The 206,109-nt window shown below is 33.6% G+C and overlaps 6 protein-coding genes across 10 annotated transcripts; 3 read left to right on the top strand and 3 right to left on the bottom strand.

Moving 5' to 3' along the window:
* Nucleotides 1-16,960: 16,960 nt before the first annotated feature.
* Nucleotides 16,961-114,192, top strand: LOC143914291 (neuropeptide FF receptor 1-like). Of its 2 annotated transcripts, none has more exons than XM_077434467.1 (10): nt 16,961-17,029; nt 29,835-30,155; nt 40,740-40,882; nt 42,896-43,122; nt 71,606-71,705; nt 71,904-72,001; nt 72,216-72,384; nt 77,272-77,399; nt 106,043-106,123; nt 113,859-114,192. In XM_077434467.1, the coding sequence occupies exons 2-10, from the start codon at nt 29,950-29,952 to the stop codon at nt 114,069-114,071; spliced, it is 1,365 nt and encodes a 454-aa protein (XP_077290593.1). In that variant the 5' UTR covers nt 16,961-17,029; nt 29,835-29,949; the 3' UTR covers nt 114,072-114,192. The 2 variants fall into 2 exon arrangements, with proteins under 2 accessions (XP_077290593.1, XP_077290585.1); XM_077434459.1 differs by having other exon boundaries at nt 29,713-30,155.
* Nucleotides 45,455-196,526, bottom strand: LOC143914228 (uncharacterized). Of its 3 annotated transcripts, none has more exons than XM_077434381.1 (2): nt 188,739-196,526; nt 45,455-45,892 (listed from the first exon to the last, which is right to left on the bottom strand). In XM_077434381.1, the coding sequence occupies exon 1, from the start codon at nt 195,266-195,268 to the stop codon at nt 190,007-190,009; it is 5,262 nt and encodes a 1,753-aa protein (XP_077290507.1). In that variant the 5' UTR covers nt 195,269-196,526; the 3' UTR covers nt 45,455-45,892; nt 188,739-190,006. The 3 variants fall into 3 exon arrangements, with proteins under 3 accessions (XP_077290507.1, XP_077290491.1, XP_077290499.1); XM_077434365.1 differs by lacking the exon at nt 45,455-45,892 and adding an exon at nt 60,624-60,715; XM_077434373.1 differs by lacking the exon at nt 45,455-45,892 and adding an exon at nt 188,449-188,577 and having other exon boundaries at nt 188,724-196,526.
* Nucleotides 117,437-118,689, bottom strand: Chmp1 (charged multivesicular body protein 1). Its single transcript, XM_077426811.1, has 4 exons — nt 118,478-118,689; nt 117,971-118,215; nt 117,664-117,884; nt 117,437-117,591 (listed from the first exon to the last, which is right to left on the bottom strand). Exons 1-4 carry the CDS (start codon nt 118,497-118,499, stop codon nt 117,468-117,470), a joined length of 612 nt encoding a protein of 203 aa, XP_077282937.1. The 5' UTR covers nt 118,500-118,689; the 3' UTR covers nt 117,437-117,467.
* Nucleotides 122,817-134,051, top strand: cnk (connector enhancer of ksr). Its single transcript, XM_077439084.1, has 14 exons — nt 122,817-122,961; nt 123,043-123,184; nt 124,993-125,156; nt 125,944-126,122; nt 126,213-126,381; nt 127,254-127,439; nt 127,521-127,768; nt 127,840-127,959; nt 128,042-128,138; nt 128,218-129,667; nt 129,748-129,902; nt 130,061-132,237; nt 132,382-132,595; nt 132,737-134,051. Exons 2-14 carry the CDS (start codon nt 123,127-123,129, stop codon nt 132,977-132,979), a joined length of 5,460 nt encoding a protein of 1,819 aa, XP_077295210.1. The 5' UTR covers nt 122,817-122,961; nt 123,043-123,126; the 3' UTR covers nt 132,980-134,051.
* On the bottom strand, nt 134,791-136,904 carry Dus3 (Dihydrouridine synthase 3). Its single transcript, XM_077429202.1, has one exon. The coding sequence runs from the start codon at nt 136,798-136,800 to the stop codon at nt 134,959-134,961; it is 1,842 nt and encodes a 613-aa protein (XP_077285328.1). The 5' UTR covers nt 136,801-136,904; the 3' UTR covers nt 134,791-134,958.
* Nucleotides 137,580-141,804, top strand: Dera (deoxyribose-phosphate aldolase). 2 transcript variants are annotated; one of them, XM_077429215.1, is made up of 7 exons: nt 137,580-137,751; nt 138,021-138,104; nt 138,374-138,567; nt 138,645-138,795; nt 138,866-139,095; nt 139,171-139,317; nt 139,388-141,804. In XM_077429215.1, exons 2-7 carry the CDS (start codon nt 138,068-138,070, stop codon nt 139,592-139,594), a joined length of 966 nt encoding a protein of 321 aa, XP_077285341.1. In that variant the 5' UTR covers nt 137,580-137,751; nt 138,021-138,067; the 3' UTR covers nt 139,595-141,804. The 2 variants fall into 2 exon arrangements, with proteins under 2 accessions (XP_077285341.1, XP_077285349.1); XM_077429223.1 differs by lacking the exon at nt 138,021-138,104 and having other exon boundaries at nt 137,723-137,751.
* Nucleotides 196,527-206,109: the final 9,583 nt, after the last annotated feature.

The raw sequence follows: 206,109 nt of genomic DNA, 5'->3' as shown, positions 1-206,109 counted from the left end.
GAACTCCACTGTGTAGAACATTATCCAAAAAAGACCTTGGCGTTACGTTTGAGAGCAGATGGAAGTTTGGTATCCATATTTCCAATATGTGCAATAAAGCTTCAAAGATGCTGGGTTTCGTTTTACGCAATGCTCACAATTTCAATAATTTAAGAGTTTTGCGTCTTCTTTATAACGCATTGGTCCGAAGCATTTTGGAATCTGATGCCATTATATGGAGTCCCAGTGAATTAACTTACTCTCTAAAAATTGAAAGAGTTCAAAGGAAGTTCCTCCGCTATCTATATATGAGGGAGTTTGGATACTACCCTCAACTGTTTCCTAGTGCTTTTGTACAAGGTTCTGTTGGCTATAGTTCCCTATCTCATCGGCGGGATATGCATCTTGTGTGTCATTTCTTCAAATTATTAAGAGGTGATATTTACAACCCAACTATATTGGAAGAAATGAAATTTTGGGTTCCATCTCGCCTCATTGATTATCGATTGCGTCCATTGTTCCAAACTATTAAAGCAAGAACTAATGTTCTTGCTTTTTCACCAATCGCTCGAGTCTTACGCTGCTTGAATTTGGTCAGCAATCACATTGATATTTTCAATATTTCACCGGATAATCTATCCGTATTTTTACTGTTTTTTACTTTTAATTCAATTTAAACTATTTATATATGTGTTTTTTTTTTGTGTATTATTTTCAATTTGTAATTTTTCATTTTTTTATTTTTTTTTAATTTTTGATTTTTCAATTTATTAATTCTCAATTTTTCAATTTTTAATTTTTATTTACAATTTTTTAAATGTTTTATTTTATTTGTTTTTCTATTATTGTTGTTTTATTTTTTCTTATGTATTTGATCTTTTATGTATTGTCTGGCCACAGTGTCATATTGGGGTGACCTGTAAATACTATACATCTATACCTATAAATAAATATAGGTATAGATGTATAGTATTCAGGGCTTACCTGAGGGGAGGGGGGGGGGAGACAAGTTCCCGGGATATGTGCTATTTAAAGGGTCCGATTCCAAAAAAAATCTCGATGAGAAAAGTAACTAAAAACCGACGAAAATTAAAATATACACGTACATATCCACTGTTAGAAGACTAGAAGAGGTCAAAATAAAATAATGAATTGTTTTTAAAAAAAATACTACTTCCGGTATACGAATTCTGACCAAAACCTTATCAGCTCTAAGTTAGTACATAAAGAATAGAATTTTCAGCTTAATACGTTCAGGGATGTGGACAGAGTAGTGGGCAACAACATTTTTGACATTTCTACGAGGAAAAAAATCTCACTTCCGGTTCATTAAATTAAGTGATTTTTTTTTATTTTAACTTAAAATCACTATTTTTATTATACACAATAAATATCAAGAAGCTTAAAATAATTTAAAAGGTCAAAATAAAACAATGAAAAAATAATGAAAAATTGTTTTAAAAAAAAATACTACGTCCGGTTTACGAATTCTAACCAAAACCCTACCAGCTCTAAGTTAGTACATAAAGGATAGAAATATAAATTTTCAGCTTAATGCGTTGAGGGGTGTGGACAGAGTAGTGGGCACAACATTTTCGACCTTTCTAAGAGAAAAAAATCCCACTTCCGGTTTATAAAATTTAATAATTTTTTTTTATTTTCATTACATTGATACAAGAATTAATTTATAATTCTTTGGACCCAGTTTGTTATGTGACCAGCCCCTGGAAATAGATAAATTAGCCTACCCCTAATAATGCATAGTATACAACAATGTATGCCGACGCGTACTATGTATGTACATACATAAATATATATGTATTTTGCCCATAATTAGCGTTCCCTTCGTTTTATTGATTGCGTGTTTCGAGTCGTTTATTTTTACTAAGCCGCGTTCCTCTCGCCTTCATCAATCTTTTTAAGCGTTGAAAAGCGAATCACCATATCAGTAATTAAATTTTAATTAAATATTCAACAGATAGCAAAGCGAAATCCAGAAAAGCTACGATTTCCGGACCACATGTATTTATTATACAAAAGGACATACATGTACCTTCAAAATACAAATATTTCAACGAAAATTTTTCGAAATCAACATTCTACCGACATTTTTTACGCATTCCCGTACATGTTTGAGTTTGGCGCGTTTTGAAGAATTTATGTTCCACTACATATTCATGGCCTCGGTATGGGTTTTTCGCCAAGGCACTCGCGTGAAAAATACGGCATCAACAATTCCGACCCTGAAACTATAAAAATGGCCCAAAAATAAACATTTAAGCGACCCATGAAATATTACAATAGATTCGAAACGAGTGTTTCATTGCAACAAAAAACTGCAGAGACACATTTGCTGCTTTTAAAATTCAAACACCGAAGAGAAATATGTACATGTAAATATATATATATATATATATATATATATATATATATATATATATATATATATATATATAAATATATATTAATATATATATATATATATATATATATATATATATATATATATACATATATATATATATATATATATATATATATATATATATATATATATATATATATATATATATATATATATATATATCATCATCATCATCATCATCATCATCATCATCATTTACAGCCATTCGCCATCCACTGCTGGATGAAGGCCTCTCCAACACGCTTCCACTCATCTCTGTTTTGCGCAACACTCATCCATCTCATTCCGCACATTTTTATAATTTCGTTCACCAATCTTCCTTGCGGTCTTCCTTTTACTCTTTTGCATTCTCTCGGGTACCATTCAAGCACTTCTTTTGTCCACCTTTCGTCCATCCTCGTAGCTACGTGACCAGCCCATTGCCATTTCAATCTCTTCACTCTATCCACTATGTTCACTACCCTTGTCATACTACTCATCCACGTGTTCCGCTTTCTGTCTTTCCTCGTGATGCCAAGCATACAGCGTTCCATACTTCTTTGAGTGCATTGGATTTTATGTAGCATCTTGGCGTTCAGTGTCCATGTTTCACATCCATACGTCATCACTGGCAAAACGCATTGATCAAAGATCTTTTTCTTCAGGCAGAGTGGCATTTTTGATTTAAAAACAGCATTCATCCGTCCAAATGCACTCCATCCTAATCCTACTTTTCTACTTTCCCTGTCCAGCTGTGTTAGTCTGTTAAGTAGGTCAGCTGAATCACGAGCTATTAAAACTATATCGTCTGCGAACCGAAGGTGACTCAAGAAGCGACCGTTGATGCTTACTCCGGCTGCGTCCTAATCCGAGTTCCTGAAAACTCCCTCAAGCACCGCATTGAATAACTTGGGCGAGATTGTATCTCCTTGTCTTACTCTTTTTCCTATGCTAAATCTATCTGTACCGGAAAAAAATTTAACCGAAGCTGTGGCATTCTTACATATTGCAGCTAACAGTCCCACATAGGGTTCCGACACTCCCTGTGTTTGTAGAGCGCTAAGTACTGCATTATGGCTAACTGTATCGATGGCTTTCTCATAATCGACGAAACCTAGGCACAATGGCCGTTGATATTCGTTGGCGCGCTCGATTAGTTCACCAACTACTTGGAGGTGGTCCATTGTGCTGAAATTTGCCCTAAACCCTGCCTGTTCTATAGGTTGGTTCTCATCGAGGATATTCTTATATTTTACTATTAACATCAAAATGATGAAAATGAAACATTATATGAATTTTATTTCATTATAAAATTGATTCTTCTGTCTTTTTTCCTTGAAAAAAGGTCTATCACCTTTTCGTTAAATTTTTCACTGTTCATCATCATTTTTTTTCAATTGACAGCATAGACAAAGCCGTCAATCTTTCCTGAACCATTGTGTTTCTTTTATATGTATGTCTTTATTCTATTTATTGATGAAAAACACGGTTCTGGCTCAGAGGTAGTTGAAGTTGTAATCAGAATTTGAATAAGTTTTGTTATTTCCACACGAAATTTGCATAAATTGATTGCAAAAATAAGTTTTAAAAATATTAATAAATCATTAATACCTTCTATGCATTTCTTTCCTTGAGTAAAACACTTCTAATTCAGTTTGAAGTTTTTTTTTTATCTAACATTGGATATGATTCAACGGTTAGTAGTAGATCTTCCATTGACATTTTCTGTCAGTACTTTTCAAAATTTTCTTTATTCAATAATTTCACAGCTTTTAATTGATTAGAAAAAGTATATCTTTCTTTTATATCCTTAATAATAACATCACACATATTTTTGGCTTCTATAATATGTGCGATAATATATGCATATAATATATGCATCACATATTTTTGGAATCTCATATTTGTTTAATGACATTAGTAAAACTTTTTAAGTTGTCTTTAATTGAAAATGCATCGATATTACTATGTTAGATTGCATTTGGTTATAAATAATTTCTACATGCGGCATTAACTTGTGAAAAAGTTCTGACTAAAATAAAAAATTGTATTCAGTAAATTGGTAGAATCTGTTATTGTTTTATCAGTATTTTCGGAAGAATATTTAAGTTCTTGAAAACATTGGCTCAGCTTCTCTTGATTTTGATACCATCTTAAATACTTGTAGACGTGTAGAAACGTAGAAAGTGTAAGAGGTGTAGAAGGAAAGACAAAAGGTGCAGAAGAAATGAGGAAAAGTGAGGAGCGTGTCGAGCGCGCGGCGCGCACACGAACGCAATAAGAAATGTGTACAGTGCTGTTGGGAGTGCAGTACCGACCAAGCTTCTAGCTGCCCCCGCGCCCCTCCTTCGCTCACTGGGCATTTTCCATCGAAAACCGTACTGCACAAAATCATAAACGATGCCTCACTTTCTGATATTAGTACAGCGATGTATGATCATTATTGGATGTATCGGTGTGCGAGCAGGCTTAATAATATTGATATTTTCATATAATATACATACATACATTTATGTATATAATAATATTATTTTTTTTTCAATTTCCTTGGGGGTGCTGCAGTACCGCAGTGCGTATGGACGAGCCGCCACTGTATATATATATATGTATATATATATATATATATATATATATATATATATATATATATATATATATATATATATATATATATATATATGTCAGTTTCTATGACGATATATTTTCTTTTCGATTGAAATAAATTCGCCTCCGGCCCCGGGGGGGCAACGAAGCCTCCGAAGGGGCGAATGCCCCGGAGGCAAAGGCGCCGGGGGCGAATCTAATATATAATTTCGAAAGAGACTTTGTATGTTGTAACTATCGTTGGTTCGTAGAATCCGTAACAGTAAATTCAATAAAACAAAAACAAATGAATATTCAAATAAATTTGAATAAAACAAATCTATGCAAATAAATTGTTTACTATGAGATTGGCCATTTTAAGCGGTTTATATTACAAATACCGAGCAAAGCCGGGTAAAACCACTAATGTTAGGTATAATATATATAAAAACGGACTGTCGCTAAATATATATGTATATATGTATATATATATATTTGTATGTGACGGACGATCAACCATCAACCAGTATGGGGATCAATTTTTTTTTTCATTTTTTTCAGTTTTTTTCAGTCGGCGATGCACAAAACGTAATTCGTAATCACTTCGTAATTTGTCATTCGTAATTTCTAATTCTAATCAATTTCTTTCCTAAACCAGTCGATCTTTAACTTTATTTTTATTCGAGTTTCAATTCCTTTTCGAAACCACCCGTTGATATCAACGGGCCCAACACTAGTAACTAATATAATGTAAGGTAATTTATAGGCGCGCGCGCGCACGTATAAATAGAAAAAGTTCAGTGCACGCATTACACACTCATCGATCCAACCCATTCGCCAGTTCGAAATGATGAATGAACGTGTGTGTGTGTCTTCGTGATTGTGTTTATGTGTGTACCAGTGGCGGGCGGTGACTTTTCAAACAAGGGATGCTGTCCCTTGTTTGAAAAAAAAAACCGACCAATTTATTTTTTAAAATTTAATTTTATTCTTCGTTCCTTTTTACAAAATTCATCGATAACCGCATCATAGAATTTTTTATTGTTTTTTAAATTTGACATTATTTTCTTTTCGATTGCAATTAAAGCAAGACCAGAGAGTCTTTCTTCACTTTGACTACTTCTGGTGAACGTTTTAATTCTTTTCATAGTCGAAAATGATCGTTCAGCCGATGCGCTCGTGGAAGGTATCGTACAAATTAATTGTATTAAACTAAATACTTGTTCCAAAACGTCTATTAGATCATCTTTCACAATTAATTCATTTACGTCATTTATAGATTTCAAATGAAAATCTTGCGTTGAGTACATGTAAATTAATTCGCTTTTTAATTTCATAAAATCAAAGTATTTTTCATAAGTTAGGTGGAGTGATTTAAATAGGAAATCTGGAAAATTATTTTCATATTCTTTAAATTTTTTGACGTTAAAAAATTCGAGAAATTTTAAATTTTCGATATCTCGAAATCGATTGGTTGTATTTACTGAAAGAGTTTCTAAAATTTCAGAATAGTGAAGTTTATACGTTGTTTTCACATCTTCTTCACATTCAGCATATTTTCTTTTTCTATTAAAATTTTTAGTTATTACTTTGTTCCACAATGAATCAAAATCGTCTTTTTTGTTATCTAAATATTTTACAAATTTTTTAATTTCACTTACGCAATACGATATGTCAAAGGTTTTTTTTTGTAAAATTTCAAATAAAAAATCTGCCGAATTAAATATTGCAGAAAATAAATGCAAATTGAAATTGAATTCAAACTCTTTTAAATAACGATGAAGGACTTCAGCATTTATGACAGCATCAGTATCCCATTCGTCTTCGTCATTAATTATTTGATTAAATATTTCCATTAATTCTGTTTGATATTCTAATATCATATTTAAAATTTTGCTATTGTAGTTCCATCGTGTAGGGGCAGCAGTGGGAAATCGTTTTTTTATTTGACAATCGAGAAGGGAAATTCTTCTTGAAGACTTACAAAAAAAAGTTGAAAATGACAACATACGGCTGAAAAAACGTTTGCATCCGGATATATGTTTAACAGATTGCGACAAAACTAAATTCAATCTGTGAGCGTAACAATGGACAAATAAAGAATTAGGACAAATATCTCGAATTTTTCGTTGCACTCCATTATGCTCCCCGGACATTACAGCCGCTCCATCGTACGTTTGTGCAATTAATTTGTCCAAACAACCAAATTCTTCCAAGGTCTCACGTATGTGCTGAAAAAGAGCATTAGCTGTTCTATTGGGACTAACATCGACAAATCCAACAAATCTCTCCTGAATTTCATTATTTTCATCTACATATCTAAAAATAGTAGATAGCTGAGCTTTGCGACTGATATCTGTAGATTCGTCCACAATTATGGAAACAAATTTTGATGCACGTATTTCAGTTTTAATCTCATCTAGCAAGACTTTTGATATTGCGGATACCAAGTCATTTTGTATATGGTTCGATAGTCCAGTAAACACCGTAGAGTTATCTAAATGAGTTTTCAATTTTATGTCTGATTCACTCAACAGATACAGCAATTCAATATAATTCCCTCTATTTTCCGATTCCTGGTGCTCAAAATGTCCTCGTAAAGGTTGTTCTTGTTTTGCTAAAAAATAGATCGCGCTTATTAATTTCGACAAAATGTATCTATTTGCAGTAACTTCTTTGTTGTGCATTTCAATATTTGCTTTAAATTGAGCACTTAAAAAATTTTCTATACGAGGTCCCTTTCCAAATTTTTTAAATTGAGCAGCAGAACATATGTGAGCTTGAGAACATTCATGTCTCTTGCGCGATTTACTTAAATTGTTTAGGTCAGAAAATCCAAATTTACTCCAGACATTCACTTCTTGAGAAAATAAAATACATGGCCAACAGAATAATTTCGTTAAGTGAGCACATCCACAAATCCATGAAATTTTTTCGTATGTTTCTGTGTTAAAATACCTTTTAAATGTTTTTGTTTTAGACTGAATATTTAATATTGGTGTGGGTTTGGGGCTCTTAACAATAATCTCCTTTTCATTAAATGGGAGAGAAGCAAATCTTCTTTTCAGCACATTTTCAATTAAACAATTGCAATTATTATTGATCTCGACGACAAGTCCACTCTCATTGTTATTTTCGATATCCATATTAAAGGCAATAATGAAAACTCGTAAGTATTGGAACAGTAAACTAAAAATAAAGTTAGACGAAACTAATTTAAATGAAAACTTAATTCAAAAGTAAAAAATAACCAACTTACAGTATAAATGATTAACTTCGTCTAAAGAAATGAATCGGCTAGCTTTTTGATAAATAACTTGGGGCGTAGCGTGCGGAAATATCGATCAACAGCGGCTTCCAAGTGAAACTCAATAGATAAGCAAACAGAGAAACCGAATCCACCGTAGAGGTTAAACAAGTGTCAACGCGTCCGCGCGAATAAGACAGCCTCATAGTGCGCATGCGCAAATGGGATCGGTCGCGACTCCGAATCCATGACGCGCGCGCACTTCACTCAGCGTCTACTCGCCAGCGTCACTCGCCTGTGGCCGGCCTATGCGAATGCGGCCTATGCGAATCCTTAATAAAAATTATCAAAAGATCCTATATAATGCATCATGTAACAAAAAACACGTGATATGTGAAATATATATCATATACTACATCATAATCACGTACATCACTAAGAATACATCGAAGCGAAATTCAAATATTTATTAAAAATACTCTTGGCTTTTTAAAGTTATAGGGGATGCGCCGCATCCACCGCATCCATGGACCGCACGCCACTGGTGTGTACGCTTCCGCACAGCGCATTTTAAATCTCCATACTTGTCCACGCGCCCGGCACATATGTACATTCCCGCATACACACATCGCCTGCGTTTTTATATATATTATTTAAAGGTCATATAAAAAGAAATAGCCAATAAATTTTGTGTCTGAAAAAAAAATTTCAGGTCCGCCAAACTAAAAAGTGTGAGAAGCACTGTTCTAACCCTTTTGAGAACTTTCGATTCATTCGACTCGAGTGCCAGAAATTTTTATTGATCGAGATACATACATACAAATGTACGTATGTACGTACAAACCACGACTTTCATCTTCATAAAGAAACTGGTGATATTCGGGTAGAGCTCATTACAAGCATGGTGGCTTCTGCTAAACCTTAGCGAAATACGCCACATTTAAGCAAAAAACGCGAAATTTAGATTTCTATCGAAGGACCTAATGGAAAACTTTCTACTTCCAGTTGTCGGATTTCGTTCAATTTTTTTTATTATTTAAATCACTATCAGTATTATACACAATAAATGTCAAGACGATTAAAATAATTTAGAAGGTCAAAATAAAATAATAAAATATTGTTTTAAAAAAAAAATACTACTTCCGGTTTACGAATTCTGATCAAAATCTTATCAGCTCTAAGTAAGTACATAAAGAATATAAATAAATATAAATTTTCAGCTTGATACGTTCAGGGGTGTGGACAGAATATTGGCAAAGCTTGGTCCTCATAAAATGTCATTTTATTTTAATTGAATAAAAAATATCACAATTTTGCTATAAAATCACCGAAAAACTTGTTTCGTATTATTATGATCTACTATGATTATGGTCAGTAAAATCTAAAAAATACCTACATATGTACACATATGGATGTGTATCATATATACATACATAATTGCATTATCAGTAGATAGTGCGTAAACTTAGCTTTTAGCGAATAGGTACATACATACATACATATATACTGTATGTATTTAATGTTACTCTTCCTAAAATCGGTTCGGTAACTGTAGAGTTTGAGTAAATTGACTAACTTCCACTCTGTTTAAATCGGGAATTTTGCTACCGTAAATGTTAAATTGAAATGCGTTTCAGCTCCCCATACACTAGAGATGGGTCGAGTACGAGAAAGTTAAATCCAATATTTAACTATACATATATAATTCAAAATCTCTGTCAAATGGATACTTTTCTTCGATGAAAATATGTCAAACGCATATAATACAATGCTCGGGCGATTTTTCACGAATACCACGTAACACGTTAAGCGGCATATTTTACAGAAATCGAATATTATTTTACTTGACAAACGTGTGTCATGCATGCAAATGCTCCATTAATGTGGTTTTTTTATTGTGTTACGTGAAAAATCATTGCTTCCGCCAATTGGATGAATTTCCCTTTCTTTATTATAGCTATATTAAGAAGTTCGGTACGAATAAATCTATTGATTTCTTTTGTTTTGTTTTTATACTAATTTAAAATAGCTACACATATTTGAATAAATAAAATAAAATAAACGATATGGATTGGATTGTAGAGAGCACCACCTTCGTTCGTGCGTGTAAAGAACGTATTGATGTTCATTAGCCCGCTACGTATCTCTTTCCCACCTTGGAATCGTATATCGTGGAAAAAGACGCGGTATAACGCGGCATATTAGTTCACTTGAGTGGTCGACAAACAAAAGAATTTTTTTTCAAAAAAAAAAATTTTAAATTATAAATTCCTTTGATCCGAATTGCGATGTTTTACCGAGTGAGCAATTATGTGCAATTAGTATTCTATAATAGCTCAGGAAGGCTTTCATAAATCATGACGTAAAATGTATTACGAATAAAACGTGATGTAAATATTATGTATAATGTACATACATATATTCAGGGCCGCCGGGAGGAATTCCGGGCCATGGGAAAATTAAATCCGGGCCCTATGACAAACTAAAAATAAATCTTAGATACATTTTTAATACGCAAAAAATCTATCAGAACTATAATAAATATACCTATATGTTGGTTGCTATTTTAACAAGGTTCTTTTATATTTCATTTCGCAAACGATTCAGCTGAAATTCCTACATTCTTCCGATCATTTTAACACTTTGCCATTTTGCGCGCTTTGTTTCAATGATTGAAATTTAAATCAATTCGGATAGTTCGATGGTGAAAAATAATCGTAATAAACACGTATTAGAAATTTTTGAAGTCAGCGCGGTTTGATATCTAGGAGCCTTATATGTTTGACTTTCCGCCACCCACTCGTCTTGTTAGATTTTAGTTGTTTAAATGCCTATAATTTTATCGTTTTCACACTATATCTTATAAAATTTGCATTATAGGCTTTCATTATTTCTCATATACATATATAATATGTTTACTTTACTCATAGGTTAGTGAGTGAACAATATAATATAATAAAATAATAAATGTAATAAGATAATCGAATTGATTTCTACAAACGCGTGGCGATTAAGTGGTTAATACGAAGACTTAAAAAATTCTTATAATAAACTGGTTTGTATATATTTCTTTTATTTATCTGTGATAGGATAGTGTGTTAATTCGTCACGATGCGTTTAATTGAATTTTGGAATAATTCTTGTGGAAAAAATAACGTTTCTGTACGTAAGAATTATTCCTTGAGCGATTTCTCGCGTGAGCGTTTTGTCCCGTGAGCTTAATGTTGCGTGAGTGATTTGTCACGTGAGCCATTTATCTGTAAGTGTAATGTAACCGTTCAATATGTAGATACAATTTTAAAGTGAGCGTTAAGCTCAAATCAAGTTTGTTTTTAAATAAGTGGAAGCTTTTTAAAATATTATTTTGGAAAATTCGCCTTTTACAAGCCTCTTCTACGTTTCGCTACGCAAAAGATTGAGCTAAAATTCGTAAAGTTTTGAAACTTCACGATTTTATTTTTATTTTAATGTGAATCTTAACGGTAAGCATAAAAATTTCATCAATATTTTTACTACATATATATCTACATATGTACGTAGTAACAATAGTAGTTTTGTGATCATACGAAAATTCTAGCTCGAGATTTTGAATGATTGTAACTCAGAATCGATCACTGATCGCGTTTTCATGATCTAGAAAAAAAAAATGTATGTGTATGTGTTACTGTGTATTTTGGGGATTTTTAGAACACCGTTAATTCGGTTTAAAAATCACTAAATTTAATAAACCTAAAGTGGGAATTTTTCCACTTAGAAAGGTCAAAAATGTTGTGGCCACTATTCTGTCCACACCCCTGAACGTATCTAGCTGAAAATTTATATTTTTATTATTCATGTACTTACTTAGAGCTGATAAGATTTCGGTCAGAATTCGTAAACTGGAAGTAGTATTTTTTTTTAAAACAATATTTCATTATTTTATTTTGACAACCGGAAGTAGAACTTTTGTTTTGTGCAAGTTTTCATATATGTACATTTGCGCTCAATTTGTATCGAAAATGCTTAGTATTTATCTGTTAGTATTTCATAATGCTGCCGGTATGTGTCGAATTTTATTTTGTGACCTTATATTCCGCAAATATGTACATACATACATATAAAAAGTCATGTGTTGTTCACTTCCGAATTTTTTTCTTTGTATATGCCTACATATATATTTAGATTAAATTTTTTGTTATACCGCATGTAACAAAAATTGAAAATTTTGTTTTCGAACATAAATACATACATTTAAATTTATGTATAAATACGAAAATACCTATATATGTACATATACAATATTGTTTTTCACTCTATAGTTAAATTGGCCGTCTGACCCTATCAGGTTTTTTCTCGTTAGCATTTTATTGTGTCCTTTGTCCAAAAATTTTCCAGGTCGTATCGAGGTACGAGCACCAAAAGCATAAAAGGGATAGTTTGGTAAACAATGTAAGGAATAGTTTATTGAAATAAGCATTCTTAGAGACTTTCTTATGAACTAATTTCTATTTCCTATTTCTTTAGCTGGTACACATCTGATTAGTTCTGTGCAATCCACATAATATGTACTGTGTATACATTCTACATACATATGTATGTATGTATGTACCGCGCTTTTTCACCGATTTTTACTTTATGTACGTAGTGACAATCACGTTTCGTGATCATGCGAAAATTCGAGATTTTGACTCAGAATTGATCACTGATCACTAGACAACCGTATTTTGGGCATCTATTTTTGGAATTTTGCTACGCCACTGATATGTATGTATGTACATATATACATACATATGTACATAATATGTTCAAAATGACTTTTAGCCTCCCAAATAGTTCAATATCGAACAAAGCTTTATGTATATATGTGTGTACATATAATATTGACTGACACATCGGTTTATTTCTATGTCTCTATTTGAACAAATTTTATTTTGCACACGTCCTCTAGCAATACGCACGACGTAAACGTCTCTCAGTCTACATGTTGTACAAACGTGCGAATAGACTAATCAATCAATTTTATGGTTGGATTACCAAGTTCATATATACATACATTTGTATGTTGATGTGTATATGTGAATGAAAAAAACAATTTTAATTAATTAAAAAAAATACATTCACACGTTGTAAAATGTAAACCGATTGTATAGTTCGTGATTGAGGCTTACATTATTATTTTTTTTTAATTTTTCGAATGAAATCGGAATGAAATTTTTTTAGATGTAAGAAATTATAAATTTCATACCCGAATATATTTAAATATTTATTCCTAAACTGGAAGTACTACTTTTATTCTATAAAATCGAGGTTTTTTATGTTTTTCTCAGATTTTAGGTTTATTGAACTGAAATTTCATATCTAGAAGTTTAAGCTTAATACCAAGTTATGTATACAATTTGGTAAGCATTTGTCAACCGGAAGTGGGAGTTTGCTCTTTTTCAATTTTTCTTCCACTATTTTTTTCGACCCCTAAAACATATGTAATCATCACAAAAAAATTAATGTATTATTTTTAGGTCTCCGTGACGAGACAGAATGTTAAATTACAGAAAACGCAAATATCGGAAGGCAAAGATCGAAAATCGAAAGATCTTAAGTCGAAAGATAAACAAAATGGTGCATAGTAAACGGAACATACTCACGTACATACTCACTTAATTTGCGCGAGCAGGATACAACAGGAACAAGAGGAACAGGCTTTTCCTCCCGTATTAATGTGCGCGCGCAGAATACGGGAGGAAAAACATGTTCCTCTTGTTGCTGTTGTATCCTGCTCGCGCAAATTAAGTGAGTATGTACGTGAGAATGTACCATTTACCATGCACCATTTTTTTTTTGATCTTTCGACTTAAGATCTTTCGATTTTCGATCTTTGCCTTCCGATATTTGTGTTTTCTGTAATTTAACATTCTGTCTCGTCACGTAGACTCATTATTTTTGTATCAAGGTGATGAAAATAAAAATAATCACTAAATTTAATAAACCGGAAGTCGGATTTTTTCCTCTTAGAAACGTCAAAAATGTTGTGGCCACGATTCTGCCCACACCCCTGAACGTATCAAACTGAAAATTTATATTTGTATTTTTATGTACTAACTTAGAGCTGATGAGGTTTTGTTCAAAATTTGAAAACCGGAAATAGTACTTTTTTTTAAACAATATTTCATTATTTTATTTTGACCGTTTAAATTATTTTGATTTACTTGATATTTAATGTGTATGATCATTAAAGTAATTTTAAGAAATAAAAAAATTCGAACAAAATCGGACAACCGGAAGTAGACCTTTTGTCTTGTCTAAGTTTCTCTACATTTACACTCAATTTGCATAGGACATGCTCTCATAACTGGTATGTGTGAGCGTGTATGTATGTTTAATTATCGAATTTTTACTTTGTGACCTGCTTATATTCCTCAAATGCATATATAAAGTCATGGGTTGGTCACATCCGAATTTTTTTAATTGTTCTGTTATCTTTAATTTGTACGAATGTATATATACATACATACATTTGTAAGTTTTGTTAATATTCCTATAAAGTCTAATAAAAATAGATACTAAAATGACGCTTAAATTAAATATTTTTAAATCTGAAATCTAAAACTGAAATGCAAAATAAAAATGCTAAAAATACGTATTTCTAATAATTTCCATAAACAAACACCAACCAATGAAAATAATATGTGTTGATCTTGTAGTGTTCTTTCATGCTTGATTGATTAGGATTAAATATTATGATTTTCGTAACATTTGGATTGATTTATGTGCTAGCGGGAGAAAAGAGACTTCAAAGAAAAGTCCGAAAAAAACACCCAATCGATCACAATACGAATGGCTTTGTATGAGAACTTGCTCGTAGAAAATCTTTGTGGTAAATGTAGTGGAAAACTAGGAAAACGGTTGCTTTTTCTCGGTGACGTTAACGGCTGAGAAAATGGAAAATTATCCCTCTTCAAATATAAGATTTAAATTGTCAATTTCAACACCGTTGGCGAAATAAATATGGATGCCCCAAATTCTGATTTTATTTTATAGAATTTTTCGCTTTGTAGGGTTAGTTTTAATTGGCCTTCATCAGAGTACGCCTTTCGTTCGATAATTTATTATGTATTTCCTAAAACGATGTTTATTATTAAATGCCATTTGCTATTAGCACATAACGGTGTTGATTTCAAATAAGGGAGTGGTTAATAGCGATGTATGGCATGAAATCAATTAATAAATCATTTTGTGCATACATGCATATGTACATATGTATGTATGTATTAAAATTTTGTAGTTATTCTTATGCGGATTTAAATCAAATGTTTGTAATGAAAAAATTTAGTAAAATCATTTTAAGTATTTAAACTTTTTGAGTGTTTGAAATTTGTGTTTGGCATCCGAGCGTTAAAACTTTAAAATATAAGTATGTACTGTTATTTTCAAATTATTAAAACTTTTTCATACAAAAAATACGTGTTCAAAACATTAGTGATCAAATGTGACACATATTTCGTAATTATTCATTTTTTTTAATTACACATTTTAAACAGTTTGAATTAACATATTAAGGTACGTACTGTATCCGTCTTTCTAATAATGGTGATAATGAAGCGTAAAGCAATTTTGATTAATACCGCTCAAATTATATAGAAAGGTCACGGGTCTGGGTCACTATATCGAAAGCAAAAGCCGAAAGATCGAAAGTAATGTATGCATGGCAAACAGTACTATATATGTACATATATATGGTAATACTACCCGCTCTTCATATTTATGCATGGTAAACGGACTATTTCATATATTGTCATAAAAATCGCGAAAAATCTTGGTTTTTCGACTTTCGATCAAGCCACTTTCGTTGCAGTGAGGGCCACCGAAAGGTCACGCAGGGTGCCCTTAATCCCACTTCGGAAACTTTTCCGCTTTGGTGAATAACAAGTCTTAAAAAATTTAGCACCGTAGAATTGTTTGTAGGTTTTTCAAAGTCGGAAACTTTTCTAAAGTGAATAAACGTAAAATATTAGGCAACATTTTTTTTTGATACATCATTTATACAGGTTCTCCTTCTCTTCAGACGCCGAGTATTACGAGTACTACTCATTATAAAGTCGTTTTCCGTGGCCACCCTGTATATTATGTAATATGTATTCATATACATAATAGTAAAAGATAAATATGAGGTATAAAATGAAAATTCATTGATAGTAAAATTAATAAGAGCTTATCATTTGATTTTTATTTTATCTCTGCACGTAGTAATAATACATAATTTGAAAGAAATTTTGCGATCATCTGAAAATTCGACTTTTTAGATTGTGTGTGTGTGTGTTAATATGTTTGTGTGTTAATTCGAATATGTTTAATCGTATCACACTGAACTTTGTAGCGGTGATTGAAATGTTCATGGTTATTTTGTATTTGTATCTCTCTTTATTCAAAGGTCTCCTTTCTTATCTATATTTCCTGAAATGAAATTGTTCAGTGTATCAAACGAAATTTTTGAATCTATAACTTTTATATAAAAGACAATAAAGGGACTTTTGCCGCATCTTGTATACTTCATGGAAAAGAAATTTCGAAAATTGTTAATGCGGTATTTATTTGTTTCAAAATGGTGAGTGGCATCGTGTTTTTCAAGAAAAATCTCATTAAATATCTTGCGATTTCTCAGCTGTAACAAATAAATTGATTGATGTTCGCTCTCATAAACATAGAGATCTTCATTGGATTTTCACAGGGAAAGCTCGATCGACGCCTTGGGCTTTTGCGAGCGGAAAAGCGTCAGTCGCAAAAGGTCGCGGCGTCGACCGGACGCATTTATCGCACTTTACGCTTTGGAAAACTTCTTATCGGTTAGACTGACAAATTGTTCGATAACGATTCCCACTCGTCGGGAAATGGGAGTTAAGCTCTCGTTTCTGATAGTGTCAATTATTTTCTTTATTTTCGACAACATCTTGTAATTGTGTATTAAACATGCATATGTGGGCGAGTGAAGATACGCGTGCCTACGAACCCATAATCAATCATGTATGATACTAACATATATGTATAAATATGTATGTGTTTTTAAACATACTTATAAATTTTCGTTTTAATTGATAGTGAACATGTTGCCATGTAATGTTATCTCAAACTCCATTATACGATTACATATGTCCGTTAAATAACCGTGTTAATGATAAATATCTCTTTGATGCTTGTTTTATGTAATAATGAGGGTGGGTTATGAATTCTCTTTGACAGGGTAATGGTAAAAGAAGCGGTTCAAAGCCCAATGGCTGACCATTCACTAAATATCTCGTGACGTTTTTCGTTTTTATTCTATTGTCTTTAACAACACAACACTTTTCAGTCACTTTCAAAACACTTGAGAAAAATAAATTCAGTTTGAAATCGAGGGTCGAAAATATACATATGTATGTATGTCTATACATACATGTGCAAAAATCGGGACGATGTTGTGATGGTTCATAGACATGCAAGGAAATAATTTGCGTGATTTATTATTGCAATTTTCTATAATCAAAATTGAATTACAACGGGTATTTCAGATAAGTATTTAAATATGAAGTTTTTTTGTATCGTGTTCTGAACCGAAAATTTTATGGATAACTCGGTTTATCTTTGGCATACTCTATTTTTTTAAGTACCTTTACCAAATATAGTTAAAATAAATGTCACCAGTGAAAATAATATTTGGTTGAAGCATCCAGTTAATAAAATATGCAAACCGTAAATTTTATGAAGCTCATTAAAATCAGCAAACCTTGATTGCTTATTTTTGATTGAGCGACCCTCATATTGCATGTTAAGCCATAAAACGCCTGTCCTTATTAATCGATAAGAAAATTCTTATTCCCAATCGTTTTGAATCTCTTCAGCAATCATTTTTCAATGTCTCTTATATCACAATTTTTTTACGCAAAAAAATTAAACTTTATTTACAATAGTCTCACAGCAAATCTGCAGGAATTTAAATTTAGATGTGTATAGACCGTAAATCAAAAAAATATATATATTCCTAAAATTAGTCACTTAAATAATATACATTGTTTATTTCTGGATCACGTATTTTGGATAAGCACTTTCGAAGAAAGTGTGCTGTATTGTAATGAAGCTGATTTTAAAAAGTTCCAGCTGATTTTAAATAGTCCAGGTCCCTTATTTTGTCTATTAAACCGCTCCGATAACAGATGGGCACGAATTTAACAAAGCTAATTTTTCCTACACCGGGGATATTATTTTTTCATCCATGGTTGTAAATTTCAAATCTGGAAATCATAATTATTTTCAAAATATCTAAAAATATTATAGATTGTTTTTCTGCCTTGGGCGCTAGTATTCCTACAGTTTCAGTTGCAACGTCACTGGTATGTACATATACATATATTAATTAAATTTTATACCATTATTATAATTATCATACATATACACTTTCGGTCATATGATGTTTTGAAACATCACTCTATATATATTAGTTAAATTTTACAATATTATCTCTACGTACAACATATGCTCCTGGTATCGAAACATTTGTTTTTTTGAAATCCCCATACTTTTCCCACGTTCTGCCATATAAAATATACATCCTTAGGGCGGTTTCAGACTAGCGTTTTATACGCGCGTAGAATCTCGTTTTTTGAAGTGCATGTAGGCGCGTATAGGCGCGTCGTTTTCCATACGCGCAACTCGTACGAGCGTAGACGCGCTTATAAGCTCGTATTATCCATGTTGATACTAAATCACCACTACCGGTTCGAACGAACACGCTGGAATAAGCCCGTGTACGCGAGTCCGGTTTTTTGAAGCGCGAAATGTAGCGCGCGTGTAAGCGCGTATGCTGAAACGACGATATACGCGCAGAAAAATACGCTAGTTTGAAACCGCCCTTACATCGCGTTTGTTTTTATATATATTATTACATGGAAATTTGCTTACGTAGTTTACGTTTGTTGCCTAGGAAGAGGAAGCTATAACAAGATTATGCTCGTTAGATCTACAGTATAATTAGATGTATGTATGTATGTACATATGTATACATATGTAGAATTTTAAATGAATAAAATTTATATAATAATAATAGCTTTTATTCCAGACGATGAGGAGAATAGTGCAATCCCCAACGCCCATATAAATAATATATAGATAATAAAAAAAGTATTGAAAAATAGTAAACAAAAAATAAATAAATAAATACATAAGTAAATATATAAATATTACTGATAATAAATAATAATAATAATAAATAATAATAATAATAAATAATAATAATAATAATTATAATAAATAAGTCTAATAATAATAAATAATAATAAATAATAATAATACGAAAAAAGTTTAAATAAATAATACGTTGCATAAATACGCTAATTGGATTATTACGCACATTGCGATCGCCCAAAAGACAATTTTCGCCAAGAAAATCGCGAATACGGAATACTTGGCACTCGAGTTCTCGTTAGTAATGACAGTTATCGTTAGTATGATGGACTTTTCGGTTACCACTTTTTAGTGAATTTTGGGCGAGCGCTTTGTGGGCAATAATCACCGAACACAAAAATACATACATGTATCCATGTCTAAGGTTTAATATTGAATGTATGTATGTATATATGTATATCATATTCTTTAGCGAAATACGATTCTTCCAATTATTTTCCATGACCTTTTTATGAAATTTCCGTAGAAAATACATATACATTATACATACATATTCATTCTATAAAAAAATTTATATATAAACAATGTGTCGATTTAACATAATTGTAAGATGAAATAATGGTCTTAGAGTAAATATTTAGTAGCAGTTGTGTATGTGTTAATATTCTAAGGCAGCGATTTCCAAACTGGGAGGCGGGGACTAAATGAAAAATAATATATACTTAAATAAACTTTCATAAAATTACAATCAATTCTGTTCCATAAAATTACAATCAATTACGTAATTTTTGACTGGCTACGAGAGAAAATCCAATGTGTTTGCTCTGTACGAAATTTTTGGCTGCAGATAGTATGAAACCAGGTAAATTAAAACGGCACCTTAAAACGATACATTCTGAACATGTTGGTAAGCCCATAAATTGTTTTTCTAAGAATTTTCTTATTTTTCTTAGATCAGTTTAATAAACAGAAGCAAATGTTCAAGAAAATAGTTTCTGTTCCACTAAATTAATTGATAGCATCGTACAAAGTTTCTTACAGAATCATAAATGTAAAAAAAGCCACATATATAATTAGGAAATTGGTTTTGCCAACAGCTATTGATATGGTTGAAATAATGATCGGCGAATCATATGCAAAACATTTGTGACAAATATCGCTTTCTGAAATACAGTTGGAAGAAGAATTTTATTGTTCGTCAATTATACATTCTTTTAATTTAAAAATGCGTTTGTATTATTTTATGAAATTAAGAGGGAGAGGGGGGGGGAGGCACCAAGAATTTTTTAAAGGGACGGCCTAGTAGCAATAAGTTTGGAAGCCATTGTTCTAAGGTAAACGTGCTATTTTTAGTCATTTTGAAATACATTTCATCACAATATGCTTGTAGTTTCCTCTCACCGTAAGTGGTGTTTTATGTATTATAAGCATTAATATATGTATATTTAACAAACAACAACGACTATAAAATTTAGTAAAAATATTGTTAAATAGTTTTATTCACAAAGCGTAGTAATAAATTAACGTGCGTTGTACATGTGTAATCATGAACAAATCATTGTATATATGTATGTATGTATGTATAAGTAAATTCAAATTCGCACTGTTTCTTGAAATATAAAACAATGACCAATTAATTCGACTTTGCGGAGGATTACATAGTAAATGAATCACGGCTTAAGCCTCCGATATTTAATTGTGCATTCTGATTGGATAAATAAAATTTATCCATTGGACTTCAACGGTGATTAAAGTAAGCATTGCTGTTTAAATCCGATATTTTATTATTGTTAGTTAGAAACCACCTTAATTCATCAATCATTCTACTTAATAAACCCTTATCAGTTGGCGCGTGGAGCGTTATTAAATTGTGCTCGAAAGACTGATTGCAGAATTTGTATATGAGATTATATTGTATATATTATATTATGTACATATTACTTTGTCCAAGTACAATAGACAGCTATTTTTAAAAATACACGTTTTCATATAAAATAATGTTACGGGGGAACACGACTTCGTATATTGTATATTTTTAAATTTGTTTTATTCAGACTTTTTGAAATATTTTTTTAGTTTTTTGAATATATATTTAAAAAAAGCAATTTTATTATAAAGGTATTATTTTATTTTGTTTACAACTCAATTACACTTGGTTAATGAAAAAGGGGGAAGAGTCGTGGAAAAGGTCTCGTTTAAAACGTACATAATGCTCGGTAGAATTCTGGAAGCATACCGGTTTATGTTCTTGTTATTTGTCGCAATTAACCGTGGGTTAAAATAAAAAAGCAGATAGGACACGTTTGCGCAGAAAAGCCAATCTTTCTCAAATAAACCGGTATATTATTTAGTGCTATAAAGAAAATTTAAAAATTATCGTTATAAAATGCGTTGTTTGTTTATAAAGTTTATTTTAAAAATATTTAGCTTATGTAGATCATTCTGGAAAATGCGAAAACTCGATAGTGCGGCAGCTTACGCGGTAGGTCGTTAGAAAATTGAATTATGGGCTACGGTTGAAATATAATGTTCTAGACTAGACTACATACATATGTATAAAATGTAGTCTAGAGTTCAAGTTCACTTTTCATCAAAACTGTTAACTGAAATTATATTATAACTAGTGTTGTGCCCGTTGATTTCAACGGGTAGCTTCTGAAAGGAATTGATACATGAATTAAAATAAAGTTATATGTTTTTTTTTCAATTAATCATGCACACTCGCCTAACAGATTGCTCCAAAGCGATAAGTGTGCTAAACAGAGTAAGGACTCGAGAATATTTAATAAATAATTATTACATAAATCGAAACCATACATGACATCTATGGTCAGACATTGCAAATATCGTATACAAGACAATCAATAAACATCGCATACAATACAACCAATAATATTTTCACGTAATAATACGAATTTACATACAATACACTTCGACATAGAAATCTATGGAGAGAAACCTGGCGAAACCTGAGATATGACACAGTAACTCAAGATTTCGCGAGAGAAATTGGTAGGGAAAGCCAATTTTTCAGGAATCATTTCAATGAAAATCAGAAAAATTTGCAAACTCTGGCCAGCGTCTGCAAGGTCTGGCTAGTAGCAACCAGTGTGACTCGAACTCACAACCACACTGACCATAGCAAGATATGCCAACCACTAGTCCATGCTGCTGGTTATATGTTATATATAAAATAGTGGAAGGTGATTTATAGTGATAATCGATGATAAATTTTTGAAAAGAAAAAGTTAACTTTTTAGTAGTCTTAAAAAATATATTCTGTCGGCGCGCGGTTTTGTCGGGGTGGTTGTGTCGGGTGGTTGTATCGAGGCGATTGTTTGGGGGCGGTTGTGTCGGGGCGCTTATGTAACACGGTTTATGACTGGACACCGATACAAAAACCGACTTTTTAAAAAACCACTTTATTTTTTAATTTTTCACGTTCCAATGAATTCTTGTATGTTTTTTCATTAAAAAGTTTTTTTTTGAACTTATGAATGTTTTGTGTATGAAAATTGTCGCATAATAATTTTGTACGCGTGCACTATGTCACGTAAACATTTTTTCCGTTACCACTTTTGTTTGAATTGTATCAAAATGTGATATTTGATGTTTAAAAAGTGAATGTCTTGTTTTTGCATTTTGGATGTAAACTGTGCGAGCAGCTTTAATACTTAGTACTTTCCAAATAATTTATTCATCAGATTACGGTTTCATCATAAATGATCCTTTCCTGTGTAGCGTCAAAGTATTGTAATAATTTTACATAATAATTTCCTATATTGATTTGAAAGTATATTTTTAGTATTTATTGATAATTCATTAATTTTTGAGCCGTAAACGAGTTTTTATAAATTGAACTGTCATTTTGGGATTTATTATTTCTGACAGGCATGCTACTATCGAAAATACATTTTAATAGATGGTAAAATAGTAGAAGTAATCAATTATAATATTTAGGATAAATAATAGACATTTCCGGTAGTAATGAAGGAGAAATAAAGAGACATGAAATTAGGAGCCCGAAGAAAAATATCTTTGATCATTGTGTTTTACCTGTGATGACGTATGGATATGAAACTTGGATACTAAACGTCAAGTTGCTACACAAAGTCCATTAAGCCCAAATAAGTATGACACATTGTATGCTTGGCATTACGAGGAAAGACAGGAAACGGAATACGTGGTTAAGAAGTATGACAAGGGTAATGGATATAGTAGATAGAGTGAAGTAATTGAAATGTCAATGGGCGGCCCACGTGGGTAGAAGAATAGACGAAAGGTGGACAAAATAAGTGCTAGAATGGTACCCGAGAGAAGGCAAAAGTGTAAAAGGAAGGCCGCAGGTTAGATGGGTAGACGAAATTATAAAAGAGTGTGGGGTGAGATGGATGAGAGCTGCATAAAACAGAAACGAGTGGAAGCATGTTGGAGAAGCCTTCATCCAACAGCGCATGGTGAATGGCTGTAGATCAGGCCTGGGCAAACTTTTTGGATGAAGGGCCACATTAGAAATTAAAAATGAGCGGCGGGCCGCAAGTAAAATACTAATTTTAGATATACATACATTATTCATTATCGTGAAAGGAATTAAAACATATTTTTTTTAAATTTCATACAAAACAACGATTAAATTTAACGAATGAAACTGTTTTACATTTTTAACAGTTTTTTTAATTTCAGGAGAAAATTTTTTAGTTGAAATTCTTAAAAATGCTTGTAAATTTTCATCTGTGATGCTTGATTGTAAAGAATATTTATTGATATTAATGATTGAAAATGTTTGTTTACATATTTAGGTTGATCAAAAAACCACCAACATTTTTTGAGCAAAATCTCTTGCAAAATCTCTTGCAAAAACGAGTTTTTCCGTATTTTTTTTAAGGGCGTTGTAAAATTTGCAAATTTCTTCATAACGGTGTATGTAATTCCCTTAAATCAGCATCCCACTGTAAATATATAATCACCACTTAAATCGTTGATAATTTCATCATAGTCTTCAAATTTATTTTCTGGTATCTTCAGCAATTTCATGGTTGAAAAGTGGTCTACCCGTTTAATCAATAAATGGTGAAAAAAACAGTCGTAGTTTTAATTTAAATGCATTCAAACTTTTCACCATATCATGGACATATACATTTTCCACTTGGAAGACTGTGATGAAAGTATTTATATGTGTCACGATGTCCAAAGTAAAAGCAAAATCACACACCCAGTCATTTAATTAATTTAATCATTTAATTTGGGAAAGTCGATAATATTTTTAATTTCTAAAAATAGAACGATTTCTTCTTTTGTATCTCATACTCGCCGAAGTATTTTTCTTAGGCTAAGCCATCGAATATGATTGTGATAAATAATATCTGTGAAGTCAGATTTAATAACTTGAAGAAAAGCAATGAATTGTCTGTTTTTCAAGCCATGCGATCGTATTAAATTTACAAGTTTAATAATGCAAGATGTCACATGTTCAACTTTTAACACATTTTAGCACAATACTTGTTGATGTATAATACAATGAATTATAATTAAATTGTAATCAGGACAATTTCCGCAAATTTATACTGGATTTTCTTTAATGGTCCAATATTTTTACCGGTCAAACTTGGTGTCCCATCAGATGTTATTTTTTTAAGCAATTAACAACTTTTTCAAAAATATCAGCTCCTGTTGTTTGATCTTTAAGTGATTCCAATGACAAAAGCCCTTCAATAATTTCAAATTGAGTTACATCCGCGTATGAAAATTAATAACAGTGCGGTATCTTTTCGATCATTACTTTCGTCGAGAGCTATCGAGTACCATGTGATCGATTCTAATATTGATGAGAATTGCTTATTAAAATTTGTATTTTAGTTTGACTCAAATTCGAATTCTATCTTATGTCAGAAGCGATAAAATATTTAACAAATCAACAAAAAATTTTTAGATCAGAAAAAAGTAAACTTTTTTGAATTTTGCTCGCGGGCCGCACCAAAATACTCGGCGGGCCGCAGTTTGCCCAGGCCTGCTGTAGATGATGATGACTAGTCACCGGACCCAAAAGGTGCCGCGTATTGTTCAAAGGTTGTAAATGCATTGTTAAAGGTTTGCCGAACCTTTTTTATAAAGGATTTACAACAATGGAACAATGGATAGCACTGTGACTATCCTACCTCTAATGATGACACATATATGTACATATTTACGTACATGTATATATGAATGGATGTATACGGAAAGGACAACTCACATGCTTAAATATATGTATGTACATATTATATACATATATAGATAAATTATTATAAATATATGTACATATCTATTATATATGTACATACATACATATGTATGTATGTAGATAAATTTAAAATCAAAAATCGGTTTACCCAAAGTCGATCGTAAGCCCGTCAATACTTATTGTACCAATTCCAATACTCACCGGCTTTATTTTTTATTGTTCATTCATATGTTCATAAATACTTGTATGTACGTATATATGTATATTTATTATTTCTCCAAGCGCAGAATTTTTGAGACACTTTTGAAATTGACTTCGGTCTGTTAGTAACATTAAACGTATTTGTACAGTCAATATTCACGAGGGATTTTCCATTAGAATGTATATTTTTTATCAAATAAAATAAAGTTTGTATTTATGTGTTAATATATGTATATTGTATAATTTGGTTATCTTTGGTTTTTTAGAATAAAAAATATTTTATCGTCTAATAAATAAAATAAACTAAAAATGAAAGTGAATATGTATTTAATGGTCATGTTTGGAGAAGTGTCAAGCAAACAGTATACATACATATGTACATCAGACGTTAGACGTTAAAAATTAAAAAAAGAAATATCTTATTTCTCGGTACGAATTTACTAACGGTACGAATTTTAATTACGAATGTACATATGTACATGTAGATGTGTATTTGTAATTAAAATTATATATTGAAAGTCTTACCGTGTCTGTGAGCATATGAATTAATATACATATGTATGTACATACATATCTAGAACTAAATATAAATAACAACGCCACCCTTTTCACGTGTGTATTTATTGAGTTTAGCCAGAACTGTGAAAATGTCAATATAATATGCTAAACCAGTCTACTGCGCATAAATAACAAATTTTGATAAAACATATATGTATCTATGTATATGTAAATGTTTATTATTACATCTAAAGTTTTAACATTACATCACATTTAATTAAATATCTTCTTATTTTATCTTGGTGTACGTAATGTGTACATTTCGATTTAATGTGTGTATATACATACATGTGTATATATGTATGTATAAAGGAGATCAAATTTACCGTACTTTCCCATTTATGATTCGGTGAATTTTTGATTAAATATTGGTTTGTCTGTAAAAATATGACAATCCATAATTTCATCTACTAAATATGTATTGCATCTGTATATTTGAGGAATATAATAACTTATTATATCAATTTTATATTTCATACTTATTATTAATAAGTATGAAAAATAAAATTCGGTAATAATGCACACATACAAACGGTGTCTCGACAAAAGCGCGCAACGCATATATGTACAAACAAAAATAAGCAAGATAAAATAAATACAAAAACAAGTAATATAAATATTAAAAACAGGTTTAATTTATAAGAAAAATCCGATAGAACACAGTAATGACAAAATAAGAATCGTTTATTAATTTTGAAAGTGTACTTTTGAATTTGTGCTGATCTTTCGATATTATTATTAATTTAGGACATATAATTATTAGTCACCGGAGCCTGAAGGGGCCGTGTATTGTTCAAAGGTTGTAAATGCATTGTTAAAGGTTTGCCGAACAATGGATAGCACTGTGACTATCCTACCTCTAATAATTATATTTAATATGTCTATTCTTGTTATTCAAGTTTCAATAAAGTGTGAATAAATGTGTTCAATAAAGGTGTTCTATTGGATTTTTATTATACATTTGATTTGTTTTTAATATTAATATTACTTGTTTTTATATTTATTTTCTTGTTTATATATTTTTATATACATACATACATTGCGCGATTCGGGAAGACGATAGCCGAATTGGTAGAGTTATGGGTGCTAGGTTCGATACCTTGTTCCCGCGAAAAATAAAATTAATTTTATTTTTCGAATTTCAATTAAAAAAAAAATTTTATTGTTTAATATGAAAATAAAAAAAATGTTTCAAACCCTCGCTAAATAAAATTTTTATAATTACGTATTTTTATATGGCGAGAACGAAAAATTCAATTAATGTTTAAAAAAAAGGCCAATTGAAGAATTGATTTTGGCGTCGTGGTTGAGACCAATGAACTCAGGTGTACCTATAAGAGGATACTTTGAGGTTATGAGTTCGATACCGCGGCAAAGTCTTGACGAATAAATTTTTGAATTTTTTTATATATATATATATATATATATATATATATATATATATATATATATATATATATATATATATATATATATATATATATATATATATATATATATATATAATAGGAAATATGTAAAAATATTGTATTTTTTGATACATATGTACTAATTTGTAAATCAAATGTTTGATTTCTGTATACATAATAATACGTGATATATAATATATCTGAATCTAACGAATTAATCTTCATTAGTCGAACACAGAACTAAGAAGGCGTGCGAAGATTTCCATTTGCGTATGCAGATATAGAATTTACGTATGTATGCACGTATGTATATACATATGTACAGAATACAGATGTATGTAGGTACATATGTGCATACATATGTACATATGTGTGCATGTATGTATGTACATATATGTACAATTGAGGTCTACGTGACGAGACAGAATGTTAAATTACAGAAAACACAAATATCGGAAGGCAAAGATCGAAAATCGAAAGATCTTAAGTCGAAAGATCAAAATTCGATTCTGCGCGCGCACATTAATACGGGAGGAAAAGCCTGTTCCTCTCGTTCCTGTTGTATTCTGCTCGTGCAAATTAAGTGAGTATGTACCGTTTACCATGCACCATTTTTTTTTTGATCTTTCGAATTAATGGTCCGTACGCACCAAACCAACGACGATTTTGGGCCAACTTTTTAAACCAGTAGCGTACAAAATATCGAAAAAAACTAAATTAAAAAATTAAAATTAAATATTAAAATTAAGCTAAAGAGCGAGATTGAGCTAAAATTAGATCATCGTTGATGTTTTGAATTACAACAATGTTTTGAATTACGACGATACACATTACAACCAGAGAAATATTATAATTTCTCTGATTACGAGCGAAAAAAACCTCGTTATTGTTTATTATAAGTCGTCACGATATACTACTGTGTTTCGGCCGTCGGAAACATTTAACCAACGACGATTTTGGACCAACTTTTAAAACCAGTAGCGTACAAAATATCGAAATAAAAATTAAATTAAAAAATTGAAATTAAATATCAAAATTAAGCTAAAGAGCGAGATTGAGCTAAAATTAAATCATCGTTGATGTTTTGAATTACGACGATACGCATTACAACCAGAGAAATATTATAATTTCTCTGATTACGAGCGAAAAAAACTGTTGTTATTTCTTATTAAAAGTCGTCACGATATACTACTGTGTTTTCGCCGTTGATGAAACATTTAACAAAAAAACTGTCGGTGATTTGTCAAAGGGTTTTTTTTTATTTCGTCGAAATAAAATTAATAATCACACATTATCCGATAAACCTCTGAAATGATTTAATTAATTGATTTATTTCGACGAGAGAAACAATTAAAGACTAAAAAAATTTCGATTGATATACCGACAACGCACCGGATTGCGACGATTGCTCGGTCACCCATACTAATACATGAGATATTCTCAGTAACTGCGCATTATGGGGAAGTAAAAATAATAATTCTTTGATTTTCTTTCGATCTTAGTGCGTATCTTCGTAAGTCAAAACATCTTCGACAAACAAAAGTCGAGCATTACCTGTATGTGATTGTTGATGATCTAATTTTAGGTCAATCTCGAAAATTTATTTAAATTGGGCTTGTTCTGTTTTAACTTTCTATATTTAATTTTAATTTTAATATATATCGATTATAATTTTATTTTGATATTTGAATTTAATTTTAATATAATAATAATATTTTTAATTTTGATATTTAATTTCAATTTTTAAATTTAATTTTTATTTCGATATTTTGTACGCTACTGGTTTTATCCTGCTGGTTAAAACGTTGGACCAAAATCGTCGTTGGTTTGGTCCGTACGCAGCATAAGATCTTTCGATTTTCGATCTTTGCCTTCCGATATTTGCGTTTTCTGTAATTTAACATTCTGTCTCGTCACGGAGACCGGTACAATTGTATACATGTACATAAAATTTGAGCCATAGTGCGGTATTTATCATATGTAGGACTTCTTGAACTAAAATCGTCGGAGCTTTTTGCTCGTTCCGCATTTGCTTCACGTCCGTTTGGTTACGCACATGTTGAGGTCGAATTTCGCTTGCCTATTAATTATTGTCGAGGGTTTTAGTGGAACGGGAATAACACGTTATGTGGTGCGTCTTTTGTGAGTGACATACACGTACATACATACATGTACATATACATACTACATACGCTCTGATATTATTGAGAGGATCTTCACCATGTCTTCTCCATTGGAGGCGAACACGCCCATCACCGTGATTGAGGAATACACCACTACGTTGAAAATCAATGGAACCATTCCATTTTCCATTTTCATTGACGTCCATCCTTGGCTGATCACGTTCTACGTGCCCGTTTTCCTGTTGTCCATCACAGCTAACACGCTGGTCATTATCGTCGTCTTCAAGTACCACTACATGAGGAAGTAAGTCTTATTCATTTTTTATGTACACACATACATACATTTTTTATGTACACACATATACGTATAGTATGAAGTATTAGAAAACATTTTTTAGAAAATTCTTAGATATTAAACACCAGAATACGAATGATAACTGTATTGATATTCGAAACTAAATAACTAGTCGAATTGTCTGGCGTTGCTCAATTGGTAAGAAGGAAAAGTAAAAAAAAAGATTTTTTTCAGAAAATCTTGTACGGGGCCTTTAAGGCCAAGGCCAAAGGCTTTGACCTATCCGAAATAAATCACCTATGCCCTAAATTGGAGTACTATGACATGACACACACAATTTGGAAAACTGTATACGTATTTGGTATAGTAATAGCGTAATCTATATATAGGTATATAAAATTGAATGTCTGTTTGTATGTTTGTTTGGCTGTCTGTCTGTCTCATATAGGCTCCTAAACAACTCAACGGATTACGATGAAACTTTCAGGATTTGTTGTATGCATGTCCGGGAAGCTTACTATGTAAAAAAAACCTCTTAATAATAATATTCGTAATTACGATATTACCGACGCAAAAGTTTGAAGCGCCATTGTGTAGTCAAGGAAATGTGTTCGTTGGTAACCATGTTACCAGTTGGTTTATGATGACATGGCTTTGAAGAGACACGAGTTGAGCTCCAACGGGGACAGGAACGCAACGGTAACGGGAATTTCATGCCTTATTCTGGCATTGCAACGCATGCCGGGTTCAGCTAATATAGTAATAAAACTGTATGGTAATAGGGGATAAAAACTTTTGTATGGAGACCTTCAATCCGGGGATTCGAAATCTTTCAAAATATATCTATCATTTAATTTAGGATACCATGACATAGTATTCCAAATTTCTTAACTAAAAATTGTGGATTTAAAATTTAGCTGCTGGCAGGATCTGAACGATAAAAATTAAATTGAATCAGTGATGTACAACCTTTTTGACAGATGAGCCAATTTATTTATTTATTTGTTCGCCAGCCGCAGTGCGCAAAAGTGACAGCCAGATTTAGTTGAAGAAAGGCTATTTTTTTCAACTTGTGAGGCTCCTGCGAGCGCACTTTTTCAATAACTATAAAGTACATAATTTGCATCATGCGGATTCCACAAAATGGCATTATACTCTAGCTTGCTTCTCAACCGAGAAGACAAAGGGTGGAGAATACCTTGCATATCTCAAGACAAATCCGAGTTGACGAAAGGAAACTATAGCGACAGGAAACGTTAGTGTCTTGATGTGGTTGTGAAAGGTGAGTTGAGGATTAGGGTTTGTAATTTACCGTCAAATTTCATAAACCGGTAAACGATATACGATGTATTCTACTACCGCTATACCGGCAAATAATTTTTTTTTCCTTTTCCTTTTCCCAAAAACATTAACTTATATTGAATTATAAATAATTAAAAATATACCTGAGGTGAATAATAAATAAATGCATTAAAGTAAATTGGTAACAATAAATATTTTTTTTATTTTTAAACAACTATATTTATTTATTTAAAGTTTGAACCATTTAAAAGTTTCGATCATAATTGAAACAACCTTCTGATCGCATTTATTACAAATTGGTTGGTCTATGTTGCCAGTGAATTTATTACTTTAAAATTGCCACATTTGATGTTGAAAAAATAACAAATTTCAGATCCTCATCCACAATACGCCATTTGCATCGATTTTAATGCAATATTATGCAATTAAATGCGTGTTTATGTACTTCATTTGCGATAAATAGTTACCGGAAAATTTTAAAATTTAACGAAACTCTTTTACCGGTAAACCGTTACACCGTTCTGGTTTTATGATTTGGCGATTAACCGGTTTAACGATTTTCCGGTATACCGGAAAACCTGTATTGCAATCAAAAGTTACACAAATTAACCACGTAGAAAAATACATATGTACATAGATTTCACACGCTTCAATAAAACGGATCAAATGGAATATCCGTGACAATAGAACGAATATGCATAATTTATAAAAGCATATTAATTAATATTAAGTTCTAGACTTAAAATAGAACGGAACCCCAGGACAGCTTCAATATCAGCTTGAAGAAGAGAGGCTTGCCTCTCTTCCTCGACTGAAAAGAATAATTTGACGTCGTCAGCAAACAAAAGACACGATAATAATTATAATAAAGAATAAAAATATAAAATTTCAAATTAATACGTTCAGGGGTGTGGAAAAACTCGAGTGGTCACAACATTTTTAACTTTTCTAAGAGAAAAATATCCCACTTCTGGCTTATCAAACTTGGTGATTTATTTTAATTTACATGACTGTTCCGACGCCAGGCGTTCTCAACCGAGATGCGGTTGTAGTTGCTCGGCTGGCGAAGGATTTGGCGGGAAATTATACCAATGACAACAGGTCGTAAATCTGTTTGTAAGCAACTGTATTTGAACTTTAAATGTACAGATAGCAAGCAGGGGGAAAGAGGGGGAAGCTCGCGCCCCAAAAAAACACGTGAGGTTTGAGGTTATGTCAAACCCAACACGTGGCTACGTGGTCTGACTTCGACGAAGACAGACCAGGCTTCCTCACTAAGAATCCGGACGAATACTGGAGCTGATCTCCAAGTATCGTCTGCAGCCGATCAGACTCGAAGTGATCGGTGTCTCGGTAGTGAGGAAGACGCCGAGAGTGAGAATTTGCTCACATAGCGGTGAGTGGGGCGGAAATCTGAACGGGAATGAGCTGGACGCTTCGATGCGGCCAGTACAAAAACAACAACAAAGGGCTATCATTCGTGGGTCGTAAGACCACAAAAACCGACCACAAAGCTCTGACTGCACTATGCGACAACCGAACGATCCGAAACTTCACAACAGTACGCGACCAAATATTGTTTGTATGAAATTGTATGAGACATAACGCACTGCATGACAGACGCATGACGTAGAACGACACCTTGCGTCAAAGTTGACTTTTCGACCAACTTTGACGCAAGGTGTCGTTTGCAACGTGAGTGGGGGTTGCCTTGCGACAGTTATTCTCCTTCTTCATATCGTGACTTTGAAATAGCATGTAGCCATAATCTTTTGGTTTTTCTCGATTGTTCTTCTTCTTCGCATATCAAAGATACTATAATAGCGTCCGTTTCGTCCATTTTGCTCCGAGGTACCGAATGAATGATTAACATAATTTACTGGAGAGTGTCGCATCGCTGTCGTTCAAGTGCGGTTTACCTAATATTGTCGCACACTGTTGTGAAGTGTCGGATCGTTCGGTTATCGTATAGTGCGGTCAGACCTTAAGACAATTAGTCGGAACAATGACATTGATACAAGGATTATACTTGAATATCGCGTGAAGAAAATATGTACATATTTAAAGGGTTGAAAGAACAGTAAAAGAAAAATTGAACAAGGTAAACTGCCACTTTCGGTGAATGGATCTTCACTAAATTTTATATTTTATTTGATGTTAAGCTAAAGCTTTTAGATACGAAATTTCAGTTTAATTTAATGAAAGTTTTAGGAAAAAAATCTTTAAACTTTATTGAAAAAGTACTATTTCTGGTTGAAGTAAAAATCATACCTATTAGAAGTAAAAAAGATTTAGTCCGATTCGTTAAGCAGTTTAGGAGATAATTGATTTCAAAAACTTTGATAGGACTAAAGGTGTTTTTCTAGATCATGAAAACGTGTTCAGTGGTTGATTCTACGTTTGAATCAGTCAAAATCTTGAGTTAGAATTTCCGCATGATCACAAAACTTCATATATGTATTGTTACTACGTACATATGTAGATAATGTAAAAAAAGTTAGCGCATCCCTGCTTAGACGATTAAATATATTTATTACAGCTTTCAGAGTGCGTAGCCGTAAGCGCAAAAGCCTATTATTTTACGCTAGTTTCGGCCATATCGTGGTGTGCCAATATTTAATGTCTATAATAATAAAGCGGTCAGCTCCATGAAAAATATAGTATGGGTAATAAAATACATTAAGGTTAACAACTCCTAGTATTTTATTACTAGTTTTTATTTTATTTATATTTTTATTTGATTTTGGAAGTAGTGGAACACTTGAATACGAATCTATAAATATCAAAATTCTAACGATAAAAATGTGATTGTTCACGGACGATATAGTGAATTATATTATATTTCAAACAGATTATGAAACTAAAGCAGAAAATTAAATAAGGCACCCTATCGTCCCACCTTCTCTTTCCCCTCCCCGTTGCAACGCTGAAACATTAAAGTAGGGTAGGACGCTATAATTTTTACTTTATCTAGTGACAATAGATGAAGTTTTGTTTTTTAATGTATAAATTAAAAATATCTGACCCGTTGCATTGGAATGTCTTTATTTATGTACATATGTGGTAAGGATGGTGCTGATGTTGGGTGTGCTGGGCATAAATGAAAAATCAAAAAAAGCGATATTTTTAAAACCAATTTTACTGTTATATTATTTATACATTAATTCGATTCTTCCCTCTATAGACATTAATTTTTCAATTACGCTTTCATAAAATGAACTCTTCTGTTTTAACTTGATAAGTACCATTTTTCCTATCGAAATCTAGCTTAGGCCACATATGCAGTGGCGGACTGGGACTGAAATCAGTGCATGCCAGGAGTCAAAGGGGGCCCCACCCAGGGTTAAAAAAAATTGTCCCCCCCCCACATATAACAAAATTTTCTTCTTTCCATCACGCTAAAAATCAAGGGCAAAAAATAAATAAAATTTTCAAAAATGGGAATAAACAAATTTAGGTACAAGAAAAATGGCAAAAGCAATATAGATCCATAAATTACATTGTATATTTCGTTTTAATCCTTGTCCTAGGTAAATAGAATGCATCATAAAAGAATGCGGCATAAAAGCGGCTTTTACTTTCGGTAGAAAACAATCAGGGACGTCATTTCAGCTTTTTCTTGGGGGGGGGGGGGGCAGGCAAAGATTGGTCAAATTGAATTTTTTTTCAAAAAATCTTTTTTATATCGGAATAAAAATGGAAAATATACAATATGAAAAAATAAGCTTATTTTTGAAAAAATATATATAAAAATATCTTATGTAAAAAGCCAAAAAAGCGCCGCAGGCGAAAATTTTTTTCCAAAAATCTTCACATGGTCGCAAAATGGTTAACAAAAGTCGACCATCAAAATGTATCAGTATATAAAAAAAATATACAAACTTTCGGAAAAATAAACGATACACATTTGAGACAAAATAAAGTAAAGGCGACCTTTCTAACGATTCGCTCAATGGGATGAACAGTTTCTAAGAATGTTACCCAAGGCATACCACTTAAAAACCAAAATATATTTGCTTCAAAATAATAAAATCTTTTTTTTTCAAAGCACATAGCAGCGATTATTTTATTAGTTACACAAAAGTAACATAATATAAGAAATAAACGCAGCATTCATAGATCCATAGTATCTCATTAATCATTAAATTCATAATATTTTCTAAATTCACCTATTCCTTAATTTAGGGGGGCGAGTGCCCCCCCCAAATTACGTCCCTGAAAACAAAAAATGCATAATATTTTCAATTAATGTTAATCGAAAATCGAGATTTTGGAGAGGGGCCCCTATCCTATGTTTCTATATACATGGATGTGTCTAGATTAGGAATAGATTTTATATTCGGAAACTGTTTAAAATTGTGTATTTAAATCTTACTATATCGTCGAAGTATAATCAAATGTTATTTTGAAAGTATGTATGAAGTAAATTTAAATCGCTGGTTGATGATGAATCGTCCTATCAAAATTGTTTTAAGCAATTCAGTTTATATTATTCACGGAAATTTGTTTATTCCCATTTTTATTTCATTAGGTAGTTGTTACATAGGTTGGAAATATTAAATAACCTTGAGATTGGAAATGGGCCCGATAAAAGGGCCCACGCAAATGTTGAAACTTACATTTCGAGCCTAATAAAAAAAGTTAACCGATCCTTGGGCTGTTAAAGCAGGTATTAGTTGTTTGTGTATATCGTAAGAAATTTGTTTTGTTGAAATACCCAAACTCTAGGTCCCAAAGTGCAATATCCTATAAAGTTTTACACACGTGAAATAGTTAAAAAGTTATTTAATTTTACTGAGGGCCCATATTTTCTAACGGATAGTGGGGCCCACATGCCATCGGGCATGTACGCTTGTATGGCCAGTCCGCCACTGCACATATGTACATACATATGTATGTCTGTACGTGTGTAGTCTTTTCTAAATATTTGCAGAAGTGTTTTATTACGGTGTCAGGATCCCATAATTCAGGATGTCTCGTAAAAAGTCTATAAATTAATTACTGCATTGTTGCACTGTGTAACGTGTACAGGCTAGCCTCGACCAATGAAAATTTTCGCAGATTTAACCGTCAAAGACGATCTGTCAACTAGGGATCCCAATCGAATATTCGAGTATTCGAATTATTCGTCTGATTTTTCAGCCATTCGTTATTCGAATATTTCATCAAGTATTCGAATATTATTCGTGTATATATTTTTTTATAAAATAAATACGATTATGAAGAAAATTAAATATGTAATGTGGATAATTGCGATGAAAATTAAGATTATGAGGAAGATGAAATGTCTAAATATAAATAATGACATATATGTATGTGTATGCAAATTTGAAAATCCGACGCCCCCCCCTTGACCCATTTTAGTATAATTTTTTTTTCAAACATAAAAGTGATGTGGGTATTTCAATTAAAATCGTTGCTAATTAATAAAAATATATTTCATATTAATTTATATACATAAATACAATACAGTGAAACAAATGAAATTAATTAAATACAACAATAAAATATAACAACACATAAAATCAAATAATTAAAACATATGTATTCACATGTTAAAAATAGTTTCATTTTAAAAAAATAATGCTGTCATACATGAAATAAAAATTAAACATGTAACATCATATAACATAAAAAAACCGTAAAATATGAACTTATATTATTTATGGAAAATCAGGTACATAGTAAGTAGGTAATAATGTATTGAATTTGGGATGATTTTTTTCTGTGAGAGATTTTAAAAATGTTTCTATTTACATTCATATACATACTTCAGATTGATAAATGTTCATTATGGGTTGGAATAATCAACATAGAAAACAGTTGAATAATAAAAATGAATTCGTAATCGAGAAATATTATTAATTTAAAAACTAACAAAATTTTAACGAATTTTCCTAAAATCGAAAGACACACGGATACTTTTAACGATTAAAATCAATCATTTATTATAATATTTCTGTTGAATTATTCTAGGAATAGCACGTGCATCACATTTGCAATTTTAAGTTAAAAGTTTCATAGCAAATTTGCAAATAGGTAAATGTGAAAGATTTTATTTTTATTATCGATTCGTCATTCACGAGGATACCGAATTTTCGTCGTCGTATTTTACCTTTTAAATCCAATTGTTTCTTTTTGATGTTTCATTTTATTAAATTGATATATTTATTGATATATCAATGAAGTATATTTATTTTATAATAATTAAAAACTATATAACAAATCGGACAACTTAAAGTAGAACTTTTTTCCACATTTGAAAATGCCACTTATTGAAAATGCTTCGAAATAAATAAATTTAGGATCGGTCCCTGGGGTTTCAAAAAATTTTTTACTGGTCCGCCAAAACAGACAGTTTGTGAAGCACTGCATTAGGGTACATCGAAAACAACGAATTTTAAAAACAACTCTAGATGGAAAATATATTTTGTATCATGGGGTATATTTTGTATCAACAAACCATAAAAAAAATTCGGATGTGACCAACCCATGACTTTATCTATGTATTTGAGGAATATAAGAAGGTTACAAAACGAAATTCGATATTGAACTAATAATCATGATAGCGATACAAATTGAGCGCAAATATATGCAAATACTTGCACAAGACAAAATTTCTACTTCCGATTGTCGGATTTTGTTCAAATTTTTATTATTATTTAAAATCAGTATAATTATTATATACATTAAATATCAAGAGGTTAAAAATAATTTAAAAGGTCAAAATAAAATAATGAAATATTGTTTTAAAAAAAAATACTACTTCCGGTTTACAAATTCTGACCAAAACGTTACCAAATCTAAGTTAGTACATAAAGAATACAAATATAATTTTTCAGCTTAATACGTTCAGGGGTGGACAGGATCCAGGCGACAATATTTTTTACCTTTCTAAGAGGAGAAAATCCCACTTCCGGTTCATTAAATTTGGTGATTTTATTTTTTATTTTTACTTAAAATCACTATCTTTATTATACACAATAAATATCAAGACGCTTAAAATAATTTAAAAGGTCAAAATAAAATAATGAAAAAATAATGAAATATTGTTTTAAAAAAAATACTACTTCCGGTTTACGAATTCTGACCAAAACGTTACCAAATCTAAGTAAGTAAATAAAGAATACAAATATAATTTTTCAGCTTAATACGTTCAGGGGTGTGGACAGGATCCAGGCGACAACATTTTTGACCTTTCTAAGAGGAGAAAATCCCACTTCCGGTTCATTAAATTTGGTGATTTTATTTTTTATTTTTACTTAAAATCACTATCTTTATTATACACAATAAATATCAAGACGCTTAAAATAATTTAAAAGGTCAAAATAAAATAATGAAAAAATGATGAAATATTGTTTTAAAAAAAAATACTACTTCCGGTTTACGAATTCTGACCAAAACGTTACCAAATCTAAGTTAGTACATAAAGAATACAAATATAATTTTTCAGCTTAATACGTTCAGGGGTGGACAGGATCCAGGCGACAATATTTTTTACCTTTCTAAGAGGAGAAAATCCCACTTCCGGTTCATTAAATTTGGTGATTTTATTTTTTATTTTTACTTAAAATCACTATCTTTATTATACACAATAAATATCAAGACGCTTAAAATAATTTAAAAGGTCAAAATAAAATAATGAAAAAATAATGAAATATTGTTTTAAAAAAAATACTACTTCCGGCTTACGAATTCTGACCAAAACGTTACCAAATCTAAGTTAGTTCATAAAGAATACAAATATAATTTTTCAGCTTAATACGTTCAGGGGTGTGGATAGGATCCAGGCGACAACATTTTTGACCTTCCTTCCGGAAGCTTCCGGAAGGGAAAAAATCCCACTTCCGGTTTATTAAATTTAGTGTTTTTTTTTATTTTAATCCCATTGATACAAGAATTATACTTGAATTTTTTCGTGAAGTCCACACATGTTTAAGGGGTCGAAAAAAATAGTGGAAGAAAAATCGAACAAGAGTAAACTGCCACTTCCGGTTGAGGAATGCTTACTAAATTTTATACATAACTTGGTATTACGCTTAAACTTCTAGATATGAAATTTAAGTTCAATAAACCAAAATGTTTCTGAGAAAAACATAAAAAACCTCGATTCTCTAGAGTAAAAGTACTACTTCCGGTTCAGATAAAAATATTTAAAAAATATAAGGTTATAAAAATTATTATTTCTATTACATGTAAAAAAAATTTAATCCGATTAAGTTAGCGGTTTGGGAGATAATCGTATTCAAAAACTTAAAAAAAAGAGGACACCTATAAGGGGAGGTACCATTTCCGGTCACCTTAAAAATTTGAAAAATATTAAACTCGTGTCGATAAAAATTTCAGTAACCGATACTAAGTTTCGGTTCGATAGGACTGACGGTGTTCAAAAAATCCCCAAAATACACGGACACACATACACACACAGACACACAGCCAGACACACACACACACACACATTTTTTCTAGATCATGAAAACGTGATCATAATCGATTCTGAGTTCGAATCCGTCAAAATCTCGAGTTCGAATTTTCGCATGATCACAAAACTTCGTCTATTGTTACTACGTACATAGATAAAGTAAAAATCGGATGTGACCAAACCACGACTTGATCTATGCATTTAAGAAATATAAGAATTATAAAAAACGAAATTCGATACTTTTGAGATTTATGTATGTTTTATTGATATTTTATCTTTATAATATTTATAATAATTTTAAGTAGTAAAAAAAATTGAACAAAATCGGACAAAAGGAAGTATAAATTTTGTCTTGTGTAAAGTTTCCCTATTTTTGCCCTCAATTTGTATCGAAAATGCTCTCATAGCCGGTATGTGTGAACGTGTATGTATGTTTAATTATCGAATTTTGTTTTGTAACCTTCTTATATTCTTCAAATTAATACAGTCTTGGGTTGGTGACTTTCGAATTTTTTATATACATATATACATTCATAATAATAAACTAAGCCCTTATGAAATGATTTTTAGATAGTTTTTTCGAATAAATTACATAAGCTATGTATATTATAATAATTAAATGAATAATTATTAGCGCATCATGGGTTATTACAAAATTTAAATCATACGAAATATTAGAAATTTTAGGTTTTAAAATTGGTGCCAATTTAAAATGACAAACACATTTCCACTAGGTCCATCGATGAAAATAGTAAAACACGTTTATATTGCAATGTTTTTTACATTTGTTGTTTATTAATATTATGGGACATGTAAAAGGAATTAAATAAATACTTGTAATAATAAGAAAATTATGTGATTTGTTTTAGTGTGACGAACGTCTTCCTGGTGAATCTATCAGTAGCTGATTTGATGGTGACGCTATTGTGTATGCCAGTTCAAGTGGTCAAAGCTATAACTCTCGTTTGGTATTTCGGCTCGCCAATATGCAAGATCGTTGGCTATATGCAAGGTGATTATTATAGTGTATAAGTTATGTATGTACATATATGTGTGTTCGACTATTTTGGAAATCGTGATCGTTTGAATTAAGATGAATTAATTAGCGATAACCACAACATCCCTTGCAAAGTTTGAACAGTGTGCTCGTGTCTCAAATTTACAAAACCGATATTGGAATTAATAACGTATCACTATTTATTCAGTGTGTTTAATTATGGTTTATTATAATATGTAATATTTACGTAATGATAGATGGTTTAACTAATGGAAAAAAAAAATCACTAGCATAATTAGTCTGACTAGTTAATTGTAAACGGGGCCGTTTTTTTTACGGTTTTGAAAGATTTTGAAAAATATGGATGTATAAAAATGTAACTAAAATATCACAATATTTAAAAGGGGATTGATTTATATTTACATTAAAAAATATTTCGGAATAGTATGTGGTGTATGTGAGGCGTGTATGTAGGTTAGGCCTGAGCGAAAAACGTGAATTTTGGATTTTCATCGATGGACCTAGCGAAAAATTTCATCATATCGAGGAAACGTTAAATTAAAAAAAATATTGATTTTAAACAATTTCCAGTAGCTCCAACCAATATCGACAAAAAATTTGGAAAATTAGGTTTTTTCATATATCTCTTCTTTGAGAATAGTTTCGATTTTTCCCTATTTAAGAAAAATAAACACCCAATACATAATTATTGAAGTTTATTTGGGTCGATTATTATAAGTTTGACTGATAAACGAGAATCCAAAGTCGCCGTTTCGCCAGGAAGTTTTCATACAATGTGCACGCAACAGGTTTTAGTATGAAGGAAGCGTTTTTGCAGAAAATCGTCATTTTTTTCATGTTCCGTGATTATTTTTTTAAATAAAATTACAGCAAAAACTTCCTTAAGTATATATTTTTAATCTGAACTTAAAAAATTAGGAATTTTATGAAATGTACGGAGGCCAAAAAGACCTGTTTTGACTTTAAACCCGACATTTTTGTGCTATATAATTTTGGCCTGCCTATATTTCATATTTTTGTAAGCTTTTTGGGTATTTTTTGTGTTGAAATTAAACGTATATACCCAAAAAAAACTCTTTTTTTTCAAAATAATTACGGAAACATGAAAAAAAAGATAAAGTAATAACGATTTTCTGAAGAAAACGTGTGAACGTCGATTGCTTTGTATGGGGACTTTCCGACAAACGGCGACTTTGACTTCTCGTTAGTCAATCAAATTTTAAACTGAATCAAACTGCAATAGATGAATATTGAGCGTTTATTTTTTTAAATCGTAAAAAATCGAAACTATTCCAGAAAACGAGATTTGAAAGAGAAAAAGAGATTTCAAGAGAAAATCAAAATTTTATCGAAATACATATGTACATAAATCGATTAGTTGGAGTCACAGGACATATGCATGTAGTTTAAAATCAATGAAATTTTTTATTTAACGTTCTCTTGAACGAAAGTTTTCCACTAGTTCCATCGATGAAAATCTGATGGCCTAATGTATGTACATATGTACGTACATACATATGTACATATGTACGTACATACATATGTATAAATGTACATATGATATTGACTATATGATTATATAATGGTTGGTGTTCCAAAATGTTTTTTTACTTTTTACTCCAAAATACTTTTTTTGAAAAATACCTGGTTTGTTACATACATATAATACATATACGTACATATGTACAAAGGGCCGCCGAGAGAAATTCCGGGCCCTAGGAAAAAATATTTCGGGCCCTATGACAAACCAACAAAAAAATGATTTTATAGATATATATGTATGTACATATGTACATATTTTTAATATGCGAAAAATCTATCAGAACAATTAAAAAAAATACCTATATATTGGTTGTTATTTTTTAAAATAATTAAGAAAGAAAATATGATATAACAGGTACGATTCCCGACACGGGGCCCCTCGAATAGTACGTGCCCATGTCCTTTTCCCCCCACTACCCCCCTCCCTCTCATTGGCCCTGTATTTAAAAATGTATTTTGTTTTAGGGGTTGCCGTGGCGGCCAGTGTGTTCACCATAACCGCAATGGCTGTCGGCAGGTTCTTGGCTATAACACGGCCAATTTCCACACCTTCACAACCTAAATGGAAATGGGCTCTCTTGGTGCTACTTCTCCTTTGGATTATAGCATTTTCCATATTTTCGCCATTACTGTGGGTGATGATTGTTCAATCGGAGCCAATTGATTACACTTTCGATGGACACAACACAAGCGTAAGTATGATACAAATGCAGATATTAACTATGTCGTGTATTAATTGTAGTTTTTTCCGATAAATTTAATGAATATTATTGAGCGCAAATGTAGGGAGACTTACTTTACTTCAGGTTTTCGGATTTTGTACAATTTTTTTTATTACTCAAAATCACAATAAATATTGTACACATTAAATATCAAGAAGATAAAAAAAATTAAAATGTCAAAATAAAATGATGAAATATTGTTAAAAAAAATTACTATTTCCAGTTTCCGAACTCTGATCAAAAACTTATAAACACTAAGTTAGTGCATAAAGAATATAAATGTAAATTTTCAGCTTGATACGTTCAGGGGTGTGGAAAAAATCATGTGGTCACAATTTTTTTGACTTTTCTAAGAGGAAAAAATCCCACTTCCGGTTTATTAAAGTGAGTGATTTTTTTTATTTTCATCACATTGATACAAGGATTATAATTGAATTTTCTCGTGAAAAGCACAAATATTTAAAAGGTTGAAAAAAATAGTGGAAGGAAAATCAATAAAAATTTGAAATTTTGGTCGTATCGATAATCATTTCAGTAACCAATACTTAGTTTCAGTTCGATAGGACTAACGGTATTCAAAAATACACACACACATATTTTTTTTAGATCGTGAAAACGCGATCAGTGATCAATTCTGAGTTCAAATCAGTCATAATATAAGACTGGTCTTAAAAAACTGTTACCATCTTATAATGACAGAGTTTGTCTCAGCGCAGAAGGGTTTCTGATTTGTTAATTTTATATAAGATTGCTAATAGTATTCTTGACACATCTGTTTTAAGTGAAATTAATTTTAACGTTAATGCCCGATTCACCAGATGCACAAATCTTTTTTATCCACCAATTTCAATAAAATATATATATAAATAAATAAATTTGTCAAAGCAACACTTCTTTCAATAGTGCAATCATTCGTATATGCCGTATTTACGATAGCTTAGATGATTGTCCTGACCTCTTTAGTGACTCTTTTAGTATTTTTAGGACAAAGGCGAAGAAAATAATATGTGGTTGATTTGCTTCTTCACCCTTATTGTCTTTCTTTTCTTTTTTTTTTAATCTTGATGTTTTTTGTAATTTTACTTTTTTATATCACCATGTGGTGCTCACTGTAAATGAAATATTATATTTTTATTTCTGTTTATTATTATTTTTTGTCTCATTATACAACTTTATTTTTATATTTTACTAGTGAATAGCCCGATGAAATATCATCGCATGGGTATAAAATTATTATATACCCGTATAAAACTAAAAAAAAAATCCGGAACCGGAACCGTTATTTTCGTAGACTCTCATAGATAGTTTTCAATTCTTTATTTGTAATAATTTTCAATTCTTTATTTGTAATAATTTTCAATTCTTAAAGTTAACGTTAACAAAATGTAATATTTTCCGATTATACACAAACGGTCATTGACCTCGTAACGTTGAATATTATTATTACACATAACAAATTACGTGCATATACATATGATGTGTATTTACAACACGTATTCTGGACGAGGATATGGCATGCGACGCGAGCTCGTGAGGGCCATTGCGTTTGGATCGGAGGGTCCGAGGTTCGATTCCCGGCGCCCGCGGTGAATGAAATCAATTTTTTTCTCGAATATCGTCAAAATATAAATAATTTAAATTATAATTATAATTAAATTGAAAATAAATACATAAAAAAATGGTTCAAAACCTCGCTAAATGAAATTATTAAAATTACGTATTTTTTATATGGCGAGAAGGAATATTTCAATTAATGTTTAAAAAAAAAGTCGAAATGGAAAATTGGATTTGGCGTGATGTCCGAGACCATTAGCTCAATTTAGACCCATATTCAGGCTATTTGGGGTGATCGGTTCGAGTCGCGACAAAGTCGTCTCGTCGAAAAATGAATTAATCGATTTTTATCGATTCGTTCATTATGTTCGGCGAGAGTTAGGACACACACACACACACACCCACACACACACAGATTACCGTCTTTATATATATGATTCTGTATGTGTGCCTATTTAAGTAAATAAATAATCTCGAGTTTGGTGAGTTTGAAAACTTTCGCTCAAATTTAAAAAAAATTGCATCTTATCGATAAGAATTTCTGTAACCGATACTAAGTTTCTGTTCGATACGGTGTTCAAAAGAAAATACCCAAAATTCACAAACACACACACACACATTTTTTCTAGATCATGAAAACGGAATCAGTCAAAATCTCGAGTTTGAATTTTTGCATGATCACAAAACTTCATATATTGTTAATATTGTTGCGTCGGGGTGGGTGGAGGATCCAAGTAAAAGGCCAACAGTCGTTTCACAGCATTTATTGATGATAAAGGAGTTACACACACTGTCACTGCTCCGTCCAGACTGAATTATATCGCCTACGTATCGCCTTATAAAGGGTAGATCTCTCAGGACGCCTAATCTGTTTACCTGTTGTATAGTCACGTATTCGGATATGTATTTCCAAGACAATGGGTCTTCCCGTACCGATTCTGAGAACTAACTAATAACGGTCATTGTTTAGCCTAAATGCACTTAGAGTCCAGATATAATCTTTGGAAGTAAGTGCATGCATTTAGTTAACCGATAACAGATATCCGTTGGTCTAAGTACAATTCGCTCAATCCATGGCGTACGTAACATTGCCTCCCTCTTAGGTCAAATCGTCCCGATTGACCAACAAATCATAACTGATAAATCTACAGTAGTTACATTTATCTCCGATATCAGTCACAGTTACATTTACAATTACAGCCGTTATCTTTACAGCTACAATGGAAACAATGACATTTAAATTCTACTACCGTTACCTTTACAATTCTAATTCTGTTACAGTTAGATTAACGTCACCTTTACAATTGAAACAATTACATTAAACCTTCGTTAACCTTCAATTTACGACACCTTTACAATGGAAACAATTACATTAAACTTTCGTTACACTTCAATTTACGTCACCTTTACAATGGAAACAATTACAGTTACATTTTCAATTTACGTCACCTTTACAATGGAAACAATTACAGTAAACTTTCGTTACCCTTCAATTTACGTCACCTTTATAATGGAAACAATTACATTAAACTTTCGTTACACTTCACTTTACGTCCCTTTTACAATGGAAACAGTTACAGTTACATTTCTAATCCCCTAAAATTAGTCATCCCATCTTCTACATTTGGAAATCATTATTTGTTAGCTCTTCGGTCCAAAATTTCTCACGTGTTTGGTCCATGTTGCTCGTATCACCAAAGTCCAAATTTGCTATGGCAGCCCCGTATTCCTGTCATGTGGTCCAGCAACCTGCTGCAGACCAACGTTCAACCCAGAACGTGCTCCAAAGCCATGTCCCACAAGAATCGCTCCCATCCTCACAAAAGTGACTTGGTCCATGTCTCTCGTGTCACCATCGTCCAAATTTGCTACGGTGGCCCAGTGTTCCTCTGTCATGTGGCCCAGCATCCTGCTGCAGACCAACGTTCAACCCAGAACGTGCTCCAAAGCCATGTCCCAAAAGAATCGCCACCATCCTCACAAAAATGACGGTTGACCCTGGAAAATGTGCACCCCTCAGTCTGCCACTCTGTTGGTGGTGCTTCTTTTCCGTTCCCTTGACCCTGGAAAATGTGCACACCTCAGTCTGCCACTCTGCTGGTTGTGTTTCTTTTCCGTTCCATTGACCTTGGTAAATGTGCACCCAACAGTCTGCCACTCTGTTGAATGTGCTTCTTTTCCGTTCCATTGACCCAACTGAAATCCATTTCTTTCTGATGTATTTTCCCGTTACATCTGCGAGATGATCTAAACACTGCTGCAACTGTCCATGTATTTTTTTCAGGTACTCGTGTTTCCACTAGTTTCCAACTAGATTTTTTTCGATGTTGACGTATATCAATTGTTCCGCTCTCTCTCGTTGAAGTCGCGATCTGGCGTTTCTTCGGTTTCAAATGCCCTCACGTGGTTGATCCAAGTCGCCCGTTTCCCCAACGTCCAAATTTGTTGCGGTGGCCCCGTCTTCCTCTCATGTGGCCCAGCATCCTGCTGCAGACCAACGTTCCACCCAGAACGTGCTTCTGTTGCCATTCCCTCTGAAGCGATGCCTCTTTCCTCCCAAAAGTGACTTGATTGACTCCGCCGACTGACCAACCAATATTTATCCAATCTGATAAATGTGCCTCTCTGCCGTTGCATGGTTCCGATTGAATTCCATTTCAATCCTTTTACTTTCCGACTCTTCCAATTAGACTCGACTAGTTTCCAATTAGATTTTTTTCCAGTTTGTTGACATCTGCCGTCAACAAACAGTTGAAGGGAATAGTGGCTTGTAATCGACATCTCTCAGTTGTAGTCGATCTCCGCTCCTCTTCTGACGACGATGCTTTCCCGTGGATCGACGTCACCTACAGCCGCTAATTCTTGCTACTTGCGGCGAATTGGCGAACTGCCCTCGTCCCGGTCGCCCTTTGGATGACTCTGCAATTGCTGGATGCTGCTCTCCGATGTTGCCCTTGACAACGCCTCAAGTTGTCCTCTCCCGGCAGCACTTGTACGAAACCTCCCGTTTCGTAACCTCCCTCCGTCATCCCGATGAATTCTTGCTCCTCCGCATTCCTGCTCTCCGCTCCTCTTCTGACGACGATGCTTTCCCGTGGATCGTCGTCCCCAACAGCCGCTAATTTTTGGTACTTGCGGCGTAAGTGGACCGGTGAACTGCACTCGTCCCGGTCGCCCTTTGGATGACTCTGCAATTGCCGGATGCTGCTCCTCGATGTTGCCCTTGACAGCGCCCCAAGTTGTCCTCTCCCGGCATCACTTGTACGAAACCTCCCGTTTCGTAACCTCCTTCCGTCATCCCGATGAATTCTCGGTGGCCACCGCCGATAATGTCAAAGTCGAGTTGCAGTGATAACTGCAATTCGACAACCGAATATGTGATGACCGATTCTGTGTGTTGCAGTGAAAACTGCATTTTTTTATTTCGTGTCTCCATGGCTCGAACTCTCTCCTACAGCTCCCGAGGATGGCTTCGCTGTAGCTTCTCTTCCTTCGCTGGTGACTTTGTTCCACGGCCCATCTTGGATCCCACTTCTGACGACCAGTGTTGCGTCGGGGTGGGTGGAGGATCCAAGTAAAAGGCCAACAGTCGTTTCACAGCATTTATTGATGATAAAGGAGTTACACACACTGTCACTGCTCCGTCCAGACTGAATTATATCGCCTACGTATCGCCTTATAAAGGGTAGATCTCTCAGGACGCCTAATCTGTTTACCTGTTGTATAGTCACGTATTCGGATATGTATTTCCAAGACAATGGGTCTTCCCGTACCGATTCTGAGAACTAACTAATAACGGTCATTGTTTAGCCTAAATGCACTTAGAGTCCAGATATAATCTTTGGAAGTAAGTGCATGCATTTAGTTAACCGATAACAGATATCCGTTGGTCTAAGTACAATTCGCTCAATCCATGGCGTACGTAACAATATGTATATACATAGATAAATTAATTAACAAATTTGATATTCCGATGTGAGATTTTTTCCTTTTAAAAAGTCTAAATGTTGTGACCATACGAATTTTTCCACACTTCTAAACGTATTTAGCTGCAAATTTATATTTGTATTCTTTAAATACTTTCCCTAGTGTTTTCCTCCTTGGCGCTCAAACTTGTATCGAAAATATTCCGTATGTGCGAATGTACATATGTATATATAACAGTATGTGTGAATGTGTGTGTGTGTTATCGAATTTTGTTTTTTATAATTCTTATTATTTTCAAATACATAGATAAAATCGTGGTTTGGTAACATTCGATTTTTTTCATAAATGAAGCCTTGAAAACTCAAAGGCTATTTTTCATTGAAGATGAAATAAAAAAATAAAAAAAACTTAACGTTCCAGCGTTCACTTTGACTTTTGACTTTTGATAAATTATCCTCGTTCTCGCCTTTGAAGTGCTTTAACTTTAATTCTTTCGCCGCACTTGGAAATCTGACATTAAGCTGCTAAGACAAATGACACAAATATAGGAAGTCTTTAGCGTGAAAAAACAAACGTCTCTCATCCAGCAGAAAGAATCCTAAAAATACTTAATGTTGCTAGGGTTTTAGTGTTGCTATGCTATTGCTATGATAAATTCAAACTAAATATCACAAAACCGTGTCTTCAACCTTGACTAGGTGGACCTTAATTTTGATACGATCAATATTTATACATATATCTTCTTATTCTTCACGTGCAGTATTCTACGAGAACGTTGGCAACTAGAATTTCCATCCTTATTTTATCGACGACTGTTCCACATAAATAGTGTTCGGGTGCTGAGGTCACACCTTTGCCGAAAATTCTTCAAGCTTCATGATTCGAAGTTTCTATTCACCGACCCCGACTGCGTTGACCTTAAAGATATTGCATACATATACACAAAAAAAATTGTTGTATACAATATACATACTCCTGTTTAAGCAGACGAAAAGTTGAGAAAACGAGTCTCGAGATATTGCATGTTGGTAGAACGGAGCGTACCGTGCTCAAGATATATCCATTAATTTGTGCCTATTTACTTCACTCCACAAGATATCTTAAGGCATCCCTCCTTATACATATATAAATGGTCTACTGGTCTAAAGCTCAGTCGAGCAACAGATAGGGCCAGGTTCGATCCGCGAATTCGAATTAATTTTATTTTTCAAATATCGTTAAAATACAATTAATTTTTATTAAAAAAAAAAATATATATATATATATATATACATATTTTTAATTTTTTAATATGAAAACAAATGAAACAAACAAAAATGATTCAAAACCTTGCTAAATAAAATTATTATTATGTATTGCTAACTCTCTGAACTCAGGTATACCTATAAGAGGATATTTGCGAGGGTACGCGGGCTCCATTTCGAATGAATTTATTCAAAGTTTAGGATTTTTTCGATTAATTATTATGTTCGGCTAGCGGCGTTAGCTAGCGTTAGGACACACACACACACACACACACAGAGTAGCGTCTTTATATATAATAATAAGAATTATTTCCTTACAGTACAATAACTTCAGTCCAAAAGAATAATTCATACATTTTTTTATGTAAAAATTTTTTTTTCTGGACTTCGCATGGGCAAAAACTTCAATTATTACGTTAAAATTAATCATATTAGTTCTTTTATGTTCAATAATAAAATCACTGTTAATTCTTTAAGACGATCTTCTCTATTTTTACAACCTTTTATTATTTATTTTAAGCACGAACGGAAATCAAGCACCTTATTAAGCAATGATTTATCAAAGTCATTGACATATTGGTCGGCTTCATGATAGAAATTGTCATCTGATAACTCAACAAGAGTTTTTCTTTTTGCAGGAAAGTGAACTTTGAAACAATGTCATTAAATGTCGTGAAACGAACTTTCAGTTGCACTAAGTTCACATTTAGTGCCGCATCAAAGTTTTTTTAATGGATCTGTGTTTTCAGACAAGAGATTGACTATTCAAAGTTAATTTTGGCTCTAATCTCCATTTTGCTGAAAGTTGTTATGAATTCCTCAAATATATTGCTAAAATGACTGATCTCATAATATTAATCATAGACTGAGCACTGATAATATCGGCGTTTTTTGATTGAAGGAGCTTTGAAACAAGGTTGAAAGGCCAAATAATTTTATCAACAATCATGACTATGAGAATAAATTCGAAATTATCTTTTTTAGGCCCCTTGCTTCTGAGTATTGATCCTGTCTTTTACTTTTTAAAATTAATTCTGTTAGATATTTTAAAACTATATATTCTGTATATGTATATCGAAGTGCATTGATGGAATCTAATCTGGGCGACTAACGAGTAGGGCACAATCTCTTTAAAGTAACTGATGTTGAATTTTCTTTAAAAACTTCCCAACTGTCAATGCTGACAACGAAAAATTTGCAAATTTTATTGGTTTTCACGCCTAATATAATTTTTTTTGTCGTTTTAACACAAAAAATTCGGGTGTGACCAACCCATGACTTTATCTATGTATTTGAGGAATATAAGAAGGTTACAAAACAAAATTCGATATTGAACTGATGACTATGATAGCGATACAAATTGAGCGCAAATGTATGGAAACTTGCACAAAACAAAAGTTCTACTTTCGGTTGTCTGATTTTGTTCAAATTTTTTTTATTACTAAAAATCACTATCAGTATCATACTCATTAAATATCAAGAAAATAAAAATAATTTTAAAGGTCAAAGTAAAATAATGAAATATTGTTTAAAAAAAAAAAATACTACTTCCGGTTTACGAATTCTGACCAAAACCCTACCAGCTCTAAGTTAGTACATAAAGGATAGAAATATAAATTTTCAGCTTAATACGTTCAGTGGTGCGGACAGAGTAGTGGGCACAACATTTTTGACCTTTCTACGATGAAAAAAATCCCACTTCCGGTTCATTAAATTAAGTATTTTTTTTTTATTTTTACTTAAAATTACTATTTTTATTATACACAATAAATATCAAGAAGCTTAAAACAATTTAAAAGGTCAAAATAAAATAATGAAAAAATAATAAAATATTGTTTTTAAAAAAAATACTACTTCCGGTTAACAAATTCTGACCAAAATCCTACCAGCTCTAAGTTAGTACATAAAGGATAGAAATATAAATTTTTAGCTTAATACGTTCAGGGGTGTGGACAGAGTAGTGGGCACAACATTTTCACCCTTTCTAAGTGAAAAAAATCCCACTTCTGGTTTATAAAATTTAATAAATTTTTTTTATTTTCATCACATTGCTACAAGAATTATACTTGAATTTTTTGAGACGAACACACATGTTTAAGGGGTCGAAAAAAATAGTGGAAGAAAAATCGAACAAGAGTAAACAGCCACTTCCGGTTGACAGATACTTACTAAATTTTATATATAACTTGGTATTAAGCTTAAACTTTTAGATATGAAATTTGAGTTCAATAAACCAAAAGTTTTCTGAGAAAAACATAAAAAACCTCGATTCTCTAGAGTAAAAGTACTACTTCCGGTTCAGATAGAAATATTTAAAAAATATAAGGTTAAAAAAATTATTATTTATATCATATTTAAAAAAAATTCAGTCTGATTCAGTTAGTTTTTTGGGAGATAATTGAATTCAAAAACTTAAAAAAAAGAGGACACCTACATATAAGGGGAGGTACCATTTCCGGTCAACTTAAAAATTTGAAAAAAAATTTCGACGTGTCAATAAGAATTTCATTAACCGATACTAAGTTTCATTTCGATAGGACTAACGGTGTTAAAAATATCCCCAAAATACACACACACACAGACACACACACACACACACACACACACACACACACATTTTTTTTAGATCATGAAAACGTGATCAATGATCGATTCTGAGTTCGAATCAGTCAAAATCTTGAGTTCGAATTTTCGCATGATCACAAAACTTCATCTATTGTTACTTACATACAATAAAATGAGATGAAAATACGTTGAAAAATATAGGTTTTAAAAAAATGAAACAGAAAGAAATTACAGAAGTTTAAAAATTTGTGAAAAATGCCCCCTCCTCACATCGCGGCATCTGCAGGCGGGGTCACTGACTTCTGATTTCCCCACTGATTTCTACATGTTTTCCCATTAAGGCTAGCCCCTCGGTATTGGTTCCCCATGAGGTTTTCAGCATCCTTCTGTATGTTTACATCTCGAAGTCCTGCAACTTTTTGTTTACATATGGCATATGTCAGGATTTATGCTTCTATCCCATACAAGTCGCTGAAAATTTAACATTGAAAAAGGTGAAGTTGGAGTGCTACGCGGAAATCAGATGTGGTTAGAAAATTAACATTTAAAGAAATGCAGCTTTTGCTCTCTCCACACTAGCCCGAATTTCTGATTGCTTTCACACGATTCACCTAGCTAAGACCCAATATATCTTAAATGATTGACACTCTCCACCATGCTATTGTCAACTTTTAGATAGTAATCCATATTATGAGTCAATTAATTGAATATCGTTTTTCATTTCATTTTTCTCACTATGGATGCTTTTAAGTCATTTAAGTTAGTAGCAAGTGGGACAGTGTACATTTACCTATATACATATCGTAATTCTTTAATAACTAATTTGTACACTATATATTAAATAATGATATTCATACATTTATATGTACAGTGTATATAAGAATATCATTATATAATATAATCTACAAATGTCGTTCTATTTAGTGGGAAACGAATACGGCATTATCACTTTCTTCAAAATTGTTATGACGGTATATGTACTCATATACATACATATGTAAGCTGTGGTTCACAAGACATTTTACGTTTGCAGAAAAGTGAGAGAGCATGCTTTGATGTTTGCGTGTGTACGTTTAAGCAGAATCATATTCTGGGTTACAATTTTCCGAATCTCCGTTCAAGGTTTTCTTCGCCGAAAGAGAAATTCTATTACTGAAAAATTGTAATCTGTTCATTTTTAACCCAATACATTCTATATTCACAACATTTGAGGTTAATTATAAATTAAAGACATTTGAAATGTATATATTTGCACCGTTTTAACATTTTCGATCAGATTTATAAAAAGCTAACATGCGCTAAAAATTCAATATTTTTAAATCATAGTATTTATGAAAAATTATTCTTCATAATATTGTTTACTAGTGGTTTTACCCGGCTTCGTTCGGTATTTGTAATATAAATCACTTAAACATGGCTAATCTAATAGTAAATATTTTATTAAATTTATTTGAATAGTTTTATTTTATTTAAATTTATTTGAATATTCATTTGTTTTTTATTAAATTAAACGTCATGGATTGTACGAACTAAAATTTACATACATACATACATATGTACATACAAAGTCTCTTTCAAAATTATATATTAGATTAAAAATAAAATATTATTATTATTAATAATATTATATAATATTATTATTATTAATAATGTTATATATTATTATTATTATTAATAATATAATAATTATTATTAAAAAAAAATTTATAATTTAAAAATAACATTTGAAGATTTTCTGAAAAATTTAATAAATCTACTAATAATTTCAACAAAAGATCAAATTCTAACTTGTTTGAAGTGCACATTGAAAACATTGAGCCGGGAAATTTCTCTAGAGAAGCTTATGTATAAAATACGGATAATCACGTTTTGATTTTTAACGAATTCATTATACATAATAGGGTTTTACGTTTATAATTTGAAATTGTATATAAAATAAATTGATTTGGGGTATCGAAAACTGTCGTGATATTACATTATGAACATACATATATGTATAAACATATATGTATGTATATACATAGTATGTAGGTAGGCTTACTATAAACCCAGCTTTAACCGGGACTGTATGTGAAGGTATGGTATCCTCCCGACGTAGGGGTTCCAAAAAACCGCCCGAAATAAAAAGCCGGTTTTCGTTTTTTTTACAAATAAAAAGCCGGTTGGCCGGCTTTCACCGGTTTTAGAAAAATACGATTTTTTTAAGTTAAAAATTTTTATATCGAAAAAAAAATGTAAATATGTATATATTTGCATAATATAAATCTATATTATGCAAAAAAAATAGTTTTTTATAAATTAAATTAAGTTATAAACATTATGAACTTTCATAAGATCATTACTTTATATTATTATTACAAATAATAAAATTTGTATTATATGTACATATATCACAGTTGTAAAATGGCAGATCCTAAATACGCACATATAATTAAATGATTTAAATAAGCTAGATATATTATAGATAAAGAGATTTCAAAGTTGTTTTTACGCATCTGTTTTAGCTTAAAAAATCCAAAAGCAACCGTTGCAAATTTCGGAAATAAATTCATTTGAAACGGCAAATTCATTTGATCACGAACATTTTAAATCCAAAATAAAAGTAGGTATGTGGCCTCAATATTTAAAGGGTAATTCCATCGAAGAAAAATCAATTATATTTCGGAAATTCCTATGCATTTTGCCATAAATCATTTGACTACTTTTTTTGATGTTTTCAAGTACAAGGATTTGCGATAGATAAGGATGCTTTCTATACCTGAAGTTGGGTAGGCCATTACCTAAAATCGTTTATACACATTTATTTTGATCTTTCATAGAAATTTAAAATTCATAATTGTTAATTTTGAGGAAAAAAACATTAATTAAAGAAAACCTTAAAAAGCCGGTTGATCGAGCTAAAAAGCCGGTTTTCGGTTTTTTGAAAAATGGTCAAAAAGCCGGCTTTTCGGTTTCGGTTTAAACCGGTTTGGAAGCCCTACTCCCGACGTCACGACCAGTTTTTACTTTATCTACATATGTACGTAGTAACAATAGATGAAGTTTTGTTTCATTTTGTTCCGGTTATTTGGTCAGTTGTGCGCGCATAATTTTAGTTGAGTTCTATCGAATTGCACGGGCTAGGACTTGAGTATTTATTTTCGGCGTGTGTATGCGATTATTTTGTACTGTACATTAAATTAATTCAACCCCCAATATGCCAAAAAGAAATTATGTATTTACGAACAAATTAAGAAGGGATTATCCGTTGTTGAAAAAAATTCGTAAATTAATTCGTCATTGACAAAAAATGCCGATTAAGGTGATGAATAATTTTTAATATCTGCTGAAAGAAGCAACTTTTACATTCATTGCTGCTATTTACAATCTCAGCTTCAAGCCTGCCGATTGTTCAACTAAATTGATATCAAAGTTTTTTGAAACAAAGTTTGAACTAATAAGAACGAAATATGAAGCTTTCATTTAGATCGTGATCATGACACTGTTGGTTTTCATGAACTTTGAAGATTTAAACAAAACAAATTTTGTGACAACTTCAAAAGGAAAGAAATTCAAACTGTGTCATGCATGTGTTGTGCGGTATTTTATACCAGCCTGTGGAGTAAAAGATTAACTGTAAGATTTAAAATCGGTTCTTGGTGAAACTGCAAAAATATTAACTAATTACACTGTTCGACAAATGACGACTTTTTTTTGGTTCAGAGAGTTTTAGTTTATTGATAACTGGCTTACCTTGACAAAATAAACGAATTTTCGTAATACACAAGAATAGTCGAAATATGATTTTTCCAAGTGGAATTTTATTTAATTCTCATATTAAGACAATTTAATTTATTATCCCTATTAATTCAATTCAGATTCGTGTAAATACGAGTAAAAACTAGTACAAGCTTTTAAAATTCAGCATACTTCCAATTAACGCTTTTAAACGAAAACAAAAAATAGTGTGCCCAGAAAACTATCCCAATAAACATGTGTCAATATAAAATACTCAATATAAAATAGTATTGTTACGTACACTCGGATTAGGCTGAGTAAGTGTAAGATGTTTCCTTATTTTGCAAACAGCCGTATTACTTACACCCTCTATTGTCGCGATTATATTTTTATAAAACATTTCAGTTTTATTAATGCCATAATACTTGCATTTATTTCTTTAAAAATAATTGCTTTCCGACTAATCTAAAAAATAATCTATTTAAGACAACGAGCAATTTAAAACATAAATGAAAGTAATTTTTTTACAAATAGTAAAGCTGCAGCAAAAGAAAAAATCACGGTGTTGTTAACGAAATAATAAAAAATCTTCGCAGAGACGCTCGTATATGCTTTACGTAATTCAGGAGCAAACTCATTTCCATCATTTCACTTTTGTTTTTGAAGACATTTTGAAGGATAATGTTGTATTATTTTTTGTTGGTGAATAGAGTAGCAAATAAGGATGAGCTTACAAAAAAAAATAGCCCAAAAGATCTTATTGTGAATTATTTATAACCGTTGCAAATGGGCGCGAACGCGGTTCAATCGGGATGGCGTAATATTCTGAGCAGGGACTGTATATGGCGTAAACAGTATAGATTATATAATATGTATATTTAGGTTTCACTATACTTGGTTTATTTTTTTAAAGTGGTGAGGAAAACTGATTCAATAAAAAGTTTCTCACGCGACCGATAACTTTTTCATGGGGCAATTTCGTCTTTCGGAAAAACTTTGTCGTCAGTGGGTACTTTTTCCATGTTTGGATAAACTAGAAGTTTTTCACGCAAAAAGTTACAACACCTGTTTGAATGTACTTATGTCATAATTTTATATGACGTGTAAATGTATGTGTAACTATGAAGAATGGTAATCATAAACATTCGTTAGTGTGATTTATGGTATGTATATTGTACTAATTAATTGTATTATTGTACTAATTTACATATCAATATGTAAATTAGTACAATAATACAATTAATTAATACAATATATATATGTACGTTAGGTAGGGAAAAACAGTGAATTTTAGAATTTGGAAACAGCTTCAGTTAGAAAAAACGTTCTATGTCATAGGGAATCCGTTAAAAATTCCAAAAAAAAACTTTCACTGCTGCCAGCTAATTAAAATTTGTGAAAATCGTGACTTCTACCGATTTTCAAAGGTTTTTTTTTTAATTTAAACACCGTTTTAATATTTTTTTATTCACTATATCATTTAAACAGGATAATTTCACTTTAAAAACCTCACATGGCATGTTTCTTGACATTGATAAGGTATTATTACAGCTGAAGGCAGAGTGAGTAGCCGGTCTCCGAACCCATCCGAGTTGGTCCCCACTCGCAGGAAGGTAACCAAACTCGACCATGTCGTATAGCGAGCCGCCACAGTATCAAAAAAATCTGAAACTTTGTTGCGCTTACCTTAAATGTCGGTATCAGTCCATTTTTACAAACCTCCTTTACGTTTCACTTACGATTATAATTCAGAGGACAATTTACCTCTTATCCAATCGTTTTCATACTTTGCCATATTGCTCATTTTGGTCATCAATATAAGTAAATGGATCTTCCTCCATTACGATAGAGATAAAATATCGTTTAAGACGCGTTTCAAGTTCAAAATTTTTAAATCAGGGTGACGTCTCTGTAGTCGTTAATTTATACATAGATGGCGGTAATAAAAACATAGATGGCGGTAGTAAAAAAAAATTATTGGTATTTTTATTCAAAATAATAATTTATATAGCTTAATATTATATAAAAACCTAATTAGTTCACTCAAAGTGTTAATAATGAATGTTTTCGATATTCTTGTCGATGGAAATATCGATCCATATTGCTTTTACGGCCAAAACTCTCGGCAGACATTTGACTGTTCTAGGTAATAATTAGACGTCAGTCATATATTTCATATATTTCAAATAAAATAACAATTAAATTAATTTGTAAACTAAAAATTAGAAAATAAAAACTGGTAAAAATAGTTTTTTAAAAACAAACCTCCTTTTAGTTTTGTATATAATATTAAGATAAATGTATATAAAAAATAATGTTCTAAAATATAAAAAATAATTTTTTTGTCGCTTTTATATCATCACTTACGCGGCCCAAACCTCTTAGTATATTTAATTACATTAGTTTAAGCCGGGATCATAATTTTGATTGAAACCCCAATCATTGAAATCTTTTTGATTGAAATTTTAATCCCACCATTTGTACATTTGCTGTTGAAATTGCCTTTTTATGTTAATAAATTAGTTTTATTTAATTTTTTATTATTTATTTATTTAATTATTTTATTTTATAATTATTTTTTATATTTTAGAACATTATTTTTTATATAAATTTATTTTTTTACTCCATTGTCGATCCATTATCGCTTCTCACAACTACTGCATACAGTAACGAATTAAGTTGCCTTGGGTGGTAAAATTGAAATGGGCCCTATATAATTATACTAATTTAATTTAATAAATTAAACAATATACTAGTATCTACATAGAGATTTTCATTATTTCAATATACAAGTATTCATTTTGTAACTACTGATTAAGGCATATAATGAAAAAAAATTTCGGATATGACCAACCCACGACTTTATCTATGTATTTGAGGAATATAGGAAGTATAAACAGAAACATACATATGTACACGTTCACATATACCGGCTATGAAAGCATTTTTGATACAAATTGAGCCCAAAAGTAGGGAAACTTACAAAAGAAAAAGTTATACTTCAGGTCGTTCAATTTTGTTCAAATTTTTTTATTACTTAAAATTACTATAAATATTATAAAGATGAAATATCAATAAAATAGATATTATTTAAAATCTCAAAATAAAATAATGATAAATATTGATAAAAATAAAATAAAATAATGATAAAAAAAAGTATTGTTTCGGGCTTACGAATTCCAGCTAAAACATTATCAACTCTAAATTATTACATAAAGAATACAAATATAAATTTTCAGCTTGATAAGTTCAGGGTAGGGTTTCTGATTTCCCGTACTTTTTCAATTCTCGGTACATGGGACGGAGCCCGGGATCGTTCCCATGTCCCGGAATATTTTTTTAAAGAAAATATATTTTTTTCTCAATTTAATACATTTTTTTACTAACAAAAAAATATTTATTTATTTCTAAAATATAAAAAAAGTACATAATATATCTATTAACTGGAAAAAATGTAATTATAAAAGTAAACTTATTTATAGTAGCTTCTTAAGAGGGCTAGACACCATCGCCTTGTCCATACAAACGTATTACACTCCTTTCCTCAATTATGGCACTAGAGAAATTATTTAATATCCTATGGATATCCACCATAGGCATGTTTCTATTTTTATTTTTTTGATTACTTATTTTTTATAGGAGCTAGGAGCCACCAAACACCAATCCTCGTTTTTACACCCACAAATGATTCCAGCGTGCTAATTTAACGGTTGATTTTTAAAAAAATACGAATACACAAACATATCTTTCTCATACCGATGATGATTTTTTTTTTTTAAATTGGTCCAGTTTCGGAGGAGAAAACTGGAGAATACGAAACCTCGATTTTATCGATTTAAAATAGGTATTATCTGGTCGAAGTGAAACTGTCGCATTCACTCAACATATATATTGATATATGTCCAAATATTGTCGCATTCACTCAATATATATGTACATACATTCACTCAATATATGTATGTATCGAAGAAAGGAACGGCAACAAAATTAAGGTTTCGGGTATCCAGCCCTCTTAAGAAAACTAAAATATTTAAATAAGAATCCGAAAGCCTATTCCTAGATTTGGTACAAAATTTTTCAGCAATGGAAAAAACTCTTTCAGTTTCGGTCGAACTTGGTTTTATTGTTAAAAGGGACAAAAACAATTTTTTTAAATGATCGGGTTTTTCTCCCGTCAGCATATATATTTTAATTTAATATTTTGTATATTTGTCTTTGATAACTCCTTATTTAATTTTTCATTCATCGTCAAAAACACAATTATTTCATCTTCATCTGAATCTAAAAGTGTTTCTTCCATTGTGGAATCGTCAATACAACAAGTATATACACGCTTCATAATAGTTTCACAGTAGGACAGCGGTTTCCAAACTTTATGCTACTACGCCTCCCTAAAAAAAATTTTTTTTTCCGCGCCTCCCTACCTTTTATTTTTTAATAGATATAATAATATAGACACGTTTTAAATAATAAACCTTTATTTAAAAAAAATACTGAACACTACAATAGACAGAATAATAAAAAGGTTTTGCTATAACATAAATTTATACGATCACCTATATTTATTTTTATATTAAATTAATAATTAAACTACGTCTAACACATCAAAATTTAGTGCGAAGGGTGTTGTTGTTTATTGGCACAAAGTTAATCAAATCTTGGGGGGCAATATGGAGAGTGCCACTCGTAACTCCTTTTCTACTATTAACCTGGCTCGATATTTGGTTTTCATTGCAGCTAGTGCCGAAAAGCCCGTTTCGAATAAATAAGACGTTATAAACGGTAGAAGCACTTGTATTGCTTTGCAATACAAAGATTCATACTATCCACTAAGATTCATCCAAAATTTAATTCTGGTTTAATTCTGAAACTTTTGTTTTAGTGAGCTATCGCATGATAATTCTATGAATTTTTCTTTTTCGATGGTTTTCAGCTCGAATGCATCTTCTTCATTATAGTTAAATGGATTCTGTATCCACAAACATTTTGAGAAATCAAAGTCTTTGAAATAATTGGAAAAATGCAGCACTAAACCATCCAAGTGGTCAGTAAAAAGATTTTTACTTGCTTCAATATTGACTGTGGCCCAGAAATCTTTGGAAAGTGAAAACATATCCAACTCATTCTTTTGTAAATTTGATTTCCATAACTTTTTAATGAAAGCTTTTACTTTGTCTTTTTGAACAAGTTGATGTACTTGTGATCCCTGCATTGCTTTATTTAAACCGCTCAATTTTCCAAAAATTTTAACCAAATAGGCAAGTTCATGTCTCTTCATGTTGGTTTTCTTTGAGAAAGGTTGGTTTTCTTTGAGAAAGGTAGAAAGAAAAATAAAAATAAACATTCATGCATTGAATTTTTACTGTTAAGCTACGATATGAAGTTTTATTTATTTGTAGATATTATGGTATGAAAATTATTTTTTTACTAAAAAGTTTTGGCGCCTCCCCTGGCAATAGTCCGCGCCTCCCAGTTTGGAAACCGCTGCCGTAGGATATACATACATTCGCTGTTATTACAACATTTAAAGAATGTTTTGTTCGGTATAAAATTAGAATTATTTAAAATTTGTGTTCAAAAAATCAGTTTCAGGCTTCTTCTTTCTTCGATTTTAATTTTCAATTCTCGGAATAATTCAAGGTCAAGTCCTTGAGATTTTCCAAAACTAGAATTACAAGAAACGATTTTGGCCATTATGCTCATAAAACTTCCAAGTTCGGGGAATACGCTGTACTTACTGCTAAACAACAAACCTTTGAGAATATTTTACGATTCTTTGTGTATTTGATTTATTATTTCCCTTCGTGCAGTCGTGAAAATATTGTATATTTTCAAGATTTTTTAAAATCCTATTCCCAGGATTCGAGATAAGAATTCCCGGGACACGGGACAGCAAAAATTCCGTGAATTCCCGGGAATGTCTGTCCCGGGTCTAACCGGGTCTAACCGGGTCAGAAACCCTAGTTCAGGGGTCTGGACAGAATAGTGTACACATTTTTGACTTTTCTAAGAAGAAAAAATCCCACTTCCGGTTTATTTTCGAGAATTCTTTAAAAATTTACCTAAATTATAGTAAAATGATTTTCAATAATAATGGTAAATGAAAAACAACATATATAGGTTTTTTTTATATTATTAGATATGTATAAAAATTAAAAATACATAAAAACAATATTATTTTAGATCATCACATATGTACATATTTACTTCTTCTAATCCACTTCTAATCAAGTTTTTGTCCACATACATATGTATATTTCTTTGGTGAAAAAATCCGAGCAAAACAAAATGACTTTGTATCTAACGTTTCAATATTACATATTTTCATTATTCCCCGTATTCATAAATTGGTTTTAATATTATTTCCGATTTCATCATATGATACGATTTGATTTCAATATCTTTTTTATTGATTGTACCTATACATATGTATGTACATACATACAAAATACAATAGATGGATATTAGTACTGCGGTCCAATTTACTACATCATTTCCCTTGTATTCTATTTATTCCGAACGACAAACCCACCTTTCATTTTTACACTTAATTTAGCTCGAAGACGAAAAGCGTGATTGAAAAACCATTATTTATAATGATTAAATATATATACATAGGTACATACTGGAGAAATTAAGCTGTGTTGGAGCGACCGTGAACACACGCATGTAGTATTGAAGATATTAAAAATCTAATGGGTAATAATCTTTTTTGGCAGCGATTTACCCTCGTCAATTTCCCGACGGATTTATCCGCTCAAAGTATGGGAGAATTGTGCGACAGCAAACATTTACGCTTTGCGCCAAATTACACAAGACTATGGGAGTCAGTTGTAAGAGTAAACTGCCACTTTGGGTAAAAATATGCTTACCAAATTTTATAAATAACTTGGTATTAAGCTTCAACTTCTAGATATGAAATTTAAGTTCAATAAAGCAAAAGGTATCTGAGAAAAACCTCGATTCTCGAGAGTAAAAGTACTACTTCCGGGAGATGTAATTCCACAGGAGACAATCCAACAAGTGACTTCGTGTTCACAGAGAGGACAGCGGAGGAAAAAAGGGCTCCTGAATGGCAGCAAGTTCCCACCCAGAGAAGCAAAAAGCGGAATCTGGAATCACCGTCTCCAGAGTCACGAATCAAACTTAAAAATAGATAATCGACGCTTAATCAAGACTGCAATGATCAAGATTTCCCAACACAGAAAAAAGTAAACAAACCCCCACCAATATTTTTATATGGGATTAAAGATATTTCCAAGATGATAGAGCTATTCCAAACAGCAACAAATAAGGAGGACTTTTCTATAAAGTCCACCACAAAAAACCAAATCATTATAACATGTAAGGATGCAAGCACATACAAAAAGGTAATATATTTGGTAAGATCAAATGCACTAATTGGACACACATTTACGAAAAAAGAAGAAAGGTGTACAAGAATAGTGATAAAAAATCTTCATCCCTCAACTCCACTGGAAATTATCAAAAAGGAAATAGAGGCAACCGGCAACAAAATCATGGGGGAAATTATTAACTGTAAATACGGCCCTAATAAAATACCCACATCTACATTCTTTGTAAACTTGGAACCCGGTGAAAATAATAAAATAGCTAAGCAAATTACAAATATTTTCCATCAAAAAATTGTAATCGAAGAAGCCAAAAAAAAGACAACAATTGTCCAATGCTACAGATGCCAGCAGTACGGACATACAAAAAATAATTGCATGCGCCCGTTTACATAGATGCGTGAAATGCGCCGAAGGACACAAAACATCCAAATGTCCTAAAACAGACAAAAACACACCAGCTAAATGTGCATTATGTCACAATGAACACCCAGCAAACTACAAAGGCTGCAACGTTTACTTAGAAATCATGAAAAGAAAAGGAAAAACAAGAAATCAACCACTTCAAGACAAAATAACAAATCATTACAACGAAATAATCCCCGTATAAGCCGGCCAGCAAGCGCAAGATACAGAGCATAACCAAACTAAGCAAGATGGAAAAAAGCAAAGACAGTTCGCCGATGTTGTGAAGAATGGAGCCAACGAAATGGAACCACAGCATATACCCGGAGATCTGCTCCACGAACTGATCCGAAAACAGGCAGAAAAAATGGACACTCTCATACACCAAATGGGTACCCTAATGGGACTGATCACAATGCTAGTGAATAAACTATGTCAATAAAAGCAAGAATCACTCAACAAATAACATCCCTATTATTAGGAGTTAAAACAAAAATACTCGAAAAATATCAAAGGCATTAAATCACTTAGAATCGCAGCATGGAATATCAATGGTATAAACAATAACCGAGAAGAATTGGAAATCCTTATCAAAACACAATTTATAGACATAGAATTGATCTCAGAAACTCATCTCACCGTACAAAAGACATTCAAATTACATGGATATTCGGTATACAAAACTAATCATCCTGATGGAACTGCACATGCAGGCACCGCAATAATAATAAAAAATACAATAAAACATTACGAACTATCTGAATATAAAACTGAACATATTCAAGCAACATCAATAAATGTGCTGGACTGGAGAGGACCATTAACTATCACAGCAATTTACTGCCCACCTAGACACAAAATAACTACAGAAATGTACAATGACTTCTTTAAAACTCTAGGACATAGATTTATCATTGGAGGAGACTGGAACGCAAAAAAAACTCATTGGGGCTCCAGAATTACACTACCAAGAGGCAGACAACTGAAAAATAGCATTGATATGAATTCTATGCAAACACTGTCGACAGGAGAACCTACATTCTGGCCAGCCGATGTAAACAAAAACCTGACCTGATTGACTTTTTTATAGTCAAGGGGATCTCTTCGCTTTATATGAATGTGGAAAATTGCATGGACGGTTCGTCTGATTACTGTCCTATCATAATAACATTGAGCACAACACTAATTCAAAAAGAAAAAAGACAAACACTGTGCAATAAACAGACTGGGAAGCATTCAAAACATACTTGGAGGAAAATATTAACTTGAAAATACCACTTAAAATAGGAAATGAAATAGAAGATGCAACTAGATATATAACTAACTTAATACAAATAGCAGCCTGGAAATCTACGCCCTGTCAAAACGAGAACACAAAACAGAATCTTAACTACCCCAAAGCAATAAAAATAAAAATACAAGAAAAACGAAGATTAAGAAGAATATGGATCTCAAGCCGATTACAAGCAGATCGCAAATCATTTCAAAATCATCAAGAGAACTCAAAATAATGCTAAACGAAATTAAAAATGAATCCTTCAACCAATATTTAAGCAACCTGACATCCAAAGCGAATGAATACTCGCTTTGGAAAGCTACTGGGAACTTCAAGCGACCACAGCAGTCAGTTCCACCAATACGCAACCCAAATGGCGGATGGGGAAGAAATGACGATGAAAAAGCCGAAATTTATGCAGAATTTCTTCAGGATGTATTTAAACCCAATGATGCAGAAGATGAATCCGAGGAAGAGATAGATAAATTTTTAAAAACAGATTTTCAGATGTGTAAACCCATAAACAGCATAACACCTAAAGAAATTATAAAACACATAAAAATGCTAAATCCTAAAAAAGTTCCTGGATTTGATCTAATCACTGCGTTAATTTTAAAAGAACTACCGAGGAAGGGAATCGTATTCTTAACTATGCTGTTCAACAGTATTTTAAGAACATCATATTTCCCAGCGCTCTGGAAAGTGTCTCAAATCATGATGATACCTAAGCCCGGCAAACCCCCAAACGAAGTATCCTCTTATAGACCGATTAGCTTACTGACCTTGAACTCAAAACTATTTGAGAAGATACTACTGACTAGAATCCTACCTGTAGTAACGGAGGAAGGAATAATTCCAGAACACCAATTTGGGTTCAGAGCAAACCACTCCACAATCTAGCAGGTCCATAGAGTGGTCCAAAAAATCAGACAAACTCTGGAAGATAGAGAATACTGCTCTGCAGCCTTCTTAGACATACAACAGGCATTTGACAGAGTCTGGCACAAGGGGTTGCTATATAAGGTCAAAAAGGAGCTCCCACACACTCTATACACAAATATTAAATCGTATATTGAGGACAGAATATTCCAAGTGAGACAAGGCGAGGCGTTTTCAAAGCTATACAAAATCAGAGCGGGAGTACCACAGGGATCCATTTTGGGACCAATATTATACACGATCTACACAGCAGCCATCCCAACACCAAACAAAAATGTCACAGTAGCAACGTACGCCGATGACACAGCATTCCTAACAAGTAGTAGCGACCCCACGCTCGCATCGGAAGTGCTACAGGATCAATTAAATGGCTTCCAAGAGTGGATGAAAAAATGGCGAGTGAAGGCTAGCACTGGCAAATCTGTTCATGTCACATTCACACTTCGACGAGGGAACTGCCCAGTAGTCAGACTGAAAAACGATGAGCTGACTGAAAGTACCACAGCAAAATACCTGGGTTTCACCATTGACAGGAAACTGACATGGAAAGATCACATCAAAAATAAAAGACAGGAACTCACCCAGCGGCTACACAAAATGAACTGGTTGATAGGAAGAAAATCCAGTCTAACATTAGAGAATAAAATTTTAGTAAATATGTCAATCCTAAAGCCAGTCTAGACATATGGTATCCAACTATGGGGAACGAGTAGTAACTCTAACGTGGAAATCTTACAACGATTCAAAAATAAAGCCCTTAGAATAATAACAAATGCCCCATGGTTTGCGAGAAACACTGAAATTCATCAACATGTATCTATACCATCAATTAAAACGGAAATAGAAAGTTATACAAAAAACTACAAGCGTAGACTCGAAACCCACTCAAACGAGCTGGCAAAAGCTCTTATAAAGTCTAGTGCAAAAGACACTAGACTAAAGCGCCGCAGAGTGCTCGAGTAATGGATAAAAAGTTGGCAATTAATGAATTGCCAAATCTTCTGATAAATTAATTGTTATAAAATCTGCTTATGACCGACTGGTCGACTGCAAATAACTTTATTTTATTTTTTAAATTTATGCTAATTATAAATGATTTTACATGTCATTTTATATTCCCCATGGGTTTTATCAAAGTTTTCAAAAAAGCGAATATACCAAAATTTCAAATTAGCTACCCGAATATGATGGTATCAGTTTATTTGTAAAAAGGCCAATTTACATTGCTTACACGATAATGGTGAGTTGATACCTGGAAAAAATCATGTAATGTATTTTTATACGCAGCGAACAATTAACAATCAACTACAGTTCCTACTCAAAAAATTGCGAGTTTTGCGACATACGTGTTTGTTCTAATCATAACTTCGTTATTTCTTTAGCATATTGTTAACAAAACATAATTATTTTAAACTATGTACAAAATACAGTTATCTTGTATATCTGCAAAACAAAACAGACTTAAAACCCGTTTTAATATAAAGAGACTTAAAACCCTTTGTTCATTGTGCGCCAAGGGCCAGAGTGCGAGAATCTTTTCAAATATTGAAAAGATTCTCAGCTGAGACCTTTTGCTGTCTGATTGTCCTAAGGGTAATTAGGGGTTTAATATTTTTTATTTTATAAAATTGATGGATTTAATATTTAATTTTGAATTTTTAAATGTACAATATCAATTCTTCAGAAATTGGTCGCTGCAGGGATATTTCCACCGAAAAAAACTTGAAAGCGTATTTGAAAGCGAAGAAGGTTTCCATTCGAAAAATCGCCAGAATATATTTGTTGTATGTAAAAAGTCTTTCAACTTTTAAATCTAAAGGAGTTAGCATTTCTGAAGAATGGAGCTTAATTTCAATTTCTACGTACGGAAACAAACAAAGGAGCGCTAAAGTAGCATCATTTGAAATCACAAGCGCATATTAACGCCGAAAAAAATATAGTACGTTCGAAAGAGCAGCCTTTTGAAAAGATTTAAGATATTATGAATGACTCAACCAGTAAAATTTTTTATCAACCATATATATATATATATATATATATATATATATATATATATATATATATATATATATACATATTTATACATATATGTACATATTTATACATATATGTACATATATTTTTAATGCTAAGAAGAAGACCCAACAACTAACAAGACTAACTGAACACGTGAAGAAAAACTTTAATATGAAGAGAAGTACCGGAATGGTATGTCTCGACATAGAAAAGACTTTCGACACGGTTTGGCACGATGGAGTCATTCATAATCTCCTCATTCAGAAAATACCAAACTACCTAATTCTCATCATAAAATCATACCTAACTCATAGAAAGCTAATATATATATATATATATATATATATATATATATATATATATATATATATATATATATATATATATATATATATATATATATATATATATATATATATATATATATATATATATATATATGTATATATATATATATATATATATATATATATATATATATATATATATATATATATATATATATATATACATATATATATATATATATATATATATATATATTTAAATAAAGTTAAAGATATGGAATCGACTGGTTTCGGAAAGACAAAGGCACAAAAAAATGAAAATTATGAAAAAAATGAAAAATATGAAAATAATGAAAAATATGAAAAAAATGAAAACAAATGAAAAAACTGAAAATAATGAAAAAAAATGAAAAAAACTGAAAAAAAATGAAAAAACTGAAAATAATGAAATAATGAAAAATATGAAAAAAATGAAAAATATGAAAAATGAGGAAAAAAAAAAGTTTACAGCAATTTGGCCGAGTGCAAGGTAAAATCGGCTTACTTTTACATTAGAGGCCATGACGATACGGCGCAATATTGCTTACGTCGCATTGTCGAGTACTTGCAATACGAATGCATACATGTGCATTCGTAGCTACGCGTCAGAATACAAGTCAGCAAAAATGTTTCGACGTTTATCGAACGAAAAATTATGTATAATCGCGCTGTTGTTGGAAGAAGAAGCTCAAGAAGGCAATAAAAAAGCACCGAGGCGTTTTGATGTGCATCCCATGTTAAAAAATAGAAAAACCGAAGGAGAGTTTTGGACACTGTATAAGAAGCTTGTGGATGATGGAGAAATTTTTTTTAAATATTTCCGTAAAAAATTTAAATTCTTTTTAAATATTTGCGCCAAAACCATGTCGAAAGGTTGAACAGCTGTCAACTGTCACTATCGATAACTAGTGTTGGGCCCGTTGATTTCAACGGGTGGTTTCGAAAAGGAATTGAAACTCGAATAAAAATAAAGTTAAAGATATTGAATCGACTGGTTTCGGAAAGAAATTGATGCACGAATGACAAATTACGAAGTGATTACGAATTACGAATTACGTTTTGTGCATCGCCGACCCCCCGACGCCTTTGCCCCCAGCGCCCCCGATGCCTCCGTCGCTCCGGGGCCTTCGGCCCCAGCGCCGCCGACGCCTCCGGCGCCCCCAGCACCCCCGATGCCTTCAGCACCCCGGAGGCTTCGCCCCTAGCGCCCCCGATGCCTTCGGCATCCCGGGGGCTTCACCCCCAGCGCCGCCGACACCTCCGGCGCCCCCAGCGCCCCGATGCCTTCAGCACTGCGGAGGCTTCGCCCCCAGCGCCGCCGACGCCTCCGGCGCCCCCAGCACCCCCGATGCCTTCGGCACCGCGGGGGCTTCGCACCCAGCGCCCCCGGCGCCCCGGCGCCTCCGACGCCCGGAGCACATAAATGAAAAATATGAAAAATATGAAAAAAATGAAAAATATGAAAAATATGAAAAAAACTGAAAAAACTGAAAAAAATGAAAAATATGAAAAAACTGAAAAAATTAAAAAAATTAAAAAACTGAAAAAATGAAAAAAATGGAAAAAATTAAAAAAATGAAAAAACTGAAAAAATGAAAAAAATGAAAAAACTGAAAAAATCAAAAAAACTGAAAAAACCTGAAAAAAACTGAAAAATATGAAAAATATGAAAAATATGAAAAAAATGAAAAATATGAAAAATATGAAAAAAATGAAAAAAAAAATAAAAAATTCCCCATACTGGTTGATGGTTGATCGTCCGTCACATACAAATATACAAATATATATATTTAGCGACAGTCCGTTTTTATATATAGTATTGGTCCAAAACAGCAAAGCGGTAGACTCATGGCACGTAATTCGCGTGTATATTCCCACGATGGCCAAAAAAACGGATACGATACGTTGACGGATGTTGCTGTCAGGTATGAACAGGAAATGTCGGGTACTGCTGTAAGCCTGCCGTGGCGTAAACGTGACGGTTGGTATGAATATACCCATACAAAATGTACCAAAGAATACTTTTCGCACGGCCGGATACCTGCTGAAGTCGGTACGTGCTGACTAGGTATGAACAGACCTAAAGTCGTCTCGTCGAAAAATTAATTTATCGATTTTTATCGATTCATTCATTATGTTCGGCGAGAGTTAGGACACACACACACACACACACACACACACACACACACACACACACACACAGATTACCGTCTTTATATATATGATGCTTCACATGTATGGAATAACGCCTCGAATACTAACCTTTCCAAACTCCAAATATATAAATCCCTAAAAATAATTTATAATACACCCATATATACTAACTTGAAAAAACTGCATGCCATATATAATATTAAGTTTGTTACCGACATTACTAACAAACTAACCAGTATATTCTATGACAGAATCACTAATAACCATACAAACACACCTGTGAAGAGTCTCGGTGATTACAACAAAATGTCTATATCCTTCAGGTATAAACACAATCTGCTTTAGATCATCGACTTTAGAGACATTTTAATTAATATTATGTATTAGATGTATTATGAGCATTTATAAGAATTGTAAATAGGTTTTTGAGCTCTTTTTCCGATTATGCTGTACATTAACATTAGAATATGTAATATAATACTATGATTACTAACAAAATTAAATTAAAATTGTAAAATATAAAATGATCAGTAGATCAGTAGCTATTAAAATAGATATAAGATGTATTGTGAAAATAATTTATTAATAATAAAAAAATTTAAAAATCAAAAAAAAATTGGGAGCGCGTCGTGCTTTTTATGGTGGACTCTCGAGCGAAACGGCGACTTGAATTCTTGTTTATTACATAAAACTTACCATAATCGACCCAAATTAACTTCAATAGATGAATATTGTAATAATAATATTATTTGCTCTGAGACTTCAAAAATATTATTGAAGAATTTATTTGACTCTTTTCAATAATAAACACATAGTGTTTCATAATATTTTTCTCTTGTATTTTATTTGCATGAACAATTTTCTATGTACAGGTATGTATATATATACATACATACATACATACATTTGTACATTTTATTTATTATATTATCATGTTTGAAGTGTTTTTAAAATTTTATTTGAATCATTTTTTTACAGTATGTTATAGTGGAGTTTTGTATCGAGCATTGGGGGAATTCTCCAGTTGAAAAGAAACTATTTGGATCGATGAATTTCATATTAGTTTATGCAATTCCTGGTAAGCTAATTTTGCTTTTGAAAATTAAATTTTAGAAAAAAATCATTGCATATATATTAATTACATTATCATATTTTCAAAAGTTAAAATAAATTCTAAGAAAGTATTCTCAATTAAAACATCTCAATTTAAAAATGTTATATGCTCAAATTGTACAGGCTTTTCCCACGGAAATTTAATTAAGTCGTGTATTTTTAGGATTCATTGTGGTTGTAGCATATTCGCTGATGGGTAAAAAACTTTGTTCAATGCAGCCGCCCTTTGACCGTGAAGAAGGTAGTGCCAGCACACAACAGGTATTTTTCTTATATACATATGTATGTACATACATAGGTTGATCGTAAAATACATATGGATGTATTGTGAAACCAGTTCAATTGAAATCTCAACAGTTCTTTAACGATCCACTTTTGCTGTAAAATTACTCGCGGCCAATTTTGGCTACATTCCATATCAATTTGGGGGATTGAGGATTTATGATTTTAATTAAAATATGGATAATATTTTCAGGGTGCTCGCCTGTTCAGGGAGAGGAAGAGGGTGGCCTGGATATTGTTGCTGCTCGCTGTGCTCTTCGCCATATGCTGGTTGCCCTACAACACTGTACAATTGCTGCTAGATTTTAAATATTTGAACGAAAAATCTGTTGGAACGTTTCAATCTTATTCGTTACTACTCGGTGAGACTTTTTTTCATTTTTATTTAATAAATGTATGCGATACAAACCTAATTGCAAAGAATCGCTCCCCCTTCCCCACCCAGTACATCAGCTGAATACTAACTAAAAGGTGTGAAATATATGAATATGTATGTATGTATATATCCGAGGATTTTTTATTTCAATTGGTATTTCACATGTAAACCAAAATCGATTATTCTTTCTATGCCTGATTAAATGTTTATTTTATAAGTCATCCACCTGTAATATGTAAACAATACGTCAAAAACGTGTAGACCGAAAAAAAAATATTTTAAATTATTTTTGAAATTAAACCCATAATATTTTCCTAAACCGGAAATCCGATGATCTTAAATACATAGGTCTGTAAAATTTTGGTTTTCATTTCGCATCGGTCAAATTATACGGCAATTAATTATAAAATGACTATCTTGTTGTGTTGAGTTAAATGATAACTTAATATGATAATTACAAAATTGAAAATAGACGAATTTTAAAACGCTCTTCCTTTTTTTATATCATAACTATCTACACATCTACATATGTGGGATTTCCAATATCGGTTCTACTTATACTAATTCTCCCGGTTTTGGGCAAATTTTGAGCTTCGGCACTACCGGTAAAAAAAATCTTTATATATTTTTCATTAGCCAATTAATATGAGTACGCAATAATTGCGAAACATTTATATTTTATGTTTCTCGCTATACGTGCATTGAATTGTTATGTTCATATTAAATATAAAGGACAAAGGCTAATAGGGAAAAATGCTTTTGCTATTACTTCATTGTAAACTTGTTTTTACAAGCTTTTTTACGCTCTCTTGCTTCAAAACTATTGGGACGTGTATTGTATTTTGGAATTAAGCATCGGTTCTTTTTTTTATTTTAATTTATTTTATAAAATAAAATAACACTTAATTTTAACATTTTAACACTTAATGTTAGTTGAATATTTTGAATTCAAAAGAAAGCATTGTATCGACTAGTTTGTACGAATTAGTCGAAGAATGAATCAATCCTCGTCTTCCTTTAAATCTGGCAAAAGGAGCCGCTATTCACTAATTGTATGTACGTACGATATTTACATTATCTTGGATTTTAAATTTATTATTCATTAATTTAAAATCAAAGATAAAGTACCGAAAATATATAGTACCGAAATAGTAATTCTGCAAATATACCCTCGATATGTTGATTTAAAATATATTATATGTACACAAGATATAAATCATCTCATAGCTAAAGTCTCATAGCCTTCTGATTTTATCGGAAACCTTCTTTTTTTTTAATTGACGATTATTTAAATACATGTGTACATATATTTTAAATCTACAAATTATTTACAAAAACTAATTTTTTACATAAAAATTCTTCGAAACAAGGAGCACGCAAAATTTTATTTTCTTTTGTTTTTGACCCTCGCTGATCGGTAATTCGCGCGATGTTTATTTTGATCATTTTAATTTTTATTATTATGACCATAACTAGAAAAATATTATAAAAATAAACAAAATCTCATAAAATAAGCATACTAGGTATTTCTGAGACCCATTAGACTAAAGAAGGACACTACACAACACAGGATGGAAACGCAGTCTACTTCTCAGGAAGAAATAACTCAACATTCTCAGGTGTTGCCGTACTTATAACACCGCATCTACAGCAGTACGGACTAGGTTATAATATGTACGTACAATCACTGACAGAATCATTCAAATGTGCACTTATAATACATCTTCCGCCGATGTATCGGATGCTGATGAATTTTACGCTGACCAAGAGACCGTACTGAATGCCATTTCTAAAAAAATAATTAGCAGTTGTATTTGGACATTTCAACGCAAATATCAGGAAAACAATAGATTCGGATCAGCCAAGAGACATTTTCGAATACTATAGATCGAGGGGAAAAGTTGATAGATTTCTGGACAGAAAATGAACTGACTATTATGAACACATGGTTCAAAAATCATATTCGCAGATTATACACCTGGAAATCATCTGGCGATAGATATAGGAACCAAATCGATTACATCATGGGTTAGAGACACGTATGTATTTTGGGCATCTATTTTTGTCAATTTTAGTATTTTCATTTTTCATTTTAGCGTTTTAGGGCATTAAAAATGTTCAATTTTAGCATCTATTTTTATGAACAGTTTAATTTTAAATAATAAAAAATTTCGATGAATTTTAATAAAATTTATATACATATATACAATTTAAAGACAACACAACAATTAAAAAACAATAGAAAAATTCAAAAATGTTTTGGAATTAAAATTACAATGAAAAAACATGAAATACAAAGACAAAAAATATGAATATAAAAATATAATACCAATTAAAATTTATGAAAACTTTATTGTATTTATTGTATTGTATTTATTATTAAATTATATTGTATTTACTAAAATACCTTTCAGCATCCACACTATTGACGGGGACACCAAATAGACTTTAGAGCGGCACAACTCTTCATATTTAATTTTTTTAATTTAAACCATCAATAAAAGCAATATATCCGGCGTGGATTCACTTTTTATATTCTCTATTAATTGTCTAAAAAAGTGCTGATATCCTTCCAAACATTGAGCCTCTGTAAATACATTAAACAATGGCAGGTTTCTAAAAAACAAAACTATTTCTTTAACATAATATTAGATTTTGAACCTGCCACAGATGGATTGAATAGTTTACTCAATGTTCGGAGGAATAGATTTGTCTCATTTAGTCTTGAGTGCGAGTCTAGTTTTAAGACGCTTTTTTGAGCAGCCTTTTGGATACACAGCTCCAACTTTCTTCTTTTGTTTACAGTAGTAGACAAAAGCAGTTGCTTGGTTTTGACAGGAAAAACACCGTCTATGGTAAACTGCAAGATATTTTTTATCTCCTCAATTTCATCACATAATAAATGGGCGATGGGATAGGAAGAATTCTAAATTGTCACTTTTAAATTGCCCAAAATACGTGTCTTTAATCATGGTCAATAAGAGATGGAGATCATAAATTCATAACGTAAACATTTCCAGGAGCCGACTGTGGATCTGATCACCAACTTCTCGTTGCAGAAGTGAAACTAAAATTAAAGAAAAATTCGCGTGATTTTGCTTAAAAGTTAATTTCACCAACGGAAGACATCTTGAAAATATTCCAAACAAAATTTTCAACTAGTTTTTTCACGGATACCATTGGAAATAATAATAATTTTAATTCTAATGATCTGGAAGATAAATGGTCCCAACCAAAGAACATCATTGCGTCAAGCATCGATGAAGCTAAAGGTCTCCGATGAAAACTGGCTATTAATTTTCAGTTTCAAAAAACACTATTTCAAAAATAGTGTTTTTTAAACTGAAAAGTGGACTTTTCACCACTTTCAAATATAACGGCTCATATGTACATACATACACGCATATTACTTTATGTAGCGGCGTGACAGTAATTTAAAATTAACCATCGCTCATTCAAATTATTTTTACATTTTGTTTTTTGCAAATGTTTCGTGCTTCAAATTCGCGGCTACTGAACAATGGTATTTTGTTTCTCACCGGAAAACCTTTGTGTGATTTATCTGTATAGTACATTCATGTAAACATCCTCTTTCGGGAAAACTGAAAAAATATCGCTGAAGCTCACGTTTAGTTCTTGAACATTTTCAAAGGATGGATATTATTATTGGTTACTACATTGAAATAAAATACGGCAACTACATATTCGTTAAAACATTGCTATCCTTGAAAATTTTATTTCCTTACACATATACATATGTATGGAAGTATACGAGTATATATCGAATGTACCGTTTTCCCATAATAGCTTTTCAGTTGTGAACTTTGTTGTAATATTACACCGTCGTTGCGGACTTTTCTGTATCCTTGGTACACACGTACATATATGGAGGGTTGGTATATTTTATTTATTATCTCTGAAATTGTAGCAGTGAGGTCCGTAGTGGTCGCAAAAAAATTCCTGTGAAAATACAGTAACGTGACGGGAAAACGGAATTCGCGTTGAAATTGACAAAATTTGGTGACTCGGTTCTCAATTCGAACAAATAATGAAAACGCTGAAAAAATTATTTGTTTTATATACACTAAAATTTTCCAGTATAAAAATTTAGAATGTGGAATGTTTTATTTATTTAATATATATTATTGATACAAAAATTCATTTATATCAAATTTTGTTTATCAAATATCTAAATCTAATAACTCGAACAGGCATACATATGGACATATATACATATGTATGTACATACTATCCATACCAAATTCAAAACGATATTATGAAACAGCTTCAAATTAAATTAAAAATAATAAAACATTATTTTAATTCCTTAAACGCGTTGTTCAAATTACGAAATAAAGTAGGAAATTAAAAAATCGTAAACGTATTATATACCAGTTGTTTTACCCGGCTGAGCTCGGTATTTATAATATAAACAGCTCGAACATGGCTAATCTAATAATAAACATTTTATTAACTTTATTTGAGTAGTTTTATTTTATTACTAGCTGAACCCGGCATGCGTTGCAATGCCACAATACCGCATGCAGTTCCCGTTCTCGTTCTAGCTCCCGTTCCCGATCCCCTTCCCGTTTTTGGGCGATATTTTTTCACAGTAATCTTCCCGAACATGCATACAACAAATCCTGAAAGTTCCATCGTAATGAGTTCAGTGGTTTAGGAGTCTATTCGACACTGTTTTATTATTTTTAATATATATATATATATATATATATATATATATATATATATATATATATATATATATATGTATATATATGTATATATATATATATATATATATATATATATATATATATATATATATATATAATTTTATGTTTGCTTTATTGCAATTTATTTTTTCATAAAACAGGTCACATGAATTCTGCTATCAACCCAATAGTCTACTGCTTCATGACAAGAAATTTTAGAAGTTCCGTGAAAAAATTAGTTTGTCGCAACCATGAAGACTTATCGAATCGTCAACATCAACGATGTAGAGTAAGTATCAATTTTATCATGAACAATATGATTTCATAATCATTTCAGGCATTGCTGCGTACATACATATATACTGGATAAAACTTTCGATGGAAAATATTGTATACGAATTATAGATTTTGTGAATCGTCGTCAAAAAACGAGTATTAGAAAGATCAAAATATAAAATTACTTAAAAATAATATCATATTTAGTAAATAGAAGACGTGAGATCTTAAATCCCACAGAACATGAATTTGAATTAAAATAGCTCTTGGGGTATCGAAAATTGTCGTGATATTACATTATGTACATACATATGTGTATAAACATATACATATGTAGGTAGGCTTACCATAAGCCCAGCTTTAACCGAGACTGTATGTGAAGGTATGGTACCCTCCCGATGTCACGACCAGTTTTTATTTTATCTACGAGTATTTATGTAACAATAGATGAAGTTTTGTGATCTTGTGAAAATTCGAACTCGAGAATATGACTGATTCGAACTCAGAATCGATCACTCATCACGTTTTCATGATCTAGAAAAAAATGTGTGTGAGTGTCTGTGTATTTTGGGGATTTTTTTAACACCGTTAGTCCTATCAAACTGAAACTTAGTATCGGCTACTGAAATTTTTATCGACAATTCTGGAAATTGTACTTCCCCTTATAGGTGTCCTCTTTTTTTTAAGTTTTTGAATTAGAGAATCGAGGTTTTTTATGTTTTTCTCAGAAACCTTTTGGTTTATTGAACTAAAATTTCATTTCTAAATGTTTAAGCGTAATAGCAAGTTATATATAAAATTTGGTAAGCATCCATCAACCGGAAGTGGCAGTTTACTCTTGTTCGATTTTTCTTCCACTATTTTTTTCGACCCCTTAAACATCTGTGTTCTTCACGAAAAAATTCAAGTATAATTCTTGTATCAATGTGATGAAAATAAAAAAAATCACTAAATTTTATAAACCGTAAGTGGAATTTTTTCCACTTAAAAAGGTCAAAAATGTTGTCGCCTAGATTCTGTCCACACCCCTGAACATATTAAGCTGAAAATTTATATTTGTATTCTTTGTGTACTAACATAAAGCTGCTAAAGTTTTGTCAGAATTCGTATGCCGGAAGTAGTATTTTTTTTTAAAACAATATTTCATTATTTTTTCATTATTTTATTATTGACCTTTTAAATTATTTTAATCTTCTTGATATTTATTGTGTATAATAAAGATAGTGATTTTAATTAAAATAAAAAATAAAATTACTAAATTTAATGAACCGGACGTCGGATTTTTTCCTCTTAGGAAGGTCAAAAATGTTGTGCCCACTACTCTGTCCACACCCCTAAACGTATCAACCTGAAAATTTATATTTGTATTTTTTTATGTACTAACTTATAGTTTATAATGTTTTGGTCAGAATTCGTAAACCGGAAGTAGTATTTTTTTTTAAAACAATATTTCATCATTTTATTTAGACCTTTTAAATTATTTTAATCTTTTTGATATTTATTGTGTATAAAACTGATAGTGATTTTAAGTAATAAAAAAAATTGAACAAAATCCGACAACAGGAAGTAGAACTTTTGTCTTGTGCAAATTTCCATACATTTGCGCTCAATTTGTATCGAAAATGCTGTCTTAGTATTTCATAATGCTGCCGGTATGTGTAAATGTGTGTACGGTTCAATATAGAATTTTGTTTTGAGACTTTCTTATATTCCTCAAATACATAGATAAAGTCATGGGTTGGTCACACCCGAATTTTTTTTTAATTGTTGCGCTTCTCTTGTTTCCCCTCAGTACAGTTCTTGAATTTAGTAAAATATAAAGGGGATAATTATAATCCATAATAATTCATAAATTATAATTAGAAATTCCAATATTTTTAAAGATAAAAAAAATCAATAAAAATTTCTTAGAATATTACTTTTATTGTATTATTGATAAAATATAAAAAATGTCAATCATATCCAGATTTTGTCAATCATATCCTGGTGGTCTGTTAGAATATTTTGGTGGACCACCCACCAAAATATTCTAACAGACCACCAGAAGACAACGGACTACCGGTTGGCGAATGTACATACGTATATTTTTTTGAATCGTAAAATATTGAATTTCAAAAATTATTACCTTTACTAAAACGATTCAATTAATTTTTTTTTTCGTATGTAATTCGCTAAAATGTTTTTTTACCATTTCCTCCAGGAGCATTTTACTTCTAGACATGCTATGAGATCAGTTTCGCAACTCACGTTCCTGAAGTCATCGTAAATTACTCGTTTTTGGATGCGTAAATCAGACTGACACTAAAATTTCACTTTGTTCGTTTATATACGCCGTTTTCGAAGTATTTTTCCGCATTCCATTAATCATTCGGACAAATTTGACGCATTCGCACCCGGTCAAATGGTCAGTCAACATTAATTTGTCATACGCATATTAATAATAATTTTGGGCATATTTTCAATTTGACCGAAACGCAATGCTTTTTTGTATAACAATATGCGAGTTCATATACATATAAGTATGTATGTACATATATTCAAGATATGTCCCTTCATTATTTCATATTGAAATAACATGGCTTGAAAGATATTGAAACGAGGCGACGCGACGAGTCATTTTTGAAATAAAATTTATGATTTTTTATAACTCAATTTTTGTACACAAGTTGAAATGTAAAAGCTTTTATAATTTCACTCTACTCAATTTCAAAAAAAAATATTTGAGATTGTGATATTTATACATAGTCTGTTGTCTTTAAAAAGCTGTTGCTAGATACTGTTGCGTACGGGTGGGTGGAGGATCCAAGTAAAAGGCCAACAGTCGTTTCACAGCATTTATTGATGATTCAGGAGATACACGCAGTGTCACTGCTAAGTCCAGAATGACATGATATCGCCTACGTACCGCCTTATAAAGGGGTAGATCTCTCAGGACGTCTAATCTGTTTACCTACTGTATAGTCACGTATTCGGATATGTATTCCCACGGTATGAGAAGTGCAATCATTGTTTCATGCACTTAGCTTGTCGCTAATCCTTAAAACCCACTTATACCAGTCGCACGGTATGCATTTAGTTAATCCGTTAACAGATATCCGTTACAGATAATCTTTGAACGGTCACACAGTCTCTGGGATTCTATTCGCTTAATCCGCGGCGTACGTTACAATACGATATCAAGTTGAAGGAAAAAAATATCGATGATAATTTATTTGAATGAATACACATACATACACGTATATTAAAAAATAAATAGTTTTATGGTGTTAAATTAAATACAGAAATTCGTATTTGGAGTACATTTCTTATATAAATATTTGATGGAGTTGGTTCACTTACAGTTTGTGCACGATCGAACAAAGCGTCGGCAATTTTACGCAATATGAGTTTAGGTAACCGTTGGTTTACAAATGGCTTTGTGCCTTCGTTGTCGATGACAAATGTCCTGATATTACATTATTATTCGGTTCATTGCGTAATCAACGGAATCCTCCAACTCATTGATGGAAAACTTTCACTTTTTAAACAAATTTGAGTCATTTTCAAACCATTGATAATAATTAGAGACACGTATTTTTAGCATTTTGCGATCGATGCTAAAATACTGAATATAAAATATAGAAATATAAATGTGAAATTCGTAAAATATTTGAATAGATGCTAAAATCACAAAATCTATATGTGGCAGGTTCAAAATCTAACGTAAAGAAATTATGTATTTTTTTAAAAGTGCACCGTTGACTGAATCAGAGTGCACCGTTGACTGTAACAGAGGCTCATTATTTGGAAGGATATGAGCATTTTTTCAAAAAACTATAGTATAACAATTATTGATGACAATAAAAAATCAATATGAAGAGTTTGGTTGTGCATCTCTAAAATCTATTTGGTGTCCCATCAATGGTGTGGACGATGAAAGATATTTCAGTAAATATAATTTAATTGTAACTGATTGTCGCATGAATCTTAAAGAAGCATTTGTGGAAACATCGAAATTGTTTTTTATTTGAAATTAATGTTTTATAAAAATAAATGTTAAAATTGTAAAATTTATTTCTCTAAAACGCTAAATTGCAAAATGAAAATGCCAAAATTGACAAAAATAAATGCTAAAAATACGTGTCTCTAATAATAATATTGTAAACTCGGATTTTCGATGAATTTTGATCGGGTTTTATGTATATGTACATATGTATACATAAAAACTTCTCTCATTTAAGAAGAAAAAATAGTTGTGTATAAGCTTCGTGTTTATAAACCTTGTCAAATGTGAAAAATTTACTATTTATCATTTTTTCACTTCATAACATAAATTTAGTTTTCTTTTCTTGAAAATCAAAATATATTTCAGATAAAAAACAATTCATTTTGAATAAAAGAATAATTTTTAAAGTTTCTTGAAATTGTTAATTAATTAATTAAGTCGGGCTTTAGCGTCATAATTGGTTTCATTTTTTAATAAAAGTATATAATGTCATTAGACTTACCCAGTCTGTCAGGGCTAATGAAAGTTTCGTATAATTCATATTTTATGCTTCACTTCTAATTACGCTTTCATTAGTGGAGTAAATTCATTAACTTCCATACGAATACATTTAGAGTATACATATGTATATACACATACATTTATAGAAAAAATATTTGGAAAAACTTATACATATGTATACCCTATCTATAAACATATCACGAAATTTTTTTTATTGATCATCTTTATCTATGTACATACATACATATCATTTTAATGATACATACATATACCTTCATACATATGTATCTCTAAATATTTCGTTACCAAATTTATTGAGATATTCCGGAAACGATATCCTCGGGATAATTCAAATCCCGGTCACATCCGGGAATTCAACAGAAAGCCTTCTATTTCAATAACACATTACTAAGCGTCATGCGACAACTTGAGTTAATTAAAATCTCGAATAGTAAATGTATTCTTTGTTAGTACTTACAGATTTATTTTTTTGGAAATTGCTCGTAGAATATTGGAAACTATAATCGTATATTAATTTCATTAAATTACGCGAAATTACAAGGGTTAGTAGCATTAAGAATAATTTTATTTCATTTTATTATTTACCAAATAAAGAAGAATGTTTTTTTTACCATGCAAACCTGAAATTTTTAATTTATACATACATACATATGTACATATATTAAATTTTTTTTTTTTTAATATCTCAGTATGAGTTTTATAATCGTTCTTAGGTCGAATCAATTTTGCCTTTTTTAATTTGGTTTTACATGGAATAGCTTACACACATACATACATAAACCTTTCATATTAAATCTTAACAAAAAATCTTAGTGTTTAAATTTCTTATAAGACCTTTTAATAAAAAGCTTTACTAAAATACATACATATATGTACATATGTATGTACTCGATAACTTGGACGTTGCATTTATATTCCAGAATTCATTTTATGCGCGATCTTTTGCCAACTAGATTGTACATCTCTGGCCGTGGTTCCTTCAAAATGAATATATAAAGTGTCTTTATATATATTTCGACTTGAATGATTTTTTGAAAGGTCATTTAAGCTAAGGTGTTCCTTCAGTTACAAAAAATAGTATAATTTTGTTTATGAAGGCTCGAAAAAAATATGGAGGTGTGCCCTGGAACTGCTCCACTACACTACTAGACTTATGCAAAGATATTAAATCAAGGCAAATTAAAGCAAACAAAAAAAAACTACTAAAATAATGATCGACAAAACAATTACAGCTGATCCCTAAAAATTAAAAAAAATATATATTTTGGATTAGGTTAACAGGCTAAGGAAACTAGATACTAGGGGTCCCAAATATTCGTCGACTTCAAATATTCGAATATATTCGAAAATTTAAAAAGGTAATTACATATGTACTAAGCATAAATTACATTATATTTATATATATTACAATTAATAAAACGTAATTTTAAGAATATTTGATAATTTTCAAAATATCAATTTCATTGTTGGAAACAGTATTGAAATTATATTCTTTTAATGCTATGTTTACACTTTCGTAAACTTGAATAAATCGTCTTATCATATGTAGTTGCCATTGAATTCCACCTCGTTTTTACATCCAATAATAATTTCAATTTTATATTTTCTTTTTTCATTATGATTTCTTGTAAAAATGTATATTTCGCCGGTGATTTCTTAAATATTCGTATTATTTTTCTGATGTTTTCTAAAATTTCGTAGAGATTATTATCGATCGAAAAGTGATTTTCTTCAAACATTTCCATAATGAATAAAAATCCGTTGCTTCTACGTCATCACACTATTCATGTTGATTTTGTGTATTTGGTTTATAAAAAAATATATACACGAATTATATTCGAATAGTTGATGAAATATTCGAATAACGAACGCGTGAAAAATCAGACGAATAATTCGAATAATTCGTATACGTGAATATGATCCCTACTAGATACATATGTATATACGATTTATGGAAATACTGTAGATAATTGTTTCGGATACGATGTATCAAGTAATTTCGGAATTTGTGACTGTGAACGGGTAAATATAATCTCAGAGAGTGTCTCTTTACCCTCTAGTATACATAGATTTGGTCATTTATCGAAGGTGACAACATTGGGGTGTTTTCATCTCACAGTTCGGTTTAATACATTTCATGAGGCCTTGTCGCGAAGTGTGTAATACACGTGAGGACCACCTATTATTCGACCAAATCAATATCAACATCAAAGAGTTTGGAGTATAATTATACTCATTAGATATATATATATATATATATATATATATATATATATATATATATATATATATATATATATATATATATATATATATATATATATATATATATATAGGTACTTATACATATGTATGTATGTTCTTGACAATTTAACTCATTGAGTTCGTAGAATGTTTGAATGCTTTTCAGGAGAGCCACTGGTGTGAAACTTGAGAGAGCATTAGTTCTATTTCAGTGAGAGATGCGAAAAACTTGTTCGACAAAAGGCTAAGGCCTTCGATAAATTACCTAAACTTTTCGTCTAGAGTTTCTGCGAACGCACGTTAAAAAAAACTTATTCAGCAGGAAAATATCATCAGTGAACCTTAATAAAATTCGTACTCTATCAACAGTATACGAATGCAAATTTTACAGAATCTGTATATTTTTAACGGTTATAATGGATACCTTTTTGACTTCTTACATCCACAGCCCTGCAAGATAATAATAATGGTAACGAATGATTTGAAAATAACTCATTTATTAAAAAATTCCAGATGTAAGCTTTCAGAATTTGGCACGCTTCCATTCACGTTATCCCAAAAATAAAAATATTGGAATATGAATTTTTTTTATAAATTTATAATTTATTTTACTGAAAAATTATTATGTAATTACTATATAAATAAGCCGCTAGTAAATATAAGCCGTTACAATTAAAAGTGGCATAAGTCCACTTTTCTTCATTTCGAGAAATATCTGGCAAAGAATTGAATATATTGTTTTATGTTGAACAATATTTAAAAATATTGGTGGCCAGTAATACATTTATTCTGCTTTATTATTAAAAAATACGGATTGTCAGCATGTTTCGTGGTACTATTACGTTTACTATTACGGTACTAATACGTCTAAAAATGTCAATCTCCAAATTACGTCAAGAAAGATTTTGGGAAGGAGCTTGCGTTATTGCTGGACTAAAAAACTTGTTGAAATAGCTAACTTACAATGATGGAACGATTTGATGAGAATAAAAATTGTGTAAGATAGGGTTGCATAAATCTAAAGATAGAGATTGAATTTTGCAAGGATGAACTTGATTTTCTCACAGAAATAATCAAAGCGTTACTGCCGTAATTAAATTAACTGTGGAGTCTGTGTTGCGAAGCTGCAAATTTCTTTAGTGCAGGTATTACTGTAAAGTTAATACTAGATGAACTGTCGAATCAGAATACTGCACTGAGAAATGAATTCTAAGTAGCATTAATATCGCGTATAAAAGAAAGAGTAATTACATATATTGTCATATGTCCTACAATATTTATTTAATCCAAGCAACGCCAATGACTGTGACGAGTATAATATTTTCAATTAATCAATACAACATTGTGATTAGTAAAATAATCGTCACGTTGATAAGACGATTAACAAATAAAGATCAAGATGGAGATATTGTGAATGTCACAGAAATCGAAATACATGCATATAATAGATATGCATGTATGACGGCTTACGTTCATACGCATATGTATGTACATACGCATGTATATATTATATGTACATATGTTATTATACAGAAGATTGTCTGACAAAAACGTTACACGTGGCTTTTGGCAAGTGTGTTTTCATGGCATTTTCTGACATTGTTCTCTACATTGAATCCCCTTTTCAGCTTATTAGGATTTTCGGTAAGCTTGAACCTTTTTACTTTATAGTGCATACGTGGTCAAGCGTGGTCACAAATCTTTGAAAGCTTGTTTCACAAAGCTCACGGAGAAGAAAAGCCTTCTTCTATGTACTATCCCATATTTCGTTCACTTAATGTTATTAATATATTTCGATCATAAAAATTCATGCGCCCACCTTATAAGCGGTTATTCACTTCGGTCATGTATTAAACATGTTACATTATTATGAAATTGGTCTAAGTCATGTTTCTCTCGTTTCGATATTTAAAGATTTGCGTTTGAATTAATTTAAAAGTATTTTTACACAGTGTTTTAATATTTATTTAGTCTAGGTACTAGAATTTAAATTTATTTCGACATATAAATTTTGTATGCAACGTATGAGGGAATATAAAAAATTAAGGTTGCCAGGGCTACACTGGTAAAGCAAGGGGTGACGCGAATAAATATGTTAAAGTACATTAGTAGTAATAAACCAACGAATCGCCACTTCATCGCGATGGCTGATTTTTAGTCATGTCTCCAAGTTATTGATTTTCATCATATCTTTTTTTTTACTTCTATGTAGGTACGTAGTTACAATACATGAAGTTTTGTGATAATGCGAAAATTTGAACTCAACATTTTGACTGCTTCTAACTCAGAATGACTGGAAATGGTGCCACCCCTTTTGGTGTCCTATTTTGTTAAATTTTTAAATTCAACGTTTTGGATTCAACCCACATTTCATTTCCAAGGACACTAAGTATGTATCTTTATTATTTTTGGCGATAGTAGTATGGTCTCCAAATTTAGGCATATAAATAAATTTACTATATAACCAAAATTAGGCATATAACTTAATTTACTTGCGTTGAAAGAAAACGCCGCCGCCTGCAAAGGCATTTTATCTGTTTTTGCCGCTTGGACTGCTTCATACATCGCTTCTTTATACTAGAGCAGTCGCTGAGAGGTCCTCCACCGATTACGTATAATTAATAGAAATCGAAATCGATTAAATACTCTATTACAATATAGTGTCCGTTTGCCCCGTGAAGTAAAATCTGATATTTATAAAAATAAAAAATCAGATGTTACTGCTTGGTTAATTTTAAATACTTTTCCTGGTGTCTTAACTTACCCGTCATCCAATAGAAACATATGTACTTAACAAAAATCGATTAATTAAAGCTTACTTTATTTCAAATCCAATTTGTAAAATTATCGCTTTTTAAACACACCTACTGAGCACGGGTATTTTATTTTATTTTTACATAGATATACATATACCAGGAAGGCTTGACAGGAAGACCCCAATGTGTAGAGACACGTATTTTGGGCATCTATTTTTCAATTTAGCATTTTCATTTTGCATTTTAGCGTTTAAGGGCATTAAAAGTGTTCAATTTTAACGTCTATTTAGCATCTATTTTTATGAAGAGTTCAATTTTAAATAATAAACAATTTCGATGAATTTTAATAAAATTTATATATATATACACGATTTAAAGACAACACAACAATTAAAAAATAATAGAAAAATTCAAAAATGTTTTGGAATTAAAATTACAATGAAAATATACGAATATAAAAATAAAAAAACAAAAATATAATATCAATTAAAATTGATCGCAGATTATACACCTGGAAATCATCTGGCGATAGATATAGGAACCAAATCGATTACATCATGGGTTAGAGACACGTATTTTGGGCATCTATTTTTGTCAATTTTAGTATTTGCATTTTAGCGTTTTAGGGCATTAAAAATGTTCAATTTTAGCATCCATTTTTATAAAGAGTTTAATTTTAAATAATAAAAAATTTCGATGAATTTTAATAAAATTTATATACATATATACAATTTAAAGACAACATAACATGGAGCATATTTCTACAGATTCTTTTTTGAGATTCGTGCGACGATCGGTAACAATTATATTGTATTTACTAAAATACCTTTCAGGATCCACACTATTGACGGGACACCAAATAGATTTTAGAGCTGCACAACCAAACTCTTCATATTTAATTTTTGTTGCCATCAATAATTGCAATATATCCGGCGTGGATTCACTTTTTACATTCTCTATTAATTGTGTAATGAAGTGCTGAGCCATACTGCTGGCTAAATGTGGCTGGCTGGTATCTCGGGAAATACCAAAATTTACTATCAAAACAGCTGATATCCGTGGATTGCGTTTGTTTCAAACCGATAACCAGTATATTAAGTACGACCTGAAGCAAAAAAATGGCCGACTGATGCCGACAATTAGTAGAGAGGGTCAAATTCCTTAGAGGGCTGTCCGTTTTCCCCAGGTTTAGTCTGTATGTATGTAGAATATATAATATGTACATGTAATATATACATATATGTATGTATGTATGTATATACCTAAATTTGTAGATATATTTAAATTGATCAATATTCAATTAATTTTCCTCAATACCATACAATATAACAGATTACTCTGGAAATCATTTAATGGCGTCAAAGCTGTGAATTTAATATATACGCTGGAAGCTCTGTTAATGAATATAGCCAAATTCCAAAACCACATATTTAGCACTCTCCACCTCCCGAATATGCGTGTGATATTGATTTAATTTTCGGCCGTTGAGACGAAATAGGACGATTCTCCATGTTGAGTTTCTAAAACAAATTTAAGTATTTTATACTTTTAACCTTTTTATGTTACTAGCCTTGCAAATTATAATCAATCCAATTAATTTATACGTCATTGTTTTGATGCCTTTGAACTCGCTTTGTGCACGAGTCATGTTCGCGGTGTCTTTAAATTTGATATTTAAATAATGGTTTACTTTAAAAGGAAATTTTACGATTAGTCTCCTCAGTGAAACTGTCAAAATCATGTAAATATTGATTAATTTATATCATATTAAAAGGGAATTAATTTTGGTACATTGGTATACATACATTTGTATGTATTTACGGATAGGTGTAAATATTTATTTTCGAGTATTTTTTGTATACGAGTAATTTATAGGTGCATTTATCACAAGCCTCACTTTTAATTTGATTTGATCTCAGAATCAATCTATTGGGTATATTGAGGATAAACCCCGCATCGCCTTGTATTTCGCTGCCTCAATGTGAGGTGCCCGATTCATTCTTTTATCGAACGTTACTACTAAATATTATATTACTGACTGCCATTTTAGACTTTTTCCAGAGGGGATTTTCAGATCGGAACTTGGCTTATGCTCTCTAACACTATAGAATATGGCGTCTGTTTTGGTTTGATTAATTTGAATTTTTGATTCCAATTTTCGAATTTTTGAGCATTCCAAGGTAGAATCTTCAGGCGCCTCCCGTTAATCGAAGACATCGAGATATTCGACAAGCTTGAGTGCCAGCTCTAGTTTGTCGGTGCAACTGCTGGCCTTGGCACGAATCTCCTGGAGGATCTTCAACATTTTCGCCATAGACGCCATGGAAGTTAATGTTGGTTGAATGTTGGGATTGGTTGGTTGATGAGGTTTTTTAGGGATATTTGGGATATTTGGTGTAGGAGTTTTAATGGTCGGTAGCTTTGGGAAGTTATGATCGTTAACTACCGGGGAGGAAATGATATAATAATGTAATTGTATATTAGACCCTTCAACTTAAAGATTTCAGTGTAACGGGATCTTAAATTTATGACAATATTTGATAAAATTTAAAACAATATAGAAATATTAACTCATATTTTTTTCAAAAGCGTTATTTTAATTAAATTATGTATTTATGTATGTACATATATACAGGTATATAATACATTTGTACATATTTAGTGAACCTTATAAAATGGTGACGGATTTTCGGTATCCCCGTGAGATATTAAGGATAACCTTTTTCATAAAGGACTCCCATTTTTCTTGTGGCTTTGTCAGATACCAGTTAATTCTCGGCAGTTCAGGCAGTTAATTTTCAGTAAAAATACGACGATTTCGTGAAATAATGAAAAAAATACATTTAATTAACTTAATAAGATCGTTAACTTATTCAAATTTACTAAATAAAAGAGATTCTACACTTGATAGAGTGTTCTCAGAATTGGTATATTCTTTTGATTACAGTTCTAATTGGAAACGTGGTGTTGCCTTTCAAATACGCCTTTGGATTACTTTCTTCGGTGTAATTTGAAAAATAATTTGCACTCACTCGTTCCTAATTTAATTTCGTATTCACAGTTAATAGTAAATTTAAAATGCCAAAATAACTTTGCACAGATATAACACGTATACATATATATTTATATATACATATATATGTCTTACTTACCTACTTATTTGACCTACTTAATAGACTAACACAGCTGGACAGGGAAAGTAGAAAAATAGGATTAAAAATTAACGTAGATAAGACCAAACTAATGTTCAATAGTTATTGCATGACTGATAGCATCCCATTAGATGAGAAACCAGTAGAAGTAGTAAATAATTATTTATATTTAGGTCAAATAATTGACATGAGTGGTAGTAAAAATGAAGAGATAAAGAGACGTATGAAATTAAGATGGAGTGCATTTGGACGCATGATTTTAAATCAAGAATGCCACTCTGCCTGAAGAAAAAGATATTTGATCAATGCGTTTTGCCAGTGATGACGTATGGATGTGAAACTTGGACACTGAACGCCAAGATGCTACATAAAATTCAATGCACTCAAAGAAGCATGGAACGCTGTATGCTTGGCATAACGAGGAAAGACAGAATGCGGAACACGTGGGTGAGAAGTATGACAAGAGTAGTGGACATAGTGGATAGAGTGAAGAGATTAAAATGGCAATGGGCGGGTCACGTAGCTAGGAGGATGGATGAAAGGTGGACAAAAGAAGTGCTTGAATGGTACCCGAGAGAATGCAAAAGGGTAAAAGGAAGACCGCAAGGAAGAGGGGTGAACGAAATCAGGAAAATGTGCGGAGTGAGATGGATGAATGTTGCGCAAAACAGAGACGAGTGGAAGCGTGTTGGAGAGGCCTTCATCCAGCAGTGGATGCCGAATGGCTGTAAATGATGATATGTATATATATATAAACACACATATATATATATATATATATATATATATATATATATATATATATATATATATATATATATATATATATATATATATATATATATATATATATATATATATATATATATATATATATATATATATATATATATATATATATATATATATATATATATATATATTTATATATATATATATTAATATATATATATATATATATATATATATATATATATATATATATTAATATATTAATATATATATATATATATATATATATATATATATATATATATATATATATATATATATATATAATATATATATATATATATATATATATATATATATATATATATATATATATATATATATATAATATATATATATATATATATATATATATATATATATATATATATATATATATATATATATATATATATATATATATATATATGTGTATACATATATTTATATGTGAGTGTGGTTTGCAATTGGGTATTTTTAGTATCAAAATATTATATAAAATACTGTTGCGTCGGGGTGGGTGGAGGATCCAAGTAAAAGGCCAACAATCGTTTCACAGCATTTATTGATGATTCAGGAGTTACACGCACTGTCACTGCTCCGTCCAGAATCACATGATATCGCCTACGTACCGCCTTATAAAGGGTAGATCTCTCAGGACGCCTAATCTGCTAACCTGTTGTATAGTCACGTATTCGGATATGTATTTTCCACGATATTGGGTCTCCCCGTACCGATTCTGAGAAATAACTAATAACGGTCATTGTTTAGCCTAAATGCACTTAGAGTCCAGATATAATCTTTGGAAGTAAGTGCATGCATTTAGTTAACCGATAACAGATATCCGTTGGTCTAAGTACAATTCGCTCAATCCACGGCGTACGTAACAATACTAAAGAGTATAAAACCCCGGCAGTTACTTTGTTTGGATTAAATATAGAAATAACTTTATAGTAACTTTAAAATAGTTGAGAGACAGGGTTCATCGACCAATAAAATATAAGATTTATTGTTTCGGGCAAAGACGAAAGCAAATTTCGCGTGGGGGAGATTATAATTTATGGTCTTTTTTTGTTTGGACCGAGGGTTAGTTAGTAGCAGGAACATATAAGAACGAGCGATACGATGGGCTCTTGACAAACTCAATAACACAGATTATGCAAATACACTGATTTTACAAATACACTGGGAGATAAATGCCTTTAACGATCGATCTGCTGATTATTAAAACACTTAAGTTATACTAGGATGCAATTAGTACAATAGGTGAGTAGATGGTTAAGTTTTAGAGTTGAATGCGTGCGGAGTTTGAGTATTTCGAAATGCAAAATGGGAACGAGAGCAAACGCGTGCGTTTCCGGGCGCGGTCGAACTCAAACTCCATATACATATATATATATATATATATATATATATATATATATATATATATATATATATATATATATATATATATATATATATATATATATATATATATATATATATATATATATATATATATATATATATATATATATATATATATATATATATATATATATATATATATATATATATATATATATTTATAATAAGTAATTTCAATTCAAACAAACCTTTGCCTGTCGAATCAACTACAGGACAAAAACCGAGAAAATGTTCTGTTCAACATCTGGGGTACAATCTATGTAAAATAATCGAAAAATATCTAGCTTTTCTAACCAAATCTAAAATTTCGTTTTTTATACTCGAAGCGAAAATATCAAATATTTCATTTTGAATTTTTTCGCCTGAATAATGTGGCATTCGATTACTATTTATATTACTTTTCTCTATTCGTCTGATGTGCTCGCGCATGGTTGAATAGAAATTTGAAACCATTTCGGCTGCTTTCGAAAAATCTCCGTTATTATGATCGAATAATTTATTTGACGTGCCGCTGAAAGCAAAAGATTAAACCGCAAAAAAAATTATGATATCGATAATACGTTCGACCACCTCGTACCAATGTTTTATTTTCGATTTCTAATTCGCGTTGTTGATAATGACCAATTGTTTGATCATTATCGCGTTTTTGATAAGGATTATTTATTTTTCAAATAAATGGTGAGAAAAGTCCACTTTTCAACGTTTTCATTATGTGCATCACTTATTTCATGACAAGAAAATATTAAGAAAAAATGTTGCCAACTGTAATGAGAAAATATAACAACTATGTATTAGTCGGGTCAATTTAGACATTCAAGGATACATAAATTCACAACAAGCTGAAAGTGAGTAAAATTGTTCAAAACATAATTATAAATGATATGTCAAAACTTCTCATCATTCTGATACCCGGAAAAAAATTTACCTGAGGTCAAAGGTCAAAAATATGGGTTTTTCGCGATTTTCAGCAAAACTGTAAGTTTTATCATAAAATTACTCCAGACAAAAATTGTAGATCATAAAATTATCTATAAAAAATGTATCAATACTTTTTTTTCTAAGAGCCACCGTTTCTGAGATATAACGATTCAAGAAGTTGTAATTGTCATAATATGTACACGTTTCCACGCCACCTCATAGGTAGTGTACTTAGCGCGTTTTTTTTAACGTGGTTTCCCCAGTAGGCCTATTCCACAGGTCTGTTGTGATTCTGTTTAGTTTGAAACTATTGAATAATAACATATATTAGCAAGGGTTGGAAATGATAAAAGCGATGGAAATTTAAAAAAAGTAGAGAAATTTATTCATCTGATTCATAATCTTCAAATACTTCTTCTTGTTCTTCTTCTTGATCTTCTTCTTGATCTTCTTCTTGATCTTCCTCTTCTTCTTCTTCTTCATTCTGGGTGTAAGTAAATTGCGCAAAAAGTGATGTATCGCATGTCTCCTCGTTGATATCAAACGAATCCTCTACTGTTGGTGGTTCAACATTAGAACACGACCAGCCTTGACAATTTGTACATGCGAGAGAACAAAACAGTCGAAGTTTTTTGCAACCACATTTAGCACTGCATCCCTTTACAGTTGCAAAAAATAGTGTTTAGCAGTTTTTCCGGCGCAGGTGGGAGTAAAGTCTGAATTGGTTCTAATGTACTGTTGACCAACTTCCAACCCCAGTCTTTTGGGTCTAGCTGATAACCAAGCCACACTTGAACTTGGTAATATACCCGAAAAAGATGTTGATGAGCAGCAGCTGAGGTTGGAGGAAGACAAGCTAATTGCACTTGTTTTTTATTTCGAGTGTTTTTAACGAAACATGCATATCGATACTTATCTAAGCAAGTAGTTTTTTAGGAGCTCCGTACATAGAAAGAAGAAAGCGAATTCCGTTGGTGATATCTTCTTGTGGAGTTTAATTACTGTTTTTAAAAACTTCAGCATATTGAACTAAACATTTTAAAAACTGTTGTTATACCTCTCCTGTAAAATGCAGATGTCGTATCACAGCCAGTTATTGCGTCTAAAAATAGTACATGATTTTGACACTGCAAAAGTAGATAAACTTTTCGATGAATATATTTCCGATTTATGTTGAGCTTTTCCAGGTTTTAAGAAGAAAATAGTTTTTTCAGTTGGAGTTCGAGCAGTGAGTAATACGAGTAAGTCTACATCTTCACCAACAACAATAGTTGTATTTGTCAAATTGAATTTCTCTATTGCTGTTTCAACAATCAGTACATCTGCATCATTGTTAGCTTGTTTTACCAATATATGTATTTTCAGCAGTAAACTTTTCTTTCAACATGGAAATGAACCGAGACATGTGAGTATTTGCAAGAAATTTCTGTTGACTGGTAAGAACTGTGATCAAATAAAATATCAGAAGATGAAGATGTTGCTAAATTTTGACGACGTTGTTCTGCAGCTTTAATATTATAGCAATCATTATAGTCATCAAATACGACAGTAACTCTGAGACCAAAATGTCGACGTACATACTGAACATATTTATCTAAAATAACGTTGAATGTTTCTTCGCTATCCCACACAACGCGGTGTAGTAAGTATCCTCCGTAAATGATGTATGTACGTCGTATTAGTGTTGTTAATATCAATATTTACCTTTTGAAAACAATCGTAAATAGCAGACTTCTGTGTTTTACGCATCCCGATGTCATCAAACAAAGATAAAGGGTAGGGAGCCAATTCATATTCAAAATATTTCTCTATTTCGTCTTGAAATGCTGCAGTAATACTCATGCGTTGGAATATACGTGGCGTACTTATGCATATTATGACGATTACACCTCAGAAACGGTGGCTCTTAGGAAAAAAAGTATTGATACATTTTTTATAGATAATTTTATGATCTACAATTTTTGTCTGAAGTAATTTTATGATAAAACTTACCGTTTTGCTGAAAATCGCGAAAAACCCATATTTTTGACCTTTGACCTCAGGTAAATTTTTTCCAGTCATCAGAATGAGAAAGAGTTTTGACATGTCATTTATAATTACATATGTTTTGAACAATTTTACTCACTTTCAGCTTGTTGTGAATTTATGTACCTTCACGCTTATTTTTTGGTCTAATTTGACCGGACTATATCAAAAAGAACCATTTCATATAAAATGATTTTTAATATAAAGAACTATAATTATACTGTTCGACACGAAAAATGGTTTAGAGACGAGATATGACTTTTCTTATACATACATAGATCTATGCCCAGTAAACACGAATCTGGTAATAAAAAATGTTGATTGAGATTCGGAGATATGTATATGTATGTATGTGTGTGTTTTTTAAATCGCCCGATTTTTCTATATCTTCGTGTTGTTCGGTCGATGTCTCAAAATCTGTCAATTTCCTGTTCAAAATGAATATTGAAATCAGTCAGGTATTTTATCTTTCATTTGTAGTACTTTTCAGCTTTCAAATATCTCTAAGTAGTCGTCCAATTCAAATCAAAAGTCAAAAGTACGTATTTTCACTTGGGATTTTTTCCTACTGTTAATACTATTTTATATTGAGTATTTTCTATTGAAACATGTTTATTGAGATAGTTCTCTAGCCACACTATTTTTTTTCCTTTAAAAGGGTTAATTGGAAGTGTGCTGTATTTTAAATCGGTAAAATTTCGAGCTAAAAGCTCGTACTAGTATTTACACGTATTCACACGAATCTGAATTGAATTAATAGGGATAATATATGAAATTGTCTTTATAAGAGAATTAACTAAAATTCCACTTAGAAAAATCATATTTCGACTACTCTTGTGGATTAATAACAAAAATTCGTTTATTTTATCGAGGTAAGCCAGTTATCAATAGAATTTACCAGTTTCAAAAACTTAAAAAAAGGACACCTATAATGGGAGGTACCATTTCCGGTTAGTTTGATATGATTAAAAAAAATACTCAAAATTCACAGACACACCACATTTTTCCCAGATCATGAAACGTGAATTTTCGTGCGAGAGATTTTCGTAGCGGTGGTTATCCTGGTAGCGATTCACACTTGGGATGTAACCCGTTTACTAGGCTGAAAATAAAATTATATTCGGAGCGTGGAGCACAACAAAATTTTACGTGCTCCGCTCCGTTCTTGCTCCGGGCAAAATCTCATCGCTCCACTGCTCCGTGATCCGTGCTTCTGCTCCGCTCCAATTCTCTGCTTATAATATGAAAAAAAACTTACAAAGAACGCTTTTTCGCGTTGTTCAAGCATTAATAAAAAATCCAATTTTAATTAATTTTATACATATCTATGTAATATATAATTTCGAAAGAGACTTTGTATATATATATATATATATATATATATATATATATATATATATATATATATATATACATATGCCAGTGGCGGCTCGTCCTAATGGGCTGTCGGGCTGCAGCCCCTCCTCTAAAATTATAAAATATATGTTTAATAATACATATATTTTATTTATTAACGATATTATTTTTATTAGTTGGATGGGCGAACTATTGGGGCCTTTGACAGAGAAAATATTACTTACAATATTACCCGTATCCAAAAGGGTGATATTGTAAGTAATATTGAATTATCTAAAAAGTACTGATATCCTTCCAAACATTGAGCCTCTGTTAATACATTAAACAATTGCAGGTTTCAAAAAACAAAACTGTTTCTTTAACATTATTAGATTTTGAACCTGCCACAGATGGATTGAATAGTTTACTCAATGTTCAGAGGAATAGATTTGTCTCATTTAGTCTTGAGTGTGAGTCTAGTTTTAAAACGCTTTTTTGAGCAGCCCTTTGGATACACAGCTCCAACTGTCTTCTTTTATTTACAGTAGTAAACAAAAACAGTTGCTTGGTTTCGACAGGAAAAACACCGTCTATGGTAAACCGCAAGCTCTGCTTTATCCCCTCAATTTCTTCACATAACAAATGGGCATAGAGATAGGAAGACCCTTCTAAATTTTCTATTAACTTTATAAACTTTATGCAAATTTCACTTTTTTTTGTTATTTTAGCATCTATTCGCATATTTTACGAATTTAGCATCTATTAGCATCTATTCCGAAAAACGACCAGTTTTTATTTTATCTACGAGTATTTATGTAACAATAGATGAAGTTTTGTGATCTTGTGAAAATTTGAACTCGAGATTTTGACTGATTCGAACTCAGAATCGATCACTCATCACGTTTTCATGATCTAGAAAAAATGTGTGTGTGTGTGTGTGTGTGTGTGTCTGTGTATTTTGGAGATTTTTTTAAAACCGTTAGTCCTATCAAACTGAAACTTAGTATCGGTTACTGAAATTTTTATCGACAATTTTCTTCAAATTTTTAAGTTCACTGGAAATGGTACTTCCCCTTATAGGTGTCCTCTTTTTTTAAGTTTTTGAAATCAGTTATCTCCCAAACTGCTAACTTTTACTCTAGAGAATCGAGGTTTTTTATGTTTTTCTCAGAAACCTTTTGGTTTATTGAACTAAAATTTCATATCTAAATGTTTAAGCGTAATAGCAAGTTATGTATAAAATTTGTTAAGCATCCCTCAACCGGAAGTGGCAGTTTACTCTTGTTCGATTTTTCTTCCACTATTTTTTTCAACCCCTTAAACATGTGTGATCTTCACAAAAAAATTCAAGTATAATTCTTGTATCAATGTGATGAAAATAAAAAAAAATCACTAAATTTAATAAACCGGATTTTTTCCTATTAGAAAGCACAAAAATGTTGTCGCCTAGATTCTGTCCACACCCCTGAACGTATTAAGCCGAAAATTTATATTTGTATTCTTTATGTACTAACTTAGAGCTGCTAATGTTTTGGTCAGAATTCGTAAACCGGAAGTAGTATTTTATTTTTAAACAATATTTCATTATTTTATTTTGGCCTTTTAAATTATTTTAACTTTCTTGATATTTATTATGTAAAATAAAGATAGTGATTTTAAGTAAAAATAAAAAATAAAATCACCAAATTTAATGAACCGGAAGTGGGATTGTCTCCTCTTAGAAAAGTTAAAAATGTTGTCGCCTGGATCCTGTCCACACCCCTAAACGTATTAAGCTGAAAATTTATTTTTGTATTCTTTATGTACTAACTTATAGTTTACTAGCTGTATTACCCGGCTTCGCTCAGTGTTTATAATATAAACCGCTTAAACATGACTAAGCTAATTTAATTAAAAAAAAAAAAAAAATTTTAAAATTTTATAAAAAAAATTAAAAAAAAAATAAAAAAAAAAAAAAATCAAAAAAAAAATCAAAAATTTTTTTTTAAAAAATCAAAAAAAAAATTTTTTTTTTTGCCTTCTAGGGCTTCGCCCTCGGCACCCCCCTGAGCCTTTGCCTTCTAGGGCTTCGCCCCTCCACGCCCCATGAGCAATTGCCGTTTAGGGCTTCGCCCCCATGATCAGTTGCCTTTTAGGGCTTCGCCCCTCCGCGCCCCCATGATTCAAAGCCGTCTAGGGCTTCGCCCCCCTTAGTTAATGCCTTTTAGGGCTTCGCCCCCCGCGCCCCCAAGATTAATTGCCGTTTAGGGCTTCGCCCCCCTTAGTTAATGCCTTTTAGGGCTTCGCCCCTCCACACCCCCATGATTAAATGCCGTCTAGGGCTTCGCCCCCCCTAGTTAATGCCTTTTAGGGCTTCGCCCCCCGCGCCCCCAAGATTAATTGCCGTTTAGGGCTTCGCCCCCCTTAGCTAATGCCTTTTAGGGCTTCGCCCCTCCGCGCCCCCATGATTAACTGCCGTTTAGGGCTTCGCCCCCCTTAACTAATGCCTTTTGGGGCTTCGCCCCTCCGCACCCTCATGATTAAATGCCGTCTAGGGCTTCGCCCCCATGATCAGTTGCCTTTTAGGGCTTCGCCCCCACGTCCCCATGGTTAATTGCCGTCTAGGGCTTCGCCCCCATGATCAATTGCCGATAAGGGCTTCGCCCCTCCACGTCCCCATGGTTAAATGCCGTCTAGGGTTTCGCCCCCATGATCAGTTGCCTTTTAGGGCTTCGCCCCTCCGCGCCCCCATGATTAACTGCCGTTTAGGGCTTCGCCGCCCTTATTTAATGCCTTTTGGGGCTTCGCCCCTCCGCACCCTCATGATTAAATGCCGTCTAGGGCTTCGCCCCCATGATCAGTTGCCGATAAGGGCTTCGCCCCTCCACGTCCCCATGGTTAATTGCCGTCTAGGGCTTCGCCCCCATTATCAGTTGCCTTTTAGGGCTTCGCCCCTCCGCGCCCCCATTATTAAATGCCGTTTAGGGCTTCGCCCCCCTTAGTTAATGCCTTTTAGGGCTTCGCCCCTCCGCGCCCTCATGATTAAATGCCGCCTAGGGCTTCGCCCCCCTTAGTTAATGCCTATTAGGGCTTCGCCCCCATGATCAGTTGCCGTTTAGGGCTTCGCCTCATAAGGCTGCGCCCCCTTCGGGGCCCCATGGGGCTGCGCCCCCTTGCGCCCCCTTCGGGGCCCCATGCGGCTAAGCTCCATAAGGCGGCGCCCCATAAGGCAGCGCCCCATAAGGCGGCGCCCCATATGGCGGCGCCCCATAAGGCTGCGCCCCATAAGACAGCGCCCCATAAGGCTGCGCCCCATAAGGCGGCGCCCCATAAGGCAGCGCCCCATAAGGCGGCGCCCCATGAGGCTGCGCCCCCCTGCGCCCCATGAGGCTGCGCCCCCTTTGGGGCCCAATGAGGCTGCACCCCCTTCGGGGCCCCATGAGGCTGCGCCCCCTTTGGGGCCCCATGGGGCTGCGCCCCATGAGGCTGCGCCCCCTTCGGGGCCGCATGCGGCTAAGCTCCATAAGGCGGCGCCCCATAAGACTGCGCCCCATAAGACAGCGCCCCATAAGGCTACGCCCCATGAGGCTGCGCCCCCCTGCGCCCCCTTCGGGGCCCCATGGGGCTACGCCCCATGAGGCTGCGCCCCCTTTGGGGCCCCATGGGGCTGCGCCCCATGAGGCTGCGCCCCCTTGCGCCCCCTTCGGGGCCCCATGTGGCTAAGCTCCATAAGGCGGCGCCCCATAAGGCGGCGCCCCATAAGGCGGCGCCCCATAAGGCGGTGCCCCATAAGGCTGCGCCCCTAAGGCTGCGCCCCATAAGACAGCGCCCCATAAGGCTGCGCCCCATAAGGTTGCGCCCCATAAGGCTGCGGCCGATAAGGCTGTGCCCCATAAAGCTGCGCCCCCTTTTGAGCCCCATGGGGCTGCGCCCCATGAGGCTGCGCCCTCCGGGCCCCCTCCGAGCCCCCTTCGGGGCCCCACGGGGCTGTGCCCCTTGTGGCGCCCCTGGCGGGGCCCCATGAAGCTACTCGCGAAACGAATAAAACAAATCGGCGCCCATGGATCGAAAAAAAAAAAAATCGAATCACGTGTTCGATGACGTCACCGATCTACGGACGACGACGACGACGAAGACGACGACGACGACGACCAAGGATATTTACATACATACAAAGTCTCTTTCCAAATTATAGATTAGACTAGCTGTATTACCCGGCTTCGCTCAGTGTTTATAAAATAAACCGCTTAAACATGACTAAGCTAATAGTAAACATTTAATTAAAAAAAAAAAAATTTAAAAATTAAAAAAAAAAACAAAAAAAAAAAATTTTAAAAAAATAATAAAAAAAAATAATAAAAAAAATAAAAAAAAAAATCAAAAAAAAAATTAAAAAAATCAAAAGAAATAAAAATCAAAATTTTTTTTTGCCTTCTAGGGCTTCGCCCTCGGCGCCCCCCTGAGCCTTTGCCTTCTAGGGCTTCGCCCCTCCACGCCCCCATGAGCAATTGCCGTTTAGGGCTTCGCCCCCATGATCAGTTGCCTTTTAGGGCTTCGCCCCTCCGCGCCCCCATGATTAAATGCCATCTAGGGCTTCGCCCCCCCTTTGTTAATGCCTTTTAGGGCTTCGCCCCCCGCGCCCCCAAGATTAATTGCCGTTTAGGGCTTCGCCCCCCTTAGTTAATGCCTTTTAGGGCTTCGCCCCTCCGCGCCTCCATGATTAAATGCCGTCTAGGGCTTCGCCCCCCTTAGTTAATGCCTATTAGGGCTTCGCCCCTCCGCGCCCCCATGATTAAATGCCGTCTAGGGCTTCGCCCCCCTTAGTAAATGCCTATCAGGGCTTCGCCCCTCCGCGCCCCCATGATTAAATGCCATCTAGGGCTTCGCCCCCATGATCACGGGGTTGCGCCCCTTGTGGCGCCCCTGGCGGGGCCCCATGAAACTACTCGCCTTGCGCCCCCGCGGGGGTGAATCCATTGAATCGAAAAAAACAAATCGGCGCCCATGGATCGAAAAAAAAAAAATCGAATCACGTGTTCGATGACGTCACCGATCTACGGACGACGACGACGACCAAGGATATTTACATACAAAGTCTCTTTCCAAATTATAGATTAGACTAGCTGTATTACCCGGCTTCGCTCAGTGTTTATAATATAAACCGCTTAAACATGACTAAGCTAATTTAATTAAAAAAAAAAAAAAAAATTTAAAAATTTAAAAAAAAAATAAAAAAAAAATTAAAAAAAAAATTAAAAAAAAATAAAAAAAAATAAAAAAAAAATCAAAAAAAAAATTTAAAAAAATCAAAAAAAAAAAATCAAATTTTTTTTTTGCCTTCTAGGGCTTCGCCCTCGGCACCCCCCTGAGCCTTTGCCTTCTAGGGCTTCGCCCCTCCACGCCCCATGAGCAATTGCCGTTTAGGGCTTCGCCCCCATGATCAGTTGCCTTTTAGGGCTTCGCCCCTCCGCGCCCCCATGATTCAAAGCCGTCTAGGGCTTCGCCCCCCTTAGTTAATGCCTTTTAGGGCTTCACCCCCCGCGCCCCCAAGATTAATTGCCGTTTCAGGCTTCGCCCCCCTTAGTTAATGCCTTTTAGGGCTTCGCCCCTCCGCACCCCCATGATTAAATGCCGTCTAGGGCTTCGCCCCCCCTAGTTAATGCATTTTAGGGCTTCGCCCCCCGCGCCCCCAAGATTAATTGCCGTTTAGGGCTTCGCCCCCCTTAGTTAATGCCTTTTAGGGCTTCGCCCCTCCGCGCCCCCACGATTAAATGCCGTCTAAGGCTTCGCCCCCATGATCAGTTGCCTTTTAGGGCTTCGCCCCTCCGCGCCCCCATGATTAATTGCCGTCTAGGGCTTCGCCCCCCTTAGTTAATGCCTATTAGGGCTTGCGCCCCATGAGGCTGGGCCCCCCGGGCCCCCTTCGGGGCCCCACGGGGCTGCGCCCCTTGTGGCGCCCCCTTTTGAGCCCCATGGGGCTGCGCCCCATGAGGCTGGGCCCCCCGGGCCCCCATTCGGGGCCCCACGGGGCTGCGCCCCTTGTGGCGCCCCCTTTTGAGCCCCATGGGGCTGCGCCCCATGAGGCTGGGCCCCCCCGGGGCCCCACGGGGCTGCGCCCCTTGTGGCGCCCCCTTTTGAGCCCCATGGGGTTGCGCCCCATGAGGCTGGGCCCCACGGGGCTGCGTCCCTTGTGGCGCCCCCTTTTGAGCCCCATGGGGCTGCGCCCCATGAGGCTGGGCCCCCCGGGCCCCCTTCGGGGCCCCACGGGGCTGCGCCCCTTGTGGCGCCCCCTTTTGAGCCCCATGGGGCTGGGCCCCCCCGGGGCCCCTCGTGGCGCCCCCTTTTGAGCCCCATGGGGCTGCGCCCCATGAGGCTGGGCCCCACGGGGCTGCGCCCCTTGTGGCGCCCCTTTTTGAGCCCCATGGGGCTGCGCCCCATGAGGCTGGGGCCCCACGGGGCTGCGCCCCTTGTGGCGCCCCTGGCGGGGCCCCATGAAACTACTCGCCTTGCGCCCCCGCGGGGGTGAATCCATTGAATCGAAAAAAACAAATCGGCGCCCATGGATCGAAAAAAAAAAAAAATCGAATCACGTGTTCGATGACGTCACCGATCTACGGACGACGACCAAGGATATTTACATACAAAGTCTCTTTCCAAATTATAGATTAGACTAGTGTTGGACCCGTTGATTTCAACGGGTGGTTTCGAAAAGGAATTGAAACTCGAATAAAAATAAAGTTAAAGATATTGAATCGACTGGTTTCGGAAAGAAATTGATGCACGAATTACGAAGTGATTACGAATTACGAACTACGTTTTGTGCATCGCCGACCTCCTGACGCCTTTGCCCCCGATGCCTCCGTCGCTCCGGGGCCTTCGGCCCCAGCGCCGCCGACGCCTCCGGCGCCCCCGACGCCTTCGGCACCCCGGGGGCTTCGCCCCCAGCGCCGCCGACGCCTCCGGCGCCCCCAGCACCCCCGATGCCTTCGGCACCCCGGGGGCTTCGCCCCCAGCGCCGCCGACGCCTCCGGCGCCCCCAGCCCCCCCGATGCCTTCGGCACCCCGGGGGCTTCGCCCCCAGCGTCCCCGATGCCTTCGGCATCCCGTCGCCCCCAGCCCCCCCGATGCCTTCGGCACCCCGGGGGCTTCGCCCCCAGCGTCCCCGATGCCTTCGGCATCCCGTGGGCTTCGCCCCCAGCGCCGCCGACGCCTCCGGCGCCCCCAGCGCCCCGATGCCTTTGGCACCCCGGGGTCTTCGCCCCCAGCGCCGCCAGCGCCCCCGGCAATGAAAAAACTGAAAAAATGAAAAAAATGAAAAAAATGAAAAACTGAAAAAATGAAAAAAATGAAAAAACTGAAAAAATGAAAAAAATGAAAAAAATGAAAAAACTGAAAAAATGAAAAAAATGAAAAAACTGAAAAAATGAAAAAAATGAAAAAACTGAAAAAATGAAAAAAATGCAAAAAAATGAAAAAAATGAAAAAACTGAAAAAATGAAAAAAATGAAAAAACTGAAAAAATGAAAAAAATGAAAAAAATGAAAAAACTGAAAAAATGAAAAAAATGAAAAAACTGAAAAAATGAAAAAAATGAAAAAAATGAAAAAACTGAAAAAATGAAAAAAATGAAAAAACTGAAAAAATGAAAAAAATGAAAAAACTGAAAAAATGAAAAAAATTAAAAAACTGAAAAATATGAAAAAAAAAAAAAATTTGTTCCCCATACTGGTTGATGGTTGATCGTCCGTCACATACAAATATACAAATATACAAATATACAAATATACAAATATACAAATATACAAATATACAAATATACAAATATACAAATATACAAATATATTTAGCGACAGTCCGTTTTTATATATAGTATAAGGTTTTGGTCAGAATTCGTAAACCGGAAGAAGTATTTTTTTTTAAAACAATATTTCATCATTTTATTTTGACCTTTTAAATTATTTTAATCTTTTCAATATTTATTGTATATAAAACTGATAGTGATTTTAAGTAATAAAAAAAAATTGAACAAAATCTGACAACCGGAAGTAGAACTTCTGTCTTGTGCAAGTTTCCATACATTTGCGTTCAATTTGTATCGAAAATGCTATTTTAGCTATTATTATTTTACTAGTGAATAGCCCGATGAAATATCATCGCATGGGTATAAAATTATTATATACCCGTATAAAACTAAAAAAAAAATCCGGAACCGGAACCGTTGTTTTCGTAGACTCTCATAGATAGTTTTCAATTCTTTATTTGTAATAATTTTCAATTCTTAAAGTTAACGTTAACAAAATGTAATATTTTCCGATTATACACAAACGGTCATTGACCTCGTAACGTTGAATATTATTATTACACATAACAAATTACGTGCATATACATATGATGTGTATTTACAACACGTATTCTGGGCGAGGATATGACGTCCGCCGCGGGCTCGTGAGAACATTGCGTTTGGATCGGAGGGTCCGAGGTTCGATTCTCGGCGCCCGCGGTGAATGAAATCAATTTTTTTCTCGAATATCGTCAAAATATAAATAATTTAAATTTAATTAAAAATAAATACATAAAAAAATGTTTCAAAACCTCGCTAAATGAAATTATTAAAATTACGTATTTTTATATGGCGAGAAGGAATATTTCAATTAATGTTTAAAAAAAAGGGCGAAATGAAAAATTGGATTTGGCGTGATGTCCGAGACCATTAGCTCAATTTAGACCCATATTCAGGCTATTTGGGGTGATCGGTTCGAGTCGCGACAAAGTCATCTCGTCGAAAAATGAATTAATCGATTTTTATCGATTCGTTCATTATGTTCGGCGAGAGTTAGGACACACACACACAGATTACCGTCTTTATATATATGATAATTCTACCGGTATGTATGAATGTGTCTGTACGGTTCAATATACTTTTTTTTCGATTCATAGGCGCCGATTCAATTATTTTTCGATTCAAAGGATTCGAAGGCCCCCGGGGCGAAGACCTCAGAAGCGAAGTCCCCAGAGGCGAAGTCCCGAGGGGCGCTGGGGGCGAAGGCGCCGGCGTGGGGGCGCCGGATTCTGGTATACATATAATTTCGAAAGAGATTATATATGTTTTTTGTTTGTGACAGTCAATTTAATAAAAAAACAAATGAATATTTAATATTAGATTTGCCATGTTTAATCTGTTTATATTACAAACACTGAGCGAAGCCGGGTAATGTATAATATATACGTATGTACATACATACATATGTACGTCCAACAGAAATTTTTAGGTTTTGAATTTAGGAAGAATAAAATTGTTTTTGAATACTTTTAAATCGCTATCGATTTTGCATTTGATTAAATGAATTCAAAAATTGAGTAAATTTTTGAAAACATGGATTTTTAAAAACCACTACTGATCACGACGAATTTTTCAGTGATTCAACATCATAGATAAATGATAAATGTATGCATGCGTTGAATTGCCACAAAATGTTGAATAATGCAAAAACATCGAATGATGTTTTGGAATAACCAAATTTACTTGTTTTTCGCTTGTTCTCGGTATGGTCTGCCTCAGATCCGCTGGCCAGCTCGCGCAGCAACAAGCTCCAGCGGATACGACTCCTACCACTCACCACACCGAAAGTGCTATCTACAGGTATGTACCTATACATTTGTATGTATATTCATTTCATTCTGCATACTTTCCACAATAAGAAAAAATTAAAAACTAAAATATATAATGGTAAATATTCAACCGGTTGTTTCGAATTACCGTAATTCGCAATTTGTTCTTTTGGTTAGTAAGTCCATAGTAAATCATCATCATCTACAGCTATTCGCCATCCACTGCTGGATGAAGGCCTCTCCAACACGCTTCCACTCGTCTATGTTTTGCGCAACTTTCATCCATCTCACTCCACACATTTTTCTAATTTCGTCTGCCTATCTTCCTTGCGGTCTTCCTTTTACCCTTTTAACCGGGCTCTTCACTCGTGGTGTACGCAGCCACGAACACCGTGTGTGTGAATCCAAATGTGAGTGTGTGCGTTTCGCGCGTTCGAGTTCGCCCTTCGCGGCGTTCCCCAACGCGCGAACGCATGAACGCGTACGCATTAAGGTCTGTTCACACCTATCCAGCACGACCCGTATCCTGCAGGTATCATGCAAGTGCGGATAGTATTCTTTGGTACATTATATTTGGACGCGCATGAATGCGTAAATGCGCATGCGCGAACGGAGTATGAATACGTCCATATAATGTACCAAAGAATACTATCCGCACTTGCATGACACCTGCAGGGTATGGGTCGTGCTGGATAGGTATGAACAGACCTTTACACGTGCGCGACACGCGGTCGTCGTTTCAATTTGAATTTCTGAAACGAATTTCAATGGTGTAAAGCATCTCATGGTGTAAAGATCGGAAGCTCAGGCTGCTTCAAAGCTTTCAAGCAGAGCCAATAATATGGCAGTCCAAACATAAGGACCATCAAAATTAAAATATATATGGTCCATGATGCTTGGATTTTATGTCCAGCTATAGACCTATAAAAATAAAGTGAGAGATTCCATCCACAGTGGTGCAGGCTCGAGTGAGGTCTATAAACCCATATGGTTTACTTACGATGTGGTGGACTCATTTCTTGAGGAAGACGTACATTACATAGAAGTGATAAATTCTGTAGGTATATTTATTTATTAATTGCGTGTGAGTGTGTGTGTGTGTGTGCGTTTCGCACTACGCGGCGTTCCCTGTTTTTCGCGGAGAGCACCGTGATCCAGCGGCGTAGCTAGCAATAATCAGAGAGTTGCGTAGTTAGCTAGCATTGCGCACATTAAGTTATGCGGGCTCTTCACTCGCGTGCGAACACGGCGCGAAGTCGCGCCGCGAATCTGCGAGTGAAGTGACATATTTTTACTAACATATTTTTACTTTGTTCGTGCCAGTGGCGTAGCTAGAATTTTGGGCCCTGATGCAAAAATTTCTCCCCACTTCCTGGCCAGTTTGTTCGCTTCTGATTTTATTTCTTCGTATGAATTTCGTAATTTACTAACATTCTCATATATACGATCAAACACCAAAGTGGCTTCGTCTAAGTTTTATAGCCCTTTTAAGCACAGCTTCGGGACTTCAAAATGTCCCGTTTTCAAAAAGAGAGCAACCCAAGGTTACAATTTTTATGCCTGTCCGGCACTAATGCGCTCGTAGAAAGTATTTGTTCCTCAAAAAATATAAGGCCACATAAAATATTTATTTTCACGTTTCACGTCATTCCTGTTCTTTTTATTAATAAATAAAAACATATGCGTTTTCTTGAATACAATATATGTACATACCCAAAAATTGGTATATGTCCCGTTTTGAGGAAAAAAATAAATGGTCACGTTATGTATACTATGTAATGTATATAATATTTTGAAAAACTTAAAATAATAAAATATAAAACAGTCATTATTTCTATTAATTCAAAATAAATAAAAAAAAAATGTGTAAAAATATGTAGCCATTGTGAAAAAAAAATATCGGAGTTGATTTCAATTATACGCGAAAGCCATTTTGCCATACTATATGTATGTATGTACATATAGGAAGCTTGTGTGCGTAAAAAACGTTTTGTCTGTTGTATCTTTTTTTTATTTGCATAATACTAAAACGTTATAATTGTAAAATTGTCGTTAATTAATTTTAATAACGTCCTTGGGTATTTTTATTGATGTTATTCGGTATTTTTGATAATTTCATCGTTTAATATTTTCATTGAATTTTTGTGTTAAAGAAAAATATTTCATATTAAAGCATTTACAAAAAAACCTTTTCTATGAATTATTCATTTTTTTCCACATACGTATATATAAATTTCCGGAATTAATTTGACCCTCCCAACATTTGAGACGTTATAAAAATAATTTGATTTCATAAGAATGAAAATGATTATCTTATTTACAAAGTATTGTGTTGATAAGTCTTTAGAATTTAGCTAAAAATATTAATAATATAATATATGTACTTACATACATACATATATGTATGTACATACATATGTAGTCAAACATAGATAAAGTAACAAATTCGTGAGAAATTTTGTCATTTCTTATTTTTGTGGAAAAATAATTTCAATCCCATTAGAGAAATACAGCTACGGATATTTTTAATGGTCTTGAATCTTTCAAAAAAATCAATGTCTTTCATTAATTTTTACTTTCTTCTGTGCGCGCGCTACGTCTTTGAAAGCGTATCTTATTGTAATTTACATTTCATAACAATATTGATTTAATATTTTTACTTTATTTCTTTTGAAGTGATCCTTGATACAACGGTATCGATTAAATCGCGCTGAAAAACAATAAGTACAATTCGGCTTGATATACATATGATCATATCCATATGTATTACATATGTGATATGTATGTATGACATGTACCGGTCACCCTCACGGGACCGAAAGTGAAACGCCCGAAAACGCAAATATCGGAAGGCAAAGATCAAAAATCGAAAGATCTTAAGTCAAAAGATAAAAAAAGGGTGCATGGTAAACGGTACTATGTATATATAATATATATGAGTGGCATGCGGTGAAATTATCTCTCTTTTTGTCATACAGCCTTGTTTAATGTGCGCGCGCAGAATACGGGAGGAAAAGCCTGTTCCTCTTGTTCCTGTTGTATCCTGCTCGTGCAAATTAAGTGAGTATGTACGACGGGGGGAGAGACCCTTTTTTATCTTTCGACTTAAGATCTTTCGATTTTCGATCTTTGCCTTCCGATATTTGCGTTTTCGGGAGTTTCACTTTCGGTCCCGTGAGGTAGACCCGACATGTACATACATATGGCAAACGAACTATTTCGCACATTGCGATCGTTCAAGTAGGTAACTCTTATCGTAATTCTATGCATGTTTGGGATAACTGGTAGCAGTATTGTCAATTGATTAATTATTTGATCTAAATTAATTACCTATCAAACCCAAATGACACCGTGGCATATTTAAGTAATGTACATAATTGTCACATAAATTAAAAATACTGGGTATATTATATTTAAATCGTTCTCTAAGGAAAAGTAAGACTTAATTAATAATTTTCGCGATTTATCATAAACGCCAATATTTCATATCGCAAAAGTGAGGCAAACTTTTCGCACAAATGTTATTTAGAACGTTTTTTTTTGGGGATACTACATAAATCGTGCACGAGTCTAAATAATATTATATTATATTTGCACATTTTTCGTTGTCAGCTAACGATTCTTCTAGAGAGTTTCAATTCTAGCCGTATTTATGCATGTCCGTGATAAAATTTATGTAATCTACATATACATTTTTTTACCTGTCTCGACACGATTTAATTAATCTGAATGAAATATATTTATATGTATGTTTGTACCTATATACCTACATATATATACAAATAAATCTTTTGCCGTGAAATTGTTAGAAAAGGGTAACATATGTAAATTCTGTTTGATAATTAAGAAAGTTATGAGCCTTGCGCGAAACAAGATTAATTTTTGTTTCTAAATCGTAAAGTTTGCAAGATTGTTAACAGCGATAAAGAGACGATTCCAAAAGGAGTCATCCGACAATATGTATACAAATTCTATTTAATATATATATATATATATATATATATATATATATATATATATATATATATATATATATATATATATATATATATATATATGTATATATATATATATATATATATATATATATATATATATATATATATATATATATATATATATATATATATATATATATATATATATATATGACCAATTCTGGTGTTTAAAATTAGCCTCTATTTAACTGGTAAGTAAAAAATTACTTTATTATTTTACTGATAAAACAGTTAAAATTTTGATCAGTAAAAAAATCAGGTAAAAATAATAGATTGATCAGTGAATATAATAAATTATCAGTTTGTATTGATCAGTTGCTATGCGATCAGTTATTAAATAGAATGATAAGTATTTAAATAATATGAGCAGTAATTAAACCAAAATGATCAGTATATAAAACGAAATGATAAGATTTTAAAATAAATGATCAATTATTAAATGAAACGATCAGTTTTACGCATTCTAACAGATGAAGTAGAGACAATGTTGCAATATCGGATCGTTTTCGGTGTTGTACTCTCCACCCGGTTGCGTTTCTTTGTTTACGCCGGACCATGCGTTGACATTCACTGGTGTTTTGATTTCTCGCTTTTCTCCTGGACTTCAAATTAGTTTTTCAACTGGCTTTCATTTACTTGCTGATGCTACTGGCTTTCTGATTTTAATTTTCCCTTGGACTGACTTTTTCTCGGATATGTGTTTGACCCGTGTGTTTAACAACTTTAACATCATTCATAAACAAATATTGACCCCCCTCTCCGTTTACAACCCCCTCAGTCCTCTCCCCTCGCTACAGGTTCATTTCAGTCTGACTGTCTCAGTTCTCGCGTGTCTGTTAAATTAATAAATACCAATCTTAACAACCTAATCTTAAATTAATAGGGTGAGCTATCACTCAACTGAAACGAAAATCGGGAATCGGAACTGAAAAAGGGATCGGGAATCGGAATTGAAGCAGGAATCGGGAATCGGAACTGAAACAAGAATTGGGAATCTGAACTGAAATAGAAATTCAGAATCGGAACTGAAACATACATTGGGAATCGGGAATCGGAACTGAAGTATATATTTATAATAATTTATCTACATATGTATGTATGTACATATATAAAGCTAAGGAACCACATATACATACGATATCGCAAACATACGAACGAATATGATAAACCTAGCTACTAGGTACAATTTTAAAACTCTAACAAATAAATAAAAAATAAACAAAAAATATTAGTGTTTGGGAAAAAAATTCTGTCGCGGTCGAATAGTGGCGGGCGCACACAAATCGGACCGCGGGCGCCATGGCGCCATGGCGCCCGCGGTCTTCTGGAATTCAATGGACAGAGAAAAGTTCCCATTTTTGAAAAAAGCGGCATATAAAATTAAATCATTTTTTGGTTCGACATATTTATGCGAATCATTCTTTTCAAACATGAATTTAATAAAATCAAGATATATGTAGATATCGACTCACCGATGAACATCTTTATGATTGTTTGCTAACAGGATTATCGGCATACTCTCCTAATTATGAGGCACTGGCCAATGATATGCAATGCCAAAGATCACACCGACAGATTGATATTATATTTTTTTATAAAATGTTTTCTTTGTATGTGTGTGTTTTTTGTTTACTTTGTATTAAATTTTGTATGTACGTTTATTTGTGTGTACATATGTATGTAATTTGAACAATAATTTTATTATTTTGAAATTATTTTTGTTTATTATTTATTACCCTTTTCCAATTATAAATATCCTTAGAAAAACGTAAAGGAGGTTTGTAAAAATAGGAGGTGCCCGCCGCCCTACCGATATTTTAGAATGCGCTCTAGGGTACAAAAAGTTTGGGAGCCCCTGGTGTAGTATGTAGTAAGTAGTCACCGGAGCCTGAGGGGGCCGTGTATTGTTCAAAGGTTGTAAATGCATTGTTAAAGGTTTGCCGAACAATGGATAGCACTGTGACTATCCTACCTCTAGTAGTAAGTTTAGCGCGTATAATGGTCAGCACGCGCCCGCGTCGGTGGGGAGTATGGTGCACCGATATATTACTGGTTGGGTGATTACTAGTCAAATGTGAACCGGTCACAGGACAACCGGTCGCTCTTGATCGGTCACACGTGATCACCCGTCACACTAAAACTGGTCACGAGAAAACTGGTCACACCCTAAAATCGGTCAACCAGTTTTCTCGTGACCGATTTTAGGGTGTGACCAGTTTTCTCGTGACCAGTTTTAGTGTGACGGGTTGAAAGAAAGCCGCACTCGCAGACTTTCCAGCGACAAAACTCGTAAACAAAGTTGTTCGCAAGTTGAGCGGTGCGGCCCGGCCCTTAGAGCCGGGCCGCACCGTGGGTCTTGCGAGCGACTTGGTTGAGGGCGACCAGACCAATGCATGCAGGTAGATGGGACATGCCACACCCGTCAACTTGTTTGTCGCACACATTTCCATACATTTTTTCGTGTCGCGCAACTAGTCGGCCGACAAAGTTGCACGGTGCGGCCCGGCCCTTAGAGGTGCTAGTAACAATGGTGCTTTCTTGAAGGATGTTAATGCATACCTCTATGTTGAATACTATGTTGAATTATATTATATTATTTTAGGTTTACTAATTATAGTTTTGTTAATGTTGTTAACTATGTTATATTATAGTTGTTAGTTTAAGTTTGAAATTGTTAATTGTGAAAGTGCGAAATAATTCATTAGCAATTTGCTATTTAATATATAAATAAATTTAAAGACGATCGTCTGGACAACGGGCGAAATACAATAAAAAATAAAAACCCAGCTTTTTTTCGCAAATCTTTTATATTTTCGTAAGTGCTCTTGTGAGCCGTTTTTTAAAATAATGATTTTTTTTTCTACCACTTCAAGAACAATATAAAATTTTCTTTACATTTCGCCTATTATTTTTTTTTCATAAGATTCAATGAAATCGAGAACAAGATTATAAATCCTCCACTCCATCACCTCCTACTGAAAAAGCCTAACGATTAGGCCAAAACCGCTTGGAAAGAAAAAAATTTTGGAAAGCCGTTGTTCCAAAATTGGGTGACACCACTGCACGTGGGTGAGAAGTATGACAAGAGTAGTGGACATGGTGGATAGAGTGAAGAGATTTAAATGGCAATGGGCGGGTCACGTGGCTAGAAGGATGGACGAAAGGTGAACAAAAGAAGTGCTTGAATGGTACCCGAGAGAATGTAAAAGGGTAAAAAAAAGACCGCAAGGAAGATGGGTGAATGAAATTAGGAAAAGGCGAGTGGAAGCGTTTTGGAGAGGCCTTCATCCAGCAGTGGATGGCGAATGGCTGTAAATGATGATGATATATGGTGATACGTATTATATTTGTATATATGTATGTTACACCGAATCCGTGAAATTGTCTATTACACGCATTCGGCAAGAGAAGTGCCGAATGCGTGTAATAGACAATTTCATATTTCTTAATCTCAATCATCATATTTCTTGTTTTTTATTCGATCAGATACATACATATGAATACACCAGTAAAATGTATTTATTTATTATGCGCTGTGATTGCTTAAATGTTTATTTATTAAAAACTAATGTTTATAACTAGAATAATGATATTGATTTTATTTATTTTATCTAATTTATTAATTTCTTTGAATCGAAAACATTTATCAAGTTTATTATTGAGTTTAGAATTTATTATATTGATTTTAATATTATTTATAGTGATTATTATTTTCTATCCTTAATGTAATATTTATTCAATCCTTAATGTTTTTTTTTATATTTATAGATGCACAGTCTGAAAAGAAATACGGGAACACAATTAACAAGTTCGGGAGCTCGCGTCTCCAGACGTCTTCAATATGTGGGAGCTATAAGCGCAAATCGACGACAGCAACTGGTAACGTGTAGTCCCAATGGGATCGTGTGCCCATTACACCATTGTCACCATGAATGCGACCGGGATCATTCACCGAGATACTCTGATCCAGAATATATATGAAATCAGGCCAGCGATAGCTCCATGCAAAGCTATTCCAACTCTCTTTACTTCTAATAACATTCAGGTTTTTGGGTTGAATGCATACCAAGTCATCGAGGCTTATGAAAGAAAATTTTATCACAAATATAAAAAAAATATATGAGAAGGGGTGAAGATTCACAACGTTTGTTCGCGTCCTATGCTATCAAATGTGAGTCCTTCAAATCTTAAAACCCCAAATCACGAAAGGAGTTAGTTATATGTGTATATGTATATACATACATATACACATATATATATATATATATATATATATATATATATATATATATATATATATATATATATATATATATATATATATATATATATATATATATATATATATATATCTGGAGCTAATACCTATCTGGAGCCTATACATTCATAAGTTTGAATCGGAGCTATTTCGTGAAATTCTACTTATAAGTATCGCATTAGGAAATTTATTGATTTACATCACGGCCGTAGCCAGGATATTTTTTAGGATTGGGGTTGAGACACAGGCGTAACTTCCCCTCTCCCTCAAGCGTTTTTTCAATAGAAAAAAATGAAACATTTTATAAGCATTTTTTCGTTACTAGAATTTGTGGAAAATTAGGGTTAGTGTAGGTATATAAATAGGTTCGGTGATTACATCCCAAATGTGAATCGTTACTAGAAGAACCGCCGCTACAAAAATCGCTCGCGCGGATCTCCTGTCGCACGAAAATTCGTCGCACAAGAAAATTACCGCACAGTAAACTGCCCAAATATTGCTCAGCAAATGCTTTTTTTAAGTGATTTTTATTATTATCGACTATACATATAAAGTTCGCATGTTAATACGGACATACGAGTCCGCAACGTCATTTTAGATTTAATAATAATAAAAATCTCGTAAAAAAGAAAGCATATTGTGAGCAATATTTTGGCAGTTTTCTGTTAGGCGATTTTCCTGTGCAACGAATTTTCGTGCGACAGGATACCACGCGCGCGATATTCCTAGCGGCGGTTATCCTGGTAGCGATTCACATTTGAGATGTAACCCGTTTACCATATAAATATTAGGTACATATTCTTCGGCATATTTAAAATAAATATGTAATATATAATATTAAATGGAATAATCGACTTTTCGTTATTTTTATGACTTTCTTGGACCAAATATTAAGATATTTAATCATGCTATTTTTTTATACGTTTTTGTGCAAAAAGTTTCAATTTTTTTGTTTTCATATTTTTAAGTGTCTATTTATTATAAAAAATTGCACCCCAGGCGTTGAATTCAAATAAAAGTTGTAAATTTAATTTTTTTTTCTAAATCTGTATAAATTTTCAATTTGGGGGGGTGGGCTGGCGTCCCCACAGCCCTCCCCAAGCTACGACCGTGATACACTTAAATTATTATATACCTATAATACTAAAAATATTTTATCATAAATGTTTCAAATTAATATATAAAAGTATTGATAATATACAGTGGCGTGTCGTCATTGAACTATCATACATCATTATATATATATTTTTTTTGCTAAAACAAATATATATATAATGATGTAAAAACACATATTTATACAGAAGATTTTGAGTACAAATATGGCAAGGGTGTGGTCTTGTATACCTGGGCATACTTGGGTATACTTATGTGGACTCGTGAAACAATTCTCTCACAGCAAATCAGTGCAAAGCGCGTAGAAATAAATACCGAGGCCTTGGAATGTTGTATTCTCGATCGATTGTTCGACAAATCATTCAGAAGATTAAGTTTGGAAAACGAACAAGATGTTATTAAAAAATATAAGCTGCTTAGAATATTTCTGTTAGAACAAAAATGAAAAAAATATACTCATAACTTCAAGACAGAATATTATAATTGAAAAATGAAAAATATTTATTTAAATACTTATATTTTATTTTTGTCCATACCTGGACCCCTTTTTTAATAGTCACGGCACGCCACTGATATGTACATATATGTATACTCATTGATGTTGTATTTAAACATTGGGAGAAACTTTAAATTTGGCCTGTGAAATTCCAAATTATATTTAATTGTATGAAAAAAGTTGTGTAAAAGATAAATGTCTTAATTCTATTATGTGAGAACGGAAACTATTAAAATATGTTCACAAATAATATTTTAAATTTTTTTTATTACATGCTGAATTCATGAAATAATATTTGAAGCACAGTACAAACCAGAAGTATTCTGATTCAATTCGCACTAAGCGTTCCACAAGGGTAAAAACATATTTTTATAACATATAATTATTTATAATATACATTTTTTAATTTATTTTTTGATGAATTCCATCTATGTAATATACATACATACATATATACATACATACATATTCAAAAGATATACGGGAATTTAATAGATATAATATTTTTACTTAAAACATATCAGACAGGATTTTTATCAAAAATGAATTTAAAATTAAGAGAAATTGAAATATTTGTAATAAGTTGGAAAAACAATGTAAAATTGATATTTAAATAGCCCATTTGATCTAATTAACGATTATATGTATGTACTTTCACTGATCTCAAGGAGGGTTAGTAAAGCCATGAAGGGATTGTGATACTATTATACTATGATTATTGATATAAATAAAATATATCCAAAATTAAAAATATTTACACATACATATGTAACATGTTTGTTTATACAAAGGTATATGCTTAAAAATTAAGTTATTTCTATGATATAATGCACATAGGTATTCCTTTGTGAATTTAAAAAAAATAAATACACGTAACAATCAAGTCAATTATCAATGCATTATTGTTTTTTATGTTTATTACTTCATTATCATTGCTATACTACGTTATGTGGGATGAAAATGAAACTCAACAAAAAAGATTGTCTGATGTAACTTTATTGATGCTAAATTTTGTTTTTTATTTGTATATGTATGTAAAAGCTATGTATCTTAATTACAATTTATTTTAATTTGTAATAAAAGAATCGAATTATGCCTATTTGTATTTTTATTTTACATAATTATTATTATGTACATGTGTATTGTTTTATAATAAAAAAGTATAAAAAACAATTTTTGTATTTTATTCAAACCAGAATAAATTTAAGATTTTTGTTTATGTTTTCACATACGTATGTATTTCAAAATATAATATAATTTAGTAACATTTAATACAGCCATCGTTCAATGAATACAATTAATCAAAATTAAAACATTTGAAAAGCACGTAGCCAGCACATATTTGCAATTAGAATAATAAGACCGCGTATCAAGCTGCAACCAAATTAGGCACAAGGTGCACAAAGAAATAGAAGATTGCTTTTCATTGATCAAGCACTGTGCTAATATACGCTTTAAAAATGGGTGTATAAAATTTAAATAGACTTATATATAATAAAACTGATGGCGATTATTCAGTTTGTCGAAGGCGTGCCAATCTCTGTGTAAGTTCATCTTGTTCTTGTGACACTGATGTACTGGAACCGATAGTACTACCTTGTAATTCTTGAGGAAGCTCCATATTTAATTCCAATCTAACATAGAAATCACCAGTAAGTATGTACCCAAAATATAATAACAGTATTAAAAATAAAAATCTGTTTTACCCGGCTTCATCGGCAACTTGTTGCAATAGTGATTCAACATCTCCTTGAGGAACACTGGTGGTAACAGTTTGTGACATAGCATTTTCCATGCATGACGATTGAACATCCAAGTCTTCAAATTGATTTTCAAATTTATCCATTAAGCCTGATATTTTTTCCAAATTCATGGACTTCATTGCTGCATCCATGGCTTTTACGACTCCTGCCATTGATTGTGTAACCTGAATAATGTTTTAAGTCTCATATTTAAAAAACTATAAAATAAACAATATTTTTTAAAAATTGAAACAAATAAAATAATTAATACCTTTCTGGTTGTAAGTGCTGTTTGAACTCTGCTGGATACAGCATCAACTCTGGCCGACATTCTCAGATAATTTATTCCTTGATTTTTTTGCCTAATCGCATTTTCAGCATGAATTCGTGCTACTTCAATGTTTCCTTTTTGAATAGCTTTTTTCGTTTTGGCTTTTTCTAATTTTTCTTCTTTATCACATTTTTTTGCATTTCTTTCAAGTTCCTTTGCTGCAAATTTTAGATTAAACAAGTGCTCTGATACGAATTCTTAAGGAAAATACGAAGCAATAAAAATATGTATGAATGATTATGTTTAACAAGATGAGTAAATTATTAAGTTCCACTGCTTGCGTAGGGCGTGTCAGCTATGTGGAAAGAAATTGATAGTATTTGATGAGTAATTTTTAAAATTCAGTAAAATATAATAATATTAGTGCAAAATAGTTTAAACATGAGTGGGGAAAAAGGAAATACAAAAGGTTACAAAAATATAGTAAATGTTAATTGTCAAGGATACTCTCCATTGCGGAGGAAGACATTTCGTTCCCCGTTTTGGCTGTTTTAAATTTCACTTAGTAATGAAGGATGAAATCGCAGTTCCTAAAGGAACCCTCGGACACTAAGCAATCAAGAAAGAAAACCACCGAATCTCAAAATCGTCAGACAAATGAGTCACATGAACTGTCATTTACTGACAAACGTCATACCAAACTTTGGCCCAAATAATACAAAATGGAGCTACCCTCGAAATTACTTTTTGTGTCATGTATAGATCGGCTTGGCGATTATTCTGCACAAAGGATCTCACACACGTCATTAAAATCTTAATCATGGAACATGTGGCACCCGAAAATTCCACCCATCGAGAGTTCCTACGCAAACTATCATATTAACGAAAACTAGAGCGCCAGAAATTCCATATTCGCAATTTTCGTGGCTACGATTGTTGTGTGCTCGATTTCAATGTGCGAAATAAAGGTCTGTTCGTACTTAGCAGCACTTCACGGCTTCAGCACTGCACGACCCCGTTTCAAATATGTCATTTTATTACATTTCTATTCATTTATTTATTTATTTATTCTAAACAGACCATTGTGGCATAACAGGAATTCCTAAAGCGCCACAATGGTCAAAAAATATAACACAAAAAAAAAAACAAAATAACAATTAAACATAAATTAATACATTACGAAAATAATATACTCATCAATTATACATAAAAAATACATTTGAACATAAACAGAAATACATCCATACATAGACATAAAAAATAGCATTTAATAATAACAGATTTAATAATAATTCATATCTACCTACACGTCGCGGTCACGTCACGCTTACAGCACTTTGGCCGAGTGCAAGGCAAAATCTGCTTACTTATACATTACAGGCCATGACGATACGGCGCAATATTGTTTACGTCGTATTATCGAGTACTTACAATGAATGCATACACGTGCATTCGTAGCTACGCGTCAGAATACAAGTCAGCAAAAATGTTTCGGCGTTTATCGAACGAAAAATTATGTATAATCGCGTTGTTGTTGAAAGAAGAAGCTCAATAAGGCGATAAAAAAGCACGCAGGCGTTTTTATGTGCATCTCATGTTAAAAAATAGAAAAAACGAACGAGAGTTTTGGACACTATATAAGGAGCTTGTGGATGATGGTATGGAGGATGAACGAATGAGACGACTGGCATGTTTATGCACGTGTTTATTATATGACAGCTGAAGACAGAGTGAGTAGCGGCTCTCCGAACCCAGCCGGGTTGGTCCCCACTCGCAGGAAGGCAACCAAACTCGACCATGTCGTATAAGCGAGCCGCCACATCACTCCCCCCCCAGCATCAGCGATACCAAAATTACAAAGAAACAAATTTTACAAAAGAAAAAAATTATTGTTACACAAAGAGAAAAAAAATTATTGAGTGGGGAGAAAAAAATTGTTGACGTGGGTCATCCGCTGTGTAGGTGTACCGCCCTGAATGGTCGGTACATTCGAGGGCGGTGACGTCGCGAGCAGGACGGTGGCTGGTCCGATGGTCGCGCCGATGCGATGCTGCGGCGGCGCCGCTCTTCCGAGGCTGATGTCGGTTGGTGGGGCGGCGGGGGCGGCAGGGGCATCGATGTGGTTGATGATACTCCGAGCTGGACTGTGAGTCGTTGTGGCTCGTGGAGGTGTTGTAGCGCTACCGCCCGTCTCGGCGTGACGACGCTCGTGGGGACGGACGGGGCCTTGATGATGATGATGATGATGATGGTGCTGAGGTGGTGTATGTCTTGTGGTGCTGGATGACCGTTCTATGTGTACTGGATCGCGCATGACTCCACATCCAGCTGTCAAGATCGTCGTCTCATTCGCTCCCCCATTTTTTGCACCTGTCATCGACGTTGTGGCTGGACTCCAGGTAGGTAGGTAGGTAGGTAGCCGTGTCTGCTCGTTTATTGTCACCCGCGGGCCGCGGCGTGCTGTGTTGATGGCGATGGGGTTGCGGCGGGTAGCTTTTCCCGCCTGGCTCGGTGAGGCAGGGATGAGCGGCATGTTGAAATTGATCGAGGCTGCGTGGCTCGATGTCGGGGGTCACCAGTATGGAGGATGAACGAATGAGACGACTGGCATGTTTATGCACGTGTTTATTATATGACAGCTGAAGACAGAGTGAGTAGTGGCTCTCCGAACCCAGCCGGGTTGGTCCCCACTCGCAGGAAGGCAACCAAACTCGACCATGTCGTATAAGCGAGCCGCCACAAGGGACAAAAAAATTTTAATATATCCGTAAAAAAATTTTTTTTAAATATTTGCGCCAAAACCATGTCGAAAGATTGAACAGCTGTCAACTGTCACTATCGATAATTGGTCCAAAACAGCAAAGCGGCAGACTCATGGCACGTAATTCGCGTGTATATGTCCACGATGGCCAAAAAGACGGATACGATACGTTGACGGATGTTGCCGTAAGGTATGAACAGGAAATGTCGGGTACTGCTGTAAGCCTGCCGTGGTGTAAACGTGACGGTTGAAATGAACATACCCATACAAAATGTACCAAAGAATCAGTGGCGGCTCGTAATAATTTTTAGTGGCGGGGCTGCACTGAAAAGATGTCTAAAAAATGTCACCATAATTATTCTATCATGTCATAACAGGACAAAATAAGCACAATTTTTGGCGTACGACCACTTACATGTGGATTTAAGTATTATTGAAAAAAAAACTAGCAAAATTCACCACCCATTAAAGGGGTGCGTCCAAACGCGATGAAGATTTCGAAAAATACGCTGGTACTCCAGTAAGATTGCTAAAAAAAATTCGTTCTTGCTGGTTTCGCGATGCGGATTAAAAAAAACCCCAAAACCTTTCAAAAACTTAACCCCCTAATTCGTAACGAAAAACATTAACCTGTTGACAATGCATCGATACATCGGTTGTTTCATCTGCCATAACAGCTAGATAAGTTGCTTTTTTAATTTCAGCACTTATTTGTTCCCTACACACGTTCAAAATACAATCTCAAAGTTCATTTTGAATAGTTTTTGATGTCCCTTTAAAAACCGAAGAAGTTTGAAAATGTTTTTTTAAAGAATTGTCGAAATTTTGTGAATATTCTAGAAGCCCCCGAAAAACTCCTGGATTTTTTGAATTATCTGTTTCATCGTGTCCCCTCATTGGAATTTCAAATTTACCGCAAAATTTAACGTAATCAATAATTTTAAATAAAACATCCCGATTTTTTTTGACGTTTTCGTTATGCTTGTCTATTTCCCGCCGACAAGCTTCCCAAAATCGTGAGATTACACACATTTTTTAAGTGTTCGACACTTCCCTCGTGTTTTTAAATTTATCGTTTAAATGTTTTAAGTCAATAACTCCTGTTTTCGTCCAAGATGCTTCGCCTGGCGACTCGCCTCCAAACAAAAGACACGGATAACAAAATAACGCGTTTTTTTTCTGTACATCTCGTTAACCAATTGTATTTTTTATAAATGTCTGGATTAAATTTTCGCGAGTAACTAAAAGATCTATTAGTTGCAGGCTGTGATATAAATTCTTTTGTTCTTCCATTTTTAAAAGAAAAAAAATCTTAATATATTTAAATAAAAATTACGAGAAAAAGTTAAACAGATTTGAAAAAAGTTTGCTGTTATCAAAATGAAAACGACTCACCGAAGATTTGATGAGGGCTCGTACACAACCAATTAAGAGTAACGAAAACGAATAAAGCTGTGATCGTGCGATTCAACTAATCAAATGTAAGATCAAGCGCGCGAAATCTTAAACAAACTGACAGATGAATGTCGTTTAACAGGCGAAGGCTGCCGACTGTCCAGCCCAAAACGGCAGAGTGAGTGAAAGAGAAAGAGCTATCTGCAGTTGCAAATAGCTCTTTCTCTTTCTCGTTCCGAAACTCCGGGCTGCGCAGCGTTCAGGGCTGCGCAGCGTTCAGGGCTGCGCAGCGTTCAGGGCGGCGCTGTAACACTTTACAGCCAGTACAGCAACATTTTAATTCATCTGTCACCATACAAGTTAGTGGGGTCTTCGAAACGGTCAACATTACTTACAATATCACCCTTTTGGATATGGGTGATATTGTAAGTAATATTTACTCTGTCGAAGGCCCCAATAGTTCGTCCATCCAACTAATAAAAAAAATATCATTAATAAATAAAATATTAAATGTATTATTAAACATATATCTTAGAATTTTATAGGAGGGTCTGCAGCCCGGCAGCCCATTAGGACGAGCCGCCACTGCAAAGACTACTTTTCGTACGGCCGGATACCTGCTGAAGTCGGTTCGTGCCGACTAGGTATGATCAGACCTTAAAACGGGACGTTTAGGTATCTATTTACATTGACATAATCGATGATCGTTGACATTTGCGACTTGGAGTGTGTAGGGCGTGTTTTACGATGTTACGGCCGCTGTGTATCGGGAGTGTCTTCTGTCTGCTGTCTGTTTAGCAATTTAGCAAAGTAGCCGCTAGCCGCTAACGAATCGGTAGAGTTCGACGGATGGTGATCGTCGTTGTCAATGTTTGTGATGTCGTTGCTAATGTCAATGTCAATGTCAATGTTCTAGATTACGAGCAAACGACAAAGACCTTCGTCCTATCAGTGTTGTATCGAATGATGACCGATGACTGATGGCTGATGTGTATTTGCAATGGCGTACGTGAATGTGGCTCAATGGTCTCCCGAGCAGACGGCCGATTGGCTCAAAGGTATGTTTCGTCATAATCTCCCATATATACCACATTTCCACGACACCAGTTACATTTACTCGTGGGCTTGCAACAATTTCATTTTTGCCTAAATAGTCTAATTTTAGTCTAAAATAAATCATATATACCATCCTAAAAATACTTCACTCCCAGAATATCATTACTTTAGTTGTAGATGTCAAAAATAAATTAGACAGAATAATCGATAATCAAACCAACAAATTAGTGAAAACTCTTGTTGATTACTATTAGACGTCTACCTGTCGTGTATAAACAGTTTACCAAACACTAGTTGCGTAGACTCTGATGAAACAACATACAAAATTTATTATGAATATTTGGAAAAAGTTGTAAATTGATTTTTGCACTTATTCTCCTATTATGCCTTAAACATTAACACTGAAATAAGAGAAACATTATAAATACTAGCATCAAGAAATAAATAACAATATGTAATGTTAACACAATGGTGGCTGCTGACTCATATTTGCATCATCTTGGTGCCAACGCTTACTGGCCGCTGATGCATATATGATTCACGACTGCGCGAACTGCTTCAGTCCGCTGATATATTTTTGTATTACGTCTTCGTCAATCGTTTCTGGTCGATGATACAATTATGTTTCATTTTTTATTTTAAATTAGATTCATTTTCTTTTTATTTTAATCTATATATTATATATAAAATTGAATGTCTATCTGTCGTGTCTGTTTGTCACGTATGGGCTCCTAAACTACTCAACCGATTACAATGAAACTTACAGGATTTGTTTTATACGTGTCCGGAAAGATTACTGTGAAAAAAAATTCCGTTCCCGGAAACGGGAAAAATGGGAATGAGTGTCCTTGCAACGCAATAATTTCGTAATTTGCGTAAACAAAATTCGTTAAGTGTTCCTATAGATACAGAACCATCGATATTTTCCTTTTTTTTATTTTATTTCATTTATATGCATGCATATACATGCGAATATATGTAAAGTTTTTTTAATTATTTTTTAAAAAATTGTTCCGGCCCCTGGTGACTTTCAACAGTTTTACCGCGCGGCCGCTATAGTGTTAAAATTGACTTATTGATGATGTATTGTGAATGTACCTCATGAACAATGAAAATCTTTTAAAATTCAATATTAATTCATCGTTGAATATTTAATTTCTTTAAAGCTGTCTTTTTTAAAATAAAAATTTTGTTAAATATAGGTAACTAGTAGTTTTACCCGGTTTCGCTCGGTATTTGCAATATAAACCACTTAAACATGGCTAATCTAATAGTAAAAATTTTATTTGAATAGTTTTATTTTATTTAAATTTATTGAATATTCATAAATTTTTTAATTAAATTTAACATCACGGATTCTACCACCCAAAACTTACATACTTACATACAAAGTCTCTCATGAAATTATATATTAGCATATATTTTACTATTGAAATTTTCATCGTACATCAGTTTTGATTGCTTTTACCATTACAGTAAAGCTTATTCAAGAAGTAAACTTAAATAACTCAATCAATTGAAATTAATCTTTAAGTTTTCATTTAAATCAGTTGTTGGCCATTTTTCAAAATGATTATTTTTCGCAAAAATTAATTAATTTTAATATTCACGTTATTTATTCATAAAAAGATAAGTATACATAGTTTGTTAACAACATATGAAAAATATACTCGATTGTAATTTGATAGTGGCACAAATTTATTAGTTAATATGAGGAAAATGATATGCACACAAATATCCCAGTATTAAGTACATACGTACATAGATGTGACTGTAAATATGTATGCATATGTTTTTTTGTTATCATTAGGTGTGGGAGGAAGTGTGGCTCTCTATGCACCGATATTCGTGTCCAATGAAGTCCAAGGAGAACAGTTACTGAGTTTTAGGGCAGACGATTTAGAAAATCTCAGTATTTATTCAATTGGTCACCAAGAACTTATTCTTGAGGCTGTTGCTCAGTTGAGAAATTTTGTAAGTCTTAATTACCATTTTTTTTTATTATTTAAATTCAATTATGTTAGAAATTGTTTTTTGTCTATTTTATATTTATATTATAATACATGTGTATATACATGTGCAATGTACACATTCAAAGTATCAATGGATGAAATATTATGATTGTGAGGAAATTAATCCCGCAGATTTTGATTGAATTGAACTTATGTACATACATATGTTTGCCTTTATTTTGGAGATAATTTGAACACCATGAGCTTTTTTTAAGATTTTTGGGATGACCATAAGTGATACCTCTTATAGGTGTCCTCTTTTTTATAATCTTTTTTTTTATAAGTAAAGGTATATTTATATTGGGGTAGCACAGACCGGCAACTGCACATAAACAGCAGTACAAAGAGTATTCTTTGGTACATTCTGTATAGACGCATTCATATATTCCATTGGCGCTTATGTAGTTATAATTTTTATAGCAATATTAAGTAATAATTTTTTTTTTTTAACAAAATCCGACTACCGGAAGTAGAACTTTTGTCTTGTGTGAGTTTCCCTACATTAGCGCTCAAACTTGTATCAAAAATGTTCTCATTGCCGGTATGTGTGTATATATATATATATGTATGTGGCGTCATTATCGAATTATGTTTTTGGCACTTCTTACATTCTTCAAATACATAGATAAAGTCAAGGATTGGTTACATCCGAATTTTTTTTAATCTTTTTTCCTTAGATTTTTGTTTCCTAAACCGCCCAATGTACATTTAAATATGTGTACTCTTGTTTTTTTTTTTTGTAAAATCAGCATTATGAGTTGGATCGAGAAAATCTACAACACCTTGCTTTAAAACTCTCATGTGCCGCTACATCACTTTACAAAGAACTTCTCCATCACCAAGACAGATCAAAAGTAGAAACACAAACTTTAAGCGATGTAACATATGTTATAGGAATGGTTAAACCGCTGGCCCTTTGGTTAGATAGGTAACTTTAATCTATTTATATTCTGAATTATATATGTTATTTATAGCAATTTTTTATTATTACCTTTTTACTTTATTTTTCTTACAATAGGTCACCATTCTCCGGCCAATTGGAATATATGGATAAAAAAGCTGAACTTCTTCGATTGTCTTTAGAAATGGCTACATGTTCTCAACGTGATCGGTTTGCAGAAAGCCCTATTGAAACAATTGAGACTTCATGTCGACAGCTTGCTACCTTATCTGATAAAATTATACAGGTTTGTTGTTTTTCATTAAGTTTACGCATACTATTTTTACTTTATATATTTTATATACATATGTATGTACGTAGTAACAATAGTTTTGTTTTGTGATCATACGAAAATTCGAACTCGAGTTTTGACTGATTCGAACTCAGAATCGATCACTGATCACGTTTTCATGATCTGGAAAAGATGTGTGTGTCAGTGTATTTTGGGGATTTTTTGAACACTGTTCGTCCTATTGGACTTAACCTTAGTATCGGTTACTGTAATTTTTATTGATACAATGTAAATTTTTTTTTAAATTGACCAAAAATGGTACCTCCCCTTATAGGGGTCCTCTTTTTTTTAGTTTTTGAATTCAATTATCTCCCAAACCACGAATCAGACTGAATTTTTTTTACATATAATAGAAATTATTAATTTTATCCCTTTATATTTTTTAAATATTTTTACCTCAATCGGAAGTAGTACTTTTACTCTAGAGGATCAAGGTTTTTTATATTTTTCTTTGAAACCTTTCGGCGCATTGAACTGAGATTTCATATCTAGAAGTTTAAATTTAATTCCAAGTTATATGTATATAAAATTTGGTGAGGACCCGTTAACCGGAAGTGGCAGTTTACTCTTGTTCGTTTTTTCTTCCACTATTTTTTTCGACCCCTTAAACATGTGTGCTCTTCGCGAGAAAATTCAAGTATAATCCTTGTATCAATGTGACGAAAATAAAAAAAAATCACTAAATTTAATAAACCAGAAGTGGGAGTTTTTCCTTTTAGAAAAGTCAAAAATGTTATGACCACACGAAATTACGTGAACTTATCAAGCTGAATTTTTTTTATATGTATGTTTAAACGTCAAACTTTATCTTCTATTCCTCATATCAGGAAATTTCTGATCCGATGGTACTCCAACCAGCCACTTTAAATTTAGTCACTTTGAAAAAAAGGGATAATGAGCTTGGTTTTGATATTTTACCCAGTTGTAATGGCATACATCAGGTAATCGACATAAAATATGGATCACCAGCTCATTCTAGTGGTAAAATAGAAAACGGCGATGAAATTGTACAAGTAAGGCATTTTTATAACTAATTTTGATCATATTGTGTTTTGTTTTTTAAATTCTTCATTGCTTTGTTTATTCTGTTTCAGGTAAATTATCAAACTGTAGTAGGATGGCAACCAAGTGAAGTATTATTGCTTTGCCAAGAGTCCCCGGTTGATGTACTTCTTACTTTGAAAAAACGTCCAAGACATACACACACTTATGGACAGATATACATGAAACCTTATAGGTTACCAAGTAGGAAAAGATCGACATCATATAACAAGTGGGGCAGTCTTCCTTCACCTAGGCCAGAGCTACTCAAAATGTCTCGGTTTGAAATGCCACCACCAAAGTATGTATATTTTATATATGTATTTCCTATACATTTTACAATGTTAAATAATATTTTATATTAATTTTTAGAACAACAATTTCAATTCCGCCTTCCACAAGCTCTGATGGTAATATTTCATCTGATGAAAGTGAAACCTTATCACCACCTGGTACTCCAACAACTTTTGATCATGTCTCATCACAAAACAGGTTTAATTTTTATAGTTATGTACATTTGTGTGATTTTTATACATTTGTGATGAAACTTAAATCTAAATTTTGCGAATTTTAGAATGTATCTTCCTAAACCTCGCTCTGTTGTACAAAGAAGAAATACTATTAGTGGTGGAAGTCCACTTTCTAAAAGAGCTAATTTCATTCCTGGACAAGTGTGTATTTTTATTAATATATGAATGTTAATATTTTGAAAACCTTTTATGATACATTTTATTATTCTATACCTTGCAGAATTGGTGGAAATTTACGAATTCTGCGTTAAAATATATTCCCTATGCAGAACTACCACCACCCAGGAGTAGTGATGATATATCTGATAATTTGTGTCTAAGAGACAAATCTGTATCTTGCAGTACAGGATTAGAAACATCACCAAGACCTAAAACTTGTCTCGGCGTTGGGCTCAACCATTCAAAAATTGGCAAATTGAATGGAAATTTGGCAAGTGAAAGTTCAGATTCAAAATCTAGTACGAAAGCAGTGAAATTTCATGATCAGATCATTACTAATGAAAATGAATTTTTATCTTCGAAAGAATTAAAAGAGCAAACTAGGGAAAGAGGAAGATTAGATAAAAGTCATTCTACGCCTGCGTATGACTTTGGTGAATCTGAAAATGGTAATTATCCATTGGTGAAAGAGATTATACCGGAATCACCAACATCTGTAGACAGTCCATCTATTGTCGTACACAGTCATCAAAAAGTTGAGCAAATATTAGAATTCAAAAAATCCAGTGAACAAATAGGTGGTGCTATGATCCAACAGCAAGTTAAAGATAAAACGAAAATTTTTGAAAATCCCACGGGTCTTTCTACTTTTTATGTATCAAGTCCGACTTCCAATAGTTCACAGACAAATGTTCCGCTTACAAGTTTGAATGACTCAAGATTGTACGATATTCATGAAAACACTCCTGCAAATGAGAGTGGACAAGTTTTCGAAGCAATTAACATAGCTTTATTGGAACATAAGAAGAAGAAAGAAGCGCTTACTACTAATGCTGATACTAAATTGTGTACTAATTCTAATCAAAACATATTTGCAAAGGAGTTTGGAGAATCATATGTGAAAAAGTTGGATCCTGACAAATCTGAACAAATACAGACTATACAGAACGAATTGGTGGAAGCGATTAAAGAACAGCATTTGATTTCAACAAATAAAACACTCCATTTGAAACCTTTACCTAAGCTAGATATTACTCCTGAACCACCACCTAGGCCCAGTACTCAAAAACCTGGTCATATTGGAACCAAACCTAGACATATTCAAAAGGAAGATATTCAAGTCATTCCAAATATTGATATCACGCCACCAGCCTTAGGGTTAAGGAAAGACTTTCTCATATATAATCCAATTTATACGGTTGATAGTAACATGCCATTCAGCCCACTTTTGCCTGAAAATAAACATTTATCAAGCAACTTATCTACATCTGAATTAGCTTCGCCCAAAACTCCATTGATGTCTTCAAGAAGTTTACAAAAACTTGAACCAGAACAAAAGTCTACTGTTTCCCTTTCTCATTCTAGCATCAATAAAATAGATTCATCTTTTTTGAATATGAAAACAAGCAACTTGGATGCATCGAAATTATCCCCCGCTAATAGTATGGTGCGAGGTATTTTGTCAACTGGAAAATCTAAAAGTCTGAAAAAGAAAAATTCTATTTTAGCTAGTAAGTTGAATATTACGTTTTTATTGTAATTTTTTCTTTCAATTCGAGGTTAAGTGTATTTAAATGGTTTTATTTTATAGAACGGCGGAAAGTCTCTGTGAAGGATTTGGGTGCTGGTGATATGCAAGGATTTTTATACCAAAGATGTCGTACAAAAAATAGCACTAATGTTAATTGGAAATTAAGATGGTTCATTTTAATTGAAAATACGTTCTATGGGTTTAAAAATAAAGAAGTGCGTTCTGATTATTTAAAATTAATAATATGATTATCTACTAAGTATAATATTTTTTTTTACTTTAGAATGAATACAAATATATTATTTATATTTTTGTGTTTTTATGTTGTACAAATACATATATTATTTATGTTCCTGCTATTTATGTTTTTTAGGCTTCCAAAGCCGATTGCCTCATATTTTTGAGTGGTTTCACCGTATCTGAAGCGCAGGAAGTGAAATCCAAGAAAAATGCCTTTAAAGTGTATCATACTGGAACTGCGTTTTACTTTGCTTGTGAAGCAGCTGAATCGATGACCATGTGGGTGGAGTGTATCAAAAGAGCTACTTTAACTAATAACGATTCTTGGGAGAGAGCTAGTAAAAAAGACAAAAAAACAGATGAATCTAAACACTTTTCTGAAACAGATTATTCTGATGAAGATTTTGCCACTTATTCGCTGAATTCACCTACATCTCCAAATGGGAAGTCTAAATCTGACAAAAATGAAAAAAATGAAAAGTCTCACAAATTTGGCTCTCTCAAAAAGTTCACCAATAGAATGCACAAGTCAGATTCTCATGAAAATGTGAGTCATTCATCAACAAGTCTCGATAGGAAATATTTGCGATTTTTCTCATCTAAACATAAACATAAAGAAGAAAAGCCAAAGTTGAAAAGTGGCGATGTTCCAGTTCCTACTGAACAATATCGAAGTTATAGAAAAATACCTTCAACAACTATTACAATTGCCGCACCTTCAGATGATATATCCAATTCCCGCAATGCCAATAAAAATTCACAGCCTATACACGAAGATATGGCTGAAACTATTTCTCATCAAAATATAGCTGTGATAAAAAAGATAGAACCTATAGAGGTTGTACAATGTTCACCATCTGATGAAAATTTTGGTGATTTATCATTTAAGCAGACGAAAAAATCAAATCCTATAGATTATATTCATGCTTCTAATCCAAATTTACTGGAATTTGACCGAAGTCAATTCATAGGCAAATTCAAAAATAAATCTCCATTTTCGGAAAGTATAATACAAAGGCATGAGTTTGCAGGCATGGTGACTCTTGAGCAGTTTATGCTAAGCAAACAAGAAGAAGAACGACAACAAGTATATTCAAACAGAGTTTTGATGGGTGTGGAAAGAGATGCTAGAAATGAGGAGAAGAACCAAAAAGTCAAGTCCACGAAAGAAAACGACTTACAAAAAGAACTTGATAAAATTGTACCAGATGTTATCTATGGAAGGATTCCATCATTTAATGAAAAAGTTATTTCTACGTCAAAAGTTGATCAAATACAAAACAGAAGTTTACCAAAAACTCCAGATGGAAAAAAAGGCTTCAGTGTGAGCGAATCTAAAGAATATAATTCCAATGATGCTCAAAATACATCTTCCATTATAAAATCTTTAATAGAATCTGTTAAAATCGATAAAAGGAGATCTTTCAAATCGTCTTTAAGGAAAAAAAATGATGGTTATGAGACGATAAAATATGATGACATTGTCGATAAAAATGAAACTGAAAAATTGTCCTCGAAAGAATTTAAATCTCAACAAACGTTTTCCAGTGATGTTAAAACGGAGCTTGAAAAAGTTAAAGAAACTCAAGAGTCTATCCTTAAGAGTAACATGTCTCCTGATAAAGCTAAAGAATTTGGTTATGAATTACTTTATGCAGATGAACCATCTCCTCACAAAGAAGAAATATTATTAAACACGACAAAGAGCACGAAATATGAAACTAATGATTATTTGAAAGATTTAGGTTATGAAACAATTTATGATGATACATCGAGAGATACTGTATCTGCGAAATCATTATTTATCAATTCCCCTGTCGACCCTAAATCTTTACCAAGAAGAAACTCCGAGGATAAATTAAAACCCAATCCTCCTCCTAAAATTATGACGAAACCTAAGTATCCCATTGCGCAACAAAGTTCTGGTTCATCTATAATTGACAGAAAATTATCTAATGTAGACAGTAAACCTGTATTCAAACAAGGTGAAAGTACTGAAAAGTTTTGGCTTGATTCGCTGCGCAGGAACGATAAAGTATATTCGAGCAAAGGCACTGATAATGTATCATCTTTCAAATTGGATAAATTTTATACAAAGCACAGTGAACCATCAGCTTATATGAAAAGTAGTGAAGCCACTATTGTCAAGTCAGACAAGCTTCAAAATAAGGTTTTAACTACAGACACCGTGAAAACTGGCGAACATAAGCAGTTGAAGAGTGCTATTCAATACACGCCAATGTCTTTACCGGTATCCCCCGACAAAGCGTTAAAGACTTCGCCTAAGTTTGAGCTTTCCTTAGATTCTAGGTAAGAAACACACACGTATTGATTTTTATTTAATAGATGGTTGTTTTTAATTTAACTTATATATTTATATTACATATGTAGTAGAATTTTACAAATGTTGTGTGTCAGAAGGGTGAAATTAACGTAATGGATGTTTTTTACAAGGGATACACCTTCGGTTTCCGGTATGTCTCGTCTGCGCCATATGTTTCAACATAGTAGTCCCACAACATCGAAAAGCGCCACAGCCTCACCTACGCATTCTTCACCAAAAGAAAAAACTCTCCTGGGATCACCACGTCTACATCGAGCTATTTTTCGTAAAAATCAAAACACATCCACAGCTGACGAATGGGCGAAAGACTTTAGTTACTCCAAGGTTATTTTTGACTTCCCTTTTTTTTCTCAAATCGTTTCGTTTTTTCCTCAGATTTTCCGTTTGTTATTTTATTTCTTTTGTGCTGTTTTCATGTTTTGTTTATAGTGGTTTTTAAGTTTCTATTATTTTTTCTTTCCGCAGATGTCCCATACAGCTCCTCAGAATGATGATATCGCTGCAAACGAATCTTATTTATTTTCCGTTTCTCCAAGCGAATCCGTTCTTACGCCATCAAGTTGTGATGTGTCAAATATTAGCAATATAAGTACTCCCGATTATCCTAATTTAGAATACCCCCCTGTTTTCGAACCGGAAACATATTCACTTGCCGACCCTGGTCCTAGCATATTAAAGAAGTTTAATTACGACCAAGATAAAAATTAAAATTAGTTTTAAAACAAACATCATTTTTTAACTAAGATACATAGATTCTATAAATTTTACATATAAATAAAGTTTTATTTCAAAAACAATGTATGATAGAAATGCACGATATTTGTACTGCATATTTACATATTATGTGTGTACATATATGATACTCCAAGGAAATTATTCTCATAATAACATTTTAATAATGAAGTTTTTATATACATACTATGTTTGTTTTGTTTGACATATATTTTTATTCTCAATCTTGTATAGAATTTTTAATACTCGTTTAAGAGAAGATATTCCCTGCAAAAATGCTTTATATATTATAAAATATTACAAGTCTATGTAAATTTTAAAATAAAATTAGATCAGACATGTAGTAGAGTCGAGCATATAAATATTATTATACATACATGTACATATACTTACATACCTTATTAAATGTGTAGGAAGTAATCATATAACGAATCACGCACAAAATCTGAAACGATTTGTGGACAATATATGTACTGTTGTTCGAAATACGCCTATTATATTAAATGGTTCCCGGAAGATTGCACTGAATAGTGACGCAGTTTCGAGAACTCCTAATTTTCAAAGGCGCTCAAGAAGAAATACCCCTAGACGCTTTTTTGTGGAATTCTTCTTGATTATCTTTGAAAGTTTGGATGTCCTGAGAGTGCGGCTCTCTTGAGTGCATTTATCTGATCACCATATTACATATGTACATATATAGGTATATCATGTGGGTGCTTTGCTCACTCTAGTGCAAATTTGTTCACTTTAAAGTACATATATTGTACAAATCAATTATGAATGTATGTAGATGAAAAATCATTGATATATTTTATCGCTTAGAGACTGATTTTTTTTTACATTAAATGCCATCTTATTGCATGACAGCTCAATAGCACAAGAAATTATTGGCCAAATATACAATTTTATATATTCATTTTGCTTGTGCATTATATTACTTACTTTGCATACTATGCTCACTTCGTACTTTTAGCAAGTTCGTTAGTTTTTTTTATTAACTACGGCACGGTCAGTATTTGATTATACGCTTTAAGTGGATTCTAAATTGAAAAAAAAATTGCTCATTATATTAAAGAATATTTTATTTGGATTATATATTATCTTATCGATTGGTGTGCATCCTATTTGTGATATTAATATACATATATACATATGTATAGCGCAAAAAGCCTTAAAAAAATTGCAATATGAATGATGCGAATTTTTACTAAATTTTTATAATTATTTGTGATAAAAATAGACGATTTAGTTTGAAAATGATATATGTATTTATATTCTAATTTATCTTGGCGTTGCATCGTTTTTATTAAATAGATATAACGACTTGTTCAATTATTTTGTATGTATATTTATTAATTAAATAGAAACATATGTATATGTTTACATACATTTGCGCTAATCAATCTTGCATATATTTTATAATTTACTGTATTTTTAAATTTAATAGATTCACACCTCTTATCGAAATTACACTCAAAGTGTACCTGAACATCACTGTTATTATAGTATTAATAAATGTTATTACTAAATAATATAATATATTTCTAAATATCAATAAAATATTTTAATTGTAATTTATTTTCATTGCATATAAAGACAATAAATTGTATGTTGAAATGGTGCACAAAAATTATGATATTTTAAAATAAATACTTTATTTGATGTTAAGCAATGTAAATTCTGTCTCAAAATGGATTATGTATGTAAATGTTGAATCAAACACAAATATGTATTTATAAATTTTTATTTTTCCAATTATTATTATATTGTTTGTTTATTTTATATTAAAAAAAAATAAATGCTATCAAAACATTCACACACTTTTAATTCTATAATTTTGGGCTTTATTTGAGGGAAATTTTTATTTTGATCGAAGCATAGCTTTAACATCTCCAACTACTTTCATATGTAAATACATAAATAACATATTAAATATTAACGTCTTAATTATTTTACTATTGGAAACTATTGGCTTTGTGTTTTGGTAAGAATTGAAAACCATCAGGTACAGGCCCGAGAAGCATTTCGCTGATTTTAACCCAATCGGCACAATTTGATGATGCCATCAGAGTTTCTAAATCGTCTCTGCCTACATAATATGGCGGTCGTTCGTTAATCTTCTGCGGAGGTTTTTCCAATAGACCGACGGGAATGTACCGATGTAAGAAAGAACACCATTCCAACAAGAACCTTCTAGTATTTTCAACGCCTCGCGAATCAGACCCCCAGTGTTCCAATCCGTAATTGACATACCTTTTAAGTATATCGAATCTTTCGGAACTGCGTATATCCCAAAGACGTTTCTCTTTGATCTCAGTGAACAGCCAAGGTTTTATTAAACCACCGCGGCAAATCATCACCCCGCTAATATTGGGAGCTTTTTCTCGGGACAGAACATAATCCTCATAAGATAATATATCACCGTTGCCAAATACTGGATTGGGACTGGCAGCTTTGGCGCACTCATCTATGTATTTCCAATCAGAGAAACGGGTATACCGTTGTTCTCGAGATCGTCCATGAACGGTCAACATGGAAGCGCCCCACTTAAAGAACTTTGGTGCTAAATGATGGGCAATTTTAGTTTCCTGGTGTACTCCTGTGCGAGTTTTGACGGTGAATGGTACGTCGAGTACTCGAGATGCACACATCACCGATGTTTCTAACACGTTTGTTCTTAATAGCATTCCGCAGCCACCTCCTTTCTTATACACGAGGTCGATCGGACAACCTAGATTTAAGTCGACAAAATCGACAGTCATGTCTTTTTGTATGACTTGCGCAGATTTAGATATTGTATAAGGGTTGGATCCGCAAATTTGTACACCAAATATATCTTCGCTAGTATGACGTTTCACCAGTGCCCATTCCTGTTTTGCACCTTTTAATAGGACGTCACTCATTGCCATTTCGCCGCAAGTTATATCAGCTCCAAATTCTTTACAAATGCGTCTAAATGGTAGATTACCGAGAGTGGTTAGTGGTCCTAGATATAGTTTATCTCTCCATTCAATCTTCTTCTTTTCTGAACTTCTTGTCTTAACTAAATCCTCATCGGTCACTGTTCCAGAATTCAGTTCATGTTTTTCTTTATTTTCAACTTTGGCTGGATCGCCATTGCAGTTTTCATTGCTTACTTTCTTATTTTTCTCCTTTGTTTGCTTATTCACACTATTTACAAGATCTTCCGTACTAGAGAAATCATATTTTTTTCTTTGCAATTTTAAAAGTGTTTCAAATTCGATCATATTAGTTGTGCCGTTGCTCCATTTCGCAAACTTTTCACTATTTACTAAATTGTGACCTTCTGGGGATAAATGTAGTGATCCATACCGGCAAGATATACCCCAGGGACATTCTCCACGTATGCTGAAAACATAACAATCTTCTCCATTCACAGAAATATCTGTCGGTTTTTTCTTCAAATATTCAACTGGGTCGTGAATAAAGCTACATTGTTTAAAAGTGCATGGCTTTGGTGTTTCACCTTGATGTACGTTGATTATATTTGAACAAGGGCGCGAATCAGCCGCTTCGCGAACTGGTTTTGGCCTGCTTTTATTCTGACCGCGCATTTTCTTACGGTCGTTTTTCTTATCTTTGTGACTAGTTTGTTCTTTTTCTGCATTTTCAACCTTTTGTTTTTTAAACGGTGGTTCAGATACTTTCTGCAGAGGCACTGTTTCGTCTATTGGTTGGTCCTCACTGAGGTTTTCACAGATTTTCTGAGAAACCGGTGTGTCTCGTTTACTGATGATATATTCTGGTTTGATGGCGCAGAATCCATTATTGGTCATTTCGTAAACGTAAAGTACTTATTTTCTTATGTTTGTAATAAGCTACGATAAATTAGGAAATTGATGATCGATCTAAGCCCACCAATCTTATAACCTCAACTAACCACGTTTGTCAAACGTTTGACAGATACCGTAAATACCAAAAGTGCGACCATGGTCTCTTAAAACTAAATTATTATTTTCAAAAAAATATTTTATTAATTAAATGGATCACTTAAAATATTTTCATTTTGGTAAAATCCTACAATAGAGACTGCTATTATTTGACGTAAAATCCAACATGGTCGTCATTATACGTCATGTCAATATACGTTTGTGATGGGTCCGCTCTATGGCACAAACTCTCAAGTTGATGAAGACCTGAAAGATGAACTAGAAAAAAATAAACTCATCGTCAAAATGTTTCCTTAAAATGACAGTGTTACAAGCCCTCAGATTAGGAGTGGAGGTAAACGGTTTCGTCGGCCCTTTTCATGAATCTCACTCATACACGCGTACTTGTATTTTTTTTTGTACGAGTTTATACCGTAGAAGCCACCGGTTTGTGGATCCAAATGATAGAGAATTGCATGCGCAAAACGTTGAGAAGATAAATAATTAATTAAGAAAACGAAAGTTGAAATGTCAATTCGACGCAAGTCGCGGATTATTTACAAGGTACTTGCAAGAATTTGTATTTAGGAATTCGTTACGCTCCTCCACCAATGTGTTCGGAGTATTTCTGATGGTAATTGGAGAGAATTACATAATATAGGTACGTAATAATTAAAATTGCATCCATGTTGGATTTTACGTCAAACAATAACAGATACTTTTGTGGGATTTTATCTTCATTTTTACTATTCTCATATATGAAATTGTACTTTATCTATTTGTATAATTTTTGTACTGATAAAAAGGCCAAACATGTTATGTCAACCTTGTTCATGTCAGTCTTGTTATCAATTTCTGGTGAGTGGTTTGCTTTTTTTTAAAGCCTATTTTGTTTGATAATTAAGCCTATTTTAAAATATTTTAAGTTATATATAAATTTGTAAAAAAATGTTTCATACATAATTGTTATTTTAAATTAAACTATTACTGAACTTTATTCTAAGTAACCTTTGACTTTTGATCTTATTGATAACTTTAAAATTTTGTTGTCATACTACATGTTTATTACATAATAGTCAAATGTCAACTTGTTTGTAGCATAATTTAAAGTATGTTTTAATTTGTAGATCTCTACAACAGTTTTCGTATAGACATTACGTATTGAATAGTACAGATGGGGACCGATTTGAGTAACAAGATTCGTCCGTTTGGTAATACATACATATATGTTTTATAAGAATTTTTGTAATACATTTTAATTTTAATTTTTCAGTAATTTTTAAACATCTGCAACTTCGTCAATCTTTTTTATTCAATGCAAAGCCAAATTGACAACATTTAAGATAGTAAACAATAATACACTACATATATTAGTAAATTTCATAATTTTATTTCATGTTGCAAAAAATTATGAATTTGCAGGTGCCATTGAATTAATTACTGTTTGCATATTTTTATGGTATCCTTATATTTTTTACAGATAAAAATTCAATTGAAAAAGTCAGCATAAATTTGCAGTCTGTCAACACTAGAATTAAAGAAATATTCGAATCAAAATCAATCAACTCTGAAACAAATAGAGCAAATTGGCTTTTGAAAGCAGTATCTGTAATTGATCTTACAACATTAGCTGGAGATGATACAGAAAGTAATGTAAAACGTTTATGTTACAAGGTATTGTACTGCATTATTAATAGCAATAATATATTAAATACAAACTCTTACAATAACTCGAATTCTTTCCATTTAAGGCTGTCAACCCATTTCCAGTGAACTATTATGATAAGATTACAAAAAATCATTTAACCACCGCAGCAGTATGTGTGTATCCAACTAAAGTAGCTACGGCAGCTCAAGTTATAACATCTCTGAATGCCTCTGATCGAGTACAAATAGCAGCAGGTTCATTGCGAGTCTTTACTTTTTATTTAATGTGATGATGGTTCTGTGATTAGATTTTGTATATCTTTAGTGGCGACGGGCTTCCCGACCGGTTTGTATGCACTGGAAACACGATTGTCAGAAATAAAGTTCGCTATTGAAAATGGAGCGACGGAAATTGACGTAGTCATCGATCGAAGCTTGGTTTTATCAGGACAATGGGACCTGCTTTATCAAGAATTGGTACAAATGCGTGAGGCATGTGCTGGTGTTCATTTGAAAGTCATTTTAGGAATCGGTGAATTGGGAACTATGACAAATGTATGTAATGAAATATTTTCATTTGATTTAAGTGTCTTAAATTGTGTTGTTTTTTTGACAATTAAATTATTTTAGGTGTATAAGGCTTCTTTGACTGCAATGCAAGCTGGTTGTGATTTCATAAAAACTTCTACTGGAAAAGAAGGTGTAAATGCAACATTGGCAGTTGGATTAGTCATGTGTCGAGCTATTCGTCAATTTCACGATGAAACAGGAACTAAAGTAAGTCGTTATTTTTATAAAAATTGTAAATGTAACATAAATACATTTATTCATTGGTTGTTAATTTTAGATTGGTTTGAAACCTGCTGGTGGTATAAGAACATCGCAAGACGCTGTTAATTGGTTGATTTTGATTAAGGAAGAGCTCGGCGACGATTGGCTCAATTCGAAGCTTTTTAGAATTGGAGCATCTGGACTACTCGGCGATATTGAAAATTGGTTTTGCCAATACACTACTAAACAAGTTGGTTCTGCCAGCAAATTCTCTTTTATATGATTCGTTTGAAGTTCAAATTCTTCACCTTTGGCATTATACATATATTATAGCATTGTGCAAATATTGAAAAAAATCATCTATTTAATCAGTTGTCACTATTGTAGCCTAAAGTGATATAAAGTGAAACCTTTTTTACTGCCCATAAAAAAATTAAATTTCTACATGTGTATACATAGTTACATTCAAAAACTATAGTTGATACTCATTTTATTTTTTCAATCAAGAAATATGTACATATGTATTTATTATATATAAAGTGCCTTATTTAACTTTTTATATAAAATAAATTTGTGATTATATTTTTCAAAAGTGATACAATTTAAAAACAAAATACATAGATCTATAAATACATACTTAATACACTAATATAAAATATTAAATTATTTGGTGGGAAACAAGTTTTTTCCATTAAATTTATCACTAATTTATTAATGAGCGATTTAAAAAATGTCATAAAATTCGGAAATCAAATGTTAAAAGAAAAATTGAGTTTTCCACCTACATAAACCACAAAATATAGCTATTGGTTTTTAAATTACGTTTCAAGTGTCTAGAAAATGTTTTTTTGTTTGTTTTTAAATTCAAGGAAACTAATAAGCAAAATGTTTAATTAATATACATAGGTATGCATTAGAAATTAATTATCACAAAATAAATTGCCGAAACGTGGAATTATAGTATGTATATGTGTATTAAATTTATGTACCTGATTTTATAATAAAACCCAGGGCTGTGGAGTTGGAGTTGGAGCCATTCTTTATTGACTGGAGTCGGAGTCGTTAAAAAAATTCAGTAACTTTGCCCTTATACTGTTTTTTTTTTTTACTTTTTTACTTAACTATGTATGTTTATGTGCACATGTGTGAATATTGAATTACTAATGAACGAACGTTTGCGAAAAAAGTGATTCACTAATACCTAATGTACCTACATACATATGTATGCATATTTACCCTTTTCCACTTTGGCTTTTTTTTGTTGACACATTGTTTTTGGCAGAGATTTGAGGATTGTTATTTTTAACAATTAATTTAAAGAAATTATTCAAGAATTCAACTATTCAGAAATAAAAAAATACAAAATATTAATAATAAAAATTTTATCTAATGATTTACCCCCAGTTCACTGTAAATCTGCCACTCTGTAATATTTTATTTTATTTTATTTCACATAGATATATACCAGAAAGGCTCGACAGGAAGACCCCATTTTCCCGCCTTCCTGGACAATTAATTACAAACAATGCAGGATTTTTTATTATTACATAAATCACTGTATTTCCAGAAGCTGAAATAACAATTAATAAATTAATTAATTACATAATTAATCCATTTAGACATCTATGGATTTAGATTTTGTACATAATTTTTAAAAATTATACACACAATAAACACAAGAAAGATTTGTGACAACAGGAAAGATGATTTTTTGCCAATTTTAAGGAACCGTTTCAATACTGATCAGATACAACAACAAAAATCTAAAGAAAAAAGCTTAAAAAAAATTCGTGTGTAACCAACCCATGACTTTATCTATGTATTTGAGGAATATAAGAAAGTTACAACACAAAATTCGATATTGAACCGTACAGACAGATTATGAAATACTAATAACTATGACAGCGATACAAATCGAGCGCAAATGTATGGAAACTTGCACAAGACAAAAGTTCTACTTCCGGCTTACTAATTCTGGCCAAAACGTTAGCAGCTCTAAGTTAGTACATAAAGAATACAAATATAAATTTTCAGCTTAATACGTTCAGGGGTGTGGACAGAATCCAGGCGACAACATTATTGACCTTCCTAAGACGAAGAAATCCCACCTCCGGTTTATTAAATTTAGTGATTTTTTTTATTTTCATCACATTGATACAAAAATTATACTTGAATTTTTTCGAGAAGAACACACATGTTTAAGGGGTCGAAAAAAATAGTGGAAGAAAAATCGAAAAAGAGTAAACTGCCACTTCCGATTGAGGGATGCTTACCAAATTTTATACATAACTTGCTATTACGCTTAAGCTTCTAGATATGAAATTTCAGTTCAATAAACCAAAAGTTTTCCGAGAAAAACTTAAAAAACCTCGATTCTCTAGAGTAAAAGTACTACTTCCGGTTCAGATAAAAATATAAAGTTATAAAGATTATTATTTCTATTATATGTAAAAAAAATTCAGTCCGATTCAGTTAGCGGCTTTGGAGATGATTGAATTCAAAAACTTAAAAAAAAGAGGACACCTATAAGGGGAGGTACTATTTCCAGTCGACTTAAAAATTTGAAAAAATGTACGTCGTGTCGATTAGAATTTCAATAACCGATACTAAGTTTCAGCTCGATAGGACAAACGGTGTTCAAAAAATCCCCAAAATACACAGACATAAATACATACACATTTTTTCTAGATCGTGAAAACGTGATCAGTAATCGATTCTGAGTTCGAATCAGTCAAAATCTCGAGTTCGCATTTTCGCATGATCACAAAAATTCATCTATTGTTACTACGTACATAGATAGTGTAAAAATATTATTGATCAATTTCGTATGAAAATGGGACTATTGGTGGATATGCCGAAATAAGGTTTCGGAAATAGTAATGATGGTACACGACACGCAGATTTTTTGAAAATCCACCATATCTTCTGAAATTGAATTAAAAAAATTTCAAATATATTATATGTTATGTCTTGTGGCTATGATATTGACGAGGATGCGTTTAATACTTATGCGGTATAAACTGCTTCATTGTGTGTACAACTACATATGTATATGGTTGGTACTAGATGCCACCAAGAGTTCATAACATATTAATATATTTATTTATTTATTGAAAAATCAACTGACAACAGATGTAGCAATTCATAAAAATAAAGAATAAATGTATGGTAAAATAAAGAATAAATACATGGTGCATCAATGATGCGATCTTTATTGCTACCCATCGGACAATTGAGTGAAGATGTGCAAGAAGCCAGGCACAAAGAAATCGGAAGATTCAGAGAGCATAACACAAGAAAAATGTCTCCAAAATATACCAATGCTGATTTAATCAATATTTTATTAACATCCTCTGACCCGCTTATATCCTCTGTACGTCCACTACCAATAAAAAACCAGCACATTTTAATGAAGTACGTTCAATATTAAAAAATCCAGATCAGTATATATGTATGCAAAGCAAACCGAGCACTTTGCAAAATTAGTTTGAAATGAAACATTTACTTTTTTTTTAACTATCTAATCTTATTTTATCTAAATCTGTATTACTTTTTCTTTTATAATTTTGGTTTTTTTTTTAATTTTTATGTATCTATTTTAATTTTTACGTACACCTATTTTCTTTTGTTTTTACACTTGTTCATCTTTAATTTTAAATGTGAAAATTTTTAATTGGCGTTGTCAAATATGTTGTTACTTTTCTATTTTGATAAAAACTGATAGTTTTATTTCGTGATAGTAACTGTGTCACATGATTTTTGAAAACAAAGCACTGTGCGACCGTATAAGTTTACCGGAAATGATACCTCCCCTTATAGATGTCCTCTTTTTTTAAGTTTATTAATTCAACTATCTCCCAAACCGCTAACCGAATCGGATTGAATTTTTTTTACGTGTACCTATAATGTAAATTATAAATTATATATTCCAATATTTTTACCTGAACCGGATTTCAAGTATAATTCTTTTATAATATCAATGTGATGAAAATAAAAAAAAATCACTAAATTTAATAAACCGGAAGTGGGATTTTTTCCTGTTAGAAAGGTCAAAAATGTTGTGACCACGATTCTTTCCACACCCCTGAACGTATCAAGCTGAAAATTAATATTTGTATTCTTTATGTACTAACATAGAGCTGACAAGGTTTTGGTCAGAATTCCTAAATCGGAAGTAGTATTTTTTTTTAAACAATATTTCATTATATTATTTTGACCTTTTAAATTATTTTTATTTTCTTGATATTTAATTTGTATAATTATTATAGTGATTTTAAGTAATAAAAAATTTCGAACAAAATCCGACAACCGGAAGTAGAACTTTTGTCTAGTGTAAGTTTTCCTACATTTGCGCTCAATTTGTATCGAAAACGCTCCCATAACCGGTGTGTGTGTGTGTGTGAACGAGTATGTATGTTTATTTATCGAATTTTGTTTTGTGACCTTCTTACATTCCTCAAACACATAAAGTCATGGGTTGGTCACATCCGATTTTTTTTTGTACATGTACGTACTTTTCTAATATTTTAATTTTTTTTTATATTTTGTACACACTGCTAAAAGTATTCCTAACTGTGGGTTCTTTCAATAATCCACACTCATGATTGATTCACCTGTTGGAATGAAACGGTTCCCGTTTTCTATTTTTATTTTACGTTTTAATTGTGTCGGGCGTTAAACGTACGACCTGAATATCTTAATTTATTTTCTGGTCGGACACTTGTGGATCATTTACATTCCACCACCGTGGAACCAATAAACGGCAACACATGACCACCGGCCGCCACTCTCTAATCTGGTAAATTAAAACCAGAGGAATCCGACGACAACGTGCCCTTCCTGGGTGGCATTGACAGGTAATGGGAACCCCCTAACGACCCATTTCCCCAACCTTCCTTCCCCTTATCTAGACGCGTTCGCCTTATTAGTAGACCCAAAGGCAGCTTGTGCCACCTGATTTCTACATATACATATGTATGTGTACCTTTCCTCGTCTTATCTATCAATATTTAAGTATACCTTTTGCACTTATCGTGTTTTATTGGGCCGTTCACGAGCCGGCATAGCGCGATCTGCGATTCAAATTATCGCCGCTGTCCTATTGAGTTTCGATCGATTAGGAAACGCCATTACAAGAGTGTCTCTCAATTGATCGACTCCGATTCCGTTTCGATCAACTTTTATTAATATTGCTAGTTGTCATTCCCAAGCTCTTTGTGACGCTCTTTTAATGTACATTATTTTATTTTTCATACGCAAATACACTTCACAAATATGTCACTCCGGAAGTGCGTTTCGCTATCGAGACGTTTGTTCGCGAAAAATGCACTTTTCATTTGCATAACCGGCCGCGAGCGAACGCTGCGGGTAGATATTTCATATAATAATGTCGACTATTTACTATTTATATTTTCCTAAACCCCTACCATTTCATTTGTAAAAAATGCGCAATATCGTGTAGTCTTCCGTCATGAAGCCGCCGTGAAAAATGCGAAGAATTTCCCTTTACACGACCCATCTAAAAGAACATAAAAGTAAATAGCGGTTTGGTAACGGTCGTACACTTTGCGAATTGTCGTTTAACTAAATAGACCAGGGAGCGTATAGATATTAATGTTCAAGAAATGAAAAGTGATAAAAAATTCAGATGTGACCACCCCACGACTTTATCTATGTATAAGAAGGTTACAAAATTAAATTCGATAATTAAACATACATACACGTTCACACATTCGGGCAATAAGAGCATTTTCGATATAAATTGAGCGCAAATGTAGGGAAACTTACACAAGACAAAAGTTCTACTTTCGGTTGTCGGGTTTTGTTCGAAATTTTTTTATTACTTAAAATCACTATAATAATCATACACATTAAATGTCAAGCAATATCGAGAAAACAAAAATAATTTAAAAGGTCAAAATAATATAGTGAAATATTGTTTAAAAAAAAAATACTACTTCCGATTTACGAATTCTGACCAAAACCTTATTAACTAAGTTAGTACATAAATAATACAAATATAATTTTAACGTTTTCATTATCTATAAACGCATTTTTATAGATCATAAAAACGTTATCAGTGATCGATTCCGAGTTCGAATTTTCGCATGATCACAAAATTTCATCTATTGTTACTACGTACATATGTAGATAAAGTAAAAAGGGTAGTTAAAACTACATAAATATGTACATGTGGAATTTAGTTTTCAAACCCAGAAGAGTACATTCATTATATAAATGATTTAACGATGAAATGACAGTTCGTTTTGGCATATCAAGAAATAAACATGATTTAAAGCGGTAAACGAGTCTACTGTCACGAATTGAATCCTACGTTGTAAAAATGTTGTAACGATGTAAGTCATGTTTATAGAACATCATGTACTTATAATCGAATATTTTTATCATTGCATCTATATATGTACATATGTATGTATGTGCCATCAATAACTATCTCATCTTCATCATTAATAACCATACACCATTCACTGCTGGATGAAGTTCGAAAGGAGAAGGAAAAGGTTAAGTTTCTACTCTAGGTCATTTATCCATCTAACTCCACACTTTTTCGTTCACCCTTCTCACTTGTGGTCTTTCTTGCACCCCTTTACTTTACTTATTTTGTCCATTCTTTCAGCTTTGTGAACTGCTCATTGCCATATCAATCTCTTCACTCATTTTACTATTTCAGTTACCTTTGTCACACTTCTCACTCGTGTGTTCTATTCCCTGTCTCTTCTCGTTATGTCAAACATATGTACATACAATGTTCAATACTTCTTTGAGTGCATTGGACTTTGCGTAAAATTCTGACATTTAATACCCATTTAAGGTACGGTTTATTTACTGGCAAAACACATTGATCTTCTTCAAGCAAAGAGATACATATCCATTCGCCCAAATGCAATCTACCCTACTTTTATTCGAATTTTATGTATAAATAAAGTCGTTATATTGATAAATGATCCAAACTTCAAATCACTGACTTTCCAAAGTTCCATAGACAGAACAAGAAGTGTGATCTATTTCCAAATGTTTCGGCTGGGAGTTCCTGACAGCATTTTTGGCCACACTTTGGCAAGTGTCGAAGTATGTACATATATACATACATATGTATGTACTTATGTATATTGCTTTGCATATGATTTGTGAGGTCGAGACGGTTTTACGGTCGAAACGTCGGGACTTTCGGGTCGAAGAACAATGGCAAGTTGTGCGATCGTTTCCGCATATTTTTGAGCAGTAAAAAGAATATTTCCCATCGACGACGATGGCATATTGACAACGAGCACATGCCTAAATGTCCGTATCAGCGACATGTGAATTATTCATCGTGTCTCGTAGTCGACGCGCACACCTTGAATTCGCTACGAATGAATATTTTGACTCGCTCTGTGCGAAAGCTACTCTGTAAATAATGTTGAAAAAACAAATACAAAATAAAACAACGGATTCGAGGCGAGGGAAAGCGGTTAAGTGTCAAAAAATTGTCGGAAGTAAAAGTTCAATGCGATTTTTGAATTTCGCAACATGAGGTGGATGATATTGTATGTATTTATTTATGCTCGGTTTGAAATGACGATGACAAATCGTTCACATGCTCGTATTAAAATTTGAATTGTGTAATGTAAAAAGTAACAGCATGCAATCAATACAGTACAGCTTATATTATAAAATAGGCATTACAAATGAGGCTTTGCATTAATTTGATAGCGAAGATTTTTTAAATCATAACAATTTATATGTAATAGGTAGTATTTATTACATATTAAATGATCCGTTATATTTGAAAGTGGCAGTAGCCCAATTTTCAGTTTCAAAAACATCATTTCTGTTTGACTTAATTCACAAATGGTTATCACTAAAGCCCGGACCCAGAGGGCGCCGCGTATTGTTCAATTGTTGTAAATGCATTTTTAAAGGTTCGCCGAACGTTTTTTTTTTTGGACTCTAGCTTTGAAAATAGAGCTAAACCGCCCCGATTCGTGGAAAAAGCACGGTGTCTATCCGCAGTCTACATAGTTATCACATAGTTTTTATTTCATAGAACATGAACACTCGGCTTTACAGATCGCTCAAAAGCGACGAGTTCACTTATACAGATACAATACAGATAATATACATAAGCATTTTTTTATACATTGGGAATTCATACAGTGAATACGAATCCACAGTGACATCTATGGAGAAATATTTGCAGAATTTTATAATCAAATTGGCGATCCTCAAGACGCTGAATAACTTGCGATTAGGAAGAGAGATAGGAAGGAGATCCCAATTTTACAGGAACCGTTTCGATGAAAATAAGAAAATTTGGCAAACTCTGATAAGAAACAATCGACTTGGAGTCACAAACCAAGGTCTGGCCAGCAGCGGGACTCTAGTGGGACTCGAACCCATGACCACTCTGCTCGAAAGCATAATATGCTAACTACGCCGCTGGTTTTAATTTGATATGTCCAGAATCTCAGAAAATCAGAAAAGTGTAAAGTGTAAAAGCAAGAAAGTGACTTGACGGAAAGTTGAAAGATGGAAAAGATAGGCGGAGTCAACGAATCCCCCCTCATACCTCCCCCATACCCGCCAGTCCGTAATGTCATACGACGACGTACGAATGTGAAGAGTATATCCGAATATATACAAGTGTATGTATGGGGTTTGCTACAAATGATTGCAAACCACCCGGCTGCATGCTCATTTCGATTGAATTTTAATTGTTTGAATTTCAGCATGTACGAAAGACGAGATATTCATGGGGTTGCGCAGATGACATTTCGATGTACATTGATGATTGGCAATTCTTAAAATTGAGTGGGATCTTTCTGGCAAGTTTAAAATGGCAAAAGCCAAGACAAAAGTATGAAATGAGCATGCGCCCGCTTGTTTTGCAATCGTTTGTAGGGCAGGTTATCAGTAGGTTATATCACGTCAATCATTAGGTATATAATTTTTCGGGTTTTGTCAGTTTGTACCGTAGATTTTGTCATATCGTACTGACAGATAGATATACTCGCGTGCAATGTACATAATAACATGTATCTGCAATAATTTATATTTATTATATTTATATTTTTCCAATATTTCCAATATTTTTATACTTTAGTTTAGTTATGTAATGTGCTATTTAATCATATTATAGCTTTTATTCTTTTCCTTTTCATTTGTTTATTTTGTATTTACCTTTTTCATTTGTTTTATATTTGTAAATTTCAATTTCTTCTTATATTCTATTTTATAACCTTTTCCCAATATTTTAATACTATAGTTTAATTATGCAATGTTCTACATATTTTGTCATGCCTTTATTCTTTACTTTTTAATTTGTTTTCCTTATATTTATCTTTTTCATTTTTGTAAAAATCTATTATTGGACTCGGATGTTACATATATTATTTATTTACTATTTGTTTTTTTATACATATCTATGTACATCCTGTCTGTTGATTTTTCAATTAATAAAATAAATAAAATAAATAATATGCAATATTTTATAAACATAAATGTGCAATTAGTTACTATTAAATTATTTAAAAATGAATATCTTTCAAATAAATTTTTATAAGAAAATACAATTGACAATGTTTAATCGTCCGTTAAATATGTCAGATAGTTCAGTTTAAAACTTACGTTTAATTGTATTTAAGGTACGTACCTTTAATACAATTAAAAAATATTTACCGTGTGGTTGTTTACACATATGTACATTATATTTTATATGTAGTAGATATGTACATATGTTGGGTGATACCCCTGGTCAATGTCCACAATATGTTACGGAGTTCACTTTTTAGAGTGCCGAATGAAATTTTACATTTGGACAATCATTAAAGTTCATCAAAGACGTAATGGAAGCCGTAATAAAAATAAAACAGTTTTCGACGTAGGGACAGTAGCAAATGGTGGGGGTGGGTCGGTTTAATGCAGCGCATCTTGAAAGGGTTAGAAAGTACATTCAGATACAGTCGGATACAGAGAATGCGTTCGCACGTAACGACAAATGCAGGGGGCGATCGCGGTTTAATGGCGCCGTTAAGTTTCGAGTGCATTCTTGGGATAATTTCGTGAAACGGCCGTATTTTGTCGTATTGAGTTGCCCACTGTTTTACTGTTTTACTGGTAACAGCTGCCACTGAAGGAAACGATGCCCTCGGACGCCTTCAATTTCGACCAGTACTTAACGCGAACACGCGTCCACGAATTCCACGACCAACGACACGGAAAATCGATGAAAAACCCGATAAAAATAAAAAGGAAGGTTAAACCAATGTTTAAATTTCAGATTTTAGTTTGTTTGTACAGTCGAATCAATATCATATATGTATGTAGAATCGAAGAAAAATGTCATGGAATGGCCCCATTTTGAATATATTTTTATTTTATTCATCACTAGCTGTATTACCCGGCTTCGCTCAGTGTTTATAATATAAACCGCTTAAACATGACTAAGCTAATTTAATTTAAAAAAAAAAAAAATTAAAAAAAAATTTAAAAATTAAAAAAAAAAATAAAAAAAAAATAAAAAAAAAATCAAAAAAAAAAATTAAAAAAAAAATAAAAAAAAAATTAAAAAAAAATTAAAAAAAAATTTTTTAAAAAATCAAAAAAAAAAATCAAAATTTTTTTTTGCCTTCTAGGGCTTCGCCCTCGGCGCCCCCCTGAGCCTTTGCCTTCTAGGGCTTCGCCCCTCCACGCCCCATGAGCAATTGCCGTTTAGGGCTTCGCCCCCCTTAGTTAATGCCTTTTAGGGCTTCGCCCCTCCGCGCCCCCATGATTAAATGCCGTCTAGGGCTTCGCTCCCATGATCAGTTGCCTTTTAGGGCTTCGCCCCCCGCGCCCCCAAGATTAATTGCCGTTTAGGGCTTCGCCCCCCTTAGTTAATGCCTTTTAGGGCTTCGCCCCTCCGCGCCCCCATGATTAAATGCCGTCTAAGGCTTCGCCCCCATGATCAGTTGCCTTTTAGGGCTTCGCCCCCCGCGCCCCCAAGATTAATTGCCGTTTAGGGCTTCGCCCCCCTCAGTTAATGCCTTTTAGGGCTTCGCCCCTCCGCGCCCCCATGATTAAATGCCGTCTAAGGCTTCGCCCCCATGATCAGTTGCCTTTTAGGGCTTCGCCCCCCGCGCCCCCAAGATTAATTGCCGTTTAGGGCTTCGCCCCCCTTAGTTAATGCCTTTTAGGGCTTCGCCCCTCCGCGCCCCCATGATTAAATGCCGTCTAAGGCTTCGCCCCCATGATCAGTTGCCTTTTAGGGCTTCGCCCCCCACGCCCCCAAGATTAATTGCCGTTTAGGGCTTCGCCCCCCTTAGTTAATGCCTTTTAGGGCTTCGCCCCTCCGCGCCCCCATGATTAAATGCCGTCTAAGGCTTCGCCCCCATGATCAGTTGCCTTTTAGGGCTTCGCCCCCCGCGCCCCCAAGATTAATTGCCGTTTAGGGCTTCGCCCCCCTTAGTTAATGCCTTTTAGGGCTTCGCCCCTCCGCGCCCCCATGATTAAATGCCGTCTAAGGCTTCGCCCCCATGATCAGTTGCCTTTTAGGGCTTCGCCCCCCGCGCCCCCAAGATTAATTGCCGTTTAGGGCTTCGCCCCCCTTAGTTAATGCCTTTTAGGGCTTCGCCCCTCCGCGCCCCCATGATTAAATGCCGTCTAAGGCTTCGCCCCCATGATCAGTTGCCTTTTAGGGCTTCGCCCCTCCGCGCCCCCATGATTAATTGCCGTCTAGGGCTTCGCCCCCCTTAGTTAATGCCTATTAGGGCTTGCGCCCCATGAGGCTGGGCCCCCCGGGCCCCCTTCGGGGCCCCACGGGGCTGCGCCCCTTGTGGCGCCCCCTTTTGAGCCCCATGGGGCTGCGCCCCATGAGGCTGGGCCCCCGGGCCCCCTTCGGGGCCCCACGGGGCTGCGCCCCTTGTGGCGCCCCCTTTTGAGCCCCATGGGGCTGCGCCCCATGAGGCTGGGCCCCCCGCGCCCCCTTCGGGGCTTCACGGGGCTGCGCCCCTTGTGGCACCCCCTTTTGAGCCCCATGGGGCTGCGCCCCATGAGGCTGGACCCCCCGGGCCCCCTTCGGGGCCCCACGGGGCTGCGCCCCTTTTGAGCCCCATGGGGCTGCGCCCCATGAGGCTGGGCCCCCCGGGCCCCCTTCGGGGCCCCACGGGGCTGCGCCCCTTGTGGCGCCCCCTTTTGAGCCCCACGGGGCTGCGCCCCTTGTGGCGCCCCTGGCGGGGCCCCATGAAACTACTCGCTTTGCGCCCCCGCGGGGGTGAATCCATTGAAACGAAAAAAACAAATCGGCGCCCATGGATCGAAAAAAAAAAAAAAATCGAATCACGTGTTCGATGACGTCACCGATCTACGGACGACGACGACGAAAACGACGAAAACGACGACGACCAAGGATATTTACATACAAAGTCTCTTTCCAAATTATAGATTAGAAGATTTTAATGCCGATATCAATAAAAAGTTCCATTATTTGATGTTTTTACCTCCTGCCCGCACAGTCTTTTATTGGGTGGCTCCCATTCTCTACTCCTATCCGACTTTTTAATGCAATCGTTGCAGCTGTGCTTGAATGTGATATTTTCTACCTCAGTGAGCGTAGGTTATCGGAGATTATTTAACCTGTGAAGCGGGCTCTACACTCGCGCGCGAACAACGGCGTGAACTCGCCCCCCCCCCCCTGCAATTTACGGGTGACCGTGAAAAAGTCGAAAATATTCGTTTCCCATGCATACATATAAAAAAACGGCTAGTATATATATATATCAGTGGCGTGCGGTAAAACTCTCTCTCCCCCCGTCGTATATCCTCACTTAATTTTCGCGAGCAGGATACAACAGGAACAAGAGGAACAGGCTTTTCCTCCCGAATCCTGCGCGCGCACATTAAACAAGGCTTTATGACAAAAAGAGAGATAATTTCACCGCATGCCACTGATACATAATCTAATCTATAATTTGGAAAGAGACTTTGTATGTATGTAAATATGTAAATATCCTTGGTCGTCGTCGTCTTCGTCGTCCGTAGATCGGTGACGTCATCGAACACGTGATTCGATTTTTTTTTTTCGATCCATGGGCGCCGATTTGTTTTTTTCGTTTCAATGGATTCACCCCCGCGGGGGCGCAAGGCGAGTAGCTTCATGGGGCCCCGCCAGGGGCGCCACAAGGGGCGCAGCCCCGAAGGGGGCCCGGGGGGCGCAGCCCCGTGGGGCCCCAGCCTCATGGGGCGCAGCCCCATGGGGCTCAAAAGGGGGCGCCACAAGGGGCGCAGCCCCGTGGGGCCCCGAAGGGGGCCCGGGAGGCCCAGCCTCATGGGGCGCAGCCCCATGGGGCTCAAAAGGGGGCGCCACAAGGGGCACAGCCCCGTGGGGCCCCAGCCTCATGGGGCGCAGCCCCATGGGGCTCAAAAGGGGGCGCCAACAGGGGCACAGCCCCGTGGGGCCCCGAAGGGGGCCCGGGGGGCCGAGCCTCATGGGGCGCAGCCCCATGGGGCTCAAAAGGGGGCGCCACAAGGGGCGCAGCCCCGTGGGGCCCCGAAGGGGGCGCGGGGGGCCCAGCCTCATGGGGCGCAGCCCCATGGGGCTCAAAAGGGGGCGCCACAAGGGGCGCAGCCCCGTGGGGCCCCAGCCTCATGGGGCGCAGCCCCATTAGGCTCAAAAGGGGGCGCCACAAGGGGCGCAGCCCCGTGGGGCCCCGAAGGGGGCCCAGGGGGCCCAGCCTCATGGGGCGCAGCCCCATGGGGCTCAAAAGGGGGCGCCACAAGGGGCGCAGCCCCGTGGGGCCCCGAAGGGGGCCCGGGGGGCCCAGCCTCATGGGGCGCAGCCCCATGGGGCTCAAAAGGGGGCGCCACAAGGGGCGCAGCCCCGTGGGGCCCCGAAGGGGGCCCGGGGGCCCAGCCTCATGGGGCGCAAGCCCTAATAGGCATTAACTAAGGGGGGCGAAGCCCTAGACGGCAATTAATCATGGGGGCGCGGAGGGGCGAAGCCCTAAAAGGCAACTGATCATGGGGGCGAAGCCTTAGACGGCATTTAATCATGGGGGCGCGGAGGGGCGAAGCCCTAAAAGGCATTAACTAAGGGGGGCGAAGCCCTAAACGGCAATTAATCTTGGGGGCGTGGGGGGCGAAGCCCTAAAAGGCAACTGATCATGGGAGCGAAGCCTTAGACGGCATTTAATCATGGGGGCGCGGAGGGGCGAAGCCCTAAAAGGCATTAACTAAGGGGGGCGAAGCCCTAAACGGCAATTAATCTTGGGGGCGCGGGGGGCGAAGCCCTAAAAGGCATTTACTAAGGGGGGCGAAGCCCTAGACGGCATTTAATCATGGGGGTGCGGAGGGGCGAAGCCCTAAAAGGCATTAACTAAGGGGGGCGAAGCCCTAAACGGCAATTGCTCATGGGGCGTGGAGGGGCGAAGCCCTAGAAGGCAAAGGCTCAGGGGGGCGCCGAGGGCGAAGCCCTAGAAGGCAAAAAAAAATTTTGATTTTTTTTTTTGATTTTTTAAAAAAAAATTTTTTAATTTTTTTTAATTTTTTTTTTATTTTTTTTTTAATTTTTTTTTTGATTTTTTTTTTATTTTTTTTTTATTTTTTTTTTTAATTTTTAAATTTTTTTTTAATTTTTTTTTTTTTTTTAATTAAATTAGCTTAGTCATGTTTAAGCGGTTTATATTATAAACACTGAGCGAAGCCGGGTAATACAGCTAGTATATTATATACATAGTACCGCTTACCATGCACCCTTTTTTTATCTTTCGATTTTCGATCTTTGCCTTCCGATATTTGCTTTTTTGACCATTTCACTTTCGGTCCCGTGAAGTAGACCCGTAATTTACATATACTTTACACACTCACATTTCACATTTAATATATTTTACACACTCACATTTCGACTCCAACGCACGGTGTTCGCGGCCGTTTACGGCGCGAGTGTAGAGCCCGCTTAATGTACCATATGTATGAGTGGAATTTTGATCGTCTCTCTTCCATTTGGGCCTCGCAGGGATGTTTTTCATTTGTGACTGGTTCTTATTTTATTTATTTTTCATAGATATATACCAGGAAGGCTTGAAAGGAAGACCCTAATGGACAATTAATTACAAACAATGCAACATTTTATTATCACATAAATCACTGTATTTCCAGAAGCTGAAATAACAATTAATAAATTAATTAATTACATAATTAATCCATTGAGACATCTATGGATTTAGATTTTGTAAGATTAGATTTTTACAAATTATACACACAATAAATACAGAATATTTGTGACAACAGGAAATATGATTTTTTGCCAATTTTAAGGAACCGTTTCAACAATGATCAGATAAAATTGGCGAACTCTGGTAAGAAACGATCGATTTGGAGTCACAAATACCCCCAAATCTAGCCAGAAGTATGGCGGATCGAACCCACTGATCACTTGGTGCTAAACATACACGCTACCATTAAGCCATACTGCTGGCTATATACATATATCGGTGCTGACTGTAGATGCAAGATATTCCATACTATGTATTCTGTTCAGAACCGTAGCATTTTTTTGTAAATAAATAAAAAAATATATTTATTACAATATAAAAATTAAATAATCAAAATAAAATTACCATAACTAAAAAACAAAACTTTTTAATATTATAAATACCCCATATTGCCAATGTCGTAACAACAAAAATATTTTTATTTTTAGAAATGTTTTGTGGAAATAAAAAAATGTATGTATGTATGTACATACATATATTAGACAATATACAGGTATATTTTCTTGCTGCAGGTGAATTTTTTGGTAAAAGTCGGAATTCTCGACAGGGCGGAGACCGCTAGGTCGGAAGGGAGGTCCGGTCGATCCGCTCCTTCCTGTGATTGGCTACTCTTTGCGATGCCAATAGTATTGCCGTGCCCTGAATTAACTCGACTTTTACCTGATGAAATACTCCGACATATACTGCCAGGTTCGTATATAATTTCGGACGGTTGGGAAGCGTATTGAAATATTGAAATATTATATTATGTCCGATGGTGACCGCTGTTCGATCTTAAATAGTTTTTGATAATTTGGAAAAACTAAAAAAAATGACGAAGGGCCCCTTTGCATCCGGCGCTCTTGGCAACCGCCCCGTTGCCAATGCGTTGCTACGACACTGATTCTGTTCATTTGATATTTTTACTTTATCTGCTATTATTAGTGCTATTGTTTTTTATGATCATTTATAAATCTATTTTTGTCTGTATATTTCTTTTCTCCTCATGTCTGTTATATTTTCGACCGTTGTGGTTCATTAGGGATTCCAGTAATGTCACAATGGTCCAAACTTACAAGAATAATTTGGTTGTGATTTAAATCTAAATCTGCTATTATGATTACTCATAGTATTCCATTACCCTAATTATTTATATAACTGTATGTATGTATGTATAATATAAAATGGTTTGTAAATTTGATTTATGATAGAATTTACAAACCATTTTATATTGTACATATGTATCTACTATCTACATATATATTTATTGGCAATTGAATATTTGTGTTTGAGAATGACTGCGAACAAATGACCGTGCTAAAAGTTTTGTTTAGTTGATATTCGATTACATATTTATTTCATGTGCATACTTCACGTTTAATCTACATGAAATGCTGATTAAATTTTTGGCATACCTGTCAAATTTTATTGGCAATCAGTTAATTGTAAACTCCCCCTTGCCTGGATGTGTGCGCTCATCCCGAATAATTTCGATTCAAATATTGGATGAACAAAGCTCTCCTCTCATTGCAGCGAATGCAGGCGTATGCAATTTATTTTAACATAGTTTAAATTTCTCGTAGGTACACTAAATTTTTCAATAAACATAGACCATATGTGTTGTATACCTTTCAAAAGAATAAAAAAATTATATATATATGTATAATTGATCGAAGAACAGTTTGTGACGATACTTATTTTTAAATTTTAATTTATTAATTTTGCATATAATTAACTAGTTTTAATATGTTTAACATTAACATGTTTTTCTTAAAACAAATTATAATACATTTAAATGAGGTATTTCATGGAAAAGCCGTCTATCTTTGTATAATTAAGGCTATTGAGATTTATCTAACAACTTCATGATTTAAGAATACATTGAAATGGCTATTTGAGAATTAAGTATTAAATCCTTTGATTTCAATTTGATATCGTAAAACCATTTTCAGTTTATTCGAATTGAATTTCCCTGGCACCAACTTATTGCATAAAATTCCTCTAAATAATAATCTCTCCACTGTCCAAATATGCAGAATCCTACTACAAACCCAAATTTGGTTGGTTGTAATCCACAAATCAGTGCATCTCCAATTCGTTGCGTTCATAAAGTCATTTAATAAACTGTATCCTATTGAAATTGGTGCATTAAGTTTGATTTGATCTTTGATTCTATACAGGAGTTCAAATTGGGACACTGTTTGACTTCAGGTGTAGTTATTATTTACTACTAGTGGTTTCACCCGGCTTCGCTCGGTATTTATAATATAATCCGATTAAACATGACTAACCTAATAGTAAACATTCATTTGTTTTTTTATTAAATTTATTTGAATCAAAAAAATATAATAATCAACGACAGCCAATCAGGAACGAATAGTTTTTATATGTGTATAAGAGAACTGGAACTGAAAAAGGAATCGATATCGATATCGTCTTCATAGAAAATTACATTTTTTCAATAACGTTACGGATTCTACGAACGAAAACTTGCATACATATGTACATACATACAAAGTCTCTTTCAAAATTATATATTAGATAAATAAATTTATATACGTATGTATGTACAAGCATAATACCACAGTTACCGCTTGGGGGAAGCCCGTAATGGCATCATGGGAATTTTAAATAAAACAGAATAATAATAATGAATTCTATAAATAAAATAAAATAACAAAAACTTGGAATATACAAATATCGCATGTTGATCATGTCCGATATATCGTTTGGCTAGCGACTTCAGCAATTATCGTAAGCTCGTGAGCAATGCTGATCATCCTTGGCCATTCGAGCGATGCGGTTGAAGATGCTGAAGTCACCACGTGGATTGTTTGACACACGTGGTCATTGATACACATCACCATTCAAGGCAGAACAATTTAAATTCAACTGCTACAAATTCGCTCATCATTCAATAAGATATTCGCGCTTCCAGAACACAAGACGGGAGGCCGTTTTAAAAATGCTCGCAAAGAATTCGTCTCGTCTGTAAAATAACGAAGAAAAAAAAAGTGGCGCGAATTGTCGTCTTACATAAAGGTGTTTGTGTGAGAGAACAATAATAGAAGCGTTTGCAAAAGCTTTGCGTGGTGGTGCCTGCAAGTGTGCCAACAATGTATGACATTTATAGTGAGCTTTTTGTATTTACATGCTTCGACGTGTCTTCAGAAGGATGCCATCTAGTTGAGATGCCGCGGACGCCTGATGCACTTCGTCATGGCATTTGGATTGCTGTCAATCGATTGCCGAACTAAATATAGCCGATCGATGCGAAACAAAAGTCTTTCGTCAATATTGGACATGACATGACGGTGCTACATACATACATACATACATATGTACTTGCTCAGTTAAATCGAATGTGTAAATATTCGCGGGTATAAAGTCTCAACATCTCAATGGCTGCAATGCATCTGTCTTCTTCATTAATAACGTGCCAAATGGAAGTTGTTATAATGTTTTTTAATAATAGCTGGATAAGACAATTTATAAGGCGTTGCTTTTCACTTTGTTGAAATGTTGAAAAATTTTAAATGTATTTAATGTTATTACATATGTAGGCTGAGGAGTGAAATAAGGTTTCTTCTGTATTAACTCTAAACACAATTCAACTTAAATTAGAGTGATTTTATTTTATGATCATATAATATATTTATTTTACATAAGTTGTGGCTGGCTACCTTAACTTATAATGCTCAAAAATTTACTTTTATTCAATTAAAATGTTTGGTTATTTTTTATAGGTATATAAATCAAATCAATGTAAAATTATTTTAATCAAAACTAAAAATAAGGAAAAACCTATATAGATAAAGTAAAAAGAGTTTAAGTAATGGAAATACATATAAATACAAATGCGATCTCTGAGCAAAATGCAATTGTGGATTTTCTATAGTGTAACATTTTGTTATTTATTATTATTTTATCTTATATTATTTTATTTATTATTATTTTATCTTTTATCTTATATACATATAACCGAAACGGCATCTGTAATTCGCTTCTGGTTGGCTGTTGTCAAAGTTATTTCTGATTGGCTGAATTAGTCAAAGATGTTTGCGATTGGCCGGTCATTAAATAATATAATTTTTTTTCGATTCAAATAAATTAAATAGAAAGACAAACGAAGATTTCTAATTACCGAGCGAAGCCGGGTAGCACCACTATATTGTATAAAAATTATGAGGTTGCGTTAAAATATAATTCATATGGGCTGGATTTCGTTTGTAATAACAGAGTGAAGCTAATAAAAAGCTTGTAAAAATTGTTTAAATTCTAAGTACTTGAGTCAAAAAACTTTATTATTATTTTTATTTCAAACTTTTTTTTATTATTTCAATAAATATGTTTCAAACGTTTTTTTTATTATTTCAATAAATATGTTTCAAACTTTTTTTTATTATTTCAATAAATATGATTGGTTTAAATTAACTTTAAATAAATCTGATTGGTTTAAAATAAAACAATAAAATTTATGTATTATTGAGAATTTACTTAATGTATAATATACGACATTATTCGCCTAATATTTATTTTTAATTATTTATGATTCAATCAAGTTAACGTTTTTATGAAAAGTAACCACATAGAGTTCACATATGTATATCCACGGAAAAAAAAACTTTTGCATTTACCGGTAAATACCGGAATAGTAGGAAAAATCAGTAGGAAACAGGAATTGAGAATCGGAACTGAAAAAGGAATTGAGAATCGGAAATGAAATAGAATTCCGGATACGGAGCTGAAAAAGTAATCCGAACCCGATACAAAAGTTTAGCTAAAATTAATTTCATTTTTCGAATATCGTTAAAATATAATTAATTTTAATTAAAAAGTTAATTGCTTAATTACTACTTAATTTTTAAATATGAAAACAAAAAAAAAGATTCAAAACATTGCTATAAGAGGATATTTTGAGGTCACAGGGTCGATACCGCGGCAAAGTCTCGACGAATGAATTTATACAAAGTTTAGGCTTTTTATCGATTCATTAATTATGTTTGGCTAGCGTTGAGACACACACACATATATATATATATATATATATATATATATATATATATATATATATATATATATATATATATATATATATATACATATCATAAACAAACGGGCTAACTTATTAACATAATGATAAATCTCAAACTTTACATTCGCAACAAATAAACAGTTCTAACAAAGTGCACATGAAAACACATCGTTACTGTAGTCACCGAGCATTTCTTTCGACATACGAACGAATATACAAACGTAAGTTTGTAAAGCGAAAGCTTCGTCTGCTTTTGGCGGAAGCTCTAAGCGCTAATCTAACCAGAAGTTTATGTGCAATATTTTCGCACTTTGGATTTTGAATTCTACGCAAGGAAGATCGAAAGACAGTCATGGTAAACATTTTCGCCCAATATCAACATTTGCAAGTCAAACTTAATGGAAAATTTCCGGTCTGTGTTTAGACAAACTTCACACTATTGAATGACGCGTGCATTTCATTGTATAAATAAATATTATTTCGTACATTTATATAAGTCATTGAACGTATTGGAAATGAACATTTTAATATAAACATAAAATTATAAAAAAAACGTATTCTTTCTTAATAAAAATATCCCAAATATGTATGTAAGAAATTTTTTGCATCCCCAACATCAATATAATGTAAAATAGATATGTACATAAGTAGGTACTATTGGAGCGCATTCCCAGTCTTTTATTTAATTTCAATACTTTTATGTGGGGGATTCATACCTATTCTCATGGGGTGCGGATGAATAAAATAATATCAATATTATGAATTTTACAAATGCAAAATATTGGGATTTATATAGAATAAAGGAGGTTTGTAAAAAGTGTGAAAGGCAGACATAGAGACGTCCCGTGGCCATAGTTGCGACGCTGAAAGGTAGCACATACAAAGGGGCGGCAAAACGTAGATGGAAAAATATGCATATGAAAATAATTGTAATAGTAAATGGAAATTATTATATTTCGTTAATATTTTGATTAGTGCCGGATCCAGAAAAAATTGTCCAATATATTAAAAGTTCATGAAAAATTTAAAAAAATCACCGTCTTTCCGCCTTTCGTTCTCATGATGTTTGGTAAATAACAAAATATTATATTTGTGGTCTTATTTCATTTGATAAAACTGTATGTACTTTTTTCAGTGTATGTATAACTATTTTGGTTATACATACAATGTTTCATTGTATGTATATTCTATTTTTATACCTATATATTGGCTGTTATCAATTTTCTCTTACTGAATTCTGAATGCAAACGTCTGTATATTTTATTTTAAGAAATAGCTCAATAGCTAATTTACAACAACAATAATATAATAAAAAAATAAAAGAAACCAATAGAACAATTATACACATACCTATCCATATACACACATACACATGCATATATAAATACATATATAAGGAAAGTAGGACTAAAAATTAACGTAGATAAGACCAAACTAATGTACAATAGTTATTGTATGCCTCAAAACATTTCATTAGATGATAAAATAAGTAGAAGTAGTAATTTATATTTCGGTCAAATAATATACATGTCCAGTAGAAGAAGAAATAAAGAGACGTATGAAATTAGGATGGAGTGCATTTAGACGAATGAATATTGTTTTTAAATCAAAAATGGTACTCTTCCTGAAGAACAATATCTTCGATCAATGCGTTTTGCCAGTGATGAAGTACGGATGTGAAATTTGGACATTGAACGCCAAGATGCTACATAAAGTTCAATGCACTCAAAGAAGCATGGAACGTTATGTGCTCGGCATAACGAGGAAAGAAAGGAAGCAGAACACTTGAGTGAGAAGTATGACAAGGGTAGTGGACATACTGGATAGAGTAAAGAGATTGAAATGGCAATGGGCGGGCCACGTGGCTAGAAGAATGGGCGAAGGGTGGACAAAAGAAGTAGGTATTAGAATGGTACCTGATAGAATGCAAAAGAGTAAAAGGAAGACCGAAGGGAAGATGGGTGGACTAAATTAGGAAAATGTGTGAATGAGAGCTGCGCAAAACAGGGAGGAGTGGAAGCGTGTTGGAGAGGACTTTATCCATCAGTTGATGGCGAATGGCTGTAGATGATGATGATGACGATGATATATGTATATAAATATACACATACATACATATACATACACACATACATACATATACATACACATACATACATACATACATACATGTGATAATTTAATTTAATATGGAGATGTTGTTTTAAGGCTACCAGTAAGCTGTCAATATTATTTATTTTTCTAATTTCATCTGTTAGCTTATTTTAATTAACAACACCTTTATATAATATATTTATTTATTTTTGTATATATCTATGCTAATGTCAACTATGTAGTTGACATTAACTATGTAGTAGATAAGAATCGTAGGTATCAAATAAAAATTATGATTCAAATGTACTGTACATAGATGTCTCTTATTGTCATTTAATTCTTAGAATCGTCCACTACTTATAAATATAATACATATGGTAAAATTTGGTAAAAACGGAAGCATTTGTATAAAATACTTAAACTAAACATGACAATACTCTATTGGCAAGATATGATAATTCGATATATTATGTATGTATATTTACTCGTACATTTTGCTCATCTACAGTAGGTATACATTGAATATTTTGATAAAATTTATTGATGGTGATAGACGAAGTACATACATACTATGTATTTATTACTTGTACCAATAGTTGTTGACCACTGTCCAGCGATGAGAGCTTTAAGCTCGGTGGCTGTCCAGTAGCGCGACGCCGGATTGATTTAGTGTTGGACCCAGCAAAGATTTACTGCGCTTTAATTAAATTCGGCGAGAGCTCTCACCGGAATACTTAGACGAGCAGCATAGCTTTGAGACAGGATTAGGCAGGTGTGTAACCTATCAGGACTCACCTGACTATTGATCCAGACTAAGAATCCAGCCAGATCTTCCAAAATTCAAAAACAGCTTAATTTATACAATAGAAACTTTAATCAATTCAACGAGGTTGAAAATGTCAATTTTATTTCAGTACGAACGTATATGAACACAATTATACTACCGATGTATTTGAAATGAAAAATTACTATGTGTAATATTAGCGCGCGATGGGTATAGAACCGTGACCCAAATAAAAGGAAATTTGCAAAATTAATAGCCGAATAATCTATTGCGGTCATAAATAATGTTTATTGGATTTTCGGACGAGTTATAAATTATGGCGAAGGGGTGTACATTGGATGTATTCATTTATTATCCGGAACTGCACTACTGTGGGCACGTTCCAAAGTATTAATTTCGAAATAATCACTGTTCAGTATCGGAAATTGCATTCCGAATATGTTTTTAGAATTTAAACTATCACGGTACTTCACTTTCGGTTGACATAAACCGTCTCATCATTGCTCGTAATAAAAAGTTCAATAAAAGAGACTAGTGCACGTGTCATCTGAAACGGGAACACGTGCACAATTTCCTCTCATAGGGTGACCCAGAAATAAAACCCACCCCTAATATTCATACGCGACACTGAACCGCTATATTGCCTAGCGTATAATAAAACTTTTGTGATGAAATCAAATAAATTATCAAGGTCTTGTCATGGTATTTTTTTTAATTATTTAAGTTCAATTCGTGGCACAAGCCGTGCTAAACAATTATCCATCATTCACTAATTTCTTGGGACATCATATTGGTTGCGAATTCAATGTAAGTGTTATTTATAAGACGAATCGATTGTGATCGAAGTGTTGATTGATTGACAACGTTCGATTCGTGGCCAATTCTCGATCTCATAAATAAAAACGTAAACAACCAAGTCGATATGAATTCTCGCAAGCTTTACACGTTTGCAATCGCAATAAAAATACATATATTTGTATGTGCATAAAAAATGTATTTATGAAATAAATCGTATTCGTGAGCTTTAATGGTGCATCGAGTGGGAATCTTTCGGCATCATCATCATCATAATCCCCTGCCGTGAAAATTAATCACCCTTCAAACCACCCTCAATATTTGCGAATGTAATAAAACAACCTGTTTTTAATATTGGCTTCTCAACCCCTTATAGCGGATTAGTGATGCATCCGTGAGCACCCTTATGTTCTATTTCGCACCAGGGCTGTATTTCAAATTGTATTCATATTATATATTATTGCGTATAATATTGGTAATTAATTTTATGTTAAAATGTCGCAATATTGGACAACATAAAATGGCGGCATTAATCAGTGATAGCCGCCATTTTTATTTTCCACTTCGTTGAAAATTCAATTCTCAATGTAATAAATATTAGTTTAACTGACAACCCTTTATTAATGAATTTACCATTTTTGTATACGTATTTGATTTGAGAGTGTGTATTTTTAAATCTACAAAAAAAATTCTTTACACATAAAGTTCGTTCTTCGTTGAAATGTACGATGTCTACAGATACCTCGAATATTAAAAGTGCAATAGATTGATACATACAAACAACATTATATAAAAATATCAACAAATAAACCTTTATATTTCAAAGTGGCAAAGTCCACTTTTCTTCATTTCGAGAAATGTTTTGCAAAACATTAAATACATACATATAATGTTTTGCGTTAATTACATAAATACTGGTGGCCTGTAATACGATTATTCTGCCTCTCCAAGATTCTGGACATATCAAATTAAAATAAGTGATAGCAATTGGTGAATTAAGTCAAACAGAAATAGTATATTTGGAACTGAAAACTGGACTGGACTTCCGCCACTTTCTAATATAACGTTCCAAATAATGTTTTCAAATATCTATGTAATAATCATGAATATAAAATTTACGGTTTTAAAATAAATTGTATTTCAAAGACCGATAAGTATTTTAAAAGTTTTATTGACAAATTTGACAATATTGACGGATTACTACACACATAAATATGTATAGTTGGGCCATTGTGAGATATTTTAATATGAGTTGATTTTCAGGTATAATATATTCTTATATGAAGACGAAGAATTTTTAAATTGCAATATTATATATGTATATTATATACATCAAATGCACTCGTGACGCTCTGGATGCATCTAGAAAGTGGGGTGTACTTTCTCGGTAGAATGGAAAGCGACCTTATAATATGCGCTTTATTAGGTTCCACAACAGACCAAACTTGGGGAGAGGGGGATTTAGGCATCTGTGTCCAATCAATTAATTTTACATTATTAGATTTCATTATCCGTCGGTGCATTGTGTGCGTGTGCGCGTTTATTGCACTTTTTGCGCATATCACTTGCACTGACGTGTGTCTTTTGTGACCCCTCTTTTATTCTCTTTCAATTGTTTATTTGATTTTTTTTACATGTCCACTTGCACACTTGACGCTTTGTGCTATTTAGATTGACAAGTGTAATATTTGTACGAGTTACATTACATAATGTATTATGTATACAACATCTATTGTTTGAATTGCTTTCAAATTAACACTCATATAAAGTTTCATTGTGGTATAAAATAAATAATAAATAAATATATATATATATATATATATATATATATATATATATATATATATATATATATATATATATATATATATATATATATAAAAGCAAGCTTTTAATCAGTTGCATAAAAGGGAATAACTTTTTCACAAATAAAGTGTACTCTCGATTATACGGGCTAATGCTAGGGAGTACGGGACCGGGTAATTGAAAAACATGGATAGTCCAAACTATCAATTTTTAATACCATTTCTATTGTTTGAGTGAGTGTTTGTGAAGAAGTGTTTGAGTGACAATAGAAACGATATCTGCATCACTCTGCATTGCAATCCCGGATCATTTAAATCGCGATTAAATCACTACTCGATATTTTCCCGATCCAAAACTTTCATCATTTAAAATTTTCCATTAATCTCCATATTTTCGATTTATCACTTGTCTTCAACTCTTCATAATACGACAAATGCATTTCCCGTTAGGAATAATCTTTCTCCGCGATCAAACTAGTGTTATTGGTTTTAATTTCCACAAATGCTCCAAATTTAATCATTATTACGTATTCTTATTCAAAAATTATTAAATTAAAAGAAAAAATTTACTAATTTCAAGCTCGGATAATCCGCAAACCGGATAATCCACACCCGGATAATCGAGAGTAAATTGTAATGCGAATGAAAGTATGTAAATTAATTTTCATATTGAGTAATAATGATATCATATATATGTATGTATATGTACGGTACATATGTACATATGTATGTATTAAGGTTTCTGACTTCCTTGTTGATGCAAATTTGTAGAAATTATTCAAAATTCGGTTTTTTTTATTTTTACAAAGGATCAAAGAACCCTCTACGTATATAAATGTATATATTTATGTATGTATGTCCTTTCATGTGGCATGATGGAATAGGACTCGCAGGGAGAGCACCAAGGATACCTGCTAACCTAATAAAATACATTGTTCGCATTCTGTACCTTTATATACAGTATGATTCGCGAATGCTCTGACGCCAGCTTGACGTATTTATTTGTTTCAAAATATTCTTCCATACCTATGTAGGTAATATTCAGGGCTTGAAATGGAAATTTTCACTAATAGGAGCGCTCGATAATTTTATTAAGTATTTCTTAAGCAAAAATAAGAAATTACACATACTATATTTAAGGGAGGGCTAAATATTTATTTAATAGGGGGAGGGTGATAAATGACTTTTTATTTAAAAATATTATATAATTTATATGCGTAATTTATAAAATAAGAGTTTACATATTTTTAAAATTAGAACATTATTATCTATATTTAATACTAGTGATAGCCCCGATGAAAATTTCATCGGTTGTATTATAAGTAAAAACTATCGATTTGACTACATATACTACATATAAAATAGCAATAGAAAAATTAATTTATTAATTTTCAGTAGATTGCGCTAAATGCTCCAAGTATTTTCCAGTTGCTCCAATATTTTCCAAGAGGAAACATTGATAGCAAACAATATATGTATACAGGTTTTTTCTTGATTCTACCACCCAAACCTTACATACATACATACAGACATTAAACCTTGCGGGCATGGTGCGAAGCGTATATGGGGTTACTTGCCCGAAGTATAAGACGCATGAATAAAAACTGCCGAAGCTGCTCCATGTATGCCATTTGGAACCCCCTGCATCCAGGATCCTACATTTATATGTATATTATGTATTCACAATAGATTGACGACTTTCTTTGTGATGCGTCAGGGCTTCTCAAATTAATCATTACTGATTTATGTTCGCTAAATTCAATTTTTCTTATCAGAAGGACTTGCAAGACTGAACTATTTTTTTTTTAAATATTGGTTCCTAAGTATGTAACTACATTCGGTGACAGTCTTCATAGAAATGCCGATTGTCGGTCTCAAAACTGAAACTTTTTGCTCGCTGATAACACATACATGGAATCATAATTTGGAATCCGTTATTTTCAAGTAACGGCTACAGATTTGGCGGAATTGAAATGAAATGCTTTTTACTTGTTTTCAGCAATAAATTGTGATTCAATATTGCAATATTGGCATTTTATTTTTGGCAATAATGATTGAAATTCAATTTTTTTCAAAACATGGAAATTTTGGATTTTTTACGAGAGGGAGCACTACGCTTTTGAATTTCACGAAAGGGAGTGGCGCTCCCGTCCATTTCGAGCGCTGGTAATATTATGAAAATGTGGGGAATTTGAATTTAAGGAAATTAAAAACTTTTTGTGACAAAAGTTCTGATGTATTTAAATTCGGTAAACGGATTATTCCGAAAAAAGCGATCTCGCGCAAGTCACTAAAATCTTGATCACAGAACATCTGGCACTCAAGTTCCCCGTTAGTTATTTAGCGGGAAAAATAACATAATAACACTTAATTTTTACAATATTTTTGCATTTAAAATGTTACCTAGGTAAAATGTATTTAAAAAATTATAAACATACGGATTTAGTGCGATGACACGAATCATCTTGGAAAATGCTCTGTGTTTCATACGTGCAATGCATTTTAATAGATGGGAACTGGGTCATTGTTAATATATTTTTGTAAACTTATATTATCGTTCCGTCAATAAAAGCTAACTGGCCCATCTAAAAGTAAGAGAAACATCCCCAGACCATCTATCCTGCAGGATGCTTCACCGTTGGCAAAAAGCATTCGTCACTTAGACGTTCCCCAGTTCTGCGTCTCACATACTGCATTTCATCGGACCCGAATAAATTGAATTTACTCTCATCCGAGAAGATCACCAGACGCATTTTTTTGGTGAGCAATGGGTTTTTTTGCTGGTCTTCTTGCAAAGAAACACCAATCACGAAGGCGATGTCACGTTGTTTCTACATTTATTTCAAAACCACCAGTCGCTATAAACTCTGATCTGATATCCACCACACTTTTGAAACGATCTGAAGACAGAAACACTTCAAAAGTCGATCTTCAGCAATTATCGTCTTTTTCGTTCTTTCTTGACCTTTTCTTCGTTCTGGAGGTGTAGGATTTGATTTCATCTTGATATATTTGAGCACTGATGTCTTGATACATCCAACTTGACTAGCGATAGATCGGGAGCTGACGTGTTTGTAAGCCAAAGCCGAAACTTTGACTTTTTGCGCCACGGTCAGTTTAGGATAATTTTAGCAAACAGCACGGGGACGGTGTGAATGAGCCGAAAGTCACGGCTAAACTGACAAAGCAAAGGATCATATTCATAAAATAAAAGGGCTTTGAACAAATTCCCAGCCCCCTAAAGGAAGTAAACCTGCATTTACCGTAATTTGAAAGTATATATGTCACATATGTATATATCTACTTACTTACAAATATAATGTACATACAGTGAAGCTACTTTTTTTGGGCCAAAAATTCTCGTATTTTATAACATACATACATACATATGTATATTTCATCACAAATATCAATCCGATCATTCAAAATCAAAGCACTACAAAACATCTAAAAAAATGAACAAAAATCCATTGAAAAATATCACTCGAAAAGGTCCAAAGCTATCCACACTTGAAGCATCTATAAAAACGCATTGACCGCCAAAATTCACCTGCACGATAAGCGCTCTTGGGTCACGACGATATAAGATATATTTTCGAGTGTGGGTGCGAGATTTGGCATTGTGGTCGGTTATATTCCCATGGTGCAGGGTTGGCAATTAATTATGGTGGCTGCGGGGTGCCGTCCTTTCAAAAAGACGTTTGTCTTTTTGTGTGTCACCACCTATGGCCGACATAGAAGATGCAATCGCATTCCGCGGCTTCGATGCATCGAATTCATAAAAAGAAATCAAACAAAAAATATTTTTATAATAATCGTTGATCGATAAATGTCGTAGGTACCTTGTGCTGAACTTAAGACACGCCTGTTTTGAATCTGCCCATGACAGAAATTGTTTAAAAAATCTTCAAAAAACAAATGAAACTGCAAAAGTGATTTTTTTCTTAAATAGAAAATTATCTATGTGTAAGCTTATGTATTACCCATATGTACACATACATGATACATTAGACATCCATAAATATTACATATGTACATAAATATTATATATGTATGTACATACATAAATATATGTAGATATTAAAAGAAAAATATATATCTTATTTTTTTTCTGCTGGGGAAATTCACAATTTTCTAAATTAAATCAACAAATTTAGGAAACTATCTCATCGTAATCTAACTCGTACTTAACCCATATATAGATTTGGAAAGCGGTAAGAGACACTTGTTATCAAACTTCCATTAGCCCGAGAAACACCTGCAAGTTTTTAATATAATAATAAGAAAACAAAGGTTCGTACTATGTTTAAAAAAATGAAAATATATTTTCTTATGCAATATGAAAATATACACCAACATATTAGTCTTTATTAGTCAATATATTATAAAATATTAAATAATCATTATAATTGCAATATGTCCAAACGTATTAGGTTCAACGTTCAACACTCATCTCAGAGGTCACTTCCTTAGATTCCAAAAAGAAAAATCGAATAAATTGATCAGAGATTCCTTCTTTTAAAACAGAGTGGATTCAGTTTGTAATAGTCTTCCCAATAATGTAGTAATTTCTAAAAACATTAATATTTTTAAAAACAAGCTAGATGTATTTCTGTAATTCTTTTTTATATGACTTTGCTTTCTTTTATTTAATATGTTACTGTTCCAGGTATTTTTTTTTATCTGTAATCTATATTCTTTTGTTATTCTCTATTATGTCATATCCTTTATAGCAGGGTTTCTACAATGGAACACTTCGCAAACTGTGTAATTTTAACGGAATACTTAAATAATATGTTATCAAATCACATTATTTTGCGTCCTTGAATTGCATCTTTTTGATATCAAGCACAATATTGGTAAGTTGCATTCTAATATCTGGTGTGACGTCGAGTCTGTTTTTGCACTTTGACTTCATTGCAGCATAATAAGAAAATCCTGCTTCGCATTAATAGGTTGTAGAAAACGAGAGTAAAACAATAATAGCTTGTTTTGAAAAATTTGGGGTACTCTTCTGGCAAACTCGCCCAGAAATAATTTCAAGGATGATCTTAGTATTTTTGTTTCAAATCAGAGTCACTAATTAAATAAAGTAGATTTTCAGTCACTTGCGGTTTAGCCTACTGGTTTAATAATAATAACTTTTTTATTCCAGAAGAAAGGGAGAATAGTGCAATCCCCATTGTCCATATAATAATATATAGATAATAAATACAATAGTATATAATAATAATAAAAAATAAAGTAAAAAAAATAATAATAATAAAAATAAATAAATAAATATATAAATAATAAAATAATAATAAATGAGGTTTCAGAAAATATTGCAAAAGAGTTGTTTTCAAGTTAGGTATGTAGGTATTCTAAAAATTCTTTGGAAACTTCTTCATCTACTTTAAAATTTTATTCATTCAAACATTCATGTAGGGCAGGAAAACAATCAAAATTATTAGATTCAACTGATGAAATCCAAAATTGGATTTTATTTATCAAAAGCTGCAATTTTATCTCTTGTATTCAAATTTGTAATACTTTTTCCTTGTACACTTTTCCCAACCAATCTCTTGATTTGTAATGTAATCATTGATACAGTTGAATATATCTTCTCCTGTAGTTTGTCCATTTAAATATGCCCACATGAGTATTCTTCTTCAATACTTTTATCATATGTGTAACGAAGTAAAAGATCTTTAAATGTATTGCAGTATATAAAACCATTCCAAATTGTCGTAGAATACCTATTCAAGTCCAGCGGAACTCTGGTATTCCGCGGAACATAGTTTGGGAAATCCTGCTTTATAGTGTTTACTTTTTTTGTCTTTTTATCTTATTAATGTTATGAGTATTATTACTTTATTTCATCATCTATACTAAGTCAATCTGGGATATGATGGGGCCGAAACATTTTCTGGTCACTTAAATGGTTTGCAGTCTCTTGTGAAAATGAAGTCTCCCAATGCAATTTTCATTCATTGCTACGCGCATCGACTAAATCTCGTACTATCTCAGTCTGTAAATTTTATAAAAGAATGTAAAATATATTTCAAAACATTGAATGGTTTTCCTTAATTTTTTGGACATTCCACTAAGCGCATGAACGCATTGATTGAATCCGAAGTTAAAACACGGTTTCCATCTGTTTCTAATATCAGATGGAATTACAATTCCAGAATTGTTACCACAATTTATGAAAATAAGCTCGAACTCGTCGGATTTTTAAATAATATTATTGATAATCCAAAATTGGGATTAAAATAACTTTATGGCTGCCAATGGCTTTGTAAAAGTGTTGGAATGTTTCGACTTTTCTTTTCAATTGGAAATTTTCAACGATATATTTGCGCTGACAGATACTTTATTTAATATTCTTCAGTCAAAATCTTTTGATATTAAATACTGCATAGATAAAGTTAAATTAAGCAAAATTTCAGCGGAAACAAAAAACCTAATTAAGCATAAAAGGAGTTTAGATAGGCAAGCAAGAATACAATCTAGTAAATAAGGAAATTAAAAAGAGAATAGTCAGGGATGTCAGGGATTTTAACAGCAAGTTAATAGAAAGTACCATTAAGAATAACCGTAGCCTGAAAAAGTGCAAACAGGATCTTTTCTTAGGCAAAAACCAATTGATCGCAATCAGATCAGAGAGCGGAGTAATAATTAGGAATAGAGAAGAAATCATAGACAGAGTTTACACGTTCTATGCAAAACTATACGAGAACGACAACGGCCAATCCCCCGCTCTGGAATCGACAAACGGCCAAAGGGTTCCTGCAGTATTGCCTAGCGAAGTAGAGGCCGCGCTAAAAACTGCAAAGAACGGTAAAACCCCAGGGGAAGATAATATTCCCATTGACTTACTAAAATGTGGCGGCTCCCCCCTAAATAATATCTTAGCTAGGCTTTTCAGCAAATGCATCCAGAACCAAGCTATACCAGAAGGATGGAATAACGCAACTATCATCTTAATACACAAAAAAGGTGATAAAAGCGATATCAAGAACTACCGACCCATTAGTTTACTTTCAGCGGTCTACAAGCTCTTCACGAAGGTTATTACAGAAAGGCTGAAGAATATCCTCGACGAGAACCAACCTATAGAACAGGCAGGATTTAGGGCAAATTTCAGTACAATGGACCACCTCCAAGTAGTTGGCGAACTAATCGAACGCGCCAACGAATATCAACGGCCATTATGCCTAGGTTTCGTCGATTATGAGAAAGCCTTCGATACAGTGAGCCACAATGCAGTACTTAACGCTCTACAAACACAGGGAGTACCGGAACCCTATGTGGGGCTGTTAGCTGCAATATATAAGAATGCCACAGCTTCGGTTAAAATTTTTTCAGGTACAGATAGATTTAGCATAAGAAAAGGAGTAAGACAAGGAGATACAATCTCGCCCAAGTTATTCAATGCGGTGCTTGAGGGAGTTTTCAGGAACTTGGAATGGGACAAAGCCGGAGTAAGCATCAACGGTCGCTTCTTGAGTCACCTTCGGTTCGCAGACGATATAGTTTTAATAGCTCGTGATTCAGCTGACCTACTTAACAGACTAACACAGCTGGACAGGGAAAGTAGAAAAGTAGGATTAAAAATTAACGTAGATAAGACCAAACTAATGTTCAATAGGTATTGCATGCCTGATAGCATCCCATTAGATGATAAACCAGTAGAAGTAGTAAATAATTATAAAGATAAATTAATGTAAAGATAAATGTAAATAATTAAGAGATAAAGAGACGTATGAAATTAGGATGGAGTGCATTTGGACGGATGAATGCTGTTTTTAAATCAAAAATGCCACTCTGCCTGAAGAAAAAGATCTTTGATCAATGCGTTTTGCCAGTGATGACGTATGGATGTGAAACTTGGACACTGAACACCAAGATGCTACATAAAATCCAATGCACTCAAAGAAGTATGGAGCGCTGTATGCTTGGCATAACGAGAAAAGACAGAAAGCGGAACACGTGGGTGAGAAGTATGACAAGAGTAGTGGACATAGTGGATAGAGTGAAGAGATTGAAATGGCAATGGGCGGGTCACGTAGCTAGGAGGATGGACGAAAGGTGGACAAAAGAATTGCTTGAATGGTACCCGAGAGAATGCAAAAGGGTAAAAGGAAGACCGCAAGGAAGATGGGTGAACGAAATTAGGAAAATGTGCGGGGTGAGATGGATGAGTGTTGCGCAAAACAGAGACGGGTGGAAGCGTGTTGGAGAGGCCTTCATCCAGCAGTGGATGGCGAGTGGCTGTAAATGATGATGATGATGAGATAAAGTTCATAGAACGTGGAGAAGATGATACAGACAAGTATTTGCGTCTCTATAATGAGATATTTGACACAATGATTTATTTGAAATAATGATTTAAAAGAACTTACATATGTAGTTTTATAGAATTAATTGATTTAAAAAAAAATTCTAAATTCAAAGCTTCTTTTCCTGACGAACTAAATTTAATTTGAACAAAGTGAGGGTTGGCACTATCTTTCCCCGAGGTCTTTACATGTCTGTTTTATTATTGTATGATAATTAGCATTTATTTTATTGCTAAAAATTAAGTTTGTTAATATGTAGATTAGATATTACTAAGCTTTACCATTGTTTTCAAATAAAATTAAAACAAATATTTAACTTATTTCTTGTTTTATATATTACTAGTGGTTTTAGCCGGCTTCGCTCGGTATTTTTAATATAAATCGCTTACACATGGCTAATTTAATAGTAAACAATTGATTAAATTTATTTGAATAGTTTTATATTATTGAAAATTCATTTGTTTTCAATTAAATTGAATGTCACGGAATCTACGAACCAAACAAACACACATACAAAGTCTCTTTCGAAATTATTTATTAGATTGCGTTTTAAATTGTTTTATAATATTCCATAGACCGAAACTAACAAAATAATAAGCAGAATTGAATTCGTAAGTTTTTTCCATTATCATTATTTTAACTAGCATATTTATGTAATTAAAAAATTCCATTAAAAATTCAATTGTTTCACATACGTACATATGCATGTGAAAGGTGTTTTATTTTTTAAATTGAAAATAATAAAAAACAAAACAGTTGAATACCAATTTATACTAAATATTCAGTTGTTAAGCTTCTGCATAACACCGAGAGGTGCCGGGTTCGATCCCATGAGCTGACCTCGATTGGAAAATAATTTTTCTGAGTACATCTGTAGTGCTGCTGGTCAGACTTGGATATTGTGACACCAGGTCGATCGTTTCCTATCAGAGTTTGCCAATTTTCTCTGATTTCATTGGTGAAACAGTTCCCGTTTAAAAATTGGGTATAAATCCTTTCTACCTACTATGTCACCACTATTTGAAGTATGATTAATGTACAATAAAATTTATGTAAAATTCATAGATGTCTCGTTAATTTGCGAGTTTTTCAGTGTCTCGTAATTCAACGACTATAAAATTTTTGCATTGTATTGTAATTGTAATTGGCCAGGAAGGCGCATTGGGGTTTACCTGTAAGGCCTTCCTGGTATATATGTAAAAAATAAAAATAAAATAAATAATCGATTTTTTCACACTGAAAAATCTTCTGACCGTCAGCATCGTCAAGAACATCGCCACAACAACAGCTTCCGTAGAACATCGAGATGAAAACAAACACTGATGACACAACCGTCGTCAAGCCGGTGAGCTTTATGATATTTTATTCACACAGTGTATAGAATAACATCATCCTTTCTTATTATACATCTATGTATTTGTACATTCGTATATGCGTAGCTTTTTCCACTAAATCGTATCGTACGATCTTCACGACAACGCGTTCGTATTGTTCATTTTGTAGCGGTCAACGTTGTCAGTTTGGAGCGTGTCCTCTCGATATCGGCCGTCATAAGTCAGCGGCGGTCTTTATGATTATCAATAAAATTAGGGGAGGACATGCGGAGGATATGTCTATATTGATGATGGGGACCGGAGTCCCATCAGGGGGTCCAGCGAAGCCCCAACATCCACTTTCCCCCCATCTTGAGATGTGTAGTCCTCCCGCTGCGCAGAAATTCGCCCCGGACAAATCATATGCGGCTGCCAACGTGTCATCGGAAAATTGATACCCACTTAGCATTCGATACGGTATTTTTGTATTAAAATAAGCAGTGGAATTGATCGATATGATTGTCTTATAATAAAACATATACATATATTATACATGCGATAAATGTTCGGCAGTTTTGTTTTTGCCTACACATATGTATGTATATTGAAATATTGTGATTTCTTGTGGAGCGATAACGATCTGGTGCTGAATTTCATTATTTTAAACGTCGTAAAAATGTCAAATTCGGTATATGCACCAAAATAAACGATGCAGATATAGCTGTATCATTCGAATGTAATTCAATATTTTGATTTTTGTGCTTTCACGTGTGTCAATCGATGATAAAAGTGATAAATATTATTAAGTAAAAAACGGTTTCATAGATATGAAATATTTATTTTGTTTCGTTAACTCGTTTAATAATTCTTATCTTTACATTAAATTTAATAAGTAACAGAATTTCAAATTTATGTTTGTAAACATAGGTACGTATCTACAATTTTACAATTCAAAAAATATTGAATTAATAATATTAATAAATATTGAAAAACATCGTGCGAAAATAATCTCTGGGTATAATTATTTGAAGTATTTTCTAAATATTTATTTATTATTTATACAATTTAATGTTATAGTATATAGTTTCGTAAAATGGACCAAACTCATATGAATTTGTATTGTATGTTAGTTTCAAACAAAATACAATTTCATTGTGACGTGCCATTGCAACTTCAAAAATCTTCTTTGTTCAGCTTAATAGTAAATTGAAAGAAAAAGGATTTTTTTTATTGGTAACCTGATCTACATATGTTTGTATGTATGTAAAAAATATTGTTTTATTTTTTTCTCTTATAATATGTATGAAGGTATTTCTAGCTATCGTGGTGTGTGTTGGGAAACTGTAAAACCACTATGGCACAATTTTTTTTTGATAAAATAAAATACTTATTAGAAATTAATTATATGAATGTGTTCCACGCTCTTATTGGTTATTATTTACTTGGGAGTTCCAATTAATATTTTAAGTATCGGATTTAGTTAATTGGTACGACCGGCGTGGCGTTACGCATATTGGCTTAGGGTCGAGTTCGAAAACCGGAAAATCTTTCACTAGTGGAAAATTTCAAAGCATATTGTGAGCCCAAGCATCGTAATATCTTACTTAATAGACGACGATTCTCGGGAATTGCATAGAAAAATGCACCAAGCTAAAAATGCAGCCGCGTCGCAGAGCGGTCGCTACCAAATATGGCATATCGGCCTCACAACTGGCTCACCGGCCACTCAAAGTGTTTACATATGTATGTATATTGTACATACATACGTGCGACAAAGATCAAAGCTTTGCTGTGGAACTATTGGGCTCTGTGAAACCCTGCCTTTTGTCTATTTCGTTAAAACTAGAAATTAATCTAAAATCGGAAATAATGTTTTTCTTTTACATTTCTTACCTATGTACTAGGGTTTCTGACCCGGGTCAACCCGGGACAGACATTCCCGAGAATTCATGAAATTTTTGTTGTCCCGTGTCCCGGAATTCTTATATCGAATTCCGTGAATTGGATTTAAAAATATCTTGAAAATATACATTTTCACGACTGCACGAAGGGAAATAATAAATCAAATTCGCATTTGTTGTTTAGCAGTAAGTATAGCACATTTCTCGAACGTGGAAATTTTATGAGCATAATGGTTCTGTGCGTTTGGCCAAAATCGTTTCTTGTAATTATATTTTTGGAAAATCTCAATACTGAAGGACTTGACCTTACCGATGAATATTCTGAGAATTGAAAATTAAAATCGAAGAAAGAAGAAACCTGATTTTTTAGCACATATTTTTAATAATTCTAATTTTATACACAACAAAACATTCTTTAATTAAAGCGAATGTACATATATCCTACGGTGAAACTATTATGAAGCGAGTATATCCTTCTTGTATTGACGATTCCACACTAGAAGAAACTCTTTTGGATTCGGATGAAGATGAAACAATTGTGTTTGACGATGAATGCTATTTAAAAATATATTAAATTAAAAAAAAATGTTTTTTTGACATGTGTCCCGGGATCCCGGGAATCCCGGGAAAGATCCTGGGCTTCGTCCCATGTCCCGGGAATTGAAAAAGTTCGGGAATACAGAAACCCTACTATGTACTCTATTTGTTAGAATTATTTTTCCGAATAAAGTAACTACATTTGTACACATGTACATATACATATGTATAACGAACTAAAATACATTTTCCGACGGAATATATCTATGGCTTTTTGTGTTGTTTTGTTTTATTGGTTTGATTCGATTTTAATTGATGACACTTTTAGGAAAATGGACGAAAATTAGGAGAAATTTCAAGTTTTCCACCATAATAAATGTATTTATTGTTTTTTTGAAGCTTCACACTTAAAATATATGCATGTACCTATGTATATATGTATAAATTTTAAAGCGACATTATCAAATAAAATACTATTTGGTAAACTCATTCAAAAAGTTCAAAAGAACAACCTTACTATCCACTAAATAATTGAAGTAATTTATTTTTTATATATTTTTATTTTATTTTAAATCTGCAACTAAATTCATTAATTTCACTCTACTGGTTTATTTTGCTGTTAATAAACATACATATGTACTATGTTATGTGCTGTAGTCGTAATTCTTTTAAAATAACATTTAAAATTTTGAAATTCATTAAGAAGTAATTAAATTATAATAAGGTTAAATATTGTACATCAAATTGGAATGGAAAATACATATTCTGAATCTGAAGTAGGGTGGGGTGGGGTGCTTGGTGCTTCTGTTACCCTCTTGGATTCGTGATGGCTCTGAAACTTGAAAATAAATAATACTCACAATATGATTTTGGCCGATCGAGTAATACGAGAAGCCGCGAGCGAATATAGTGACGCGTTTATAGTACAATAATTGCAGCCGTAAATCTGTCCGGGACGTGGGACACGGTTCCTCCATCTGCGGCTCGTGTACTGCCTCGAATTCGATCTTGCTACCTGCGCGCCGTCGCCTTGTCCACTCGGCTACCTGGCCACATTGCAATTTGCAAATTTCCTTCTCACGGGTCGGCTCCTTTTACTAAAATCTCGTATGTATGTACATACAGACACACATACATATGTATGTGTTTGCGTACAAGTGTATGTGTGTGTGTGTGGTTTGAAAGTGAGATAGTGTGTTTGTGTGTGTCACCTTTATCGGCTTGTTTGACAGCGATCGCTATCGGTAGCGCAATCGTGTGCAGATGTTTTGGTTTATCGATGAGATGCAGAAAGAGTTTTTTTATTCAAAATTGTTGAAACTATTACTATGAATACAAATTTTTCAAGGGTAGTGGGTACATATGTAGGTACATATATTGGCTACGTACCTACATATGTACATATGTAGCTACATATCCAATATATCATTAGTATGATAGTAAGATCCTAGATCTTACTATCGTATTATTTCCGTAACACATTGACATATGTATGTATGTATATAACCGGTGGCCGTCACTGCAACGAAAGTGACTTGGTTGAATGTCGAAAAACCAAGATTTTTTGCGACTTTTATGACAATATGTGAAATAGTCCATTTACCATTCATAAATATGAAGAGCGGGTAGTATTACCATACATACTCGTATATAGTACCGTTTACCATGCATACATTCTTTTCGATCTTTCGGCTTTCGACTTTCGATGCAGTGATCCAGACCCGTATATAACTGAAAGTCACACACACATATGTACATTTGTATATATGTACCAGTGGCCATCCACTGATCATTTTCTATTTTAAATTTTATTTTTTGTGTTATATATCTTATTTTGATGTTAATGAACATCAAAATAGGAAAGAAAACTCAAAAACCTATTTAATAATTATTTCACTTACATACGTGTGCGCGGGCAGGATACAAGCAGACTCAGTATGGCGTCACCTGTGGTAAAATCAGATTGATGAAATTCCTGCTCGGCAATTTTGTTGATAGATCAAATTCATGTAATTGACAATATCGTGGAGGGTTCGGTGATTATTCCACAAAAAGCGATCTCGCGCAAGTCACTAAAATCTCAATCACGGAACATCTGGCACCCAAAAACTCCATTAATTTAAAGCTACCATTTGAAATATTGTACTAACGAGAACTCGAGTTACTGTGACGCTCCTTGGTCGAGATTTTAGTGACTTGCGCGAGATCGCTTTTTGCGGAATAATACATTTACCATCATGGAGATGTAGCACGAGCATGTGGGGCCGACCTTGGTTAAAGTTTCGCGTGCGTGGTGAAACGTTCACGAAGTAAAGAGTTTGAATGTAGGCCATAAACACGGATTTAATCCTGGCGCTAGAGCAAAGTTCAAGGCAAGGGCTCTAGTCTTGGTTCGTATTGATTCTAAAAGTAAAAATAAAAATATCATGAAATAAATGGTTTAAAAATCATCGACCTATGTAAATAGGCAATGAACGACTATGTATGTTCGTAATTAAACTGGGTCCCAAAATATGTATTTTCTTATACATACGTATCCTAGAATAGCCGGTCGAAAACTATGTACATATATGTACATATGTATGTATACTACAGAGACTATTTTCGTATTTGGAAAAAACAAACTCTTAAGAAGTTTAAAAAAAAAAACGAAACTTTATGATCAAAAATTTTGTTTTTCAGTTAACAAAAGTTTTCTATATATTTTTTCAATGAAATATTTAGTACGAAAATAAGTGGATTTGATTTTGAGTTTTAAATGCTTTTTATTATTACTAAATTATGTTCCCAATACATCTTACATCTATTATAATAGCTACATACTGAGAATTTTTTTTTACAATTTTAATTTAATTTTGTTAGTAATCATAGTATTATATTCTTCTAATGTTAATATACAGCATAATAAGAAAAAGAGCTCAAAAACCTATTTACAATTCTTTAAATAATTGGATACTTATGCCGAAGTCCCGTATAATAATAAATATAATAATTTCACATAAATTATGCAAATTGCCCGCGCTAGGTTGGCGAATTTAAATTAAAGAATTAAATGATGTCCCACAGCGACTCATATAATAATTTTATCTATAATATGTGTATGAATGTATACCATACTTATGTACCTACTATCGTCAGATAGCAATAGCACGACGTTCCGACATAGGGGTAATTTCGCAATTATATTTCCGACCATTCGATAATTGAAGCAGATATTACGTTTCTCGTCACCAAAACGAGAGTGAGCAATAAATTAAACATAAAAGGGACATTCATCGGGTTGTTTGTACTTCTGATGCTACATTAGGCCGGAGCGAAAAATTCGAATTTTGGATTTTCATCGATGGACGCTAAATTTAATAATTGATTGATTTTAAACAATGTCCTGTGCTGGAGGCACAGGAAACAATGTCCTGTGCTGGAGGCACAATCGATTTATCTCGACAAGAATGCCGAAAAAGTAGATTATTTTCATATATGTATCTTTTTCGAAAATAGTTTTTTTTGCGATTTAAAAAAGACAAACGCTTAATATTCACATACTGAAGATTATTTGGGTCAAATATGATGTTTTGACTGAATAACGAGAATTCAAAATCGCCGTTTCGCCAAAAGTCCCTATATATATATGTACATATATAATATATGTATGTATAAAGCTCGCCACGCTCGTAATGGGTATTCAAATGGAGGAAGCGTTATTTTAATAAAAATATATTATGAAAATAATGCATAAAGAAATAGATGTACATACGTATGTATTTATATGAAAAAAATCTACGTTTCGAAACTTTAATAGATAAATTGATTGGTTGCAGGCACAGGAAAATGTTTAAAATCAATGATTCTTATTTTTTATCGTTCCCTTGATACGACGAAAATTTTCTACTAGGTCCATTGGTGAAAATCTAAAATTCGCATTTTTCGCTCCTATCTACTCTACATACATACATACATATGTATGTAATATGTACATATCTACAAAATTTACCCACGCATCCCCTATAAGCGGGCGTTTCCTGTACACAACTCGCTAACTGGACACACTCAATTATAAACATGTCAAATAATCAAGGTGTTGTTTGAAAATATAATTTTAAGTTATATATGTACATATATACACACCTTACGTTTACACATACCAATTTAGTTCACCAACGTAGTCCAGAAACGATACGAGAATGCTTTTAATCCGCGAATGGATCAGTGACATTGCGAGCGGAACCGGATGTGTTACCGTTTTGCTTTCGGCGCAAATATCGCTTTCAAAAGACGAAAAACAAAATCAAAAAGCACGTGTAATAATCAATTATCGTCGGCGCGTTTTATTAACTTCAAAATAGTCGGAAATTTATGGGCGCGTAAAACAGTGCGCCGGTTCGACAAAAAAGCGCATAAAAAGCGCACATAAAGATGTCAGCCCGGGCGATTATTCATGGACGACACGGCCGGGTCAGTGGCGCTCAACCAGTCGGCCCAGGACTCATCTCTAACCATGTATGAATGTAAATAAACACACGTAGTTTTCACCCGCATTTGTGTAATTATCGGGGATGTGACGCTGGGTGCAGTCGGATCTCGAGGTATCGGGTTCTGCTCAAATGTCTTAATAGGCGATGTCATGCCCTGGAATGATCATTCGAATCGTGTCACATTGAATCGAATCATTTCGCTGTTGGATAATTTAAATATATGTAATGATTAGTTTTGGAATCTTTTGTATTTTTCTCACATTATGTGTGTATACAACGAGCTTTCTTATATATGTACATACATACATATGTATATATATTACCTGATAATGTTTTAATCAAGAATCGGTGGTAAAACAGTATCTTAATGGTTTGTTTATCGAAGCATCCCATGGTTTAACAGTCGATTAGTCATTGAAAGAATATAGTCTTGCTCCCTAACAAGAGGTGTAATAATCAATTCTTTCCGACCTTATGTTATATTATGGATCGTTATTAAATAAACGATCTATAATAAAAACTTATTGAATTTTTATGTAGTATTACTTCACACTGTATAAAATATTGTACGTGTGCAAATATGTATGTATATTTTCGTGACAATTGTGTAAGCGTCGTCGATCAAAAATCAGTGTTGCCGTGTAATTTATTTATGTGTTTTACAAAATTAACTTTGACGTAAAATATTGTAGTGTGTGTTAGAAAAAAATATATAGTGGGAACCCCCCGTCGTAGCCAAGAGTGGTCCTCGTTAGATCACCCTCAGAGTTCGGGATGATTTGTGAACGTATTTTTCGTGGACATTGTGCGACGCTTGTTCTAATCCAAAACATAGACTAGAACCATCGGAAAAAAAAGAAATAAACAAAAAAAAAAAGAAAGAATGTCTCCAAGTGAGTGTACATACATACATACATAGGTACGTATGGTGAAATGACAGATGTGAACACGGCATTGGGACTCCCATCTACACAGTCTTCATGAATATTGAATAGAGTCCACTCGGCACTCTGAATCCGACAAAATACGTAGTGACGGATAGACAAAGTATGCTAATTTTTGTCTAAGAATAGAACGGGGGATATGCGCATGCGCACGACACTCATAAATCACACCTAATTAGAATCTTTGATTTGACTCTTCGCGGCAGTAGTCAAACGGGATCGTTCCTTTTATCTTTTATCAATTTTAACAAAATTACACGCGCTTCTATCTAGAGCAGGGGCGGACAACCAAGAGATTTGATTTGGCTGTTGGAAAAAATATCGACGACCGCAGAGTTGAGGTCCGAGAGAACAACTCCACTAATATGTTATTATATCTACATAGTGTCGATCAGAGTTTTATTAGTAGCGCTGAATTTCGTACGATCGAACGCTTCGATAGGGGCCCGGTCGGTGAGCGATCGATTGTCGATCTCAATGTACAGGTACTTATGTACTTCTAAATAGAGAAAATAGTCACAAATATTGGTGGAAGGAGATGTAGTGAGTAAAAGAGGACCGGTCGAACTCTCCGGGGCGTCCGGGGCAGATGGCGCCGAACGACAAAAACTTATCATCGGGACAATCGTCTCCTGGTTACATTACCATATTTATGTGTTACCCATTCCCGGCACACTCTCACTTAGCGTATTTTCAGATTCTTTTTCTACATGGGCAGGAGATACCTACATACATATGTATGTACACATGCATCTGTTATGCTTTTAGTGTGTGTGTGTGTGTGTGTGTGTGTGCTCGTTTTTTTTATTATAATTTTTATTTTGCCTCTTTATCAATTTTCTTCGACGACTTTTCGGCAATCTCTCGCCCCTTGCACGTGGCACTCTAAATTAATTCCACCGGTCGTTAAACAGCATGAGTTTTGCATACGTTACCGTCTCCGTCTACTTCGACTGTCGCCTAGTGTGAAATTATGACATTTTTCTATTATACGAGCATCTAAAAAAATATTTTTATTTAGTCGTTAAATAGTAAAATTATTGATTTCGAACATATTGCATATGGCGGGATAATTTTTAACTGTTTTTGTATCGTTAGTTTCACTATTAAAGATTTTAATTTTCTCACTCTAGAAAAAGTTGAGTTTAAATTCGGTGACATTGTCGCCGGAACAAGACATAGCTTGAACGTAGATTCCGCTACACGCTCTATTGTCAATCACTTAGAAAGGACATGCTTTTAGAAGCTATTGCTTTGAACACTGATAGGTTTTCCAAGATACTTAATTTATAAGATTGAAGAAATCGCGTGCTTTTTCCAGGAAAGAGGGCGTTTTGGGGCTATTTTTCAGGAAACAGGGCAAACTACAAATCTAGAGAGCAAAAAAAAAGTTCACCATAGGTAGCGCCGGCCTATGGTTATGACTAGAGGTAGGATAGTCACAGTGCTATCCATTGTTCCATTGTTGTAAATCTTTTGTAAAAAAGGTTCGGCAAACCTTTAACAATGCATTTACAACCTTTGAACAATACGCGGCACCTTCTGGGTCCGGTGACTAGTTATGACTAGACTGCGGATTGCCACCGTGCTTTTTCCAGGAATCGGGGCGGTTTAGCTCTTTTTACAAAGCTAGAGTCAAAAAAAAAGGTTGGCGAACCTTTAACAATGCATTTACAACAATTGAACAATACGCGGCACCCTCTGGGCCCGGGCTTTAGTTATGACTAGGGATAGGCGGTCGGTTTCTATTTGGACAAAAAATTGAGTTCATCATTGTCAATTTATATTGTGAACCTTTTTTTTGCTCTCTAGCTTTGTAGGACAATATATGTAAATTGACAATAGTCAACCCCTCTTTCTTGGGAAATAGAAACCGAGCACCTATCCTTAATTATAACTTATGATACATACATATGCACGTACAAATGTATGTACATATTATAAAATCGAGTCACGATGGTGATGCTTTAAAACAAGCTTAATAGGTTTAATAAGTGTATTTCATATCACCTGTAAGTGTGTCACGAAACATAATTAATTACATTAGAGGTTATTTTAACACACGTAAGTGCCCACATCAATTTTAAATGATATAATTTTAAAATCTATATTCTACAATGTATCAACCAACATGCATATGTATTATGGTCCGTACGCACCAAACCAACGACGATTTTGGGCCAACTTTTAAAACCAGTAGCGTACAAAATATCGAAATAAAAATTAAATTAAAAAATTGAAATTAAATATCAAAATTAAGCTAACGAGCGAGATTGAGCTAAAATTAGGTCATCGTTGATGTTTTGAATTACAACAATGTTTTGAATTACGACGATACGCATTACAACCAGAGAAATATTATAATTACGAGCGAAAGAAACCTTGTTATTGTTTCTTATAAGTCGTCACGATACACTACTGTGTTTCGCCATCGATGAAATATTTAACAAAAAAAAATGTCGGTGATTTGTCAAAGGGTTTTTTTTTCTTTCGTCGAAATAAAATTAATAATCACACATTATCCGATAAATTTTACCTCTGAGATGGATTTAATTATTTGATTTATTTCGACGAGAGAAACAATTGAAGACATTATCCGATAAAATTTACCTCTGAAATGATTTAATTAATTGATTTATTTCGACGAGAGAAACAATTGAAGACTAAAAAAATTTCGTTTGATAAACCGACAACGTGCCGGGTTGGGACCATCGCTCGGTCACCCATACTAACACATGATATATTCTCAGTAACTGCGCATTACGGGGAAGTAAAAATAATAATTCTTTGATTTTTTTTTCGATCTTAGTGCGTATCTTCGTAAGTCAAAACATCTTCAACAAACAAAAGTCGAGGATTACCTGTATGTGATTGTTGATGATCTAATTTTAGGTCAATCTCGAAAATTTATTTAAATTGGGCATGTTCTGTTTTAACTTTCAATATTTTATTTTAAATTTAATATATTGATTATAATTTTATTTTGATATTTGAATTTAATTTTAATATAATAATAATATTTTTAATTTTGATATTTAATTTCAATTTTTAAATTAAATTTTTATTTCGATATTTTGTACGCTACTGGTTTTATCCTGCTGGTTAAAACGTTGGACCAAAATCGTCGTTGGTTTGGTCCGTACGCAGCATTCGACTGATACTTGCAATTTGGAATTCTCGTTTGAATAATGTTGTCCTCGTTATTAAACAATGGAGAGATATCACTTCACACATTGATAGGTAGTCGAAACACCCGTTTTGTTATATGTATACATATGTAAATACGTATGTATGAATGTAAATCAATGTAGCGATAATTGATTTAAGCTGAATTAGGCAAAACCAGCCAGCGTATTAATATCGATTGGAATGTACGCAAACCACGAATGTTGAAAAATACTTGCGACTATTGAATGGGGAAAAAATTAGCTGATTAAAAAATCAACTGCAATGTTCGTTGATGTTGACTTTTAACACTACTTATTCCTTTTTGATATGGTAATTAAACGTCGATCGAACTGCAGACGCTCGTCATCGTTCGGTCCGGGTAATTGTATATTCGTACCTGCATGGCGAGAAATGTCACAAGCATCTTCAATTGCGGAAATTATTTAATAGAACTACCCTTGGGCGTGCCGTGCCACCCAGTTTGTCGCAATTTACCCCTTTTAAATTTTTTTATAATATGAATTTTAATATAAAATACGAGTTTGTGTATTAGAGTGACAGATGTTATTTTCTGTTTGCGTTTAATTTCATTTAATTAGTGTTGTCGTTCATATGGGCGTTTTAATTTCATTCGCCATTTCGAATTATGCACGTGCAATATTCTCGCTTGACATATTGTTGAACTTCATCAGTGCTATTTGCCATTGCGAATCTGATTAAAACCCGACGATTGTTGACGAGGATTTTGATGAGTGTCTATTTGATAGAAATGTGTTATTTTAACAAGTTGGTAATTTACAGCCAATATTTATTGTTCAAAGTAATCAAGAACACATTTTACATCTATAGACTGCATAAAGATTTGTTTAGCTTATAGCATGTCTCTTTGTATATATTAATTAAATTCAGTAAATGTGTGTTGTAAATCGATTAAGGCTACATTCACACATACATATGTACCAGTGGCGTGCCGTGAAATTCTCTCTGTTTTTGTCGCACAGTCTTATTTGCGTGTGCGCGAGCAGGATACAAGGGGAACAAGTAACGTCATACCGAGTCCCCTTGTATCCTGCTCGCGCACACGTAAGTAAGGCTGTGTGACAAAAACAGAGAGAACTTATGTATGTACGTATGTGTGGAAATGCACTCACAAAAATGGTCAATGATGACTTTTTGCACCGAGTTGGCACAGAACAAAAGTTGCAGCAAGCGAATGAGCGTGCAGATGTCACACAATAAGCCGGGAATATAAATAATCGAGAGTATAAACATGTCAGAGGCGATGGTGTTGATTCGGCTAAGCCGGCACATGGTGATGTCTGCACGCTCGCTTCGCACTACCCGATAAATCAGCCCACAGGAAGTCGTCATGACGTTTCCTCTTCGGGAAGACGGGGACCGGGACTCTCTGGACCTTGCGTCGGGATCGTCCGCGGTGACCTTGACGATTTTGACCCTAGAAATTGTCTAGATCGAAACATTTCGCATATCGCGTTCACATCATACATACATATGTATGTACTAACATACTCGTACAACTAATGACGTGTGCGTAATGCACGTCTCCGTTTATATTTATAGTCGTAATATATTCGACGGGACATAAATATGAGTTATGTACGCGCATCGCGCATGTCACAACACGGGGAAGCGAGCGTTTATTAAATTCTGTATGCACCGAGGTAAGAAGATCACCACCGTCAGCCAGTATTTCATGATCCATAATGTAATGTACATATACATATACATATGTACATATATGTATATGTACATTTATGCTAAAAACACAAATAAACTCCAATTTAGGATGTAACAAACAAAGCATCTTTGATTTAATTTATTTTTTGTCATTTGATCCCGTGATTCATAAAATTTGCTTAATATATTCGTCCACAGATAAATTATGTATAACACATACATCGTGATACTTTTACTGTATCTTTCATTGTTGATTATTGGTTTCCTTTGTGTGTTAATAAAGATGACGGCGCTTGAAAATCGGCGGCTTTGTACAACGTGAGAATTCGCCTTGGTACTTGGTACTATGATGTATATGTACTATACTTATCTAATTATTGTCGTATTACAGTAGTGAGTGATATTATTCTGTGGGAAAAGCTGTAGGGTCGTTTGGTGAGGTCGCGAATAGCTTCTTTTGTTCCAGTTTGTACATTGTTTCACGGTCGCGGTATTATTTCGTCTCGTGCGAAGACGTCGTTGATTATATCGGATTGTATGTGTGTGTGCGCGTATATATTATACATAAATATATATTTTTTCTATCGCTGTCTTCATTTGTCAGGTATTTTCTCCGTGTGCCGTGTCGGCGACTCTTGATTGTCGGCGTGCATCAATAGTAAAGTGAGTAGGTCGTACTGTGCAACGGTGAACTAAGCCTACGGGCGATGCGCCGGGAAATTCCGGAAAAGTCAATATAAGAAATCGATCCATATGATATTTTTAACTAGATTTTTATTACATAAATATTTATTCTATATATAATATATGTGACAATTAGTTACATATACATATATACAATTAGTTGTAGTATGTATCAGTGACGTGCCGTCCATAGATGCCGTGGATGCTGTGCATCCCTTAAAATTTGCGTCAAAAATATTTTCATACCGTTTGTTTTCTGAATTTTTTAGTTTTATTTATATTTCATTTATTTTTTATTACATGATTATGATATTGTTGCGTAGGGGTGGGTGGAGGATCCAAGTAAAAGGCCAACAGTCGTTTCACAGCATTTATTGATGATTCAGGAGATACACGCAGTGTCACTGCTAAGTCCAGAATGACATGATATCGCCTACGTACCGCCTTATAAGGGGTAGATCTCTCAGGACGTCTAATCTGTTTACCTACTGTATAGTCACGTATTCGGATATGTATTCCCACGGTATGAGAAGTGCAATCATTGTTTAGCTTTCATGCACTTAGCTTGTCGCTAATCCCTAAAACCACTTACACCGGTCTCACGGTCTCTCAGGACGTCTAATCTGTTTACCTACTGTATAGTCACTGGAAAAGACTTCGATAATGGTTTGATGTAGTTTATTGAAATGTAAAATTTGCACGTGGTGGGCCAGCGGAGCGTACGGAACACAAGCTGTCCGTACGCCGTCTACTCGATGACTCTGTCGACCGTCGCGTATTTCCGCTTGGGCCGACACTAATGCCAACTCGTCAATAATGCCAATCGACAATCAGTTAATAAGACTGTTTGCCACACGTCATTACAAAAGTCGGAACATAGTCCCACATAGGAAAACTGTTGAACAATACAGTTATTCTACAGAGTTACAGCATTACTGACGAGTCGTTTACAATAAATCATAGCTCTTAAAATAATTAAATAGAGGGTGAATAATGAAACCTTTGCCTCATCCAGTGTGAGGATAAAATCAATTTATTGGTTCAGTAATATTTCAACTTATAGGTATACCTCTGGTGAATGTTGTTTCTATTTACATTAAAATTTTTGAAATCTCCTTTGAAGCTGTGAATAAGCATTACAAGATAAGTTTACTTTAAAGAAGAGAGAGTGGACTGTATATGGTTTAAAACTTAAGCATTCCTCATCTTGATGTTAACTTAGACAATACAATGTTGACACTGTTACAGTTGTCAAGACAGATCAGCTATTACCGATCAACTAAACTTGATTAGTGAGTGTAATGCTCCTAAGTTAACTTGATTTCATCAACAAGTAGCACAAACATTGCTAAATTAAAAGTAAATTGGAAAGTCATTCATTCATTCCTACAAGCAGGAAATGAAGGCGAACTATGATTATAGATGTCTCTACGTTAAACATCGAAATGTTCAGTATTATAATATTTACTTATTCTATGATTCACATAAATACTATAAACAGTAAGAGTTAACTTATGTTTTCATAACAAGAAACATAAGACCTGCGGATGACTCCCGGCAGGTTATAATTAAGTAGACATGAAATAATTTAAGATGCTCCATTAAGTGTGGCTTGGAGACTAACATTAACAAATCATGAATCTAATTTTAACTGTCAAATTTGAACAGTTTATTTTAAACTCGGATATAATCCTTCCGAGTGATGACATGAGACAAGTCTTATATTATAAAGACAAAATGATTAGATTAAATTCGGAGATATATACTGCCGAATGTTAAAATGAAAATAGCTTAAATTATACACACAACACAATTAAAGTGAATTACGGAGTACTACTATTAACATTGAATGATTTAAACTCATGATTACATCTAATAAGTAATATGAGTTGGGGGTAGTGTCTTCGGGTTAAACTAAGCTACCGAAGTTGACGGAATTGAAGCTGCTGTTTCTCCTCCCTCTTGCTGATCTTCCTTCCTGTCAAGTGGTCTTTGTGGTAGAATCGGCAATGGCGCCACTAGATGACTGGACCGACGAAACTCTCCGCTGGCAGTAAAGACGTCGACGACTCGAACTCTGCCATCTGGTCCGGGATACAATTTAGTGACTCGACCCAAGACCCATCGGGTTGGCAGCATGTGTTCCTCCTTTAACAGGACCATTTGACCCACACTCAGATTGTTGCTCGAGTCCTTCTTCCATTTGTGTCGTAACTGCAAAGAATGTAAATATTCCGCCGACCAACGTTTCCAAAATGCTGCTGTGGTCAATTGTATCTGAAGCAGATTGGCATGGACATTAGTGTTATATTTAACCTCCATTGGAAGAGCGAGTAAGGATCTGCCAATTAAGAAATGTCCAGGTGTGAGGGGTAAAAGGTCTAGTGGATCCGAAGACAAGGGACTAAGAGGACGGGAATTCATGCAAGCTTCTATTTGAGTCAATACCGTACAAAATGATTCGAAATTTAAGGTGGTGGCCTTTAACACCTTGTTTAAATGAATCTTCATGGATTTAACCGCTGCTTCCCACAGCCCTCCCATGTGAGGCGCCCTTGGCGGGTTAAACTTCCAACGAATCCCTTCGGAGGCTACATACCGTAGTAGCTTCTCCTCATGAGGACGTTCGTAAATTAATTTTACTAAATTAACGAGTTCACGACTTGCACCGACAAAATTAGTAGCATTGTCGGAATATATCGTATTGGGCCTGCCACGTCTGGCTACGAATCTTCTTAAACAATTTAAGAAATTTGAACTCGTTAAGTCTCCGACAAGTTCCAAGTGAACTGCCTTACTGGAAAAACACACAAAGACACAAACGTAACCCTTAATTATCTTAGAATTCTTATTGCAACCACTCTTCACAGGAAAAGGTCCTGCGAAGTCTATCCCCACATGACTGAAAGGAAAATTCGCAGTGGTACGTTCAAGCGGGAGTAATCCCATTAATCTATTGTGTGACAGTGGTTTATTTCTGAAACAAATGACACATGAACGCACCACTCCTTTGACAGTATTATGTCCGGCCAATGGCCAATAGGTCTGCCGCAATAACGACAGTAAGGCTTGAGTACCCAAGTGAATATATTTCAAGTGCGCATCTCGGACAATCATGTGTGTAAGTTTATGCTTATTTGACAAGATAATGGGTGACGTTGATAGAGTTGTTCCCAGAGGAAGTCTACTTCCAACACAAATTAAATTCTCGTGGAATAGAGGGGACAATTTAGCTAATTTACTGCTACTGGGAATTGGATGTCCCTTGCTCAGCAAACGATATTCCAATGGAAATGATTCCATTTGCGATAACCTAATCAAATTATTTAAAGCATCTTTTAATTCTAAAGCGGACGGTTCGTTATTTTCTTTAACGTTTAATTGTTTATTCCTTAGTGGCCGACGAACATATGATAAAACTCGAAGGAGTCTTGGAAGATGAGAATGTTTATCTACCCAATTATTTTCCCTCACAAGGGTAGCGTTAGTGACTACCCTTCTCTCTGGAAGATCTATTGTGATCTCAGGAGGTCTTCGAGGCCATCGTGATTCGTCTAATTTCAACCAACTAGGGCCGTCCCACCATAACGAATTATGATTTAATTCTGATGGTTGAGTCCCTCGAGAAATTAAATCTGCTGGATTGTCTGTAGAGGAGACATGGTACCACTCAATGGGTTGAGATATTGATTGGATTTCGGCCACTCGATTGGCAACGAAGGTGGTCCATTTACATGACTCTCCTCTAATCCAATGCAATGCGACGGTTGAATCCGTCCAATAATATTTTTCATTAATATGAATTGTTAATTGGTCTATTGTTGACTTCATTAACTTTGATAATAACATAGCGGAGCACAGCTCTAAACGCGGAATAGTTACAAAACTGAGCGGAGCGACTCTCGAACGAGAACACACAAGATGACATTTGGAATTTCCAAATTGATCAGTACATTTTACATAAATACAAGCACCATAAGCTTTCTCGGATGCGTCACAAAATCCGTGTGCCTGTATATTAATGACATTATTTAGTATTATCAATCTAGGAATTTTATAAAGTTTCATGACTGTGTTGGATAATTGACAATCTTTCCATTTTTTGAAGATTGTCTGAGGAATGAATTCATCCCAACCAATGGTTTGTTGCCAGACAGATTGCATTAATATCTTATAATTAATTAACAATGGAGATAATAGTCCTAATGGGTCGAAGATCTGACTAATTACTGATAAAAAGTTTCTTTTTGTTATATTTTCAGTCTCGACTTCGGTTTGAACCTTAAATACAAAAACGTCTTCCCGCGGTTTCCAAAATAAACCTAAAGTTTTGTGTGATTCGTTAGAGAAGTTAAAATCTGAACAATCGTCAGCTTTAACATCCGTGATTATATCGGAGTTGTTCGATGTCCATTTGCTTAAGGGCATACCGGCTGATAATAATATGGTTTCCAGTTGAACCTTTAATAATTTACCAGCTTCAATAGTATTAGTTCCCGTGAGCAAATCATCAACATAAAAATCACGTTCGATCACTTTACTAGCGATGGGATATTTGTTTCTATTCTCCTCTGCTAACTGATTTAGACATCTAGTAGCTAAAAATGGGGCTGAAGCAGTTCCGAATGTTACTGTATTAAGCTTGTAATGCTTGAATTTACTCTGGGGATCTGTTCGCCAAATGATTCGTTGTACATTTTTATTTTTCTCTGCTATTTGAATCTGTCGGTACATCTGCTTAATATCCGCAGTAATCACGTATTTATGGAGTCGAAAGTTGAGTAGTAAACTTAACAAATCTGATTGGACACTAGGTCCCACCATCAAAATATTATTTAGTGAGATATTAGACGTTGTCTTTGCGGACGCATCAAAAACTACACGATATTTAGTGGTAAGGCTAGACTCCTTAACCACGACGTGATGAGGTAAATAACAATGAACCTCATGTGCCTCCGGAGGTTCACACTCTGACATATGTCCTAAATTTATGTACTCTTCTAAAACTTTATTGTATTCCATTTTTAAATTATTATTGGCTAAAAAACGTCTTTCCAAAGTTTTGTGTCTTTTCTCCGCAATGTGTAATGAACTTCCTAATACTACCGGGGAATTTTTATATGGTAAAGCTACACAAAATCTACCGTTTTTATCTCGTGATGTGTGTGCTTGGAAATGTTCCTCACATCTTTTCTCCTCAAGAGATTGATGTTTTACCATAGGAACCTGGTCGATCATCCAAAAGTTTTGAATGTGACTGTCTAATTGACTTAAGCCTATGTGGCTCTTCCCTGGAGCATTATTTACTTCGGGATATGGACCAACTATTGTCCATCCGAATTCGGTATCCTTTAAGATAGGCATACCTTTTCCTAACTGGATGGTTCCTGCTTTCATAGCATGAACGCAAATCTCGGCGCCGAGCAATAAATCGATTGGCGTCGGTTTATTCCAAAGGGGATCTGATAACTTGATTCCCGCTGGTATTGAAATTAACTGTTGATCCAGTTTCACAGTTGGAATTTCGCCAGTAATTTCTGGTAATACCAAACACAACACTTTGGTTGAGTAATTAGTGGTTGAAGACCTTATGGTCACCTTGGTGATGTGACGAATGCTACTTTCTTGATTAGCGATACCTACAATTTTTTGAGAGATTTTCTCTAATTTGAAGTTATTCTTCTTAGCGAAAGATGTGGTAACATAGTTGACTTGTGAGCCGGAATCTAATAATGTGCGACCCTTAACGACCGTTCCATTGGACGTTATAATGTCTACTTGTACCGTCGGTAAAATTATCTCCCTTTGAGAGAAATGAGTAGAATGAGCATTAATTGACTTCCTTCCCGTATTATTGGAACTAAATGTATCGTCCTGATGCAACAAAGTGTGATGGTTTTGTTTGCACCTTAAGCAATTATAGTTAGACTTGCAATTTGTTATCTTATGCGATGAATTTAAACATTTAAAACACATGTTATTAGATTTAACGAATTCATTTCTTTCCATACTGGATTTTGCTTTGAATTTATCACATTTGCCTATGAAATGATTATTTCGACAGAATGCGCATGCGTTTACCTTACTTGATGGGTTTTTGTTCGCGACATGAGTTCTCATGATTCTTTGACGACTATGAGGGAATTCCTTCACCGTAGTTACAGATGCAGTAGATTGTAATACATTACATCTATTCTGCAAGAATGTCTCTAAACTTTCATATGGTGGCATTTCTCTGCTAACCAGCGATATTTCCCAGTCTCTTACTAGATTAAAAGGTAATTTCCTTAGAACTAAACATGTTACCCATGGATCTAAAATTTCTCTCGCGTAACCCAACGATTCAATGTTTTTAATACACACTGTTACCTGATTCAATAGATTTCTCAATTCGATATGTGATTCTCTTGTGATTAATTTTAAGTCACAAAGTGAATTAATCCTAGTTTTGAGATTAAGTCTTGGTAAATTATATTGCTTGTCTAAAATACTCCAAGCTATTTCGTAATTGTCTGAGCTAATATCTAAACCTGATACAGCTGCCAAAGCGGGACCGATTAAGGATTGATGCAAATATTGCAATTTCGTGACATTCGAATATTCCGTTTTGTTTCCTATTATATTCTTAAAAGCTTGTTGAAACGATTGCCATTCAGATGGATCTCCCTGAAATGTGGGAATGGTTAACGTCGGTAACTTATCTCTAGCAAATTTAATTGTTGCTTGCTCTACCTTCAGTTTACAATCTTGAATGGATTGTCTCTCTAATGCTGCTTTAAGATTTTGAATTGTCATTGTGATTATGTAGAACTCTTCGTCTATTTGATCCGCCTGCTCTATATCTGTGATGTTGTCTAAATACTCATAATGGAGTTTTTGGAGATAGTCGTATGCTTTTTCAATAAATTGATACTGTCCTTCATTTATTTCGGAGATTCTGTCTATTTTCTCCTGTAGTCTTTTAAACGCGCCCGAATACCTTAATTCTATTGACGTCATTGTAACTTCTACTTTATTTTCTTTCGCTAATGTTTTTATCGATTGAGTCTGACTTCGAGTCTGATGTATTCTAGAGCTTGACCTGTCTCTAATAGGTTCTACGTCCCTAGTTGGATTTCGACCTTTATGCGACTGGGAAGTCGAAGCTTCTATTTCCTCGTTTTCAGCACTTGACATTTGTTTCAGAAAGTTGCACTATTTCGTCTCATAAATACAGTTATTCTCTACTATAGCTGTCAATTGAACTATTCGTAGAGATAAGGTAATAATATTCAATGATTCACCGTGAATCTTAATATTCTACTTTAACTATTATCACCAGAATCTATCCAACATATTTTGGAAGAAATAACAACCCTAAATTGGTGGGTGCTTGATTTAAACCACTTTGGGGCTACAAGTCTTGTGATTTATTTTAAATCACCACTGTTTCATCACACATTATGAAACAAAGAGATCTACCGATGTATGAATATGCCGGTATGTACTTGATTTAATCCACTTTGGGGCTACAAGTGTAATTCCACATTTATCGTGGAAGGGGGGGGGGGGGAGGGTGTTTCTACACACATTAAGAAACAAAGATCTACCGATATGAATATACCGGTATGTACTTGGTTTAAGCCACTTTGGGGCTACAAGTATAATTCCACATTTATTGTGGAGGGGGGAGGGGGGAGAAAGTTTCTACACACATTAAGAAACAAAGATATCTGCCGGTATATGAATATACCGGTATGTACTTGGTTTAAGCCACTTTGGGGCTACAAGTATAATTCCCCACGTGCTTTGCTAATTTTACACTACATCTGATTTTACACTTTTAATACGAAATTCGATGCGACCGATGAAACATTCCTTCGTAGCGCGATATTATTTTATACAATCGCGTTAATTAATTGTTATACTTTAAAACATATTTTAAAAACTGACCTACCCACATGATTGCCTTTTGAACAGATTGCCTGAGATTGAATACATTCACTTACTTGAATATCCTTTACGATGTTTATGTGATCGTTCCGATAATTTTGGATTACCTCTGTGTCCCATGCGTCTTTGTAGGTTATGTTTTTATTTATATATTTTCTGCGTCAATCACGCGGTCATGTACCTCTGTACATCAATCAATATATTGCTGAAATAGAAGCAAACATGTTATTAGTATTGGAAAGGTATGGATAGTAACAAAGGAACGATACCGATTTCTTAATTGACATCCATTTTTTCTCGACCACGTTTTTTCCTATTGGTTTGTCCGTTTGGTGTTGTGGCCTAGGTTACTGGTGTCCGGTTCGAAGTGACCATCATGGAAAAGACTTCGATAATGGTTTGATGTAGTTTATTGAAATGTAAAATTTGCACGTGGTGGGCCAGCGGAGCGTACGGAACACAAGCTATCCGTACGCCGTCTACTCGATGACTCTGTCGACCGTCGCGTATTTCCGCTTGGGCCGACACTAATGCCAACTCGTCAATAATGCCAATCGACAATCAGTTAATAAGACTGTTTGCCACACGTCATTACAAAAGTCGGAACAGTCACGTATTCGGATATGTATTCCCACGGTATGAGAAGTGCAATCATTGTTTCATGCACTTAGCTTGTCGCTAATCCTTAAAACCCACTTATACCAGTCGCACGGTATGCATTTAGTTAATCCGTTAACAGATATCCGTTACAGATAATCTTTGAACGGTCACAGTCTCTGGGATTCTATTCGCTTAATCCGCGGCGTACGTTACAATATGTATATACGATTTTTTGTCTGATCCAAAATTGACTTAAACTATAATTCGAAGCCGACTGCGCGACCGGTGCTTGTTTCACATCAAGCTGGCAACGCCATGTATGCTGAAGTTCTCTACAAATCTTGTACGCATGCGCACAAGTGAGCTCTTATTCTTGCGTATGCGCATGAGCTAGATGACTTTACAGTCGTCTCGCTCGCGCGACACTTGATGCAGTTGTGCCCTGGAAGCAAAATCTCCTTTTGCGTATGTATGGATTTGATTCGATTTTTATGTATGGACTTTTGCTTGATTCGTTGATTGATATTTCGTACGTTACGTCTGAAGTAATTTACTTTTATTTTAATTTATTACCTCCAAAATATTATTTATTATGGCCCTAAATATAAATAGCCAAAGTAACAATGCAAGTGGATTTATTGCCGTTGTTAGTAATAATTGCAGTTGTTTAATTAAAAAATTACTAAAAAGGACATTTGCTTCTATACCATATAATGAAAATGAGATTATTGTTAAGAGCCCAAAACCCACACCATTATTGAATATTCATTCAAAAACGAAAACATATCAAAGACATTTTAATAAATATAAATATGACAAAATATCGAAGAATAAAATAAAATTTTATATAATATTCACCATCGTAATGGCAGACGTCATTTCCACTTAAATTGATGACCAAACCGAGCAAAATGGCAAAGTTTGAAAACGATCGGATAAGAACCCCATCTTCGCCACACGACAAAATTGTTTCCGAACAAAGAAGAGGTTAGTAATTAGAAAAAAAAAGAGAGAGCTTCTTGACAAGGTAAAGCGCCTTAAGATTATTTTGGCGGTGTTATTCGTGGCCCCAAGTATCACCTTTTACAAACAATCATAATGGGGAAAATATAAGGCAAACGGTGGCTTGGGAGAAATAGGCTATCTTGGCTCCGAAATATCAGGTCATAGATTGGTCTCGGACTTGAGAAACTATTTTGGCTTGCCCATGATAGGTAGAATTCGCACGGACTATAAATAATGTCTGCTCATGGTAGTCGCCTACGTTCAAATCCGGATTTGGCATTAGAAGAAGAAGAAGATGATGAACAAAAAATATTACGGATGTCAAAACCGCATCTACATATATTATTATTACATACCTAAATATTAGAAAATTACTCATATCAGCTTAAGTATGTAGATATGCTTATTTATTATAGCTATGTATAGTTTTAACTTTTATTCCCTTCTTTATTAATATTATGTATGTATATATATTTTATGGTTTGATTTGAAAGACATTCTACATAATATGAAAAATTAAATAGGCTAGTTTTGAAGTGCTTAAAACAAATTATTTGTAAATATTTTACGTTTGCAGCGAGAGTTAGATGTTAATGACAGGTGACTGTCAGCGTTGGAGAGGGTTCTGTAAACGACGCCCAAATGAAAAATCACCGTTTGAAAGGCGCCTCGACGCCAAATTAACGCTTTAGCGAAATGTATAGTACCTCGTTGAAACAATATTGACACATCTATTAAGAAAAATCTATACCGTCTGCTACATATAGAACGTCAAAAATTCTCCTTTGAAATGTTAAAGTTGAACGTTAGAAATAGCAAGCTTCGTACGTTTCGATTAATTTTTCCAACTATTTTGTAATTATTTAATAAATCTCCGGTGAAGTGCAGAGAGGCATCCAGTGTAGAGTGCGATCAATTATACGCGCAATTAACTTGGTCCGCTTTTGTGTGAAAGCGCACGAGGAAAAGCTCCATTAAGCGCCGCGACGCCTCCGTTGTAGCGGGTGCCACACGAAAAGAGTTGCTGTCGACGTCTTTCCATACATCATAAAAGAGTAATGATTCGGAACGACGGGGGAATGAATTACTATTAGTTCGAATTCTTACGTAGCTTCACGCATCTACGTACGTCAACCAAACTCTTCCCGAGTCAGCGGCTCTCAAACGATGGATAAGCCATTAATGTACCGGGGAAGGCTGTTTGCCACATATGTAGTTTTTCTTTTATATTTGATTCTGACGTATTTTCCATTTTATAATTTTGTAATCATTAAATTGTTATTAAGAACCTACCAACAAACTTTTTAGAACACACATTAAAATCGGATTTTAGAAGGCACTTCGACACGAAATTTAGGATACTGTTCAGACTTGAAATTACTTTCTAAATATTATTTTTCGACTTTATTGGGAAGCTTTTTGTGTGTATATATATATATATATATATATATATATATATATATATATATATATATATATATATATATATTATTTTTTTTTTTCAAAAGTTGTTGATGAAAGCTCGACATTGTGTTATGACTTAATTCCTCGCACATTTCGATCATCTCATGCGCGTACAGCGTATATTGTGCATGACTTTTGGACAGGCACCGTGTACCGGAAAACGGAACGTTGACTTATTTCGGTCGACTCTCTATGATCTTCTTCTTTGAGATAGGTAAAAAATAAAATAAAGAACTAACGAAAGAAGCGAGAAAATATCGATGACATGTCCCTTGTGAACTTGTTAACGTGTGAACACGCCGAAAACAAAACTATTCCGTAATTTTCATTAATCATTTGGACAGAGTGAAGCAGTTGTGCAAAAGGTTATTCAATATATTAGAATCGTAAATATATCATCTTATTTTGATTTAGTTTTTTTTTAATATTAGCAATAAGTAGCGCCACATAGGTATGTATATCGCAGATAATATTGCATAATATACATATGTACGTATGTATGTATTCATAGATTCATCTTCCATTCATCATTCATCATTTCCATTCGAGAAAGGCTCGAAATGGAAATTTTGGCAGAATTGAAATGTAAAGCATTTTACTTGTAGTCAACAATTGTGATTCAATATTGCAATATTTGCATATTATTTTTGGCAATAATTATTTAATTTAAATTAAATTTGAGCCCTGAATTCTGTAGACAGTATTCTGAATTGACTCGGAATATTCATTATTTGTTTAAGCATTAAATTTTAAATGTATCTATAGGAATGTATGTACATATGTATGTACAATAGTACCTGCATATGTACATACATATTTATAATAAGAAGATGATGTTCAAACTTACATATATTATATTTAGCGGCTCCAAATATTCTAATATATTCGCTTTAAATAATTTAGAAGAAGATTTAGAAAGGTCAAGATATTATTGAAATTTTAAGAGAATCGTAATCTGGTATATTAAATAGAACTAAATGTGCTGTAGATTGAAAATGTATGTAAAAAATAAGTACGTATAAAAAGTAATATGGATAAAGTAATTTGGAACCACTAATTATGTATATTATAATATCGTTTTATCACCATTTAATATTATATTTCATAATAAAATGAAAATAGTTAATTTTCGTCAATTGCAATATTGCATGCGAATATCTGTATGTTGTATGTAGTTCACTCTTTTTTACTCGGGATGAGTTATGAGCAAGTTTCGAATTCTTACGCTCGTGTGATGCGATACATATTATACATAAATTGTCGATGCAGACGCGCCTAGGAATGTGATAACATGTGAGAAATACCAATTGCGTTTTCAAAACAACAAACTGCATATTTTTCTTACTTTTGGTTCGTTTCAGTTTCGTCGCGAAAAGCACGCCATTAATCATTTCGGACATAAATAGGCGTAACTGTTATGTTATGAGCGGAACATGTGAATGTTCAGAACAGAAGTCAAATCTGTGTGAGGGGTTTTACACCGTTAGTTTATGGGTAATATGATACCCAATAAAGAAAAACACTGTGACCCTGGAATTGTAATAATATAGGTATAAAGGGCTTGCTTCAGGGTTGTCGTCAAACTACATACATACATATATCATAATATGTGTTTTATATTAGAATTTTAAAATTTAAGGGTCATAAAATCATCATTTTATATATGTACATAATGTTATCTTATTAGACATTTTATAATTTATTAATTATTAGTGGTTTTACCCAGCTTCGCTCGGTATTTGTAATATCGGGATTCGAAACTGAAACAGAAATCGGGAATCGAAACTGAAATTGGAATCGAGAATCGGAACTGAAATCGGAACTAAAATCGGAGATGAAATCGGAACTGAAATCGGAACTGAAATCAGAATTCAAATTGGAACTGAAATCCGAACAGGGAATCATAACTGAAATCGGAATCAATATCGATATCGCCGTCATAGAAAATTAGATTTTTTCGATGACATCACGGATTCTACGAACGAAACGCCAAACCTTACATACATACATACATAGTCTCTTTCGAAATTATATACTAGATGATTAATTAAAACTCAACGTAAAGTTAGAATATTGTGAAGTGTTTGAAATTTATATCTCGCTGGAAAATTTTCAAGAAGACTCTTGAAAATTGTAAATGTGAGTCTTCAATATAAACTTAAGTGCGATGCGAAAAGTTACAGAATTTTCATTAATAATTACAAAATAATATAATTATATTAAATAAACACGTACAAATAGTATAAATCCCGTTATTTTTGGTGCGAATTTCAGCCGCTTTACCAAAAATCCACGCATCATCTACTTTTACCCATAAGAAAATTCTGAAAAAAATCTCATTCTCAGTCAAGATGTCTAGGAGCCGCTTGAGTGAGAGGAAACGCTACTTTGAATCGAAAAAAAGGACATTTAGACGTAGTTAATGAGCACCACAGACACATGTTTGGCACATCCCCTTTGCGGGCGAACGACTTTTACTTCTGATAAATGGGTTTATGTTCCTTAGTTTTTCGGTACCGAAGTGTTAAGTAAATAGGTACCCACATAGTTACTGCGGAAGGACATTAAATGGCCTATAAAATTTTTATGTGTCAATTTAATTATTGCCAGTGTGCTTGTGATAAAAATCTCGCGCGGGAAATACGATACTTTCCTCGCCGGTGATAATCGTTTTTTGGTCATAACGATAATTACAGCTATAAACTTGATTTAAAGACTTGTTTTTTAAAAAAGCTTGAGAATTCTTATCATTGATTATCGCGCGATTTTTTCGTATTTTTAATAAAAACCGCAAGTTGTTTAAATTTCAAAGTTTTTAGAAAATTTGACCCAATTTATTAGGATTGTTTGCTTTAAGTGCTTAAATTATATTACACAATCAGAACGTGTCGACTTGATGTTACAAATTGGACGTTCAAACGCAACATGTGTTTGTTTTCTTGATAAAATAAGTACGAGAAAAAAAATGGAACGATAGAATATAATAAACACGTTTTGAGCTCTCGGCTTATGCAAATTAAATATTGCTAATGCAACGGCTACCGTTTGCTGTATGCGAGCGGTGCACATCTGCAGAGAAAACTGCACCGACCGACCGTCTTTCCCGAAGTTTGCTTCTTTTTTTCTGCATTTCGCCGATGCCATACGGGCGACAACATCTGGTGATGTCTTTCTTTATTCACCGTCTCGAATATAGTATATGTATGTATGTAGGTCGGTGAATAAAATCGATTTGGAGATGATGCTAATTCCCTTAATTATATAACAGATACATACAATATACATATACCTTTTTAAAAATAAATGTTTATATGTTATCATATTGCTAAAACGCAAAGGTGATAACTTCAAAATTTTATTCAAACAAAACTAAAATGTTTTAAATTGTCTTCACGTCAATGTTACGTAACAGATTTTTTTTTCAAATATACTAATTTGGTGACGTCTGTTGAGTATTCGCTTTACGTACAAATGAGGCAGTACTTTATCGGAAAAAATACCACATAAATTACTTACAAATAGAGATTTAACCAAAGAAATCGTATCGCATCTAAATCGTTCAAAGATCCATATCACCGAGATCCGATCACTTATAAATACGGAATATATAGGGTTTGTTTAGATCAGATACAACTGCCAGACGGGTGCACCATCTTAAGAAATAATTTAATTTGGAATTTGTCGGATTAACAAGTAAACTGTGAATATTTATTACTTGCATTTAATTTAAGTAATTTTTCTATGAAATTTTAGAAACAAAACTTTTTATACACACATATATGTATACAACGGGATTTCTATATATTGTGTTACTATTGTCGTAGACTAATTTAAGGCGATAAACTTAAACTGCCCATTTATTTATCATTTAAAAATATACTAACATAAGGACATGTGAAGGTATATATTCAATGTACATACATATGTAGTTTATCTGGGATATGTCTTTGGAATTAATCGAATTCTCGACGCGTACATTGAACATTGGTAGTGTGAAGCCGTACACAAGGCCTCAGTCGTTGAAAGTTGTAGAAGCCACAAACGAGGAACAAAACGACAAAGGGCTGATGAAGGACTTGTCGTAAAATAAGTCGGTTAAATTATGGGTTTTCGATAGCACTTGGAGATTGTGCGACCGAAATATTTGTTGTCGGCACACACCGGTAGCATCCATCGCAGTCTAGCAGTGTTGCAGTCTCCACCTGGAATTGTGTACGTAATATTATATGTATTTATGTAATATTAAATCGATAAACATTAATATGTATCAATGGAATTCTCGGTATGTAGTTTGTGGGTAAAATAGTTTGTATTTTAAATAATTTGTATGTATGTATGTATATAAAATACAAAGCTTGTAATGATATCGTTTAAGGTTTGTGTGTGTACTTACGAAATCTGTTTATGAAGTAGTGAAAAACTGGTCTGAAACAATTCATTTAAGACAATTAATATTTTTCATATTTTGAGACGTTTCTTCAAACATTCATTACATGTTATCGTATTAATAATAATTTTTTATAGTAAATTTTCGCCAAAGTTTTATGTGGACAACGTGAATATTTCTTCAGACGTAAAATATGCATAGGTAGGTCTGCTTGGTCAACAGATGCCACCGGTAAAATTTCTTTCATATATACCGATTGTCCGGTCCCTTCAATATTATCAAATTATGCAAAAAGCCATAGGTATGTAGGTATATATAATAGCCACACCTGCGCATGATAAAAATCATCTTTCAACAAACGCTAATATTTATTGGGACATTTGCATTTCAATAATAAGAAGAGGCTAGTAAAAAAGATGTGTCAGTATCGGATCATTTGTATTGCATTAATTTTTATTGTTACATGGTTTAAGTTCGATTGCCTTTTTTTTAACTTAAATGAATAGTGAAGTTTTTACCCGTTTATAAATAGTATATACACTAGTGTTATGCCCGTTGAAATTTCAACGGGTGATTTCGGAAACACATTGATAGATACATGATTTAAAATAAAGTTACAATATGAATAGCAGTAAACCTATTAATAAAATTATAAAACCCGAAATCAACACCGAAGTTGAATTCGGATAATATGAAAAGTACGTATTTTTACATCGCGTGACGTAAGTAAAAAGATTTATGAGCTATGTAAGTTTAATTTACAAAAGCCAATACCCACAATTATGTAATAACAAACCCCGATCATTGATATCGCAACCTTGAATATTATAAATTACATATACACCCAGCGCAAAACGAAGCTTATCAGTTGCATCACATGCAAATAACGATATATTTAAAATACTAGGAAAGGAATTTAAAATAACAGTTTTCGTATTATTTTCTACAACTCCTCTTCATCAATATGCAGCAAAAAAAAAGCGATTTCGTCAATAGATAACATTATGAGGGGAATCATTGTAAATTTGGAGTAAAAATTATCATTTTTTTTATACCTGGAGTAGATTTCATAAATCAAAAAATCGATAAAAACGGATTTTTTTTTCTTTTTCAAGCTTTTCAACATATCAAGGGGACTTCAAATAATAGTAGGGAATACAAATAAAAATGTTTTTTATTTTAATATTTAATGGGACCCCCTTTGTTTTTAATAAATAGTTTTATTCGTTTAAGATTCATATTATTTTTTTAATAATTCATCACAAATTTCATTGTAGCATACATCATAAATAATGTATTTTAATTATTTTATCGTTTTTGGTTTCTTATCTATATTTTTTTTGCCTATTTTGCTTCACATATTTTCGATTATATTTAGATCCGAGCTGTTTCTTGGCCATTCAATGGAGTTTATACCTAAACTATCTTTATCTTGATCGATATTTAAAAAAAAACCAAATGGTGATATACCAATGCATTAAAAATAATTAAAATTAATTGTGAAAACAATTTGAATACTCTAAAATTTTGAACGATGCGCCGGTGCTGAATCATCGTGAAAGACAAGATCCTTAACCATTTCCGGTAAGCCGTCTAATGTAGGAATAACGCTTTTGTCGATGATTTTTTTATACTCCTGTGAGTTGACTATCCCATCTAGTTTAATGATTGACCGAACACCATACCGTGTGATGGCCCCCAATACCATACCATGGCGAATGTTAAACAGTCAGCGCTTAGCACGATTCTTTATAGCGTTCGCCTGATTTTTGTCGTACTAGCGCCATCCCATCTGATCCAATCAGGTTGAATTTGGATTCATCTGAAAAAGTAATCGTCTCCCAATCTAGAACTGTCCAATTTTTCTTCTCTTTGGCCCACCAAAGACGATGTTTAATGTTTAAAAAAAACACAATTAATGTTTAAAAAAAAGGCCAATTGAAAATTCGACGTTAACTCTCACTCAGGTATACCTATGTACATATAAGAGAATATTTGTGTTTGCGCGAGGGTACGCGGGTTCGATTTCGAATGAATTTATACAAAGTTTAGGCTTTTTATCGATTCATTATTATGTTCGCCTAGCGTTAGGACACACACACACACACACATAATAGCGTCTTTATATATACATATATATATATATATATATATATATATATATATATATATATATATATATATATATATATATATATATATATACCTATACATGCATACATGTGTATATATATGTATAATATTATAATCTAATTTGGCCTGATATTTATTATTATACTAATTATGCAAAAATATCTAGGTATAAGGATTTCTATATCGTACAATGTATGTATAATACATTATATGTACATACATACATATGTAAATCGAATTTCTATTTCTTCATACATACACGTATCGATGTTGTTAATAAATACAAATGCGAGTATGTCGCCAAAGAATCTATATTAGGCGAAAAATCTCTATAAGTAGGTTTACATATGTATGTACATAACTTCTCAAATTCCACAAATGCGAGTATATTCTTGAAAAATTTCGTATACGCGATTAATTATATTTTCTCGAATCATGCGACATTTTTCATACGAATCTCGACACGAGAGTGATTTATTGGTTTCACTCGCAATGT

The sequence above is a fragment of the Arctopsyche grandis genome, chromosome 1, assembly GCF_051622035.1.
Source record: "Arctopsyche grandis isolate Sample6627 chromosome 1, ASM5162203v2, whole genome shotgun sequence".
Taxonomy (NCBI): Eukaryota; Metazoa; Arthropoda; class Insecta; order Trichoptera; family Hydropsychidae; genus Arctopsyche; species Arctopsyche grandis.
This window is presented reverse-complemented; position numbering and strand designations above follow the sequence as displayed.

Coding starts and splice junctions, on each gene's coding strand:
- Chmp1 (XM_077426811.1), bottom strand. CDS start 118,499: ATGTCTTCCTCCGCAATGGAGA. Junction 117,885..117,970: donor CAGCACTTACAACCAGAAAG/GTATTAATTATT, acceptor AACATTATTCAG/GTTACACAATCAATGGCAGG. Junction 117,592..117,663: donor CAAGTTGCCGATGAAGCCGG/GTAAAACAGATT, acceptor TTTCTATGTTAG/ATTGGAATTAAATATGGAGC.
- LOC143914228 (XM_077434381.1), bottom strand. CDS start 195,268: ATGTCAAGTGCTGAAAACGAGGAAATAGAAGCTTCGACTTCCCAGTCG.
- Dera (XM_077429215.1), top strand. CDS start 138,068: ATGGGGACCGATTTGAGTAACAAGATTCGTCCGTTTG. Junction 138,105..138,373: donor TAACAAGATTCGTCCGTTTG/GTAATACATACA, acceptor TATTTTTTACAG/ATAAAAATTCAATTGAAAAA. Junction 138,796..138,865: donor TCGAGTACAAATAGCAGCAG/GTTCATTGCGAG, acceptor GTATATCTTTAG/TGGCGACGGGCTTCCCGACC.
- cnk (XM_077439084.1), top strand. CDS start 123,127: ATGGCGTACGTGAATGTGGCTCAATGGTCTCCCGAGCAGACGGCCGAT. Junction 126,123..126,212: donor CTGGCCCTTTGGTTAGATAG/GTAACTTTAATC, acceptor TTCTTACAATAG/GTCACCATTCTCCGGCCAAT. Junction 127,960..128,041: donor CATGTCTCATCACAAAACAG/GTTTAATTTTTA, acceptor TGCGAATTTTAG/AATGTATCTTCCTAAACCTC.
- LOC143914291 (XM_077434467.1), top strand. CDS start 29,950: ATGTCTTCTCCATTGGAGGCGAACACGCCCATCACCGTGATTGAGGAA. Junction 71,706..71,903: donor ATTAGTTTATGCAATTCCTG/GTAAGCTAATTT, acceptor GTGTATTTTTAG/GATTCATTGTGGTTGTAGCA. Junction 72,385..77,271: donor ATCTTATTCGTTACTACTCG/GTGAGACTTTTT, acceptor TTCATAAAACAG/GTCACATGAATTCTGCTATC.
- Dus3 (XM_077429202.1), bottom strand. CDS start 136,800: ATGACCAATAATGGATTCTGCGCCATCAAACCAGAATATATCATCAGT.